The sequence below is a fragment of the Cervus elaphus genome, chromosome 33 (assembly GCF_910594005.1).
Source record: "Cervus elaphus chromosome 33, mCerEla1.1, whole genome shotgun sequence".
Lineage (NCBI taxonomy): Eukaryota > Metazoa > Chordata > Mammalia > Artiodactyla > Cervidae > Cervus > Cervus elaphus.
Window position 1 is genome coordinate 46641054 of NC_057847.1, and position 223893 is coordinate 46864946.

The 223893-nt window shown below is 38.7% G+C and overlaps 1 protein-coding gene across 1 annotated transcript; it reads left to right on the forward strand.

Moving 5' to 3' along the window:
- Window positions 1-432: 432 nt before the first annotated feature.
- NEB (nebulin) lies at window positions 433-221026 on the forward strand. The gene is given in 173 exon segments (XM_043894059.1): window positions 433-543; window positions 1164-1246; window positions 1788-1852; window positions 5137-5178; window positions 6812-7012; window positions 8884-8991; window positions 9459-9563; window positions 10237-10341; window positions 11221-11325; window positions 16525-16629; window positions 19949-20053; window positions 20703-20810; window positions 23575-23691; window positions 25368-25472; window positions 25565-25672; window positions 25770-25874; window positions 26289-26387; window positions 27655-27759; window positions 28731-28838; window positions 28924-29037; window positions 30216-30317; window positions 30417-30524; window positions 30614-30718; window positions 31747-31845; window positions 34330-34434; window positions 35011-35118; window positions 35204-35317; window positions 39953-40150; window positions 42116-42223; window positions 45079-45177; window positions 45949-46053; window positions 46140-46247; window positions 47977-48288; window positions 48393-48599; window positions 50731-50835; window positions 51778-51885; window positions 53800-54111; window positions 55085-55291; window positions 57109-57213; window positions 58887-58994; window positions 60221-60532; window positions 61058-61264; window positions 61714-61818; window positions 61962-62069; window positions 62922-63233; window positions 64373-64579; window positions 67646-67750; window positions 68570-68677; window positions 70182-70493; window positions 70615-70821; window positions 71214-71318; window positions 74483-74590; window positions 77475-77786; window positions 77993-78196; window positions 81709-81813; window positions 82979-83086; window positions 83427-83738; window positions 84179-84382; window positions 84881-84985; window positions 85077-85184; window positions 86751-87062; window positions 87349-87552; window positions 88017-88121; window positions 91223-91330; window positions 92947-93258; window positions 95316-95519; window positions 95858-95962; window positions 97437-97544; window positions 99332-99643; window positions 99930-100133; window positions 100598-100702; window positions 103806-103913; window positions 105531-105818; window positions 105820-105843; window positions 107899-108102; window positions 108441-108545; window positions 110018-110125; window positions 111906-112217; window positions 112545-112748; window positions 113444-113548; window positions 117745-117852; window positions 118975-119286; window positions 120335-120538; window positions 120999-121103; window positions 122068-122175; window positions 123524-123835; window positions 125311-125514; window positions 126866-126970; window positions 127117-127224; window positions 127585-127896; window positions 128743-128946; window positions 129761-129865; window positions 131652-131759; window positions 133133-133444; window positions 134485-134688; window positions 136176-136280; window positions 136871-136978; window positions 137838-138149; window positions 140145-140348; window positions 140695-140799; window positions 145301-145405; window positions 145506-145817; window positions 146496-146600; window positions 147154-147252; window positions 147513-147614; window positions 147746-147853; window positions 148323-148634; window positions 149973-150077; window positions 150187-150291; window positions 150658-150765; window positions 152018-152125; window positions 152227-152340; window positions 152788-152985; window positions 153530-153634; window positions 154329-154433; window positions 154530-154634; window positions 157284-157391; window positions 159489-159602; window positions 159917-160114; window positions 160449-160553; window positions 161174-161278; window positions 162221-162328; window positions 163917-164024; window positions 165303-165410; window positions 165958-166062; window positions 166164-166268; window positions 166901-166999; window positions 167305-167415; window positions 171398-171502; window positions 172187-172291; window positions 172548-172652; window positions 174865-174969; window positions 175126-175230; window positions 175868-175972; window positions 176943-177047; window positions 178276-178380; window positions 180536-180640; window positions 181027-181134; window positions 183757-183861; window positions 185396-185500; window positions 185932-186036; window positions 186649-186753; window positions 186842-186952; window positions 187838-187948; window positions 188161-188262; window positions 188369-188473; window positions 192835-192945; window positions 193756-193860; window positions 194403-194507; window positions 195551-195655; window positions 197051-197161; window positions 197588-197698; window positions 198252-198365; window positions 198880-198984; window positions 202395-202499; window positions 203019-203123; window positions 203736-203828; window positions 204817-204909; window positions 206752-206844; window positions 207291-207383; window positions 208424-208516; window positions 210140-210232; window positions 211142-211234; window positions 211744-211836; window positions 213341-213433; window positions 213732-213824; window positions 214145-214237; window positions 215074-215181; window positions 215287-215470; window positions 215616-215708; window positions 216630-216776; window positions 217065-217171; window positions 220260-221026. Coding segments are annotated over 171 exon segments (23925 nt in total). The 5' UTR covers window positions 433-543; window positions 1164-1246; window positions 1788-1816; the 3' UTR covers window positions 220434-221026.
- The last annotated feature ends 2867 nt before the right edge of the window (window positions 221027-223893 follow it).

Genomic DNA, 223893 nt, shown 5'->3' on the forward strand with positions numbered 1-223893 from the left:
ATTGGTTTTACCAACTTGATGTTTTCTGGATCCCTCTATTTCTTTCATATCAACACCTGTAACTTACCACGCTCACCAGGTGAGCTGTGTAAGAGTGAGCTTATTTATCTCCATGAAGATGGAAAAACTGGTGAGAAGAAAGCTGTTACAGAAGGGTTAAAGCCCCTCAAAGTCATGCTGATTTTCTTCTAAGTTCTTTTGCATGAATATGATATTAAACACTGAGCGGTAGGAAATGAGAGATTAAACCACAATTTGAGCCCCATACGCTGGAAGTTAGGTAAAATTCCATTACATTTGAATACCTCTATGCAAGCAATTTGTTACCCTTTATCCTTTAGTGGAATTGATGAACAGGTGGTTTTCAGAAGATCACTTAGTATATTTAGCTTCTGAAATTTGAGCGACTTGGGATCTGATTGGCTGCTCCGGCCACATGATAATTCAGAGCCCATGCTCCACACCGGCTCTTGTCTGGGGTTGTCAGGAGGGGAGAGTTGGGAGAGGCTTTGCTGCTGAGGAAATTTGTTTGGTAGATTGAAGGTAAGGCCAATTTATGGCTTTTCTTTTCTTCCTGTAATATTCTTTTAGGAAATGTTTTACAACTTCCCTTGAGGTGTTTTCCAAAATTTGGGTCTTAACTGGGAAATGAGTGATGCAAATGTGACTAGGAAAGTCTATAACCCTATGGCCCAGCTCAGGTCTTACTTATACCTGATGTGAGTGTGTGATTAAAGTCCTATACTAACCAACTTACTTCTTGACCGAGTTGGTTATCTTGTCTAACGAATGTTTTTTTTTTTTTGCCTTTGTTTTTCCTTTTTTCTAAATATATTAGTATGAAAAAAGATCTATGTCCTTCGTTCCTATATTTATCTGGTTCTACTGGACTTCATTTGACTCAGAAGGAGTGGCAGTTTTGCTAGCTTAACAAAACCAGCCACAGCTGGGGTATTGGTTTACAAGCAAATATCTTTGGGTGAAGGGACAGCTGCTTCAAAACATCATCTACTTTTACCGAGAGAGAGAGAGAGTCCTCCTCTCTGGCGTCAAAGAAGGCCTTGGGAGATCCCTTCCCTGGTTCCTGAATTAGCAACTTGGGCCCAAGACCCACCATCTCGTATGAACTTCAGTCAATGCTTTAACCATTTGCTGTTTTTCAGGTTGAACAGAGCTACAGAAACAAAGAGGAGAAATCCGTACAAGCCAATGGTGTTTGGGAAGAAAATAACCCCGTTGCCTTGAGGTTTCTATTTTTTCTTTTCAAGTCCGTTGACAGATTTATTTTTATGTGTTCTAATTTGAAGCATAGGCTCTATTGCATACAATGTGGTATAATAGGATGGAGACCTAAGGCAGCCCTCTTAGAATTTTGGTGCTACCAGGAAAAACTCCAACTTTTTTCTGAAAGCCAAGTTGAACTTTCCCTATAATTTTTCCTTAAAATTTTGCTTTAAGGTATTTTTTTCCTCCAAGTATTTGGAAACGTAAATACTCTTTTCCTTTGACTCTAAACCCTCTCACTCTGTCCCCTCAGCTTCATTTTACAACTTTAACTAGATTGATCATATAGCTAGAAGTAGCAATATGAAACACATTCCTGAGGGAATCGAGAAATTTGAAGCCTGTTTTTTTAGACCAGAATTTACATATCTCCTCTCCCTTAGCCTGCAAAAATACATGAGTATATAGAACAGATTAACTTTTGTTTTTATAATATTATATAAGGTGATTTCAGTCCTGGGGATAGATTCTAATGGATTATCGTTTGTCTGGAATATGAAAAGTTTGTAGGTGCCACTACTACTCTGGGAAAATGGCAGATGACGAAGAATATGAGGAGGTGGTGGAGGTAAGATTTTTAAAACTCCTGACTCTGACAAAAGAGTGTTTTTATGTGACGATAGTCAAAGCCGTGTAGGTGAATTAATCGTTTGAAAAATATGTTGTCTATTATAACTTCACAAAGAGTCATCGTTAAAGCATAAGAAAAGGAGTATTTTACATTCCGTTTCACTATAATTATGTGGGATTAGAACTGAAAAAAAGTATCACTGTTACCCAATTTTGCTTTTCTTTAAATTCACATGCACAAAAAAGTATGGGGTAAAATGGATTTTCAACTGCCTTCTGAAACTACTTTCTTCCCTACTTCCCAGCCCCTGTGGCCAAAGGGACAGAGGAAATGAAGAGAAAGTTCTGAGAACCGAATCCTATTTCTTAATGTTTGCACAGCCACAGAGGGAAAAAGAGCTGCTTACTCCTTGTTTCAGCAAGCTAATTATCTATGTTTAGGGTGAAATGGATTAAGTGTTCAGAGTTATATATATATATACACACATATATATGATATATGTATATGTAAGATTTTATACATGTGTATATGTGCACACACACAAACATGTAAAAATCATGGGGCTCACAAATGACAGTTGGAGCCATACTTCCCCACCAACTCCATCCTATTTACCCAAGGGAACAAGACTAGCTTTTGCATATGAATTTGAAAAAGAACAAAAGACCATAGTGGGCATCTTGAAAAATTCCTTCAAGGTTATTGGGATATCTGACATGATTTATAAAGTTGTTGCTTTATATTTATTTTATTTCAGTTTTTATTATGTTGTGGTTTTTCTTTACCACTTCTTGCCTTTAGCATCCATGTAAATATATTGCTATTGGAATCTGTAAGTCCTTAACAATTACCAATTAACGATGATGATTTAAACATGTGAAAATCTCTCTACGTGCTCAAGATACATGGAGGCAGTTTTGAAAATCTATGCTTTTTAGTAAGAATGAAATTTAAGTTACCCAGAGTCAAATCCCAAATGAACATGCCAAAATCTATCTTTAGAATATTATTTTATGTGACAGTTTATTCTTAGATCAAGAAAATTTTATTTTATTCTAAAAATACAATTGCTTTTATTATTGAAGGATATGAAGGAAAAAACAGACTGACCTTCATTCAGTATAACATTCAACCTCTCTGATTCAAATGCCAAAGGCCAGATCTTCAGTGTCCAATATTTTCACTAGTGCACATTTCACTTACAACCCTGCTGGTCAGAGTAATCATTGTCAAGCACTAACACAATTATAAATTGCCTTCTGTATGATGGTAATACCAGGAATACCTTTAAACCTCCATCTTAAATATGTCTTGCCTTCCTTAAAATAATGGTGTTAACTGGTCATTGGAAATTGCCCTTAGAGCTATATTTGAAGGATTTAACTAGATGTCATAAAAATGGAGGAGGCTATTTTTAGGCATCTTTTCCTTGCCATATTGTTCCCTGTTTCTGGGACCAGCAGGTGATAAACTAATAGACTTTCTGCCAGAGAGAACTGAACCAAGGTCTCTCTGACCTCAAAAGATGCCATGAGAATGGATTGGTGGCAGATGTAAGGAAATAGGAAGGAGGAATTCACAAAACAAGTACTAGCTCTAAAAATGTTTCTCCTGGGGTTCTTGGACACCTGAATAAAGTTGTACTGTCATTCTGTAGTCAAACTTAAACTTAGTACATCTTTGCCTTTTCCTTTCTTTCTATCATACTATCTATTTAGTGGCACAGCTCTAAAAAAAAAAAGAGATTTGGCTTACAAGTTAATGCCAACCATTTGGATAACGTTGCCTTTTTTGGTAAACTTTTTTTCTAAGACATATTTACTAATGATGAGAGCTTAGCAAAGGTAAAAATAGATGGCTACCAAAGAGCTGCTTTTATCCAAAATAGTTGTGAATCATTAACTTTAGTTGAAAATTTCTTTTCAATACACTACTGTTTTGTGTGACCAGAAAAAAAAAAAAAAAGGTTCCATGTAGATCAGCATCAAACAGCATTTCCTAAAGTGTCCAAATGGTATTTCCCATGTGATGAAGACACAGTACGTAAAAGAGATTCTCTGTCCTGTAAGAGCTTGTGATTTCTGTTGCTATGGGTAAGGACACAGAGACAAAATTAGATTTTAAAAATTAAAAAAAAAATAGTACAGGAGCAGAGGAAGCATAAGAGAGGGAGACATTAAGCAACTTTTATGCTAATTTTATTGCAAGTGAAACAGAGCATGTGGCCTATGGACCATAGTTAAGTAGTTTGATGAGAGATCACTGAACCAAGGGCAAAAGAAAGGAGGCCCCTGAGGGAAATTTTGCCTTCACTATTTTTTTCCCTCCCTCCCAAGTATATGTTTTGGTGTCAAGAAAAAATGAAGCATAAAATGTTACTCATTTTGTTAACTGAGAAAATGAGCCAAGTGGTTTCATTTTATCCCTTTTCTGTGTGCCTTGGCCTAAACCAGTCTTTTCCTTCTGTTCATCCAGTAAAGCTGGGTGATGCTAGGGGCAGGATTCCACTCTCCTTACGCATCTGAAACAAAATGTCAGCCAGTTCTTATCCACATCTATTTATTGCTAGTGATGTCAGAAGTAGTACAAAAGTAGATTTGATTTCAGATCCAGCCTGCAGGCACCTAAGAGCCATCAGTGGCAAACTGCTGTCTAACTTACCCACATTTTGTGATGAGGAAGCTCATTGTAGCACCCCTTTTAGGACCATCATGTTACCAGAAGGGATCTATTCATAACTCCAAAAGAAACTCTTATTACTTAGTCATCAGGGTGATATAGGGATAATTAAGATGTGTATATGCTTTCAGATCTATCATTTTCATAAGGATGATATTTTAAAATGTTATTCACACTGAGGTTTCTGAGTTTTATTTTTATTGTTAGTCAGCAAATAGTGAGTTTTTTTTATCACAGTTCCTCTCTGCCCAGCCCACACACTCAAGATATTGTTATTATATTCTCAGCAAACTCTGAGAGTACCATAAGAAAACATTTTATTTCTCAAGCAAAATAACTTCACCAGATAAATAGCCATCCTCAGATACCTTTCTCATCACCCTGCATCTCCTTGTCCACTCTGATGGCTTTCACTATGGCTACTTTGATGTTTCACATAGTTGAAATGGGTTCCAAAATACGAACAGCCCCTGCCATCTACTTCCTTCCCACCAAAGTTGAAAACCAACTGGACTAGTGAAATAAACTAAGTGGTTCAACTGAGGCAAAGCAGAGGGGATTCGTGCTTTGGTTCTAATGATACCTTTGTTCTCTATTTATAGTATTACACAGAGGAAACAGTCCATGAAGAGGTACCAGGGGAGGTAAGATCCAGCCCGCATCTGAACAGGCTGCATGCTCAGTGAAGCAGAAAGCTTTCTCCTCTCTCAGACTCCCAGGGCTAGCAAGCTGGCAAAAGGGAGAATCTGGAGGTCACTGACCTATGTGCCAGCAGCCAGCAGTATAAGTATGGACGTTACCTGTTTTTACTATTCAATGTATCCAAAGTGACTAGGGACGGTTCCCCCATTACTTGGGTGATATTTTTGGTGTAGGTGATGCTTATTAGAATAATGCGATTGGCTGTCACCACTCTTTGCAACAAAGGTGGGGCCTTGGACTTGAGATTTGTGTGGGGACCAGCAGTTTCATTGTGTAGAGTCATAACTTCTTGGGCACCAACTCTGCTCAAAAGAAGTGGAGCCTCCAAGCCTTTGTCCTTGATGGTACAATAAAATGCTGCTTACAGTTTGGCACATTAGGAATTCTGAGAAAGTCATTTCCATAAATATTCTAAGCTGGGACTTTTTTTTTTTTTTCCAAGCTGAAATCTCTCTCATGCTTAATTTTCTGCATGGAGCTGCTTCTCTTAAGCATGACACATGGTGATATGGATGGCTAACCCTGAAACCTGCATAAGAACTAACAACTGTAGATTCTGTAAACTGGTTAGTTTCTCACCATCAACCATACGTCAGTAATAAGGGACAGAGAGCACTCTATTAGCAGGGATCTGACACAAATCAGGGTATGTGTCATGGATGTACAATTTCCTTATTGTTTAGGTTTCTCTTTTTTCCTAATTGATGCTGGAACTCTTCCTTTGGTACAGATGATATAAGCTGTGAAGGAAATTTTACTGTGAGATGCATTGAAAATTTAACTGCTTATCTTCTTTTCTTACATATTTTTAAACTTTGGATTAGACCCAAACTTTGGACCTTGGTTTCTTTCACTATAAAGTCTATTGTAACAAGCAGCAATTTCCCACCTACCACATACTGTCATGAAGCTAACTACCCCATTATGTTGTCATCATTATTCGTGTTCTCCTAGGCATTTATTAGTGTAAATGGCACTCTAGTTCACTTTAATTAACTGACTAAGCCAAGAGAATGGTAATCACTTGTATTATTGATGTGATTCATTTTTTCAAATTCATCATTCTTTGTCTCATATAACAGAATACTTAAACACCTGAAGAACAAGCAACTTTTTCTTAGAATCATTTAAGTTAATATTAAAGTCAAGAATTTGAGTTTTATTTGTCTTCATTTGTTTTGTTCCCTGATCCCAGTTTGCTTTCACTTTACCATGCAGTTTAAGAAGATTTTTAAATGATTGAGAATATTTTTGTTTTGTTTTTATCCTATTTTCAAGTGTTCCTTTAGGCAAATGGGGTTTTAAGGCAATGTTGCAAGTAGGTAAGAAGTATCCTTTTTGTTCCAGGCAATCTGACACAGTCAGCATTCAGATTTATGTAACATTATGTGCCTTCATGTGGATATAGCATGTGATTTCCTGCTTTGGCCTGTTTTAGATATGAAGAAGTATTAATAACACCAGGAATATCAATCTGACTTGAAGTTAGAATAATGTATATCAAGATCATAGTATTACAGTTTTTACCTTCATAACGCTGTCAAATTTTGATGTAACTTCATGCCAAATTTTCAGACAATAACAAGATTCTACGAAACTACGACAACAAGGACATCTGACTATGAGCAATCAGACACCTCCAGACCGGCCCTGGCACAGCCAGTACCTGAAAAGCCGGTGGAGAGGAAGAGGGTTATTCGAAAGAAGGTGGACCCTTCAAAGTTCATGACCCCTTACATTGCACACAGTCAGAAAATGCAGGATCTCTTTAGCACAGTAAGTTTCAAAAAACTTCTACTTATCTGGTTTTACTACTGAGAAATCACTGTTCTCATCCAACTGTGTTTTGGATGCTGGCTGGACTTTGTTTCTCAACATTGTATGAGAAAAAACTTATTTTACAGAAATATAATGTCTCAAAACTCTTGAATTCTGCTTTCATGTAATTTACTTGCACCACTGCAGCCAGCATCAGGGAAAGCATCCTTACTGAAATTATCCCCGCAAAATAAGCATAAGGCCAGTTGTAAAGAATTTACTGGTGTTTAATCACAATTTGTTTGCCAGTCTAGAACAATGAAATCAGAGTTACAGATTTATAGAGTTAGATATAGATTTAGTTGAAATCAGTTCACATAAACTAGCATTTATTTATGCTATATCTGAGCATAATGCCTCTCAAATAGACTAGCTAACAGTGTCTCTAGGAGATATAGAGTAAAAAAGATTGTGATGTTTTAAAAAGATCTTAAAATGTGATCTTTTTAAAAAGATTTGTAAAACCACAATCAGACTAAGAAAACTTACCTGAAATTGAGGATCAGAGTGTTCTACTGTAACCTGAAACAGAAGTTTTTTAACTGGCTGCACATTGAAATTCCCTAAAACTCTAAGAGCTCTAAGACTACCGATGCCCAGGTTGTTCTAGTTTAGTTGGTCCAGGCAGGCTTGGGACCTGTAGAGGATTTTAAAAACTGCCCAGGTTCTAATGGGCAGCCCACACTGAGAATCACTGCTCTTGAGGATGCCTGTCTTAAAGTTTCCATGTCCAATTCTGTAAGTTACACTTACTGGCAACAGATTAAAACCCTTTAAATGGAGCTAAATTGTTGATTGTCCAGGGTAGACTGAGGTCTCACTAGATGGCCTGATTGCACATCTTCTGGAAGCTTAAAAAAGATGAAAAGTACTCAGGGGAGCATCAGATTATATAGGATTAATGCTTATGTCAAAAGCATGTTGTGGTTGGCCAATAAGCATTCATTTCTGGTTGAATGTTAACTACTGGGGACTATTTGGTAAATTTCTACTTCAGAGTCTTGTATTATTCAAAATTTAGGTTTTCTAAGACTTAGATTTTTAAAAACAAAATTATCTTGCCTCTTTTATCACTATAGTATTCAGCAAAGACAGAAAAATTTATTGTCAATTTATTGCCATAAATACCTCATTAATTCAAACAGTAATATCCTAGAATTTTTGATAGTCTGAACAAAATGTTGGCAAAGGTTTGTAATATTTTTAAAGTGGTTAGAAATGAAATAGTAGTATAATTTAGATTGTTGACTATTCCACTCAAGAGTCTTCTTGAAGAATTAATAATGATAAATTATGCATGTTATTCTTAAAGCAAGAACTCATATATTTAGCAGAAATAAAATTTCATTCCTTTTCAAAATTCTTCATAATTTATACTTCCCATTAATTCAGCTGGTGTCTCAGTTATCCAAATCACTGAGATTTAGCTGCAACTTCTGAACTGAATATTTTTTCATTGTATTAGCAAACAAATCTTTTTAGACTTGACTAAATTTCTATATTTCCTAAAATTATTGAGGTTCCAGCTTTTCATGTGTGAATTCAGACAATAAAAATATTGAAAGAATCATTTGAGGGCTTTTCCAAGACAATAGTTCACAATAAAATTTCTATTGTCTCCAGTATTCAGCCATTCTTGGGAAGAACAATTAGCATATCTATTTTAGTTTCTGTTGAGAATCAGAGTAGGGGACAAAAACAAAATTGTTATAATCAATAATTGTTATAACTTGCAGGATTAAAAAAATAAGACAGGATGTATATATGAGACTGTAATTTCTGCTGCTGTGTTGTCATGTTTTAGGCTAATAATCTGATATCTCTTTCAGAATAAATACAAGGAGAAGTATGAGAAAGCAAAAGGGCAGCCATACGCCATCACAACCGATACCCCAGAACTTCGCAGAATCAAGAAAGTTCAAGATCAACTCAGTGAGGTGGGCCAGATTGCTAAAATAAAGGAGAGAGTCATTTCAGAAATGTCCCTACCACTGGGAATAGAGGGCTTTAAATAGGTGTAGAGAGAATAAGGGGTCAAATGACTGTGAGCTAGTCTAAAAATACAGAAGAAGCATTGGCCATAGATTATGTTGCTCTAAATGTGACCCTAAAGAGACTTCTAAAAGCTTGGCTTATAGGTAGTATGAGATGGGAGTTCCAACTCACTGAGACTGTCCATTCTGGTGTACAGGGAGGCTGAAATTTGGGCAGGAAAACAGACAATCAGTGAATACAGGTGCTCTATGGATAGTTGGAGTTCACAGCTTTCTACCTAAAAGGCAGAAACTTGACTTTGGTTGAAGACATAGAGTGATTGGGTCAATGTTCTTTATTATAAGATATTCTTTAATATACTCATATATTCATGCCTGTTATGAGTTCTAACTGTGCATTATTTTGGCAGGTTAAGTATCGAATAGATGGCGATGTTGCTAAAACTATTTGTCACGTCGACGAAAAAGCAAAGGACATTGAACATGCAAAGAAAGTGTCGCAGCAAGTCAGTAAGGTAACAAGTTTGTGGTATGGGTGGCTGGAATACCAAGTAGCATGTGCATTATAACCGCTTGGCCTTGGAGGAGAAAACTGAACAGGCCAGATCCTGCTCATCAGTTCCACGTGAGCCCACAGGCATGGTGGGGTCTAAGAGTCACACGCGTCAGGCAGTCTGTACTAGTGACTGACGTGGACCATCAAAGCTATGGGGGTTGGAAAGCCCAGGACCTCAGCTTCAGCTATAGAATTCAGTCCCAGTGTCTCCAGAGTCTTTTTTTTTTTTCTTGTTGGGAGGTGAGTTTTTAATGAGAAACCTCCAAACTTCAAATGTAAGCAACTAATTTAAAATACTTAAAAAAAAAATACCATCTAAGTCAAACACATCTACCATCCAAGTTCAGCCAATGACCGACAGGTTTCAACCTTTGAAAAGAATCTATAGAGAATCAGAATCGTGATTCAACTGACCAAATTAGACTTTTCAAGTGAAAGCTTACTAATGCAGGGAAAGTATCAAGGGATGTTGACCTGGTCAACAGTCCCGTAGTTGATGGTGGTGTCACTGCAGCACATCAGTGGCCTTCACGTGAGGACAACTTGAGTGTGGGCGACTCTTCTTTGTGCTCTAAACCCTCATGCCTTTGGGGGAGATATCAAGCCACAGGCTATCTGCTCTTTCTGTCCAGGTTTTATACAAGCAGAACTGGGAAGACACCAAGGATAAGTACCTGCTTCCTCCTGATGCCCCTGAACTTGTCCAGGCCGTCAAGAACACAGCCATGTTCAGTAAGGTAGGGGCCTCTGCCCTGTCGCTACTTCTGTCTTCTTGTGTCCCCCCCCCCACATCACATAGACGGGTACCCTGTAAACTCTCCCTAATCTAAAATATGGTTCCCCAGCCATCTTGTGAGTAGCCTTGAGGCATGTGGGGCTGTGGGGATCAGGCTGGCTAAGAGGAACTGAGAAAGAATGTTCCTGGGCCTAACGGAGGAGAGGGTCTGAACAACTGGGGAAGAGTGCATGGGGAAAACAAAGATGTGCCTGAGGGGACTTCCCTGGCAGTCCTGTGGTTAAGACTTCACCTTCCAATGCAGCGGGTGAGGGTTCGATCCCTGACTGGGGAGCTAAGATCCCACATGTCTCATGGCCGAAAAACCAAAAACATAAAACAGAAGCAATATTGTAACAAATTCAATAGAAACTTTAAAAAAAATTGTCCACATTCCGCCCCAAAAAAAGATGCACCTGAAAACCAGTTCTGAGACCCACAAAAACCCACAAAGTGTAGAGCCTGCACTATACGTTGGACATGCCTGGCTGTCACTCTTATTAAGGGTTTAATTTCTCACTTGTATTAAAGGTTTAAACACAGAAATTATGCTAAGTGCTTCCTGGCTCCTTACACTTTCCTTAGCACTAGTTGCAGAAGGCAGGTAAAGTCAAAGATGAAACACAATGAGACACATCTGCTCTGCAGTAAATAAGATATGTCAGAACAAGCCGGGTAAGCTATTGATAAATATGACTTAGATAGAATGGAATCTGTGGAGTCCACTTATCTTTGCTCTCCCTTTGCTCTGGGTTCTATATGCCATTGATGGATAAATTCAGAAGTATATATTTCAAGTCAGTGTGTCCTCACATTCTCATAACTTTCTTCTCTGATTTAGAAACTATACACTGAAGACTGGGAAGCTGACAAAACTTTGTTTTATCCATATAACGATAGCCCGGAGCTGAGGAGGGTCGCCCAAGCCCAGAAAGCTCTCAGTGACGTAAGTGCAGTGCAATGCGCACATTTGGGAGTGTGGAATCAGGACACCTTGAATTAGGACAGACTTCTTCCAGCCAGAAGTTCATTGCAACTCTTCGTTTAAAAAGACAAAGTGCTATTGGGACTTCCTTGGCAGTCCAGTGGTTAAGACTTTGTCTTCCAATGCAAGGGGTACAGGTTCAATCTCTGGTCAGGGAGCTAAGATCCTGCATGCCTCATGGCCAACAACAACAAAAAAAAAAAACCCAAACATAAAACAGAATCAGTATTGTAATGAATTCAAAAAAGACTTTTTAAAAATAGTCCACATAAAAAAAAAATCTTTAAAAAAAAGGATTAAGTACCACTATTGCAGAGGAATATATTTCAAATTATAATTTATGATGTCTAATTTAAACTAGATTTTATAACTTAGATTAGATATTATTTAGTCTCATGTTCTCCTCTTACTGGTGAGGAACCTGAGTCTAAGGTCACATTAGTAGTCTGTGGCAGAGCTCAGATCAAAAGCCTTGTCTTGTGATCCCAAGACCAGTGTTCTTTCCGCTAGAACATGTGTCCTTCCATCACCTTGGCTGGAGTTAAGTTTCTCTGTGACAATCGAGTGGCATTTTAAAAAAACTTCTTGGGATTATAGCCACTTCCTGAATGTATTGAGTGAGCAATGTTATGAAGGATTTTGATTTGCTGTCCTAATTGCATGTCTGAACTGTGGTAGTCCCCTTCTTCTGATTACCTACTTGTCCAAACACCTTAGTGTGGTTATTTCACAAAGAGCTCCTCCCATAGAGCGTACATAGGGGATGTTTTAGAGTTAGTTTAAAAAAAAAATCAGCAGCCCTACTGGCCAGAATTTTAGTATCCTAGACCTTGAAAACTTTATTAGGGGAACTTAAAAGGAGTAATAGAATCCTTAGTGTTGAAAGCAGCAGCAGAGACCCCAACTTTAGACTTGTTTTGATAGCCCTTGTTTTGAGGTACTTTATTTCTTGATCCCTTGATCTGCTAGAGGCCATATTGAAAATAAGACTGCTCTAATCTTCAGGGAAACTGTATTATAGAATGAGACATTTATTCTCTTATATTCAATAGACCCTGAACCTCTTACATTCAATATGGACTTAAGTCACTTGGCATTTTGATACTCATCAGGATTTACTTCCAGTGCATCTTAAGATCCCATCTTGTCCTGATTATACCCATCTTGTCCAGTTACACATATGAATATGAGTTATACATACTCATTTGAAGGTATCTCCAACTTTTGAGGTCTATTTTTTTTAGTTCCTATCACTTGATATCAACTAAGTTTAATAGACATATTTCTATCCTAGTTTTCATATAACTGATGAAACTATAACATATAATCCTATCCTTCTGTAGGGTAAGCTAGAAAATAAGCATAACAAAATTTTAAAGCCATTAGTAAAAGTCATCAATTTTAACATGTGGGGACCTTCTACTTCTCTTTTAAGATGAGCTTTTTGGCTTTGCATCTCATGAATAAACAATGTTGTTGTGTGGCCTTTATCCAATGATCAATAATTTTTTAATTAGAAGACCATTATGCATGCATACCTGGCAGGATGAAAAATTACAACAAGAAATTTTCATCCTTTCCCCTGAGAATTTAAAATCAGGCTGGTAAGATGATAAGTGATACATACCAACAACAAGAGAAAAATTTTTTAAAAACCCACAAACTCTACAGTGTGATATTTGCTGAGAGAGGAATATGTGAATAATCAGAGAAAGCTGTTTGGAGGTGGTGATCCAGAGGGAATAAGTAGTGATAAACAGTAAAGGCATTTTGTGGAGAGATAGTGCTGGACAAAGGGGCATACATGATGTGAGTCTGGAGTTTTAGGAGACAAAGAGAGTGAATGCTTTTTGTGATAAACCGTACTGGAAAAGAATGTGTATATGTGCACAACTGGGTAACTTTGCTATACAGCAGAATTTGGCACAACATTGTAAATCAACTATACTTTGATTAAAATAATTTAAAAAAAGAAAAATGAATGCTCTGGGTGCTGAGTTAGGCAGGCACTTATAAGAAACAGGTAGCAGGACCTTGAAAATCAGACAAAATAACTTTGATATGATGTCTCTCATTGCCTACTATATCATAAGATTTTGGAGAGGAAAATAACTTGATAAAAGTAGAATCTGGAGAAATTTTGATGGACCATATGGTGAATTGAGACTAGAAAACATCATAATTTATAGAATACTATTTTAGTAATATAGACAAATCAGAAGGATGATGGAGACAAAGGAGAGGAAAAAAGGAATCTGAAGGTACTAAGTGTTTTAAAGTGTTAATGACATTTAGATATTGGAGACAAAGGTGAGAAAGTTTGTGAGTTTGTGACAAAGTCCTGGTAGTCTGGGCAAACAGGGGTACAGGTGGTAACAATGCATTAGTGAAAAGAGAAATAGAGTTGATATAATGAAAGAAACATTCAGATCAAGGCATTTGCACAGGTGTGAGATCAGTACAAGAGATTAATATTTGAGGGTCAAATAATTTTTAAAATGTGACAACTGCAGACATGAGAATGTATGAGGGAGGCAGATGGTGGATGGCCAAGGGCAGAGTTCTGGAGGACACCTACTCTTAGGACACCTGGGTAGGGGCCAGGAGAAGACAGAACCAATGACCAGAGAAGTTGAAGGGGAACCTGGAAATACTATGTCATGTAAACCTAGGGAGAGGTTTCCAAGAAGGCATTTAATCACCATATGTCTCCTCTGACCCATAAAAGGGAGAAATGAAGGGTCACCTCCATGCCACTCTAGTGCTATGGTCTTTGAACAATCAGAGTTGATCACATTTTTTTTATATATATATCTCAATAGAAGACTTAATAAAGAGGGACAGATAATAGTGAAGTAGAGTCTTCCTTTTCTTGCCTCAGAAAGACTTGGCAGTTGAGATATGGCTTTTATTTTTGTGGTAGACCAAGTATTAGGTTACCAGCATGCCTATTAATACTGTTGTCAGCACCACGGACATCTACAATTATTAGGCTCGGAGCCCCAAGCAAGCTGTTGTCCACCGAACATGCCACTGGCTAAGCTTGTGGATTTTGAGCTAAGGGTTTGGTTTCAGAGACTCCCTCTCCTTGTGTCCCTCCTAACCCAACTTACCATGTTTTTCTAATTACCTAAGTAGAGACAAAATACTTTGCAAAAACTGAGAGTCTTTAAATTGATCCAGAGTACTGAATTCTAACTAGACAGAATTCTGAGCAAAGGTTCTTGAGAAACTAGGACTTCTAGATCCAATTCTCAGAAAACTCTTGACAGGATGTCATACTTAATAAGCATTCCTCCTAGTAGAATGTTGCTTTCTCCTTAAGGGCTTAGCCAGTCACAGAAAACACAGGTTGCCCTATGCCTAAAGTAAGTCTCCTCTTATTTAAAAGAAAGTAAGCCATAGAATTATTAATACTACAAATACATTTAAAAATCTGTCTTTTGTGTCCCAATTGATTTAATTTGTGAGGGCATTTGTTATAGGCATTAGGTAGATATTATTAGAATAAGATATAGTTAGATTATGGCCCAATGGGTAAAGAATCCACCTGCAATGCAGGAGACATGGGTTTGATCCCTGGGCCATGAAGGAACCCTGGAGAAGGAAATGGCAACCCACTCCAGTATTCTTGCCTGGAAAATCCCATGGTCAGAGGAGTCTGGAGGGCTACAGACCATGGGGTCTCAAAGAGTTGGACACATCTTAGTGACTAAGCATACACACAGATTTGGTTAAAGTATGAAGAAGATGATTGTGACTTTGGAACTATATGACCTCTTTATAAAAAAAAAAAGATACAGCCACATGGAAGGAGAAATCACCTGTAGAAGTCTCATGGCTGAGTAGTAGAAGAATTGGGAGGAGAATTCTCCTCTTCAAACCTCCCCTGATGGCCTCAGTGTGTAAAACGCACACTCAGAAGTCAATTATTGAACGTTGCTCCAGTCAGGTACTAGGCAGGGAACAGGGTTCCCAAATGAGAGGCTGTGTTTTCTGCCATGCCAGAGCTCACTGTCCAAGAAGGGACAGACATGTAAACAAGCAGGTACAGCGTCATCTGATTTTTTTTTTTTTTAAAGGAGGGTAAGGGTAGTGGAGTGAGATCCCAGGAGAAGGTCATCAAGGCAAGAAAGACTCAAGAAGGGAAATTGTGCCTGTCTTGGGATGTGGAGAATGAGTAGCAGTTGGCAGGCAGATGGGGAGAGGGTGGAGTTGGGGCTTCCAGGGAAAGGGAACAGCAGGTCTGAGGTTCAGTGAAAGGACTTCATGTGTCTAGGGATCTGTGGATAGTTCTTATTGTTGGAGGTAGGGGTCAAGACTGATGGAAGAAAAAGAGGAGTCAGTAGTGAAGGAAAAAAAAAAAAGCAGGAGCCAAAGGGATGCATAATGAATAGATGTGGTGAGAGAGCTGTTGAATCTATAACAAAAAAAGGGGGTAACTGATAGAGGGAAAATTCAGGGCTATTAAAGGGAGCAGCACCCTGAGTGCAGGACTTGAGCTCTGCCAGGGGTGCTCCCTCCAAACCATGCAGCCGGTGAAAGAAGCTGCCTCTCCCACCTCTGCACCTTCTTCTAGTGTCCTTTTTAACCCTGCTTATCTGGAGGATGGCATGGCAACCCACTCTAGTATTCTTGCCTGCAGAATCCCCATGGACAGAGGAGCCTGGCGGGCTGTAGTCCATGGGGTCACAAAGTCGGACATGACTGAGCAACTCGGCAGCAGCAGCATGGTGTTATCCTGACAGAATCCATAGAGTTGTGTGATTTTCCTCAGCAGCACTCAGTATCCTGGGTATCAAGGACAGCTGAGGTGTGTGGTTGACTTGATCCAGAGTGTGGAGAGTTTGTGAGCAGGTGTGATGTAAAGACAAGAGAATGGGAGTTGAGGATGCTGGTTAAGAGAATAATATTAGTTGTAAACCATGGTGTGGAAACGAATGGAAGGCCAATAATCTTAGAGAACGAAGACTCAAAGAAATTGAAATCACTAGTCAAGCTGAGAGTAAGGGCCTCTAACATCCAAAAGGATAAATTATGGTACACTCAAACGTAAGATTTCAAATAAATTGGAAAACAATCTTTTTTTTTCTTTTTTTAATGCCAGTAAATGGAACGTGGAAAATGGATTCATGAGCATTCTGTCTTTTATTTTGTCAGATTGCCTACAAAAAAGGCCTTGCTGAACAGCAGACTAAATTCACATCTCTGCCAGATCCTCCAGATATAGAATTTGCCAAGAAAGTAACTAATCAAGTGAGCAAGGTAAGTAAATAGAGCTGAGACACTGTTTCCCTTGAAAACTACTGAATAATCCAACCATCAGAGAAAGTAATTAAGATAAACCTAAAAATGCAACGCAAACACTAGGAGTATTTTTGCCTATGACTCTGAAAACTCTACAACACATCCATTAACACCATGGAATCATGTTAATAAATACTTGGTCAGCTGGATGACTCAGTGATTGATAGATGAGAAAGTGTGTTTTGAGAACAGAATCCACATCCTGATGTCCTTTCACATTCTGACTTACGAGAAGGATATTAACAAAGTAACCAAGTAACCGCAGATTTCCACAAAGAATCTGATTGTTTTAATTCAGTACAGACCCTGTAGAGTTTTATGCTCAGAATCAGACTTGGAGAAAATAAGAATGTACAAGTGGTCTCTCAGAGGCAGCTTGGTTAGACAGCCCTGAGCACTGCACCTCATAATTTCCTAGGCCTGGCAGACAGCTTAGTCTGTCTATATTTAGTCTGGTAAACTAGCTCTGAGGAATGCAGCCCTGACAGGGAATGCAGAGAGACAGATGTTCAACTGATGAATAGGTCCATGCTAAATTCCTATTTTAATTTGGCCCAAATCAGGCAATTTTCTCTTGGGATACTACTGCTTTTAAATACTTTCCTTTGCCCTTTGTGGACTGTTAGTTTGGTCTGCTTGAGTTTTGATGGGATGTCAAGATTTCTATCTTGTTTGGGGGAAGGTACGTCTTTAGTAAAGGAGAAGGAAGAAAATTATGGATGATGAAGTCGATTCAGCAATATTTTTTAGTGTCTGATATTGTAGATTACCTACTGGTGTGAAAAAGGACTATTTGGGATAAAAGATCTAGTAAGTACAGTAAATTTTCACTGATAGGAATACCATGAGCCTGAAATTTTGCCCAGGCAGGGCTAAGCAGAAATTAACCAGAGCGAACTATTGACAAAGAGTTAGCCTCTTGAAAGTGTTGATATTGTAAATAAGATAGGAGAGAAGGACAATTTAATTCTTTTTTGGAAGAAAAATAAAAAATTGCTTTCAAGTATTCGTTTAGAAAGAAAAATATATTTTAAATTTTATTAAAAGCATAATTTAAAAGAAATCTTACTAATGCAGCATTCTTCTACCTCATTTGAGTATACAGAGTGAGTACTTAAAAATTATTTTAAAAAATCTATTTTGAACTCCTCTATAACCAGTCTCTCCGCTAATGTAGGCTTGCTGGTTAGTTTAGAGCTGCACTTTTAACAGAGTAGCTACCAGTCACATGTGCCTATTGAGTACTTAAAATGTGAAGGTATGAATTCAGTCTATATGGATGAAATACACCCTGGATCTTGGACACTTGTTGTGACAAAAGGAATGTAAAATAGTTCACTAATTATTTTATATTGATTATTGTGAACTGACACTATTTGGCATCTATTGTATAAAGTAAGATAATATATTTTTATTAAGCTTTTTGTATTGGGGTATGGCCAATTAACAATGTTATGACAATTTCAGGTGGACAGCAAAGGGACTCAGCCATACATACACATGTTTCCATTCTCTCCCAAACTCTCCTCCCTTCAGGCTGCCACATAACATTAAGCAGAGCTCCATGTGCTATAAAGTAGATCCTTGCTGGTCATTAAAATTAATTTCCAACTTGATCCTTTTTTATACTTTAAAGTATGGCTACTAGAAAATTTACCATGGTGGCTTGCATTATGTGCCTATTGGATTGCAACATTCGGTTGGATGCAGAGACATTTATTGAGTACTTTGAAAGCATTGCTAGGGCTGGGTTGCTTTGTGGAATAACAGTATTAGCCAAGGGAAGGAGGGCTGTGGATGAAGGTCATCAGATTATCCACCATGGTGATAAGTATTCACCCCAGACTTACCTGGATTTCCAGGTCTTAGAGCCTCCAGTTCATATGTTAACATAATGAACACATATCTGTAATGGTTATGTTGCTGTTCCGTTCTGTTTACCAGCTTGCCTTATCATACCTTTCAGAATCAATCCTCTCACCTATGTCTTTGCCCAGAGTCATCAAGTGCATGCCAGCACCTCCTCCTGGCTCAGAGCATTCTGTAGAGATGTGTAGGCAGGCAGGGCTGTTTGTGTCCACCATGTACACTACAACTACTGCAGGTGGAGTTCTGTGAGCAACACTGAGCTTCTTGAAGTCCTTGAGCTTCTCTGCTTCCTTCTAAACTCACAATAAGAAATATACAAGATTTCAGGTTGGAATTTCCAGCTGATATTAGGTCTGCAATTGAAAGGAGAAACTGGGATCTAGAATGTCAACCTTTGAGAAGAAAGGATATAGGGTATTAGAGAGAGGGCCAAATTTCCTTAAACTTAAATTCACTGGCTCTGCATCTCTCTCACCCTTGGTACTTGTTCTTTAAAGGCATCCCAGAAAACCACTTTCTTTTTTTTTTTTTTTAAGAGTATGAAGATTATGGTGGGGGTATGCAAACACCTTGAGACCCACTGGTTATGTCTGTTGACACATTCTATTGGCCAAGTTGGGGAAATTGCTCTAACCCATCTCTGACTTGTGTCCCAAACTTGGGGTTGGCTGGATTAATTCCATTTCAAGAACATTCAAGCCAAAGTAGTAAAAAAATCATGGACTAGGTTCAATTTAGTGTGGTCAAAAAAACATTTGTGAGGTAACTTCTGCATGCTGCATTTTGTGTTAGATTTTGAGGATACAAAAATGAAGAACATATAATTCCTCTTACTAAGGAGCTCACAGTATAGGATTCAGGTAGTGTGGTATTTGGGAGTTAATATGGGGTAGCAGTTTAATTTTTTTATTCCTTGTCAGTTCTCATTAAAGTTTTGTTAAGTCTAAACCAGAAAGTCTTATTCATTGGCCTACAAGCCAAATTTTGTTGTAACGCTGCTATCTGGATAACTAGGAGTTTCAATAAAGCTCAGAAATTAATGGCTAAGTTCATCTGGCATGAAAATCTGGGGTTGAGTGATTTTATTCTATCAATAACCATGAATTACAGAAGGAAGATGCTTCTGACTCTCTCTTCCCTCAAACACCAGGGACCATCTGTGAGTTCTTTGTGAACTAAGTCCTTAAACTCAACAAAGGGGAGATTGATACCTCTATCCCCTGCATCCAACTACTTTTTTGTGGGATAAGAAACACTATACTAGGAGATTTGAAGACATCTATTAAGCACCCAGCAAGGGCCTGGTCAAGATATTTTTGAAAGCTGACCACTACCACTTAATTTGCTGCCTTATTTGTCAATTTTCAGAGTTTGCTTGTCTTATTTTCTTTATTTTTTTCCATCCTAGCAAAAATACAAGGAAGACTATGAAAATAAAGTCAAAGGCAAATGGAGTGAGACACCTTGCTTTGAAGTTGCAACCGCCAGAATGAACTCCAACAACATCAGCACAGTAAGTAGGAAGGGATGTCCATCCAAGCTGGATGAACTTGGTTGAGAGGTTGATCCTTTCATGTGTGACATCTAGCCACTTGCTGCTCCTGAAATGGTACCGGAACATTTCAATCCAGACAACTCTTCCTGGGGGCAAGACCCGTGTAGGGTCCCTATTTAGAAAGAAATTCCACCATCTTTCCTTCCTTTTACAAAGCATTGTTTTGATTGGATTCCATTATTCTTGCCTCATTTTTCATTGGAACAATATGGTTTCATGGTGAGTACAGATGAAAGAGGCCCTTTTTGATTTGTTCTGTGTCTGGGCACTCAAACGGTACATTTGTGAAATTGATTAGTCTCTTCCCAGATCCCCTCCCTGGAAAACATAAAAAACCTCTTTTTCTTCTTTTTTTAGTTCTCTGCCTCTGGCCTTTGAGAGCTCCTTCTTTGAGGTTGTCTTCCAACCTATTATAACTGCTCCAAGTTTCTGTTAAGCTGCTAATGGCTTTAGTGATAGCCCCATATTCTATAACTATAATCTGACCTGCAGAAGCTAAGAGGAGCATGGCTTTGGGTAATGTCTCCAAGTGGCCTCTGTCCTCCCATGTAAGACTTTGGCCTAGTTGTTCCCACAGCAGTTCTCCAGCATGTTTCATGTCTTACAGAAAAAATACCAGGAAGACTTTGAGAATATGAAAGACCAGATCTACTTCATGCAGACTGAAACCCCAGAGTACAAAGTGAATAAACAAGCTGGGGTGGCAGCTAGCAAGGTATGGGGACATTCTCTCATTGATCTTGATACAGTCTCAGTGTGGGGGAATTTCTTACAACTCTTGCTTTTGTATATAATGGGGGGGGAGTTTCTTATGGGAACAATAAGAAAATATTTGGGGATTATAATAGGGCTACCAATTTTTTTTAAAAAAATTGCCATGCAGGAGAATTCACAATACTCAGCTACCATCTTCAGCATTTCATAGACTAAAGGACCTTTTGATACCCAGAAGTAGAAAGGACAAAAGAATTTCTCAAGAGAAGGCAACTGGCAGCGTTCTTTGAATACAGACACTCTCACACTTGCGACTACCATTATTTTTCTATTTTCTTATTAACTAGTGAAAATCTAGTCACTGACAAGACACATGAATCCGTGGATTTGCTCATATAGTCTATAGAGTGACTTTGGTAACTAGTCTACTCCTAAGCACTCTAAAGGGGGCTTCCTTGGTGGCTCATGGGTAAAGAATCTGCCTGCAATGAAGAAGATATGGGTTCGATCCCTGGGTCAGGAAGATCCCCTGGAGGAGGAAATGGCAACCCACTCCAGTATTCTTGCTTGGGAAATGCATGGACAGAGGAGCCTGGTGAACTACAGGGGGTCCCATGGGGTTGCAAAAGTGTTGGGCACAACTTAGCGACCAAACAGCAACAGGTGTTCTAAAGCTCTAGAAAGAGCAACAACTTCAAAGCCAATCAGATTTTATTATAAGCCTTGCGTTGGCTCTGCAGGAGGCGTGAAAGTAGGAAGATCATGACACTTAGGAGACTATTTCAGGATCCAGGTGCAAGACGGTAATGTTTTGGACCAGGAGAGTAGCCGCAAAAGTGATGAGAAGTATTTCAAAATTAGAGCTGACCTGATTTGCTGAAGAGTTGAATATGAAATATGAGAGAAAAGTTTGGTCTAAGCAACTAGATGGATAGGGTTTCCCTTTGTCAAGGTAGGGAACATGGTAGAAGGAGTAGATAATTTCTTATTGCAGGGGAAACATGAGCTCAACTTCAGACCTGTAAATTTTGAGATGCCTTTGAGAAATGTAAATGTCAAGTAGGCAGTTGATTATATGAGTCTGCCATTTCAGGGGAGATATCTGGAAAGTTTATATAAATTTGGGCATCAGTAGCATATGAATCACATTTAATGTCATAAGACTGGAGGCCTTAAGGGAGTAAATGTAGAGAGAAAACTCACTACAAGGATTGGACTCTGGAGTGCTTCCTTGTGAAGACATCAGTGAGATGGGGTAGAAGCAAAGTTAGGTGAGAGGGTTGTCTTGGGAAGATGGTGAAAGGAGAAGGGAGTGAGTAGTTGTGTCAAATGTTTCTTAAATGAGTTTATCAATGAATGGTGTTTGGTGAACTTAATAAGAGCAATTTGTTTGAGTGTTTAGAAAGGGTTTGTGAGTGAATGAAAAGAGAGAAATAGAAGAATATGAGTGTACTTGACTCCTGAGAAGAAAAGAAGAGAAAGGGGAAGTAGCTGATGGATAAATAGGTGAAGAGGGAATTTTTTTAGGTTAGAGACAAAAATGCCATGTTTCTAGGCTGATAGAAGAAAAATCAAGTGTAGAGGGAAAATGAGATCATATTGAGGAGGGGAGGGAGAGTGGCTGGAGCATTGTCCTAGAGTAGGAGAAAGGGGCAGGGACCTGGTGCTTAAGAGCAGGGGATGACTTTTCCTGAAATAGGAGAGGAAGCTGTGAATCCCAGATGCAGGTACAGGGATAGTAGGTCTGTGGAATTTCCTTTCTAGTTGTTTCCATTGGTCATGGAAATAGATAATTCTATAAGAGGTTGTCTACATCCTCCACTTCTGAAAAACATCCTCTGTGAGTCCCCCACGTGGGCTGTAGGGGTGGGACATCTGGTTCAGTTGTGTATCTCCCGCCTTTGGAGACCGAGCCGATTGTTTTCTGAGGTTCTTAAATATTGGCAGATTATCTAGGATTTCCTGAACATGTCTGTATTCCAAAATTACTTTGCTTGAAGAAATAAATGGCACGGGGGCTCATGGTCAAGGTTAGGATCAGTTTCTTTTTTTCTCGTTCTTCCCTTTGGACATGCTCCTGAGGGGGTGGGGGGGGTTGTGCCCTTACTTAAGCTTCTGTTGGAGCTGGAATTAAAGGTGAAAAGTAGGGAGGGCAGAGGAAAAGATGAGGCTGTCACCCTTTATCTAGCTCCTACCCCTTCCTCCTCCTCCCACATGTACATTAAATATACATGTGCTCACACATATAGTCACACATATAGTCACACACATAGTCACAGATGAGGCATAAAAGGCTAGATTGATGATGCTTCTAGATTTTCTTTAAACATGTGTTGGCAGATAGGCAGCTAGAGGTTAAGAGCTGAATGAGGGTTCTGGAGCAGCAGGTATCCAGGACATGATGCACTGTCATTATCATGATGTATATCTTTCTTCTATTATTTCTGTCCCCCTCCCTCCCTCCCTCTCTGAGGGCAGGGACCGTGTATTACTGTTTCTTGAATCTGTCCCAGAACCAGGTGCATAATCAATGTCCTATGGATACTTTTGAATGAATAAATGATGGGAAGAAAAGATATCCTGAAAATGTATGCAGTTTCTCCACTGCTGTTATGAGTTACTATGAATATTTTGTTTACAAAATGTCAAGCTGCCAGTTTTCTGAAGAGAAAATTGATTCATGGAGCTATGTCATAATATGTGTAAAAGAGAACGAGAACAAAAGTAACAGAGAGTTACTTTATCACTTTATTTCACTCCCACAGGTAAAATACAAAGAAGACTATGAAAAGAATAAAGGAAAAGCAGATTATAATGTACTTCCTGCTTCAGAAAACCCACTGCTCAGGCAGCTGAAGGCGGCAGGAGATGCCCTGAGTGATGTAAGTATATTCTTGTCAAAAGTGCTTTTTTTTTCAACCTAAACTACAAGAGGGATGAAATTTCTCTCCTTCTATAATGACTAAATGCAAATAGAACTTCGCAAATACTTGAAGGTTATGGGGTAGCAGTTTCCCTGGAGCTAACCATTAGTGTCTCTGGGTATGATATGTGTCAATTTGGGGAGCCTATGGACTAGTTCAGTGGGCAGGGAAATCCTCATTTCCTTGAAACTCCAGGAGCCTGTGCCTTTGTGTGGGCAAAGAGTACACTGTAGGAGTTTTGTAGTGATTTTGATGGAGGCAGAAGGAGACTTTGAAAGGGAAGGACTAGGAGCCAGTTAGTGCCCTACCCTTGTGTTCTTCAAGCCTGCTGCTGGAGAGAAGGGAAATATCCTGTATTTCACAACTTCTCTCCCTAACCTCCACCACTTTCTATTCAGGTCTTGACCCCAGAAACCATCATTTGCAGAGAGCAAAACTGAAAAGATGGCTCCCTCAGTCTTCACAGGAATTTCTAATAGTGGAATTAAGAGCTTGTCTAATCCACTATCTTTCAAATACACTAGAGAAGTGAGAATTGGCCTGGCATTAGAAGACTCACAGCTCAAGGCCACTTTGATTATGTATATAAAGAGACTGAACAAACTGTCAGTTGAGTGTTTCCCTTTTGATTAGGTAGTGTTAAGTTTCCCAGTATTTGAGATTATGTGTGGGTGAGTTATCTTTGTCCCTTGAGTTAAATCAGTACCATAGATATGTGTACATGTGACTGAGGAGGTGGGGTGAGTGATGTGGCAGGTGAGAGGATAGAAATGAATCTGTTCAAATAGCTCTACTGGGAAATCAGTGCAAAGCACTGTTTCCTGAATGAAGGTCATCTTTATTGAACATAAAAACCCAAGTTCAAATCCATTTTGTTGAAAAAGACAACAATATAAAAATATTAAAAATGAACAGCACCAGTATGTGTATGTATGACTGATTGCTTTTACTGTCCACCTGGAATTATCACAACATTGTTAATCGGCTATAGTCCAAGATAAAATAAAAAGTTAATGAGCATGAAAAAATGACAATGATATGCTTTATCAGTTGGGCACTGTAAAATCCAATAATGGTTAGAGCTGAAGATAAGTCTAGCAGAAGAGAAGGGTTGGTAGACTGTTTGTATATACCTTATTTTTAAGATATACAGTCTGTTCATATAATAAGGAATTTTTCCTTGGTAGAAGGAGGAAGAGTGTGTATTTCCCTGTGTGCTAGGCTTTTTCCATGAAGGTTTGTTTTTTAAAAAATGAGAAATTTACTGTTGCTCAAAATGTTCCTGTTTCTCAGGGCATCATTAGTGAGGAAAGAGTATGTCAGTTGACAGGTAGAAAAGGCAGTAAGTCAGAAATACTCAAGCACCTCTGCAACTAAGGATTTGGTCTGAGGCAATATATTGGTTTCTTAATTTTTTGGAGTATATTAAAAATGTAGGCTTTATAATGATTGCTAATAGAAAAGGTTTAAATCATTCACGACACCCCAATGTGTGGTTGTTAGTTTTAAGACAGTTGACAGGTAATATCTTTTTTTCTTCTCCTTTGTTTAGTGTTGGAAAATACAAGTGCAATAATAATCAGCATGGGAGTAATAGGAACCCACTTTAAATGATTTTTTCTTTCCTTTAACAGAAACTATACAAGGAAAACTATGAAAAGACAAAGGCAAAGAGCATAAATTACTGTGAGACGCCCAAATTTAAGCTTGATACAGTTCTGCACAACTTCAGTAGTGATGTAAGACACCCCCCCGCCCCAATCATTCCCTCTGTGAAGGTGAAGACCCATCATTTTGCCAATAAACAAATGATATATGTTTTGTCTTTCAGACTAAATATAAAGATTCCTACTTAAAGAATATTTTGGGACATTATGTAGGCAGCTATGAGGATCCGTATCATACACACTGCATGAAAGTCGCAGCTCAGAACAGTGATGTAAGTTCTAAGGCAGTTGTTTGACTTTCCAAATAGCACATTTTCAGGGCATGAGTAGAGTGATCGCATCCTTATGTCTCATTTCTTTTTCTTGTAGAAAAACTACAAGGCAGAATATGAAGAGGACAGAGGTAAAGGCTTCTTCCCCCAGACCATAACTCAAGAATATGAAGCGATCAAAAAACTAGATCAATGTAAAGATGTAAGTCTGTGGTATATACTATGAACATTACCAACCTCCACAGTATCTAGTGGTCAAGATATTTTTACAGTTTTGACACTTCTGCAAACAAATGTAAGCAGGAGACTGTAAGAAACACAATTCACTTTTTAATAGATATACTATTTTCCCTGTGGCCACCCATACGACTCAAGTGTTAATTCTAGCTCATTTTCCCAAAGAAAAATAATCAGGAGCCTGAAGACATGGGACAGTTTCCTATATAGATGTAAGAGCATCCTCCCAAAAAACTACAGTCTAATTAGAAAAAAATGTGTTTTGTTTCCTACAAGTTTCTTTTCTTTGGAGGGATGGGGATATGCTAGCTTGGCCTATAGGCCAGCTCAGATTTTGACAAGTGATACTACACTAAACCTGATTTCTTTTCTCCCACAGCACACCTACAAAGTCCATCCAGATAAGACAAAATTCACTCAAGTTACTGACTCTCCTGTTCTGGTGCAAGCTCAAGTCAATTCCAAGCAGCTGAGTGATGTAAGTTCTCTTAAATATCCAAGAAATCCAGTTTTGAGGAATGATATAGCTCTGTACTTGGAATCCATTTATAAAAAAGCATTTTTATCCTTGTCACGTTTATTTTAAAAAGACTATGTAAGTTTTAATGAGTTTAACTTGTATACATTTGTAATCACCTAAAATAGTTAACTTGCATCTTCTTGGGTGGATAACAATTGCAATAAGAGTTGTAGAAGAGAAACTAAATGTAGCTTAATGCACTGGAGAGCACCTGAATTTGGGGGTCGGACAAAGGTGAAAGTGAAAGTGTTAGTTACTCAGTCGTGTCCAACTCCGCGACCCCGTGGACTGTAGCCTGCCAGGCTCCTCTGTCCATGGGATTCTCCAGGCAAGAATCCTGGAGTGGGTTGCCATTCCCTTCTCCAGGGGATCTTCCCAACCCACGGATTGAACCCAGGTCTCCTGCATTGCAGGCAGATTCTTTACTGTCTGAGCCACAAGGGAAAACTGGATTCAAGTTCTAACTCTGTCTTTTATGACCTGCGGGCCTGGGGGCCTAGGCAAGCTGTTGAATCTCTCTATACCTCACAGTTCCCCTTTGATAATATGTGCTTGTTTTGAAGATGAAATGAAAGGAAATATGTGCATGGTACACATCCTGGCCCAGAGCAGGTATTCAGTACATGGGATTTCTCTCCCTTGTGCAAGTTTATTTTTGGGAAATGGAGTCTTTGAGATATGTTTTAACATATGAATTTTAAGTGTGAATTTTCAAATTTATGTTGAACTAAAAAAAAATGAAAATAAAAATAACTTGAGTAGATTTATGGCCAGAAATGAAAGCTTCAGTTAGAGTATCCACAAACCATCATGCATGTGAGGGGACATAATCAGGCTTGTTAGAAAATATTCTCCAGTGCGTGAGCAATGACAGCCGAGAGGAAGAAAGGCTGACACTCTCAGAATCTATAGGACCAATTGTGATATTTAAGGAGGGGAGCTTGTGTGTATGAAAAGTAGCCACTTCCCTCCATTAGGGTCCTCCCATGATGCCAGATGTGATAATAGCATCAACGATCCACCACGCAGGTGCTGATAAGAAAGGTGGCCTACCCTCACTCTGGATTTCTCTTTTGATCATGACAACTCTGTCAGTTGTTATTTAACAAAATGTATTTTACATTTTATGAAATGTACTCCACATGATTTTTTTTCTTTTGTGTTTTGTAACAATTCTTCTGAATAGAGGATTAATTTGCTCGTTGTTTCCCTCCCCCCTCCTCAGCTAAATTACAAAGCGAAACATGAAAACGAAAAGTTCAAGTGTCACATACCTCCAGACATGCCGGCCTTTATCCAGCACAGAGTCAACGCCTATAACCTGAGCGATGTGAGTTTCTCATGCACTAGGCCTTCTGTTACACTGACAACTATGCTTTTACTTTTGAACTGCCTCATTGAACAAACATTTCAGCGTTAAAAATGGGAATGAGGGTTAACATTTATATCATGTTCCCTCTGCCAGGGTAACTTTGAAATCCCCTTATAAAATGTGCGTAGCAATCTTATAAGTAGCTTCACACAATGAGACAATTTTAATATATTTGAGGCAACCCTCAAAATGTCACTGTTCATATATGTTTAATCTCAAATCTTAATGTTCTTTTAGCCATATATTCTTTTATATTATACTATAATTTTCTTTCAGGACCTGATATTTAAGATACAGTTTGATTTCATTTATTTCCCAAGCCTATGATTTCCCTTGTATCACACAAACAATACTCATTTCTACATGTAAGAGAACTTGCCCTGACAAAGATACAGGGTATTCAGAAGCCATAAGGCCAGGTATCCATTGCTATTTTTCATTTCCAAACTTAATTTTATAGAAAAGTCAAGTGACCCATGAGGATTTCAATTTTTTCAACAATTCTATAAATAAGTACTAAAATTATCTAGCATCAGTGAATATAATGATTTGTAAAATAACCTTTTCAGAGAACTTTGACATCAAATGAAAATGGTACCTTTATATAATACTAAAGTAAGTTGACTATAGATTATTTGTGCTACTCTGTAAAATATTCAGTGTTAGGAATCAAATATTATTATGATAACTAGAATGAAGTTAATGTAATGAAGTATTCTCATGGTGAGTAGAGAAGCCTAACCTTGGAGAACAGGAAGATTCATCTTAAGAATTGTCTAAAATGAATGATCTAAAATTTCTTAAACAATGAAAATGGTCTTTTTTATATTGAGACAAACTATTGGGTATTGGGTTACCCTTTAGTCTATAAAGTGTGATAGCATGCATATCATTTTTGCCCACTCCTATGCTGAAATTTTTCTGTCCAGAGTATTTATAAGCATGACTGGGAGAAGACCAAAGCTAAGAAGTTTGACATTAAGGTGGATGCCATTCCCCTGCTGGCAGCCAAAGCCAACACCAAGATCGCTAGTGATGTGAGTATGGCCTGGGCACCTGGGCTGGGGGGCCTCAGCGATGCTTTCTGATGAGTGGGATCTGACTCATACGGTGTCCTTACAGGTGATGTATAAGAAAGACTATGAGAAAGCCAAAGGGAAGATGATTGGAGCTCTCAGTATTAATGACGACCCCAAAATGCTGCACTCTTTGAAGACAGCCAAAAACCAGAGTGATGTGAGTGCTTTTCTGAACCTGTCTTTAGATGTGGCTGTACTTACTGTTTAATATAAGCTTGGATGAGACATTAGCCTAATGAAATCTCAGATTCAGGATGACAAATCAAACATTAAAACCCAGTGGTAAAGAATGATTAACTTCCTCATTCTTATGATGTCTCTGTACTTTGAGACACCAGAGAGTATTGTAAAGCTTTCCTTAATCCCTTAATGTCTTCTGTTTTATTAGGAGGTAAATGTCACTAACAATACCATTTTCCTTATTGGTTTTTTTGGAAATGAGCTCAGTATCTCAGTATGTCTAAACAGCTGTTCACTCCATGCCATGACCTAACTCTAGGTACTTGACAAAAATATATACAGAAAAATGAAAGACAAGAAGTGAGAAAACCAGGCTACAGACAAAGGAGGGAAAACTCAGTGAAGCTTAAGTATTTTATTTTAAGAATTTTAATACTCATCTCATATTAAAGACTTAAAATATTTTATTAAAAATAATTTTTTTACAAAAATTGCTTTTCTAATTCATAGCAAAGAAGAAATATTACTTATTCTATATCACTTATAAATATCACTGTCTTTATTGAGGATATTTTTTGGATTTACTTATGGAAAAATTAAAAGAGAATGTGAAGTACTACATAATGCACTCAATAACACAGAAAAGTCATATTTTGTATATCACTGTTATAAAGTGAAATTTAGGTTTTAATGATAAAAGCCAGCTTCCAGAGGTATTGTAAGATGTGTTTTCATCAAGTACTGAATGGAATACTTTTCTACAACTGTGCCTAAGTATTGAAAGTCCACTTTACACCTTTTACAATATTTCATACCAATGCTTAAAGAATCATTTTCCTTCAAACACATTCAAGTGGGAAAAAATATTTTAAGATAAAAAGTTGCTTAGACAGCAACATTAGTGAGCTGTGATTTATTCTGGCTGAGAAATATTAGGATAAGTACTGTGAATATATTTATGGTTACTGCAGACTAGATCATATAAGACAAGAGCCCTTACCATATTTATTCTGCTTTTCTGCTTTGTAGAAAATAAATGCTGAAGAAATACAAAAATTTCCATTCCAGTAAAGTATAGCAGTGACATGAATAGTTTCTATTCCATGAGATATATTATTCTATTTTCTTTGTTTAATTTTCTTTTTCCTTTGACAGAGATTATACAAGGAAAACTATGAGAAGACAAAGGCAAAGAGCATGAATTACTGTGAGACTCCTAAATATCAACTTGATACTCTGCTGAAGAACTTCAGCGAGGTTCGAAAGGCCACAGTTACCTCTCGGGTTTGAGGGCTCTCCTCCTGTCTGATAAATAACTGTCTATTTGAGTTTGAAAACATATGTTTTCTTTTTCAGGCTAAATATAAAGATTCATACGTACAGAATGTTTTGGGACATTATATAGGCAGTTTTGAGGACCCATATCAAGTACACTGCATGAGAGTTTCAGCTCAAAACAGTGATGTAAGTTTGAAGACAATTTTTCGTGCTTCTCAGTAACATTGTTGGGGACAATAGATATCATGATCTATTTTTGTTCTTTCTCATTACAGAAAAATTACAAAGCAGAATATGAAGAAGATAAAGGGAAATGCTATTTCCCTCAGACAATAACACAAGAGTACGAAGCAATCAAGAAGCTAGACAAGTGTAAAGATGTAAGTCAGCTGCCCTGAAGTTTTGAGATTGTGTTTGGCATTCTTGTGCCATCTAGTGTTCAATTCAGCAGTTTAAATGCTAGCATCTAATGGTTAGCAGATGTTAAATTTTATTTTTTGGATAGAATTGGGGAATATAAAAATTACTGTGAAGAAAATTATTTTTTACAAAAGGATTTCAGGTTTTATAAACCTTTATTTCCACTAGTCAGTATATACATATCTACACACATACACACACACACACACACACACACACACACACACGACTTTGGGGGAAAGAATGAACATGGTGATTTGTAAGAGATAGGTGTATGTTTTACATGATGGGCTGGCATGTGCCAGACACTGTCCTTGGTGCTGAGAAAGAATAGGGGACAAGTTGGGCTGCTTCTTGTTCAGTATGCATCTGAGAAGGAGAGACAGAAGATAAACAACATAGAAACTAGAAGGATAGATCAGAAAACTAAACTGATGCTATAGGGTTAAAATAGAATGATGTGGGTGGTGGAGACTGGATGGATACCATAGGTTGGGAGGTCAAGGAAGGTCTAAGGCAAAGACTGTATAACCGTGCCAAGATCCAGGGAAGAGCAGTGGGAACAACAGCCTGAGAAGAGACACACTCTCAGCATGTAAGGACTTGAAAGGATGAGGTAACTGACATGTACCAGGGAACAGACAGCAGTAAGAGGTAAAATGGTAGGAGATGAAGGAGGAAGGTGGATTCTGTAGGGGAGGGCTGGTAGGCCCACTTTACATTGAATCCGAGTCCAGTGGCGAGTCATTGTAAGGCTTCGGCAGGGGGAGGCTAATCTGGTTGCTGAATTGCGGCAGGGAAACCAGTTTGGAGGCAACTTCAGGAGAGAGGGAGGTAGAGAGAGAGGAAGTGAGAATGCATCAACCAAGTTTTCAAGAACAAAATGCAGTCTATTTTTGGCTGGAAACTTTGTACATGTTATTGTGTATATGAACAAAAATCTAAAGAAACATTATGAAATTTCATTAACAGACCTCTTCTTTTGTAGCACACTTACAAAGTTCATCCAGATAAGACCAAATTCACAGCTGTCACTGACACTCCTGTACTGTTGCAAGCCCAGCTCAACACAAAGCAGCTTAGTGATGTAAGTGCCCTGATTAATGCAAGTGTGGGTGACCCAGAATGCTTTGCTTATTAGACGTCAGCATCTGCATATTTCACCTTCATGGGCTCATCTATTATTCCAATAATGTCACTTTTCAAGATATATTCAATAAAATGCAAATGAAGCTGCTAGACTGAATTGTAACCTCAGGAAGAATGGTGTCAGACAATAGTAAGAATGACTAATAATTCTGCAATAACTCCTTGATTTTTAGTGGGAATTTGCTCATTAGGATCTCTCACGTTCCAAAAATAATGCATACTAAAATTTCAAAGCAACTTAAATGACAACAACAAAAACAGCTACTTGACTAGGTAACAAGGCAGCTTTTTCCCATTCCTGAGTTTGCCAACAAAGGCTTTGCAGAAAGAAAAAGAGCATGGAAACAAGAAAGATGCCAGACAATAATACAAAACTAACATAGGATGTTGATAATATAGAATTCAAATCAGATGATGTGTGAGAAAGTGATGGGGGTGCACTTTGGATTAGGTAGTCAAGGGAGGTCTAAAGTATAATGATCCAGCCATGCAGCAGTGCTTCTCAAATACTGACATGTATGTGGGTGATAAATGGAGATTCTGATTTGGTAGGCCTGGAGAGAGTCCCCACTTTGAGTAGCTAGGTATGTGTTCATTGCTCAATCATGTCCGACTCTTTGGCAACTCCATGGACTGTAGCCCACCAACCTTCTCTGTCCATGAAATTCTCCAGGTAGGAATACTAGAGTGGGTAGTGATTCCCTTCTCCAGGGGAGCTTCCCGACCCAGGGATCAAACCCAGGTCTCCTGCATTGCAGGCAAATTCTTTACCAACTGAGCCACCAGGGAAACCCTGAGTAGCCAGGTGTGAACACAGCTAAATCCTGAGGAGTAGCATGTGCTCCTCAAGACAGGAAGATGTAATATTCCATTTGCCCTACTTAAACATGGTTTTTAGTAACATGAATTATCTCATGTGCAGTTGGTAAAGAAAGGAATGTCTACCATTTTTCTACCTTATACACACATGCATTAATATGATTTATATTTATTAACCATATAAATATATGATTTATATATTAATCACAATAATATATCAATATATTAGCATATATTAATATTAATGAAAATATTGATATATTAATTAAGCATATTAATATGATTAATCTGTTTTTCTGACTTGCTTCACTCTTTATGACAATCTCTAGGTCCTACCATGTCTCTGAAAATGGCACAATTTTGTTCCTTTTTATGGCTGAGTAATATTCCATTATATATATGTACCACATCTTCTTTATCCGTTCCTCTGTTGATGGGCCTTTAGGTTGCTTCCATGTCCTGGCTGTTGTAAATAGTACTTCTATGAACTTTGGGTTGCACATATATTTTGGAATTATGGTTTTCTCCATAACACTGTAAGGCAATTATATACCAACAAAATTTAAAAAAGAAAGGAATGGTGTCAGTGTAATCCAAAAGACATATTGGTTCATGTGCAACTTCTCCCAGCATATTAATATTTTGTGCCCCAGTAAAGGACAACTAGCTAACACTGGGCTTCCCTGGTAGCTCAGCTGGTAAAGAATCTGCCTACAGTGCAGGGGACCCCAGTTCCATTCCTGGGCCGGGAAGATCCCCTGGAGAAGGGATGGGCTACCCCCACCAGTATTCTTGGGCTTCCCTGGTGACTCAGTTGGTAAAGAATCTGCCTGCAATGTGAGAGACCTGGGTTCAGTCTCTGGGTTGGGAAGATGCCCTGAAGAAGGGAACGGCTACCCACTCCAGTATTCTGGCCAGGAAAATTCCATGAACTGTATATAGTCCATGGGGTCGCAAAGAATTGGACACAACTGAGTGACTTTCATTACTTTCAAATACTAATAACATCAGTGCTGCAACTGAGCTCGGCAAGTGGCATGGCACCCAGGAACCACCCTCTCTTCTTGTCCTGGTGAAGTCAGGGGTTCTGTCTTGAAGGATCTGAAATGCATGGTTCTTCTCAGTGCATTTGCCTTTAACTCCAAAATTCAACAGCCTCATTCCTTCTTTACACTCTCTTTCTTCCACCTAATGTCACCTTTTAAAAATTTCAAATAAAGTCCCATATCTTGTACTTTTGGTAAGAATTTATGTATCTTTTAAACTGTTCTAGAATTCTATTTAGAATTACTACTTTTGTCAGTGCTCTGATTACATAGATTTTGAGTGTTCATGTTCTCAAGGCACACCCCAGCGGACAATGAGATTCCCATATATACATTGTGATGGCATTTACAAAATGATAACCCAGAGTTGTTTTATACCAGTGTCCATGAAAGAGGAAGTGAGAGTCTGGATCCTATGCTGGATTTTGACTGGTAGACTATTTCTTTGAGTCATTTTTCTAAAAAGGATAGTAGTGACTTAGCTATATACATTCTCCTTTATAAACTCAAGGAAGCTCCTACCCTGACCTGTTTGGCTATTCTCTATTGCTTTTCAGCTGAATTACAAGGCAAAGCATGAAGGTGAGAAGTTCAAGTGCCACATACCAGCAGATGCTCCACAGTTTATACAGCACAGAGTCAACGCCTATAACCTGAGTGATGTGAGTACCATGCATGTTGGTGTATGCATGAAGAGGAAATATTATGAATGCTTAAAAAGACCAGATTAGGAATTATGCAAATAAACAACTGTTGAGATGCTTGCCAGAGTGCTAAGTGGAGCTTTTGAACTTAAATGCCCTTAAGACTTTGTTAGCCTTTAGATTTCATTTTTTCCATAGTCTCTGTTACTATCAGAAACATTCTTTCAATCACCCTGCTGCCTTCCTTCCCACCAATCCCTAGAGTTTCACAAGATCTCTCATACTCCCATAAGGAAATGTCACATTTCCCCTTCTCCAGTTGGTTGTCACGTTATATTATCCTTTATGTATCAAAATAGCAGAGTCTTTAGAAAGTTTACAGAACAGTGGAAAGAGTATATTATACTTATTTTGTGGTGGAGGAAAGAAGCCAGATGATAGATAATAAGCTATACTATCATTTGGTAAATACAGCATTAAATAGGTAAAATAAGTCTCTATATACAAAGTTTCAATCTGTTTTAAAATTTTTACTGAGTTAATCTGTGTTAGATATTGTTCTTAAAATTCCTGTGCTGAAATTTTTCTGTCCAGAATATTTATAAGCATGACTGGGAGAAGACCAAAGCTAAGAAATTTGACATTAAGGTGGATGCCATTCCCCTGCTGGCAGCCAAAGCCAACACCAAGATCGCTAGTGATGTGAGTATGGCCCGGGCACTTGGGCAGGGGGGCCTCAGCGATGCTTCCTGATGAGTGGGATCTGACTCATGTGATGTCCTTACAGGTGATGTATAAGAAAGACTATGAGAAAAGCAAAGGAAAGATGATCGGAGCTCTCAGCGTTAATGATGACCCCAAGATGCTGCACTCTTTGAAGACGGCCAAAAACCAGAGTGATGTGAGTGCTTTTCTCAATCCGTCTTATTTTTAGTATTGTGTCCCAGGTAATATGGCCAAGGATAGTGATGTAAAAGGATTGCATCAGGTTCATAACAACAAACTGCTGAGCAGAACTTTAAAAGGAGAATGATTCCCCAAGTTTTTGTACCTCTCACGTTTGAGGAGAGAAATTATTTGTACTTGATTACCATTTCACTTTGAAAGACCTATGTGCTCATATTTAGTAGAATATTGAGTATAATTTTTAGCATCATTTGGAAAACATTAAGTTATTTTCATATTTTCTAATTGAAAAGTAACTTTTAAAATTATCAAGTTTTAAAAAGTGACCTTATTTTGAAAGAAAAATCATGAGTCAGAGATAAAAATCTTAGTATAGCAAACTTTGCTCTTTATTGACTTTAGTAATTAGTATTGGCCTAGATCTAAGAAAAATATACCATTAATTATAGTTACATTTGAGAATCTGATAAAAGATTTGGACCGTCTCTTTAGAAAAATAGAGATTTTTTCGTACCTTTACCTTTCAGAGAATTCATGGATTCCCTAAATATTGCCTTTAGGCCATCTATCATCTTCCAGTTAAAATTCTTAGCATAGAGAGGCAAACATACACTATCACAAATTATAATATACACTATATTTTAAAATGCTTAGAGAATCCCTAAAGAGTGGTTAAGAATGTTCAACATAGTGTGAAATATTAGTTTTTCATGATGAAAGAGAAAAATGTTTATATCTTTTGCTTTCATTTTAACCATGTGAAAGGGTGAGATTTAGAGCATTCCCTCCATATACAAAAATAAACTCAAAATGCATTAAAGACCTAAAATCATGAAACTCCTAGAAGAGAACCTAGGTAGGACACTCTTTGACATAAATTGTAGTAATATTTTTTGGGATCTGTCTCATAAGGCAAAAGAAATAAAAACAAAAACAAATATGGGACAAAATTAAACTTTTGCATAGCAAAATGAAGAGACAACCTATGAAACAGAAAATATTTGCAAATGATATAACTCACAAGGGGTTCGCATCCAAAATATATAAACAGCTCGTACAGCTCAGTATCAAGGCGACAATCCAAAAAAAAAATGGGCAGAAAATTTGAATAGACATTTTTCCAAAGAAGGCATATAGATGGCTATCAGACACGTGAAAAGATGTTCAACATGGTTATTTTTGGCAGAAACCATCACACTTCTGTAAAGCAATTATCCTTCAATTAAAAAATAAATTTAAAATTTAAGAAATGTTCAACAACAGCTAATTATTAGAGAAATACAAATCAAAACAACAATGAGATATCACCTCACACCTATTAGAATGTCTGTCATCAACAAGCCTAAAAATAACAAATATTGGCAAGGATATAGAGAAAAGAGAACTCTCCTACACTGTTGGTGGGAATGTAAATTGGTGCAGCCATTATGGAAAACAGAATGGAGGTTCCTTAAAAAACTAAAAGTAGAGCTACCATATGATCCAGCAGTCCCACTCCTGGGCATACACCTAGAAAAGAGGAAGACTCTAGTGCAAAAAGATACATTCATCCCAATATTCCCAGCAGTCTTATTTACAATAGCTAAATATGGACGCAACCTAAGTGTCCAACAAATGAATGGATAAACAAGATGTGGCATATGTATACTGCTGAGTATCACTCAGCCACAAATAAGAATGAAATTCTGCCATTTGCAGTATGGTTGTACCTAGAGAATATTATGCTTGTAAAATAAGTCAGAGAAAGACAACTATTGTATGATATCACTTGAGAGTGGAATCTAGAAAATAAAATGAATGTATATAACAAAACAGAGATAGATATAGAAAACAAACTCGTAGTTACCCGTGGGAGGAGGGAGAGAGAGGGGGCAAGATAGAGGGGATTAAGAGATACAAACTGCTTATGTATAAAGTAGATACACAATTAGGATATATTCTAGAGCACAGAATTATCACAGTTATAGCCATTATCTTGTAACTTTTAATGGAGTGTAATCTATAAAACTACTGACTTACTATGCTGTCCATCTGAAACTAATATTGTAAATCAACTATACTTCAATTTAAAAATATAGCCATTTGGGACCTAATGAAACTTAAAAGCTTTTGCACAACAAAGGAAACTATAAGTAAGGTGAAAAGACAGCCCTCAGATTGGGAGAAAATAATAGCAAATGAAGCAACAGACAAAGGATTAATCTCAAAAATATACAAGCAACTCCTGAAGCTCAATTCCAGACAAATAAATGACCCAATCAAAAAATGGGCCAAAGAACTAAACAGACATTTCTCCAAAGAAGACATACAGATGGCTAACAAACACATGAAAAGATGCTCAACATCACTCATTATCAGAGAAATGCAAATCAAAACCACAATGAGGTACCATTACACACCAGTCAGGATGGCTGCTATCCAAAAGTCTACAAGCAATAAATGCTGGAGAGGGTGTGGAGAAAAGGGAACCCTCTTACTGTTGGTGGGAAGGCAAACTAGTACAGCCACTATGGAAAACAGTGTGGAGATTCCTTAAAAAACTGGAAATAGAACTGCCATATGACCCAGCAATACCACTTCTGGGCATACACACTGAGGAGACCAGATCTGAAAGAGACACGTGCACCCCAATGTTCATCGCAGCACTGTTTATAATAGCCAGGACATGGAAGCAACCTAGATGCCCATCAGCAGATGAATGGATAAGGAAGCTGTGGTACATATACACCATGGAATATAACTCAGCCGTTAAAAAGAATTCATTTGAATCAGTTCTAATGAGATGGAATAAACTAGAGCCCATTATACAGAGTGAAGTAAGCCAGAAAGATAAAGAACATTACAGCATACTAACACATATATATGGAATTTAGAAAGATGTTAACGATAACCCTATATGCAAAACAGAAAAAGAGACACAGATGTACAGAACAGACTTTTGGACTCTGTGGGAGAAGGCGAGGGTGGGATGTTTCGAGAGAACAGCATGTATATTATCTATGGTGAAACAGATCACCAGCCCAGGTGGGATGCATGAGACAAGTGCTCGGGCCTGGTGCACTGGGAAGACCCAGAGGAATTGGGTGGAGAGGGAGGTGGGAGGGGGGATCAGATGGGGAATACATGTAACTCCATGGCTGATTCATGTCAATATATGACAAAACCCACTGCAATGTTGTGAAGTAATTAGCCTCCAACTAATAAAAATAAATGAAAAAAAATAAAAAAATAGCCATTTGGGTCTTTGACAACATGTACAGACAGGTGTGAGCTGATCTGAATTTGAACAAGAGAGTTAGAACAACATAGTTGAGGGAATTCCCTGGTGATCTAGTGGTTAGTACCCTGTGCTTTCCCTGCCGGGGCATGAGTTTGATCCCTGGTCAGGGATCTAAGATCATGTAAGCGGCATGACCAAAACAGTTTAGTCAAAAGCAGTTCCACACACCAACTGCTATTACAACATTGCTTTATTTGTTTATTTCTAATAAAGACAAACTGTATTTTTTCAATGTTCTTGCATGCCATCACAAAGTAGCCATATTTTATCATCATAAACCAGGGCCTAGATTTTACAATTAAAGAGATATATTTATTCTATGAAACTGACTACCCATGAAAGATTAAAAGGAAGATTACATTCCCTAGTAAAGCTAAAAGATCAGATTACTTGCAGAAGAAATTCCTGCAGGAACTTTATAATGCACATCCATACTTGCTAGCTTGGATCACTGTCTTAGCGCTTATGTGATTATAGGGAGATATAATGGGTTTAGAATTTTCCTAAGGGTACTGGGCCAGAATTTTTCTGTTAAGGTGATTGGTGAGCAAACATGATGAAGCTGGGCTTTGACCTAATTAGCACCCTCTCCAGCCATTCCAGAAAACCAGCCAATGAAAGTTCCTTCTGAGGCCCAGGTCAGGACATCTGGTTTATGAGAACACTGTACATAAAGACCAAGGTTACTTTCATGCCTCAGTTTCATGAATTTTTCTCCTTTGAGGTCTTGTAGCTGCGGAAATCTGAAGCTTCTTTTAAATTGTAACCAAAATTAAACTCAGTATGAACAAAAACCTTTGGGGTTCTCAGTGGAGCTTATTTATTGTCCAAACTAGAATAGTCAGGTTGAAAAATCAGTAACTATTCATTTAAAGATGACTTTAGAAAAGTCAAGAAGTCAAGTGTACAGCCCTATTTACAAAGTAGCAATTTTACACAATCAGAAGTACGAAGTGATTGTCATAATTTTTGACAATTTAAAAAATACTTCTTTAGTGGAAAACTCTTCAACGGTTATTAACTTGGTAGAAATAATGCTTATTAGTGGTCCTTGAAAAACCCTATTTTAAAATAAAATATAGCTGGCTGAAGCAGAAACTGTGGCCTATTCATAATGTCTGACAGTTCCTCTTTGATGTTAAAAAAAAAAGATTTGAGAAGATCTGTCCATGTATGATTTGGGGGGAGCAGTGTTCAATAAAGTGAAACATATCAAATTTTAAGAAAAAATCACTCACTAGATGTTTGGGTCTATATCTCTAACTTGTATTTATTGCTTAATAGAGATCTCTGCTTTTCTGCAAATCTGTTGAAGATTTGTATTAATAATTGGTAATTTCTTATTCACAGCGTGAATATCGTAAAGACTATGAAAAGTCAAAAACTATCTACACGGCACCTCTTGACATGCTCCCAATCACTCATGCTAAGAAATCTCAGGCAATTGCCAGCGATGTGGACTATAAGCACCTCTTACACAATTACAGCTACCCGCCCGACAGCGTTAATGTGGACCTTGCCAAGAAGGCTTATGCACTGCAGAGCGATGTGAGTAACCAGTTTTTCTCTATTCCTGCTATTTAAGGTAGAAACTGAGAAGGGTTTCTAAGCTTAGTGATGTTTTTGGCAATTCTCATAAGTGTCTGTACTGTCTTCTGTATGTAGCAAATATGTGATGGAAAAATGATCCTGGGGATTCTATAAGAGCACACTCTTCAGGGTTAGAAAGGCCTGGGGCTGGCAGGCACCCCACCACATTGCTTTTGGGAAACTGATCAACCTTGCTGAGTTTAGAGTCCTCCTTATAAAATTGGAATAATACAAAAGAATTGTTTTGATTATTTAAATGCATTCAAAATACTCTTAGCATGGTGCCAGGCCCTGGTGAATTCTCAATAAACATTTGCTAGTATTAGCATCACCATTAGCATAATTATCACATTCATCAGTCAGTAATTTTTTATATAGTTTGCTATCTTGTCTGAGAATAAAGTGTATGATTTATCATATTACTTTTTATAATAGCTGGGTTTTTTCCTGCAGATCAAAACGTCTTTAGGCAAATAGATTTGTCTGAGCTATACAATTGAACACCTTGTCCTAACAATTCTATTTTTTTAAGGGTAAAATATGCATAACATAGTGTTGGCCATATTTAACATTTTTAAGTGTACAGTTCAGCAGCAGTTAATTACACTGTTGTAAAATCATCTCAGAACTTTTTCATCTTACAAGAATTAAATTTTTTGTGCATTACATAATTCTCCATTTCCTCTTCCCCTCAGTCCCTGTCAACCAGCCTTCTACTTTCTTTGAGGCTGGAATACTCTAAAGATCTCATATCAATGGAATTATGCAGTGCTTGCCTTTTTCTGATTGGCTTATTTCACTTAGCATGATGTCCTCAAGGTTCATTCATAGTGTGTGTGTCAGAATTTCCTTCCTTTTTGAGGCTGAATAGTGTTCTGTTTTGCATGTATATGTGGTATTTGGTTTATCCATTCATCTGTCAGTGAACATTTGCGTGGTTTCTACCTTTTGGCTATTGTGAATAATGCTACAATGAACATGGATGCGTGAATATCTTTAAGACCCTGCTTTCAATCCTTTTGAGTATATACACAGAAGTAGAATTTCTGGATGATAAAATAGCTCTATTTTTAATTTTTGAGAAACTGCTATACTATTTTCTATAGCAGCTGTACAGTTTTACATTCTCATGACTAAATATTCTATTTTATGCATTATTATCCTTTTGTTTCATTTTGTTATGTTTCTTCCTCCCAAATAGATCACAGTTTTCTCAAAGGCAGGAACCAATGGTTTCTTGATTTTTCGTTCCATTTAAAAGGCCCCCACTGATCTAAATTTTGTATCTAGAGCATATGTTTTAGGTATCATCTATAGCCAGACAACAAGAGTTGGTTAAGAGTAGGTTATTATTTTAATAGCATCAAGTAACTGTCCCCCAGATAGGTTCAATTCCAAATGATAACTGCTCTCCATAAGCAAATTATTGAATACAACTATTTTAAAATGCATTGTTAGCTAATGGAGAAACACTCTTAAGCTGACAATTACACATGAAGGCAATGTGTGTAAACACTTAGTACAAATAATTACTATCAAGTCTTATCAGCAAATGAGCAAAATTTATCCATCTTCAGTATGGCCTTCAGTGACATAGAAACACAATAATAGTGTTCTAGTGAGCAAACAGATCTGATGATCAAAATATAGCGATTTCATTTGTTCTTTGAAATAGTTTTGAATTTAGCATTTTCCACATACTTGGGAAATAAGGATGAAGGAGAATATATGCCAACTAGAAAGAACAGTGAAAACCTAAAGACTTAAAATCTCTCCCCCAGGAAATGTTTAAAATAACTTCAATGCATGGAGTAAGGAACCTGGTCAGAAATCTTAAGCATTTTTGGGGGGGAAAAATGTTAATGATTTACAAATAAGGATGGCTCTGAATAAAGAAGTGTAACCTTTCTCTTGGTCTTCTAGGTCGAATACAAAGCTGACTACAACAGCTGGATGAAGGGTTGTGGCTGGGTGCCATTTGGGTCCTTAGAGATGGAAAAGGCCAAGCGAGCGTCAGACATTCTGAATGAGGTACAGCCATCACCTCTCTCTGTGTCCGGAGTTGTGAATGTGTCGTGCTAAACCCCCCCAAACCATGGGAAGGGCCTCCTTTACCACTTTATTTTCTGGTATTGTTGCTATAGGAAGAAACCAAATTATCACATGTATGCATCATCTCAGTAGATAATTGTACCCCTTCACATCACCAAAGTCATTTATGTTAACCATTTATGGCAGAAATATCTTCAACAACTTTATCGAGGTATAGTTTGCATACCACAGAATTCACATATTTTAAGTGTACCTTGACAAGTTTTATTAAATCCATATAGTTGTATAGCCATCCCCACAACCAGATTTTTTTTTTTTTTGAATGGTAAACGCATCTTTATTTTCCAGAAGCAAACTAGTTAAATGAGTAATATACTTAGAAATACATAAAACAGGAGTGAAATCATCATGGTCAAGGGAGGCTGGACTGGAAGTTCGGTTAGGTCATTGGATGTATCAAGAGATTAGTTCAAGGTTGCTTCAATTTTGGCCTTGGGTTTCATGAGATTCCCCCTCTAGTTAGGAATGGTTTTACCAGCAGGAAAAAGAATATTTGAAATTATGGAGGCTACTCACATACTTTGCCTTCAAAATAGTTAGGAGGGAGTTGGCTGCTGCCATATATTCAGTGGTGTCAGACCCACAGTTGAATTTTAAGATGCTAAATTTTTCCCCCAAAATTCCCACACCCATTTTCAACCCCAGACAATTACAGATCTTCTTTCCATCTCTATAATTTTGTCTTTTCCAGAAATATCTTTTGAATCAGGATTCTTTCACTTAGCATAATGTTTTTGAAGTTCATCCAGATTTCTACATGTGTCTGAAATACATTTGTTTTTGTTAATAGTATTCCTTTGTATGGGTATATCACATTTTGGTTGTCCAACTGGGCATACGGATTTTTTTCCCCCAAAATATGGTGATTGTAAATTATGCATATAATGACAATTATAGAAATACTTTTCTTTGAAGTATTATTGTTCCCTGTGCTATCTTCTTGATGACTTTGAAGTGGTGTATATATTGTTATTCAGCCTAAAAAGAAACAGTGGTGATCCTGGGGTTCTTTTTTTTTTTTTTTTTTTAATTTTTTTTCATTTATTTTTATTAGTTGGAGGCTAATTACTTTACAATATTGTAGTGGTTTTTGTCATACATTGACATGAATCAGCCATGGAGTTACATGTATTGTCCATCCCGATCCCCCGTCCCATCTCCCTCTCTACCCGATTCCCCTGGGTCTTCCCAGTGCACCAGGCCTGAGCACTTGTCTCATGCATCCAGCCTGGGCTGGTGATCTGTTTCACCCTTGATAATATACATGTTTTGATGCTGTTCTCTCGAAACATCCCACCCTCGCCTTCTCCCACAGAGTCCAAAAGTCTGTTCTGTACATCTGTGTCTCTTTTTCTGTTTTGCATATAGGGTTATCGTTAACATCTTTCTAAATTCCATATATATGTGTTAGTATGCTGTAATGTTCTTTATCTTTCTGGCTTACTTCACTCTATATAATGGGCTCCAGTTTCATCCATCTCATTAGAACTGATTCAAATGAATTGTTTTTAATGGCTGAGTAATATTCCATGGTGTATATGTACCACAGCTTCCTTATCCATTCGTCTGCTGATGGGCATTTAGGTTGCTTCCATGTCCTGGCTATTATAAACAGTGCTGCGATGAACACTGGGGTGCACGTGTCTCTTTCAGATCTGGTTTCCTCAGTGTGTATGCCCAGGAGTGGGATTGCTGGGTCATATAGCAGTTCTATTTCCAGTTTTTTAAGGAATCTCCACACTGTTCTCCATAGTGGCTGTACTAGTTTGCATTCCCACCAACAGTGTAAGAGGGTTCCCTTTTCTCCACATCCTCTCCAGCATTTAACAGTCCCTTCTCTGACAACAGCTGAACATTACTGCTGCTGTCAGGTGAATCCGCCATCCAGGAAGTCAGACCACACAAAGTAGGATCAGAGGTGCTAAGTGAGGGTTGTCTTCCACGCCCAAATTTTTGTTCTTGTTGTTTTGTACTGCTGTTTGTTCATTTTGGGTAGAAACTCCTTTATATACTCAAGAGAGATCATTCAGAAAGAGCTCTTCTGGGTTGGTGGTTTTCAGAAGTCTGAAGTTGAAAGAGGGGATGCTTATATATACACAAGAGAGGGATTATATATAATATGCACATAGGAAGAGAACTAGGAAAAGAATATAGGAATGAGGATAGCTAGATGTTGATAGCTCCCAATTGAGACACCTTCCCACTGTCCCCTCTCATGTGTCTCCTCAGCACTTTGGTGATAATTTATGGATTAACCACATTAAGGCTTGCAAAGTGAAAAGTCCTCCCTTCTTTGTTCATAATCCAGAGCTGTTGCCCTAATTCCTCAACTGGACAACTTCAGCTGCTGATGGAGTGACAGGGAAACTGGCACCCTTGAGAGCTTCTGAGTGTCGTGTAAAGCTACACCACTTGTCCTTGCCTCTTTTCTGTGAATCCTTTAGAAAGCTCTGTGAGGTTTCAGGATTCTACTGAGCTGACAGTGCCTTCTTTCATATCATGAGCAAGAAATTAAGAGAGTGAAGTCAGTTCCTGAAAGTTGTATTGGTCTGTACTGTCCCCAAACAATTGAAAATTAGAACGATCTCTTTAAATGCTGGATTTTGTATTGTATTCATTCCCCCTGCACCCACAAGCCAGCAAAGAATCTAGTATTTTTACATTTTAAAAATCAGGAAAAGTTCTTGTCCCTCCAAAATGAATTTGTAAGATTTTGATACATATTAGCTTTGGTGAAAGTAATATTCTTTTTTTCTTTTTAATTCATCAAACAGAAAAAATATCGCCAACATCCAGATACTCTCAAGTTTACTTCAATTGAAGATGCTCCAATTATAGTACAATCTAAGATTAACCAGGCCCAGAGGAGTGATGTAAGTGCTAATTCTCTCTGTATTTAAATGTTAACTAATACAAATATGTGTATTACAAATGTAATGATCACCTGTACATATCACACAGTCTAAAGAGACTTGAGTATGTGAGCAACAATATAATCCCTCAACTTTTCATTAATAAAATCATACCCTATTTATATCTTTAGAAGCTTATGTATTTAGTGCTGACAATTTTTTTTTAGCACAATTATACGTTGCTTTCCAAGGACAAGGTAAGAGGGACTTCTTTGATAACCAGAAACACAAACCTGTATCTAGGAAAGATTAGGAAAGTGAACATAGATACTACATCATATGGAGGAGTTACTATTTTAAGTCAGAGCTAAGACAAAAGTCATGCTTAGTAAAAACTACCCTTAAGTTCCATTAGTTACTCAGTGCCCACAACGTATAATATAGGTAGTTGGTGAATCCTACTCTATTACTTTTTCCTATCCTCAAAAAAGTGTCTGGAGGTTAACTTTGTCATTGGGTCACTTCCCTGGGCTCCTCGGTAGGTACCCCACATCAATCTGGAGGCTCATACCAAGGGACTTTTGCCAAGGCTAAACTGGCACTAAAATCAGATCCTGTGCAATGGCATAGGAGACCTTAATGCCTACAGATATTTTCAAGTGAATATGGGGATGGCTCTGTGTGTTTCATAAAAACTCCTCTATGCAGTGTGATCTGCTCAGAAATTTTTCTGTGCCGTTAAACAATTTCCTGTACTTTTTTTGTTTGTTTATGCTTTTTATTCCCTTTCAGGTTGCCTACAAAGCCAAAGGAGAGGAAGTTATTCACAAGTACAGTCTGCCAGCAGACCTGCCCCAGTTCATTCAGGCTAAAGTCAATGCCTACAATATCAGTGAGGTGTGCACGTGGGTTCAGCTGCTCACAGGGGGTTAAGCCTTTTCTGCCTGTGGTCTGAGTTATCTCAAATGATATTTTTCTTACAGAATATGTACAAAGCAGACTTGAAAGATTTGAGCAAGAAGGGATACGACCTGAGAATTGATGCGATTCCCATCAAAGCTGCCAAAGCAGCCAGACAGGCAGCAAGTGACGTAAGTCCAACTGGTGGTCTCCTGTGTGTAACCAGAAAATGTGGGCTGGTGGGCTTGTTACCCAAGTCACCACGTCTGCTGTCCCTGACTTGGAGTACGCCAGGCTGAAACTATTCGGGAAGGAAAGTTCTCTAAACAGATCTGAATTTTCTTGGGGGTAAGGATTTGTATAACCTTGACTGATCTGTTCTAACCAAGCCCCCTAATTTTAAATTGTCTTCTATAATTCTGCACAAATTCATGTCATTCCTCTGATAGACATAAAGAAGTTACTTGCTGTTTACATCATCATAACCTCCTGATGGTAAACTTTTATCTCAAAACTTGCTTAATTTCTATGAATTCTCTCTTTCCCATACCTCTCTTTTTACTTCTTTGCTTCTACAGACTGATGAATGGACTTCTAGTGTCAGAGCCCCTAATAATCAGTCATTGAAAGTGAAAGTTGCTCAGTTGTGTCCGACTATTTGTGACTCCATGGACTATACAGTCCATGGAATTCTCTAGGCTAGAAAAACTGGAGTGGGTAGCCTTTCCCTTCTCCAGGGGATCTTCCCAACCCAGGAATGGAGCCCAGGTCTCCCACATTGCAGGTGGATTCTTTTCCAGCTGAGCCATAAGGGAGGATAATCAGTCATTAGGTTTCATTAAAGTTAAGACTTGTTTTTCTTTTCCTATCTTACTTCAATCCAGAGGGGAGTTGAAGTCACTTCTCTGTGAGATTTAAATAAAATGGCCTCAAGGCCTTTCCTGCTGTCCTGCCGGAAGTGGGATGCCCTCCCCACCATTGCTTCTTGACCTGAGGCTTTACCTTTTCTGACCACCTCAGACTCCTGATTTGCACAGGATGGTTTTGCTCTGGCTCAGCTGGGCTCTACTTCCCTGGATTTATTCTTTCTCCTCTGCGTAATCCAGAAATGGAATACAGCTGCTGCTGCTGCTTAGGATCCTTCCAAATCCCGAGTACAACTTGACTGTTTGATATGAAGTTAACACTGCCCCAATGTAAATACACTAAGATTGAATAATCAAAGTCCATGTCCTAAAAGCCCCGCTCCAGGATTTCTCATTGACCCCCTTTCTCTGTGGTGTTCCCTTCCAACCCAACATTCACACAAACCTTCCCTCATGTCTCTGCTTCTCAGCTTCCTGGGCTTCTTCCCAGGTCTCCTTAAGGAAGCTCAATTCTCTCCACTTTATTATTCAGAGCCAATTAGTGTTGCACACTACTTGTTCTGGGTCTCCTTTTGAATATCCAAAGACTCATTAAAATTGTACTATTACTAGTAAAATTCTCCTACTACTACTCCTAAAAGAGCCAGGTATTTGGTTTTAGAAGCATAGTATAGTTGGTGGAGATTGTGAAATATTTGGGCTTCCCTGGTAGTCAGACGGTATAAGCCACCAGAGGAGTCCAAATATTGAAATTTTCATTTGTCTCTATCACTGTCGAAGTGGAAAGAACTTGTTTTACTTTGTCACTGATGTGAATTATGGTAACATCCCCACCCCAACCTCTCTTGGGTGGCAGAAGCAACTACAGGCAACCAAACAGACTCTATAGCATTTAAATTTTACCAGGCTACATTTCAAATATATACAGGCCAATATCAAATTGTTTGGTTATGAAAATAATTTCTGGGGAGCTCAGTTGCTTCAAAATCATGGTCTCAATGTTCAGTAAAATCTTCCTAACTTAAAAAAATATACCCACCTTTTTTTCCAATAGTTCCAGTACAAAAAAGATTATGAAAAGGCCAAAGGGAAAATGGTTGGCTTCCGAAGTCTCCAAGATGACCCTAAACTGGTTCATTATATGAACATGGCCAAAATACAGTCCGACCGGGAGTATAAAAAAGGCTACGAGAAGACAAAGACCAGACACAACACGCCCCATGACATGGTCAACATTGTGGCAGCCAAGAAAGCCCAGGATGTTGCCAGCAATGTCGGCTACAAGCATTCGCTCCATCACTACACCTACCTGCCTGATGCCATGGACCTGGAGTTGTCTAAAAACATGATGCACATACAGAGCGATGTAAGTGATGTTGACTCCACAAGACAGTCTCTCTGTAAGGTGGGAGCCTTGTGAGAGAACCCACCACCTGGGGCACTCACTCCTGTCTTCCCCTTTCGCTGTAGAATGTCTATAAGGAAGACTACAACAACTGGATGAAAGGCATAGGCTGGATACCCATTGGCAGTCTGGAGGTAGAAAAAGTTAAAAAAGCAGGTGATGCCCTGAATGAAAAGAAGTACAGGCAACATCCAGATACCCTCAAATTTACCAGCATCGTGGACGCCCCAGTTATGGTCCAGGCAAAACAGAACACACGGCAAGTCAGTGATGTGAGTACAGCAAAACTGAGCATGCAGGAGAATGGAGGGAGGCTTCAAAAAAATCAGCTTGCCATTTTAAAATTTTATTCTCTTCCTTTTAGAATTATTATTGTATTTAAAAATGATAATTATAATTATTTTTATTTTGGATACTAACATTTTCTATTTTGCTTTTTACCTTCCTTTTTAAAACATCTTCCATTTTTAACTGCCTCAAAATTCTGTGTTATTGAATAAATTTGACATAGTACAAAACATTCTGTTCTTAAATCCCCACATCTTATTGTGGCAAATTCATCATAGTCCATTCTATATAAAGATTTCTGTATTTGCTTTTCATATGTAAAATATTAATACAGTGAAATAATACACGAGTACTTGATTTTGCACCTCGGAATTCATCATACACAATTATTAGAGAGACTTTGCTTAAGTCTTGGTGGAGATTAGTAAATTGTTTGCCTGCCTGTCCATGAACAATGTATATGGTCTGGCTAACGATAGATCGAAAGGAAATTTTGGTGTATGGAAGAGTAATAAAGGGACATTAAAAACGCTCACTCATTAATTCAATGAATGGATGTTTTTGAATACTTTCCACTGTATTCTGTGCTGATGATATAAAGGTAGAGGAAGATGAGTAGGATATAGGATAAAACAAATACAGAACAAGAGTATAAGACAGAAGCATGGGTAGAAACAGCATCACCATATGGAGAGACAAGTGTTACAGGAGAAGCAGGTGCTAAGTAGGTACAAAGGGAGAGGGCAACTCCTTGCCAGAGCCTCTCTGGCAAATAAGAAAGGCCACTTTTCTAGCAAAATGAAAAATATGACTGTCAAGAACTAGTGAATGGAAGGACAGTGAAGGATGAAGAATGCAGGATTATAACCAATTATTGAGGGTCTTGCATGCTAATTCATAGTCTGGACTTCAGTGGGCAGGTTACAGGAAGTTCTGAAGATGTTTAATCCATGGAGTTCTATAATGAGATCTGTGTTTTAAAAGTAGTTGGCAAAAAATGCTGAGGTTATATTGGAGAAGGGAAAGATTGGAGGCAAGGAGATGAATTAGAAAGCTGCTATAGAAATTCAACAGAAGCCTTATTAGGGCTTAACTCAGCAATAGCTGTGGGAAAGGAAATATTTAGAAGGTGAAAATGAGATTCTCAGAATTAGTAGAGATGGTTTCTAAAGGCAGTGAGGAAGAAGTGAAGATAGCTCTTAGATTCCTGCAAGGAATTATTTTGTATTTGGGGATTCATTTAGATATTAGTCATTTCAGATTTTACTTTTGATACATGTACACAGATTTCCATATGGTATTCCATGCTAAAGAAGTGGAGGTATATATAATAAATGATAAACAAGAGATGTTTATCTCAAACAAAAATCTGCTTGAGATTCTGATTCTGTTTTAGAAATTAAGCAATTTTTTAAAAATTATCAAGAGGAGGACATGGTATGATTCCTGTGCCACGCATTTTGATGCCTTTCAGACATCTTTAAAATGACAAAATAGAGGGGGGATCGGGATGGGGAATACGTGTAAATCTATGGCTGATTCATATCAATGTATGACAAAACCCCCCCCCCAAAAAAAAATAAAATAAAATGACAAAATAGGGCAAATTTGAAGTGGTAAACCTTTTGTATATGCTAGATTTACGTGTAAGCACCTTTACATTATGAGACAATTATCATGTGCCTTACTGATATTATAATAGAAAGTTTTTTAGCAGAATTGACTCATGCTAGCTAATTTTTCTAAGAATAAAAAACAAAACATAAGACTGTAAGAACTACTAACTCTACTAACAAAAAAATGACTTTTTTCTGGCTTTAGTGAATTGTTTTATTCATGTTAGGATTTCACATTTAAACTCATTTTCTATTCATTCTGGCAAGCAAAGATTTCAATTTTCTTAGGATTTTTTTCTCTCTAATACAGAGGCTGTTGTGTTTTCCTTAAGATATCAAGATCTTGAGTTTCTTAAAATAGGACGATGCCTTTGATCATTTTAAACAATAGAAATAGTGGGAGATTATGCCAAGAAAAACTCCTTTAAGCATGTGATTAATATAGTTTCCTTTTTGTACCATCCATAATGCATTTTATTTTTGTGATTATGTGTTGTAGATCTTATACAAAGCTAAAGGAGAAGATGTGAAACATAAATATACGATGAGTCCTGATCTTCCTCAATTTCTTCAGGCCAAGTGCAATGCTTACAATTTAAGTGATGTAAGTGTGGTTTTTGATGGGGTGTGAAAGCCAGACCTGATAATAAAATAATAGAATTTTAGAGTGTGACAAGGCCTTGACAATTTAGGTCAATTTTCTCTAAAACCCCAGTAGATCATACCTCATAATGATTGTTCGGAACTTCTTGAGTCGGCCTTTTCAAGTGTGGTGGTGGTGCTGGGTTAGTCGCTAAGTAGTGTCCAACTCTTGTGACCCCATGGACTATAGCCCCCCAGGCTCCTCTGTCCATGGGATTTTCCAGGCCAGAATACTGGAGTGGGTTGCCATTTCTTTCTCCAAGGAATCTTCCCCACTCAGGAATTGAACCAGTGTCTCCTGAACTGTGGGCGGATTCTTTACTACTGAGCTAGCGTGTACTAGGACAACTGTTAGGGGATAGCCTTTTTCTTTGTTTAGACCTCAACCCCTATTCCTCTCATTTTCCTAGTTTTGCACATGAAGGAAGTTTTTAATCCTCCAGAAAAATAAGGATAAATGCTTTTTTTTAAAGCAATAACCCTAAAAATTTTAAAGCTAACTACAGGTCTTCCCTGGATCTTTCTTTCATAAGACGGAACAATTTCATTTTCTCCAGTTGGTCCTCACATACTGTGGTTTCTAGAACCTTGATTACTCTCCTCTGGATCCACTCCAGTTTCTCAGTATCCCTCTTCAATATGTGCCTAAACCAGACTTGGGTGAATAATTAGTACAGACTCTAATAATTTTAGTTGTATAAAGTATGACATTTTGCTAAAGTGACTTTTTAAAAATTGAAATATAGTTGATTTACCATTAGCGTGACTTCTCAAAGTCAGTGTGTGCTATAGGAGATTCTTCTAGCTTCTCTATGGGAAAGAACAAAACAATCCCAGCTGTTGAGGAATCACTGTGGCTAATGACCCCACAGCATGCCAACTTCTTTTTCTTTTTCCATCCCAGGTGTGTTATAAACGGGACTGGCATGATTTAATAGCCAAGGGCACCAATGTGCTGGGTGATGCTATACCCATCACTGCAGCCAAGGCATCGAGAAATATTGCCAGTGACGTGAGTAAAACCTCTGGGTGAAATATTGGTGGATTGCCTTTTAAAAAAGTAATCAAAGGGTGCTTGTTAAAGTGATACCACATTGAAAACAATATGTTGAATTAATGACCTTGAAATTCTCCACAAATACTGCTTTGAAAACCTGTCATTTTTTCCAACAATTTGTGATTCTTTTTGGTTGACCGTACTTGGTACAGCTGTCATAAATCTGAAAACAGCTTTCTCCTCTGATTCATAACCCAAACTACCTTCCCTGACACATTTCCCTCACAGCTCACATTTATTTTCAAGGAGAACACCCTGACTGACACTAACAGAATAAATTCAGATGACTGTCTGCATTATAATTGTATTAAGAAGGTTGAGAAGATGTTAGATAAAATGGATAGATTTTATAAACCAAATGGGAAAAACCCACTTTTCTAGAATATAATTTTGATTTATTTCATCTATAGTAGAATTGATACCCATTTCATCTGTAATAGAAAAAATATACACTTGACTTTGTCCCATCATTGAAAAACAAAATTTTCCAAAAGCATGCACACCCATAGATTTCACTGTCATGCCCTATTCCAGTGGCTACAGTTTCTTTTTTAACTTTTTATTTTGTATTGTGGTATAGCTGATTAACAGACAATGTTGTGGTAGTTTGAGGTGAACAGTAAAGGGACTTAGCCATACATATACATGTATATATTCTCCCCCAAACTTCAAAGAGGCTACAATTTTGGTTTGAGCCAAGAAAAGAAAGAAGCCACATGTACAGACCATATAGAAGATAGTGTATAAGATTCTACAGCCTTCCATTTAGGGCTGGTATCGAAAATGTGTTCCTCAAAGGTTTGCCCATCACTATGAAATCTAGTTTAAGGAGACAGTGAAAGTCTAAAATATGACATTATTATTTCTCTTTTTAGCCCTTACATAGAACTTTTTCTAATATGTCTAGAAATCACTGGATAATCCTTTTGCCTGCTAAACTTTTGTTTATAAGTCAGTGCTAAATGGCAGGAACAGAGCATCTTCAGAGTTTGGGTAGATTTGAATTCTTGTACATAAAAATTGAGGTTCTGACCTATTACCTAGAGTATAACTTAATCTATACCCCATTGCCAGTTTTAACCATGAGAGACCTCGGACAGCAGAGCTTTTGTAGTTAAGTTTTTACTGACGGGGAAGGGGCTCAGTGGTTCCTCCCTTATTCTTCAGTTCCTCACTTCATCTGCACTGCTTCAGCAGTGAGCTAGGAGAGTGGCTGCTGAGAAATGGGGTTGGGTGAAAACACAGCTACTTACCTGCCTATGCAGCACCCAAGTTGATGCCACTTAAAAAGAAGAGGGTTTTTTTAAAACCATATGAAGTTAACCTGAGACAACATAGTAATATTTTCTATCCTCCACCCCAAAGAGATATGAGTATAAACATCTTTCATGTAGAGTTCTTCAGAATTTCTTCTGCACCTGTTGTATACATATCACTGGGCCAATCAGAATAGAAAACAAAAGTGTTTCTAGTATTCTGTGATGTGAACTAATATGTTGGATTAGGAAAATTCACATCCTTGGAAAACCAGGAGAGATTGGTCTTACATTTTGGAATGTGTCATGTTTATATTAAGTATGAAAACTCAGTGGGTTTTATATAAAGTTTAACATGCAAATCATCTATAGAATTCATAACAAAGAAACTGGTCCTGAATTTATCATGACCCTCATTTATAACCTAGCACTGCTGGAAATAAATACTTTCACTCTAAACTTTCTCAGGTTGGAGGGTGTTGGGTGGAGGTTGTGGAATGCATTTCTTGCATCATCTTTCAGAAAGTGATAATATTCTTTGTGTGTGAATGTACTTGCTGCACCCAATGTTCCCAGTGCTTAGGACTTTGCTAACCAAATTCTTCCTCTTCAGTATAAATACAAGGAAGCTTACGAGAAGGCAAAGGGAAAGCAAGTGGGTTTTAGAAGCCTCCAGGATGATCCCAAGCTGGTCCACTACATGAATGTGGCAAAGTTACAGTCTGACCGTGAATACAAGAAGAACTATGAAAACACCAAGACCAGCTACCATACCCCTGGGGACATGGTTAGCATTACGGCTGCAAAGATGGCCCAGGATGTTGCCACCAACGTCAACTACAAGCAGCCGATACATCATTACACATACCTCCCTGATGCTCTGAGTCTTGAACATATCAGGAATGTGAATCAAATTCAGAGTGATGTGAGTATGTATGATACAGCAGACCTAGAGATGTTCGTAATAAATGGGCGATCATTTCTTCCTATTTTAGTTAGACTTTGCAATACAATAAGATATTTGAAAAATGCACTTTAAAATACACAGTCATCATTGAAACAGTAAGAAAGGCATGGTAGGCAAGCTGTGTTTTACTAGCTATTTGTGCTCTCATCACAATCATTGACATCTTTACTAACTTATGGATCAAATATAGTGCCATATTCTACTAAGTACATAAGCCACCTTGGTTCTCAACAAGAGGGAATGGTTGCTCCTGGTGGGCCTGCTTCAATGGTGATATGTACAATGCAAAATATGAGCATTCTCTATTCTTTCTGAATTCAGAAAGGGTTTTTTTTGTTTGTTTGTTTTAACTCAAAGTCACTGTCTCATGCCTGTGTCTCTATATAGCGAGTCATCTATAGTGAACCAAGAAGGTTTTGTGATTGCAGTGTGATTCATGGAAAGCTACATGAGGAAGGTGTTTAATATTCAGGGCATTTCCTGCTGCAGGAGCCAGGTTTTTGTAAAAATTGTCCTTGGTAAAAGGAAGAAATGGTGTTCATTTATTGTTGCTCAATGAGAATGTCTCTCACACTGAGATAGAGGGGCCTAGGTGGACAGCGTGGGTGAAATACAAAAGTTGCGGAGTTTTCGGTGAAATCAAGGGAAAAGCCCAATTTATTGTCAAAAGAGGCACATTTTTTAAGAAGTACCTGTGGAAATGTGTGTCCTAGATTCCCTCTTGGAATGTATAATGCACTCTAATGACAGAACTGCTCTTATGATCAAATTGTGGGTAAGAAGCTCTGTGGCAGACAGCCAAGAACACCACTGTAGAAACAAGCATGCTGATAGGCTGCTCTTCTTTCCCCCTGGATAAAATTGCAGATTTCCGGAACATCCCTTGAGCGTGCTCTAGGATATCTTTTCATCTGAGATTACTCTCTTACAGAATGTATATAAAGATGAGTACAACCACTTCTTCAAGGGCATTGGGTGGATCCCAATTGGTTCTCTGGAGGTTGAGAAGGTCAAAAAAGCAGGCGATGCATTAAATGAGAAAAAGTACAGACAGCACCCAGATACCATCAAGTTCACAAGTGTGCCTGATTCCATGGGCATGGTTTTGGCTCAGCACAACACAAAGCAGCTAAGTGATGTAAGTGGTTTCCCCTCAAATGGTTTTGTCTGTGAATAACCCCGTGACCAGCTACTCCACCGTCCTTCTTAACCCAATCCGTGAGCGTGCATCTGTGTTACTAAATCAGCTGCTTTTAGAGCTATATTCAAAGGGTTTTACCTTTGAAGCAACTTGGGACTTGAAGAACAGGGAGGAGAGAAGGAGGATGTTCCAAGTTTGCTTTATTTTCCAAATGTGGAGAGCCTATGTTATTCATAAGCAGACCCCTACATTATCGATGTGGAAAGAAATTATCACTATTATCATCTGTGACCTTGTCTGAATTGCAAACCCGATATTTATTGCTCTCAGTTGCAAGAGTTCTACCTAGGCAAATGAAAAGAAGGCTAATGTCTTGATCTTTTTGCCAAAAAAAACCCAAACATAGCCTGATATTCTGAGAGAGGCCTCTAGGGAGGCATGAAGTATTTTACTTTCAGAGTCATCTGGAGTCTCCTTTCTAAGCTCAGGTCTATCTGGACCCTTTTTCTTAGTCAGAGGCTAATAACAATGCTGTGTTTCATCTCATTTGGTAAGTTCAGAGTCATGTTACGATACCTCCACCAGAAAGAGGGTGGTAAATAGAAAACAAAGGAGGGAAGAAATTATGTGTGTTTGGTCCCAGATATATTTGAAGACGGGAAATGCATTCTTTGGCTCGGATTTGAGGGTTAACTGTGGATTTTATTTCTCAGACCAGTCCCACATTACCACAGATGTTTCAAGATTAATTCAATTTTAGTGGCACTAAATGGTATAGATTCTTGCAACTTCTCTTGCACTGACAAAGTGTCACTTTTCACTGTGTTTTTCCTGTTAGCTAGGAAAACCCTACACTCAGTTTATGAGCTCCCTGTCCCAATAAATGCCATCACCATCTCCTTAGTTACTCAAGCTGGAAAGCCAGCGGTCACCACTGACACCTCGCCGTGTGAACCCACGCATCCAGTGCATCTGCTGGTTACCTCCCCACTCTCTCAGCCGTCCTGTTGGAGCACTTCCATCTTTTCAGCTGCCACCAGCCCTAGTTCTGGCCTCCATCTGTCTCACGTGAACAGCTACAATAATCCATTATCTGGACTCCCTGCCTGAGGTCACACATGACAACCCAAAAGACCGTCTTAAAACATGAATCATGTCCTTCTCATACTTAGAGCCTGTTAGTAACTTCTCGAACTCAAAATCTAGACTTGTTAACTTGGCTGAAATGAAAAGGCCCTCAGCTCTGTGGCTCTGCCCTCCTCCTGTCTAATCCCTCTGGGACCCCCTCAGAGCCTTCTGTGACCTTCAGTCCCTCAAGCTGGCTATGCCTTTCCAGACCCAGGACTCTGAATGCTCCTTTTCTGCCCAGACCCTTCCCCTTTCTTCACGTTTGAGCATCCATGCTACCTTTCTAGAGAGCCTTTGATGTCCCCTTTTGCTTCTTTCCTAAAGTTATTTTCTTTACACCACAAATTCTAGCTCCACCTTGCAGTTTATGTGTTTATTCTGTTTCCCCTGCAGGACTATAAACTCCAAGGTCAGCTTTTATTTATTTATTTATTTATTAAATAAACTTGAACACTTTAAACACAAGGACCTACCACACTGCCAATTGTCCCACACCATTGTACAATAAATATTGGTGGAATGAGTGAATGAATATGTCCAACACTTCCTCTGCATGATAGAGTAGCTAATTGCCTTGTAAATGGAAAAACACAAATGGTAGTCTTCCTTTTTAAAGGAACGTGTGCTAGATGAAACTTACATTATGTTAGCTAACACAGTTCGCATGCTGCCTCCTTTGTTTTTAGCTGAACTACAAGGTGGAGGGAGAGAAAGTGAAGCACAAGTACACTCTGGACCCCGACGTGCCCCAGTTTATTCAAGCCAAGGTCAATGCCTTCAACATGAGTGATGTGAGTATTTGGCTGGGTGCCTGTCTTAGTATTGCACACAGGGGCCTCCCCTTTCCAGCTCTGGGAATTTTAGAGGGAGCCAACTGAGTGTGGGCCGTTTGAGTCTTTGTTGGAGAAGATCATTGAGAGGACGAGACTGTCGGGTGACCCTGGAGCTGGACCCGGACAATCGGAAGCTCCTTATCCCGCTCCTGTTCTTGGAATGTACATTCTGCCCACTGTTCCCACAGTGGGAGCCATTTTTAAGGACTCGGCCTTGAGAGACCAATGTGTTGTTGAGACCACTTGGGCTGAACCTAGTTGAGGCCTAAATAAACTAGTATGGCTCTGGTGGGCAGTTGCAAACATCTGTTTACGTTCCCTTGTTTATTAAACCTGTCACCTACCAAGCTGGAGAGTTTAGCCTGTTCCTTAAGTTTCTCCTTGCCCTCCTTGTACGGGGACCAATTTGCAAATCAATAGTCTCCAGATTGGATTCTTATCATAGAATATGAGGCTACAGGTAGCATTCATTTCATTTAAAGCAGACTTTTCCCAAATGTGGGCTATGACTCATTAGCTGTTAAATTAATCTAGTAGTCTGTGTTCCATTTTTTAAAAAGTGAAAAAAAATTAAATAAATAAATAAAATAAAAAGTGAAAGAAATTGGGACAAACATTGGAAAATCAGGAGTGCACAATCTGTAGTAATTTTAAGTATTGCTATCTCTGACTTTTGGCTACTTGTTAAACTTCTAAAAATGCTCAGCACAATTTTCTTTAAAAAGTCTTTTTTTGTATGTGGCTCGTCTGGAGTGACTTAGCAGCAGCAGCATCTCTCTTGGATACTTAATTAGTGGTGATGTTTAAATGTACTATTATGAATTATTTCATTTTGCTTTTAAATCAAATTGATAAATTCTAATTTAAAGACATAGTCAAACCTGGATAAAATTGTTCATTTCTTAAAGGATGACTTAGTCATTCTTCCTAACATTTTAGACTCTGTTTTGTCGCCAAATAGACAATCTTTAAGTACTCATTTTTTTTTTTTTTAAACATTTATTTTTATTCATTTGGCTGCATAGAGTCTTAGTTGTGGCATGTGGGATCTAGTTCCCTGACCAGGGATCGAACCCAGCCCCCCTGTATCAGGAGCGCAGAGTCTTAGCCACTGGACCACCAGGGAATTCCCTAAGTACTCATTTTTATGCTTTTGATTTATTTAAAAGTTTTTCCTACTTTTATGAGTAATATTTAAACATTAAGGTTAATTAAAGCAGGGTAGTACTATGTCTGAATTTTTAATTTTACTATCCACATCTTTGTGTAAGTTTAAAATGCTTCATACAAAAAATACAAGAAAATAAAAGCATTACATGCTTATTATAGAAAAATTGAAAAGTATAGAGAATTATAAAAAATGAGTATTGTTATCCCACATTCAAAGCATTACCTTTCCACTGGTTTTTTTATACAAACATATACAATTTTTACAGCAGTTGAGATCATACTGTGTATATAGTTTACTGATATATTTTTTAAAAAGAATCTAGTAGATCCCTAAAAGATGAAAAAGAGCCCTAACTCTGAATTTTTTAATAGAAAGGGATATATCATGAAGATTTTGGCATCCTGTTTAATTTTTCTTTTAATTATGTCAAATATTAAAATAATCTTTCCTTTTTTCCAAGTCTCATTATAAAGCAGATTGGAAGAAAACCCTTGCTAAGGGCTATGATTTGAGACCAGATGCCATTCCCATCGTTGCTGCAAAAAGTTCAAGGAATATTGCTAGCGATGTAAGTCTAATTTGAAAGTAGCAAGCTTTCTTTGTGTTTTATAAATCTTTACATGGTGTATGAGGTTATATGAGCTATATTAGAAAGCAAATAAAGGTTGTAATATAAAAATATTTCCTAATATCTTATGTACCAATTTTTTTATCTTCTCTTAAAAATATTTAAAAGCTCAATTCAGTTACCAAGGATAGGACTTTTTTAAACTCTGAAATACTTGAAATTCTCATTATTATTATTATTATGAATGTGAAAACAACTTTTTTATTTGGATTTTGTTAAGAAAAAAACCTTGGTATACTGAAATACCACTAAATCAAAAAAGTCTCCCAGTATTTTAAAAGAATACAATAGTTTATAATTTCCATAAAGAAAAAAATCTGGTGACTTATGGAAAACCAGGAAGAATTATAGATCAAATGACAGTATTTTAGTTCTCTGTTGTAAGTTTTATGCTTACTTATTTACTTACTTAATTTGCTTTTTACAAATTAAGTTTTATTTTCTATATGAATTGATATAATACCTTGGCATAGTATAAACATACTCATTTGGAGTCTAGTATGCTAGTTTTTATAATGTCTTTGCTGAAATTTACTCAGGATTATGCAAATATGTGCTCAGTTGTTAAGTTGTGTCCAACTCTTAGTGACCCCATGGACTGTAGCCCACCAGGTTCTTCTGTCCATGGGATTTCAGAGGCAAGAATACTGGAGTGGGTTGCTATTTCCTTCTCCAGGGGATCTTCCCAATCCAGGGACAGAACCCAGGTCTTCTGCATTGGGAGGCAGATTCTTTACCACTGAGCCACCTAGGAAACTTATTCATTGAAGTCTAGTATAGTAATTTTAATAATGTCTTTGTTGAAATTTACTCAGGATTATGCAAATATTTAATAAAGTAATACAAATTAATCAAAGAAACATAGTAAAAACTATGTACACCAAATCCTTAATAAACTTTTTAGGAACCTTTGAGCATATTCAGAGAATCTACTTATGACTAATATAGATATAAGCTGTAACTTATTCCATTTTTAATTATCCCCAGAGCAGATCCCAAGAGCATCCATTAGAAATATTTTGGTAGTTATTTAAAAATACCAAAAACTTATATGTTACATAGATTCAGACAGTTTGTCTATTGCTTAACCTGTGATATAAATTCAATTGAACACTTTCCTACAGTCTACCCTATCAAACTTCCATTTGTTCTTCTTTTCCTTATAGTTCAAATATAAGGAGGCCTACGAGAAAGCCAAAGGCAAACAAATTGGATTTCGCAGTCTTCAGGATGATCCTAAACTGGTTCACTTCATGAATGTAGCCAAAATGCAGTCAGATCGTGAGTACAAAAAGGGCTATGAAGCCAGCAAGACCAAGTATCTCACACCTTTGGATATGCTCAGCGTGACAGCAGCCAAGAAATCTCAGGAGGTTGCCACCAACATGAATTATAAACAACCCTTCCACCACTACACCCTGCTGCCCGACGCCTTGAACGTGGAGCACTCCAGGAATGCGATGCAGATTCAGAGTGATGTATGTAGCATTCATCAGATTGTCAGCATAGAATGAGTTGTCCATGTCTACTGGTGGCTCACTCCATCCTAAACCTGGTTGGACTCACTGTAATTAGGGATCTTCTCCAGAATTGGGGGTTTTAGGATTTTACTCATTTGAACTATATATATATAGTTTTCTTTGGTTATTATATGTATTTTTTAAAACTTCAGATATCAGACCCAGTATATGATGTATTCTGTGAAAGACTAAGAGGTCCAAATGGATGCTATATAATATTCCTTCCAATGTAAAATTTTGTTAACTTTCCCCCAAGAAATTTAAATTTTTAAAGGGATTGGGTCAGGATTGTCTGTTCAAAACCACCATGAATACATTCACTTTTAGAATTAATTTCTTTTTCTGAAGGATGGTAGGGAATAAAATATGGGTTATTCTCACCATCCCCCTATCCTTTGTTTTTTAAAAATGGGCAAATAATCTGTCTAAAGAAACCCAAGCCTTGACTCTTTCTGCAATTAAATTTCCTTTTTCCTTGTAAAGAACTTGTACAAATCTGACTTCACCAACTGGATGAAAGGGATTGGCTGGATGCCATTAGAGTCACTGGAGGTAGAGAAGGCAAAGAAAGCAGGAGAGATTCTCAGTGAGAAGAAGTACCGCCAGCACCCCGAGAAGCTGAAGTTCACATATGCCATGGACACAATGGAGCAAGCACTAAACAAAAGTAACAAACTGATTATGGACAAGGTAAGAACTCACCTGCTGGTCTCAGCCTCAGAACTCCCGCAGTGCTCGGGCCATTGAACCGGGCATCGCCACTTTGACCTTCATCAGTGTTTTCATCTTTCTGATGATCATGGCCATGGTGATGGGAGGGTATCTAGATTTGTTGTATCTAGGGGGCTCCAACTTATACTGACCCCAGGCTGTTAACACCATGCTGATTGTGTGATGGAACCACAAAACCCCCTGTAGTGTGTGGTTGGGGCAGGAATGCATTTGTTTCAGTAGAAAGAGGGCTCCCATGTTTGATGGTTTTTTAAACTCATGTGCTCAGTCTCATCAGCCTGTCTTCTTGCTGTTTGCTTCATTTTCCAATATCAAGTTGACCTTCTTCTGCCTTGGAACTGTGGGTCTCTCCCTCACCCTGTGATAGCACACTGCAGTATAGTCATGTGCAGCCTTTCTTGTTGCAGAGGCTCTACACGGAGAAATGGAACAAAGACAAGACCACTATTCATGTCATGCCTGATACTCCAGACATTTTGCTCTCCAGAGTAAACCAGATCACCATGAGTGACGTAAGTAACAAAATGAGGGGCAGGGAGGCTGAAGGAAACTTCTATTTGTGGGATATCTGTCTCCCACATGCCAACCACTTTAAAATCAGGATCCCCGTTCTAACCTGACTAAGATGCTGACATTTTTCTACTTCATCATTTAGAAACTGTACAGAGCTGGCTGGGAAGAAGAAAAGAAGAAAGGATATGATCTGAGGCCTGATGCCATCCCAATAAGGGCTGCAAGAGCCTCCAGAGACATTGCCAGTGATGTAAGTGCTTCCTCTGGGCTTTGTTTAATATAAAGGAAAAAAGCAAATGAGCCAAGCTTGTGTGTATGTAGGAGCTACAGTCAGCTCTGTTCAGTGTTGGTGGGACCCCCATCCTTTGTAATACACATGACATGTCCCTTCCACCCAGCCCAAGGACCCTCTAATCATGTGTTCATTATTTAATGTAAAAGGTAACAGGGTCTTGTTAAAATAATTAAATTGTTCTATATGCTAAGTTGCTTCAGTTCTGTCCAACTCTTCGAGACCCCCATGGACTGTGGCCCTTCAGGCTCCTCTGTTCATGGGATTCTCCAGGCAAGAATACTGGAGTGGGTTGCGGTGCCCTCCTCCAGGGGATCTTCCCGACCCAGGGATCGAACCCGCTTCTCTTACATCTCCTGCATTGGCGGGCAGGTTCTTTACCATTAGTGCCACTTGGGAAACCCCAAAATAATTAAATTGTTAGTGGGCAATTCTAAGCAAACATCAGGATATGAGCTATACATTTTGCCCAGAAGATTCATTACCAGGCTCTTTCCTGAATGTAGAGAAATGGTGTGCTGTGGCCTTTTCCATTGGTTACCTGCTGAGTGGGAAAAGCCTCTTTCTAAGTCTCCCTAAAGCAACTTATTTGCACCTCTCTTTGATTAACTCTGAGATGATTCTTTCCCTCATGGTCTCAATTCTGGCAAGAAATTTGAAGTAAAGTAGTTTGCTCCCTGTGCCATCCCCAGCAAATCTTCCTTTTCTAGAGTAGCCCTAAACCCATGAGTAAGCTAATGGCATCTAGTGAATTATATTTTGTTCTCTTTTCTTCACTGTCTCATGTCCATGTGCCTTTTCCATCCACAGTACAAGTACAAGCAAGCCTACGAACAAGCCAAAGGCAAACAGATTGGCTTCCGGAGCCTTGAGGATGACCCCAAGTTGGTGCACTTCATGCAGGTGGCCAAGATGCAGTCGGACCGGGAGTACAAGAAGGCATATGAGAAGTCCAAGACATCCTTCCACACCCCAGTGGACATGCTTAGTGTGGTGGCCGCCAAGAAGTCTCAGGAGGTGGCCACCAATGCCAACTACAGGAACGTGATCCATACCTACAACATGCTTCCTGATGCCATGAGCTTGGAACTGGCCAAAAACATGATGCAGATTCAAAGTGATGTACGTGACAGCCACATTTGCAGAGCATTTACTTTGACATGATAAGCAAATCATGAAAGATTCTAAGTCACGACATTTTGAAAATCCAAAAAGAAATTCATATGTAATTTACCAATAAGATATTTCATGTTTTACCTTAGATTGAATTTTTTTAAACACAAAGGAATGAATCTGATCTATTATTGTTGTGAGCATTGCTGGATGTTAGATTCAGGAACAGCAAGTGAATTTGGTTTCAGAAAGAATTTGTTGAAGGAAATACATATAGCTGAGAAAGTTGACAGTTTTTACAGCTTCCATACCTTTTATGGTTCCTGATTAAGGAATAAGAGATGAAGCCAAAAGTCAGATGACTTGAGAGCTATTGCCCCTCATTCCCAAACAGCTTTCAATTCTGACCTTGTAATTGCCTATCTTACTTACTGATGAAATAGGAGATGATGCTGAAACAGCTATTAAAATAAATGTGAGGAAGGTACAAAGGGTGGAAAACCAAGAATTCAGCTACAGAGGCCCTTTGGTGGCTGGGAGAAGTGAATTTAAATTATGAACCAAAGGCAGGCCACACCAAGCCTATATTTTTTTTTAGAAATGTAGGAGCTGAGCTATAGGTGGAGGGGTACATAAGTATCTGAGTGAAAGCAACTATGGTACAGTTATAGAGGGAAATGTCAGAACAGAGGAGGGAAGCAATGAAATTTGCACAAAGTACTGATTAGGTTTTCTGGCATTCCTGAAGGAGTTGTAACTGTGGTGGCTGCTCAAAGGCTTATAGCTAAAGATAGAAATGGGGTCCCCTGAGTCATCTATTAGCCAAGGGGACTTGGAGGTTTTTGTAAGAGTTAGTCCAGCATGGTCACTTTTCTTGAGATAGTAGTCACATGGTAGATTGATCTATTTGGTACTTCTTAGCATTTTTTTCTTTATGAAGGTATTGAGAGAAATCACAAAGATACTACTGCTTGTTTTAAATTTCTCATGCAAAGAAATGTGAAAAAGAAATTTAGGGATATAAGTAGTTGAAGTTGAATATACTATTGGTTGAAAACTGAAGGGGAACCTGTGGAATATTAAATACCTGCTCATGATTCTAAGAAGCTGTGATTTCTTCTCATCCTCAAACTTTTCCTCTTTTGCAGAATCAGTACAAAGCTGACTATGCTGACTTCATGAAAGGCATTGGATGGCTCCCTCTGGGCTCCCTGGAGGCTGAGAAAAACAAGAAAGCCATGGAGATTATCAGTGAAAAGAAGTACCGCCAGCATCCAGACACTTTGAAGTATTCCACCTTGATGGACTCGATGAACATGGTTTTGGCCAAGAATAATGCAAAAATTATGAATGAAGTAAGTCTTTCAATAATGTAGTGTTTAACAGGAATCAGAAATAAGCCAGGAATATCTTACATTTAATCTACAGGTTTTGATAATAGTTTTAGAGCATCATAGTTAATGTTTCCTCTAAAAAAGGGTCTTATAGTTAAAGAAAAAGATAGAAATTAGTCCTAATAAAGTGCCCTCTTCAAATGTTTAATGAACCACCCTACCCAGTAGACATAAGTATAGACTTTTTTAATGCAAATCTTGAAAGTGAGTCCTATTTGTTTAAGGTGAAATTGAGTAGAAGTTCATAATGCTGAATCAGAAGATTGTAGGGCTTATAACAGCTATGTGTTGCAGCCCACCCTTGCTTGCTTACTCTTTGCTGGAATAAAAGAAAACTCCTAGATTACATGATTGTAGCAGCATTTCTGAGCCAGAAACTTCTCTGGCCAATCCTGAGAGCAATTGCTCTCCACTACTAGTTCCTTGGATCCATAATGATTCCAGTCTTTAGAAAATTCTCACTGTAGTTTGACATTATTAGCGATTAGTTGATTTCATGACCAAAAAGCAAACAAGCACATCACCCTGTTTTTTGTTTTTACCCTTTTTCCTTGGACACATGTTTTCAAGTTGCAGATAACAGAATAATTACAGCAGCATTGGTTATATTGTGCAGATCACAACTAGAAATGCCATTGATTAACCAAAAAGGGGAAAAATAATTTGGACCTAACATGATACAGTTGCAGAAAGTGATGTAGAAAGAGCTGTATTATGCTAAGTTTCTGAGTAAATCCTCTGGAATCTTCTGAGATAGAAATTTGTCAAGAAGATCAGCCTCTTTGAAAGGGACTTGTCAACACAAGGCACAAATCTCAGTGTCCCTTTTAAGATATAGAATTATAAACTATCATAAACATACATTTATTTTTTAAACACTTTTTCATTTTTCCAGTGTTAATGATTATCATTTTACACTACTGATGCCAAGATGAGAATCATAGAAATAGCAAGTGCTAGCACTGAGAAGTATCTTGGTGATCATCAGGTTGAATCCCTTTATTGCAGGGTTGAGGAAAGTGTGGCCCAGAGAGGCAAGGCACCTCCCTTAGAGACACACAGCAGGTGAATCACCTGGTCTAGACTAGAGCCAGGACTCTGAGGAATAAGCATTGCTCTTTCCACTAGAATTGCAATGCCTAATACTATAGTCACTAGCCACATGTGATGGCAAATCTAAGTCAGTTAAAATTAAATAATAATAATTCAGTTCTTCATTTACATTAGTTACATTTCAAGTGATTGATAGCCCTGTGTGGCTAGGAGTTGTGTTGGTTGACACAGAACTTTTCATCACTGCATAGTTCTAATGGGTTGTGTTTGTCTTGAAGAGATCAGAAAATTACTGCTTTCTTAAGTAAAGTTTCATTGTAACACAGCCACAGCTCTTCATTTGCATATTGTCTGTGGTCACTTTTGCACTGTAATAGCAGAATTGAGTAGTTAATAGAGATTCTGTGACTTGCAAAACCTAACATTATTTACTATCTGACTCTTGACATTTATCAACCCCTGATCTAGAAGAAGACTCTAGAAGATTTGTTTTTATTTTTTAAATCAAACCTGGCTAAAATAAAGAGATAGCATTTTTCACCTACAAGATTTCCAGAAATTAAAAACCTGTGTGATATACAGTATTGCAAAGAAAGTTAATGTAAACTACTTTTTGCTAGTGTTAATTAAAATTCATCCACCCAATGCCCTTCAGAAGGCCTCACGTAAGTGCAAAGATACACATATGTACAAATATATGTTAGTATTTGTTGCAGGTTAGGGTCTCCAAAAGGAGATTCTGAGGTGGAATTTGGAGTACAGGGCATTTTTCGGGGATCAGTACCTGTGGGAGGCAGACCTGGCAAGAGGGGTCCAACTGGGATGCTGGCCTTACAAAGCCTAGGTCAGTGCCAGGGCTCTTGAGTGGACACAGCCTGTCAGGAGTGTCCTGTGCTGGGTAAAATGGCCAGGACTTCATACCTTGACTCTGAAGATCCCTGTATGTGGCCACTGGGGAGATGTACTCTTGAGTGAGGCAGCAAAACCCTGAAGCAGGTGACAATTTGGAAGCTGTCTGCAAACAGTTGGGGCACCAAGTCCTTCTTTGAATGGGTATCTGGGTGGTGCATCTCCAAATCACCACAAAGATTATGGCATCATTGCTTACTGTAGAAGAAAATGAAAACAACAAATTAAATGTCTATCAATGGAGAACTGGTTAAATCAATTAGGTGACACCTCTTCATGGAATACCACGCAGCTCTTTAAATGAGTGAAGTTAATTATTTTAAGAAGGCTAAAAGATGTATAGCCTATAATATTAAGTAAAAAAGCAAGATGTAGAATAATATATATGATTTCATTTATATTTCAAAAGGACTATATGTGGATTTTAATATGCCTAGAAAATTCTAAGATGGAAATGCTATATCCAGGCTGTAAAATAGGAAGACAGGACATTTTACTTTCCATTTTACATCCTCTCCACTATCTTGTTTGAGCACATTTTTCTTTTAAACTTTAAAAATATAAGAGTGAGCTAACAAAACCACATAAATTATTGATATTTGTGTAAAATAATAAGTATATATGGGGCTTCCCTGATAGCTCAGTTGGTAAAGAATCTGCCTGCTATGTAGGAGACCCTGGTTTGATTCCTGGGTCGGGAAGATCCTCTGGAGAAGGGATAGGCTACCCACTCCAGTATTCTTGGGCTTCCCTTGTGGCTCAGCTGGTAAAGAATCCACATGCAATGTGGGTCCCTGGGTTGGTTTGGTCCCTGGGTATGGCCCCTGGGTTTGGTCCCTGGGCTGGGAAGATCCCCTGGAGAAGGGAAAGGCTACCCATCCAGTATTCTGGCCTGGAGAATTCCATGGACTGTATAGTCCATGGGGTCTCAAAGAGTCGGACATGACTGAGCGACTGTCACTTTCACTTTCAATGTGTATGTACTAAATGACTTTAAAAATTTTAATTATTAACTTCCATTGATTTCTTTCTCTTTCTTTCTTTTTTTTTTTTTTAACTTTCCAGTACCTCTACAAAAAAGAATGGGAGGCCGACAAGACCAAAGTCCACATCATGCCTGATATCCCCCAGATTATTCTGGCAAAGGCAAATGCAATTAATATGAGTGATGTAAGTAAGATTCCCCCTGCTGTCATCTTTCTTTCCATTTGAACTAGTAAAAACAAAGTAACAGATTAATGTTTCAATTTTGAGAGGGAATGTTTTGAAAATGAGTGGGAATCCACAAATGAGCATCTTTCTCTTTCTCATTTTGCTTTGATAAGAATAGGAATAGGCCTATTGATGGAACTTGGACCCAGCAGTTAGGAATTCAAAAAAGGGAGTTGGATTTTGTTCTAGGGGTAGGTACTTTTTATCAAACTAGGAGAATTAAAGAGAATGGCTTAGAGCCCAGGATAAGAGATAGAGAGTGAATCCCAGGACTTTCTTAGAGTCCTTCTACCAAGCTTTTGAAATGTTTCTAAACAGGGAGTATTGGGAAAAGTTAAATGGAGAGGGAAGAACATTTTGAAGAATTTAGGTCAAGCCCCATAAGGAATGTGCAACATGTACTGTTAGAAACTGCATAGGGGTTTTATTTCACTTCCTTTCTCATCTTAACCAGTTGCTTGGAAACCCTCAAATCCTACCAGGTGTTTTTTCTTTTGTTTGTTTGAATTACGTAGGGATTTGGGATAATTGACTTCTTTTGGATTGTAGAATCCATACAATTATACACATAAAAATGTCCATTGCAAAGCAGTGAAAGTATTTTGATGAAAGAACACAGCTATTTTGCTTTCTTCTCTTGACTCTTATTTGACAAAATGCGTCAATAAGATTATACTGGACTTTCACATTTCTAACTTCAGTGCCAGTTTAGTCTTTGAAAATAAATTCAGATTTTCCTATTTAGAAGAAAACTGTTTCCTTTGCCTCTCTTTCCAGAAACTCTACAAACTTTCTTTCGAAGAGGCTAAAAAGAAAGGCTATGATCTCAGAACTGATGCAATTCCTATCAAAGCTGCCAAGGCCTCAAGAGAGATCGCAAGTGATGTAAGTCTAAAGGAAAGCAGTCACGTGACTGGGGGTTTCTAGCCTACCAAAATAATAAGGGCTGTGTTTCTAGAACACTGAATGAGTAAAACATGAGGGGAAAAAAAGCATGCCTGCCAACAGTAGCCCCATTATGTTCTATGAACGTGTCTTAACCTTGCTTTCGTATTTTCTTGGATATTTCAAAAAAATAGAATGCCAGTCACATTATGACAACTTAGATGTCAGCTCCCTGACTCATGAGATCTGGATGAATTTACCTTGGTCTCCCTCACCAAGACCGTAGCCTGTAGAAATCCAAAGCCATTCACTAAGTCTTCTTAATGAAGACTTGTGTTGTCCTTGCCTACTGCCTCGTAGACTGTCTTCCTAACAGGATGTCTCAGAAAGGGCTGTGCTGGGGGTGCTGATCTTTTGTTCTCATGATAGCTGATTATTAAATAATCATGAATTTTGCAAACCCATTGTTCAACTATTGACAGCTTGATAACAGCTGTGATGGGAGTCTTTACACCAGAGAAATTGGCAAATATTATAAATTGGGGCTTCCCCCCATCCCAGAGAGCTGGTGTGCCTCCTTACCATTGCCATAACACATCATCTCAATGAGATTCACTTCTTTCATTTGTTTGTTTCAATAAGAAATCCACTCCCAGTGAACATTAATGATTTGGGGGAAGTGGGAAGAGTGCATTCAGAGCACTCTTTCCTTAGCCATCCCCCAGGCATACTTTCTCTTTCCTCCACCTTCTCTGCTCTTCATCTTTTCTTCCTCTCCATCCCTACCCCACTCCAGCTTCATCCCAAGAACTCCATATTCTCCTCCCTCTATTGTTCTGGAGTCATTTGGCTCTCCCAGATCATAAGCCCTAACTTGCACACCTGAACCCATGAGAGACGGGTGGAATATGAAGCTTTCCATGTATCAGGATCTCCCCATTATAGAGGGAAGTTGGTGATAAATAGCAAAATTTCTTCCCCATTACACCAGTATGGAGAATCTGAAAAAGAACTCCACAAATATAAAGCCACCCTGAAAGTATACTGTGTGTCTCATAACTGAGCCTGTTCTCATCAGTGTAAGACCGGCTGGATGATTCCTTGGGGCAACATTAAACTGCTTGGAGCAGTCTGCTTTTTTTTTTCTTATTTGCTGTACTCTTATTACCTACTACAGGTCCCTTTTAACAACAGCATAAGAGCAGAAATCAGTGTTGTGTATCGTCACAAGATCAAGGTTCTAATCCTTAGGGACCTTAGCAAGTCACTCATCCCTCTGGGTCTCAGTTTACCCATCTATAAAATGGGGGCAGTAAGACTAACTTTGCCATCTACCTCGCAATGTATAGTTGTATCAGGTCACATAAATAAATGTGAAAAAAGTATTCTCTGAACTGCAGAATTCTATGCAAGGATCATTTTTTATGAAATACAGAACATTGACACTAGAATGATATCTGGTCAAGGGAATTGCTCTGAATAAATATTCAAAATTTCTTCACAGTATAAATACAAACAAAATTATGAAAAGGAGAGGGGGAAGATGGTTGGTTTCCGCAGTCTTGAGGATGATCCCAAATTAGTTCATTCCATGCAAGTGGCCAAAATGCAATCTGAGCGGGAGTACAAGAAAAACTATGAGAAGACCAAGACCAGCTACCACACCCCTGCCGACATGCTCAGTGTCACGGCCGCCAAGGACGCCCAAGCCAATATCACCAACACCAACTACAAGCACCTGATTCACAAGTATATTCTCCTCCCTGATGCCATGAACATCCAGCTGTCGAAGAATATGAATCGCATACAGAGTGATGTAAGTGATCTTCTTTCTGGGTGATGATTGCGTTCCTAGCGTGAGAGGGGAGATGACAGGCTCCTATGCCACATTCTTGTGTCTGAATTGATAAAGTAGAATGTGCTTCCTCTCTTTATAGAATGAATATAAGCAGGACTACAATGAATGGTACAAAGGGCTTGGCTGGAGTCCAGCTGGTTCCCTAGAAGTGGAGAAGGCCAAGAAAGCAACTGAATATGCCAGTGACCAGAAATACCGCCAGCATCCTAGCAACTTCCAGTTTACAAAGCTGAATGACTCCATGGACATGGTCCTTGCTAAACAGAATGCCCACACCATGAACAAGGTAAACTGAATAGCCAACCTTCCCCACAACTCCCAGCCAGGCAGGGCTCGCAGCCTCTGCTTCTTGTTTGGGAAATTTTAATTTGGACTCATCACTTCTATGCAGTGGCAAACAGTACCAGAGCACTCCCCTTCACCATTTTTTTCTGCTCCCTACCTCTTATTTTTATTTCCCTTGCCCTTCTAATTGAGTTAGAAATAACTCTTTCTTTTAAATTATTTTTTAAGTCTGATTTTATTTTTGGTGTCTTTCCTGAATTATATATTACTTTAGTTACTAAATTAATTTAACCTAATTCAAATTGAGTGCATTCAAATGTTATGTTATTTTTTAAAATTTGTTTGACCTAAAAAGTTATTCCAATTTTAAATGCATTTTTTTTAACTTTCTAGTACTTATACACTGTTGATTGGAACAAAGATAAAACGAAGATTCACGTGATGCCAGATACACCAGATATTTTACAAGCCAAGCAAAATCAAACAATGTACAGTCAGGTAAAATAATGATTAAACATATTAAATGATGTCATGGTATATAATTGATGTAAATGCTGAAGCTATGGAAATGAATGACTCAAAGTCGTTAATAGAGGGATATTGCAATTTATGGTGGTTAGAAGCAAGTGAACGGCTGTGATTATATATTCCATGCAGGTAGGTACTGTGCCTCTTTTGTTTATCTCAGTACTAATTGTGTTTGGCACAGTGTAGAAAATCAATAAATCTCAAGTTATTGAAAGAAAAATGCACCAAACAGACCTGGGTATGAGCTTTGACTTTCCCATTTATGAGTTGTATAATATTGGGTTTAAGCCTTAGTTTATTCCTTCCTAAAATTGGTAACTTTAAAGTGCCTATGACATTGAATTCCTGTGAGGACCAAATGAGGAATTCCATGCACAGCTCTCATCACAGTGCCTGGCACACAGTAAGCACTGAATGACCTTCAGCTCTTTTTATTATTCTCCAGTTGAATGTATGTGCATCCATTCAATGAATTTGAGTCAAAAAAATTAACTTATTTTTTGCACCTTACAAAAGGCATTTCATTTTCTATGACTTTTATCATTTAGATAATTAAAATTTTGTTACCTGACCTTTTTTTAATCAATTACTTTAATATCTATATTCAAATTAGTAGGCCTAGACTGTACTTAACTGTAGAGGAAATCTACCTAATATACCTGATATGAACACATTGTGTCTGAATGGAAAAAGCCATACTCAACTATACTATTAATACCAAGGTAGTGGGGAGTGAGTCTCAGAGGCAAAAAAAAGAAAAGTGGAAGCCAGATCACTTAATGTTAAGTCATTGCTCTGTTAAACAGCTTATATTCTTTTTTTTTTTTTTTTTTTATTATTTTTTTTTTTTAATTTTTTTATTAGTTGGAGGCTAATTACTTCACAACATTTCAGTGGGTTTTGTCATACATTGATATGAATCAGCCATAGATTTACACTTATTCCCCATCCCGATCCCCCCTCCCACCTCCCTCTCCACCCGATTCCTCTGGGTCTTCCCAGTGCACCAGGCCGGAGCACTTGTCTCATGCATCCCACCTGGGCTGGTGATCTGTTTCACCATAGATACTATACATGCTGTTCTTTTGAAACATCCCACCCTCTCCTTCTCCCACAGAGTTCAAAAGTCTGTTCTGTATTTCTGTGTCTCTTTTTCTGTTTTGCATATAGGGTTATCGTTACCATCTTTCTAAATTCCATATATATGTGTTAGTATGCTGTAATGTTCTTTATCTTTCTGGCTTACTTCACTCTGTATAAGGGGCTCCAGTTTCATCCATCTGATTAGAACTGGTTCAAATGAATTCTTTTTAATGGCTGAGTAAAATTCCATGGTGTATATGTACCACAGCTTCCTTATCCATTCATCTGCTGATGGGCATCTAGGTTGCTTCCATGTCCTGGCTATTATAAACAGTGCTGCAATGAACATTGGGGTGCATGTGTCTCTTTCAGATCTGGTTTCCTCAGTGTGTATGCCCAGAAGTGGGATTGCTGGGTCATATGGCAGTTCTATTTCCAGTTTTTTAAGGAATCTCCACACTGTTTTCCATAGTGGCTGTACTAGTTTGCATTCCCACCAACAGTGTAAGAGGGTTCCCTTTTCTCCACAGCCTCTCCAGCATTTATTGCTTGTAGACTTTTGGATAGCAGCCATCCTGACTGGTGTGTAATGGTACCTCATTGTGGTTTTGATTTGCATTTCTCTAATAATGAGTGATGTTGAGCACCTTTTCATGTGTTTGTTAGCCATCTGTATGTCTTCTTTGGAGAAATGTCTGTTTAGTTCTTTGGCCCACTTTTTGATTGGGTCATTTATTTTTCTGGAATTGAGCTGCAGGAGTTGCTTGTATATTTTTGAGATTAATCCTTTGTCTGTTTCTTCATTTGCTATTATTTTCTCCCAATCTGACGGCTGTCTTTTCACCTTACTTATAGTTTCTTTTGTAGTGCAAAAGCTTTTAAGTTTCATTAGATCCCATTTGTTTATTTTTGCTTTTATTTCCAATATTCTGGGAGGTGGGTCATAGAGGATCTTGCTGTGATTTATGTCGGAGAGTGTTTTGCCTATGTTCTCCTCTAGGAGTTTTATAGTTTCTGGTCTTACATTTAGATCTTTAATCCATTTTGAGTTTATTTTTGTGTATGGTGTTAGAAAGTGTTCTAGTTTCATTCTTTTGCAAGTGGTTGACCAGTTTTCCCAGCACCACTTGTTAAAGAGGTTGTCTTTTTTCCATTGTATATCCTTGCCTCCTTTGTCAAAGATAAGGTGTCCATAGGTTCGTGGATTTATCTCTGGGCTTTCTATTCTGTTCCATTGATCTATATTTCTGTCTTTGTGCCAGTACCACACTGTCTTGATGACTGTGGCTTTGTAGTAGAGTCTGAAGTCAGGCAGGTTGATTCCTCCAGTTCCATTCTTCTTTTTCAAGATTACTTTGGCTATTCGAGGTTTTTTGTATTTCCATACAAATTGTGAAATTCTTTGGTCTAGTTCTGTGAAAAATACCGTTGGTAGCTTGATAGGGATTGCATTGAATCTATAGATTGCTTTGGGTAGAATAGCCATTTTGACAATATTGATTCTTCCAATCCATGAACACGGTATGTTTCTCCATCTGTTTGTGTCCTCTTTGATTTCTTTCATCAGTGTTTTATAGTTTTCTATGTATAGGTCTTTTGTTTCTTTAGGTAGATATACTCCTAAGTATTTTATTCTTTTTGTTGCAATGGTGAATGGTATTGTTTCCTTAAGTTCTCTTTCTGTTTTTTCATTGTTAGTATATAGGAATGCAAGGGATTTCTGTGTGTTAATTTTATATCCTGCAACTTTACTATATTCATTGATTAGTTCTAGTAATTTTCTCGTAGAGTCTTTAGGGTTTTCTATATAGAGGATCATGTCATCTGCAAACAGTGAGAGTTTCACTTCTTCTTTTCCTATCTGGATTCCTTTTACTTCTTTTTCTGCTCTGATTGCTTAAACAGCTTATATTCTTTTTTATCCATATTTTTAGAGATAAGATAGATGATGTTAGAATCTGATGTCTACTCTTTAGGTAAACTTCTGTTCAATAATCCTTTGTGGTTTTAATATACAGTGAATAATGGTAAATATTTTCTTTAATTTTCAGAAACTCTATAAACTTGGATGGGAAGAAGCTTTGAAAAAAGGCTATGATCTCCCAGTTGATGCAATTTCTGTGCAGGCAGCCAAAGCTTCCAGAGACATCGCTAGTGATGTAAGTATTTTTTTTTTACTTCTATGAGGATATATTGATGTCTGAATCTAGTACTTTAGTGTGCTGGTAATGATTTTTTACAGATAGTCCTCACCTTTCAAAATGTGATGCAATCTCCTTCATCTTCTCCTATCCTCTTCACTTACCCCAATCCACTCTTCTTTCTCACTGATTGAATATCAAAAAGGGGGCTTCCTGAGTAGAGACTGAGCCAGAGAACCTATAAGACACATTACACTAAGTCGTGTTGCTTCTACACGTTACAAAAGAACCAAAAACTTTGTTTTCCTGTTTGCCTGCAAATAATTTTCCTGTCTTATGTTTGTCTATTTTAGACAAACTCAAAGTGCCAGACAATACATAACCTCAACAACCTGGTGTTAATAGATTTTTCTTTGCACATATTTAAAATTCACTGTCATTTCTTTTTATTTAGGCCATCCTTGCTTTTACATAATTATAATAAATTGGCTCAGGGTGTAGAAAATACAGGAAGTGGCAGGAATTTAGGTTTAACTTACAGCGGACTTAACTTTCCCCTGAATATCTGGTTGAAAGTTCATAAAACAAGGATATTCGCTCTTCAAGGCAACTTTCTTTTTTTTTTCCTGGCTGCATGCAGCCTGTGGACTCTCAGTTCTCCCACCAGGGATTGAACCCAGGCCACAGCAATGATAGTGCCAGGTCCTAACCACTGGACTGCCAGGGAACTGCCAAGGCAACTTCTAATTATGATTGGAAAGGGTAGTAAATTTGGTGAAAAAACTGGATACAGTTCCTATTGGTCAATTAAATTTTTATAAATATTCAACTTAGAGATTCCACAAACTCAAACATATCATTTTGTTAACCCCAAAAATTAAACACCAAAAATTTGGAGAATTTCTGTTATAGAGAATAAATTACCAGAATTTTGTCACAGCCTCTTAATCAAAATCTTTAAATCAAAGCAAAACAAGGATTTGATTTGGAGAGAAACCATGTCTAAACACAATCTGACAATAAATTCTAAGGCTATAAGGGAAATTTCTCTCTAATTCAGTTAATCTGTGGCACTTCAGAAGTGTTGGGAAATTAATTAGATGGTGTGTTATTACCCACTCTGTGGCTTGCAGGTCAATACCTCATTAAAATGAATCGATGCGATGACGAACCTAAAGCAATAGTGATGTCTGAATGGTCCTCAGAAAGTAAACTCATTTTCATTTAATGTTAGAATTCCCTATGAGGTAAAGATAGTTTAGGAAATTAAGACATTGTGTCAATACTTTCCTAAGAGACAACATTTATTTTCATGTAAGTCTGTTAGAAATTTTTGAAATCTTACCCTAAAATTGAATTACCTTTAAATGAATTTCCCACCATTGTAGAGATTTTATCTCCTCTCAGTTTCAAATGGTTCTTGTATCTATGCCACTTAAAGAGATTAGAGCTATTTTTATCAATACTTAATAAGTCAGAATCACAGAATTTACAGTTAGAAGATAACAATGTTTATTTAATCTAATCTTCCACTCAACATCATTCTCTCCTTTCTTATAGGTCTTCTCTCCATTCTAATAGGTCTCTGAATACTTACAAATATAAGAATTTTTGTGTCTTTCAGGGCAGTTTGTTTCTTTGCTGGATCATTTCTAATTGCCATTACATATTTCCTTATTTCAAACTTAAACATGTTACTGGTCAGCCTTAGATGTGTGTTCTAGAACACCACAGAGCAGCATATTTCCCTTTTCACCTGATATCCCTTAAAACATTTCAAGTTTCTTATTCTCCTTTGGTTTTTAGCTTTGTAAGTCCTTAAATCATTCCACTTGTGATGTATTCTATATTTTCAAAACCCTTCTCAAAACAGAGTATCTTAAAACTTGGTGTTGCGTTACTGTTTCAGGTCGGGCTGAGCAAATGAACTTCTGATTTGCCTTTATCTATACTCCTACAGAATCTCTTACAGAAATATACTTTTTAAAAAGCAATTTTGTCATATTGCACACATTGAGCTGATGGTCCATGTAAATTCCTGAGCATTTTTAATAAGACATAACCATGAAGCTGGGTAACAAGAGAGAGTAGAATGTACTTCTGTAAAGTGTAACGTGTGTTCAGCATCTGGCATCAAGTAAATGCTATTATCCAATTATTACTATTATTCTTGTCATTGTCACCAACAATAATGCAGTTTTTCCCAATTGAATCTAAATATTGGATTTCACTATTACTTTCTTACATTTAAGTATTTCATTTGGACCTATCTTGGCAGTATGTTGAGATCTTGTGGAATTTTGTTTCTATTCTAACATATTTGTCAGTTTTTATGAGCAACAGAGGAATAGATCCTGAACAAGACAAGTTTATATGACACAATTATATGGCAAACCACTAAAAAACCCTGCAGCTTAATAAATTAATCTACACTATTAGGCCCGCTCATCAAGTCCAGAATCTTCCCATTTTTTTTTGCCACTTAGCCATACTTTTCCCATTATTCCTATAAGCATGATCAAATGCTACCCTAGAGTCAACATACATAATGTCTACCACATTCCAACATATATTTCTGCCTCTAGTTGAATTTAATTTCTCATCATAACCTGCCCTGATACTCAGCTACATTATGTCTTTTTAGAAGCCTCTACTTAGGCTTTCACATTTCTTTTTTTTCTTTCCTCTTTTTTAAATTTACATTTGTTTATTTTTAATTGGAGTATAATTGCTTTACAATATTGTATTGGTTTCTGCCATATATGAGCATGAATCAACCAGTTTTCACATTTCTTAGTAAGTTAAATGAAATTCTCATTGCAGTTTTGGAAATGCGCAAACAAAGAAAACAGAGTTTAACTTGTGTTTGTGTTAATAAGAGAACTGTTTCCTCTGATTTCAGTTTAAATATAAACAAGGCTACCGCAAGCAAATCGGCCACCATATTGGATTCCGGAGTCTGCAAGATGATCCAAAGCTTGTGTTGTCCATGAATGTAGCCAAAATGCAGAGTGAAAGAGAATACAAGAAGGACTTTGAGAAGTGGAAAACCAAGTTCAGCAGCCCAGTGGACATGTTGGGGGTGGTGTTGGCCAAAAAATGTCAGGCCTTGGTCAGTGATGTGGACTACAAAAACTACCTGCACGGGTGGACGTGTCTGCCTGATCAGACTGACGTGATCCAAGCTAAAAAGGCTTATGAACTACAGAGTGAGGTCAGTTTCTACTAAATCTCATAGTTTATATGTATAGTACTTCATATCTCATATGAGTGATCATTTAATCATAAAGAGACAGAAACTACATAGACAAATTATTATTGAATATCTAAAACATACCTTTTTTTGAAATGCATAGAATTGTTTGAGTCAAGGGTCCGGATGAGGATGGAATTTTGATGAAATGGCTTGTATTTTCACAGAATTTGTATAAGTCTGACCTTGAGTGGCTTAAAGGCATAGGATGGAGTCCCTTGGGTTCTTTGGAGGCAGAAAAGAACAAACGGGCTTCAGAAATCATCAGTGAGAAGAAATATCGCCAGCCTCCGGATACAAACAAGTTCACCAGCATTCCTGACGCCATGGACATAGTTCTGGCAAAGACAAATGCCAAAAATAGGAGTGATGTGAGTACCTTTTCGGAGATAAAAGAAACTATACTGCCTGATACCCAGTAGGTACTCAACAGTATTTGCTTAATAAATTAGTAGCATAACAACAGCATTGCATCACACAGCATCAATTTTTTATTTTGTTATTTCATTTGAATTATCAGTTACCCTACAGTGGATCTTGTAAAAATGAGTTAGTATCAATTTTTGTCACCCAAAGCTTGCTTGCTTATTTACCCAAAGCATAACAAGAAAACTATTGAACATATTTCTTTATTCGAAACTTGTGTGTGTTGAAGACCCAGATGTACAGTGTATTAGAAGGAGAGATTCTGAGTACCTTACACAGGCACAGGGGAAATGTCATAAAGAATATATTTTCTTTCAAGTGATTATAATACAGTTCACTTAGCTGAATCACAATAGATTATATAAATACAAATATAAATAATATATATATCTTCCATTTCCTTCTTATTTCCTTCTCCAGCACTGATTCCAGTGTCTGGTATGATACTAGGTGCTCATACTAGTAAGTATTTATTGAATAAAATAAATGAAAGATGTGTAGAGTAATTATGCAAGGAAGGGAAAGATTACTCTACCTTCCTCAGTTAGAAGCATAACCCTGAAAATTACAGAGCATTGAATTATGTGCACTAAGATTTTGGAGCTAAGAACATTTAAATAGATTTATAATAACTCTTTGGGTCTTAGAAAGATCTAAATATATATAACATTTTATATATTTTACATATATGTTAGTTTTTATAGAATATATGTAAGCCCTTAATTAGCATATAGTAAGCATTTTGATAGTTTCGCAGGATGACTCAGTGGTAAAGAATTGTCTGCCAATGCAGGAGACGCAGGTTCGATCTCTGGGTTGGAAAGATCCCGTGGAGGTGGAAATGGCAACCCCCTCCAGTGTTCTTGCCTGGAGAATTCATGGACAGAGGAGCCTGGCGGGCTACAGTCCATGGGGTCACGAAAGAGTTGGATACAACTTAGCAACTAAACAACAACAACACAACAGAAGCATTTGATAAACTGTGGCTCCTCTCTGCCCAATCAGCCCCTCATAGACTTCTTGCAGTTTTGATATCTGAAATTTATAGTAATTGCTGACCTGTGAGTTTTATTAGAAATGTTCATGTTCCCATTTTTTTGTTTTTATGATGGCAATTTGAATCCATCAGGTGACTAATAAAGCAACAACTTTCTACAAATTATTTCCCCCTTTAGAAAAGTTTCTTGTTTCTCCATGAAACGGGGCTATGTATAAAGTTCTGAACTAATATGGTGGCCAATAGAAAAACCCTGCATCATGAAGCCTATCAACATCAAAGTCTCAGGATAGACCTCTCTACAGTGTGCCCCTGTTACAGGAGACTGATCTCCTTAGGCCTCAGGAAAGGGCCCCTGGGGTCCTGGAGCCTGCTGTCTCTCCTTTTGAGTAGACCAGTTCATCTACCTCAGTGTAAACAAACATTATTAACATTTTCTGTTTTCTGTGAGGTGAAAGTGACACATGGCATTGAAATAGTCCTACTCAGTGGATCTCAACTAGGGACAGTTTCAACCCACAGGGGACATTTGGCAACACTCATAACTTATCATAACTTGAGGGAGGCATGCTACTGGAATCTAGTGGATTGAAGTCTGGACAGCCCATCCACAACAAAAAATCCTCCAGTAAACACCACCAATAGTTCTGAGGCTGAGAAATTCTGATCTTTCTCAATCATAAAGGTTAGTCCAGGTCTAGGATAAAGGTATAAGGAAATTCAGAAGCCTTGCTTTGTTGTAGTCCTGAGGTCCTTGGGTTACAAGGACCAGAGTAAGCATGTCAGGAAGGAGAAAAGTGCCAGCCCCTCACACCCCACACAGCATGCCTCAAAGGGAAATTGACAAGTCCAAGGAACCAATGAGACTTTAAAGTTTTTTATATTGAAATAATTTCAGCATGCAGAAAAGTTGAACTTAGTACACATAATTTATATGTGCATGTATATGCATATACATATGTATATCTTCACCCATATTCACCAATTAGCATTTGTCACGTTTGCCTTTTTCTCTTTCCCCCTGCCCCCTCTCTTTCTTTCCTACGTGTGTGTGTGTATGTGTGTGTGTGTGTGTGTATGTGTGTGGTTTCCTGATACTGCTCTATCCCTAAATACTCCAGTGTGTTTCCTGAAAATAAGAGCATTCTCTTACCTAGCCATAGTGCAATGATCAAAATCAGAAAAGTAGTGTTAAAATAACACTAGTGTACATAATTTACTCAATTTTACCACAAGAGTCCTTTACAGAAAATGAAAAATGTTTTTTGATTCAGGATCCAACCCAAGACCACACATTGAATTTATTTGTCATGTCTTTAGTCTGTTTTAATCTGAAATAATTTCTCACTTCTTTGCCTTACAAGTCCTTCATATTCATCAAGCGCACAGGCCAACTGTTCTACAGAATCTCTGTAAATTTGGGTTTATCTACTGTTTCCTCATGATTAGACTCAGGTTCTGTATTTTTGGCAGGATAGCACATGTTGCATCCTCCTCTGCACAGCATGGGAGGAAGCACATGATATCAATCTATCCTATTACTGGTCATTTTAGCTTTGATCGCTTGGGTGAAATGGTATTGAGAGGTTTCTCTACTGTCTAGTTACTATTTTATCCTTTGTAATTGATAAGTAACTTGTGGGAAGACTCTCTGACAATGTAAGCACACTATTTTTCATCAGACTTTTACCCCGTGGTTATAATAAATCAATGAGATTTTTGTTTGGGTCCTTTTGTTTTCTGTTGAAAAAAGAGAATGACCCTGGGACATACAAGAAACTTTGAGTCTCATACAAAATCCTTTGGGGGAATCCTAATCCCCTCAAACAGTTATGAGGTATAACTGTATGATAAACCACATAGGAAATGAGACTCCCTAAAATCTAGACATACCCCGAATGTGTCATTTTTCCAAAAGATAAGATGCATGCATGCCCAACTGTGTCTGATTCCTTTGCAACCCCATAAACTGTAACCCACCAGGCTCCCCTGTCCTTGGGATTCTCCAGGCAAGAATACTGGAGTGGGTTGCCATTTCCTACTCCAGAGGATCTTCCCAACTCAGGGATTGAACCTGCATCTCCTGCATTGGCAGGCGGATTCTTTACCACTGAGCCCCCGGGAAGCCAGAAGATAAAGGCTGTCTCCTAATTAAATCCTGGGGGAGACTATTATAATCCCAAAAGGTGGGGAACTGCTGCTCTGTTTGATGATGTTGGTAAAGGCTTTAACTACTTGGGCTGATTTCTTACAGGCAGGGTTAGTTGCAACTTTGAAAAGGTAATCCATAATTGTTTTTTGATAGTCAACTGTGTCTCATAAGTCAAGAAATGCTATACCTATTTTCTGCTTATGCTACTATAATGCTTAATTTAGATGAGTTAGTAACACTATTTGACATTAACTATGTCACTAACTAAGCTAAGAACACCACTGAAAAACCCTTTTGTCTCATTTTAGATACTTTACAGAGAAGCTTGGGACAAGGACAAGACTCAAGTTCACATCATGCCAGATACACCTGACATTATTCTGGCTAAAGCAAACTTAATCAACACAAGTGATGTAAGTTTCCAAATGAAACATGTATTTTCCGATAGCTCCTTTTGATTGCTACTGAGGCAGTGAATTTATCTGGAGGCTATTTTGAATACTTGAATCATTTTAATTAACAAACTTCATATGACTTAGAGTCCTCATTTAATGGCTTTTAGCTTGAACATCCCAATAAGTGGATGGATCCCAATAACTCTGTTGGATGGAGTTGGAAGGATGTGCTCTCTGTTCCTTGTGGTTCATTATTACACACGTTGTCATATTGTAATGGTCTGTATAGCTCTACCCTGTGTGGACAGAAACTTCGTGGGGGCAGAGACAAATCATATTATATTGGATCTACAGTGCTTAGCCACTATAGTGCCTGACACACAGGAAATTCCAATAAAATTTAGATGAGCATAAAAAACTTATGTAGGATAATTTCATTTTTATTTTTATTGTCATAGTATACCCTCCTGAAGTTTTATAGAGGTAAAAATTAATACTTTAACAACAAATTCTAATATGAGGACCTTAAATAATGTACTGAAGTAATACCACAAAGGACTAAAATAGAAAAACAAGTCCAAAGTCAATAGGTACTTTAAACAATCTGGTTTCTGAATGAAGTGCATTAAATTATATTCTCAGTTATTTAATTATGTAACAAATCTGAAGAAAGAAATTATTTCACTTAAACTTTTAAAATTTGATATTTAAACTTTCCTCAAAAAAAATCTTACATGTAAAAATTACAAAGGGCTTTGTTTCTTGCCTAAAAATGTGGACCCTACTTTTGGACAGCCCTATATGGTAAAACAGACTCTCGTGTTAGATGGCAAAGACATTGCTCTTTTTTAACAAAAACTTCTATTGAAACAGTCAAAGTTAATTGGAAAACAGCACCTTGATGATATTTCATTTCATTTACCTCCCAATTTATTTGTCTAATTCTCATAAATATTTGGGAAGAGCTAACATTTAACTTTGTTGGTTTAGGTAATTGAAGAGCTTTAGAGTTTAAAACAGGATCATCAGCAAACAATGGGCACAATTTCTAGTTACATTTGAGTATTCTAGAGCTCAGAAGCTATTCTTATGAACTCTTAAAATATTTAGCACATTTGATTCATTATGCTGCAGTTGTTGATGGGAAACAGTTTTTTTCAAAGTGATTTTCATCTCTTAACAGAAATTCTACCGAATGGGTTATGAGGAGTTGAAGAGAAAAGGTTACGATCTTCCTGTTGATGCCATACCAATCAAAGCAGCTAAAGCGTCCCGGGAAATTGCCAGCGAAGTAAGACTTTATCCTTTCTTGGTACTGATTAGATTGCAATTTTCACTTCAAAGAAGTCTCAGTTTAATTTTAAATTGAACAGAGTCTTCCAAGTAACAAATTAATAATAGTGAAATGATCCCAGGGATGCAGCATGGGACAAGGATAAACTCAAGGATGTATTTATTATGTATGGAATCTGTAGCTGGATTAAGTCTTTAATCTTTCCTATCAAAAAAAAAATCTGTGGCTCTCTAGCCTTATGAAAATATTTGGAGTTAATGTGCTTTGTAATTCACCACAAAGAGTAACATAAGTTAATCTTCAAAAGACTCTAAGACATGTTTTTTTTCTCCTTTAGTACAAGTACAAGGAAGGTTTTCGCAAGCAACTTGGCCACCACATTGGAGCCAGAAATATTAAGGATGACCCCAAGATGATGTGGTCCATGCATGTGGCCAAGATCCAGAGTGACCGGGAGTACAAGAAGGACTTTGAGAAGTGGAAGACCAAGTTCAGCAGCCCAGTGGACATGCTGGGGGTGGTGCTGGCCAAGAAGTGCCAGACCTTGGTCAGTGACATAGACTACAAGAACTACCTGCACCAGTGGACTTGCCTGCCCGACCAGAGTGATGTCATCCATGCTCGGCAGGCCTATGACCTGCAGAGTGACGTGAGTCTAAGATTCTTTATTGGCCAATAAAAACCATGTCTGCTTTCCTAAGTGTCAAAGTTCCCTCCACATCTGAATTCTACTTCCCTGGACTAACGTCCACATTCTATCCAATCACACAAATACTGGAGCATCATTAATTTCACAAAGGAAAACACCAGCGAAGCACCCATTGCTTTGGTAGAAACCTTCAGATTATTGATCTAGTCGAATTTCGACGTTCTCTGTGTTCTTCTGTTTAAAAATGTCTTTCAAAATCTGTTTCAAATGTGAATATTTTGTAGATTCCCAAGAAATACCAAAATTTAAAAATTTCCCAGGGAATTCAAGCATTGAAATGTATAATGTAGTATTTTATAATGTAATATAAAACAAAATTTTATGTCTTTAGGGGACTATCATTATACTTCTGTTTAATGGCCTATCACTTAAAATTTCAGAATTTGTACAAGTCTGACCTTCAGTGGCTCAGAGGCATTGGCTGGTTACCTAGTGGCTCTCTTGAGGATGAGAAGAACAAGAGAGCTAGCCAGATTTTGAGTGACCACGTTTACCGTCAGCACCCAGATAAATTTAAGTTTTCCAGCCTTATGGACTCTATCCCAATGGTTTTGGCAAAAAACAATGCTATTACCATGAACCATGTAAGTCCTTCCTTTAACTTGAGGTGGATGTTAATTTTTGTATGTGTGTGTGAACCCTGAAATCTGTTTCTATAAAAGAAAAATTACATTCAGTTCTTTTGCTTGGCCTTAAAGTGGTTTTTAAGTGGGTTTCCCTGGTAGCTCAGATGGTAGAGAATCTGCCTACAATGCAGGAGACCCGGGTTCAGTCCCTGAGTTGGGAAGATCCCCTGGAGAAGGGAATGGCAACCCACTCCAGTATTCTTGCCTGGAAAATTTCATGGACAGAGGAGCCTGGCAGGCCACAGTCCATGGATTCACAAAGAGTTGATCACAACTGAGCACCTAACACTTTCACTTTCAAAGTGGTTTTAAAGTAAGTATTGAGCTTCTTATTGACGTGACATCTAGACCCAAAGGTGTCACAAGTACTGACTCACAGAAGAGACTCTCTACTCTCATTAAGAACTAGATTCATTACTGACCTGAGCTAGTCACACCTGTTTTTGTTTATTCCAGCGCCTCTATACAGAAGCTTGGGATAAAGATAAAACCACTGTCCACATTATGCCAGACACTCCTGAAGTGTTGCTAGCTAAACAAAACCAAATAAATTACAGTGAGGTAAGCAATGTGTTCATGCTGCGTGATCATTATTTTTTCTTACACTGTACTTTTATAGATCAGACTTACAAAGATTTATGTCTTTTTTCAGAAACTCTATAAACTTGGCCTAGATGAAGCCAAGAGAAAAGGCTATGATATGCGGATAGATGCCATTCCCATCAGGGCAGCCAAGGCCTCCAGAGACATTGCAAGTGAAGTAAGTGCACCTGCAGAGTTCTTTGCTCAGCTTTGGTTTCTCGCAAGCATATGTAGCAGAGCAAGTAAGCTGTGAGGTTAAGGTTTTAGCTAATGGTGTCTTGTAAGTAAATGGTTTAAAGTAATGGTAATGAAGCTGTCAACATAAAGGCTAACTTCTAGCTATGGTTGAATCCATAGTAACATGCATTTCAAAATAATGTCCATTCCCTGCTGAACAAAAGCACTGGCTGCTTTACTATAGCTCAGACAGCCTTTTGACTTTGCCATATGTTGTAGAGAGCTCCTCTGGTGGCTCAGTGGTAAAGAATTTGCCTGCCAAGTCAGGAGACTCAGTTTTGATCCCTGGGTCAGGAAGATTCCCCCAGAGAAGACATGGTAACCCCCTCCAGTATTCTTGCCTGGGAAATCCCATGGACAGAGGAACCTGGCGGGCTACAGTCCATGGCATTGCAAAGAGTCGGACATGACTTAGCGACTACACGTCAGCAAAAAACAATATGACATATATGCAGCTGAACTCATCACAGGACCCCTTCTTAACCCAGGCATTTACTGTGAACCAGTAAACCTACGAGATTCTGAAGGAATGGAACACATTATTCTGTTTATAGTCCAACCATTCACGTGAATCCTATGTTTATCTCTGCATCCTGTGATTGGCTGTGGATATTTATTGGATATTTATTTACTTTAAAAGATGGATTTGCTTACATTCATAGAAATGTTTATCTTTCTATTTCTATTGTCTGTGAAGTCAAAAGCATATTTTCCCTTTATATCCAAAATATGGGAAGTAGCTGTCATACTTTTTTAAAAAAAGTTCAACAGTCACAGAAGGATTAAAAGTATTATAATATAATACAATATAGTGGAATACCTGCTGCCATTAAGATTCATGTTTGTAGGGAATATATGGGCTTGCCTGATGGCTCAAGCAGTAAAGAATCTGCCTACAATGCAGGAGACACAGGAGACATGGGTTTGATCTCTGGGATAGGATGATGCCCTGAAGGAGGAAATGGCTGACTACTCCAGTATTCTTTCCTGGAAAATCTCATGGACTGAGGAGTCTGGTGGTGTATAGTCCATGGGGTCACAAAGGGTTGGACACATACAAGGGAACTGCTTAAATAATAAATGAGCAGACACAAACCCATCTACAATATGACCCCATTCTAATTTTGTTAATATACTGTCTCTCTGACATGCACACACACACCCACAAAAAGTCATTTTCATCAGCAGTTATCACTAAATTGCAGAATGTCTTAATTTCTATTTTCTTTTTGTATACATATATATAAGCTTTATTCTTTCTATGGTTTATAAGAGGCAGATGCACATATTATATATTCGGGAGTGGTGGTTTAGTCACTTGTTCATGTTGGACTCTTGTGACCCCATGGACTATAGTCTGCCAGGCTCATCTGTCCGTGGAGTTTTCCAGGCAAGAAATATTCAGGGGGAAAGCATTTTTAATGAATAGGAAAATCTGAGCCTAGTAATCTTTGTACTTTGTACTATAAGTTATACTAGGTGACTATCAGTAATTTTCTTCTTCTAGTTCAAGTACAAAGAAGGCTATCGTAAGCAGCTTGGCCATCACATTGGTGCCCGAGCCATACATGACGATCCAAAGATGATGTGGTCCATGCACGTGGCCAAGATCCAGAGTGACCGGGAGTACAAGAAGGACTTTGAGAAGTGGAAGACCAAGTTCAGCAGCCCAGTGGACATGCTGGGGGTGGTGCTGGCCAAGAAGTGCCAGACCTTGGTCAGTGACATAGACTACAAGAACTACCTGCACCAGTGGACGTGCCTGCCCGACCAGAGTGATGTCATCCATGCTCGGCAGGCCTATGACCTCCAGAGTGACGTGAGTACTGAGGATCATAATGACATGCAAAGGTGGGAAATCAGTGAATTAACATCTGTTGGATAAGTGGCACCAACCTCTCCAGCCCCTGAAAGTGGGGGGGAAACATTTCTTCTTTTCCTGTGAGTGTTCAATGTCAAACCCTCCAGACCACAAAGGAATATTGTCTGATACCCTGTCTGTCCACCAAACTACATTTTCAAAAGTGTTCTTACTTTATTTCATGTCCTGTTGATGAAAATGTTTTCCCAAACCAGAGATAAATACTTACTATTTGTATTAACAGAATTTGTACAAGTCAGATCTCCAATGGCTAAGAGGCATCGGCTGGGTTCCCATTGGCTCTTTAGATGTGGAAAAATGCAAGAGGGCGAGTGAGATTTTGAGTGATAAAATCTATCGCCAGCCTCCAGACAAATTCAAATTTACTAGTGTGACTGATTCTCTGGAACAAGTGTTGGCCAAGAACAACGCCATCAATATGAACAAGGTGAGGCTTCAAAATTCAGAGAGTCATTACTCCTAAAGCTGGACCAAAGGAGAAGAAGCATGATCAAGAAAAGAAAGAAATAGAGAATTGAGCAACAAAAGATATGTCTGTCTCTCTCTATATATATATACCTATCCATATCTAATATCTATGCCATTTACATTTTAACATTTACTTCAGTAGTTATTTCATGATTTTGATAAAATGGCACATTTTTATGGAAAATCATCTCTGCATAAGATATTCTAAATCTCCTTTTGTTAACATACAATTTTGAGTATCAGAAGACATTCATACATATCTGTTCTACTATGAACTGATTACTTGAAGATATGTATAAACTAATATGTATAAAATGCATAACCTCTTGTTATCTTTGTTTCTAAAGTTCTTGTGGCCCTGAAATTTCTATTAAATATACACTGAATTATTTTCCTGATGACATTTTGTATTTTCCTTCCTAGCGTCTGTACACAGAAGCCTGGGACAAAGACAAGACCCAGGTCCACATCATGCCAGACACACCAGAAATTACGTTGGCAAGAATGAACAAAATCAACTACAGTGAGGTGGGAGCAGATGCTAGTTCTATGACATTTGCATGGCGTTTCATATTTCAATTAATCTGTTCCATGGTGATATAATACTAAATGACCAATTTGTAAAGAATGCCATTTCTTGCTCCATGTGAGTACCAACTCTTGCATTTCTCAATAACCATCCTAAGCATCAGTCTTGAAGTAGCACAAATTACCATTTAGGCAGTGTAAATTTTAAGAACTGATAATTAAAGCAGTAACCAGAAGATTAACTAGACTTTCTTCTTTTATTCATTTAAGTTAGGAAATTGGCACTATACCAAAATACATTTATCTCTTCCTTATCAGGAGACATAAGAGATGCAGGTTCGATCCCTGGGTCAGGAAGATTCCCTGGAGGGAGGGCATGGCAACCCACTCCAGTATTCTTGCCTGGAGATTCCCATGGACAGAGGAGCCTGGCGGGCTACAGTCCATAGATTCGCAAAGAGTCAGACAAGGCTGAAGTGACTTGGCACATAGCACATATGTTACTTAACTGTGCTAAACCTATTTTCCACACATGCTTTATTTTTCCTAAATTATAGTCTAGGGTCAAAATTTACAATTTTTATAAGGTTTAAGTCAAGGATTAAAATCACAGTACAATCAAATAACTGAAGGACAGAGGAGACCTATCAATATACACATTAGCAAGCCCATTTCCTATTTGTTTTCTGTGAGCATAGAGTTGCCCCATATCAGAACCACAGATTTTTTTTAATTGAAGTATAATTGCTTTATAGCATTGTGTTAGTTTCTGCTGTACCACAAAGTGAATCAGCTATGTGTATACATACATCCCCTCTCCTTGAACCTCCCTCCCACCACCACCTCCCCACCTGTCTAGGTCATTGCAGAGCACGAGCTGAGCTCCCTGTGTTATGCAGCAGCTTCCCACTAGCTAGCTATTTTTACACGTGGTAACAAAAAGTGTATCTGTGTCAATGCTACTCTCTTAATTACCACAGATGTTTAGGCCGAGAGGTCAGCCTCTGCTCTTAGGGCAGGAGTCCTCACCCAATAAGCCATTATCCTGCCTTAGCTTAAGTGTTCTCAGTGACAGGATGCTTGCCTCAAAAATCAACCCATTTGTTCCAGCAGTTCCTTTACAAAATGCTTATCATGTATTGGGTCAATGGTTTCTCTCTGCAGACCCACATAATCCTCTAAGACCATAGTCTGTGCCCGCCCCACAGAGATGGGGTTGCTACTGTGTGCCTCCCCACCAACTCACCCCATGTTCTCTTTCTAATCTAAACATCCCCACTGTCCCTCCGTTTTCCACCTGGAAAGTGGGTTTAACATTATAATAGTACTCTTCTCAGAGTTGTTGTAAGTTCCTGGACATTCCTCACCTGACATCCCTGCTAGAATGTGACTCTTAGAACCGAACACAGTCCTGCAGGTGAGGAATGACTAGATTACCGTTGACTTTGCATTTCCTCTTCCGGACATTTGCCCTCCATTTCTTCACCCTGTGCCTTAGGAGTCCTTGGTGACTATGTCACTGCTGGTGCAGATGGGACTTGGGGTCGACCAGAACCCTAACACAACTTATATCGTCTTAAACTCGACTTCTTCTATCTTGTATTTATCCATTTGGCGACTTACATTTATATCTCGGCAATTTCTTCTTCTTAGAATGAGCCTATTGATTTAAGCCTAGGGAGATTTTTGTGAATCCAAGAGTCTGTCCGCTGATGTATTAGTTCTTTCTCCCAGCTTTGTGCTACTTGCCAGGAAAATATTCTTTCTTTGACAGCCTGTTTTAACATGTATTCCTCTTCTGCAGAATATAACTGAGAGAATTTAAATTAATTTGTCACCAACTTAAGTCATTTTATTTTTGGGGGGTACAAACTATATTTTTAATGCTTATATAACTAACTCTAAATTGTCATCCCAAACTAAAAACATCAAGTGCCACTCTCAAAAAGAAGGGAGTTTTCAACTCAACTTGCAGTATAGGTCCCATAATGCTACAGGAAAGTACATGCTAAATGAACAAGTGTTTTAAGCGGCAAAGGGCCCCTGAAACTAGCCACTCAGCATTTTTGGAATTGTCAGCTCTGTCTTTACTGCAAAAGCTCAGAGCTGCTGTATGTTGCAGTTGGTTCAAAGAGGCCCAGGATGAATGCCCTGAACTGAGGGCCTCACCTGCCTGGTCTGCTTTCTCTGACTTTTCTCTATTAGCTTAGTTCAATTCTGTTGTGTTTCTTTCTCATTTAGGACAGGAAGATAAAATGCAAATTTGATGTCATTCTCCCTCAAATATTGTTGTGGGTTTCCCATTTTGTATAGAGTTAAGCACAAACTTATCGCCAGGCCTTCACAGCCCAACTCCTGACTTTTTTCAGCCCTGTGTGGCCATTTCCTCCGCCTGATGCTGCCCCCACCTCCTTTGACATCCCCCGTACTTTGATTCACACGAGTCCCTGTGACCTTGACCTCCATCTCAGTCTATTGAAACCACATTTATCACTCAAGGTACAATGCAAAGATTACTCCCACTGCAGAAAACTTCCTGACCTTTGAATTCGGAACCAATTTCTCCTTCCTGGAGTTTGTTCTAATAATATGGCTAAAGCACCATTTGTAGTTTGACTTCTTGGCAGCTTGTTCCACATCAGTCTTTCCATCAGGTCTCCGGCAACCTTGAAAGCGAGAGAGGTCATATTCATCTTTGGCTCTCAAGTACCAAGCCCTGCCACAGCACAGAGTTGGTGCAGAATAAATCTAGATTGAATTAGTTTTCCTCCTGTCCACTTTTGCCACCTAGACCCATTCGTTTCACCTTTCCAAAACTGATTCATTGTTAAAACTCAAAATTTTGAAACGAGGAATAATACCTCTATATATAGTTAATGTAACATAACTTTAAAAATGAAAAACAAAGGTACCATGTTCCACATAGGTATCATTTTTAAGACTCAACTTTGCCAAAAAAATCACAAAGCATAGGACTCTCAACAGCGAGATGATTTCAGGCACCTACCTGTGTAGAACTTAGTGAATTGTCTTGGTTCTCTGTTAATATTTGGATATGAATGTCAACATCTAACTGATTTTTTTTTCCTGCTCAAATTTAGAGTCTGTACAAACTCGCCCATGAAGAGGCAAAGAAGAAAGGCTATGACTTGCGAAGCGATGCCATCCCAATTGTAGCAGCCAAGGCCTCCAGGGACATCATCAGTGACGTGAGTTGTCAGTTTTACTGCAAGTATGTGGTCAGCCTGAAGGGACATTTTCACTGAACAAAATCTTTGAAAAGAACTTTCCTGGCCCTTTGGAAATAAAGCCTGATGTATTTGTGTAGGATTTTTCTAAAATCTAGCTTTGAGGGAAATGAAAAAGTGAATGTTTATTAAATTTTTATAACTGTTAAGACACAGTAGCTACAGTGAAAGCTGACCCACCAAGAACAGAGAAAGGTCCGTTCATGTGGAATTTGTTAGAGTGTAGCTGCAGGCTTGGAGGTTCTTATATATTGTCACAGTGCTGATGGAAAGAGTGACTCATAAACTTAAGTTCTCCCAGTGAGAATCATGGCCTGGCTTTATATAGCATTTGAACTCAAAAAATGCACATGACACATCATTACAATTCACCCTTATACGACCATGAGAAGACAGTCGATCAGTACCAGACTAGCCCAAGCTTGCACCCTTAACACCAGCACCTGGCTTGTGGCTTGTACCTTACAGGATAAAACCATCATCCTTCCCTGGTACCTCAGGGGATTCTTGGAGAACAGACCACTGCTCTAAAATTCAAGGTCCACTATTTGGGAATATGGTAATACACTGTGTTTTATGTAGGAAGATCATATTAGTGACTCACTTTAGTTTACATACGTTGGGCCTTTCCTACAAGTGGATTAATACAAATAATAATAGATACCAAAATAATGATAACCAAAAGCACTGAGAAATCTGTGCTAAGAGTATTACATGCATTATGTCACTTATTTTTCATAATCACCCTAGGATGTAAGTGTTGTGATTATCCCTGTTTTGTGGATTGCTTAAGCAACTTGTCTAAAATCAAACTCTTAGTCGGTGGTGGAGTTGAAACTCTAGTCCATCTCATTCCTCCCCACTGTACTTTATTGCCTCTGTTGACTCATTTATACTTCCTCACTCAGTTATCTTTGTGACTAGAAACATGTATTTTGGATAATTAACTTGGATTCTAGGACGATGTCATTGGCCATGGAATAATAAAAACACTGTTAGTCCATGAGAGATGAGAACCTATGACTTGATTAGGAATGTGCTCTAACCAGCTGGGCTGCTACATCAGCTCCCTTAGTTGAATCAGTTTGCAAAATGATGCCAAATTTGCCACGATCACTGAATGTCTGAATCCATTATGAAATGTTAAATTCTTTTCTGTTGCTGCTGCAGGTAGTCCTTGACCTTGACTTTATCCTCAGAGAAATCAGACAATCATTTTACTACTTATTAAACCCATCTTGTCACTGAGCACATCTCTTTTCTGATATGCTTTTAGTGTCTAACCCATTTCTCCAAGTTCCTTGGTCCAAATGGCCTCTCCACTGGGTGCACGTCCTGCCTCTGGAACTATTCATTATTACTAGGCTGTAGGTGATTTGGGGTATACACTACAATCATATAAATTCCATCTATTTTATTCCCACTATAAGCTTCTAGAGGAAAGGTAGGCTACTGCCTTGAGTTAGTACTTATTAGCAAAAGCCAGCTTACAACTGTATATAAGCAAGATGATTTGTACAGACTTGTGACCTCTAAAGGCTTCTAATGAAAATCTGATTTGTGCATTTTCATTTCAGTACAAATACAAAGATGGTTACCGCAAGCAGCTTGGCCACCACATTGGAGCCCGAGACATACATGACGATCCAAAGATGATGTGGTCCATGCACGTGGCCAAGATCCAGAGTGACCGGGAGTACAAGAAGGACTTTGAGAAGTGGAAGACCAAGTTCAGCAGCCCAGTGGACATGCTGGGGCTGGTGCTGGCCAAGAAGTGCCAGACCTTGGTCAGTGACATAGACTACAAGAACTACCTGCACCAGTGGACGTGCCTGCCCGATCAGAGCGATGTCATCCATGCTCGGCAGGCCTATGACCTCCAGAGTGATGTGAGTACAGTGTCTATAGCAGAGCTGTGTGCAGAAGGAGCTTGAACCATATGAAAGCTATCCTTTGTAAACAACTCACTGGGCTACTCAAGCTAGGATTTCTTGTTTAGTGAATGAGATGTGAATCAGAAAATAGTTTTACTGTTTGATTATGGATACATTACTAGGTTTTATAAGGAAGTGAAGTTTACCGACCGGACTTGGTCTTATAAAAATAAAACTGGAATTAAGCATTGTTGGAATTCCAGGTCTACCACAGGGAGACCTTTTATTTTATTCTTTTAAGGGGGAAAGAACACAAGTTTGTTGTTTTAAAAATTACTCAAGAATTTATTTTTAGCTTCCTTGGAAAACAATTAAGTTTTTCATTAGTAGAATACTGCTGCAAGATTCCTTGTTATTCTTATGAAATAAGAGAAGTCACTGAGTCTGGATGCTATTGGGTCATTTCCCTGGCACTTTCTCTTCTCAGCAGGGCTCTCTGTGGAACAGTCACAAGGTAATGACAGAACCTAGTGCCTATTCGAAGCAGAGGCACATCTCAAATCTGGATGTGAGAAGCGCATTTTTTGCAGCATATGTTTTATAGATGTTTGAAGGAATTATTAAGCATTAGAGGACTTTGAAGAATAACATGAATTAACAATAATTAGTCATTAAATTGTTGTTCCTAGAAATTGTGTGGCCTACCTGTGGCAACTTCCACATCTGTTCTGTAGCCTTCCACAAGATGCAGGGCCCTGTGTTTTACAAAGAAGGCTTTGCCTGCACAAGGAAGGTAGTTAAAAACGGTTAATGTCACCCGTGGAGTGACTGCATTGACAGACCACTTGGCTGCATTTGTCAGGTGCCCTTTTGAGATCCCCTCCTTCTCATAGTCACATATTCTTAACAATGTGGGAAGCACATGAAAGTTAAGCAATCCAATAATGTAAAATGTTATTGTTTTCATTCTTGCTGTTATTTAAGGGGTAGTAACTACTCAGCATAAAGCAATTCCAACAGCCTTTTAGTCTAGACAGTAAAAGAGCCACGTGTATGCTCTACTTAGAATGCCGTTCCAGGTAAAAATCCTTCAAAAGGCTGGGCAAGGTCCAGTTCCACCACTGTGAAGTAGTTATGAAAACCTACTAAGGACATGAAAGTCTTTAGCAGAAAAAATTACTTAAAGTGTCAAATAAAGACATGGAAAAACAATTCTGGAAAAGAGTCCACGCTTCCCATCCTGAGAATTTGGTGAAGAGCCGGGTTGCGGACCAATAAGATGATCATTTTTTAGTCCTGAATCTTGACCAGTATTAAAATAGCCAAAGGTCTGCCTCTAGGCTTCAGGGGTTCTTTGTCATTATTGTTCTGTTTTGTTTTCTGGCCACATGTGGAATCTTAGTTCTCTGAGCAGGGATTGAACCCAAGCGCCCTACATTGGGAGCGCTGTCTTAACCATCGCCAGGAAAGTCCTGTCATTATATTTTAACTTCTTTTCTTGTTGCTTAGAAAAAAGAGCATTACAGATATTTTTGAAATATAAGAAAAAACACATAGAAGGCAATAATAATCCAACCACTGTAAAAGCCCTCTCCTGCTCATGTAATACACATTTTGTTTTCTGTGCTATTTTTTTGTTAGCATCATATTAAGGATGTTTCTACAAGTCATTGATATTCTTTAAAATATGGCTTTTAATAGCTTCAGAGTGTTTCATTTGACTAGACCTAACATTTATTTACTGAAAGCCTGTAGCTGGATGTCTCCATGGTTTCTTTTTCTCTGGGTTAGCTTCTTTTCCTCTTGTCACAGAGTGAACACCCACTGAACTGGCTGACAGAAGATACTCATTTCAATTACTCCTGTCCTAACAACCTGAAATATTTGATCATTTTTTGTTACTTTTCTGGGTCATTTTTGAACATACTTCCTCTGCTGGTCTGCCTAATACAACGAGCCTGCTTTCTATAAAAGCAACAACCAGAATCGTACTTTATTATTTATTCTATTTGCACGTTGACCCTAAATTTTTCAGTCTTGCTAAAGAGTTCCTGCCTTTTTCCTCCTCACAGAATGTTTACAAGTCTGATCTCCAGTGGCTGAAGGGCATTGGCTGGGTCCCCATTGGGTCTGTGGAAGTGGTCAAGTGTAAGAGAGCTGCAGAGATACTGAGTGATAACATCTACCGCCAGCCTCCAGATACGCTGAAATTCACCAGCGTGCCTGATTCCCTGGAACAGGTGCTGGCCAAGAACAACGCCATCAACATGAACAAGGTGAGCTCCAGCTGCCTCAAGCTTCTCCAAGATGCAAAAAGAGGTTCTGAGACGTTAATCACTAGTGGAGTTAAAATTGTCCATGCAAGTGTGGGGTCATGTTTACCTCCTAAATGACATACTTGAAATCCTCTAAGTAATTTCTGTTATCCTCAGTTGTGACCCTGATTACCATCATTAAGATTCAAACCTCAGTTGAATACTCTATATCTTAGTCTGATTTATTTTTTCCTAATTAGGTCAATAACATTCCTGCTTTAATTGACTTTTTGTAATTCTGTTTCAAATGGTCTTCTATCAACATGTTCTTTCTTTCCTATCAACATATTCTTTGATAGCGCTTATACACAGAGGCCTGGGACAAAGACAAGACTCAAGTTCATATAATGCCTGATACCCCGGAGATCATGCTGGCAAGGCAGAACAAACTCAACTACAGTGAGGTAGGGGCAAAAGCGTGTGGGGCCATACTTGTGGTTGTCATTGTAGTTTGTTTTCTACACTTACTTTTATGAAGAATCTTGGATCTCAGCCGTCCTGGTGGGTATAGCTCTGTGATATGAACACTCAGCCCATCCAACCTTTCATCTCTAGTTGAATATCATATGCTATAGGATTCCAGGAGCAAACTGAAGTCACATTATCTTTTCCATTTATGGTCTTTACTGGTGTGAGTCAGTGCAACTGGAGAGTATTTTTGGCATTTCCAAGGGTAGTATGACCAGATGTAACACTGATTTATTATTTATATGAAAACATTATTTGCTGTTTATTTGACATTCAAGTTCAGCTGGGCATGCTATCTTCCTGTTTGTTAAATCTGGCAACCCAACCAAGGGGGCCTCTAATAATATGTACCCCTTTCCCACCTGGATCCTGAGTGGAATTGAGAAGGAAAGCAAAGCAATGAAACTAGAAGTCAAAATCTCACATCTTTTATTACTAAAGTTAGGTTCAAGGACACGTTTGTATGAGAGCCAAATGAACTTGGTAAGTGAACCCCAGAATTAGGTTCCCCATTCAGGTATTGGCTATGCTGGAGCAGGAGAGTCAGTTCCACTTCCCTTGGGGGTGAGTCCTGCTTAGAGCACAGAGCTATGCAGAGGAGGGCACTGGGCATATTTTCCTAAAGGGAGCAGGTCAGAGTTGAGCTGGGCCTGCCCTGCTGTCCCTTCCTCACCAACTGGACACATCAGGAAGTCGCTGCAGCTCTCCAGGGCAGAAATGAAATAATCAAGCTCCTTTCGTAGAAAGAGAACCTTAGGCATGAGAAAAAAGTACTCTCCGTTGACAAGGCTGATTACTATTTTTTAAAGTAAAATGCAATTTTATAGGTGCATGTTTTACTAATATGAGGCAGCCAAAAGTTAGAATCTTAAAGTTGTGATCATCCTCAAGTTAACTTTAAGTTATGCTTTGATTGTTTCCTCATTTGTTTTTTAAATATTATAAAATATCACATGATTATCAAAATTTTTTAATAACAAGTGAAAAAGAGTATATAAATGTTATTTTTTATCAAATGAGTAATATTAAACATATTGTCCTACAGGTTTCTTTTCACTTAAGATGTATAAATTGATGCTTTGTCCATCAATCTACATCACTAAATTATATTAATCTATGTTGATATACATATGTCATATAACCTACATATTATATATATATATATTAATCTATAATGATACAAATAATAGATTATTCTATGTTAATACTCATTGATATGTTTCATTTGTTTCTTATGCTACAGAGTTTTTTGGTAAAATATAATTTATTTACTTTCCAATATTGCTAGGAAGTTGTTTCCAGAGACTTTCCTTTTTTAAATTTTGTGATAGGTCACTTGATAAACTCCAGATTGTTGCCGTCAAATCTTTCACAGTCAAACCTGTTTTAACTCTGACTTTCCTCCTATAGACTCTGTACAAACTCGCCAACGAAGAGGCAAAGAAGAAAGGCTACGACTTGCGAAGCGATGCCATCCCGATCGTGGCAGCCAAGGCCTCCAGGGACATCATCAGTGATGTGAGTACCAATACTCCATGGACATACAGATACACGTGACTGGATGGGGTGGGAAGGCAGAATCAGAAGTCAGAAGAAGCACAGTTCTTCTGGGTGTCCGTTAAAGCACATTTATTGTGCTTCTAATGGAGCCTTTCATTTGTAAAGCCCTTTAATAATTTAACTCCAAAAGATTTTAGTATTCAGGCCCCATAGGCAGAGTGAGTATCCTAAACTTCAGTTAAAAAAAAAAAAAAAAGAATTTGAATCTCCATTTGTTTGTATCTTTTTGCCCTTTCATACTGTGACCAACCTAGATAGCATATTACAAAGCAGAGACGTTACTTTGCCGACAAAGTTCCGTCTAGTCAAAGCTATGGTTTTTTCAATAGTCGTGTATGGATATGAGAGTTGGACTATAAAGAAAGCTGAGCGCCGAAGAACTGATGCTTTTGAACTGTGGTGTTGGAGAAGACTCTTGAGAGTCCTTTGGACTGCAAGGATATCCAACCAGTCCATCCTAAAGGAGATCAGTCCTGGATATTCATTGGAAGGACTGATGCTAAAGCTGAAACTCCAATAATTTGGCCACCTGATGAGAACTGACTCATTGGAAAAGACCCTGATGCTGGGCAAGATTGAAAGTGGGAGGAGATGGGGATGACAGAGGATGAGATGGTTGAATGGCATCACCGACTCAATAGACATGAGTTTGAGTAAGCTCCAGGAGTTGGTGATGGACAGGGAAGCCTGGCATGCTGCAGTCCATGGGATTGCAAAGAGATGGACACAACTGAGTGACTGAACTGAACTTGTTCGTATCCATAATTATGAGGCATTCATCTGCATATTTAGAGCACACAGAAATAAGAAGATGACAGGAAAAAAGCTGGAAAAAAAACATGGCTACATGTATTGGGTCAATATAAGAAAAAGATCCGGTACAGACAGGTTTAGGAAAGTTTGCCTTTCCCCAAACCTGCTCTGGATTTTTGCCAACCCTTTCTTTGAAAAACTACCTTAAGTGCTTCCTTTTGAATTATTTTTAAATGTAAAAGGAGTTTTATGACATCCTGAACCAACAATATAGTGAGCCTGATTTCTCTTTCTGCTGTCTCTGAAAGAAGTGCCTTTGGTGGAGAATTTAGACTTCTGTAAATATATGCTAGGATTTGTGTGATGTTGTTCCCTAAAGTGGACAGAAGATAATCCACAATCAGCTCTTACCACCACCAACAACAAACCACTTTCTTGTAGTCATATAATCTATTTTTCCCCCTCAAGGAATCCCAACAAACCTCACCCAAATTTCATCTTCAGTAGACCAGGTACGAAAGGATGGAAACACAAGCCAGTCTGTTTCGGGAGTTCTGTCCCTCAGTGAAAGTCAGCAGAGCCTCATTTGGGGGGGATGCAGAGGGCTGAGGGTGAAATGGTTCCTGCGCACTTAGGAGTAGCATTCTCAAAATCACGTGTAAAACTTCTGGGTTAATGATTTCACTGGCCCAAGATAAAAAAAAGGAAAAAAAAGGCATATTAACTCCAGTTGATTTTCTGAAAAGTGTTGCTGCCTTTATTTCCGGAGATTTAACATCTGCAAACCACAGAACTATGTCGTTTGGCCTGCTTCCCATTACAGTACTGCTGTGAAAACTAGTCAGAGTTTAGGATGAGGAGATAAGTTGATATTCAGATGATTCATTTCTCTACAAGAATTACCAATTTTAAAATAGCAGAGTTTTATATTAATAAAACTTTTAGCCCTTTTCATTCATTTTAATTTTTTTAAACGACTACTTTTATTTCAGTATAAATACAAAGATGGTTACCGCAAGCAGCTTGGCCACCACATTGGAGCCCGAGACATACATGACGATCCAAAGATGATGTGGTCCATGCACGTGGCCAAGATCCAGAGTGACCGGGAGTACAAGAAGGACTTTGAGAAGTGGAAGACCAAGTTCAGCAGCCCAGTGGACATGCTGGGGGTGGTGCTGGCCAAGAAGTGCCAGACCTTGGTCAGTGACATAGACTACAAGAACTACCTGCACCAGTGGACGTGCCTGCCTGACCAGAGTGATGTCATCCATGCTCGGCAGGCCTATGACCTCCAGAGTGACGTGAGTACTGAGGATCATAATGACATGCAAAGGTGGGAAATCAGTGAATTAACATCTGTTGGATAAGTGGCACCAACCTCTCCAGCCCCTGAAAGTGGGGGGGAAACATTTCTTCTTTTCCTGTGAGTGTTCAATGTCAAACCCTCCAGACCACAAAGGAATATTGTCTGATACCCTGTCTGTCCACCAAACTACATTTTCAAAAGTGTTCTTACTTTATTTCATGTCCTGTTGATGAAAATGTTTTCCCAAACCAGAGATAAATACTTACTATTTGTATTAACAGAATTTGTACAAGTCAGATCTCCAATGGCTAAGAGGCATCGGCTGGGTTCCCATTGGCTCTTTAGATGTGGAAAAATGCAAGAGGGCGAGTGAGATTTTGAGTGATAAAATCTATCGCCAGCCTCCAGACAAATTCAAATTTACTAGTGTGACTGATTCTCTGGAACAAGTGTTGGCCAAGAACAACGCCATCAATATGAACAAGGTGAGGCTTCAAAATTCAGAGAGTCATTACTCCTAAAGCTGGACCAAAGGAGAAGAAGCATGATCAAGAAAAGAAAGAAATAGAGAATTGAGCAACAAAAGATATGTCTGTCTCTCTCTATATATATATACCTATCCATATCTAATATCTATGCCATTTACATTTTAACATTTACTTCAGTAGTTATTTCATGATTTTGATAAAATGGCACATTTTTATGGAAAATCATCTCTGCATAAGATATTCTAAATCTCCTTTTGTTAACATACAATTTTGAGTATCAGAAGACATTCATACATATCTGTTCTACTATGAACTGATTACTTGAAGATATGTATAAACTAATATGTATAAAATGCATAACCTCTTGTTATCTTTGTTTCTAAAGTTCTTGTGGCCCTGAAATTTCTATTAAATATACACTGAATTATTTTCCTGATGACATTTTGTATTTTCCTTCCTAGCGTCTGTACACAGAAGCCTGGGACAAAGACAAGACCCAGGTCCACATCATGCCAGACACACCAGAAATTACGTTGGCAAGAATGAACAAAATCAACTACAGTGAGGTGGGAGCAGATGCTAGTTCTATGACATTTGCATGGCGTTTCATATTTCAATTAATCTGTTCCATGGTGATATAATACTAAATGACCAATTTGTAAAGAATGCCATTTCTTGCTCCATGTGAGTACCAACTCTTGCATTTCTCAATAACCATCCTAAGCATCAGTCTTGAAGTAGCACAAATTACCATTTAGGCAGTGTAAATTTTAAGAACTGATAATTAAAGCAGTAACCAGAAGATTAACTAGACTTTCTTCTTTTATTCATTTAAGTTAGGAAATTGGCACTATACCAAAATACATTTATCTCTTCCTTATCAGGAGACATAAGAGATGCAGGTTCGATCCCTGGGTCAGGAAGATTCCCTGGAGGGGGAGGGCATGGCAACCCACTCCAGTATTCTTGCCTGGAGATTCCCATGGACAGAGGAGCCTGGCGGGCTACAGTCCATAGATTCGCAAAGAGTCAGACAAGGCTGAAGTGACTTGGCACATAGCACATATGTTACTTAACTGTGCTAAACCTATTTTCCACACATGCTTTATTTTTCCTAAATTATAGTTTAGGGTCAAAATTTACAATTTTTATAAGGTTTAAGTCAAGGATTAAAATCACAGTACAATCAAATAACTGAGGGACAGAGGAGACCTATCAATATACACATTAGCAAGCCCATTTCCTATTTGTTTTCTGTGAGCATAGAGTTGCCCCATATCAGAACCATAGATTTTTTTTAATTGAAGTATAATTGCTTTATAGCATTGTGTTAGTTTCTGCTGTACCACAAAGTGAATCAGCTATGTGTATACATACATCCCCTCTCCTTGAACCTCCCTCCCACCACCACCTCCCCACCTGTCTAGGTCATTGCAGAGCACGAGCTGAGCTCCCTGTGTTATGCAGCAGCTTCCCACTAGCTAGCTATTTTTACACGTGGTAACAAAAAGTGTATCTGTGTCAATGCTACTCTCTTAATTACCACAGATGTTTAGGCCGAGAGGTCAGCCTCTGCTCTTAGGGCAGGAGTCCTCACCCAATAAGCCATTATCCTGCCTTAGCTTAAGTGTTCTCAGTGACAGGATGCTTGCCTCAAAAATCAACCCATTTGTTCCAGCAGTTCCTTTACAAAATGCTTATCATGTATTGGGTCAATGGTTTCTCTCTGCAGACCCACATAATCCTCTAAGACCATAGTCTGTGCCCGCCCCACAGAGATGGGGTTGCTACTGTGTGCCTCCCCACCAACTCACCCCATGTTCTCTTTCTAATCTAAACATCCCCACTGTCCCTCCGTTTTCCACCTGGAAAGTGGGTTTAACATTATAATAGTACTCTTCTCAGAGTTGTTGTAAGTTCCTGGACATTCCTCACCTGACATCCCTGCTAGAATGTGACTCTTAGAACCGAACACAGTCCTGCAGGTGAGGAATGACTAGATTACCGTTGACTTTGCATTTCCTCTTCCGGACATTTGCCCTCCATTTCTTCACCCTGTGCCTTAGGAGTCCTTGGTGACTATGTCACTGCTGGTGCAGATGGGACTTGGGGTCGACCAGAACCCTAACACAGCTTATATCGTCTTAAACTCGACTTCTTCTATCTTGTATTTATCCATTTGGCGACTTACATTTATATCTCGGCAATTTCTTCTTCTTAGAATGAGCCTATTGATTTAAGCCTAGGGAGATTTTTGTGAATCCAAGAGTCTGTCCGCTGATGTATTAGTTCTTTCTCCCAGCTTTGTGCTACTTGCCAGGAAAATATTCTTTCTTTGACAGCCTGTTTTAACATGTATTCCTCTTCTGCAGAATATAACTGAGAGAATTTAAATTAATTTGTCACCAACTTAAGTCATTTTATTTTTGGGGGGTACAAACTATATTTTTAATGCTTATATAACTAACTCTAAATTGTCATCCCAAACTAAAAACATCAAGTGCCACTCTCAAAAAGAAGGGAGTTTTCAACTCAACTTGCAGTATAGGTCCCATAATGCTACAGGAAAGTACATGCTAAATGAACAAGTGTTTTAAGCGGCAAAGGGCCCCTGAAACTAGCCACTCAGCATTTTTGGAATTGTCAGCTCTGTCTGTACTGCAAAAGCTCAGAGCTGCTGTATGTTGCAGTTGGTTCAAAGAGGCCCAGGATGAATGCCCTGAACTGAGGGCCTCACCTGCCTGGTCTGCTTTCTCTGACTTTTCTCTATTAGCTTAGTTCAATTCTGTTGTGTTTCTTTCTCATTTAGGACAGGAAGATAAAATGCAAATTTGATGTCATTCTCCCTCAAATATTGTTGTGGGTTTCCCATTTTGTATAGAGTTAAGCACAAACTTATCGCCAGGCCTTCACAGCCCAACTCCTGACTTTTTTCAGCCCTGTGTGGCCATTTCCTCCGCCTGATGCTGCCCCCACCTCCTTTGACATCCCCCGTACTTTGATTCACACGAGTCCCTGTGACCTTGACCTCCATCTCAGTCTATTGAAACCACATTTATCACTCAAGGTACAATGCAAAGATTACTCCCTCTGCAGAAAACTTCCTGACCTTTGAATTCGGAACCAATTTCTCCTTCCTGGAGTTTGTTCTAATAATATGGCTAAAGCACCATTTGTAGTTTGACTTCTTGGCAGCTTGTTCCACATCAGTCTTTCCATCAGGTCTCCGGCAACCTTGAAAGCGAGAGAGGTCATATTCATCTTTGGCTCTCAAGTACCAAGCCCTGCCACAGCACAGAGTTGGTGCAGAATAAATCTAGATTGAATTGGTTTTCCTCCTGTCCACTTTTGCCACCTAGACCCATTCGTTTCACCTTTCCAAAACTGATTCATTGTTAAAACTCAAAATTTTGAAACGAGGAATAATACCTCTATATATAGTTAATGTAACATAACTTTAAAAATGAAAAACAAAGGTACCATGTTCCACATAGGTATCATTTTTAAGACTCAACTTTGCCAAAAAAATCACAAAGCATAGGACTCTCAACAGCGAGATGATTTCAGGCACCTACCTGTGTAGAACTTAGTGAATTGTCTTGGTTCTCTGTTAATATTTGGATATGAATGTCAACATCTAACTGATTTTTTTTTCCTGCTCAAATTTAGAGTCTGTACAAACTCGCCCATGAAGAGGCAAAGAAGAAAGGCTATGACTTGCGAAGCGATGCCATCCCAATTGTAGCAGCCAAGGCCTCCAGGGACATCATCAGTGACGTGAGTTGTCAGTTTTACTGCAAGTATGTGGTCAGCCTGAAGGGACATTTTCACTGAACAAAATCTTTGAAAAGAACTTTCCTGGCCCTTTGGAAATAAAGCCTGATGTATTTGTGTAGGATTTTTCTAAAATCTAGCTTTGAGGGAAATGAAAAAGTGAATGTTTATTAAATTTTTATAACTGTTAAGACACAGTAGCTACAGTGAAAGCTGACCCACCAAGAACAGAGAAAGGTCCGTTCATGTGGAATTTGTTAGAGTGTAGCTGCAGGCTTGGAGGTTCTTATATATTGTCACAGTGCTGATGGAAAGAGTGACTCATAAACTTAAGTTCTCCCAGTGAGAATCATGGCCTGGCTTTATATAGCATTTGAACTCAAAAAATGCACATGACACATCATTACAATTCACCCTTATACGACCATGAGAAGAGAGTCGATCAGTACCAGACTAGCCCAAGCTTGCACCCTTAACACCAGCACCTGGCTTGTGGCTTGTACCTTACAGGATAAAACCATCATCCTTCCCTGGTACCTCAGGGGATTCTTGGAGAACAGACCACTGCTCTAAAATTCAAGGTCCACTATTTGGGAATATGGTAATACACTGTGTTTTATGTAGGAAGATCATATTAGTGACTCACTTTAGTTTACATACGTTGGGCCTTTCCTACAAGTGGATTAATACAAATAATAATAGATACCAAAATAATGATAACCAAAAGCACTGAGAAATCTGTGCTAAGAGTATTACATGCATTATGTCACTTATTTTTCATAATCACCCTAGGATGTAAGTGTTGTGATTATCCCTGTTTTGTGGATTGCTTAAGCAACTTGTCTAAAATCAAACTCTTAGTCGGTGGTGGAGTTGAAACTCTAGTCCATCTCATTCCTCCCCACTGTACTTTATTGCCTCTGTTGACTCATTTATACTTCCTCACTCAGTTATCTTTGTGACTAGAAACATGTATTTTGGATAATTAACTTGGATTCTAGGACGATGTCATTGGCCATGGAATAATAAAAACACTGTTAGTCCATGAGAGATGAGAACCTATGACTTGATTAGGAATGTGCTCTAACCAGCTGGGCTGCTACATCAGCTCCCTTAGTTGAATCAGTTTGCAAAATGATGCCAAATTTGCCACGATCACTGAATGTCTGAATCCATTATGAAATGTTAAATTCTTTTCTGTTGCTGCTGCAGGTAGTCCTTGACCTTGACTTTATCCTCAGAGAAATCAGACAATCATTTTACTACTTATTAAACCCATCTTGTCACTGAGCACATCTCTTTTCTGATATGCTTTTAGTGTCTAACCCATTTCTCCAAGTTCCTTGGTCCAAATGGCCTCTCCACTGGGTGCACGTCCTGCCTCTGGAACTATTCATTATTACTAGGCTGTAGGTGATTTGGGGTATACACTACAATCATATAAATTCCATCTATTTTATTCCCACTATAAGCTTCTAGAGGAAAGGTAGGCTACTGCCTTGAGTTAGTACTTATTAGCAAAAGCCAGCTTACAACTGTATATAAGCAAGATGATTTGTACAGACTTGTGACCTCTAAAGGCTTCTAATGAAAATCTGATTTTGTGCATTTTCATTTCAGTACAAATACAAAGATGGTTACCGCAAGCAGCTTGGCCACCACATTGGAGCCCGAGACATACATGACGATCCAAAGATGATGTGGTCCATGCACGTGGCCAAGATCCAGAGTGACCGGGAGTACAAGAAGGACTTTGAGAAGTGGAAGACCAAGTTCAGCAGCCCAGTGGACATGCTGGGGCTGGTGCTGGCCAAGAAGTGCCAGACCTTGGTCAGTGACATAGACTACAAGAACTACCTGCACCAGTGGACGTGCCTGCCCGATCAGAGCGATGTCATCCATGCTCGGCCAGGCCTATGACCTCCAGAGTGATGTGAGTACAGTGTCTATAGCAGAGCTGTGTGCAGAAGGAGCTTGAACCATATGAAAGCTATCCTTTGTAAACAACTCACTGGGCTACTCAAGCTAGGATTTCTTGTTTAGTGAATGAGATGTGAATCAGAAAATAGTTTTACTGTTTGATTATGGATACATTACTAGGTTTTATAAGGGAAGTGAAGTTTACCGACCGGACTTGGTCTTATAAAAATAAAAACTGGAATTAAGCATTGTTGGAATTCCAGGTCTACCACAGGGAGACCTTTTATTTTATTCTTTTAAGGGGGAAAGAACACAAGTTTGTTGTTTTTAAAAATTACTCAAGAATTTATTTTTAGCTTCCTTGGAAAACAATTAAGTTTTTCATTAGTAGAATACTGCTGCAAGATTCCTTGTTATTCTTATGAAATAAGAGAAGTCACTGAGTCTGGATGCTATTGGGTCATTTCCCCTGGCACTTTCTCTTCTCAGCAGGGCTCTCTGTGGAACAGTCACAAGGTAATGACAGAACCTAGTGCCTATTCGAAGCAGAGGCACATCTCAAATCTGGATGTGAGAAGCGCATTTTTGCAGCATATGTTTTATAGATGTTTGAAGGAATTATTAAGCATTAGAGGACTTTGAAGAATAACATGAATTAACAATAATTAGTCATTAAATTGTTGTTCCTAGAAATTGCCTACCTGTGGCAACTTCCACATCTGTTCTGTAGCCTTCCACAAGATGCAGGGCCCTGTGTTTTACAAAGAAGGCTTTGCCTGCACAAGGAAGGTAGTTAAAAACGGTTAATGTCACCCGTGGAGTGACTGCATTGACAGACCACTTGGCTGCATTTGTCAGGTGCCCTTTTGAGATCCCCTCCTTCTCATAGTCACATATTCTTAACAATGTGGGAAGCACATGAAAGTTAAGCAATCCAATAATGTAAAATGTTATTGTTTTCATTCTTGCTGTTATTTAAGGGGTAGTAACTACTCAGCATAAAGCAATTCCAACAGCCTTTTAGTCTAGACAGTAAAAGAGCCACGTGTATGCTCTACTTAGAATGCCGTTCCAGGTAAAAATCCTTCAAAAGGCTGGGCAAGGTCCAGTTCCACCACTGTGAAGTAGTTATGAAAACCTACTAAGGACATGAAAGTCTTTAGCAGAAAAAATTACTTAAAGTGTCAAATAAAGACATGGAAAAACAATTCTGGAAAAGAGTCCACGCTTCCCATCCTGAGAATTTGGTGAAGAGCCGGGTTGCGGACCAATAAGATGATCATTTTTTAGTCCTGAATCTTGACCAGTATTAAAATAGCCAAAGGTCTGCCTCTAGGCTTCAGGGGTTCTTTGTCATTATTGTTCTGTTTTGTTTTCTGGCCACATGTGGAATCTTAGTTCTCTGAGCAGGGATTGAACCCAAGCGCCCTACATTGGGAGCGCTGTCTTAACCATCGCCAGGAAAGTCCTGTCATTATATTTTAACTTCTTTTCTTGTTGCTTAGAAAAAAGAGCATTACAGATATTTTTGAAATATAAGAAAAAACACATAGAAGGCAATAATAATCCAACCACTGTAAAAGCCCTCTCCTGCTCATGTAATACACATTTTGTTTTCTGTGCTATTTTTTTGTTAGCATCATATTAAGGATGTTTCTACAAGTCATTGATATTCTTTAAAATATGGCTTTTAATAGCTTCAGAGTGTTTCATTTGACTAGACCTAACATTTATTTACTGAAAGCCTGTAGCTGGATGTCTCCATGGTTTCTTTTTCTCTGGGTTAGCTTCTTTTCCTCTTGTCACAGAGTGAACACCCACTGAACTGGCTGACAGAAGATACTCATTTCAATTACTCCTGTCCTAACAACCTGAAATATTTGATCATTTTTTGTTACTTTTCTGGGTCATTTTTGAACATACTTCCTCTGCTGGTCTGCCTAATACAACGAGCCTGCTTTCTATAAAAGCAACAACCAGAATCGTACTTTATTATTTATTCTATTTGCACGTTGACCCTAAATTTTTCAGTCTTGCTAAAGAGTTCCTGCCTTTTTCCTCCTCACAGAATGTTTACAAGTCTGATCTCCAGTGGCTGAAGGGCATTGGCTGGGTCCCCATTGGGTCTGTGGAAGTGGTCAAGTGTAAGAGAGCTGCAGAGATACTGAGTGATAACATCTACCGCCAGCCTCCAGATACGCTGAAATTCACCAGCGTGCCTGATTCCCTGGAACAGGTGCTGGCCAAGAACAACGCCATCAACATGAACAAGGTGAGCTCCAGCTGCCTCAAGCTTCTCCAAGATGCAAAAAGAGGTTCTGAGACGTTAATCACTAGTGGAGTTAAAATTGTCCATGCAAGTGTGGGGTCATGTTTACCTCCTAAATGACATACTTGAAATCCTCTAAGTAATTTCTGTTATCCTCAGTTGTGACCCTGATTACCATCATTAAGATTCAAACCTCAGTTGAATACTCTATATCTTAGTCTGATTTATTTTTTCCTAATTAGGTCAATAACATTCCTGCTTTAATTGACTTTTTGTAATTCTGTTTCAAATGGTCTTCTATCAACATGTTCTTTCTTTCCTATCAACATATTCTTTGATAGCGCTTATACACAGAGGCCTGGGACAAAGACAAGACTCAAGTTCATATAATGCCTGATACCCCGGAGATCATGCTGGCAAGGCAGAACAAACTCAACTACAGTGAGGTAGGGGCAAAAGCGTGTGGGGCCATACTTGTGGTTGTCATTGTAGTTTGTTTTCTACACTTACTTTTATGAAGAATCTTGGATCTCAGCCGTCCTGGTGGGTATAGCTCTGTGATATGAACACTCAGCCCATCCAACCTTTCATCTCTAGTTGAATGTCATATGCTATAGGATTCCAGGAGCAAACTGAAGTCACATTATCTTTTCCATTTATGGTCTTTACTGGTGTGAGTCAGTGCAACTGGAGAGTATTTTTGGCATTTCCAAGGGTAGTATGACCAGATGTAACACTGATTTATTATTTATATGAAAACATTATTTGCTGTTTATTTGACATTCAAGTTCAGCTGGGCATGCTATCTTCCTGTTTGTTAAATCTGGCAACCCAACCAAGGGGGCCTCTAATAATATGTACCCCTTTCCCACCTGGATCCTGAGTGGAATTGAGAAGGAAAGCAAAGCAATGAAACTAGAAGTCAAAATCTCACATCTTTTATTACTAAAGTTAGGTTCAAGGACACGTTTGTATGAGAGCCAAATGAACTTGGTAAGTGAACCCCAGAATTAGGTTCCCCATTCAGGTATTGGCTATGCTGGAGCAGGAGAGTCAGTTCCACTTCTCTTGGGGGTGAGTCCTGCTTAGAGCACAGAGCTATGCAGAGGAGGGCACTGGGCATATTTTCCTAAAGGGAGCAGGTCAGAGTTGAGCTGGGCCTGCCCTGCTGTCCCTTCCTCACCAACTGGACACATCAGGAAGTCGCTGCAGCTCTCCAGGGCAGAAATGAAATAATCAAGCTCCTTTCGTAGAAAGAGAACCTTAGGCATGAGAAAAAAGTACTCTCCGTTGACAAGGCTGATTACTATTTTTTAAAGTAAAATGCAATTTTATAGGTGCATGTTTTACTAATATGAGGCAGCCAAAAGTTAGAATCTTAAAGTTGTGATCATCCTCAAGTTAACTTTAAGTTATGCTTTGATTGTTTCCTCATTTGTTTTTTAAATATTATAAAATATCACATGATTATCAAAATTTTTTAATAACAAGTGAAAAAGAGTATATAAATGTTATTTTTTATCAAATGAGTAATATTAAACATATTGTCCTACAGGTTTCTTTTCACTTAAGATGTATAAATTGATGCTTTGTCCATCAATCTACATCACTAAATTATATTAATCTATGTTGATATACATATGTCATATAACCTACATATTATATATATATATTAATCTATAATGATACAAATAATAGATTATTCTATGTTAATACTCATTGATATGTTTCATTTGTTTCTTATGCTACAGAGTTTTTTGGTAAAATATAATTTATTTACTTTCCAATATTGCTAGGAAGTTGTTTCCAGAGACTTTCCTTTTTTAAATTTTGTGATAGGTCACTTGATAAACTCCAGATTGTTGCCGTCAAATCTTTCACAGTCAAACCTGTTTTAACTCTGACTTTCCTCCTATAGACTCTGTACAAACTCGCCAACGAAGAGGCAAAGAAGAAAGGCTACGACTTGCGAAGCGATGCCATCCCGATCGTGGCAGCCAAGGCCTCCAGGGACATCATCAGTGATGTGAGTACCAATACTCCATGGACATACAGATACACGTGACTGGATGGGGTGGGAAGGCAGAATCAGAAGTCAGAAGAAGCACGGTTCTTCTGGGTGTCCGTTAAAGCACATTTATTGTGCTTCTAATGGAGCCTTTCATTTGTAAAGCCCTTTAATAATTTAACTCCAAAAGATTTTAGTATTCAGGCCCCATAGGCAGAGCGAGTATCCTAAACTTCAGTTAAAAAAAAAAAAAGAATTTGAATCTCCATTTGTTTGTATCTTTTTGCCCTTTCATACTGTGACCAACCTAGATAGCATATTACAAAGCAGAGACGTTACTTTGCCGACAAAGTTCCGTCTAGTCAAAGCTATGGTTTTTTCAATAGTCGTGTATGGATATGAGAGTTGGACTATAAAGAAAGCTGAGCGCCGAAGAACTGATGCTTTTGAACTGTGGTGTTGGAGAAGACTCTTGAGAGTCCTTTGGACTGCAAGGATATCCAACCAGTCCATCCTAAAGGAGATCAGTCCTGGATATTCATTGGAAGGACTGATGCTAAAGCTGAAACTCCAATACTTTGGCCACCTGATGAGAACTGACTCATTGGAAAAGACCCTGATGCTGGGCAAGATTGAAAGTGGGAGGAGATGGGGATGACAGAGGATGAGATGGTTGAATGGCATCACCGACTCAATAGACATGAGTTTGAGTAAGCTCCAGGAGTTGGTGATGGACAGGGAAGCCTGGCATGCTGCAGTCCATGGGATTGCAAAGAGATGGACACAACTGAGTGACTGAACTGAACTTGTTCGTATCCATAATTATGAGGCATTCATCTGCATATTTAGAGCACACAGAAATAAGAAGATGACAGGAAAAAAGCTGGAAAAAAAACATGGCTACATGTATTGGGTCAATATAAGAAAAAGATCTGGTACAGACAGGTTTAGGAAAGTTTGCCTTTCCCCAAACCTGCTCTGGATTTTTGCCAACCCTTTCTTTGAAAAACTACCTCAAGTGCTTCCTTTTGAATTATTTTTAAATGAAAAAAGAGTTTTATGACATCCTGAACCAACAATATAGTGAGCCTGATTTCTCTTTCTGCTGTCTCTGAAAGAAGTGCCTTTGGTGGAGAATTTAGACTTCTGTAAATATATGCTAGGATTTGTGTGATGTTGTTCCCTAAAGTGGACAGAAGATAATCCACAATCAGCTCTTACCACCACCAACAACAAACCACTTTCTTGCAGTCATATAATCTATTTTTCCCCCTCAAGGAATCCCAACAAACCTCACCCAAATTTCATCTTCAGTAGACCAGGTACGAAAGGATGGAAACACAAGCCAGTCTGTATCGGGAGTTCTGTCCCTCAGTGAAAGTCAGCAGAGCCTCATTTGGGGGGGATGCAGAGGGCTGGGGGTGAAATGGTCCCTGCGCACTTAGGAGTAGCATTCTCAAAATCACGTGTAAAACTTCTGGGTTAATGATTTCACTGGCCCAAGATAAAAAAAAGGAAAAAAAAGGCATATTAACTCCAGTTGATTTTCTGAAAAGTGTTGCTGCCTTTATTTCCGGAGATTTAACATCTGCAAACCATAGAACTATGTCTTTTGGCCTGCTTCCCATTACAGTATTGCTGTGAAGACTAGTCAGAGTTTAGGATGAGGAGATAAGTTGATAGATGATTCATTTCTCTACAAGAATTACCAATTTTAAAATAGCAGAGTTTTATATTAATAAAACTTTTAGCCCTTTTCATTCATTTTAATTTTTTTAAATGACTACTTTTATTTCAGTATAAATACAAAGATGGTTACCGCAAGCAGCTCGGCCACCACATTGGAGCCCGGGACATCAAAGATGACCCCAAGATGATGTGGTCCATGCATGCGGCCAAGATCCAGAGTGACCGGGAGTACAAGAAGGACTTTGAGAAATGGAAGACCAAGTTCAGCAGCCCAGTGGACATGCTGGGGCTGGTGCTGGCCAAGAAGTGCCAGACCTTGGTCAGTGACATAGACTACAAGAACTACCTGCACCAGTGGACGTGCCTGCCTGACCAGAACGATGTCATCCATGCTCGGCAGGCCTATGACCTCCAGAGTGACGTGAGTACTGAGACCCGTTAAACACCACTGTTGACCATGCTCATGATGGTAATACATAGTATTATGCAGATAATGGTCTAGGATTGGTAAAGCCCTCAGAAAAAGAATGCTTTTTTTCTCCCCACCCTTAATTTACTGTGCTTTGCTTTTCTTTTAGAGAGAACATAATACCATGAACTATATCCAACTGGGGTTCATATTTTAAAAGACATAGACATAGAGTTTGCCTACCCACATTTTAAAATGTGGTAGTCCTTTGCATTCATTTTTGAAATCAAGTGCCATAACAGCTTCAGTAATCCTTGCTTTTGTGTTTAATCTCACCAGAACATTTATAAATCAGATCTCCAGTGGCTGAGAGGCATTGGTTGGGTCCCCATTGGGTCTGTGGATGTGGTCAAGTGCAAGAGAGCTGCAGAGATACTGAGTGACAATATCTACCGCCAGCGTCCAGACACGCTGAAATTCACCAGTGTGCCTGATTCCCTGGAACAGGTGCTAGCCAAGAACAATGCCATCAATATGAACAAGGTGAGCCCTCAACCTGGGGGAAAATAAAATACAGCTGTATGTCCTTGAGAATATCTATGACCAGCTAAATCTTTTTTATCCAATTGCCATCCTGTGTGTGGTGATTTGGTTGGGTATTCTCAAAATGTATTTAGAAATTTGCGCCTTGACATCTCTTGTGAAATAGAGTTAGGAGTAGGACAACTGTTTGGTGTTTAAATTGTTTTAAGTCTAACTATAAGTGTTTGACATCAAGGTTTTTTTTTCTTGTTTGATACTTACCTAATAAATATAGAACAAACAAGTCAGGTACAAGTCTTCATAACATTTATCAAAAAGAAATCTAGAGATGGCGTAACAGGTGCATCTGTAGCCAGTAAACAAACAAAATCATCAGAAGGATTTGCTGATATAACCTCAGTACATATAGATGTGTATACATGCTTGGGTAATACTTGCTTTTAATTTAATTCAAGTGTAGGTGGTCTTGTAACAAAATACACACACATTTTCTTTTTATACCTTAGCCTACACTTATATTTAGTGACTATGTATATATTGTAACATCAAAGAGATTGAAGAATGTTGGTGTACAGCACGCAGCCCAGATAGTAAGGATGTTGGCTTTCAACTTTGTCATGATCGTTAAGTTGGAAACCTCTGTTTACAACAAACATTGTTTTCCTAATTCACTAACCTTTTTTTATCCTTCACAGCGCTTATACACAGAAGCCTGGGACAAAGACAAGACTCAAATCCACATGATGCCTGATACACCTGAAATTACATTGGCAAGACAAAATAAAATAAATTATAGTGAGGTAAGACTGTTTATTTGAACCTGACCATGTTGATTTTGCTGATGTAGCAGAAAGGTCAGAATTATGGGTTTAATTCACATATTGATCAGTTAGCTTAGTTTTATTTATTTTTATCTATAATCTACCATGAATATATGTATCCTTGTATTCAAAAATAGTTAGAGAAGAAAATAACATAGCATTGTATTATTTAATCAACTATTTGTTGTTGTTAAGTCGCTAAGTCATGTCCAACTCTTTGTGACCCCATGAAATGCTGCATCCCAGGCTTCCCTGTTCTTCACTATCTCCCAGAGTTTGCACAAACTCATGTCCATTGAGTCAGTGATGCTATCCAAACTGCTTGTCCTCTGTCACCCTCTTTTCCTCTTGCCTTCAATCTTTCCCAGAATTAGGGTCTTTTTCCAGTGAGTCAGTTCTTCACATCAGGTGGCCAATGTGTTGAAGCTTCAGCTTCAGCATCAGTCCTTCCAATGAATATTCAGGGTTGATTTCCTTTAGGATTGACTGGTTTGATCTCCTTGCTGTCCAAAGGACTCTTAAGAGTCTTCTTCAGCACCACAGTTCAAAAGCATCAATTCCTCGGTTCTCAACCTTCTTTATTGTCCAACTCTCACATCCATACTATACTTCAATTAAAAAAAAAATAGAAAAAACAGATAAATAAAAAAATATCTCCATGTCATGAGTGGGGGAAAAAAAACTCTCAACTATTAATGATTAAATCATATTGTGATTTTTAATTTTTTAATATTAAATAAAACAATTTTTAATATTGTGCTTCAAATTTTGTTCAGTGAGTTTTCCTTTAGTTATCTCATCTGTAAAATGAGATAAAAATGGCTATTCAAGAATTTTTATGATGGCTAGATAGGATAGTATGTGTAGTATGCCCCGGGTGGAGCCTGGCACACAGTAACTGCTTAATACTAATTACTTCCCTTTACACTCAAGTCACCATGAAAATTAGATTTATTTAATCTAAGCTTAAAATAGCCTGTTTATTTGATGTATGCTCAAAATAACCACAGTTTATTTACAAGAACTGAAATAAGAATTCTTAAATTCATCCATCTCAAAACTGTGTGAGAACAATAAAAAGAAACAAAACATTTTTTAACATACTGTCTCCAGCCGCACTAAATTTGTCATCACATATCTTTGCAGAATAGGAAACAGTTTCTTACCCAATTGTTCTCATCAAGGTCAAGAATTATCTGGTTCATTCAAGATGAATGTTGATTTCTTACATGCTTTTGTATATCTTCATTCAAAAAAAAAAAAAAAAGAGGGTGGAGTTCCCTTTAGTTTGAGAACACTGGAAATTTTAAGTACTCATTTTCAAGTCCCAACCACATTCATTATTTTACTCCTGTTAATTACTTTTGACTATCATCATGTAGCCCTGAAGAAGAGGCATGACAAGTAAAATGAAGAGGAGTCGGTTTCCTTTAGTCTAGCACTATAAAAAGGCCCAAGAACAAGCCTGATCATAAGTATGTGACTGACCTTGACTTCAGTCATTTTTTTTTTTTTTCCAGTGGGTTTTGTCATACATTGATATGAATCAGCCATGGATTTACATGTATTCCCAATCCTGATCCCCCCTCCCACCTCCCTCTCCACCCGATTCCTCTGGGTCTTCCCAGTGCACCAGGCCGGAGCACTTGTCTCATGCATCCCACCTGGGCTGGTGATCTGTTTCACCATAGATAGTATACATGCTGTTCTTTTGAAATATCCCACCCTCACCTTCTCCCACAGAGTTCAAAAGTCTGTTCTGTATTTCTGTGTCTCTTTTTCTGTTTTGCATATAGGGTTATCGTTATCACCTTTCTAAATTCCATATATATGTGTTAGTATGCTGTAATGTTCTTTATCTTTCTGGCTTACTTCACTCTGTATAATGGGCTCCAGCTTCATCCATCTCATTAGGACTGGTTCAAATGAATTCTTTTTAATGGCTGAGTAATATTCCATGGTGTATATGTACCACAGCTTCCTTATCCATTCATCTGCTGATGGGCATCTAGGTTGCTTCCATGTCCTGGCTATTATAAACAGTGCTGCGATGAACATTGGAGTGCACGTGTCTCTTTCAGATCTGGTTTCCTCAGTGTGTATGCCCAGAAGTGGGATTGCTGGGTCATATGGCAAGTGGTGCTGGGATAACTGGTCAACCACTTGTAAAAGAATGAAACTAGAACACTTTCTAACACCATACACAAAAATAAACTCAAAATGGATTAAAGATCTAAATGTAAGACCAGAAACTATAAAACTCCTAGAGGAGAACATAGGCAAAACACTCTCCGACATAAATCACAGCAAGATCCTCTATGACCCACCTCCCAGAATATTGGAAATAAAAGCAAAACTAAACAAATGGGACCTAATGAAACTTAAAAGCTTTTGCACTACAAAGGAAACTATAAGTAAGGTGAAAAGACAGCCCTCAGATTGGGAGAAAATAATAGCAAATGAAGAAACAGACTTCAGTCATTTTTGAATGAGCAATTTTTCTCTTGGCCAGGGAGCTTCTCTGTTAGATTAGCTTTTCCCAGATGTTCTGCCTCACCCCAGGCAGATGCTGTTAGTTTCTAAGCCAAAGAGTAAGGATGCTTTTAAGCCTCTCCCTTTTGTTAAAATTAGGTCAGATGAAGTAAGGTTTCTTTCTTTTTTTTTTTTTCAGAGGAAATTAGGCTATCTTTTTTACTTCTCAAATTTCAGCTGGATTTATTTCTTTTAAATGGCATAATTATGTTAATTCCCTAAAGACTGTCTTTGAAGATTATAGAATGGCCCACGTGAATTTCTTCTCAACCCATTACCAATGATACCTTCACTTCACATTTAGTAAACAAAATAAAGCAACCATATCTTCTTTTCTTTTCTCTTAAACTCACATTTACCTGTTCTAGTTCTCTTGGAATATTCAAACTTACTAGACATTGTTTAAAACATAGCCTTGATGACACTAAAAGTGTTTTCCTTGAAGCCCTGCCTCTTTTTCCAATGTTGAAAGAACAATATGTTTGGCTTGAAGCCACAAAGTGATTCAAGCACGTTTTTTCCCACTTATACATAAGGACAAACTTGAGAATTTATCGTTCAAAGGAAAAATATAAAGTATAAAAGTATTTGACTCTCTAGTTACAAAATAAACATTTCTAGAAATTTTTAAGAACAAATACCCTCCCTTGGGATTTTATCTCAAATACATTAAATTTATTCTTGTCTACTTTAGCTTTTCCTTGTAAAAAGTTGCAACATAAGAGAATGTGAATTGTCACACATTAATAATCCACATTAAAAACATTCAGTTACATCCTTCTCAAACTCTAAACATTATTTAAAAATTATTACTAATTAAGAATTAAATTCTTGTAATGGTTCACAAGTGAAAAGGACTTAATACTACAGGTAGAGATGATTTAATGCGGTGGTTCTCAAGCTGTGTTCCCATTGGAACACCTATGTTCTAACTTCTGTGTACGTCTGTCTTGCCACAGAAACTGAATAGTGGGTATTTTGCCAATTCATAAAGAAATCATTATAATTTCATCAGTTTTGTCCTTTTGACTCGTAAATCCCTGGTTCCTGCTACCTCTCTGTCTGCTAGCAATTGCCAGCTATCAACAAAATGAATAGAGAGCGAATGGTATTAACAAAGATATTCAGAAACAATGGATAATCCTTAGTTTAGCACTGTTAGAATACAGGTACATGTTCATGATGATAGTGTTGTTAGTATATCATATTCTCTGCTGGTAAAATTGATCCTGATTCAAATTTGCAGTTAAATAAACAGACACTTTTGGTAATTTCATGAAAAGAACAAATGCTGAGCAATTCAAGCACATTTCAGAGTTAATAACTTAATGAGTAAAATTTGAAGGAGTTAAACCTGCTGAAAGTAAAATTTCAAGTTCAACAAATAACTTGCAGACTGTCTAAGTAGGAAGTAAAAGGAAGAGACAGATCTTAAAAAAAAATTTTTTTTATATAAGGCTGAACATACTAGTTTTTGTTCTGTATCCAAAAGTAGTCTTCCTTTCATCACAATATTGTAAAAGCAATTATCCTCCAATTAAAATTAATTTAAAAAAATAGTAGTCTTCCTTTGATGGAAATATTAATATATTTTTATAGTGAAAGTGAGCACTGTGTCTAAAAGTTACTACTTCTTTCCTCAGAACCTCTATCGCCAGGCCATGGAAGAAGCCAAGAAAGAAGGATATGACTTAAGAAGTGACGCCATTCCTATCGTGGCTGCCAAGGCCTCCCGGGAGATTGCGAGTGATGTAAGAGCTGATCACGTGCTTACATCTGTTACCAACAGCCCAGCCGCCTGCATAGGGCATCACCCTCTTGGGACACAGCTGGGAGTCTCTGTAGTCATCATCCACCCAGCTGCCTTCATTGCATAGTCAAATATATTGAGGCTTTGAGACAGTCACCTGTCCGAGTTTCATAGAGATACACTGGGTTGTGGTTCCTTTGATGCTCATATTTTGGTCCTTGCTTAGTAAGACTGAGTACCTTGAGCAAAGTTAAGTGGTCATGTGTTGAGCTACTCATAAAACCTCGTGAGCTCTCCTCAGGCTATACTCAAGGCAAAGATGCCAGGAAAGAAACAGGTTTAACTGAATTCTTCCCCTTGACTTGAGAAAGGACATAAAATAGCGAAAATGTTAAATATTTCTTTGCTGTGGGTTCCACAAAAATCAATATTCCTTTACCCTAAAAATGAATATGTGAGGTTCCTGTACAACTTAAATATTAATCCAAGGGTAGCAAAATTATCCATTTTGGTAGGTTTTTCTTTTAAATCATAATAAAATTGAATAACCATTTACCACTTTCAGTATATAGTCCATAAGTATATTCACATTGTTGTACAACAACTTTTTGTAAAAAAACTTTGTACAAAACTTTTTCATCTTGCAAAACTGAAACACTATGCTCATTATCAACAAGAATTGCCCATTTTAAAACTACTCCTTGCCAATTATTATGCAGAATGCCTTAAAAGAAGAAAATTAATGAGCCATTATAAACACATCCCTCAAATATGTTCTCAGTTCAGTCTGCAGGCATGACTGACTTCCGAGAAACTACTTGTCACTGTAACTGAAGTTCATTCTTTCAATGTTCACTTTTCCGTCACATTTTTTTGTGGTTAAAACATATAATTTGCTAGCATAATATAAAGGAATCACTATGGAGTCATTCTGTGGAGGTGAAATGAGCACCGCATCTTCTTTTTTAAGACAAAGCATGCCCCAACGTGGAGCATCCTAGTAGCCGGTTTGATGAAACTCCCCTGAAGTCCTGAGGATTTTGTAGGAAAGCTTCACCACAGAGAGAGCAGCAGGGACCAGCCCTTGGTGCTTCCTCCTCGTTTACTGGGTTCTCTCTTTCAGTATAAATACAAAGAAGCTTATCGTAAGCAGTTGGGCCACCATATTGGTGCCCGAGCGATACATGATGACCCCAAGATGATGTGGTCCGTCCACGTTGCCAAAATGCAGAGTGACCGTGAATACAAGAAAGATTTTGAAAAATACAAGACCAGGTTCAGCAGCCCAGTGGACATGCTTGGTATTGTTTTGGCCAAGAAATGTCAGACTTTGGTTAGTGATGTGGACTACAAACATCCTCTGCATGAGTGGACCTGCCTGCCCGACCAGAATGACATCATCCATGCTCGGAAAGCTTATGACCTCCAGAGTGATGTGAGTATCTGCTTCTGCATCCTAGTGTTAATAATAATGGTACAATAATAATAATACTGGGTTTCCCAGGTGGTGCAGTGGTAAAGAATCTGCTTGCTAATGCAGGAGACGGAGGAGATGCACATTTGCTCCCTAGGTCGGGAAGATCCCCTAGAGGAGGAAATGGAAACCCACTCCAGTATTCTTGCCTGGGAAATTCCATGAGCAGAGGAGCTACAGTCTATAGCGTCACAAAGAGCTGGACATGACTGAGTGACTGAGCACTCTAATAGTACAGTTAGCATGCCCTATTGAGAGTAAAAGAAAGCCAATAACTACGAAGTATCTAATATATTCTCTCTATAGCACCCCATTACATACCTTATATTTTGTGATTTTGAAGATGAAAATAAAGGTCAGAGTTGATTAAAAATTTCCCATCATGAGGGGAAAAAAGTGTAGGTATGTGTAGTGATGGATCTTTACTAGACATATTGAGGTGATCATTTTGCAATATACACACATATTGAATCATGATATCATATACCTGAAACTGATATAGGTCAATTATATTTCAATTAAAAATGCATATCAAGAGTATGATATGCAAAACATAACATTACTGTGTGTTGAAACTCGTGACTATAATTGAATTTCACCTCTTTTCCTTAAAAAAAGGCAAGAATTTTTGTTACTGCAGTGCTTACACAGTGTTGGTCTAAGTATATGGTTTTTTTGGGGGGCTATTAGAACACCTTTTTCAAAGCTAAAGAAACTCTGCTCTTAAGTGAAAATCTTTTAATACCCTCAAGGGCAGGACAGTGTCTTTACTTTTTAGAAAGATCTTTTGTTGTTCCTAGTACAATCCTCTATGCCAAGCAATGCTTAGAGGAAAAAAAAATGTACTCAGGAGTCAATAATGCTTATGAATGAGTGATTAATTGAGATAGCAGCTTTGCCTGTTCAGTCTTTTTGTGTTTCTGTCACAGTATGATCCATTTTGTGACTCTGAATCTGAAAAAAAAACTAATTATTATCATAACTGTGTTTCTTATTGGTTGATTTGCAGAATTTATATAAGTCAGACCTTGAATGGTTGAAAGGCATTGGCTGGGTTCCAATTGACTCGGTGGAAGTAGTTAGAGCCAAGCGGGCCGGAGAGATACTGAGTAACAACATCTACCGCCAGCGTCCAGATACACTGAAATTTACCAGCATAACTGATTCCCCGGAGCAGGTGCTGGCAAAGAACAACGCTATAAACATGAATAAGGTGAGTCTTCACTCCTCAGCATCAAGTATAGGAATTTACCGTAGAATGAAGTAAAAATTCTGACACGTTACTACATTTTAAAGATTCCCATAGGATTTATGATACCTTTAAAAGTGATTTTCCCATTATAACACCATAGTTACTTAGTAATACTTCAGAATACTAAGCTGTTAAAAATACCATGTGCTGTAAGTATTTCACAATTACAGGTATTAAAAACTGCAACCCAATCATACTTTTTAGCACTATTAAAAAAAGTTTTCATAAGGAACAGTAAAAACAGAGTCAATGAAATAGTAAGCTAAATTCTTTTGGAAATAGTAATTTTTCTACTTGAAAAGTAGGAATTCATGCAACTTTATTAGTTTTATTTCTACTTTGTACAAAGGAGAGGTAACTGGCACATAATCAAAAAAATATGAACTCCAAAATAATTTTTCTCATCTTTTTTTTTTCATAGCGCTTATATACTGAAGCCTGGGACAATGACAAGAAAACAATCCACGTCATGCCTGACACACCAGAAATCATGCTAGCCAAGCTCAACCGAATCAACTACAGTGATGTGAGTAACCTGCTGATCTTATCATGAAGAGAAAGGCAAAAATGAACTACTATACCAGTTCCCTTTGTGAAATGTTTTAACCGATTTATTGTATGCACTGCAAGGCAATATTGTCACTAAAACAGATAGTTCTCCTTTGATTCAAGAGATAGTTTTCTTGATTCAATTTTGGGCTGTGTGGTAGGTCCACAAAGTAGACCAGCCTTTTATGAAGATGACATCATGAAATGAAATGCTTATGGATAAGTATCCCAAAAGGGATTATACTACTAAAACCTTATACGCCCCTATGGGCAGTGTGGTCATCAAGTCATTATTTTATTCAGCAACTATTAGCAGGTCGACACTGGGTCTAGAACGCAGTGAGTTGCTGTACTGTGTATTCTTTTGCTGCTTCATTGTGTTCTGCTTACCATTTAATGTTATTTGCAAGCGTTTTCCTATGCATCTCTTTCAGAACCAACATTTTCATTAGAGTGGTGATTTTGAAACCCTAATCTACAGATTGATCATAGTCTGTGATGATAGTCCATGGCAAAAATGGGAAAAAATAAGAACAACACATTGAGTTGTTCTCAAATTCAAATATATTCCATTTAGAAATAGCCATACTTATTTTTCTCCTTCTTTGGCATTAAGATGGCCTTTCTTTTATGTTAAAATTGTGATAATAAACAGTTGGGATTTTTTGACATGTGCTTGTTTGGCAAAACAGAATTTTAGCAACCAGATACTGATTCCTCCCTAAAAACTTTTGTGATTTGCTAATCAATAAAATAGCAAAGTTTAAAATGTGCCCTAAAATGCTTGAGCACCTATGAAACATAGTTTTCTGCAAACCCACACTACTACTTAACTCTGTGGATCTGTTTCTGTAGTTTAAGTGAGGACAGATAAAGCTTAATAATAAATAGCTTCATTTTTCACAAAAGGAGCAATGATGGATTAATTCTCTTTTCTGCAGAAACTCTATAAACTTGCTTTGGAAGAGTCCAAGAAGGAAGGTTATGACTTGCGTTTGGATGCCATTCCAATCCAAGCAGCCAAGGCATCAAGAGATATTGCTAGTGATGTAAGTTGATATTTTTGGAAGATGAATTTCTTACTCAAAGATGTTTACAAATAGCAGCTTTTACAGCTTTTCTTGCCAGAAATTTAGCCTGCAAGTCCCAGTCTCCTTTAATGATTCCCCCACGTACAAAGTTGCGAATGAAAAAGAAAACAAAAGATACTATGTTCAATACCCATTAATCTGTTAAAGATGGAGTTACACTCTTTAAAAATAAGTATTTTATGAAAACTAAAAATGGGCTCCTATTTTTGAGCCTCAGAAGTTGAGCAGCTGATGACCCAGATGTTTGTAATAAAGAAAAAACGTTTTTGTTAAAGACATTGATAGCACATGTAAATCAGCTAATGTGAATGTGAACTTTCCTACTACTATCCATTTATTCTTGCATTAAGAGAAAATGTTAATTATGGGTACATTTTAGAGTTCTGTTTAATCCTTTAGTTGACCTTTAGTTGACCAAGGAGAACCTTGGTAGGTTTTCCTACCAAGATGCTCATAACTGGACACATGAACAAGTTGAGGAGTAAGCAAAGCTTTTCCTCAGCACCCGCTTTTCTCTCCTCTGTAGTCCTTCATATCTCATGAGAAACATCTCCTGAGGGTGTCCAGTACCCTCACGCTGTACCAGGGCTCCTTAGAATTCGAGTCCAGACTTTCCTTCTTCTGGAAGTGTCCCAGACCTTAGACATATGGTTCATTTCTTCCTTTATCAGAACTGTTTCTGGCTACTAAGCTGGAGAGGCCCACACTATGACCATCTCATGGTAAAATGGACTATAAAGGGTTATTCTTGAGTAACACTTTTTAAAAATAGAGTGTTAACCCAAGGCCTTTACTCTCTCATGGTTATAAGTTCAATGACATCGACAGGCAAATAAGGGAGGTATTTCCTGGTGAAACTTTCTAAACATAGCTCATGTGCTTGACTATGGAATTTACTATAAATTCTAATTACAAGGGAAGTATTCTAAAACATTCATATCAAAACTTTTTTAGAAAAAGTTACATCTTTAAGTAGATTCTCTTTTAAATTGTACAAAATATTTTTACCTTACTTGTTAAGCAAATGTAAACTAGGCAGTATAGTTTAGTTGACGGGAAAAATATTAGGAATCAGAAGTTCTCCATTTTAGTCTTAGCCCTGCCACCTGCTTAGGGTGTGACCTTGAACTTGACTCGTGGAGTCTTCAGTTTTCTGTTTTATAAAATTGAGTTGATAATATTAACCTTTTTCTCTCACATTAGTGGTGGGGAAAATCAAAAGAAATAATATATCTATGAAACTACGAAGTGTGATATAAATAAGATGTCCCTATCATTAGACTTATGTCTTTATTCTTTTCTTCAGTACAAGTACAAGGAAGGCTACCGCAAACAGCTTGGCCACCACATTGGGGCCCGAAATGTTAAGGATGACCCCAAGATGATGTGGTCCATCCACGCGGCCAAGATCCAGAGTGACCGGGAGTACAAGAAAGACTTTGAGAAGTGGAAGACCAAGTTTAGTAGCCCAGTGGACATGATGGGGATGGTGCAGGCCAAGAAGTGTCAGATCCTTGTAAGCGACGTAGACTATAAGCATCCGCTTCATGAATGGACCTGTCTGCCTGATCAGAATGACATCATTCAGGCTCGCAAGGCTTATGACCTTCAGAGTGATGTGAGTGGATTTAATGTTCTTCAGCAAGGTTTCAAGAAGGGATTCTAACTTTTTTGTGTGCCACGGAACCTTTTGGCAGTCTTGTGAAACTTGTGGAAAACTTCTCAGGACAATATCATGAAAAGCATAAAATTATATACACATACATTGGTTTCAGAAGAAACCAATCACATTGGAAAATGGTTATCAAAAGTATTAAACTAAGGAAGAGAAAGGATAAATTAGGAGTTGGGGACTAACAGATACACACTCCATAAAATAGATGAACAGCAAGGACATACTATATAGCACAAGGAGCTATATTATCTTATAATAACCTAAAATGGAAAAGAATCTGAAAAAGAACATATATATATAGATCTATATTCAGTTATATAACTGAATCACTGCTGTCTACCTGAAACTAACACAACATTGTAAATCAACTATACTTCAGTTTTTAAAACTTAAAAATAAAATTAGAGTATCAGAAAAAACTGAATCTGTGAGGTACTAATTTATATATATGCTTTTTACTGAAGTGATTGTAGTGTATTATATGTTACAGGTACACAATACAATGATTCACAATTTTTAAACATACTCCATTTACAGTTATTGTAAAATGTTGGCTTTATTCCTAACATTGTACAGTATACCCTTGTAGCTAATTTTATGCATAAAAGTTTATAGATTGTCCTTGGGACTCATACTACCTTATTGGTATAGTAGCTCCTTGTTTTCTTGATCAGGCTCTGATAAGTAGTCACTTTTGGGAGAATGATAAAAGTAGTGGCATTTAAAAAAATAGTTTTCCAAAAAGCCATAGAAACAAAAAGAACTGTAACTGTTACTTATATGAAAAATTCTTCATCAGCCAATTATTTAAATTGAAAGAAAAAATGTGAAAGCAGGACAAAATATATTTTTTTGCTTGAACTACAACACAAGAAAGGAGACTGAGGATAAGCTAAAAATAAAAATATATATGCTCTTTGGCTTAGAAGCATGAATATAAAATCATGTGAAAAATGGTCCCATTTTTGCTGTCCCCAGAAAGCACATTGATTCAACATGCAGTAATATTCATCCTTTCTTTATGTTGCACAATGGCTGTGAAGGTCACTGCTTAAGGAGATAGGAAGAAATTGTATTCTAACAGAGAAGTATTCCCATACAAACAGATATGGGCAATCAAATCAGATAATAAACACGTTGTATTGGGAGGCAGGCAGAAATTTTCTTAAAGTGGTTTTGTATCAATGAAATCACGTATTATTAGAGATTTCATAGGTCTCTAAAAGAGTAGACATTGCCTACCTTCAGGGACAAAGTGTTGAACTAGATGTTCCACACCAAAGTAAAGCAGTACTGTGTCTTTTCAGAAATTTACCCAAATGAGTTGCAAAATTATACACCATCTGTCTATGCTAAATTATGAGATATCAGGTTGTGGAGATAATCTCTACAAATATTTGACATTGTTTCATTTTCAGGCTATTTACAAGGCTGATCTTGAGTGGCTAAGAGGCATTGGATGGGTGCCCATTGGCTCTGTGGTGGTCGAGAATGTGAAGAGAGCCGGAGATATCCTGAGTGAAAGGAAGTACCGCCAGCCTGCAGTCCAGCTCAAGTTCACAAGCATTACAGACACCCCAGAGATTGTCCTAGCAAAGAATAATGCCCTGAACGTGAGCAAGGTGAGTCTTCAGCTGTGGCCAGTTGCCTGAGTCATACCTTCCTTATACTGGGCTCATAAAGTGAGAAACGTCCTGGAGGGTTTCCAGAGAAAGAAGAGGTAGGTGATGGGCCTGATTCTCATGTAGGCCTTCAACAAAGCTCGAATCCTAGCTGGACCTGCATGCTCTTCTTAACCCTGACCCCACATTCTCTGTGTGCATGGGGAAGCACAGCCTAAAACAAGTTCTCTGGGGGTAAAGCACACATTCTTCTGAGCAGTGACCTGGAGACGTCCACAAATGCAATTGGTGTCTCAAGCCACTGGTGTCTCTTTATCCATCTTATAAAAAACATACCGCTGTTTCACATTTTGTTCAGAAGTCTGAGAAACACTGTGCATAGCAGTGTCAGTGCAGATCTCAAGTTAGTTGCTTGTGGAAATCCCACTTTGGAAAGTGAGCTGTTACTGCTGCTTTCAGTTTTATTACACAAAATAGATGATTGCTTCTTTCCTCCAGAATTCTGGCAGTCTGCTTATTGATATTGGGCTAATTTCTTCATCCAGTAGGTAAACCCTTAGTATGCACATTTGAAGTTGAATTGAACTTTTCTGAATTCTCCCACACCTGCCTGAATATCTTCCAAATATCAGGGCAATGAAATTGTGTGCTCAGTGCAAAGTACGAAATTGGCTTTCAGATAGCAAACTGCTAAGTTTGGGGTATTAAAACTCCAGAAAGTCTATTCTATACCGTACTCATCAACAGAGCACCCACCATGAAAATAACAACAGGAAACATCATAAAATTTGTTGAGTTCCTTCTATGACTCAGGCGCTATACATATATTACAGTTAATCTCTAAAAAATACTCAGTAAAGTTATATACCAATTTCACCTCAACTAAAGGAAAGAGACAAGCATAAAGTTTTTTAAAAAACTTTAATTAGAAAGGTATGATTATCCTCCCCCTCAAAAAAAATGACAAGTGTGAGGCCTTATGTACCTTTCTCGAGATCACTCAGCTTAGACATAGAGGAGCTGAGTTTGACCTTGGGATTGACTCTGAAATCTAGGGATTTCTACTATATCATGGTTCTATAGCTGAGCTCCATCCTTGAAGTTTCTATGAGTAAGCCTGAGAGTCACAGAATAAAAAGAATTAATAATTGAGATCATGATGTTGTTTTCCATTGGCTATAAAACTATTATGTGTCTGTTTAAACATGGCCATGATTTACTCTCTCCCCTTTTAGCTTCCCTCGCCTCCAAATAAGCTTTAAAAGGTTATCTTACAGCTAAATGAAATAAATTTGATAATAACTGCAATGTATTGGCTTTAACAAAGAGGTTTACCTTACTTCCCCCATAGCATTTATACACGGAAGCCTGGGATGCTGACAAAACCTCCATCCATGTGATGCCAGACACCCCGGAAATCTTGCTGGCCAAGAGCAATTCTGCCAATATCAGCCATGTAAGAGATTTCCTCATTGTTGTTTCAGCCTTTAGTCTAGAACTAGTTAAAATCCTGTTACCATCTTACCACCTTCCTTACTAGAATTGGCCTATTAACTTTCTACGACACTTTTCTTTTTCTGTTGTATATTATCCTCCATCTAGAAACTTTACACCAAGGGGTGGGATGAATCAAAGATGAAGGACTATGATCTGAGAGCTGATGCCATTTCCATCAAAAGTGCCAAGGCCTCGAGGGACATTGCCAGTGACGTAAGTGCTCTCTGTCTGACCCCCTTGGTCTCACCTTGCTGAACAACCATAGTGCAGCTAGAGGGTCACACTTGGTAATTGCTTCTTCTTGTTGTTTCCTTTTGCTGTCCCAGAGAAGAAAAACACATTTTGAAATTGTAGTCACAGTTGTTGCATAAAAAGTTTTCAGCAGTGAAGATATATGATTATAGTTACCTTTATGATAGCATAAAACATTAGTTTAAAATTGTTCAGAGATGTCAAAATATTTGCAAGGTAAAACTCTTGTCCATTTCTTGTGGGTTTTCATATTCTCTGTGATTGTCAGCATGCATATGGTATTAAAATCAAGCTTCTAAACCTGCATCTCTCGTGTTTTAGTACAAATACAAAGAAGCATATGAGAAACACAAAGGCCACCACATTGGAGCCCGGAGTGTTGAAGACGACCCCAGGATTATGTGCGCCATGAATGCAGGGAAGATTCAAAGTGAAAGGGAGTACAAGAAGGAGTTCCAGAAGTGGAAAACCAAGTTCAGTAGCCCAGTGGACATGTTAGGCATCTTGCAGGCCAAGAAATGTCAGACTCTGGTCAGTGACATTGACTATCGAAATTACCTGCATCACTGGACATGCTTACCTGATCAAAACGACATTATCCAAGCCAAGAAGGCCTATGACCTGCAGAGTGATGTGAGTAATGTGAACTTCAGGAAAGGCGGAATGGGAGGACATAGATTTCTTAACTGTCCAGACAGTGCCTCTGTGGACTGACCCATGAGTTGTTCACTGCGCCACCTCAGGGAGCACCATTCACACTGTTAAAACCTCTGTTTAGGAGTTACATTATGGGAATCAAAGAACGTTAGATAAAGAACTCTGCTTAGGTCATGTCCTTTTTCCCTAGCCTAGATTCCAGATTTTTTTTTTTTTTTCACATCCTTTGTATTGTCTGGCAATGAAAATATATTTTAGATTAACATAAATTATCTGAATATTAAAAATAACTGCCACTATTGAACTATATCCAAAACACTGTACACAGTTTTCTTGGGTCAGTTATTATGGGATGAAAAGGGAATGAGATTCAACAAAATATCTTTAAATTTTTTCAGTTATATGATTTCTTTGTAATATTGAATCATGAAATTTAGCATTACTACCATTTTATTCCTAATCATGCCTAGCATAAAAAATTCTTCTTTAACATGGATTTCCCTGGTTGAAACTCTGTGCTACCAGTGCAGGGGGGGACACAGGTTTGATCCACTGGTTGGGGAAGTTCCACATGCCATGTGGCTAAATGAATGAATAAATAGAGCCCTTATTTTTTTAAAAAATTATTTTCCTCTGGATATTGAAAATTGAAAAATTACTCTGGATATTGAAACCTCTGAGTCATGTAAAATCTCGGGTCCTACTTTTTTAGAACCACCATCTCTTGGGCTTATGAACCCCTCGACCCCATGAACTTACTTTTCAATTCAGGGGGGCTGTGTCTCACACTTGGAACAATTTTTGGGTCTAATGTCTCTGTAGAATGTGTACAAGTCAGACCTGGAATGGCTGCGTGGCATCGGCTGGATGCCAGAAGGCTCAGTGGAAATGAACAGGGTGAAGAATGCCCAGGACCTGATCAATGAAAGACTCTACAGGACACGCCCAGAAGCCTTGGCATTTACTTCCATCGTCGACACGCCAGAGGTCATCCTGGCAAAAGCCAATTCTCTGCAAATGAGTGAGGTAAGAACCATCCTACTGCCAGGCTCTCCTCTTGTGGGACTTTCTCTTCAGAAGATGCCACCCAAATGGAGCAAATGGATTGTGTCCCTTCAAAGACCTAAATTGATGGGAGCAGCTCTAAGAATCTCTTGGCTAGTTTAGTGAAGGCACATGCCAAGTAGAGCTGTGATAAATGCCAGTGTGCCTTTCTGCTATCTCACACACAGATTTGGAAGCACTCAAATGAGAACTGTCACTATATGACACTGCAGGAAAGCAAGCACCTATTACAAAACTTACAGCATAATGCTCCACGTTAAATGGTAGAGTATTGTATTAGTCAGGGTCCTCCAGAGAAACAGAGCTAAACGGGATGTATGAGACAGAGGTTTATTTTATGGAATTGACTCACGTGATTGTGGAGGCTGGCATGTCCAAAGTTTGCAAGATAGGCCAACTGGCTGGAGACCCAGGAAGACAGGTCCAAGGCAATTGGCTGACAGGATTACCCTTGCCCAGGGGAGGTCAGTCTTTTTTCTCTTAAAGCTTTCATCTGATGGGATGAAGCCCCCCCACCTCCCATATCATAGAGGGTAATCTACTTCACCCAAAGTCTACTGGTATGAATGTTAATCTGTTCTAAAAAATACCTTCACAGAAACAGCTAGAATAATATTTGATGAAATACCTGGGTACTGCAGCCTAGTCAAGTTGACACAAAAAACTAACCATTGCAACCATAGCACAAAACTTTTTTCCAGCTTAAATAGTTGCAAAGGCTTAAGTTTCAAATATCTATCACTGTATTAAAATAATATTTTCCTTCTCTCCACAGAAACTGTATCAAGAAGACTGGAATAAAGATAAAACCAACATAAGGATTCCTTCTGACACACCACTCATACTACAGGCTCAAATCAATGCCATGCAAATCAGCAATGTAAGAAGCATAATATGGAGTATAAAGGTCTTTGAGGGGCAGTATCTGTCAGCATATGGAATGTGTTATAATGGATGAATTACCCACCTTAGAAGTGTTTATAGCTTGGGGTGCCAGATACTTTCTATTTAGCTACCATTCCCAAGGCAATATGAATGGAACTTCTCCTTCAAACCTTAGTTTAGATACACATCTGGGTCCCTGCACTGTGAGAGTTGGGATACCTGAATCTTACTGATGTCCTCCTTTCAACCTGGAAGTCATTGTCCTACATCCAATGCCCACAGCTCAGTTTCATCATATACTAATTGAGAATAATGAAATCCCTAGTTAAGTGCCTCTTACATAAGGAAGTATAAGAGGTAACAGTGTCTATTGTCTTTATAGGTTTTGGATTGATCCAAAACTTTCTTGTTTAACATTTCAAGGCCATAAGAAAAATCAAAACTTTTAATTATGTGGAGAGTGTAGGATAGGTATGATATCTATGTCACATCCCTTTAGCAGAGTCCTTTGAAAAGTCAAAAGGCAACATTAGGAAAAAAATCTTACCTAGTCTTATATGGTAGTTAGATGAAGGTTTTCTAGGTTCACGGTTGATTCTTAGTTCCCATGTGTAAGGGGATAGTTTCACATTGTACTGGATGGATGCAAATAGTTCAAGCAATAGTAGCTTTAGATAAAGATGCTCAACATCACTCATTCTCAGAGAAATGCAAATCAAAACCACAATGAGGTACCATTACACGCCAGTCAGGATGGCTGCTATCCAAAAGTCTACAAGCAATAAATGCTGGAGAGGGTGTGGAGAAAAGGGAACCCTCTTACACTGTTGGTGGGAATGCAAACTAGTACAGCCGCTATGGAGAACAGTGTGAAGATTTCTTAAAAAACTGGAAATAGAACTGCCATATGACCCAGCAATCCCACTTCTGGGCATACACACTGAGGAAACCAGAGCTGAAAGAGACACGTGCACCCCAATGTTCCTTGCAGCACTGTTTACAACAGCCAGGACATGGAAGCAACCTAGATGCCCATCAGCAGACAAATGGATAAGGAAGCTGTGGTATATATACACCATGGAATATTACTCAGCCATTAAAAAGAATTCATTTGAATCAGTTCTAATGAGATGGATGAAACTAGAGCCCATTATACAGAGTGAAGTAAGCCAGAAAGATAAAGACCAATACAGTATACTAATGCATATATATGGAATTTAGAAAGATGGTAACGATAACCCTATATGCAAAGCAGAAAAAGACACAGATGTACAGAACAGAATTTTGGACTCTGTGGGAGAAGGCGAGGGTGGGATGTTTTGAGAGAACAGCATCAAAACATGTATATTATCAAGGGTGAAACAGATCACCAGCCCAGGTGGGATGCGTGAGACAAGTGCTCGGGCCTGGTGCACTGGGAAGACCCAGAGGAATCGGGTGGAGAGGGAGGTGGGAGGGGGGATCAGGATGGGGAATACATGTAAATCCATGGCTGATTCATGTCAATGTGTGACAAAAACCATTACAATATTGTAAAGTAATTAGCCTCCAACTAATAAAAATAAATGAAAAAAAATAGATGTTTAGCTTTAAAATTATAATCACAAGTACCCTGTGATCCATAAAATACACAGGCAATAATTGAAAGAACTCAGAAGTGACTGTTATTTTTCTTAAGCTGCCATCATGTGCTGTGTGCTTTATGATTCACAGTATAACTACTTTGAGTCTGTCCACTGATTTTCAATTCTTATAAGCAAACCTGTGTTTTCCCTCAACAGAAACTCTACCAGAAAGACTGGGATGAGGCCAAGCAGAAAGGCTATGACTTGAGAGCAGATGCCATTGAAATCAAGCATGCCAAAGCCTCCAGAGAAATTGCCAGTGAGGTACAGCTCCTTCTAGTTCATTCTGGGTTTTCTACTCTATACAACAAATTGGGAAAGGATTTTTCAAGAATTTTGCTTTGTTTTGATTTGCTTTAAAATTTTTGTGCTAAAAACTCTTTTAAAATATTAAAATGGGATGAAAAACACTAAGGTAAACATAGATGAAGTATATGTGTAAATCACTTCTAAGTTGTTTCTAAGCAGAAGTGAAATATCATGAAGAATCTATACAAAATTCTCAGGAAAAATTTAGGAGCCAGTACAATGTGATTTTTAATCCTCCACATTTTTATGACATTCTCCATAAACACAAATCACTTGAAAGTTTTATGTTAGACTTAAGACTGAAATCACATTTTATATACAAGATCTTATGCTGGAGGCATATGTATAATGTTCCGAATAACTATTTGAAGTTCATTTAACAGTAATTTAAAAATTTACCAGCAGTCAAATCAATTATCCTACCAAGGCCCAGCTCCAAATCTTTAAGCCACCTTCTTTCCTTTTCTTCAAATTCTTTATTTTTTATCTTATGTATCCAGCTGTCTCTTCCTTCTTATTTCTTATTTTTATCTCTAAAGACCATAGTCAATCCACAGTATCTGCCTTATTCCTAGTTTCTCTCTCTCCCCATGTTGTCCAAATGTTCTTTGTGTTATCCAAATATAGGAAAGAGAAACTGTCTTACTCTGGCCCTAAGACATTTAGAATAAGTGGAAACTCTTGTCCACAGGCCTTTTGTTATCATCTTCTGATTTGAACCATCAACCTTGTTTTCCGTTCCTGAAACACACACCTTTCTTGTCTGTCTCCAGAACCACACATACGACTTTTTCCTACCTCAGTTACCTTCAGTAGTCTTGGGGACCATTTGACCTAATTTCCACTTGCCAGGCAACCTTGGGAATAATGATTGCCACCCCACTGTATCTTATTTTTCCCATTTGAAATATGCGATAATACTAATATCAACATCACAGAGATGTTATGAGGATTAAATGAGGTTATAATTGCATCTATTCAACTATTTTTAACTAAAGAACTCAGCTGTTTCATATGAATTGACCTAATACTTTGAAGCACTCATAATAGTGTCTGACATAGAGTGATTGCTCAGTAACCGTTAGCTATTATTTTTTTATTAATCTTGTCCACCATACTATATCCCTTCTGACTTGCTCATGTCTTCAATGAAAGTGTTTAAAATAGCCCTGTCTAATTTTCTTAAAGTGAACTGAAATATATAGTGACTGCCCATGTTGAGCCAATTCACATTAAGGCTAAAGAAATATTCCAAAAGCATTTAATGTAAAGTCCTCTTCATACATTATTTTCATATGTCTTTTTATCTATTTTTTTCATAACTGTAGTACAAATACAAAGAAGGTTACCGTAAGCAACTGGGCCACCATGTGGGTTTCCGCACCCTGCAAGATGACCCCAAATTGGTATGGGCTATCCATGCTGCCAAGATTCAGAGTGACAGAGAATACAAGAAAGCTTATGAGAAGTCTAAAGGAATTCACAATACACCGCTGGACATGATGTCCATTGTTCAGGCCAAGAAGTGCCAGGTCCTGGTTAGCGACATTGATTATCGCAATTACCTGCACCAGTGGATTTGTCTGCCAGATCAGAATGATGTGATCCAGGCAAAGAAAGCCTACGAACTGCAGAGCGATGTGCGTATCCTATCTCCAGACTCCTGGGAGATGTGTGTCTGTGTGTCTAATCACCGTGTATTCCCTAAGGATATAATTTAAATACTGATCTTAATAGAATCTAACATATTCTGTATATTTCTATGGAGTTTTTCTGAACATTTTCTATCTTATAGAGGATTCCTTCTTTTAGAAGGCCTTATTCATCAAGATGAAAATCACTCTTATTCCATGTAATTAGGTAGAAAATTTCAATCCCAGTTGTCCTGGTCCATTACATTTGCATGATCAGGTATCTAAATGTCAGAAACAGAGATAAGCATAAGAAAATGTTGGATTTCAAGTTTATCTGACACATATAGGAAAAATGTATAAATATATGTTTATATATTTATGTATATACATATTTAAATAATTTTAGAGAGAGAAAAAAGGAGAAGTGTACATAGATATAAGTATGTATTTTGTTTATCATTATATGTGTGGTACACTGGTAAAGAATCTGCCTGCCAACACAGGAGATGCAAAAGACACAGGTTCTGTCCCTGGGTCAGAAAGATCCCCTGGAGGAGGAAATGGCAAGCCACTCCAGTATTCTTTCCTGGAAAATTCCATGGACAGAAGAACCTGGCGGGTTACTGTCCGTGGATTTGCAAAGAGTTGGACACAACCAAGCAACTGAGCACATACCTGCTTCAAAGGACCTTTTTATCTCAGATTCCTAGAGATGTTTTCCCCAGTGACACGTCAAAGACAGGCTTCAGGTAGTGAGCACAGAAGCTCAGTCTTCCGTAAAAACGAAATTATGTGTCATTGCAATCTCTCATTCCACAAGTGCTAGTTGCCAGCCCTGCTCCAGTTCCTTTATGATCCTCTAAACTTCTTGCAGACATGTGTGCCAAAGATGTAACACTCAAATGTTAACATCTGATATTGATCCTTGAGTTTTCTGGCACTGGCCACCCAGCTGGTTTAAGTAGAGGTTGTGTGTGGTTTGCTGACATCATCCTCTAGTACATGAATTGACTCTTCTGAGCTCTGTGGTCCTCTCCTTCTTATAGAACGTGTACAAATCAGACCTGGAATGGCTGAAGGGTATTGGATGGTTGCCAGAGGGTTCCGTGGAAGTGATGAGAGTAAAGAATGCCCAGAATCTCCTGAACGAAAGGTTGTATCGCACAAGGCCTGAGGCTCTCAAATTCACCAGCATTGTTGACACCCCTGAAGTTATTCTGGCAAAGATAAATTCTGTACAGATCAGTGAGGTAAGTCAATTGATGATATGTTCAGACAAATGGAATGTCTCAATAAAAATTGTGAACTTTATTTTCTAATTTTCCTTGTTATGGCTTCTTAGATACACCCATCATTTTAAAATGGACTTTTAATTTTCAAATACATGTTTTTTTTAAAGTTTCTTTGATATTAATTTCTCATTTTGACATTAATTTCTCATTTAAATGCTTTCTTCTCTGCAATCACCGTCTGTGTTTTTTCAGTCTTTTAGCTGTGTTGATGCTTTCAATGGCTAAGTCAAAGATCTCTCTTGGTAAATGTCACACCGCACTTGAAAATATGTGGGTTATTTACAGATACCTTTTGATATTGATTCCTAACATAATTCCACAGTGATAACAGAACAGACTCTGTATGATTTTAATACCTTTAGACCATTAAACTTTTGCATGGTATTTTATGTCCCTGGATATGTTTCAGTGTCTCCTGGTTTATTGTCTATGGGAACTGGAATAGAATTTGTATCCTACTATTGTGTGAAAATTGTATAAATTTTAATATTGTAGAATTGGTTCATAATCCTTTTCAGATCTGCTATATCCTTATACTTTTCTGTATATTCATTTTGTTAATTTTTGAGAGTTTGATATTGAAACTCCAACTGAAAATTTATCTACTTAAGATTTATTTATCTACTTAAGAAATAACATTTATTAAGAAAAATCCTTTATCTACTTAAGAAATAACATACTATATAATAGAACTATATGTAACTTTGTTCTGTATCTTCCAAGTCTCCTGTAAATGTGTTATCATACTTTCATAATTTAAAAAAGAGAAAAGAAAAAAATTGTAATTGTGAACTTTAAACTGCTAACACCAGGATTAGAATCTTGAATCTTGAGCATGCATGTATCCAGATAGAATCTCACGTAAACAATCAATAACAGCATTCACAATTCATTTGCTTAGATAACTCTTTGGTCAGTATAAGTGTGGTAGGCATCTTCATGTTCCATAGACTCTGATGTACACTTTGAACACATTTTGAAACCTGGCCTGTGTACAGGTCCACCAGTTAATACCATGACCACAAAATTGCCACCTTTTTATTGCTGTTCAATGGTGGAATAAGTTGAAAGTCCAGAGGCAGTTCCAATATTAGACATTATGATAGTTATTTGGGCCAAGAAAGCCAGGACTCGATTAGAAATGTGGATTATCACAGTTACTTGCAATGAGGGCTTATCTGCCAGATAATTACATGTGAATAAATAAAAGAGGATAAGTTTAGTTCATGTTTCTGATTCATTTTACATTTATAACACACATGAATGTGTTCTTGTTGGAGTCACTTTGGGCACCTTCTGAATAAAAACACAGATGAAAACAAAATGCGATTTACATTTATATCTGAACACATCCAAAGAGAAACTTTCATCATACCTATAGTTTTACTCATGTAGTAATTGGTTTATTTACTAATCAACGATCCTTTGTTTTTCCTTTTTACCAGCCATTGTATCGTGATGCCTGGGAGAAAGAGAAGGCGAATGTGAATGTACCAGCTGATACTCCCTTGATGCTGCAGTCCAAGATCAATGCCATGCAGATCAGCAATGTAAGGCCGGGCACACCCACTTGTTTCACACCATGTTCTCTGCCTCACCAAACCTCTCCTTAGTGTGCTTCAGAGAGCACTTAGCAATAGGCATTTCATTAACATTCCTTTTACTTCTAGTCCTTAATGATAAGTGCCGTATGTGTGTGTACACACACCTGAGTGTGTTTATAATATGTCCTTATCCTTTTTAGTAGGAAAAATGTGGTTTACACCAAACACATGACATCAAAACATAGATATGCATGTATAGTAATATTTAGTTTTCGTTTTTAATGGCCTATCATTGATTTTTATTTTTAAAGGCCAAACTATGCACACATAATTTTTCTCACTTTCATATGATTTGTTGTCCTTTAAATCCTCTTCTTTAAAAAAAAAAAAAAAAAAGATCCAGGAAGAGAATTTTGATAAATGTCATTAAAATGTGCTAGAATTTAAGTTCAGTATGAAACCAGTCTATTTTGTAAATCTTAAGGGAAAGTTAATTTTTCAGTTAACTGTTAACATGTATTTTTGAACACATCAGTCGTGCTGACTCAGTAGCCCCCTCTTCAGACTGACTGTGGCATTGCAATCTCCATTTGCAGAAACAATATCAGCAAGCTTGGGAAGATGTCAAGATGACTGGCTATGACCTGAGGGCAGACGCCATTGGGATCCAGCATGCCAAGGCTTCCAGGGACATTGCCAGTGATGTGAGAGCTCCTTTTTGCTCGGCCTTAACAAACACTAATTCACAGACAGTCAGAGAGATAAAACTGTACTAATCTTTAACATAATTCCCTAGGAATTATATTTAAGTAGAATGAAGGGCATTGTTACTAGTGTCTTGCTTTAAAATTCCAAATTCAAGAACAACTTTGACAACAATTTGATGACTTTTACTTCTCTGCTTATTTCCACACTTCATATATTTAAGCACAGATTTTGATTTTCTTTTCAGTATCTTCTCAGTATCAGTTAATGTATAAACACTTACAGAGATCCAGTGGGCACAGAGAATTCTATTGTTTCTTGAAGTGCAGCATGCCTAGGTGATTCCTGGGACAATTTTATGTAGTACCTGGACAAGTATTTTTAAGACAGTTACATTTGTTTTAACGTATGCTAGAAAAACACTGATTTTGCCCACTTAGATAGGATTATAAATTTTTAAATAAAAATTATAAATAAGTTTAAACCTTAAAATATATTTATGTAGGCAAGAAATCAAGTTGAAAAAAAGTAAAATATGAAGTACAAGTAGTATTGTCATAAAACTTCATGGCAGAACATGAGAGCATGGCACACAATGACTGAAGTTTGGGAAACAGTGGACAGTCCTATACTGGAGGATAATCCAGAAGCACAGTTCTTGCCTTTGAGGTGTTCACAATGTTTTCATGAATATAGATGTAGAAGGCAAACCAGAGTATCAAGTATAAAACTTGTAGTAAGAATTTAAAGGAAAACAGTGCCCCCAAAAGGGTAATATGAGGGAGTTATTTGAGTAGGCTGTCCAGAAAAAGTTAGTTTGGAGAAACAAATCTTCTTTCTTCTGTTCACATCCACCAGTATCTATACAAAACTGCTTACGAGAAACAGAAAGGTCATTACATTGGGTGTCGCAGTGCCAAGGAAGACCCTAAACTGGTCTGGGCAGCAAATGTGATGAAGATGCAGAATGACAGGCTGTACAAAAAGGCATACAATGACCACAAGGCCAGGATCACCATCCCGGTGGACATGGTGTCCATCAACGCTGCCAAAGAAGGCCAGGCGTTAGCAAGCGATGTGGACTATCGCCAGTACCTACACCAGTGGTCTTGCTTTCCTGACCAGAATGACGTGATCCAAGCCAGGAAAGCCTATGACCTGCAGAGTGACGTAAGTCGTTGCTGTGGTGCCTGGGGGTGGGCGGGGTGACTATTCCCCAGGAAGACAGCCTTCCACAGCTTTGCCCGGTCACTCCTTCCAAGGTTCAGGAACGTTCTCCCTGCCTGAGCACTTGCCTGGGATATCTTACTGGGTTTGTTCATCACAAGCCTTACTTCTGGGCTTATTCAGAAAGTTTTCATCTTCATTGTTAGTGGTGCTACCACAGTTTTTCTATAGATTTCGTTAATGTACTCATTGTTTGTAGCTTATTAAATATCGTGTTTCTTCAGTTGAAGAATGACAGGGGCTGTCTTCTTGAAATTAATTTAAAAGATTAGCAAGATGCTCTAAGCTCACTCATTTCCCTTAACTTTGTATTCTTCACAACATGTTTCATTAGTTTGCCCAAAGTATTTTAAGATTTACTTATATTTTCTAACCATTCGATCTTTTGAAAATAATGAGTTCTATCAGGATATTTGTTTCTTGTACAGAATGAATTCCTTCTTTTTATTATCTGAACTTCCCTTAAGCTTCAGTTGATATTTTTATATAATAAATGAGTTTGTTATAGAAGAGTATACCCATCATTTGAAATGATTGCCATTTGGTGAATTTAGTCCAGTTTCTAGATAAATGCATTCTCTTCATTAACATGGGTGTATTAAAGAATGCATATCAATCAAGTTCTTAAAGAATGAGAAAGGAAAGCTTCAAAACCTATGTAATCCTCTTCAAGAATCCTTCTAGATTTTGGGTATCTGTCATGCTTCACACACTAAAACATATAACCTTCTTCACTGAGGTAGAAATTTCCCTGCATTTTGACTCCTCTTACTCCTTATTTTAGCTTGATATTTGTATCTTATTAGTTATTAATATACTATTTCTGAAGAACACAATGGTTTTTTAATGAAATTAATAACTGGTGTTTCACATAGAGCAATTTTATCTGGTTAACCACTTACATATTCCTGAGAAAACATGTTGAAATAGCCAAGAAAATGCAAATCCCAGTTCAAAAGGAAGTGCTGAAAAAGAAAACCCAAGTGGGATCGAAATTGTGGAACTAGGGATTGAGTTCTTAATTATCCCTTTAAAAATAATTATCAAATCGACCATGTACCATGTCTTGTGCTGAGCACTAAATGCACAATGGTGAATAAAGAAGAACAAGACAAAGTTCCTGACGTAAGGAAGTTCACATTGATGGGAAAGGAACAGATGTCAACTAGTGAATATCAGCAAAAATGGGATGGCTAAAAAAGAGTGGTCCTTGCACTATGAAAAAGTGATGTAGGAAAAGCTTCTCTGGGGGAATGCTGATTTAGAGATAAGAGAAGAGAATAGGAGTTGGTTCAATGAGGAAAACACAGGGGACATTCCTGCAGAATGACCAACATATACAAAGCGGGGTATATGTAAACCACAAACTGAAAGGCCAGTGTGGTCAGAACATATGGGTCAAAGGGAAGCACGTGTCAGATGAGGTTGGAAGAATGAGTAGGGACTGATGCTAGGCCATCATCACAGTCTAGTCTATGTTAACATGTTGATCTTTATCTTGAGACCAATGGGAAGTCATAAGTTGGGAGGATGTTGTGACATCAAATTTGAATGATGAATTTTGTAAAGACCATTCTGGCTTTTGTGTGGAGAACTTGTTGGAGAGTCTATTATTATTTTTTTCAAAGTCTGCATTGGCTAATGAGATGATAACCAAAATATTCAAAAATCTCCCACAGATCCCCCAAGCAGGGCATCCCTTCTGCATCATTCTGCTTTCTAGAATTTGGGTATGCACAGGAACACACACACGCACACCACAGAAGACAAAGCGGGACAAAACCCTGCTGTGCATAGGAGACATTCTTTCTGTTAGGCCCATGCTCAGCTTTATTTTTGTTTCTGGAAGAGAAAATGTAACATGAAAAGCTGCTTTCTTACTCTACCACAGATTAAAAAAAACAAACCTGCCCCTCCTGACTTTGTTTCCTTTCCCAGGCCATCTACAAGGCTGACTTGGAGTGGCTCCGTGGCATCGGCTGGATGCCTGAAGGATCTCCAGAAGTACTGAGAGTCAAAAATGCCCAGCATATCTTCCGAGACAGTGTCTATCGGACACCTGTGGTGAAACTCAAGTACACAAGTGTTGTTGACACACCTGAAGTGGTCCTTGCTAAATCAAATGCTGAAAATATCAGTATTGTGAGTCACATTTTTGTTCTGTATTAAAATTAAGTTCATGTTATAAAAGAATGCCAAATAATTAATCTGGTAATCCATTTGTAAGATAATAGTAATATTGATGTTAGCAAAAATTTTAGTAAGTGAGGTTGACACGGTTGTTACTGCTTACTAATATTAAACAAAATCTCAGAGTACAAATGAAAGGTACTAATACAGGTTTCATAACAAATTTGAGTAACTTATGCGAAAAGATTCTGGAAATTTTTAATATGAAAAGATTTGGGACCAAAAAAATCAAAAGTTGTATACTGCAACTAGCAAAATTACAAACTCTGAAATAATTTTGTTATTGTTCTTTCCACAGCCAAAGTACAGAGAAGTTTGGGACAAGGATAAAACTTCAGTCCATATAATGCCAGATACTCCAGAAATTAATCTTGCTAGAGCCAATGCTCTTAACGTGAGCAATGTAAGTACTGCAACAGACCCCTTTTGTTTGGAAAGTTGCCCAATCGGTATGAAGCTATTACTGGGGAACTCTTCATAGCCAAGGAAGAGAAGATTGTGTGGGTAAGGAGGCCCTTGGCCAGGAGTGAGGAGAGCGGCAGATCCCTGGTTCTGAATCACTGGGTAAGGCCAGTTACTGTGAGGCAACGTCAACATGACAAAAGAGAGAAGGGAACAAGGAGAAAGATGATGAAAGAGGAATGAAGAGGCACAAATAAGACAGGGGAATGAATGACAGATTCAGATGAACATAAAATAATTAGAATTCATTTCACAACTGTATTTAAGTTAATTCTAAAACCCAGATATATAGGGGATTCTTCTTATGAAATTATAAATTAATAAAATTGACCCCAGAAAAAGAATAAAAACATATTATAAGAAATGAAGAGGGTTATTAAAGACCTTTCCTCATTCCTCTCTGATGTCAGGGTCACCCAGATGAATTTATAGGGCAATTCTTTCCAAACTTCAAGGAATAAATGACTATAGAGCCTAATGAAAGAAGGAAAGCCTTCACCATTATCAAAACTTGTCAAAGATAAGTGCTTCAAATGAAAACTGTAGACCAATAATAATGAGGAAATCCTAAATGAAATATTAACAAATCAAATTTGATAGTACATGAATATGATAAACAAATAACTAGGATTCATTCAGGAATGCCAAAAGTATTTCATATTCAGAAAACTGATAATGTGATAGAATAAAAGAGAAAAACTATATGCTCATTTTATTAGATTTAAAAAGATGTGTGACCAAATCAAATATCCATTCTTATTTTTTTTTTAAATAAAATCTTAGCAAAATAAGAATAGATGAATATTTTCTTGTCATAACTAAGAATAAATTTCAAATCAAAGGCAAGGCTCATCAAGTAAGTAAGTTTCTCATTCAAGTCAGGAGTAAACCAAGGACGCCCACTAGTTCAGTTCAGTTGCTCAGTCGTGTCAACTCTTTGTGACCCCCATGGACCGCAGCACGCCAGGCCTCGCTGTCCATCACCAATTCCCAGAGTTTACTCAAACTCATGTCCATTGAGTTAGTGATGCCATCCAACCATCTCATCCTCTGTCATCCCCTTTTCCTCCCACCTTCAATCTTTCCCAGCATCGAGGTCTTTTCCAATGAGTCAGTTCTTCGCATCAGGTGGCCAAAGTATTGGAGTTTCAGCTTCAGCATAAGTCCTTCCAATGAATATTCAGGACTGATTTTCTTTAGAATGGACTGGTTGGATCTCCATGCAGTCCAAGGGACTCTCAAGAGTCTCCTCCAACACCACAGTTCAAAAGCATCAATTCTTTGGCTTTCTTTATAGTTGAGTTTTCTTTATAGTTCAATTCTCACATCCATACATGACTACTAGAAAATCCATAGCTTTGACTAGACGGACCTTTGTTGGCAAAGTAATGTCTCTGCTTTTTAATATGCTGTCTAGGTTGGTCATAAGTTTTCTTTCAAGTAGCAGACATCTTTTAATTTCATGGCTGCAGTCAGCACCTGCAGTGACTTTGGAGCCCCCAAAAATAAAGTCAGCCACTGTTTCCATTGTTTCCCCATCTATTTGCCATGAAGTGATGGGGCCACATGCCATGATCTTAGTTTTCTGAATGTTGAGTTTTAAGCCAACTTTTTCACTCTCCTCTTTCACTTTCATCAAGAGGCTCATTACCATTTTTTAACATTTGCTGAAAGTAGCTTAGTGATAAGCTTCTCATTTATGCTGAAATAATTAACAGTAAGGATAAGAAGCCTTCCCTGGTGGCTCAATGATAAAGAATCCACCTGCCAATACAGGAGACACAGGTTAATTCCTGGTCCAGGAAGATCCCACATGCCGCAGAGCAACCAAGCCCATGTGCCACGACGACTGAGCCTGAGCCCGAGCCCAGTAACTGCAGCTATTGAAGCCCGTGTGCCCTAGGGCCTGTGTTCCACAAGAGAAGCCACTGCCATGAAAAGCCCATTACCCTGCAACAAAGTGTAGCCCCTGTTCACCTCAACTAGTGAAAAGCCCGCACAGCAATGAAAAGCTGGCACATCCATAAAAAAAGAAAAAAAAAAAGAGTAAGGATAAGAGAAAAATATCAGATATAAAAAGGCAGAATTATCATCCTTTGCAGAATAAATCATTGTATGCCAGGGGAAAGGGAGAGGTCAACTTAAAACTCTTATTAGATAAAATGAAAGAATTCAATTACACGGGTAGCTTCACAGTTTAAGAAAGTTCAAGAAAGGTAGTACCTTCATGAATCACAGAGATTTTTCTGTGTGTGGAACAGTATGACCTTAGAAGAAGGATACTGTCTTTCTTAATACAGTCCACCATGGCTTGAAACCTTTTATCTTTCAAAAAATAATGAATCTTTGTGAGAGGAGTCTTCCAAGTAAAGGTTCCTTACCATGTGCTGTACTGCACCACCAACTTTATTGTAATGAGCCTCTTAGGAGCTAATTTTTCCAAGGGCTGGGAAGAAAGCAAAATGTTGATGCTTTTTTTGGACTAAAATTGATACAGTATATGGTGCAGTGCACTCTTATTGCCAAGTGAGTGGATGGAGAGACAGCCAGCTCTTCGCTGAATAGAATCGGCCTCTTCCTTCCAATCCATCGGCATCTTTGGAAAAAGAATTCTGGAAAGTCTCATATGCTATCTTTTGCATGATAAATTTCTCAGCTGGAAATACTAGAACCCTACCATTAATATTGGGCTTCCTAGGTGGCACTATTGGTAAAGAACCTCTCTGCCAAGACATAATAAAGGGATTTGGGTTCGATTCCTGGGTCAGGAAGATCCCCTGGAGAAAGGCATGGCAATCCACTCCAGTGTTCCTGTCTGGAGAATCCCATGGACAGAGGAGCCTGGTGGGCTACAGTCCATAGGGTCACACAGAGTTGGACACAACTGAAGCAACTTTGCATGCATGCACACACCATTAGTATCATGATATAAGCAAGACTAGCATTTGACACCACGCCAAAAGTAAAGTTGTTAAACTTAGATACTAGTGAGAATGACTTCTGTTTTGGAAGGTATCAAACATCCTATTTGAATACTAAACAAAATATTCACTTTCTTTATACATAGTGTTGCTAGTACTGTAATCTTGATAAAGTCCACTATTTTAAGTTATTTTCAGCATTTAGAAGGCAGTTTTTTTCAGAATATTTGTATATAATTTTATGGTAACCAAGCAAATTCATGTTAAATTGATTCATTTAAACTTGACACCAATCACATGGGTAAGACAGTCTTATTTTGTTTTTAATCATATGGGAAAGTTCAGAGTTAAAAAGATTAAAGAATTTGCCCACATTTTCACAGTTAGTAGGTGAAGAAGTTAGGTCCTAAGTCCAGTTTTTTTGTAGCTCAAATAAAAATTATATTTGACCACATAAAGAAAGTGTATCACATAAGAAAAAATAATATAACAATATGTGTAATAAAATACAAAAAATTTAAAATAACATAATTACAAATTTCCATTAAATATTCTCTATTATAATACATTTAAATGTGGAAAACAGTTTCTTTTGTACAAAAACAAGTCAAAAATTAAAATAGGCCCACTCAAAATTAATACAAAAACTTGAATGAAAATTCATATAAAACTTTTCCATAATTACAAGGACAGAGCCTCTCTAAGCACTCATTTTTCAAAATGCAAAGGCCATGAAACTAATTGAAATTCACTTCTCCTTTCTGCCTTGTTCAAGCTCTGAACAATAGTGATAGGTTTGATTTCTGAATTATACATTTAAATTACTGCTATTTCTAAATTGTTAATACAGAAGTTATCCTCTTAAATGTGAACATATATTTAGAACGTTATCTGTAAATCAGTCACTATTTTCACTGACCTCTCTTTACAAACACAGCAGCGCTACACTTAGAAAATGGCCCATTACCTTCAATCAGTGCTTCAGTAAAAAGACCTAACACTCTCAGACAGTATGCATCAACAATTGTATTGGGAGATCTAAAAAAAAAACAAAACTGTGTAGAGAGGGAAAAACCCTGTTGTTTTTCAAATGAAAAACCCTCTTGTTTTTCAGAATGTAAAAATTTTATAATTCTGAAGATTACAGAATTGAAATGAAGAATTAAGTAGAATTATGAAGAAATTCAATAATAGACCATTAATGTCTGAACATAAACTGATCCCAGTGCTATCAATACAAGAAGCACCTGAACCCTTTTACATCAAACATAAACAACTATATTGAAATTATAATTCAAATTAAAAGAAGAAAAAAACCTTGTCAAGGCCAGGTCTTTGGATTCCAGACATGATTTTGTTCTCCAGTACATTGGTCTATAATGATTCTTTAACCTATTCTCTTTCTGTAAACTGGTTCTAGGACTTCAAAACTGTACCCCTTTGTCATTAATTCCACTTGAACCCCTGTAGTCACTGGTGAGTTTGAACTGGGAACAATACCTTGTTTTTCCTCCTCTTCAGAAACTTTACCGTGAAGGTTGGGATGAGATGAAGATGAGCTGTGACGTTCGGCTGGACGCCATCCCCATCCAGGCTGCCAAGGCCTCCAGGGAGATCGCCAGTGACGTGAGTGTGGCCTTATTTACTCCTCAGTTTTTCATGCAAAGGCCCCAGGTGCACAGAGAGTTCATGCTGTGATCCATCTGCTGTGTTTTTCTGTCTCCAGTATAAATACAAGCTTGATCACGAGAAGCAGAAGGGACACTATGTGGGCACCCGCACAGCCAGGGACGACAACAAGATTCGCTGGGCGCTCATAGCTGGCAAGATTCAGAATGAAAGAGAGTACCGGCTGCATTGGGCCAAATGGAAGTCTAAGTTCCAGAGCCCCCCGGACATGCTCTCCATCGAGCACTCTAAAAACTCCCAGACTCTGGTCAGCGACGTTGATTACCGCCATTACCTGCACCAGTGGACGTGTATGCCTGACCAGAACGACGTGATTCAGGCCAGGAAAGCTTATGATCTGCAAAGTGATGTGAGTGGGCTGCCTTTTAGCCTGAACTCTTTCATCATTTTCCCAGGACTCCCAGAAAGTTTATGTCATTAAATCTTGCATCATCACTTCATGTCTTTATACAGCCAAGAATTTGGTTTTGGTTAGAATTTATAGTATGGTATAAAAATCACCAGTACCATGAAAGATAAGGAAATAAGTGGTAGTTGAACATAGTTCTTAATTGTATCACATTAAAGACAGCTATTCTGAAAGCATTATTTCTACAGAACTTAAGCAGCAACAGAGGTTTAAATTGTAAGTAAAATATTGGCAGTCCATGGACAGGTTATAGGCATAGATATGCTATTTTAGTTGACACAGTGTTTTTAAATTTTGAAATAAGTTTTAAAAGGTTATAAAATCAGGGAGTTTTGTGTACAAATCTAGGATTTCCCATTTTGTTGGAAAAAAATTAGAGGATGCAGCTCCAGACATGAATTAGCCATTGGTAGTCATGACCTGGGGCTGAATTAAGGCTAAACCCCTTTAAACAGCAAACATGGCCCCCAGTTTATTATGCCGCCACATCATTAATTTACTTATGTTACTTGTCTGGTGCTTGAGTATGTCATTCTTAAATTGCATTTCTCCATCAGACCAGTGAATAGAATAAATGTGACCAGACTCACTGACTTCTTCCTGGTCTTATTTTCACAGGCTATTTACAAGGCTGACTTGGAATGGTTACGTGGGATTGGGTGGATGCCAGCTGATTCTGTTTCTGTCAATCATGCCAAGCATATGGCAGACATCTTCAGTGAGGTATTCCAAGATCTTATCCTGACATTCAGCACATTTCCTAAGAGACTAAACAAAAGTATACCAGTTCACATGCAGTCATTCCCTAACAGCAATTATGATTTCAATTGCTTTCCTTTCCAAAATAATCTTGTACTGTCCCTATCACATTGTGGGGCCACACCCATAAGAATACCTATAAGACCACTCAGTGATGCTTGGAATTGTATAAAGAAAATTTTCTTCTGCCCTCAATGGCAATACACATGAGAGAAGTTTGAAAATTGAAAAACACACATACCTGAGTACACATAATGATATATTATTTTGGGAAATAATGATATATGATATATGATTTTGGGAGCTAAGCAAACCTGCTACCTTAAAATCTGTGGATGGTATAAGATGTCAACCCATTTGTTTAAAAATAAAATGCTAAGAAGAAAGCCAAATTGCCAAAAAGATGCCATTGAAATATGACATTCTACACTTCTAGTACAGACACGCCCTTAAATGCAGCATATTTTGTTCAGGACCAGAGACAATAATTGTCTAAAAGAGATTTTCTTTCCCATAGAAAAAATATCGCACAAAAATAGAGACTCTCAACTTTACTCCTGTGGATGACCGAGTTGATTATGTGACAGCAAAACATAGTGGTGAAATCCTGAATGATGTAAGTACATGACTATTGTTCTAAAATGGCTCTGTTAAATTTTTAAATAAAGATGATCTATTAAAAATGTTAAAAAATACTAAAATTTCTGGGTTTGGAAGATGCCATTTCTAAAGCTCTTCCAAGTCCTTACGCTCATTGTACAATCACTGTCTGAGATACAGATTGTAAATATTGAGATGACTGATGCTAACAGTAGCTTGGACAACATTATGTGTTCTTAATATCAAGGAACTTACCAACTTGCTTCTCATTTCTAGATTAAGTACCGAAAAGATTGGAATGACACAAAATCAAAGTACACTCTCACAGAAACCCCTCAGCTGCATACTGCCCAGGAGGCAGCCCGGATACTGGACCAGGTAAGGATTTTGCCTGGATGCCTGACACTTTCTGTGAGAATGGAGGACTATAACATACCTGTAGGAGACTTAGCCCTCTATTCTGACTCCTTGGTTTAACCCTTTGTCATGGCTCTCTCTCTGTCTTTTAGTATCTCTACAAGGAAAGCTGGGAGAAACAAAAAGCCACCGGTTACATTTTGCCTCCAGATGCTGTGCCGTTTGTTCACGCCCATCATTCTGGTGATGTTCAGAGTGAGGTAAGTTAATTTGATACGAGTGAATTTTGCAAAGACTGGCCATTGCCCCTACAGGGACCCAGTTACCCTAAGACATAGCACCATGGAGAGCTCCTTGTTGGCCAGCTTTGAGGATGGCCAGAGTACCTGCTCCCTTCTTGTCCTTTTCCTGTGGGCTCTTGGCATTCTTCATCTTTTTTTTCCTCTCTGCTTCTTCAAAAACTATTGCTTGAGGTCTTTATTTTTTCTTCTATTCTCTGCTTCCCTAAAATCTCTAAGCCTTCAAATAAGATATTGCCAGAAGTAGAAAATAAGTGTCTATTTTTCCATTTTTTAATTGAAATTTCTTCATCTCTATTTCAATTTTTTTGTATTTGCTCTTGCGAGAGTAACAAAAATATCTGGGGCCTCAGCTTGCTTGATGTTTCGAGCCCCCTCTGCCTTGTGTCCTTGTCTAAGTTGATGGAATCTCTGTTCCTCTTCCCACCAGCTGAAATACAAAGCTGAACACGTCAAGCAGAAAGGTCATTATGTGGGTGTCCCGACGATGAGAGATGATCCCAAACTGGTTTGGTTCGAGCACGCAGGCGAGATTCAGAATGACAGACTTTACAAAGAGAACTATCATAAAACAAAGGCCAAAATCCATATACCTCCTGATATGGTGTCGGTGTTGGCAGCCAAGGAGGGACAGGCCCTTGCCAGTGACATTGATTACCGCAATTACCTGCACCAATGGATATGTCACCCTGACCAAAATGATGTTATTCAGGCAAGGAAGGCCTATGACCTACAGAGTGACGTAAGTGATTTTTGTCTCTTTAATTATGTAGAGGCATATGATCTACTCAGAATCATAAGCACCAACTTGGAGCCTCCAGTCTTTGAAACTCAGAACCATAAATATATAGTTTGCTCTCAGAAGGGAACTGAGGCTGGATATGAAGTAGAGGAAAGTTGGGAGCGGTAATGGACAGCTTTGCTTACTGACTGTGCATTTCTGAATAACATTCAAAGTCAAGTTTTAAGAAATCTGTTTCTGTACCATCTCTATCATCAACAATTCCTCACATGTGCATGGAAAATTGTCAACTGATTTAAAATAATCATTGGCTTGGGCGGGAGTTGACATTGATTTGGGATTTCAACAATATTACATGGTAGTGTAGTCAAGACCTGGGAATGCCTCCTCCTTGCTTTGCCAAGAATCTCGTTCCTTTCACGAAGAAGTTGCTTGCAAGGAATCAAAGCAAAAGGGACACAGTGTACTGATGAGCTGCAGAAGGGCCAGAAGCCCTTATGCAGAGGTTGGCAATGCTGGGAGAGAGAATGTATCTCAGGTCACCTCCCCCTGAACCCTGAATCAAGATCTCTCCCTGCCACCAGTAGTCTGTAGGAAACAGAAACACAATGCATCAGTGTGATGCTCAGAAGCACCAAGAAGCTAACCCTACCTGGGTCTTGTCATTATTACCCAAACAGGATGTCAGATTCTGCCTGCAGCACAGGTACTGAACTTGAACATCCCATCTCACTGGTGGCTGCAGCAGGATAACCTTTGTGGAACTTTAATCAGATTAGCAACTCCTCTTTATGTAGTGTGCGGTGGCCTGAGAGAATCCAGGAAGTGGGGGCGAGGGTAAAGATAGACTGGAGGGGTGGCCCCCAACCCTACAAGACGTGAGCATTTATTTGTGTGACTTCCTTTATTTAGTCTGAATACCCTACAGATTTCTATATAGCTATATATATGAAGTCCATCTATAACTTCTTTGGCAAAACCTTGTCTTATGCTCACAGGTGAAAACAATGGTTCCCTACCCTTAACTCCCACAGCATCTATGTGGTCTTCCTCTTGCAGTACCTACCACTGTCTACTTCATAGATAACTTCTCTCTACACTTCAGAGACTTTCTTTATACTCATCTCTCAAACCACCTTGCATAGTTCCTCATTCATATTAACAGCCATGAGAAATATTGCTCAGGTATACAGATGAAATCATGTTTGAATCAATGAGACAATAGCCACTAGAGAGAAAGCCTTAAAAACCTTCTGAAAAATTTGTTTCTAATCTGCTGCCTGATATCATGTGCCCAAGTTATTTACACCTGTATTATGTCTCCCTTTCTGCTCTCAGAATATCTACAAAGCTGACTTGGAGTGGCTCCGAGGCATTGGTTGGATCCCCCTGGATTCTGTGGACCATGTGAGGGTTACCAGGAACCAGGAAATGGTGAATCAGGTATGCAGAGCCTTTTCTTTCTACATAAAGCCTGGCCTCCCTACCTACCATGTGGGGATAGGTACCCTGTAGGGGACCACCTATCTTAATTATCTCTATTCCTTTCCAGATAAAATATAAGAAAGATGCTCTTGCCAACTATCCTAACTTTACAAGTGTGGTGGATCCTCCAGAGATTGTTCTTGCCAAGATTAACTCAGTCAATCAAAGTGATGTAAGTTTTCTTTGTGTATAATAAGGTATATAAACTGGGAGCTTAACTGTCTGTCACTGAACAGACTTTCTTTAACTCCAGATAATGGTTTGAAAGAAAATGGGGAGTAAATTATAAGAAAATATTTGGGGGAGAATGTCTTGAAAGTCACTAGTAGGACATATACTGTACCCCTTTTAGATAATATCTAAATTATTATCTCAAACATTCCATTGTGTTAGTTATAATATAAATTATATATCATATAATGAAATTTAACCCATTGATTAATCTTTAAATGTAAATATTTTTTGCTAGGTAGATCTTGTGAAACTTTAAATATATGTTTAGAATAATCAAAGGTTCTCTTTTGTTTTCTCTCCTCAGGTGAAATATAAAGAAACATTTAATAAACGAATAAAGGGCAAGTATATCTTTTCTCCAGATACACCATATATCACCCACTCCAAAGACATGGAAAAACTCTACAGTACCGTAAGTTCTATTTTATGTGATGTACAACTCAGTTCTGAATTTTAAGCTTTTGTTAGTATTCATGCTCTTGGCTGACTTTATGAACAACTGAACTTATAAGGAGATGTATTATTTTGTTGTATTTATTCTTATTTTATAGCATATTATTCAGAGCAAGTAGTATTTATTCAGCTAGTATTGTTTGAGGCCCTGTGATGTGCCAGGCATTGAGGGAGACACTGAGGAGCTAAAGATCAATATGATAGGACTTTCAGGAGTGTCTGCAAGTGAGGGAGATGATGTACAAATAGGTGGATGAACCTAGAGCCTATTATACAGGGTGAAGTAAGTTAGAGAAAAACAAATATTGTACATTAATGCATAATTTGGAATCTAGAAAGATGGTACTGATGAACCTATTTGCAGGGCAGCAATGGAGACACAGACATAGAGAACAGACCTGTGGACACAGTAGGGGAAGGAGAAGGTGGGACGAATTGAAAGAGAAGCATGGAAACATATACATTACATATGCAATGTATATTTACATGTAATTTACATATATTTACATATAAATATATTTACATATGTAAAACAGATAGCCAGTGGGAATTTGCTATATGCCTCAGCTAACTCAACCCAGTGCTCTGTGACAAACTAGAGCGGTTAGATGGAATGGGAGACGGGAGGGGACATAGGTATACCTATGGCTGATTCATGTTGATGTATGGCAGAGACCAACACAATATTGTAAAGCAATTATCCTCCAATTAAATAATTTTTTAAAAAGACAATAATGTAACAAGAGCTCTATCACTTCTGGGCACAGGTAGGACCAAGCAGCTACCAACAGAAAGAAGAGAGGAAAGGGTGGTCCCTTTTTAGCAATCATGTCCAGATATCGCCAGCCAGCAAGTGGATGACTTGCTCTCCAAATTTTAATTCAGCTTATCTAAAGGGTGTGTGTGTGTATGCTGAATGGGAAGCAATCTTTGGTGATTCTCTCCCTGTGTGCAAATTTGTTTTCACTTTTATTAGAAATGTAAATAAAGTTAAACTCTATTATAAAATGTCTCGGGGTCAGTAGGTTTAATTTGCAACTAGTCCAAAGACTCTATCCTGTTCTTAAGTAGGCACACTATTGGCTGTAAATGAAAATTTAGGCCTTGCCTTTAAACATAAATACTTTACCTTGGTTTTACCATTTTCTTTCAAGTGATTTCTGGAAGAGGTTGAATGCAAAGTTTTGTTGATATGCGTTTCTTTGTCCTAGATACTGTATAAAAGGGCTTGGGAGGGAACCAAGGCCTATGGCTACACCCTGGATGAACGCTATATCCCCATTGTGGGAGCCAAGCATGCTGACTTTGTGAACAGTGAGGTCAGTAGGACTTTTTCCTTTCGTAAGTTTGAGAGTCTTTCTAGCCACAAAGGACTGGTTGGAAAGTCCTAGTGATTCTCAATACCGTACCTACTTCACAGCTGAAATACAAAGAGACGTATGAGAAGCTGAAGGGTCACTACCTGGCTGGAAAAGAAATCAGTGAGTTCCCCAACGTGGTTCACTGTCTGGACTTCCAAAAAATGAGGAGCTTGGTAAGCAAAGTTTACTTTAACAAGAGGATTTGCACACTTCAGTGTACTACTCTTCTGCCTGTTTATAATCTGCCCTTGGTTTCAAAATCAGCTGGGGGTGGGATAGTGAGGAGTGAATCAGTCTTGAGACTTTCCCCGTCCCTGCCACATAGCCTTGCACACCTTTGGTAGCTGTCAGTTTTCACCCTTTCCCCCCTATTCCTCCAAACACGGTGAGGACTCTGTATTTGGGAAAAGGAGAAAACAAGGTTGGTTCCTCTTTGCTTTGTGTTATAGTAAAGGGATGGGAAATTTTTGAAGAAGTAGAATATATTAAAGTATCATTTTTTTAACCTTGGTCCAATCTAAAGGTATTGATGTATATTGAAAATAAGACTCTAGAAAAAATTGATCAGAGTAGCTTAATGGCTTTCTTATTTTTGTCTTTAAATATGTATCATTCTTTAGTTGAACTACAGAAGACATTATGAGGACACCAAAGCAAATGTTCATATCCCCCAAGATATGATGAATCACGTGTTGGCTAAAAGGTGTCAGTACATCCTCAGTGACCTGGAATACCGACACTACTTCCACCAGTGGACATCTCTTCCAGAAGAACCCAATGTTGTCCGGGTCCGACACGCGCAGGAGATCTTGAGTGATGTATGAGGTCCTTTCTGCAGCCTTCATCCAGCCCTGCCCAGGCCCCCATGCTCTTGTTGTCTCTGTATTCCTAAACCCTGCTGCTTTTCAATACAAAGTGGCAGGAGTAACTTTTTTTGATGTAAAGGTCCCCTCAGAGCGATGAGACACCTGTGTTAATTCTTTAATCTCTTCAACACTAGACTAAAACTGAGCTGTTACTCTCCTCCTAAACTTCTTTAGACTAGGGCATTGGGCTTCCCTGGTAGCTCAGCTGGTAAAGAATCCTCCTGCAATGCAGGAGACCCCTGTTTGATTCCTGGGTTGGGAAGTTTCCCTGGAGAAAAGATAGGCTACCCGCTCCAGTAGTCTTGGGCTTAGCTTTTGCTCTCCTCCTAAACTTCTTTAGACTAGGGCATTAAAGACCTTCCAACTGTTGAAAAACCCATCCTATGGCAGCTGAGTATATACTAAGCACAGCCAAAGGCTAACAGGAGAAAATCAAATGCTCGATTGGAAGTTCAGTTAGTACCAGTCACCTTTCACTGCTCCTTCTTTCTTGCAGAATGTGTATAAGGATGACTTGAATTGGCTGAAAGGCATTGGGTGTTACGTTTGGGACACACCCCAGATCCTCCATGCGAAGAAATCATATGACCTCCAGAGTCAGGTGAGCTATATTACTAGATGAACTAGCTCACTGTGGATTGATGGACTCCATGATGCTCCCAGTGAGGTAATAGCAAGACTGTCTCTGTGCCCAGGTGAAAAGAGTGGCTCTGACATTACACAATCTAAGGGAACCAAAGACCCCTGCCAACAAAACCTCTTCTGGTGGCCGGCTCTTGTGCTGGCCTTCCTCAGTTTTGAGTCTCCCCTGTGGTTGAAGGCTGTAGACATTTATTGCAGACTGTTATCTGCGAGCTATTTCATAGTGAACTACTCTCAAGCCATGTATACCTTAGTTGATCAGGTTGACTGGCAGGGAGTAGAAACCAAATGCATACCTTAACCATAAGTATTTAACTTTTGAAGTAAAAAGTAGTTATTTGGAAAACTTCACAGCAAAAATTCATCTCAGAGAGGGCAGCTATCTGATGGATGTTGAAATTGAGGGTCTATTGTCAGGGACAGAGTATAAGCATGAAAAGACAACATGATGAAGGAGGGACCTAGCAAAGATCCAGACTCCACTTTTGGTCAAGAGAAACTGTTAGTTTTGACAGCTGTACAAAGCCTGCAGGACTGTCCAGCCTATCCTTTTTGTTAAGATTAAAGCAGAAACCCAGAAATGTACATCTAAGTTGGCACAAATGGCAGACCTTCATTTTACCATTTTCAGTAACTTTTCTTTTTCTTCACAGATACTGTACACAGCAGCAGGTAAAGAAAATCTAAAGAATTACAACCTGGTCACAGACACACCACTTTACGTGACTGCTCTTCAAAGTGGCATTAACGCCAGTGAGGTGAGTCTTCCATGCACAGCTCTCCCAGGACAAGCTGTGATGGTCTTACATGTTGTCAAATAATAGAAAAGAATAACCCATCTGCTTTGTCTGTAGGTGAAATATAAAGAGAATTATCATCAGATCAAAGACAAATACACGACAGTTCTAGAAACGGTGGATTATGACAGAACCAAGAATCTGAAGGATCTGTTTAGCAGTGTGAGTTGAGTTTTCTTTTCTCTGTATTTGAGTTACCTTTTCCACCTTTAGAGACAATAAGAGATTAAAAGGAGCAAGCAACCTTACCCCCAAAGTAGGAGCCTTAAGTTCCTACTTTATCTTATAAATTCTAATAGGTACAAGAAAATAAGCCCCAATCTGTGTATTGTTCTATGTCATGCAGTTGATAAAAATTCACTAACTCATTCCCTAGTGCAAACAGGTACTGTTGGAGCTATTCTTTGTTGACCTTGAACTTGTTTTTTTTCCCTAGCTTTTCCTTTGGCCAGTGACTTATAGATCAAGAGAGGCACTCTTTTTTCCTCCTCTGAATTGGTTAATTCATCAAACATTTTTTAAACTTCATTTTGAAATAATTTTAGATTTACAGAAAAATTGCAAAAAGTATTAAAGAGAATTCCCATATACTTTTCTCCATAGAACAATTACCAAAATAAACATTGTAATAATGTTATAGACTTTATCCAGACTTCAACAGTATTTCCACTAAAGTGCTTTTCTGTCCCAGATGCCAGTCCAGGATCCCATGCTGCATTTGGTTATCATGACTCCTTAGTCTCTTTGTATCTGAGAATTTCTTAATTCTTCCTTGTCTTTTTCTGATCTTGACCCTTTTGAAGAGTTCTGGCCAGTTATTGTTTAGAATGTTTTAAAGCTTGAGTTGATCTTAAGTTTGCTCATGATTAGGTTTAAGGTATTCCTATTTTTGGCAAGAATAGCACAGAAGTGATGTGCCCGTCTCAGACCATCATAGCTAGTGGTACATGGTATCAGTACCTGGGAATGACCTTGATCACTTATTTTTCGTTGCTATCTGCTGGGATTCTCCACTGTAGACTTTCTTTTTTACCTTTGATATTAATAAATATCTTGGACGAGATTCTTTGGGACTGTGCAATTATCCTGTTTCTCCTCACACTTTCTCCCATATATTTTAGCATCCATTGATGGATCTTACCTGCAAGAATTGTTACAGTTCCCTACCAGTTGTTTTCTCTTGCCCTTATCCCTTCTACATTTATCAATTGGAATTCTTCTGTAAGGAACAGCTGTTCCTTCTACACTGTCAGTTTCTCTGTTTATTTGTATCAGTATAGGCTCATGGATATTTATTTTATTCTATGGGATAGAATCTAATGTTACTGTTTTTTATTTTGATGCTCAAATGGTTTCAGCTTTGCTATTGGGAACTATTATTGTCTAATACAATTCATCACCACAGGGTTCATTCACCTTTTCCTTGTTTTTAACTTATTTTTCCAACTTGTAACTTTCTAATTCCTTTCCAATGAAAACATTGACTCTCATTATCTATGATATATCTACTTATTTGTGCCACCCTTGTATGCATATAAAATACTTTCAGAATTTCTAACACACACCCCTGTGAGAAACAAACTTACTAACTAGAGTAAGGTGTTTTGTGTACAGTTATTTTTGCTTATAGCCTTAGAATATCCAGTCAAGATACCATTTTATAAACTAACTCAGTTGTTTTCTTCACCACTTCCTTCACTGTAGCTTTGTTATACATTTGTAATACAGTTAGATTTATCTGCTACAGTTTGTATTCTATTTTAGTTCCCTTCCCCATTCTGATTCTTGGTTGTTTGTTTTAATTTGCATACAGTAAATTTTACTCTTTGTGGTACATAGTACTGACAAATACATAAAATCATGTATTCACCATTATAGTCAAGATACAGAAAAATTCTATATCACCTCCAAATAAACCCTTTCTGCCCCACTCCTCTCCCCTGGCATCCACAGAGTTTTTTTTCCTGTCCCTATTGTTTTACTTTTTCCAGAAGGTCACTTAAATATGATTACATGGTGTGTAGCCATTAGGTCTGTCTTCTTTCTCTTAGCAAAATGCATTTACGTGTTAGCAAATAGCTGCCTAAATCAGTACTTTATCCTTTTTATAGCAAAACAAAATTCTAAACCATAGTTTTTCCAGTCACAGCTAAAAGCATACCTGAGTTGCATCCAGTTTTTGACAATTATGTAAAGATGCTGTATATATTTGCATATAGGTTTTGTGTGTTCATGGGCTTCCCTTGTGGCTCAGCTGGAAAAGAATCCGCCTCCAATGCGGGAGACCTGGGTTTGATCCCTGGGTCGGGAAGATCCCCTGGAGAAGGGAAAGGCTACCCACTCCAGTATTCTGGCCTGGAGAATTCCATGGACTGTATAGTCCATGGGGTCACAAAGAGTCGGACACGACTGAGCGACTTTCATTTCACTTTGTGTGTTCATAGCTTTTTATTTCTCCTGAGTAAATAAATACCTAGAAATGGAAACATTTTATCTCCTGCTATATGTCTATTTAATATTAGTGGTTTTCATCCTCTAGGAATCCTAGACCTATGGAGGAATGAATAGGTCATCAAAATCTCTGATAACTGTCAAACTGTGATAAGTGCTATGGGAGAGAACAAAATAATGGACTCTGAAATTATGAACAAGTCAGTAAAACAGTTATTTACTTACGAGCACTTGGCTCCCACAGAGTGAGATTCGGGGTTGTTAGGGAATGTCTAAGAAGGACAGAAACCGGGAAAATTTGCCTCTGGAAGCTATCCAGGTTGCATTATTCTGTGTTCACAAGATTTTTAACCCCTACAGAACGTGTACAAGGAGGCCTGGGATAAAGTGAAAGCCACCAGCTACATCCTGCCTACTAACACCATGTCCCTGACACATGCCAAGAACCAGAAGTACATGGCCAGCCATGTAAGTCAATTAGCCTTCCCACCATTCCTTGCCCTTCCCTGCTCTCCTCTCCCAGAATGTTTCTAGTTGGTTCCTGTGCTGCCCAGAAGGACCCTCAGCACTTTCAAAGGGGCACACCACCAAAAAATTCCAGGCGCTCGGTCGTCACAAAATCTGTGCATTTAGTTTTCCTCTCAAGGGCTGTAAAGTCCAGAGACAGTCACACACACATGAAGGACACCAGTGTGACCTTTTAGGCCTCCTATGTGCAAATGGCATGGGTGGATATGGATATTTTTGCCAGAAATGAAATAGAGGACATAATACCCCATATAAAATGCACTCTTTTTTTAATAGAATTATGTGACCTTTGGTAGAAAAATAAACCAGTGAATGTGATAACTAGTTATTTCATCAGCCCCAAATATATGATTTAAGAGTAAATCATTAACTTTATAACTATGAAATATAAAAATTTAAAAATCTTTTGAAACTGTTTTTTAAAAACAAAACTTTTCATAGGTATAGACATAATTTTCAAAAAATCCTAAATCACATGAGCTGTTTAAATATAGTATAAGGTCTTAGCACTTTTAACCCTTTATGCCTAATATGTTAAGTAAAACCCTTTATTGTAAAACTCCCTATAAATTTCATTGCAGTTCTAATAGGCCTAGTTTTCTTTCAGAAACTTTGCCTCTATTAGAGACTTTTACCTCTTAACTTTGAACATTTTATGTAACACTTTAGACCAATATTTCTCAGATCTTTTTTCCCACACTGAGAAATCTATTTTGTACTGCAGATCAACACATACATATATACCTGAAGTTTTTGAGAGTTCCTTCTGACATAAGTATTTTACAGAAGAGTACTTATTGCTACACTAAAGACAGTGCATCCTGATCTTTCAATTCTATTCTCTTAATCTTCATATAAATGCTAGAGACCCAGGAAGTTGGTTTCACTACCATCTAACGGGCCTGGAAATGCACAGTATAGAAAAAGACTTGGTTAGACAACATATATGGAATTAATTTTTACCCAGAGGGAAAAATTAAATCTATATGATTTTTCCCAGAACTAACTTAATTTGGAAGATTGCAAACAAACTAGCCCAAAGGATCAAGCTTTTCATTCGAGAATTTTTTGTAGATAGTTTTCAGAAAGCTCGGCAAAGGCTTTTTCCTTTAGTCATGAAAAAAACTTACAGATGCAAGATTCTCCAGGCAAATTGTTCTTGAAATGATATCAAACATAGAGAAATTAATTGTTAAAAGAAGGATTTCAACTTTAGTTTTTTTTTTTAATGCCTTTGAATACTAGTTTCTTTATAACTGAGGAATAGCTTAGATATAAGGAGCATGTGAACTAATGTTCTAGAAAATTCTGATGGGAATTTCCTTGATTTCCATCAGTGAAGAGTTTTACTGAAATTCTGCATAAATACTCCTATCTTTCCTTTTTTTGTCTTAACCGAGATGTGGGCCTCTGAGTTGTAAGAGAATTGTTATTTTATCATATGCCAGAAGAGAGGATCCCAGTCTCTGTAAAGGCCTTTCCTCCTAGTCCATAAAATAAAGAAACATTCATTAATAGGCAATATGGCTTAAGAACTAGACATCAGTTTTCCCATAGAATTTAGTTGCACTGTATTTTTGGAAAACCTCATAGAAACTGAAATTCAAGGATTGAGTCTGTTATGCACCAAACTTGTCAGTTATTAAAAACAAAGAAATTCCTGAGCACATTTTTCATCTTTTACTATGGTTAAGAAAAACAAAGCCAATATCACAAAAGAGATCATTTTTAAATTACATCATCTTTAAAATTAGTTGTAGTACCAGCAGAAATACTTGTATTGGTATGGGAGTTTTTAAAATGATATCTACAGGATGTTTACACATAGTCTGATCTAATTGTCAGGTAATCCTATGGCATGTATCATGCTCCCCCTACCTCTGGGCACAGACAGAGAAACAAGCTCAGAAAAGTGCTGACCCCAAGGTGGCCCGTCTCAGAGTTGGGTTCTTATTAATTAAGTCTCATGTTCTTTTAACAATATAGATCCATCACTCTTCAAAACTGTTTTACTTCCTTTGTATTTTCTCTCTATAGACCAAATACCGTGAAGAATATGAGAAGTTCAAAGCTCTTTACACTTTACCCAGAAGTGTTGACGATGATCCGAACACAGCACGGTGCCTCCGAGTTGGCAAGTTTAACATCGACGTAAGTGATCCTAAAGGCTGGTTTCAAAAGCCAAGTAACAGAACCACCAACTCTAAGTCAGAACATCATTCTCTTCAGCAATGCGCATGGCACTGACTGTGCACATGTGAAGAAGCTGAGAGTTATTTCAGCCCATACTGCTTCCCCCAACCCCTATGAATCTGCAGAAAGTGTCAGAAACTTCCAGTCCCCACTCTGCCCCCAACCTATTGCTCTAAGTGGTGCCCGACCTCTGTGGTGTCTAAGAAAGGCACGTGTTGCCATGATCCTTGCATAGTTCCCTGTGTAACTGGTGTGTTACATTATCTCCACAGCGCCTGTACAGATCTGTTTATGAGAAGAACAAGATGAAAATCCACATAGTGCCTGACATGGTAGAGATGGTTACCGCTAAGGATTCTCAGAAGAAAGTCAGTGAGATCGACTACCGCCTTCACCTCCACGAATGGATTTGCCACCCCGACTTGCAAGTCAACAGTCACGTCAGGAAGGTCACAGACCAGATCAGTGACGTAAGTCCACTGCTTATGAAGGTCCTCCTCCCCAGCCCCACACCATGCCCCCCACCCCACCGCCTGAAGAAAGACGGACTCACTTGGTTCTTCAGCTCAGCCCTCTTCCAGAATCACCTTCCTGTACACTCAGGGGTCTGCCAGGAATTTGAGCTGTCCCTAGAAGCAGGGCTGTGCATGCTGAAGTCTGCAGAGCACCCATGGCCTCAGGGCATAATGTCTTGCTTTTCGTTCTGCAAAGTCATCCTGGGTCTGGAGCGTGTCTGTGTCTTTGGTGTTAAAGTTCCAGTCAAGTTTTCTTGTTCTGACCCCCTCCATCTGTTGCAACCTCCAGATTGTGTACAAGGATGACCTCACCTGGCTGAAAGGCATTGGTTGCTACGTCTGGGACACTCCTGAGATTCTCCACGCCAAGCATGCTTACGATCTACGCAACGATGTGAGTTTACCTTGTTTTTTGGGTTTTGGTTCTTTCAAGTATGCTTCCTTCCCTGTGTGGTCTAGAGGCAAGGGGAGAGGACGTCAAGTACAGACACTGTCACACCCTACTGTGTCTGAAGTGGTGATGAGGATGGCCGAGCTGGAGGAAGATGCTGAAGAGCAGAGTGGCCATTTCTCAGGAATGCAGACAATGCAGATGAGCTGTCCCATTGTCCTCTGGTACAGAAGGGACCCCTGGTTCTTCTCACCACTTTATGAATGATTTTGGATATATTAATGAGCACATAATACCTATTGTTAGAAACATCTCATTTATTAGGAGTCTGTGATGCTATGGACAGGATCTATTTGTAAAGAGAGGATTTGCTAGGTAAGGTAATACTATAATCAAGATTTTAGTAAGAAAGCTTAAATATTTCTAGGAAGGCAGTTGTCAAGCCTCCTAGAAGACTCTAGACAATCCATGTGACTATAAGCATTGATTATGCTGATTGTTATAAAATTCAGGGCTAATGTAATGCCATGAGCTAAAAGCAACCAAGCTCTATGTGAAAACCAACAATTTCAAATATACTGAATGGTCTAACACAGGCTTATTTTCTTTCTTCCTCTTGACAGATCAAGTACAAAGCTCACATGCTGAAAACAAGGAACAATTACAAGTTGGTTACTGACACTCCTGTCTATGTTCAGGCTGTCAAAAGTGGGAAACAGCTAAGTGATGTAAGTGCCCACTGGAGAAGTTACTTCAGGGAGAGGAAAACAGGGCCACCACACTAGCAGGAGTGGGAAGAACAAAAGACAGTCAGGGCCAGGCCGTTTCTCAGTGGGAGACCAGTGTTGGTGCCTTAGAAAGTACTGAGGAGTCTTCTCTGATTTCCTAAAACCTGATGTGTTCTATTAGGCATTGTAAGTAATCCAAGTTTATGAAATCCTTAGTGTTTTAGAACTTCCCAGGTTGCTTTTTGTATCCTTGTGTCATGAGCAATGCTTTATGCCTCACCGTCTCAGCTTTCTAATTCATCTAGTGCTCACTGTGGTAAGGGAAGATCCCCTGGAGGAGGGCATGGCCACCCACTCCAGTATTCTTGCCTGGAGAATCCCATGGACAGTCCATAGCATTGCAGAGTTGGATGTGGCTTAGCACATGTGCATGCATGATGAGATGGAGAGAAGAGGGTCTCTGCAGTTACTGATGAGGCTTCTAGCACATGTAATCTGATAGACTTGAGAGAGGCACCTAATCCCCTGAGCCTCAGCATCCTTATGTGGGCAGCGGGAAAGTGGATGGAAATACCTGTGTAATAGCACAGTGGTACAGAGCAGGCTGCCCCCTTTTTACTAACCCCACAGGTTAATAAGCAAATGTTAAATCCCACCAGTGAGTCAGAACATGAAAACCTTTTATTGTGGAACTCGTGCTGGTAAAACGCCTGTTCTTCCACTTCATATGCCTGAGCTGACTCTTCCACTGATTTCTCAGCGTGGGATCCACACACTGGCCCTATTCCATTGGACAAGGCCTAGTATTCGAGATAGAGTTCCTGAGGCAAAGGGAGCAGGCTGCCATCTTTATATTAAGAGACTTGCATTTGCATTTACTTTGCTTCTTTTAACCCTGAGGCCACAGTGCAGTCCACTCACTCTGCTTCTCTCTGCATCCAGGCTGTCTACCACTATGACTACGTGCACAGCATCAGAGGCAGAGTGGCTCCGACCACAAAAACCGTGGATCTGGATCGGGCCCTTCATGCATACAAGCTCCAGAGTGAGGTGAGCAGTGAGGGCTGGCCAGACTGCCCCACAGAAACCCAGGACGGGGGCCAGGCCTCTGTAGAAGTGGCCTCTCCTGGGTATCCTCAGCCTGACCTTGTAAATCATAAAGACTGCTCCAGTCACATGAGCTAACCAAAACGAAACAGAAAAAACAGTATATCACCTGTCTGCCCTCTTGGCTGAGAGCAAGCAGTGGGCATTTTTGGAAAAATGCATACAGAGAAGAGGATCAATCAACTATCTCTGCTCTCAAAAAGCTTACAGTCCAAGACAAGAGGACAGAGACAAGGCATGTAGTCATAAAAGACCATGTACAGTAAGAAATAAAGCTAAAGATTGCAGTTAGAATTCAGAAGAGAAAGAAACTAGATTCCACTCACATATTTAATATCCTTGTTCTTTGTTATCTGGTAGTCAGGAAGATCCCCTGGAGAAGGAAATGGCAACCCACTCCAGTATTCTTGCCTGGAGAATCCCATGAACAGAGGAGCCTGGTGGACTACAGTCCATGGAATCGCAAAAGAGTCGGGTGCGGCTTAACGACTAACACTTTCACTTTCAGTGTTACATTGGTCTCAAGTTTAATGCCTCTCTCCTCTATTGAATGTTAAAAGTAATTTGGTTTTTAATATTTTAAGTACTAGTCTTAATTCCTATACCTCCCCTGAGAGACAGAATATTTCAAATCATAGAAACTCCTTTCCTCCTCCTGCATGAAATATGAGCCTCCTGACCCAACAGCCTAACATCAAGATATTGTGTTTACGGGCTCCCAAAGATGTGTCTCATAATTACTACTATCTCAGGATTGGTGATGGTTTGAATATCAGCTAACCATAGGGTTAACCACAGAGGTGGCGCTGGCTGCCTGTTTACTTTTCCCAAATTATTGCTGGATGCTATTCTGTGAACCAGGCATATGTTTAGAAATAGAAGTATTTTCTTTAAGCCTCTTCACTCATTGCTCTTTAAAAAAAAAAATACATTGAGTAATTTAATGTGTATGGATGTGAGAGTTAGACTATAAAGAAAGATGAGCACCGAAGAATTAACGCTTTTGAACTGTGGTATTGGAGAAGACTCTTGAGAGTCCCTTGGACTGCAAGGAGATCCAACCAGTCCATCCTAAAGGAGATCAGTCCTGGGTGTTCATTTGGAAGGACTGATGTTGAAGCTGAAACTCCAATACTTTGGCCACCTGATGTGAAGAGCTGACTCATTTGAAAAGACCCTGATGCTGGGAAAGATTCAGGGCAGAAGGAGAAGGGGACGACAGAGGATGAGATGGTTGGATGGCATCACCAACTCTACAGACATGGGTTTGGGTAAACTCCCGGAGTTGGTGATGGACAGGGAGGCCTGGCGTGCTGTGGTTCATGGGGCCACAAAGAGTCAGACACGACTGAGCAACTGAACTGAATTTAATTCATTGCTTGACTCTTAGAATTTACTTAATTCCTTCTTGAAATCAATTCAGTGAGTGTAAGTAGATTGAAAACCTAACACAAGCTGGAAATGATTTGTTTAACTTAGATCCATCATTTGATATAGTTGTCATTTAACTTGCTCTTCTTCATTCTGGCAGAATCTGTACCGAAAAGCTGGCCTGCATGCCCTGCCTACTGGATACAGGCTTCCAGTTGACACCCCTCACTTCAAACACACCAAGGACACCCGATACATGAGCAGCTATGTGAGTGGTCTCCTCCTTGTTGAGATGGGGCTTAAAGTAGGAAGGAGGATACTAATATTTATTAATAGCCTATTTTCATCCCCTTACTCACACCCTGAAGTTTCAGCATGATACAATGATGAGAGGAAATTCCCTTGCAGTTCAATGGTTAGGACTTGTCACTTTCACTGAGAGGGACACAGATTTAATCCCTGGTTGGGGAACTAGGATCTTTCATGTCATGCAGTGAGGCCAAAAAAAAGATGGAATTAAAATAGTTTTTTAAAAAACGATGGTAGCAGGGAAGGGAGATGGTGTATTTTCTAGGCGTGCCTGGTTAGCATGATGGGTTAGTAAACGACTTTCATGGGGTTCTATCTTCATGACTCAGTTACCTTGGCTCAGGGATCATGGCTGCCATAATGCTTCTAATTCTGTTGGCCTTAACACAGAAACATCCTGAACTATCTCAAATCACCTACTGGAAATGCTCCTTCATATGTGCACTACTGCTGTGTGGCGATACTGTAGTCTGCCTTCTGCAATATCTTATTATTAAAAAAATACAACTTCACCGTGTGTTCCTTTGACAAGAAAGACTCTGATACTTGCCTCATGACTGACCTTCTGTGCCCATTTCCTAGAAAGCTCGGAGGGTACTTAGGTTCTCATTACCTGCAGCTTTCCCACTAGTGTCAGGTTGGGATGTAATGAGCAGACCGGGAGAGGCATTGTCTATCCTGGTGATTCTGACCTTTAGGCCATACCACAAACCAGCCATCAGCTCAAAAATGAGATCTTCCCTCCATAGTGCCCTCCAGAGCCCTGGAAATTGAACCTACTGACCAGCAAAGTCCCACAGCCAGTGACCCAGTAAGATGGTTTCCAAAGCAAAGTCACAGATTTAGTTATCTAACATCATTCTTTTAAACAGTTTATGAAATTGTTCATCCGTCAGTCTTAAAATCAGTCTCTCATTTCTGCTTTGCATATTCTTAATTTCCTAGCCATATTGGGACTAAAAATACAGGTTTTTTGTTGTGTTTTGCCTACCAACTTACAAACAGATTTAATCTAGGCAACCATGAATTGTATTCCTTTCTGGATCTGGCTTTATTAGCAAACAAAATAGTTTTCAAGACTTAGATTATTATAGAAATTTTGTCAATGATTTTTTTCCATACTTAATGCTTAGAGAGTAGTTTTCAAATGAAAGTGACAACCCTCTTCTATTTGACAAATGTGATGCTTACTCTTTGTTTATCCATCAGAGATCTCATTCTCACTTTGCTTTTGCAGTTTAAGTACAAAGAAGTTTATGAACACATGAAGGCATATGGGTACACACTTGGACCCAATGATGTCCCATTTGTCAACGTCCGAAGGGTCAACAGCATTATCAACGAGGTACTGTGATTATTAATTCTGTGAGGAGTTTCAAAGACCATGGCTTTGTTTGCAATGCATTAAGGATTAGTTGTATTTCAGCTACAAACTTTAATTTATCAGCAAGGAATAAGGGGATCCTGTCATCATTTTGATACTGGTATCCTGTGGCAATATTTTTATATATTTAGTAATACCTTTGTTGAGACCCACCCATCCATAGATTGTGATGCAAATTAATTCCTTCTTTTGACATTTGTATTAAAAAAATCTTTAATAAGGTTGCATATTAGTCTGATTCATGAGCTTGAATGGTTTTCTACGTGAACTATTGGTTTGAATATCTAACCCTACTTTCCAGCCATCTGATAGAAAGTGGAAGCCTGTGCTTCAAATTTTTCACTGAAGTAAAATAAATATCATTTTCCATGTTTTTCTAATTTCAATCACTTTCTGTACCTTGATCTTGCCTTTTACGGCTCTTTAAATATGTGAAATATTTGATTAATGTACAGATGCCCTCATCATCCTACACTAAACACCTGGAATGGTTTTCTCTCCAATGCAGAGACTGTATCGACAACTATACCACAAACTGAAAGACAAGATCCACACCACTCCCGACACTCCTGAAATCCGCCAAGTCAAGAAGACTCAAGAGGCTGTCAGTGAGGTCGGTATTTTCATAGGAGAGAGGGGAGGCCATGGAACCCAAGGGTGAAGGTCAACCATTGGTCTCTAATTTATGTGTTTATGGGCATTTTCCCCCTGTAGTTGATTTACAAATCAGACTTCTTCAAAATGCAAGGCCACATGATCTCGCTGCCGTACACACCCCAGGTGCTTCACTGCCGCTACGTGGGAGACATCACCAGTGATGTAAGTGTCTCATAAGGGTCTTTCTGGGGGACTCTTAACAAGAAGCAGGCTTGCTCTCCACATGGAAGCCAGCCAGTCTTTGAGCAGCCTTTTGCATTGAGTACTTGTAAACTGAGTGTACAACTTGGAGGTAAAATAGTGTGGAAGTAGGGGACCCCACATTTCTCCAAGTAGTAAGAGAACCACTTGGGAGATACAAGAATTGCTGACCACCGTTCTACATTCAACACCAAATCATTACTAGCACCTCACTCCAAGTGGCCTCTGTCCTAGTCACATTTAGTATATTTCTCTTGCTTACCACTACTCCCAGCCCCTTTCACCACTTCCTATTGTCACTTTTTCTTTCGCCTTGAATGTTTCCTTCTCATAAAAGACCAGTCCATTTAATCTATGGTATTTTTCATCCATATAATAATAAAATAATAGCCATGTCCTCTTTTCAGTTCAGTGTTAGCAATTTAAATTTTAAAACCCTGTGATTTCCTTGAGTTCAAGCAAACTCAGAGGACAGGGTGGATGTGATGAACCAAAATGAAGATCCTTCAGTATAAAAGTATCACTACTCTGTCTTAGTTGTTCTTGTTTTGAATTTGCTCACAACCAGCTATGTTTCTATGTTTGTGACACAGATTAAATACAAAGAGGACTTGCAGATCCTGAGGGGACTGGGCTGCTTCCTGTATGACACTCCAGACATGGTCCGCTCCCGGCACCTGCGGAAGCTCTGGGTGAGTGCCCCCCACCCCGCCCCAGCTTCACAGGCTGGGCAGGAAGAATCTTTGTAGCTTCTGTTAAGGGGAAATTTTCCCTCAACCCACTGAGCAAGTCATGACTCACTTAAGATGAGGTATGCCTCCTGTAAAAGGTAGTGGACTTAGTAAAATGACGAATGGTCTTTGGTCCTGCCTGGGAAGACACCCAGGACACAGAGAGGGTCACCGCGGCTTGCATGTGCCCACCATTTGAACGCGTGACCACGACTTGCAATTCTTGAAGTAATTAATCGACCTTCATTCCCACTGTTGTCTTTAAGTCTCACTACCTATACACCGATAAGGCAAGGAAGATGCGGGACAAATACAAGGTGGTGCTCGACACTCCGGAATACAGAAAAGTGCAGGAACTGAAGACGCATCTGAGCGAGGTACGGAGATCTGTCACCATGCGGGCCTCGTTCCTCTAAGTGATCTTTTTCCAGGCAATCGTACTAGGCCCAAATCCCCTTCTGCCTTTAATTACAGAGTGTGGCCACCCTGTGTAAACCACGTTGGTTGACCTCACTTTGCCTCAGTTTACTTATTTTGTCCCTTTTTAATAAGATGAGGCTGTTGATAGTTGCCCTACCTATAGCTGAACATCGCACGATTTTGTAGATTGAAGAGTCCTTCTGTCTCACACTATTGTCGTAGTCTCCAAACTGAATTTATTTCTGAACTTTCTCTGTCATTAATCCCTGCAGTTAACATTCTGATCATGGCAGTGCTATCAATGGCTTTCTGCTCTGCTGCCCTCTCAAGTTCCAAAAGACTCAGTTTCATTTTCATCTGCCCCACCTTGCACCAAGGCTCCTGATTGACTGCAGTTAGCTGTGCACAGATGGGACCCTTCCACCTCTGTTGGTCCGTTGAAGATTGGCCCCCCACCTTATTTCCATGTGTATCCTATAGTGCTTTGGTCATAACAGATGTCCATGTTTGCCAGGGACTAAAAGGTGCTTCCTAGAGGTTAGGACATGCCACAAATGTAAATGGTCAGTGGGCCATTTTCCCTCAGCCCAGTTTGTCTTGTGGCCTTATTCATCAGACTCCATCCAGCTGTCAGGTCACTTCATTAGTTCTCCTTTCTCAGTAACTCTGATGTGTGCAGATTAGGAATGACTGATGTTCTTAGACTTAGAGGAGCCCCGGAAAATCAAGCATTGTCTTTGGTGGAGAGGAGCTGCAGCCTCCTAGACTCGGAGTGAGCCAGGGCAGAGGATGTCACCCTTCAGCAGTTACAAATGCTGCCCTGAGCACGTCTGCTTACCTGAGTGCGTCCCCCTGTTATTTCACCCAGTGCTAGCACTCAGATAGGAATGCACGTGGGATTCCCCCCCCTCTGTAAAAGTACCTCTCCACTCTTGCTAAGTATCAGAATCATCTCTGAAGTATTTTAAAACTGCCCTTGAGTGGACTCCAATCCCAAGGCCCACACTAGACTCTGATTCTCTGTCTTGATATCTGTGTGCTTTTAGCTGCTCCATAGATAGTTCTAATATTCAGCCAGCACTGGAAACCACTGCTTTAAAGTATTACATCTCTCCTCCAGCCACCAAATAATTAAGTTGTTTGGGAACTTAATGTGCTTATTGGTCTCTTTGGAATACCTTTACTTCTCTTAGCTGTCTGGGTTCAGAATTATCTAAAACTTTAATTTCTCTTCTTCCCAATTCCTAGTGTGATTTTATGCATATTATTCAACAACATTGAGGAAGAAAAATAGGCATTTTTTTTAGTAGTGCAATTTCTCTCACACTTGCTGCACTGTAGAATGACCTGGCTTGAGAAAATACCAATTCGAGCTATTACCTTGGATTCAGAAGGTCTGGGGTAGAGCCTGCAAATTGTGCTTAATAAGGGCTTTGTGGTTTCTTTTCTAATTGAAGGATAATTGCTTTACAATACTGGTTTTGTTTCTGCCATACATCAACATGAGTCAGCCATAGGTGTACATACGTCCCCTCCCTCTGAACCTCCCTCCCACCCCATCCCACCCCTCTAGGTTGTCACAGAGCCCTGGTTTGAGTTCCCTGAATCATGCAGCAAATTCCCATTGGCTGTCTGTTTTACTTACGGTAGCGTATGTTTCCATGCTACTCTCTTCACTCATCTCACCCTCTTCTTCCTCCGCAAGGACTTTGGGGTTTTTAAAGATCAGGAAAGTTTTGGAAACACTGGCTTAGTAAAAAGTTGATGACTCAAAGTTCAACTTATTGATTTTGGAGTTGTCTTTAAATTGTGCAACTTTTTGACACGTATTTATTTGTAGTACTGGGAAGCAGAGATGTTGTCCCAAGGAGCATAAACAATGCATACCAAACAATGCATGCCTAAGTACAGGGAAAATATACTTCAAAGGGAATTATAGAAATGGCATGGAGGTGAGTCTTTGTTCCAAATTTACTTCCATTTTATGTGACCTTATCTAATTCAGTTCAACACCCCAATTTCCTGAGCTAGAGAATTAGACTAGATGATGATTTGGGCTTCTTTTAGCCATAAAATTCCATGCTTTTGTGGATTTGGTTTATTCAAAAATATAGCCTGGGAGAAAGAATACATTTCTATTTATCTCCTTTCTTTCAGTAGTAACACCAAAAACAGTCCCAAGCAAATGAGCTAAATTTTGTTTCAACTTGTACTTATATATAATTTAGATGTAAGAAAATGGACAGGTACATACATATGTATATACATATAATTTATTTCCTACATTTTATCTGTTCAACCAGCATTTTTATCCATGATTAGGATAAATTAGGGTTTATTCTCAATTTAGACTTTCTAGTTTGCCTTATTATATTAAATAATAACAAATAGCCTCAATATTTATTAGTGGGCTATTATTTTTCAGATCTTTTATCTAAATACAAGGTGATAAAAGAATGATAAACTGAGCTTCTACAATCCATGGGCTCATAATCTCTGAGAAGAAACAGACATCAATAGGATAAGTAGTATCCTACAGGAATGATCAAGACAGTATGGACTCTAGGAGTTCTTCAGGCAGATAAAACAGGAAAGAAAATTCTAGGTAGAAAGTATTTGAAACTGGCCATAATGAGTTCTAGAAACTGGGATGGGTTTCAGATAGCACATGGGGAATATGGAAGACTGTTGGGAAATGAGATTGGAGACCTAGGATAGACAGGCCAGGTTATGAAGACTTGTGGTTGGTATATTAATGATCTTGGACTTGATGAGAAGTCATTGAAGAATTATTTCCGAGCAGGAAAGTCTGAACATTAAGACCTAATTAGTTCTGAACTTTAAGAAAATCTTTTTCTCAGGCTTGTTAAAGATGGGTAAGCCCTGTGAAGTGTCCAATAGAGGATTTGGGAAGGTGGTTTAGAGGCTCTTAAGGATGTGTAGTAACAAGAGGTATAGGAGGCTGAACTAGGGCATTGGCAGTGGGAAAGGAGAAGAAGGTCATATTTAAGAACTGTCACAAAGTTAGGAGTCCAGGATTCATGACTGTTTTGGTGTACAGATGAGGGAAAAGGGTTCTAGAATGACTCCCCAAGTTTCTGGCCTGTGTGGCTGGGATATCAAGGAGCTATTTAATAAAATTTGGAAGCCATGAATCTCAGACTGATGGTTGAGGTCCTGGGTACAGATGAGGCTATCCAAGCAGAATGTATAGGGTAAAAGGGGCCAAGCCAACACTTAACTCCAGCTAATAGCTGTCTTTGGGGGAGTGCAGGACCATAGAAGGAAGCTGAGGAATGCCTAGAAAGATGGGAGGCCACCTAGGGGAGAACAGGGGAATGGAAGGCAGAGAACAGAGTTCAGGAGTGAAATTGCTGAGCAGTTACAGTTGCTGCAGAGAGGCATTCTAGGATTTGGCAATTGTAATGTTTGCGGTAGTCTTAATGAAATTCACTTCATTGGAGTGGTTGGGTAGCAGCCAAACTATTCCCTTGAGAAGTTAATCAAAAGAGAAAAGAAAAACATAGTCTGCTTGGTTGTGAAAGAAAGAAATAAGGCCTTTGGCAGAAGTTGGAAAAGACCTGATGAAAAGAGGGACTTGGGTCCATTTGTAGAAGAAGGGAAGACTGGAAAATCAGGGCTGAAGGTTTAGAGAGTCGGGGGTAACTGCTGGAACAGAGTCCTAGACGGCATGAGAGAGAAGGGACCGGGAACATAGCGGGAGGCTGGGCCCTTAACAGGCTGCAGAATGTTTCTAATTTTGATACAGGGGAAAAAGAAAAGGAGAGGGTAAATAAAGTATTGGTTTGTTGGACAGAAATTGAGGTTGTCACAGTGGGAGAGCCCCTGCTTTGTCTCTGAAGTCAGCAATAAAGGCATCTGCAGGGTACAGAATCTGTCAATGAAACGGAATGATGGTTATCACTATTTTATCTCCAGCTGGTGTACAGAGCAGCAGGAAGGAAGCAGAAGTCAATCTTCACTTCAGTTACTGATACACCTGATCTCACCAGAGCCAAGAGAGGGCAGAAGCTTCAGAGCCAGGTAACGTTCATACATGAAGATTCAGAAACCTCCCGGGCTGGCACCACGGGGAGTGTGTGTGTGTGTGTGTGTGTGTGTGTAGGGGGGTGGTTCTGTGTTCCTGACCACTCCTGTCAGTGGCAGACCCTCATATTTGGTGGTCCTGATGCAGCCTCATGCCCTTTAACTTCAAGAAGCTGTTTTCTCTGGGGGCAGTTGTCACTATGGTTAGGTTTCACATGAGCAGGTAATGCCATGCCGTCTTTTCTAAGTTCTATACAATTTTAATCATTGGATGAGTGGTCTGTGGACTCCAGGTGCTAAAAGTAAATTTTTAAAATTTGTTCCATAGAACCTATCTTTTGTCCAAAGACAAACGAGACCACATTTCACATATTGAGGCAAAAATGGAGGAAAATATGTTGAGAAATCTATCAGAATCGTCTCATTCTTCTGTTGGCATTTTATCACATGTGTTTAGATTAAACCATACTCAGCAATAAGAATGTTAGATAACTAGAGTGTGTACCTGTGTTTCTTAACAGGAGACAGAAAGAAATAAACAAAAACACATGTAGCAAACAAAAGGGCAATAACAGGTAGATACTGCCCTTCCATTTTAGGGTTAGAAATGAGTAAAGAGGACTGAATACTAAGTATAGTGTTTTATCTCTATAACATATGATCCCTATTCTTATTATTTAGTATCTATATGTTGAACTCGCCACCAAAGAAAGACCCCATCATCACGCTGGAAACCAGACCACAGCCCTGAAGCACGCCAGACACGTGAAGGACATGGTCAGCGAGGTAAGTTGGGAATTCAGCACTGAGGCACTGGGCAAAGAAAACAGATCCTTCATTCAAACCTTTACCTGCTGCCACTGATCAGAGAGCTCCTTTCTAGAAGTTGTGCTCAGCAGTATCAAGACACAGAAGGCAGAGCTATTCTCTTAACAAGCATTATCCATTGTGTCCCTAGGCTGGATCTGTGACATGGTTGTCAGTTGGGAAGGATGAAGACTCCTGAGCTTAAATTTCTCTCTCTTCCATCTTCATTTCTTAGAACAAGTACAAGATCCAATATGAAAAGATGAAGGACAAGTACACTCCGGTTCCAGACACACCAATCCTCATCAGAGCCAAGAGGGCTTACTGGAACGCCAGTGATGTATGCATCTCTGCCTTCTTCCTTCTGCTGTGAGGGGGCAGCCAAGGTGGTGGTACCTAAGAAGCATGAGATATTACAGTCACATCTGTAATTCAAAGTCCTGCCTCACAACATGAATCAGGAAAAAAACAAAAACACAAAAGCCAAACAAACAGGCACAAACAATACCCATTTGGCAAAGTCGCTAAGAGAGATGCTGAAAACCTACTGCTTTTCTTGTTACTCTTCTGAGCAAAAATATGACCCTTCTGATTCTTTGGTAGCATTCCTAGGGATACTTGATGACTAATTGTTACTTATCTATAAAATGCTGCCCGCGGAGCCAGCCAAACACAGTTCCAAATCCTGATGCTATGATTTGTCTGCTCTATGACTCTATATTTCCCTATTTTTTCTGAGACTCTTTTCTTGTATTTGGAATGAGGATAAGAATTGTGATAATTAAATTAGACTAAATTTCAAGATAATGGTACACATTTTTAAAACAGTACTGGTCTCTTAGTTGACATTCAGAAAATATTTGTTCCTCCCTTGATTGCTAAGTCATGTGAATGATACATTTGTTAGAATTAGGAGGGACAGATTTTCATCTCTCATATCATATGATCAAGGACAAGAGTGCCTTTCAATGGTAATGAGATTTTCTGTTAATGAAGGTGTGAAATCAACCCTGGGTAGATGGACAGTCCTTACCAGTTTTGTGTCCCAGAACCCAACTGTGAATTCATTGCACCTGTTACCTGAGCTGGGGTCTCTGGAGGACTGCACTTGTTGGGACTTAACCCAGCTGAAAGTTCAAGCAACCCCATCACCCTCAACTTAGCAACATAACTAGGATTTCAAGGCATCTTAGCAAGTTACAGTGATCCCTAAACTGAATTGTGAAAAGGTACAGCAAATTGGAACAATATCTCAGTTCTATAATTTTGTCATAAATTTTCATTTGCATCTAAAAGGAGTCTGCTGGTTGGAAAGAGGCTATGTCAGTTTGCTTAAAACATAAGCTGAGAAAGTTATAATCTGTGAAAGTGCTGGTCACTCAGTGTGTCCAACTCTTTGTGACACCATGGACTGTAGCCCACCAGGTTCCTCTGTCCAGGGAATTCTCCAGGCAAGAATACTGGAGTGGGTAGCCTTTCCCTTCTCCCAGGGATCTTCCTGACCCAGGGATCTAACCCTAGGTCTCCTGCATTGTGGGCAGATTTTTCTGAGCCACCAGAGAAAATCATATGCTAACCTCAAAATCAATTTGCTTGGATATTTTTTGTCTTCTTGTGACATCCCCATCTTTATCACTTCAAGGTTACTGTTGAATATTAATTTGAACCAAACTTACTCACTTGCATCACCACTTCTCAGAGATGTCCACACAGTGAAATTGGCCCCTGGAGCTATCATTTTACACCAGTGTAACAAGGGTGGTATCTCACATTAAGTTCAGCCTATCTACCATGGCTATCCCCACAAGTAGGGCGAAACGATCTTAAGAGATTACCCATCTGAAAAACAAAGTTAAAGGTATCCTTCAATATGTGTTTGCTCAGCTATCCAGAAAAAAAGGGTTTGTTGAGGTTGCAAACAGTGTGTTGAGAGAAGTATTCATTTAGTGTAAATGAGATGACTCTTCTGTTATATTCCTAGGCTCAAGTCAGAGCTATATCTTTTGAAACATCACAGAGATACAGATTGTAATGAAATCAAGTTCAGGATTGCTCCATGGAGGAGACATTTTAATACCAGGAGTTAAAAACTAAATCTTTCTTCTTTTTCCACGTGCATTAGTAGGTCTTGGGCTCAACAAAGTTATGCTTTTTTTCCCTTTCTCCTCCCAAATGAGCTTTTGGTTTGCTCATTTTGCATCTAAATAAACTTTTTAAGTACTTTTAGATTTATAAAAAAGCTGTAGCAATAGTATAGTACAGAGTTCCCACATAGCCTACACCCAGTGCCCTATTGTTAACAGCCTACGTTACCATGGGACATATGTCACAAGCCAATATTGATGCATTATTTTTAATTAAACTCCATACTTTATGCAAGTTTCATTAGTTTTCTCCTAAAGTCCTTTTCCAGGATGTGAAAGAGCTTTTTGATCTCTCCCAAATTTATTCAAGAGAAAAATAAGAAAGAAGACAAGAGAACTCAAGGTTAAAAGAGCTTAATTATACAATTTGGTACTTTTTCACAATCCATGTGCTTTTTCTCTTTCCAGCTACGCTATAAAGAAACATTTCAAAAGACCAAAGGGAAATACCATACTGTGAAGGATGCTCTGGACATCGTTTACCATCGCACAGTCACAGACCACATCAGCAAAGTATGTCCCTACTCATTTCTGCTTGTGTTGGACTCAGTAACCCACCATCATTTTTGAAAGTACCTCCCTTTCCTAAAACTCCCTGGAAACAAGTGGATTTTTTTTTACATTAACTTTGGATAAAGTTAACTTTACGTTAACTTTGTGGTTTTACAGATAAAATACAAGGAGAACTACATGAGCCAGCTGGGATTCTGGAGGTCCATTCCTGATCGCCCTGAGCATTTCCACCATCGGGCAGTCACTGATGCAGTTAGTGATGTGAGTTGTGAAATCTGTTTTTACACATAAATTCATATGCCCACATGACTTATGAAACCAAACACTGTATAACAATTGATTGAAACTTGAGTAACTTTTAGCTCTTGTGTATGGATGTTTAAGTCCTAACACTCATTGCTGAATAAGTGAGCTTCAACTTGGGAGACAGAAAAATGTATTCAAATTTATCAGTCTAATTTTTCTTTTAAATGTGTTACATCATATTACATGGCTGGAAATGATATACTTCAGCTAAACAATAACCTAGTTTTGATCTACTGGAGAGACTACTTCATGAAGCAATTAAGACACATAACAATGCTCATTTAGAAAGAAATTTTAGTTCTTTATATGAAAATACAGCGGCCAGCTTAATGATATACTCTCTAGGAAAGTATGCCTGTTAAATTTGAATTACTTTAATTGGTATTAAAATGAAAATTCTAATATGCAGTACAATATACCATAAAGTGGGCAAAAATCAGTATTAATGGAAACACCTCTTAAATAATTATTTCTGTACTTTATTATTCCATATACCTCACAGTCAGAGCTTCTATTTGTTCTACTTTCGTTGATCCTAACCTACTGCTATTTGGAGGTAGGTTCTTAAAACTCTTTGATGTTCTTCTCCCAGGTAAAATATAAAGAAGATTTGACCTGGCTTAGAGGCATTGGTTGCTATGCCTATGATACTCCCGACTTTTCTCTAGCTGAAAAGAACAAGACTCTCTACAGCAAGGTATGCATCTACTCCGGGATAATGGCCACATCCATGCAGTGTACGCCACTGCCCACAGAGTACTAGAAATGAGGAAACAGCTTCTCATATTTCTATCTCTGTCCTTGCTTCTAGCCCCTAAAGTAGGAGCACATACTGCGTTATTCACTCTACTCAGGAATATTTTAGTGCTGACCTCATTGACAACAGTAATCATTTATTTATATCATTCCTTGGAATTTGATAAAAGGCCATCTCAGTACAACTCCTCATGGCTCTTCCAGAATTTCCTTCCTAGTAATATGTCTCTGGGTGATTTGATATGGCAGCAGATATAAAGTGAGATTATTTTAATTCACAAACTTAACATGCGACTTGAAGCAAATAACTGTTTTTTTATGGCCTCATTTTCCTACTTACAAAATAAAGCAGTCAGATTAGGTTCCTTTGAGTTCTAAAATAGAAGTCAGCAAATTTCTCTGAAAGGTGCCAGATAGTTTAGACTTTGTGGACCATGTTCATTCTGTTGCGTATTCTTTGTTACAATCCCTAGAGATAATTTTTAAAAATTGTCTAGTTCGTGGGGCTATTTAAAAACAGGTAGTGGTCTAGATGCTAGCATATTCTTATTCTAAAATAATTATCTGACTAATTCCTGGAAAACTACTTCTAATTAAAGAGTTAAAAACTGCCTTCACATGCACATGGAAATACCTTCCAAGTAAAATAATTATCACTATAAATATTGAAACAAAGAAGAAATTGATTTGACTTTTTACCCAATATGGGAATAGATCCATTTGACGTCTATTCAATGAAAGTATGTATTTGGGGGCTAGTTTTCAAGGCATTGGGGTGGTATGCCCTTCATTGTTTTGGGAGATAGAGTATGTTCAGTAATTACTTGTTAACTCTATGAATGAATTAATCACACATGTCTCACTCTTAATCACAACCTGCTATCAAGTAACCATGTATCTGTTTTCTCTAGTATAAGTATAAAGAGGTATTTGAAAGGACAAAGTCAAATTTCAAGTATGTTGCTGATTGTCCAATCAATAGGCATTTCAAGTTTGCGACTCAACTGATGAACGAGGTACGTATGACCTGATCCAGTTAAACCTATTAACTTCCCTTAGTAGTCTATAAGTGACATTTGATTAAAACGCAACACATAGAATGACAGGAAAGCCTTTGAGTCTTTGGGAAGACACTTATGATATCCCTGCATTATGGGCTCTGCCAAAAGCAGGAATAAGAACAAATGCAGGGCCTGTGCAGAGTGGAGTGAGGGCCCACAGCACGGCCTCTGCCGACACTGGCGTGGGGCAGCACAGCCCTTTGGGTGCCTCTCAGCTGAGCTCCCTTCAGCAGGATTCTGTATAGAGTTGGGAGACCTATAAGTTCAAAGTTAATTTAGTATCCCTTACCAAGGCCCAGAAATGGCAGCCCTAGTCATGTAGTTGTGATTCACACATTCAAACACACTGCCATAGTTACTCACACATTGCAGAGAAGTGTCCATTTGCACTTGAGATATTCCTCTGTCTTCTACCCAGTTTTTTGTGGAACTGACTTTGCAATAGTTTAAGTTAAATTTAGCTTAAAATGATGAAATAAGCAAGCTATGAATTAACGTATGTTTGAATGGTTTTACATTTAATTTCCTGTCTTTGTATTTTCTACAGATTTACATAAATTCAAAAACATTAGAAAATTAGTAAAATGAATCTAAAAAAATGAAAATATAGCCAATGGTATATTTATTTCAATGTATTTCTGTTTTGTTTTTAAATTTGCTTTATTTTCAGTAGATTTCCAGGTGGGATGACTCTGAAGAATTACTATCAGTAACTTCTTAGGAAGACAGTCTTGATATATTTTGTTTCTATTTTTCTAACTCATAAAGTATTTCCAGGTCTCTTTTATAATAAGATAAATTAACTAGTATTAGAATGTGTCCATGAATATGCTTTTGATTCTACCAGCACTAAGTAGTAAGCCAATAGCTAGTCAGTGCCTTATTATAAATATAGGATGTCATAAAACCAACATTGCTAATTACATCATATATAAAGATGGGACATTTTAGGCCTAAGGTGCTTCCACTTGGGTATCATAATTGATCTAGCCCAAGCCCCAGCCTTCTCCAGGTGATCTTCCTTTGTTTAACTCTTCCCTTCCTGATTTCATTACCCTGGATGCTTTGGGAGCCCACCTCTAGAAAGGACACGTTTCTGGCTCTCTGAAGTGTTTATCTTGGGACATTTCTATACAGCCTTGAAATTGTACTCTTGCTATAATTTGATATGATGTTTGAGCAGAAAAAATACAGAGCTGATTATGAGCAGCGGAAAGATAAATACCAGCTGGTAGTCGATGAGCCTAGACATCTGCTGGCTAAGACCGCAGGCGACCAGATTAGTCAGGTACTGTGATGGGGCCGCCTGGATGGCCAAGCAGGACTGCGCTCCAGTTTCTCATGAGATGTCGTCCCGTCTGCTGCAAGGATGTCATAGGTTCTGCCTATGATATTGGGATGTTCTGTTCGAGAGTATCTGTCTAGCCACCCAAAGAGCCCACGAGCTGTTTGAGTGTGCCAGTCTATGTTCTGTGTCCTCATGTGTGCGGTGGTGAAGAGGCGATGCACAACTGGGTCCTTCCACCCTTCATCCTTCTGGAGGGCCTGTGTGTCAACTGCAGGTGCAAAGTGCAAATTAAGGTGCAAATGCAGAAACAAATAAAAAAATTAATGGAAAGAAGACAGAACTCCTTACTGTATTTTTCTACTCTGATGATGTCATCTTTTCTATGAGGCAATTTTGGTGGGTCTAGCTCTGTTATTGCCCATTCACAAAGGCTATGGTGGTCACCTGCAAATTGACAGTCAGCCTGCTTGGCATTATAATGCATTTGGTGTCTTCACCCACACATACACATGAGAACACGAAGTTTGTATGCCTACATCTCTTCACTCAGAGGTGATCGGGATATAGAGCCGTCTTCTTTTCTGTCTTCATAAGTCTCTTTTGTGCTTCACTGCTCTTTGCATGAACAGAGAAAATATAAGTCTAGTGCCAAGATGCTTCTGAAACAAGGATGTAATGAAATCCTGCGTCCAGATATGTTGACTGCCCTCTACAACACACACATGTGGAGCCAGGTAATGTCTGATGAGATGGGAAGAAGAGACTGAGAAGCCTTGGGGCATTCATCTCTAAGCTTTCCCTGGTCTCCTTCCCTGCCCCCTGCCCAAGCTGGTTTCCCATGACAAAGCTGCATAAACATCCACTCCCTGCCAATTACCTCTGGATGTGGCCGAGCGCAGTGCTGCAGTGGGCAGCATCTCTCTGTCTTCTGACACCTTTGGAACTCCTAATAAGACTGAGGCTTTTTCAAACTGCCAAAGTTTTCCAAATTGGTATGACATTAGTTTATGGTTTTCACTGTTTGCCCCAAAGAAATAGATTTCTTAGAGATAAGGATCTTAGTTAAATTTGACCGTATTTCAAAGGTCTGAATATCTAAAATTTTCATCCAATGTGTACATTGCTCTCTAATGACTACTCTGTACCATTTTGGAGAGATGAGGATGATGGTGCAGCTCTTTGAATATTGGACATATTCATGGTCCCACTTGTGTTTGATACTGTATTTGTTAGGTTATTTCAGCACATCTGTCCTCACACACACATGTTGACAATACTACTGATCACCTTGCCTTCCTACAAGGTCATCTGAAGCACACTCCACCACCTTTCCATCATATGTTGAAAGGTAAATTTGAAGCAGCAAAAAAAAAAAAAGACAGTGGTCATTACCTACCAGATACAATGTTAATAAAATGCCATTGTTTCCACACCCCCAAAAAGTTTTAATCAATCTTTTGTATTGGCAGCTTGTTTTATCACTTTACTTTTGTATTAGCAACTTGTTTTATCACTTTAGTCTGCTATCAGACCCGCACATGAAATGAGACTGCCTTCCAATGGACATACTATTTGCCTGAACTTTTCTCTTCATCTTGATGTGATCATCAGATAGTTGTGCATGGAATTTTGCTGCGCTCTTTGTGTCTGCTTGAAACTGCTTATGTGCATGAAAAAAAAAATGACTTAAATTTCAAAAGTGAATGTCTTTTAGAATAACTGCTTTGAACTGTACGTATTCATCTTTTTCATCTGTTTCATCTTTGATATGAAAACATAGCTTAAGAAAATATATATTTGATGCAGCTTACTGTGAGTGAATCATTACTTGTCAGACTCCAGAGAGCATGGGTCTAGGCCTGGCTCTGAGATTTCACCCTACACATGCCCTTAGCTTATACTCTTAACCTCTCTGGGGCTCAGTTTCCACATGATATATGGAAACTATCATTTTATTCTTATTATTTTCTCACTCTGTTACTCTATTGCTATCAAAAAGATTTAATATGAGAGCATGGCATCATTCCCCACATCTATGGGGATATATATAAAATAATCCTGTTGTTTTCCATGGGACTGTCTCAAAAGGAGAGCTAGAGTCCCTGAAGGCCCTCTCCTACTTCAAGTTGACTTGCTCTTCTCCTCTACAACTTAGATCAAGTACAGAAAGAATTATGAAAAAACAAAGGACAAGTTTACCTCAATTGTGGATACTCCAGAACACCTACGTACTACAAAAGTCAACAAACAAATCAGTGATGTAAGTACGGGGAGCACTGAGTGGTTTCTTGACCTTGGGGGTATTTGTAAATGTGGAAGGGCATTTTAGATGGTTACCTGTTTGGAAGACTCTACCGCCATTTAGTGGGAGGGAGGGAGGGACACTGAATGTCCTCCTCTGCTCAGGACTCTTCTTTTAGAGTAAAGTATCATCCCAGCCAAATTAGCAGACACCCCATTGTAGAGGCATGGGAGTGTTTAGAGCACTTGCAGAAAGCATGAAAACCTGATGAGTTTATGGGACTCTCTTTCCTTTGTATATACTCAATGGCAATAGCAACAATGTTCCCTTTATATTTTTACATACATTGCAATATAAATTGAGATGCATAACATTGGCTCTTTCTGCCTTGACATCTCTTTCAGATACTGTATAAGTTGGAATACAACAAAGCGAAACCCAGAGGCTACACTACAATTCACGACACGCCCATGTTGCTGCATGTCCGGAAGGTCAAAGATGAAGTCAGTGATGTAAGTACCGGGATGGCTTTGCAGCCCCTCTCACCTTGGCCTCTTTCTAATGTGATTTAACAAACCCAGGACCAATTTCTATACCTGTGTAATAGTCAATCTAAATTGTAGCAGTTTGAGACAGCAGTCATCCTTTTTTGCTCAGCATTCTGTGAGCTGACTGGGCATAGCTGAGTAGATGCTGTATTATGTATGCTGGCAGACAGCTGCAGCTCAGGAGAGCCACACAACCAAGAACTGTTTGCTCCCAGCGCTGGGGCCTGATCAAGCTTGGCTGGGCACTCAGCTACTGTACAGACAGGAACCTCTATACGTGGCCTTTGTGGTTTGGCTGTCTCACAGCGTGGTGGATGTGTCCTAAGAGGCTGGAGTAGAAGCTTCCAGACCCAGTAGCCATAAGGGCTACTCCTAGAACTGACACAGAGTCACTGTTGCATTATTTTGCTGGGCAGAGTATGCACACCTAGATTCAAGGGGTGAAGAGATACAGGCCTCCTCTGGGTGAACAAATGGGAAGGTCACATTGCAGAAAAGCATGTAGCATAGAAGGATATTGTTGAGACCATCTGAAAAATGCAGTGGGCCGTAAACTCTATTAGGACTCTGTAAGCTTCATCTCTGCTAAGAGGAACAAGGTAGCCATTAAATCCTAATACTTTGAGTAGAAATTATATCCATATATTTTGATATACATAGCTAGATTCTGTGGTGGAAAACTCATCATTTTGGTTGTTGTTGTTCAGTCACTGAGTTGTGTCCAATTCTTTGCTGGACTGCAGCATGCCAGGCTTCCCTATCCTTCACTGTCTCCTGGAGTTTGCCCAAATTCATGTCCAGTGAGTTGGTGATGCTGTACAACTATCTCATCCTCTGTCCCCCGCCTTTTCCTCCTGCTATCAATCTCCCAGCATCAGGGTCTTTTCCAGTGAGTCAGCTCTTCATGTCAGGTGGCCAAAGTATTAGAGCTTCAGCTTTAGCATCAGTCCTTCCATTGAAAATTCAGGGTTGATTTCCTTTAGGATTGACTGGTTTGATCTCCTTGCATTTTGGGTAACAAATAGATTAATATGTTAAAGAACTCCATGGCTTTGTGGGCATCACATCATAAAGAATAGTAAAAGCAACTGTGGAATCCCTACCCCAAAGCCCTGACTGAGGCTGGTGCTCAGGAGTTCTTTGGTAGATAAACAAATGGGTTCACACTATTGACTTTGAGTTGCCTAGAAAAATGTTAAATATATCCGTGCACTGTTTGTGAAGGCAGAAATGTATAAATCATTTAAAAATACTTATATTTTTCATATAAAAATAATTTTTGGCACTTCAAACATAAACATTAGGTATTCATAAACATCTATAAGGTAGATCCCCTATGTGGAGCAGCCCATTCTCTCTCACTGGAAAAAAAAAAATGAAGCAATTCTGCATCCATTTCCTTAAGCTTTCTGATTATAACAATAACCCGAACTGATGAAAAATATGGATGTCCAGGCCTGAACCCTAAAGCTACTGATTTGCTACATTTATGAAAAAGCGCAGAAAATTGTGATTCACATGATCAGGCAAATTTAATAAGCACTACTGTGGCTTCCTTTGGACAGTTTTATTTCAGATTTAACCATGTTAAGATCTAAGATCCTTCTGCAATAATTAGTAAGAAGGCCCAGATGAGGCTTCAGGGCCCTGAAATTTAAAAGGAGCAGAAATGGGTGAAGCTAGAAATTCCAGGCTCGAGGTGAAAAAATGACCAGTTGGGCTCACAGAGGCTAAGCCTTCCCTGTTCCTCCCTCTCCCACCGAAACTCACTAGTGGTGGCTCTAGCAATGGCAATAGTGATGATAGCATTCATCCATCAGTACATTGATTCATCAAATATTTATTTGGTTCCTTGGGGGTCTCCCAGGTGGCACTAGTGGTAAAGAATCCGCCTGCCAATGCAGAAGATGCAGATTCCATCCCCAGGGCAGGAAGATCCCTTGGAGGAGGAAATGGCAGCCCACTCTGGTATTTTTGCCTAGCAAATTCCGTAGACAGAGGAGCCCGGCAGGCTGCAGTCCATGAGATTGCAAGGAGTCAGACACAACTGAGTGACTGAGCTCATATGTTTTCTGTTAAGTGCCTGCTGCTGGGAATGAAATACTGAATGATACACAACTTTGCCCGCAAGGGATTCAGCTCAGTAGACAGATAAATAATTACAACATAAAATGATAACAGCTACAACTACAGGGGTGTGGAAGGACAAGCCTGACTCCATTCGGCTGAGCCACTGGGGGAAGTCTTGTCTTCCATCAGTGGTTTTCAAGATTTTCTAAACTCGAGTTTCTGATTTGGGGAAGGGAAAACACATAGACTGCTATCCAGCTGTTCTTTTCAGCACAAGCTCAGAGGACATAAATTCTATGGTAACTCAGTGAACAGACGCAATGTGTCCTGAGGGGTAGACTCTAAGATCTGAGACAGGATAAGTGCATGTCTACTAGATGCGATGGCTGCATCATTTCTTCACAACAGATGTATTCAGCCTTAAGAAGCGTTGTGTACTATAGTTACAGTTTTAATTTTTTTTTTAAAGACACTTGTGGGCTGCTTTAAAAAATTAACCTGTGTTTCCTCCTGCAGCTGAAATACAAAGAAGTTTACCAGAGAACTAAGTCCAACTGTACCATTGAGCCAGATGCTGTTCATATCAAGGCAGCCAAGGATGCCTACAAAGTCAACACCAACGTAAGTCCCCAAATCTAACAGGGGTTCATCAGCTTCTGTAGGACACATGGCCTCTTTTGGCATCACTTCAGGTGGTTGCATTCTAGTGACTCCAGATCAGGGGCTGGGCGGCCCTGGAGCATGAGTGATAACGCTGACCTCTAAATGCTCCTATGGTTCTCATCAGGGAAAGGTGGGAAAAAGCAAGGGTGGCCCATGGATATTGTACCCACTCAGCCGCTGTGTCAGGATACTGAGAAATGGGAGTTTAATTCTGAAATGAAGGTTACATTTTTGAAAGTGTCTCCAGTCATTTTGTTCTTCTCCTGCTTCAAACTCTGGAGCCTGCTTCTTCTGAACAAAGAGAACACTTGAGCTGCTTGATGCTGTCAGGAGTTGACCTAGACCTTCCTCCAGCTCATGTCTCTCTGTGCGGATTCTTCTTTGTGTGTGATGGGGCATCTTAAGGCCTCAACCACAGAAACATTTTTTATGCATTTAGATAAGTATTGACTTCTTAAAAATATATGTGGTTATATAATTAAAGGTTATAAAATCCAAGCTGTGACCACTAGTGCCACAGAGAATTGTATTTATTAGGGCAAACAAACTGAAATGCCTTTAGGGGCTGACAGGGAGCTCACAGGTGTCCTGAGAATGGACCGAGAGATAAGTAGCAGAATAGATGTGGGACAAAGCAAATGCAGTAAAATGTACATTGTAAAATCTAGGTGCTGAGTATATGGGTATTCTCTGTAAGATTCATGAAACTTTTTTTTTTTTGCAACTCTCCATATGCTTGAAGATTTTCACAATGAAATGGAAAAAATTTGATCAAAATTAATATATGAAAGCATGTGTATCTTACTGTACACAAATGATACCTTGACCAAGAAAAAGGAGAACAAAAAGAGTGAAGAAATGTGGCTGATAGTGAGGGCAAGGACACTCAAATGAAATTACATACACTCTATTACTCAGATTCAGCCTGAGGTAGCCAGTTCTCCAACTCAAACGCAAACCTAGCAAGTACACACACCCTCTGAAGTCAGGCTGCCTGGGCTTGAACCCGAGATCCACTGCTCCCTAGCTGTCTTACCTGGGCAGCTTACTTAGCCCCTCTAGACAGTTCCTCAGCTGCTGATTTCATGAAGTTGTGATGAAGATTAAATGAGTTAATATTTATAAAGCACTTTGAGAAATGCCTGGCAGAAAATAAAAAGTGTTTAATAATTTTTTTAAAGTTGTCTGAATTTAGTTAGAAGTTAAAAGTACTTGACTCAAAATAATTAAACTGCCCTGGCAGAGTTTGAAAAATCATTTCATCTGGAACCTTTAAAAATTATTAGCTTCTATTTTGAGGCCCAGGGGTCCCATAGGATGACAAAACTAGTTGCGTAAATTGTATAGAAATTTTAATTGGGGCTCTCTTCTTGCATAAAGAACCATGATTTGTTAAATGTTAAAATGCAAGCTGAGTCCCTCTGTGCTGCGTGTGTGGGTGTGAATTCAGGCCACTTAATGAACTGACCTGTTTCTATCTTGTTAAAAACAGTTGGACTACAAGAAGCAGTATGAAGCCACCAAAGCCTACTGGAAATGGACCCCTGACCGCCCAGACTTCATCCAGGCTGCTAAGTCGACCCTGCAGCAGAGCGATGTGAGATAAGAGAGACAGAACTGCATGACATACCCAGGGCAGAAACGTTCCTCATTATCCATAATTACCGCTGTCACTGTGTTAACCTTAGCTCGTCTGAGATCCAAGAAGGACAGGAGGGTTGTGAAGTGTGAGAGGCAAGCTCAGGAAGTAGACCTGGCCACACAGCTTGGTCTCACATGGCTGAGCCCAAACACTAATGGCTCTTGAGGGAGGCAGGGGAGGACCAGGAAAGCTTTGTCCTGGCCTTGGGGCTGGCGAGGAGGAGCCCAGCTTGCAGTGGACCCAGCCGGGAAACCCTTGCCCCCATCCTGGCAGTGAATCCTCATAGTGTCCTCAAGAAGGAGACTCCCTAGGAATTTAACCAGATACCAGCTTGCTCCTGTGCCTGGCACCCTTTTCCAGCTTCCTCTGCCTTTCTTCTGTTATAGTTTGAATACAAGCTGGACCGAGAGTACCTCAAGGGTTGCAAGCTTTCCGTCACGGATGATAAAGACATGGTGCTGGCCCTGAAGAATTCTATAATCGAAAGTGATGTAAGCATGCGGTCCCTTCCCAGAGGCCTGGCCTTCTGAAGCCCAGTCCCCAGGGCACCCAGGACTGGGGAGGGCTGCTGACCGGAGCCCACAGCAGTGACTTGGCAGAGCAGGGTGGCAGCAGCGGGAAGCTGTTACAGTCAGGTGGCCGGGCCTGATACAGAGGCTCCACGAGCCAGCCCTCTCAGCCAGCACTGGGGATCTGAGGGCCTGGCTGGACTCTATAAGGGAATATACTCATTTTCGTGGGGTCACAGTCTTCCTATGCTTCCTGTTTCCTCAGCTGGAAAGGAGGACTAATAATGCCTCCCAGGGCTTGGGGGAGGGTCCGATGACATTTCAAAGTGCTCTGAACTAAAGCTGCACATATAAAGATTCATCATAATGTTCATTCTGATTGTTATTAAAGCCTCAGCTTGCATGAGATAAAGAAAATCCTTTTTTGGTATTTCCCAAGATTTCTAAACATCAAATCTTATACTGAGTTTAATTTGTTTCTAACTATGTCAATGATGCTACTCTCCCAGCTCTGTTTAGTAACTCAGGAGCTTGATAAAAAATATGCAGGAGACTCAGAGGAACTGAAGAAATGCCTTTTTCTCACCCCTGCAGCTGAAATACAAAGAGAAACACGTCAAGGAAAGAGGAAGCTGCCATGCCGTGCCCGACACGCCACAGATCCTCCTGGCAAAGACAGTCAGCGGCCTGGTGTCCGAGGTACCCCTCCGGCAGCCCATATGCTCGCCTTCTGTCCCGGGCTGACGCCCCAGGCCGGCACTGTAACAAGCTCTCTGTGCTTTCCCAGAACAAGTACAAGCAGTATGTGAAGAAGCACTTGGCGCAGGGTTCATACACGACGCTGCCAGAGACCCGGGACACTATTCATGTCAAAGAAGTGACCAAGAACGTCAGTGATGTAAGCGCCCAGCCCCAGGACTCTTGGCTGCAGCAATGCCACTTTACCTTAGCATCCAGCAAAAGACTGAAAGTCATGTTTTTGCTCACACACACTTTCTTTTATGTCACTTCATTCTTAGAGCCAGTACCTATATCTGAACTTTGAACACTGGCTTAACAGACAATTCAGTAGGAACTTCCCTGGTGGTCCAGTGGTTAAGATTCCATGCTCCCAATGCAGAGTTTGATCTCCAGTCGGGGAACTAAGATCATGCATGCCACATGGTGCAACCAAAAATAGTAATGATAATAAAGACTCAATATTTATTGCCTTTCCAGTTTTGCCAACTGTGGCAGATATGGGTTTTACCATAGGATGTCTTGTCTGGCAATAAAGATATCACTACCCTAGTGGCAATAAAGGGAGGAAGCTTTGATAGTGAAAATCTGTCTTTCTCATCATCTCTCTCCTCCTTAAACTGCTGAACAATTTTAGAGAATCAAAATCACGTCTTCATATCTCCCTAATCTCTGCCCACTACATCCTTATGGATAATCCTTTAATAATCATGTATTTATTATTGTATCATGTATTTATAATAAATAATATATTTAATAATTTGTATTTATGAGGCTTATAAGGTTCCCTTTATTTTAAAAAGATGAATGAAAGAGTTTGCTTTGCTTGTAACTCATTCTTTAAAGACTGGTATGTGGCTCAATGTCAGGTACCAGGACAGAAATGAAAGAGAAGAACTAGAATACGGACAAGACACTCCAGTTCCAAAATGACAGCAAAATGGGGAACAATGGATTTTCCTTGAGATCTTCTCACAGTTCTTCAAGTAAAACAATTCTGTTCCCGACTTCCCCTCCTCACCTAAGTAATTCTGGCTCTTTTCAGACAAATTACAAGAAGAAGTTTGTCAAGGAGAAAGGCAAATCCAACTACTCCATCATGCTGGAGCCCCCAGATGTGAAACACGCCATGGACGTGGCCAAGAAGCAGAGTAACGTGAGTTCCTCTTCTCACTCTCTGGGGCCCACCTGCACCGGGGATTCCCACACTGGTGCATGCTGGGCTGGGCCCAGGGAGGGGTCACCCGAATTTCTGTATCTGGTGGTTTAAAATATGTGGTGGTGGGATTGATTTGGTTTTAATCAAAAAGGTTCCCTTCAGAAAGTCTGTCTCTCAAACGAGCAAATGTTTTCTTTCTCCAAATGAAGGTCGCTTACAAAAAAGATGCGAAAGAAAACCTGCATTACACCACAGTGGCCGATCGGCCAGACATCAAGAAGGCCACGCAGGCTGCCAAACAGGCCAGCGAGGTAAGTGGGTGGTTAAAACGTTGCCAGTCCACCAGGCATCGCGAGCAGGTAGTACAAGGCACCGCCACCTAGAACATGTTGTCCATTTGGGTTTTCTTTGATTCAGGTGGAGTACAGAGCCAAGCACCGCAAGGAAGGCAGCCATGGACTCAGCATGCTTGGTCGCCCTGACATTGAAATGGCCAAGAAGGCAGCCAAGCTGAGCAGCCAGGTAACGCACGTGGGCAAGCAGTCGCTCTAATGTGAGGAGATGTTTAGAAACCCTGCAGGAAGAAGTGATTCCCAGAAAGAAAGTGCAGTATTAGTGATCAAAGAGATACCGGGTCTTTGATAGCACTCAGGGCTTTGAAAATTATATCATGAAAAGCTTTGAAAATTTCTATCAGATACAGTCACTTTAACTTTTTTATTTAACAAACATATATTGAAAGCTTGGGCTAGGAACTAGGGGGAATAAATGTCCTCAGACTCTATGTCTACAGATAAATAATTACAATTTGGGGTTGTGTCTGATTGAGGTATGCACAGGGAGCTGAGGGGGAATGCCTAATGCTAGCAGATTTCATATTAGTGAGAAGATGGACTCAGAAATGTGCCCAAAATTGATTGCCCCATTACCTAATTTCCCTTGTTAGACTCATTATGTAGAATACTCCTGAGTTATGACAAGTTTTCAGACATTAGATCAGAGACTCCATGATCAACCACCAGATCTTCCAGAGAGCAAGTTTTACTCCAGAAGGACGAGCTCAAGAATATCTTATTTCTTCTCCAATTCAGAGATCCTGCCTTCTTCTTCTTTTTTTTCTTTAATATTTATTTATCTTCTTCTTCTTTACTGTTTTCTCAAGTATTTGTTTGAAGAAATAGGTTTAGGATACCTTTGGTGGTTGTACATATGCCTTTCAGCAATGCCAAACATGGAATCCCAATCTTTTGGAAGATACAAGTAGTAATGTCAGGTGACAAAAGAAATGGGAATTATGAAGAGACAAAAAGTTCAGATGTTGAATGATAAGCAAATATGATTTTTTTTAAGTTTTTAAATTTAAAATGCCAATGCAGTATTTTTATTACAAATTAATGGAATGGTATAAATACTTGAAACAAATATATGAAATCACCCACAAAAAGTAGTGGAATCTCTAAGAATAGTTAAATGTAACAAGAACTTTTCGATTTAAAACACTTTCAATGTGTTTTTAAATCTCCAAGCTCATTTTATTAGCAAGTTAAAAACAAGTTGAAATCTTGAAGACTTCGCTGGTTTGAAAAGAGCGAGGCCTGTATTTCTAACCTCAGGTGAATCCTGTGATGTGAAGAATGACACCCGACCAGGTGGTATTATGAGCTCCCCTTCTTGGGATTACTTCCTGGGAAAGGCTTCCTCAGGACTGACAGCTTCCTGGTGAGGCCCCTGGTCCAGGAGACCCCATCTGTGTGGGCCCTGCCCATTCTGACTTTGCTGTCTTGCTGGCACTCTAGGTGGAATACATCAAAGGCCAAAGGAGAGGGCACGGGCACGGCGCCGCATCTTATGACACCCCTATGATGAGGCAGCTTAAGAGAACTAATGTGCTCATCAGTGATGTAAGACCAGCACCAGCAAGCCCGTATCTCTGTCTTCCTCTTTCTCTTGTCTACCTTCTTAGCCTTGGTCAGGGGACTGACCAAGATGCACTCTTCTTCTGTTGGTCTTGTGTTGGAATGTGTAGAATGCTGTGGAAATTTGTCAGGGGATATACTTTTGCACACACCCATCTTTTCCTGCATGAAACGTTCCCCCTGGAACATACCTCCAGAGTAGGAAGGTAGAGTAGTTTTGAGATGGTCTACTAACCTCTTTAGGCTGTTGACACCGATCAAAGGATGAAGTGAAAATAGACTGGGCATCTTATCTCCAACCACAGGAAAGAAAGCCTCTGCTTATGATTGTCATTGGCATTTAATACATATAAGACTTTACTATGGTCTTTATACTACTTTACTATGGTCTCTCAGTTCAGACATACTCCAAATCAACAGTATAAACTGCTCAAAATGTTTTCAGTTGTAGCTTTCACCCTATGTCTTATAGTCTCAATAGCAAGAAATGTTCTAATTTTTGAACCTGCTCTTTAGTCTTTAGAAGCGCCAATATTATTGTCCTGTTCAAGTCTCTGCAAAGAAGTAGAAATGGATGTTAGATCTTTGTATTCAATGGAACTTTGAAAAAATTGATTAAAAACCTCTTTCCCACACTCTCTGAGCCTGCTGGGATTATGGACACTGATGTTGCCATTTGCAACATGGCCCTGTGTAGTCGCATCTCAGGTTTCCCTGGTAAACAAGAGAAGGAAGGCTCTTCCATTCCACATGCTGCATGAATGTGGGTACTGTACTTCCCACCTAATCCCACACCTTTCTAAGAATTCTTGAAGTCCTGAATCTGATATGTGTCCTTATCATGCAAAATAGAGTAGTGCTTAAGAAGATTTAGTCAAAAAGGAAGGTTGGACGTGGTGGCTCCTATTCCTGGCAGTAGTTATGCTCGACTGCATTTGCTTGGGGCCTTCTTGTGGAAAGAGGAGGCACAACTTTTTAATTAAAAAGTTAGAAATTTAAATTTGCTTAAAATTAACAGAAGAAAAATGAACTGAAAGGCCAGTAGAAAGCTGCTCTTCAAGTACTTTTTTCAGACGTGAGTTATTTTCTAAAAGATAAAGGGTTTTTAGCACTCTTCTAAAGAAATGGGTTTTATTCGCATCAGAGATGGGCCTTTGCATTTTTTCTTCCCCAGTCTTGCCTCTGCACATCTACCTGACTTTGCTTTTCTGTTTCTCAGCTGTTGGGATAAGCCCTATTCTTAGGGCTTCTGTATCCTTAGGAAAAGTTCTCTTGGTCCAGACACCAGCTCACCACGCCTGCCTTTCTTTAGCAGGCTTTTCATTTTATTTGGGGGGTGAATTTCCTTCCAGAGAAGAGCCATTGTAGCATTTGTTTATGTTGTGTCTTTCTGTTCTGCAGTTTCTGCTTCCTCTGTTGTGTGTCTGACGCGGTGTGCCCGCATCCTGCTCTACTGCTCTGCATGCTTATTTTGTCCGTGCGTTTTCACTGGAGATTGGTTCAAAATAAATGTCTTAGCACCGTGAATGCTTTTCCTTTAATGTGGCAGACTTCATTGTTCTTAGCACTCGAGTGGCCTCCTGTTGTGCCTGTCCTGCTGGATGTGGAAAGTCGTGGGGAAGGAAAGTGATGAAGCATGAGGGGACTGATTTTAAGTGTCTATGGTGTGAAATATCTGGGCAACCAGATTCTGGTGTGCTAACTTTGAATGAGCAAGTCTTTCATTCTACCAACAACAGAAACTCTAGGTGTCCCAGAGCATCAAATATTGCCCTTTTAGCTGGCTAACATCTAGAAAGAGCTCATTTTTCTTTCTTCCTAGAATAAGTAACTGTGCTGTGCTTAGTCACTCTGTTGTGTCCAACTCTTTGCAACCCCATGGACTGTAGCCCGCCAGGCTCCTCTGTCCATGGGGAGTCTCCAGGCAAGAATACTGGAGTGGGTTGCCATTTCCTCCTCCAGGGAATCTTCCCAACCCAGGAACTGAACCCAGGTCTCCTGCATTGCAGGCGGATTCTTTACCATCTGAGCTATCAGGGAAGCCCAGAATAAGTAACTAGTAGGGTTCTATTTCTGGTGTTAATCCTAGTGTCAAAGGAATCAGTCTGTTCTTCAATAAGTAAGTGTTTCTGTCACTTTCAGTTTATTCTATTGAATATTCCTATAAGTAAATCTCATCTTTAGCTATTTTGCTTAGGCATTATGACTGTCTCTTTCTTTCATCAATCAAATCACATTTATTAAGCAACTATTAGTGCCAGGCATTGCATTTATTTTTTAAATTGAATTTATTTAATCCTTTGCATCTTCTTTTATATATTCTGCAAGTAAAATATATTTAATCTTATTTTTCTCTTTATGTTAAATTTATCTCACTTCTTTCCTCCTTCTAACCTGAAATTATATCAAAGCCATTAACCCCCAAATTCTGTTCTTTTACTCAAAAGTTATGCCAATATTTTGCCAATTAAAATGATATAGCTAAAGTACAAAATAATAAATTCTCCTAAATTCAACAGATTCCTTACTTCTCACTATCTTGATCATTTATAAAGCCTCTTTGAACTCCTGGTAATAGACCTAAAATGCTTTTGGTTTTGCTAGTTAGGAAGACTGAAATGCTTCAAATCAAATATATTAGATCATGTCTCTGAATTTAGCCAGAAGCCTTTTCCCATGCATTTTTGTCTTTCATCAAAAGGAAGTGAATCTTTCATACCCCTGGATAATATAAAAATGAGCAAAACAAATACTATGTCATTTGTTCTTATACTCAATTGCCTGTTGTCTCTACATAATTATTAATAATGCTCCCTTTTACTCTTAAAAGTGGCCTACTTTGGATAATAAATTATATGATCACTTTATGTGTAACATATATTCTTTTGCACTTACATTTCCCCTGTTCCTCAGCCTTCAAATAAACTGACATTCAGGAATAATTTGGATTTTTGCATTTGCTATTAGGTTAAATACCGAGAAAATTTCAACAAAGAGAAGGGCAAGACACCAAAATACAATCCAAAAGATAGCCAGCTCTACAAAGTCATGCAAGATGCTAATAATCTTGCAAGTGAGGTATGTGCTTGTTTAACTGTAGTAAAATATATAATGTGAATTTGCCATTTTAAGTATTTTTAAGTATGGAAAAGACCCTGATGCTGGGAGGGATTGGGGGCAGGAGGAGAAGGGGATGACAGAGGATGAGATGGCTGAATGGCATCACTGACTCGATGGACATGAGTTTGAGTAAACTCCAGGAGTTGGTGATGGACAGGGAGGCCTGGTGTGCTGTGATTCACGGGGTCACAAAGAGCCAGACATGACTGAGCGACTGAACTGACTGACTGAAGTATGTAATTCAGTGGCATTAATTACATTCACAATGTTGTCCAACTACCACTATTAATTCCAAAGCTTTTTCATCACCTCAAAACACAAACTCTGTAACTATTAAGCAGTAACTCTCCTTTTCTCTCTCCCACCAAGCCCTGGTAAGCTCTAATCTACTTTCTGTCCCTATAAATTTGCCTATTAGAGATTTCATGTAAGTAGAATCATGTAATATTGGTCCTTTTTTGATCTGGCTTATTTCATTTAGCTCAATGTTTTCAAGGTTCATCCGTGATATATAGTGTATGTCAGAACTTCATTCTATCTATGGTTAAATAGTATTCCACTTTATGTGTATATCACACTGTGTTTGTCCCTTCATCTGTCAATGGATACTTGAGTTGTTTCCCGTTTTGGACTATTGTAAATGAGTTATGGTTTTTTATCACCATTTCCAGCATTTCTTTCAGGATGAGATATCTTATTATGGTCTCATTAGTACCAGTTTCCATTTCCTATTTATATGATTTTCTTTTTCCCCTTACTGTGGCACAGGTTAAGTATAAGGCTGATTTGAAGAAACTTCACAAACCTGTGACTGACATGAAGGAATCTCTGATAATGAACCATGTCTTGAATACAAGCCACCTTGCCAGTTCTGTAAGCTCAGTCGTTTGCTCCAAAAACAGCTTGTTTCACCCATTTACAGCTAAATCCCTTCTTTGAGGTCACATGCATCTCCTTCTCCGCTACCGAAAGCATGTCTGTTCTCTGAGTGCATTCTTCCAAATGACAATATTAATCTACCAGTGCTCCACGGACTGCAACACCTCTCAGATGATAAAAATGCTTCTATTTGGGGAATATTTTAACTTCCTTTTCTCCCAATTAACCACTCCCTTTCCTCCTTCTAAAAACATAGACTTAACACTTGGAATAGTTTCTTTCAACTTTTCACTCTTAAAAGCCTACTTTGAATAAGCCATATAATCTAAGTGCTTACATCCTTGTATTTATTAACTGACAATACTGAACATGTATTTTCATCCTTTAAAATGTTTTTATAACCCCCTATGTAGTGTTTGCTAATTTTCATTTGATCACAATGCTGCTGCTGTGTAAATATCCAACCTAAAGAGAAAAATAGGAATGCGGAGCAGCTTTGCCATCAATGTGCATTTTTTTGGACTCCTTCCCCTCAGTACCAGTACAAGAAGAACTATGAGAAGAGTAAAGGCCACTACCACACAATACCTGACAATCTGGAGCAGCTTCATCTAAAAGAGGCCACAGAATTACAGAGTATCGTAAGTTGACCAAGACTGTCTTTTTTCTTGCACATTCACCTACAATGTCAAAAGTTTTCATGGATTCCCCTAGAGGACAGTAGTTACACTTGTAGCAACAATTGCTTGTGAAAATGCCCAAGGATATTATGGGCTTGGAATTTAGCAACATGTGGAAACAAATGTTCATGTTATGAATGATAACAATATTTACATACATTGGAGAAATAGTGTGTAGGCATGCAGTATGTGTTATTCAGGTTACTCACAGGGACTGGAAGCATAAACATTATATCACCAGGAGACAGACCCCTTAGAAAATATTAGTGGGACCTCCCTGGTGGTCCAGTGGCTAAGACTCCGTGCTCCCAATGCAGGGGACCTGGGTTGATTCCTAGGTCCTACATGTTGCAACTAAAGATCCCACATGCCGCAGCTAAGACCTGATATAGCCAGATAAATCAATAAATATATTTTTTTAAAAAAAAGAAAAGAAAATATTACTAAGAATGATAGGGAGCCTTTGGAGGATTTGGGGCAGAGGAGTGATATGATCAGGTCACCACTGAAGTAGTCTCTGGGTGTGGAAGAAATTGCAAAATTTATACAAGTAAGATTCTCACAGGAAAGAACTCAGGGAAGGAATTCGCTGCCACATGACCTTCTATTTCACAAATTCAGCTATTTTCTTCCCCATTGGGAAATATTGGCTGATGCTCAGGCTAAAATATTCACATCTATACACATCAAATCTCGGCGAACCTTCTCTGTGGGCAGTTTTCTGTGAATTTCCTTGTCTCAATGCTTGTCTTGGCTGATTCTTCTGCAGTGATCCTTTTGTCTCCTTGAATTGAACACAAATCCTGACCATGCCTTGCAGACAGTTATGGTGTTATCCTGCCAGGCCAAAATAAAAAGTTACTTTCTGAAACATGACAGGGAACTGTTTTGCATGGCAATGAGATACCACCCAATTGGACATAATGTATCAACTAAAAATGCTATTGTTAAACTGGTCTGTCTCAGAATTGGCCAGAGATATCTCATAAGGGTTTTATCACTAGGTGAAATACAAAGAAAAGTACGAAAAGGAACGAGGGAAGCCTATGCTAGATTTTGAAACACCAACGTACATCACTGCCAAGGAGTCTCAGCAGATGCAGAGTGGGGTAAGTCCTGCACAAACCCCCATGCAGCAAATATACCATCGAGCTAATGCAAACAAGTGTTGAGCCTGTTGTCATCCCAAAGGTGTGGATGATGGGATTCTTCAACATATGATTACCAAAATCTTTTCCGTATCTCAAATCCTGCGGTTCCATTATATATATAAAAAAATGTTCTGAATAATAAACATTTACCATATATGTTTTATTTCAACTACCCTTTTCACAGAATTAGGACATAGCAAACTGTTCCTGATACTGAAACAAATAATTTTGAATGTAATGTAATTTTTTCTTTGAATCAGTTCCCTCTATGCAGACCCACTGTTGGCTTTGAATTGTTCTCTTAATAGGAAGCCTCCAGTCCCAGAAAGGAAGATTTTTTTCCTTTTAACCAGGATTTTTATCAAAATATCAAAAAAGTCACTGTCATATTTCCTATTTTAGAAATGTAAGCAGAGGCATCTAAAATAAAATTAAAATTTTAAGCAGTAGTGGAGAAGAATGAATGTTATTTTGAACCTGAGAAAGTCTGTCTTCATTGGGAAACAGGCTTATTTTGGGTTTCTTCTGCCTCACCTCCATGGGCATATCTCCAACCATAAAGATAAATGGCTTTTAATATAAGTAGTAGTTTGGGGTGCTTTCTGGTGTGTAGAATGCCAGATAACAGAACATTTTAAATTGTTTAAAACAGTTGGTAAACCTGGGTAAAAGCATCTGTGGGAGATCCTTGTACTATTCTTACTTTTCTGTAGATGTCAAATTCTATTGGAATTGAAAATGGCAAAAATCAAGTCCCAATGTCTATTCCAAGCCTCCCAGTCATACAACCTCATCCAGGGATTTGAGAGATGGGGGAGGTGGTGGCCCTTCCTCCCAACAGTGAACAAAACCTGATAACCTCTCTGGACTTCATTATCCACCTTATTTGTTCAGTGATTTAGAATAATACTTGCGATTATGAGAAAGGGCAAATTTGCATTTGGTGCCCTCAAGATTCCCTTCCTCTGAGTGTTTTTTTTTATTTTCTTCATCTGAGTCACTTCTAATTCAGAAGTAGAATCTTTTATTGCTTCAGAAGTGTCATCAAGAGAGAGGACAATGGATTGAGTCTTGGGGATACATCCATCCTTCCCCTCTCAGAGAGCCAGCCCCCATGGGAGTGGTAGACGGGCAAATGAGAGGCCACCAAAGGTTCTCAGCCTCTAAGTTCCCTTGGGTAATTTGCTCTACCCAGGGTATTTCCAGAACAATCATGTTTCAAATGTGTGATTATCAGCAGAACTAAGATCAAGAAGCCATACACAGAAAGAAAATGTAATTGTTTTCTTCCTAGGGTTGAGAAATAAGTTGTAACAAATATTCTTTCTTGTCTTTCCTTCCTACTTACATTAGAAAGAATATAGGAAAGAATATGAAGAGACCATTAAAGGCAGAAACCTGACTGGCCTGGAGGTCACACCAGCTCTATTACATGTCAAATATGCAACCAAAATAGCCAGCGAGGTAGTGCCCACTCGGTCTTTTCTCTCCCTCCTGATCCAAATAATTGCACTGACACTCATCAATGTATTCCTACCATTTTCACCACCACCTAACACTTTGGGTTCCAAGTTGGGTTCCCATGTGTTTCATACTAGCACCTAATCTATTACCCATGTTAATTCTCCTAATTTTTTAATTGAATACCTAATAAAATGTGCTTACCTTAGCATCCTATTAATTTCTAGTTTCTTATTTGATATTGGATATTAACTGATGAAGCTTATACCCTGCCTTTATTGATTTTTTATTGACTAAACTGTAACTGTTTGAAATTAGGTTTTTGTTTGTTTTGGGGTTTTTGTTTAGTATTTTGGTGAGGGACTTTTCAGCAAAGAGGAACAATCCAGGCTTTCTTGTGAGCATTGTTGCTTGTATTTTGTGCTATAGAAAGAGTACAGGAAAGATCTAGAGGAAAGCATCCGTGGGAAGGGTCTCAGTGAAATGGAAGACACACCGGATATGCTAAGAGCAAAGAATGCCACTCAGATCCTCAACGAGGTGGGCACCCAGCCAACTGCATGCACAGGATCAGCCGAGTATCTTCTCCTTCCTAGCCAAGTAGCATTTTTTTAAAAAGTGATAAAAAGTTTTTGAATTTCAGATTCTCTGTTCAATATGATTATTAATCATTACATAAAAATCTTGATTTCTGATGAGTTGATAACTGTTTCCATAGTGGCTATGCCTGTTCTTTATCTAATAGCTTTTGATTTAATCTTGATACATTTGTTGTGCCCATTTAAATAAAAACACCACACTGGAGTGGTGGGCACCTAAGTGTAATCATTTATGTACCAAACCAGATTTAAAATATGTTTTATACTTTAACGTTCTAAGCAGAGAATGCTAGAAACTGCTCCAAAGGAGGTTCTGGCATGAGTATAATAGTTTTCTAGAGCGGTCTTCTGTCGTCACCACTCCATCCTACCCCAGGGATGGTGAAGGTGACTCTAGCAATGCAGGTGGCATGTTATGTGGATCTATATTCACTCTGCACATTCATTATCTTGCTATGACAGCTAAGTAACATTTTCTTTTAATGCTACTATAGAAAGAATATAAGAGAGATCTGGAGCTGGAAGTCAAAGGAAGAGGTCTGAATGCCATGGCCAATGAAACTCCTGACTTCCTGAGAGCCAGGAATGCTACAGATATTGCCAGTCAGGTGAGTGTTCCATGTCAGTCTTTCAAAAAAAAAAAAAAAAAGTAGCCGTGATTATAAGAACACAATTACAGTCAGATGCATATAATGGCATGGTGGAATCTGTTCTGATGAAAGGATCCAGGACCTTTGCCAGGGCTGCTCTCATCTGTCCTTCTCCCAGCTCTTTGGAAAACAATCAATGCCTTACTATCCATTGATTATCTCTCTCCTTCTCCTTTCCCAAACCTTGCACAACTCTCACCAGCCCTCACCCCACCCACTCCCCAATCAACTAGATAGTAAGCCTAGGACTCAACCTTTCTTTCCGAATCTCACTCCTTAGCATAAAGCTATAAACACAAGAAAAAAAAAAAAAAAACAATTGTTGAGTAGCAGATGAATGAATCCTCTTCTGTTTTTATTTTGAATAATGAGTCCTTTTAGAAAAGAAATATTAATCACTTAATACTCAAACTGAGCCAACAAATGTGTGCACTGTAAACATTCACCCAACTATTGGATGGTCCTTTTGTAGATTAAGTATAAGCACTCAGCAGAAATGGAAAAAGCCAATTTCACTTCTGTGGTTGACACTCCGGAGATCATTCATGCCCAGCAAGTCAAGAACCTTTCAAGCCAGGTAAGGACATTCATCAGGATATCACACATTGACCCCAATCACAAAGAACAAGTCTTTCCACTAATACTGAAGGAGATTCTTTCAAATCACAATTTTGCCAGTAAAAAAGAAGGGATTTGTCTATGATGCAAGTTTGAGTTAAATTTGAGATTCCTATACCAGAATTAAAATAAAGAAGAGAATTTTAAGGTACTGAAGAACTCTTAAAATGGTTCTATTCATGATTTTTTAAGGGCTTCCCAGGTGGTGCCAGTGGTAAAGAATCCACCTGCCAGTGAAGGAATACAAGAGACATGGGTTTTACCCCTGGAGTAGAAATTGGCCACCCACTCCAGTATTCTTGCCTGGAAAATTCCATGGACAGAGGAGCCTGGCTGACTAGTCCATGGGGTCACAAAGGGTTGGACATGACTGAACACACACATGCATGCACATAATTTTTTAAATTTATTTTTCCAGTTTTATTGAGATAAAATTGAATGTATCACTGTATAAGTTTAAGGTGTACAGTGTAATGGTTTGTGAAAGTCACTCAGTCATGTCTGACTCTTTGGGATCCCATGGACTATCAAGTCCCTGGAATTCTTCAGACCAGAATACTGGAGTGGGTAGCTGTTCCCTTCTCCAGGGGATCTCCCCAACCCAGGGATTGAACCCAGGTCTCCCACACTGCAGGCAGATTCTTTACCAGCTGAGCCACCAGGGAAGCTCAAGAATACTGCAGTGGGTAGCTTATCCCTTTGCCAGCGAATCTTCCCAACGCAGGAACTGAACTGGGGTCTCCTGCATTGCAAGCAGATTCTTTACCAACTGAGCTATTAAGTGTAATGGTTTGGCGTATATTAATTGTGAAGTGATTACCTCAATAAGTTTAATTAGCATCCATCATATAATAAGAGAAAAAAAAAATTTTTCCTTGCGATGAGAACTCTCAGGATTTAGTCTCTTAACAACTTTCACACACCATGCAGCAGTATTAACTATAGCTGTCATCATGTTATTCATTACATCCCTACTACTTTGTAAGTGGAGTTTTGTCGCTTTTGACCACCTTTCTCCAATTCCACCTCACCCCCAACACCCACCTCTGGCAACCACAAATCTGATCACTTTTTCTACGAGTTTGATTTTAGATTCCACAAGTATGTGAGATCATACAGTATCTGTGTTTCTCTGACTTATTTCACTTAGTGTTGTGCCCTCCATGTCTACCCATGTCGTCACAGATGGCAGGATTTTGTTTTTATGCCTGAATATTATTCCATTGTACATATATAGCACAACTTTTTTTTTAAAAGTGGAGGGTAACTGCTTTGCAATGTTGCATTGATTTCTACCACACAGCAATGCAAATCAGCGACAATTAAACATATATATATATGTATATGTATGTATGTACATATGTATATATATCCAGGAGTTGGTGATGGACAGGGAGGCCTGGCGTGCTACAATTCATGGGGTTGCAAAGAGTCGGACACGACTGAGCAACTGAACTGAACTGAATATATACACACACACCACAACATTTTTTATCCATCATTTATTGATAGAGGCTTAGGTTGTTTCCATGTCTCAACTATTATAATGATGCTATGAACATCAAAGTGCAGGTATCTTTTTGAATTAGTGTTTTTATATCCTTCAGATATATTCCTAGAAGTGGAATTGCTGGATCATGTGGTAGTTGTGTTTTTAATTTTTTGTGGATCCTCTATACTGTTTTCCATAGAGGCAAACCCAGTTTACAATCCCAGTGGGGCACTGTTCTCCACACCCTGACCAACAGTTGTTTGTTATCACTTGTCTTTCTGATGATGGCCATTCAAACAGGCATGAGTTACCACCCATAGTTAAAGAATCAGTCTCTTAAAATGTGGATGTAAAATTTGTGTGCAAATCTGGAAGAAACAAAGTTGATCACCCACATTTGATTATCAGTTTCTTTAACAAGATTGAGATCATGTCATCAACACTAACCATACAATCTAACCCTGATTCTTCCTGATGGATAACTCTCTCTCTTCCTACAGAGAGATAAAGAAAATTATGATGTCCTTCATACTCCAAGATATATCCTCACTTGTTTTAACCTTCACTGCTGATTAGGAACCTGCAATTTATTTCAGTAGCCCCAAATCAAGAGTTTTTTGCTTGTCTTCTAAACATTGAGTTAGAAAGCAGTAGTTGCTTGACCAGGCTATACTTCATAACACCTGGGAATGTAGTTTTCCTGGCCTCATCCTGGAAGTTCTTGTTGGACCTGCCTACTGGCCCACCCCTGTAGCCAGGAGCCCAACCATACCTGCTCACAGCTCAGTGACAATATCTTTGTCACCAATCAAGGACTGGCATTCAAGAGGCCTTGCTGATAGCTCTCAACCCTCCTACTTTTCTCCATTTTGCCTGTTTAATAGTCTGGCTCCATCCAGTTTACTGTAGGCATCCCTTTGTCGCTGCCAGGAACCTCAGGGGCTGTCACCTCTTTCATACGGCCACTTGGCCAGTTTGCTGCTGCTGCTGCTGCTAAGTTGCTTCAGTCGTGTCTGACTCTGTGCCATCCCACAGTTGGCAGCCCATGAGCCTCCCTGGAGGCTTCTCCAGGCAAGAACACTGGAGTGGGTTGCCATTTCCTTCTCCAATGCATGAAAGTGGAAACTGAAAGTGAAGACACTCAGTCGTGTCCGACTCTTAGCGACCCCATGGACTGCAGCCCACCAGGCTCCTCCATCCATGGGATTTTCCAAGCAAGAGTGCTGGAGTGGGGTGCCACTGCCTTCTCTGCTTGGTCAGTTTAGCCACAGTTTAGACACCTTTGTTGTTCAGCTGCTCAGTTGTGTCCAACCCTTTGCATGCTGGACTTCCCTGTCCTTCACCAACTCCGAGCTTGCTCGAACTCATGTCCATTGAGTCGGTGATGCCATTCAACCATCTCATCCTCTGTCATCCCCTTCTCCTTCTTCCTCCTGCCTTCAATCTTTCCCAGCATCAGGGTCTTTTCCAATGAGTCAGCTCTTTGTATCAGGTGGCCAAAGTACTGGAGCTTCAGCCTCTGCATCAGTCACTCCAATGAATGAATATTCAGGATTGATTTCCTTTAGGATTGACTGGGTTGATCTCCTTACAGTCTAAGGGACTCTCAAGCCTTCTCCAACACCGCAGTTCTTCTCCAACACCAAAATGACAATGGGTAATGACAATGGATCCTGGGCTCAGTTCTCCTGGAAAGAAGAGGCCTGGTGCTCACTGATCCAGAGGGCTCTGCTTTACAACTCCCTAACATCCTTAAACAGTCCAAAAAAAAAAAAAAAAACACTTTCCCTCTGCTGAGCAGGAAGGGCTATTTTAGGTCCCATTGGTCTATATCCCTGTGTTGTTCACCATCGTTATTTCTTGGAATCTATTTCCAGAAAAAGTACAAGGAAGATGCAGAAAAGTGCATGTCATATTATGAGATCGTTTTGGACACCCCGGAGATGCAGAGGGTCCGGGAGAACCAAAAGAACTTCAGCCTTGTGAGTTTTTATTGATTCTAAGGCACAGCTCACTGGGACCTGGGTTGAGGCCGGGGAAAGAAGGATGCCTCTGGGCACACATGCTTGGGTATCCAGCCTACAGTAGCCCTCAGCACCTCCCACCCCTGCCCAGGAGATGTGTGTTCCAGTTTCCTCCGGGCTCACCTTATTATCTCAGTCCCAAATCATCTTGCACTTTGTTAGTGACTTCTTGTTGTTGAATATGAACTATCACCATCTTTTCCAGGTGGTGACATCTTTTTCAAAGTTAATTCTAGGCAAGAGATATTAAAAAAAAACAAAAACTTTTAGGGTTTTAAAGTTTAGTTTCTCTCCAAAATTCTTATTGAATTTTTCATTGGCTATCTATGATTATTGTGGCAAATACATTTAAAAATATATATATGTGGTTTTAACTTCCCTTACACAATATAGGCAATTAAAAATATATAAAACAATGTTGAAATCTTAAGATATTTTCTCTCTTTTCATAACAAGATGTTTACTCTTTTCTCATAGCTCCAATACCAGTATGACCTTAAAAACAGTAAAGGAAAAATTACAGTTGTTCAAGACACGCCAGAAATACTGCGTGTTAAAGAAAATCAAAAGAATTTCAGCTCGGTATATTTACCATTTATTTTCCATTTAATGCTAACCTAATAATTTCAGTCTCTTTAAAAATATACTAGCCTCACGTTGATTCAGACAATTAACATCTAACCTCCCCTGTTAATGCTATCAGTTATTTGTTAAAATTCCCCAGAATTCGCTCTAAAACCACCACTCCAGAGACCATTAGAAATAACAACTTAAATCTGCTAACAAAGGAGCTTTTAATCTCAGGGCAGTAACACGTGTTGTCTTGCTCCAAGATGGATTTCTTTTCGACACTGTGATTTATTATCCTTTCCCAAAATAACTGACTGACTTTATATTTATTTAATGGATCTTGTGTTTCACACTGGAGTGTTTTTTAATCAACATTTTCTGGCTTTTCTCATTATGTATTAACACAGTATGATAATCTTAAAAGAAATCTCCAGGTCTGAAAAGTGACGTGTGTTGCTACATGTGTGAGTTACTGGGGCTGACGCAGAAGACGCTCCAGCACTTGCCTAAGAACGTTCTCTAGTGTCTTTTGTGTTCACAGAAGCCATGTGTCCTACTCTTTCTCCAGGAATGGTTGTGTTGTCCTTTCTTCTGTGTAACACTGTCCTAATTCTGAATACCCAGGTTTTATATAAAGAGGACGTCTCACCAGGAACGGCGATTGGAAAGACACCGGAGATGATGAGAGTGAAGCAAACCCAGGACCACATTAGCTCGGTAAAGACACCCACTGGGGACTCATTTTCAGTATCTTCTGCCTCCCTTTGATCATCCACACTGATGGCTGAGCTGTACTCAAAGATTCTGTCACCAAAACAGCCGAAGTTGCTAAAATAAGAGGGAGATGCCATAATGCAGTGTCAAGGCAGTTTTCATGAGTACTTGTTAGACATGAAAAATGGAGAGCCCTGTGTCAAAATGAACCAGAGTTGGACAGTAGTTTAGTCAAAAAAAAAAGATCTTCATTCAGGAAAATTGTAATATAGTGAAAAAGAGATCTCCGTATAGAACTGAGCTCAATTCTGAATACAAGGGAAAGTAGGGCTTTATGTGAGGGGTGGATGGATGGGGTGGGATGGGGGAGAATGGGAAGGTGGAGAAAAGATCAATGGATGGAAAATTACTCAGAAGAAAACAGGGAGGTAAAGGCGGGGGGATTATGGCTAAAATGGCAGATCAAGGTAGTCAGACTTCACCTCGGGGCTGGGGCTGAGGGGTAAGGAATTTGATTAAATATTAAGGAGGATGAAATATCCCAGGTGGGAGATTTTGGCTAAACTGACTTAGCAGGATTCTTGCTAAAACCGGGTGGTATAAAGGTGTCCAAAGGTTAAGACCTAGGTTGGAAGACAATACAGATGTGCCTGACTAGAATGTGGTCAAGAGACTCCTTGTCACTTGTGAGTCAAAGAATGGCCCTTCCTGGGTGTATGTGTGTGTCTGCCCGGGGCACATGAACTGTGGTATAAGATATGGGAGACCTTAGACTGAAACCCCTTCTCTTCCCTAAGTGTGGTCCCCACCCCTAAAGAAATCATAGAGAACCCATGTGTCCTTGTCCTTGACATGGTTCTCCTCTGACCCGGTATCAGAATGTGGCCCCATTCCCACTAAGGATAGAGGCTGTACTATTTAAACCGTGACTTTGTACACTGTGGGGTGACTAACCGCACACATGCTCATGTTCCCATTTTTATACCTGCAGGTGAAGTATAAGGAGGTGATTGGACAAGGAACGCCCATCCCAGACCTGCCTGAGGTGAAGCGCGTCAAGCAGACACAGAAGCACATCAGCTCGGTAATGGCCCCTTCCCATGCTGGCCCCTTCCTGCGTCACCCCTTCCTCCTCCTACCCCCTTGGACAACCCTCCCTGCCCTGCGAGGGGCAGTGCAGTTTGCAAAATCAAGATAAGGAAATTCTGTCTTTACATAAATCAGGGAGCAGAAGGGACTTGGCTTCATGTTTAATCATCATATGTGCAGTTCCTTAAAATGTGCTGACAGTAGTGATAAGGTTACTGAGATGATCTTGTTAATTACACATACCTACAAACATAAAATATAAAACAAAGCTGTGTACATGCATGTACCTCAGGATATTCTCCCCCATCCCTGGGTAGCCTTGTGAAGTCTACATAGCCTTCTCCCCTAGCCCTGTGTCCTCTGCCCTCTCCTAGTAAATACAGTGTGTTCTGAAGGTGCTGGCTGTCATCTTACCCACAAAGGTGTATCTTAAGCCTGTTCTCTTAACAGGAATTTCAGGCACCTGTGTACGGTGTCTGTGTATACGTTGGGAGACCCACCACACTTGAGATAGCAGGTTTAGCACACATTTCTCCTGACCTCTGTCCAGCTAGCCCCGCCTCCACCCACACCTTATCCCCCAATGCCACTTGCCACTCTTTCCCATCCACAAGCAGTTTCTAAGCAGCTGCTGGCTACTAGCCAAAGATTGTGTGAAGTTTGGGAAATAGTTTATAGCCAATAAAAGGCAAGGATCTTGATCGAGGTTTTCTTGGTCACTGGAGGAAATTCAATCCCATTGAATTTCCATTAGAGAACACAGGCTGTTTCTCTTGTAAGTCGTCTGTATCCTTTAGACCTCATTCCCTTTGCATTCTCTGCTTCTGCCTTGGCTCCCCTGCATTTAGAATTGCATGTCCACTCATCCAGGAAAGCCAGCCTGCATCACCTTTGCCACTTCTGATCCCAATTTCTTGCCTTTCTCTGGTTTTGTTTTGTTCCGTGGTCCATGAGTTCTGTTGCCTTGCCCAGTAAAGAAATACAACTTTGTTTGAAGATGGTAGATTGTTAAAGATCTTGAAAAGTTTCCTAGCAAAATAGAGATATTAGCACTAGTGGCAGTGATTTTAGGAATTAATTTGTGACACAAACCCCCAGATTTTCCATGTTGTTCCCCAGCCTCTGCTCTAGTACAACATAGAATCCATCCACTTAATCCTTCCTTCCTTTAGGTGGTCAATTGTTAACATTGTGAGGGAGGGTAGAATGAGGATGACAAAAGGCTCTGGAAGTTCCTCACTTGTTTCATTAACACAGTCCTTTGGACTTCTCCCTGTTCAAAAACACTAATTTACACGATTCAGCACTGAGTAAAAATTTCAGAGAAAGTTGCTCTTCCTGCAGAAATAAACTATTCAAGTCTCCTTACATTAAGGGGTACCTAAGATTAAAGACCAGTTAGGAATTTTCTGGAGAAAATACAAAACAAAATTCTCAACCCTGAAAGAAGAGTACACATGATTAGAAAAATGTAAACCAAGCCACCTATTTATGACCTACTATATTCAAGGGACTGATACTAGATGTTAGGAAATGGTTAATGTTTTTTTCAATGTTGAATGTATTGGCACTTTCTAATGCATTTTAGGAATGTATTGATACTAAATGTTGACTAAAGAAAAGTGCCACAGTTTAGTACAGTCTTCAAGGTAGTCAAGTTACTACCTTTGAAGAGAGAAAATAAATATTTGTGGCATTTTTTTTCCTTATTCCTAAATGTCATGTTTGAAAGCTAGATTCTTTCTGTGAGTGTCCACCAAATAGCTGGCATATAGGTGTAAATCCGAAGGATTCGTGGTCATTTCACTTTTTTACATGTTCTAATTATCTTCTGCAGGTTATGTACAAAGAGAACCTGGGAACAGGCATTCCAACCCCTGTCACTCCAGAGATTGAGCGAGTCAGACGCAATCAAGAGAACTTTAGCTCGGTATTTACAAATATATCATCATTCTTTTAAAAAATAACATCTTAACAGTTGTGTGTGTGTGGTGTGTGTGTTACCACCTGACCGAGACCATCTAGTCTTACACAAAATGACTCACTTTTCTGATGGTATTTTAACCCTTTTGGTGACTGATCAGTGTGACCACTTAGATCTGAAATACTGTAAAGAGAATTAACACAAGATTTCTCATCATTACATTCATATCTTATAACTCAGTGCTTTCCGCTGTACTTTTTCATTCCCAGAATTAGCAGAATAGAGTTTATCCTTAAAACGTGAAGTAACAAGTTAAAGTATTATTCTTACTAAATGTAACTCACTAAAACTCCCTCCTCACACCCTCCCCCCGCCCAGCCCCCAGTTTTCTCTCTTCTTTGATCTTTGTGCTTGTTTTGAATGTCTTTTGGGTACTTTTTTGTATCTCACAGGTTTTGTACAAAGAAAATTTGGGGAAAGGAACCCCAACACCTATCACTCCAGAGATGGAGAGAGTCAAACGCAATCAAGAGAACTTTAGCTCGGTATTTCTTAGGGGGAAAAAATATAAAATCCCTTAATTTTTATTTAAAATATTTTTAACACATTACCAATATATAATTTTCTTACTATAAAAATACTAAATTCATAGAATGAAAATGACACCAAATGTTACCTCAGTTTTCAACCCAAATCTAATTTAGTATTTTAGTTCTGGTGTGAAATTTTAACTGTTTTTCCTAAAACATAGCTATTGATCACATTCCTTAAAAACCTATAATACTTAGTGTTTCCTTCCTCAAATCCTTGAATAACAGTAGATGTTTCTAACTGTTGTGGCACAAATCAAAAGTAAAATCTAACATGCCTTCAAAAGGACAATGTTAACTAGAATTCTATTTGTTTTTATTATGGCTCTGTTTGATGTATTCTGTGTTTGCATCGTTTCTTAAAAGAATGTGATTCTTGAACACTTTCATTCCAAAGACAACTTAGCAATTCACAGTGACTTAGAAATACAAGTTTACTTGGCTCAGCTATGTTTGTATATCACAAGAGATATAAATGGGTTTCTTTGGAATAGTTTCAGGGTCATTGAACGCTAATATTTATTTAGCTTTTAATACTTATTTATTTTATTCCCCAAACCCCTTTCTTCTTGGTCTCCTGAGAATTACCAACAGCTCACTATGCATATGAATTTCAGTTAACTTGAGCACTATTTGGTAAATCCTAATCCTGCCTTTGAGAAAAGGTATATATATGTATGGGGGTTGGCCAAAAAGTTCATTTGGGCTTTTTGGTAATATCTTACAGAAAATCTCAATGAAATTTTTGGCAAATCCAATAAGTGACTCCTGCCTGTAATCTGAAAGTTCTGTTGGTATTAATGCCACTTTTTTGTATGAGACAAACCTCATACTGTTTGTGATGAAATGTCCAAAGGTAATCTATACTTGTTCTATTTCTGAAATTTATTTAGGCCTATTTCATGTCACTAGGAAAACAAACAAGCAAAAATACTTTTAGAGCCTACCTTAACAATGGATCCAGGCTGATTTGATTGTTGGTTTTATACACACAGATTCTGTACAAAGAGAACTTGAGCAAGGGGACTCCCGTCCCTGTCACCCCTGAGATGGAGCGGGTCAAGCGCAACCAGGAGAATTTTAGCTCGGTATTTGGGAGAAAGCTCCTTTAACTTCGTATTAAAAAATAATAATACCTTTCTATAAAAACTCCTTTTAGTCCCTTTAAAATAATCAGTTTAACAAATTCTTTAAAAAAACAAAACAAAAACTCATCAACTTTATTCTTCCTTTTTCCAGATCTCTTACTCACCATTTGATTCTAACACTTTATACTTCCTATAACAGTCCCTTACAACTTTTCACAGGTTCCTTTCCATGTTTTATAGGACTTTTGAAGTTCATTGATATCCAAAACCCCCAAATACTATAGCTTTTATTTACTTAGAACTATTTTTATTTGATGTGGCTGGGTTAGCAGTGTAAGAAAAGACACAGGACTTGAGGCCCCAGGTAGAAATAATGGCCCTTGCTGAGGACAGGGGTTACCTTAACAGAGATCCTACCTATAAAACAGTGGCACCAAGAGAGAAAATTGCTCAGAATCAGAACCCAAAGGAATCTTGATACTTGTTCCAAACAAGACATTCCATCAGTAGAAATCGAGACCTTCTGATTTTTAAAAAAAAATTTGAATTAGATGAATTTGTTTTTCTTAATATTTTTGTTGAAAAACTAGAATACTCAATAGTCTGTGAAGCTTTCATATAAGGATCTTAGATTCATTTATGCCTGAGATGGAGAATCCAAGTCATTAGGAAAACTTAGCTGGATTCTTTTTGAGGAGGGGAAAGAGTAGAGCAGTAGGGAGAGGTTTCATCCAAAATGTTTTCTAATTGCTCATTGAAATAATTATGTGAAGGAATCAAACTTCCAGATAATATCAGTAACCTTCTTGGGTCCCACTGTCTTTTTGTTTTTGTTTGTGATTACTATTCACTAACAATCTTTTGATTTTATTGAATTTTCAGTATAAATTGATATTTTTGGAATGTTATATTTACTGTTTTCCCTATAGGTTTGTTATTATTATTCCTTCTTTTGAAAAAGTTTACATTAATTTTCAAAGTTATTTAAAAATTATTTTCATCTATATTAGAGTAGGTATATTGTTATTTACATCTATTTGAGATATTAATGATCCTGATGATCCTGGACAATTTCTTCCTTTAAGTAACCATTTGTGTTAATTTCTACATAGGTTGCGTTTAGACAAAATTGTCCAGTGGTGCAAAGAACCTTTAAAGATTCTGTATTTAGACTCAACCACCTATATAACTTGAATTTACACAACAAAGACCTGTTTCCTATATTGCATAGATTTGACCTGAGGTTTAAAATATCTGTTATTCTATAAGACGAATATTCTGTGTAGGGAAAATGAATATTTGCCCTCCAATTAAAAAATAACCTTTCTGTGGTACACTAAGTATTTTAGTACTTTTATGAAATAATTTTTCTTAATTTTTAACACAGAAAATCAACATTTAACATGAGTTAGCATAAAAGTTGAATATCAAATATACTGGCCCTTTAGCCAAGGAAATGTGGAACATGTTCTCATCCAGACCTGTGCTAGAAAAGACAAGCTGACTTGGTGAATTTGTCTTTCCTGTGTGATGTCTGTGTTTCATAGGCTCCTTAAATGATAACCTGAAAGGGCTGTTTTGACTGCTCTTGTTTTTTTCTGGATGCTTTCTTATATTGTACAGGTATTATACAAAGAAAACATCGGGAAAGGGATTCCAATTCCCATCACTCCAGAGATGGAGAGAGTCAAACACAATCAAGAAAACTTTAGTTCGGTATTTAAAAAACAAACAAAAAACCCTTTAACTAATTTAAAATCATTTTTTAAAAAGATTAATGGCTGTATCTTAAAACCTAATCAACTTATTCCAGTAAAAACTTTGACATGTCTTGTTTACAACTTAATGCTGCCATTTCCTGTGAAATCAGTCTCCCCATTTTGGTTAAACATTAATATCACTTAAAAAATGTTCAATATTACTTTCCAACCTTTAAAAACATAACATACCCAGTCTCTAAACCCCCATGTTTATCCTGCTTTGGCAACTTTGAACGTAGAGTTTACAAAAATTTGTTCTATAGATAAATATAAACCATTGGCCTCATTTCCTATTCTAACCTTTTTGATCTCTACTGGTATTTGTATAGATATTTTCAAGTTCTTTTAGCATTTTGTCACTGTTGTCCATTTGCCTCAAGTATAATTCTTTCCAATATTTCACCCAAACTAAAAATCTGACTTCTTTTGAAAGTCAACAAAAGAAGATCTGTGTGTATGTACTTTTAAATACACAATGTTTATAAAACCTAAATTTCCTTATGTGTGGTTGATCAATATTTCCAAAACAAAATCCTTGGTTCTCCTTCTGTCTCCCTTTCTGTTTTCTCCCATCCTCATAAGAAGCTTGGGGGTGCCGCTCATGGTTCCCTTCTGTGGTGGTCTCCTTTGCTCAGCACTGCAGAGATTAGTTCAGCAACAAAACTTTCAAGTTTTTGCTGCTCCTTCTGCATTCCCTTGCTTTTAAGGGTGTCTTTAGGCTCCTACAGGATGGACCTAGAAGCTTCTGGTGTTTTCCTTCCTCTAACTCATTCTCTTCCTCCCTGCCCTGCTACTCGCCACTGCTCCGCACGAAGGGGGAGTGGCTGACTGCTCTTTTTGTTCCGGGTGCTTTCTAATCACACAGGTGCTATACAAAGAAAACCTGGGCACAGGAACGCCAGTCTCCACCACTCCAGAGATGCAGAGAGTCAAACTCAATCAAGAGAACCTTAGCTCGGTATTTTGGGAAGAAAGGGAAAAGGAGATGTCATTTAACCTCATAAAGAAATTGATACTTAATATTTTTTCTCCTTTTAAACCTACTTCCCTTCCTTTGCTTCTAATATTTCTCATTTCTCATTTCTGTGGTACTACTATGGATTCTTTTTCTAATTCTGATTTCTGTTCAATCTGGCATTTAAAAATATTTTTTAAAACCTCTTTTCTTTTAGTTTGCTTGGATAACAACAAAACCACATTCTAACAGTCTCAAATCCTCATGTGATTATTTGGGAAGGTAACTCCACAGCTTTTCCCCAGCAGCTAAAGATCCTAGATAAAGTCAGTCTCCTCATCCCAAGAATGGCTATCGTTAAAGTTTTTGGTGGCATCTTCTCAGCATATAACTCCTGGCTCCTTGGATTATTGTGTCATTTGATAACAAGGAAGTTGAACTCACCCTTAAAGTCTCACAACAAATGAAATGTTACTTACGGTTGTTTTTCTGGATGCTTTCTTATCATACAGGTGTTATACAAAGAAAACATGGGCAAGGGAACCCCTTTACCTGTCACTCCAGAGATGGAGAGAATCAAACACAATCAAGAAAATATTAGCTCGGTACTTGCAGCAAGACGAAAAAAAAAAAAAAACAAAAAAACCCAAACTACTTCTTTAGTAATTTAAAATAATACATATTAATCCTACTTTTTAAAGATAACTGAAATTTTGTGAATTTCTTAATCGCATTTATCCTTCTTCCTTTTAGGGCTACTCCTGGACTTAACCTCAGAATAACAATGTTGCTTTAATCCCTTATTTTAAAGTTCTAATATCAGGAAGTAACAGATTTTTCAATAAGTCATCCTTTGCTCCTCTCTCCCCAAACTTAACTCTCTATCCATTACCCCCCTAAGGTCTCTTTGTTTTATGTATTTGTGAAAAGTGGGGAGTGGAGTAGTAGGTATGACAGGATTCTTTCTGGAACATCAGAATTGCGATTTTATTTATTTATTTTTTTGTAGCTGACTTTAGGTTATAATTTACCCCGTCAGATTTGGACAAAGAGACCTTGGGAAAAATAACCCCTATCCTCTCCTTCAGGCATAATGACATAAATTAAGATCCAGTAGTGGTTTTGCCAAATCACTGTCCATTTACTTTAAAAGGAGTGTCATTTGAACTACTTTTTGTTTTACCAATTTTAGTTCTTTCTGTTCTTCTATCTATCATGGTCTTTAAATGCTAATTTTAGTAAGCTATTTGTTGTAAGCCTGCGTTCCGGGATGTAAAGAGATTGCTGTGGATTGGGGTTTGTGTGGGGACATTACCTTACATACTAGAGAGGTTCCTCTGATACTGGAACATGGGACTACTGGGACCCCAAGTCTCAGTCTCTTATTCTGTAGATCTGGCATGGGGCCAGACATTTTGCAATTCCAGCAAAGTCTCAGGTAATGTTAACCTTGTTGTCCAGGGACCTCAACTTTGAGAATCAGTTCTTTGATAGAATTCTTCCTCTTGAATGCCATAGCTCGAATCTTCTGTGACATCAAGAATGACACTGGTGACAGGGAGGCTGGGAATTTATCACAATGCATTACTGTTGTTTCCTACTGACTAACGCTATGAGTGATGTAATTGCTGAAAACATTTTTACTTATTGATAAGTATGATGATGTTCTGAATTAAAGCAAGAGACAGAACACAGATACACTTCCCTGATGTGTGTGGCAAACGGGTCCAGTCTCCCATTCCGATTTAGGGAGCAGCCTCCACCTTCTGTGTTATTCAAATGCCTGCTCCTAAATCCTGACAGATTATCTGTCAGGTGCTTGACATGCATCGATTAGTGGTAGAGTAAAGGCGGTCTCCCATGTGGGCCCTGGAACTAGGCACAAAAAACTATAGTTCTGTCTTTTAGGCTGCAAGGAAGTTCAGGACAGGGTTCTACTCTGGCAATGTGCTGTAACTATTATTAGCTTGCTTTGGAAACATTTCTTTCCATCTAATCTTACTGCCCAAATAGTTTAGCAACCTGAGCCTCCTAACAAATGATCTGCTCTGTTTAATCTTTTGTAACTGTAATTCTTTCTTTCTTTTTGGATCCATTGGACTCGCATAGGTTTTGTACAAAGAAAATGTGGGCAAAGGCACCCCAACCCCTGTCACTCCAGAGATGCAGAGAGTCAAACGCAATCAAGAGAACATTAGCTCGGTATTGTCTTGACAAACAAAAGTGCTTTTTCATTCTGCAAAGTAACCCCTGCCGTTTGACCTGCTCCTAACTCCATCCCAGGTTAAAAACAAACAAAATGCCATTTTTTTTTAGAATCTCCCCTAAATGATATACTACACTGACTTTTGCCATTAACTGTTTTTTAAAGCTTTTTCTTGAGTTGTTCTCACTAATAGTAGTAGATAAAGTCTGGGTTTTTCTCCCCCAAATCGCATTACATTGAATAGCCTGACTACTGCCTCCCAGTGACTTTAGGGTCCAACTTTGTATCTCACAGGTATTATACAAAGAGAACCTGGGGAAAGCCACCCCCACACCCTTTACTCCTGAGATGGAAAGAGTCAAACGCAATCAAGAAAACTTTAGCTCGGTATTTGAGAGAGGGAAAAAGAGACGGTGACACCTTTAACAAGCCTGGCAAACATAGTTATACCACTAATTTACCTCTCAGTTTCCTCCAAACTTTTATCTTTTAAAATCCTTCTTTACCCACTTAAAAACCATACCAACCCTGCCAGCTCAAACTGATTTCTTTCTTCACCTTTTGCTTTATACCATAACATTTTAATGGCTTCTCTTCGTGAGGTGTTATAGAGTGTGACATAATTGAGCCATAACAACAGCTAGATGGTGGTTTTCAGAATTGGGTTTCTGCTCTCTGATATCTGGATGCTCTCTTGGCTCCTCTAGGTGTTGTACAAAGAGAATATGAGAAAAGCAACTCCGACACCGGTCACTCCAGAGATGGAGAGAGCTAAGCGCAACCAAGAAAACATTAGCTCGGTATTCTCCAGGACTAAAAAGGAGTAGTGCAACAACTTAGAAAATAACAATTTAACATCATAAAGTGTCTTTCTCATTCAACTGAAAAACACACTAAAACGAAAAAAGAAACGCAACATCTTGAAAATAACATTTTAACACCATAAAAATGTGCATTTTTTATCCCACTGAAAATTCACACTAAAATTAACACAACTATGCTTTTAAATTCCAAATGATTGTACTAAGACATAACAAGTTAATTGCCAATGTCTTCTCTTCCCTTTTACTCTGAGGTAGTCTTATATAACTGACTGTAACATATTGACTTCCTAACATTCTCTATCTTCAGCAATCCTTTAAGATGCTTTATGAAACAGGTAATACTATGAAATGGATGCCTTACTCTGACTTTGATATTTTGGGTTTTTCATGTCTGAGACTTTGATTTCTGTATTAGTGCACTGGTTCATAAAATCTGGACATAACCCTTCAAAAAATGATCAGTTATTTTAAAGGATAGTTCTTTCAAATGTATCACATTTAGTGCCATATACTATCCAATGTACTGGTGCTACAATTCCCAGCAAATTCAAGAACGATTTTTTTCCTTTCCTTTCAAAATTATACTTTGCCCCATCTCCTTTGAAAATGAAAGCTATGTTTTCAGAGTCAAAATAAATCCTTTATCTCATTCAAGCCTTGCCCATCTACCCTCTCGCTCACAGTTCTGTCATGGGCTTGCTGGGAATTTTTAGGTGATTCATGCTTCACTTCCATCTGTTGGAAAGATTTTGAGACTTCAGAATTAGAATGGTACCATAACTTGCCCTCATCCATGGTTTCTCGTCTGTCAGGTGCTTTATTCTGATAGCTTCCGGAAACAAATCCAAGGCAAAGCTGCCTATGTCTTGGACACGCCAGAGATGAGACGGGTGAGAGAGACCCAGCGCCACATCTCAACGGTGAGTCAGGAATCCCTCAGATCGGGTGGGCAGCCTGTTGGAACAAGTGAAAAAGTAAATGATCACACCATCCTATTTTCACCAAATGAATTCATGAAATTTCAGGTGAAATATCATGAAGACTTTGAGAAACACAAGGGTTGCTTCACACCGGTGGTGACGGACCCCATCACTGAGAGAGTGAAGAAGAACACACAGGACTTCAGTGACATTAGCTACCGGGGTATTCAGAGGAAAGTGGTAGAAATGGAACAGAAACGGAATGACCAGGATCAGGAAACTATTACAGGTAACTGGGATCTGGGGAGGGGGGTGGGGGTGTGGAAATAAACTTTAAATTATTCAATTTGCCTGTGGTTGTTTAGGTTCATGTTTCAGTCTCCAAATTACCAGAGTGTGAGAACATCTGTGCTGACCCTTAATCTCACTTTCAGGTTTACGTGTCTGGCGTACCAATCCTGGCTCAGTTTTTGACTATGATCCAGCAGAAGACAATATTCAGTCCCGAAGCTTACACATGATTAATGGTATGTGATGCTGCAAAAGGCTTACGACATAAACATCACGATTTAGTGGGCTAGCGCCAGGGCCGTTTAGGCTCAAAGTTCATCTCCTCCAGGGCTTTCAATTTCCTGAGTTGCTCATTCAGCATAAAACATCTCCTTGACTAGTGGGCCAAGCTCACTTTCTAGACAAGTTTAAGATAGGAAAAGATTGTTTCACTGCCTCAAGGTAAGTCCCCTTTGGTCCCCATTATATATTTTTTTTCCTAAAGAAAAACAGGTAGTAAATTTTTCTGTTGGAGAAATAATGACAATAAAATAAAATACATAAGCAAAGGGGAAAAAACGGGGTTGACCTTTAACAACTTTCTGAACTCCCTTATGGCAAGGAAGATAGTCTTTCAACAAGAGGCCACATGCCTTCATACCCTTTATTCATGTTAAAAGTAACTAATACGTAGTGCCTGTAAATCTTGAAGAATTTATCCTCTAGAGACCAGTAAATCAGTAGTTATACCCTGACATGAACAGTTTTAAAGGTTCTTCACACAGATTGTGGAAACAGAGAGGGCATCTAAATAAATTTGGAAATCAGGGGAACTTTCTGGAGAAGTTGAAGGTGGAATTTGAATGTGACCATTACTACCTGTTCATTTTGGTGAGCCAGGAAAATGAGCAGGCTAGAGGGAAGAAACAGTGGTCAAGGACAGACTCAGGGATTGGAAGCCTGGCTATACCACTTACTGGTTAGGGGACCTTGGGTGATTAAACTCTCAACTGGAAAACAAGGACCACCTTGTATTATAGAGTTTTGAGGGTTTAATCCATGGAAATCTACTAAAAACTGTTTGATAATGAAAAAAACCGAGATTCAATTACCATTAGGGATTACTGCTAGGAAAATTTCACTTCTGTCCCCTCTCTGATGGATCTTACCTCCTTCAGCACAAGCTCAGCGCCGGAGCCGGGAGCAGTCTCGATCAGCCAGCGGGCTAAGCATCAGTGGTGGTGAGGAGAAGTCAGAGCATTCAGAAGCTGCCCACCTCTCCACCTACAGTGATGGGGGTGTCTTCTTCTCTGCAGCCTCAACAGGTACAAGTGGATGGCCCTGACCTCGATAGCCATGGGAGCCAGTTCACTGGATTTTACTGTCAGAGATGCTTTGAGTAGAAACAGAAAAATGTCTGAACCTTTTCTTCTAATGAGAGTCTAAAATTGTGGAGAGGTACATACAGTTAGCTATTTCATTTTCATTCCTCCTTTCTTAGAAATCATTCTTTTTAAATTAGGGGGGAAGACACTGCTGCTCAATTGCTAAACACAGAGTAAATACTATCTAGTTAGGTTTTCTCCTAATGCTATTTTCCCCTTTCCTTTCAGGTTACAAACATGCAAGAACCACAGAGCTCCCACAGCAACGATCATCTTCCGTTGCTACCCAGCAGACAACGGTATCCTCCATCCCATCCCATCCATCCACTGCTGGAGTAAGTAACCATCACTTACTCAAGTCATCCTTCTTTTTTGATATGTGAAATAATGGTTACAGGTGTGATCTTTTTTTCAAACCAAAACTTCTATTTTGTATAATGTTAACAGTAATAAATATTAGAGAACCTTCATTAACAACTCATGTAACTAAAGAGCATTATTCAGTGATTTAAAACAAACACATGGACACACACAAAACACAAAGAAAAACTAAAGCAAAATAATCATTGTGGGCTCATTAGACCCACCCACCATCTTAAAACAAAGCATCTGTTGTTTGGAATCATTCTTCCATAGTATTTGTGTATGCACATGTCACATGTAATCTAGTCATACCTTCTATCTCCCCTTATATGTACAAGAGATAAGTCAAATCATGTTCACCAATTCACCAGACTATCTTAAAACTCAGTTTAAAACCCTGGATCTCTTGGGACTTCCCTGCTGGCCCAGTGGTTAAGACTCTGAGCTCCCAATGCAGGGGGCCCAGGTTCAATCCTTGGTCAGGGAACTAGATCCCACATGCTGCAACTAAGACCTGGTGCAGCCAAATAAATGAATAAATATTTAAAAATCCTGGATCTCATTTCATAATATTATAATATTACAACATAATTCTTTACTATTGAAATGAACAATATCTGTATGAAGAAAATCTTTACTAAAGGACAGAAAGATTGCTAAGTATTAAAACCTATTATAGTTCAGGAAGGGAATCTTGCAGTCATTTCTCCAGAAATAAATCCATAAATTCAAGGCAATTCCAACCAAATCCTAGTAAAATAATTATAAAAATTTTATACATTAATCCTAAAATTTATTTGAAAGAGTAAAGATGTAAGATGAAGCAGATTTTGAAAATGACAATAGGAAAGGACTTATAAGAGTAAAATATGCTAGAAAGCTATTATAATTAAATATGAATTTAGCATGAGAATAGGTTTTAAAACAAATGAAGTCCAAAAACAGACCCGAAAAGAGTTACAAATAAGCAGAGGAAAAAAAGCAAAATTGTAAAATACTACAGAAAAAGACTATTTTTACAATATTGCAGAGGGGAAAATCTTCCTCGGCAAGTTCCAAAATCTAGAAATGTAAAGGAAAAGACTATAACAAAAAGAAATGTCAAACTGGGAGAAATCATACAAATCATAACAAAAGATTAACATCTAAAACCACATGAAGTATCCAAAATTCATTGACATTATTATTCCTCTTCCCTTCAAAATGAGGCCTGGAAGCATATGCCTAAACCATCTACAACAAAATAAACAAAAATGGCCAAGGAAAAGAGGTTCACCATGACTACTAACCAGAAATATACAAATTATAACAAAGTATTCTATTATAGTAGCAAACTTTTAAGAAAACTTAAAAGGCAGGTAACTTTGACCTAATACTTTCAGCCCAAAGACAGACACCTGAAGACAAACACTATGGGGTTAGTGGACGAATACAGAATGATAGTTAACTGTCTAGAAATACAGAAATGGCTAAATAACTTGTGGTTATTATTAAAATATGGAATTCTCTTCAGCAGAATAAATCTATATACAGACAGACCTCCAAGCTATATCAAATGGAAAGAACAAGTATTGTTTATAGTATTCCACTTATGTGGGGGGCTATCCTTGAATGTGAATGTGTGTGTTTCAAAATGCTAGGGAAAAATATGTAGGTCTCATGCCAAATAACTAACCAGTGGCTGCTCCTATGAAGAAAAATTGGGGCACTTTCAAATTTTATTTGTATCTCTAAACTGTTAACAGTTTGTAAAAATTTCGTTGTGAGAACACTTTAACCTGAGATCTACCTACCCTCTTATTTTTCAGTGTACATTTACTATAGATTCAAGGTTGAGTTGTCTCTAGAACAGCAGATCTCTAGCATTCATTCATCTTGCTTAACTGAAACTTTATGCTGTTGATTAGCAACACCCCATTTTCCTTTCTCACCATACTGTATTTTTTGTTTTCACCATTGTTTAGATTAGCTTTCCAGAAAATCTTATTTCTGGTATGCTCCCAAATTCTCAAAGTGAGAGAAATATGAACTATTGCCGATTTTTCAAATTCTTTTTCTCTAATAAAACATTAGTATAACCACTAATGTAATTTCTATGTGTTTGCCTATTTGGGACATTTCATATAAATGAAATCATGTAATATGTGGCCTTCTGTGACTGGCTTTTATGTTTTTAGGTTTATCCATGTATCATTTATCAGTACTAATTCCTTTTTATTAGCAAATATTACTATACTGTATGAAAATATTTTCATCATCAGTTGGTGGGCATTTGGGCTGTTCCCAGTTTTTAGCTGTTATTCATAAGGGTATACAAGTTGTGTGGACATACATTCATTCCTCTTAGGTATATACATAGAATTGCTAGGTCACATGGTAACTATCTAAAATAGGAGAAATTTCCAAAACTGTTTTCCAAACTGCACCATTTTACATTTCCATCAGCAGTTTATAAAAGATTTCAATTTTTCCACATCCTCCCCAATACCTGTTTTCAATTATCATTCCAGTGCATAGTGGTATCGCATTGTAGCTTTACATTTTCCTGGTGACTAATGATGTCGAGTATTTTCATGTGCTTGTTAGCTCTTGGTGTATCTCCTTTCGACAATTCAGATCCTCAGCAAAGGATCTGAACAGATGTGTGTGTGTGTGTGTGTATGTAGCCAGTCAGTCGAGTCTGACTCTGTGACCCCCCATGGACTGTAGCCCACCAGGTTCCTCTGCCCATGGAATTCTCTAGGCAAGAATACTGGAGTGGGTTGCCATTTCTTTCTTCAGGGGACCTTCCTGACCCAGGGATCAAACCCGAATCTCCTGCATTAACAGATTCTTTACCATCTGAGTCACCAGGGGTATATATATATATATATATATATGATCCTTATTAGATATAAGATTTGCAAATATTTTCTCCAAGTTCGTCTTTTTAGTTTTGGTGGTAGTTGCCCATTCTGTTTTGTGCAACTTAAATTTTTGGTGTCGTAAGAGACTTTAAAATTAGCTGCTTAGGTTAATTGTTGCAAATCTAACATTTCCCTTTTTTGTCCTTGCCGATAGAAAATCTTCCGTGCCATGTATGACTATATGGCTGCTGATGCAGATGAGGTGTCCTTCAAAGATGGAGATGCCATTGTGAACGTTCAAGCTATTGATGAAGGCTGGATGTATGGCACTGTGCAGAGGACTGGCAGGACTGGCATGCTCCCAGCCAACTATGTTGAAGCTATTTAGACACTTCAAAGCATCAATCCTGTCTACAGGACCTACAAATCTTGTTAGTATTTCAGTTTAGACTCGCAACTATTCTGAGTTCTCAAACTGCCTAATAGTTTTTGTTATGATTTATGGTTGTACCATCCCTTCATTTGTTTCTACACATACCTGAGTATTTCACCAGTTAACATATTAGTACAATTAATCTATCGAATTATTAAACTAGACTTTCCTCTATTTTCTGGACTTGCATATAAAACCTGAGACAACATTAAACACATAGGTTTTTTTTATAATTAAAAATTTTTCTTTTGAGTTTTAAAATGATTTCAGCACAGACATTTTAAAAAGTTTCTGCATTGCTATAATATTGCTGTATCAACCAAGAGTCTTTCTCCATTATTAAAATGTTTAACAGTATTTCCTTTCTAAATCAAGAGTTCTAAACATGTTAAACACATTTTTAAAAAATGGCAGATACTCACCTATTCCTTGCTTATTGACTGCTGATACTTTTATTTCTAATCCAGTTCTGAAGTTATGAAGCTGATAGTCAATATAAACTGGTGTTACACTAGTGTGTAATAAAATCTATAATTCTGCAACAAACACCATTGATGGAATGAGCATTATTTTTTAATAGTTTTAAGATCTACAAATAAAAACTTCAACAAAGCAAATCTATGCTAGACTTCACTACAAAAACTAAACTTAAAAATGCACGAGAACCAAGTGGGCTTTATCCCAGGAATGCAAGGATTCTTTAATATCTGCAAATCAATCAATGTAATACACCACATTAACAAATTGAAAGATAAAAACCATATTATCATCTCAATAGATGCAGAAAGAGCCTTTGACAAAATCCAACATCCATTTATGATAAAAACTCTCGAGAAAGCAGGAATAGAAGGAACATACCTCAACATAATAAAAGCTATATATGACAAACCCACAGCAAACATACTCCTCAATGGTAAAAAATTGAGCATTTCTCCTAAAATCACGAACAAAACAAGGGTGCCCACTCTCACCACTACTATTCAACATAGTTTTGGAAGTTTTGGCCACAGCAATCAGAGCAGAAAAAGAAAGAAAAGGAATCCAGATAGGAAAAGAAATGAAACTCTGCAGATGACATGATCCTCTACATAGAAAACCCTAAAGACTCTACCAGAAAATTACTAGAGCTAATCAATAAATATAGTAAAGTTGCAGGATATAAAATTAACACACAGAAATCCCTTGCATTCCTATACACTAACAATGAGCAAACAGAAAGAGAAATTAAGGAAACAATACCATTCACCATTGCAACAAAAAGAATAAAATACTTAGGAGTGTATTTACCTAAAGAAACAAAAGACCTATACATAGAAAACTATAAAACACTGATGAAAGAAATCAGAGGACACAAATAGATGGAGAAATATACCATGTTCATGGATGGGAAGAATCAATATTGTCAAAATGACTATACTACCCAAAGCAATCTATAGATTCAATGCAATCCCTATCAAACTACCAACGGTATTCTTCACAGAACTAGAACAAATAATTTCACAATTTGTACGGAAATGCAAAAAACCTCAAACAGCCAAAGCAATCTTGAGAAATAAGAATGGAACTGGAGGAATCAACCCGCCTGACTTCAGGCTCTACTACAAAGCCACAGTCATCAAGACAGTATGGTACTGGTACAAAGACAGAAATATAGATCAATGGAACAAAATGGAAAGCCCAGAGATAAATCCATGTATCTATGGACACCTTATCTTTGACAAAGGAGGCAAGGATATACAATGGAAAAAAGACAACCTCTTTAACAAGTGGTGCTGGGAAAACTGGCCAACCACTTGTAAAAGAATGACTATTTTGCATATAGGGTTATTGTTACCATATTTACTACAATACTGTAAAGTAATTAGCCTCCAACTAATAAAAATAAATGGAAAAATAAATTTGCATCCAAAAAAAAAAGAATGAAACTAGAACACTTTCTAACACCATACACAAAAATAAACTCAAAATGGATTAAAGATCTAAATGTAAGACCAGAAACTATAAAACTCCTAGAGGAGAACATAGGCAAAACACTCTCCGACATAAATCACAGCAAGATCCTCTATGATCCACCTCCCAGAATATTGGAAATAAAAGCAAAAATAAACAAATGGGACCTAATGAAACTTAAAAGCTTTTGCACAACAATGGAAACTATAAGCAAGATGAAAAGACAGCCTTCAGAATGGGAGAAAATAATAGCAAATGAAGAAACAGACAAAGAATTAATCTCAAAAATATACAAGCAACTCCTGCAGCTCAAGAAAAATAAATGACCCAATCAAAAAATGGGCCAAAGAACTAAACAGACATTTCTCCAAAGAAGACATACAGATGGCTAACAAACACATAAAAATATGCTCAACATCACTTATTATCAGAGAAATGCAAATCAAAACCACAATGAGGTACCATTACATGCCAGTCAGAATGGCTGCTATCCAAAAGTCTACAAGCAATAAATGCTGGAGAGGGTGTGGAGAAAAGGGAACCCTCTTACATTTGGTGGGAATGCAAACTCATACAGCCACGATGGAGAACAGTGTGGAGATTTCTTAAAAAACTGGAAATAGAACTGCCATATGACCCAGCAATCCCACTCCTGGGCATACACACCGAGGAAACCAGAACTGAAAGAGACACATGTACCCCAATGTTCATCGCAGCATTGTTTATAATAGCCAAGACATGGAAGCAACCTAGATGCCCATCTGCAGATGAATGGATAAGAAAGCTATGGTACATATACACAATGGAATATTACTCAGCCATTAAAAAGAATACCTTTGAATCAGTTCTAATGAGATGAATGAAACTGGAGCCCATAATACAGAGTGAAGTAAGCCAGAAAGATAAACACCAGTACAGTATACTAACGCATATATATGGAATTTAGAAAGATGGTAACGACAACCCTATATACAAGACAGAAAATGAGACACAGATGTACAGAAAAGACTTTTGGATTCTATGGGAGAAGGCGAGGGTGGGATGATCTGAGAAAACAGCATTGAAACATGTATATTATCAAGTGTGAAACAGATCGCCAGTCCAGGTTGGATGCATGAGACAAGTGCTCGGGGCTGGTGCACTGGGATGACCCAGAGGGATGGGATGGGGAGGCAGGTGGGTTCAGGATGGGGAACACATGTAAATCCATGGCTGACATGTCAATGTATGGCAAAAATTACTACAATATTGTAAAGTAATTAGCCTCCAACTAATAAAAATAAATGAAAAAAAAAATACACAAAACACAACACTGAAAATCAACTGTATTTCAATTAAAAAAAAATATGAACAATTGTAGGACTTTCTCAAAACTGTTCAGCAAGCTTTCCCTATGGATTGGCTTATAAAGCTTTACAAATAGCTGTGGGATCCAACCCTTACTTCAAGGATCTTCCTCATCTGG